The sequence below is a fragment of the Heterodontus francisci genome, chromosome 41, assembly GCF_036365525.1.
Source record: "Heterodontus francisci isolate sHetFra1 chromosome 41, sHetFra1.hap1, whole genome shotgun sequence".
Classification (NCBI taxonomy): Eukaryota; Metazoa; Chordata; class Chondrichthyes; order Heterodontiformes; family Heterodontidae; genus Heterodontus; species Heterodontus francisci.
In genome coordinates, this window is record NC_090411.1 from 12,597,251 (window position 1) to 12,885,608 (window position 288,358).

Sequence of the window (288,358 nt, forward strand, 5' to 3'; positions counted from 1 at the left end):
TCACCTCCCCTCTAGTCCTCTCCCCCTACCCCCTCCTTCCTTGCCCCTCCCCTCCCTCTTTTCCCGTCCTCCCTTTGTTCCCCCCGTCTCCCCATGTCCATCTCCACTCCCTCCCACTCCTCTCCATCCCTCTTCTCTCTCCACTCTCCTCTCTCTTCCTCCACTCCCTCACCTCGCCTCACCTCTCACTGTCACTCGGCTTCAACAGTAAAAGCGGGAAGCTGTCCGCTGTTCCATCCTCCCAGTGGCTGTTTCCATCACATGTCTGTGATTTGAAGGCAGGCGGCGGTTGGTTTTGGCGGGATCGGCAGTGGGCTTTTGTCGGCGATCTATTCACAGTAAACAGCATTCGCCAAGTTTTCCAGTCGAATCAGAAGATATTCATCTGGTGTGGCCCTACATGTACTGTCCATGATCACTTATAACCCCTCGGTGCATTTAGTTCCTCCTCACAGGGTCCATTTTATCCGCTTTACTAACAGCACAAACTGATCATTCTAGCTATTGACAAGACTGCGATGGAAGCTGGTAACTAACTGTGAAGCTACAATGGCCACTTGCTGCAATACCAGAGAATTTAACAGCTTTATTGCTGCAGGTGAGTGATGTTGCCCTTGGGCTTATCTCCAAACAGGCAGTTAGAGCACTGGATTGGGCGGTCCATGGAGGTCTGATCATATCAGCTGATGTCCCTAACAGTGTCTGAGACAACAGTTCTGCTGGTATGTGATAAAAGACTTTTTTATTACATGTGAGTCAAAATGAAAGGGTTACTTAAATAAAATAAAATACTCTGGATGATGGAAATCTGAAATAAAAACAGAAAGTGCTGGAAATTTCTCAGCAGGTCTGGCAGCAACTGTGGAGAGAAACAGAGAACAATCTGTACTTTATTTTTTTAAAATATTTAGAGATACAGCACTGAAACAGGCCCTTCAGCCCACCAGGTCTGTGCTGACCAACAACCACCCATTTATACTAATCCTACATTAATCCCATATTCTCTATCACATCCCCACCATCTACCCACACTAGGGGCAATTTATAATGGCCAATTTACCTATCAACCTGCAAGTCTTTGGCTGTGGGAGGAAACCGGAGCACCCGGCGGAAACCCACACGGTCATAGGGAGAACTTGCAAACTCCGCACAGGCAGTACCCAGAACTGAACCCGGGTCGCTGGAGGTGTGAGGCTGTGGTGCTAACCACTGCACCACTGTGCCGCCCTTAACAAACGTCTCTGTTACGATCAGGTGAGGAGGGGTTGAAGGGCTTCCCTCTTGTCCCTTCTTTTTTAATGGCAACATGGTTTTATTTCTTTTTCAAAATGAATGTGCTTGACAATTCAATGAGTGTTCAACTATTTATGTGCTATGATCATAAAAGAACCAATCGGAACAGTTTTTCCTGAGTTTAACAAAGAAAGAGGTTAGATTTATTGTACCTAAACTGATCTAAGTAAAATAATAAACTACGCTCCAGCTTTCACACACATGCACACAAATAAGTTACAGAGTGGGAAAGGATAGCTTGTTCGGATTAGAGTCCGGAGCAATAAAAAGGGGCATACAGTCTGTGGATTTTGGTGACTCAACTGGCTTTCAGTTGTATTTGCTGATCCTGAGACTTCTAGCTTGCAGATGTGGACAGCAGATTCATTGGTTCTCCAGGAAACAGCAATGCCGATCATTTCCTTCATGGGGTTTCCGTCTGATAGGCCTAGGTGGTTACGGTCAGAAGGCAGGGTTCAAAACTTACAAGGTAGACTGGAGAGAGAGAGAGAGGGACCCACTTGGGTCTTCTCCGGTCAATGTCTGGTTGCTTGTCTGGTCTGCATAAAGAGAAAAACTAGCTTAAACTCACAGTATGCCTCTCACATGACCATCACCCAATGTATATTTCCTCTTACAACTCTCAGTTTATGTCTAGGAATTCCCTTCAGGGTCCCATTGTTCAAGTGATTAGGTTTGAGTGGTTCATCTCCACCAGTATAATGTCCCAAGTGATTGCTTTAATGTCTTGTTAATGGTGACACAGCAGGTCCCTCAAAATTCCAAGGTCATTGTTGTGGAGGGGACGGGCCAGACAATTCGTTTCCACCTCGATGCATTGGAATGTAGGATATAGTGATGTAAATTGTGGTGGCCATTGTAGCTGCTAGCTGTTACCTTTTACCTGTTCATTTTTTCCTTCATTAAAAATTTAATTCAGGTTTCCAGCCGGTGGTTTAAAAAAAAATCATTAGGCATAGCACGCTTTCGTGACAGATTCAGTTTTATCCCCTTACACCCCCACCACAATGAATTTTGCGCTTGCATGACGTTGAGCCCTTCTTCTGTCGCCTTCACCTCCGGGCTCACTTCTTTGGCCTGGAGTCTGCCTCCCCGACCAGTCGATCCATTCACCCGCCTCCAGTATTCTCCCTCCATCTGGACCCCTCCCTCTGGCCTCTTACCCGCTCTTGATCTTTTCATTGAGAACTGTCGGTGTGACATCAGCTGTCTTAACTTCTCTGCTCCCTTCACTCATGTAACCTGTCTCCCTCTGAACTTGCTGCACTCCGTTCTCTCAGGTCTAACCCCGACATTATGATCAAATCTGCTGACAAGGATGGTGCTATTATTGTCTGGAGTACCGACCTCTACCTTGCAGAGGCTGAGTGCCAATTCTCAGATACTTCTTCCTACCTCTTCCTGGACCATGACACCACCACTGAACATCAAGCCATTGTCTCCAGGACTCTCACTGACCTCATCTGCTCTGGAGATCTTCCCTCTACAGCTTCCCACTTCATAGTCCTGCAAGCCCGGATAGCCCGCTTCTACTTCCTTCCCAAAATCCACAAACAGAACTGTGCTGGTAGACCTATCGTTTCAGCCTGTTCCTGCCCACTGAACTTATTTCTTCCTATCTTGACTCTATTGTTTTCTCCCCTGGTCCAGTCTCTTTCTACCTACATCCTTAACTCTTCTGATGCCCTATGTCATTTTGATAATTTCCAATTTCCTGGCCCTCACCGTCTCCTCTTCACTAAGGACATCCAATCTCTATACCTCCAACCCTCATCAGGGTGATAATGAGGGCTCTACGCTTCTTCCTTGAACAGAGCCCAACCATTCCTCATCCACCACTACCCTCCTCCACCTGGCAGAACTTGTTCCCATTTTGAACAACTTCTCCTTCAACTTCTCTCACTTCTTCCAAATAAAAGGTCCTAATTATGCTTGTCGCTTGTGGGGTATGATGAACATTCCTTCTTCCAGTCCTACTCCGGTGCCCTCCCCCAACTCTTTATTTGGTACATTGATGACTGTATCAGTACCATTTCCTGCTCTCAACCCGAACTCAAAAATTTCATCAACTTTGCTTCCAACTTCCACCCTTCTCTCACCTTCACATGGTCCATCTCTGACACTTTCCTTTCTCGACTTCTCTGTCTCCATGTCTGGGGATCGGCTGCCCACTAATATTCATTATAAGCCCACCGACTCCCACAGCTACCTTGGCTACACTTCCATTGTCCCAGTTTTTCTGTTTCCAATGTATCTGTTCTGATGATGCAACCTCCCACAATAGTGCTTCTGTTATGTCTTCCTTGTTCCTCAACCGAGGATTCCTCCCCCGCTGCCACTGTGGTTGACATGCCCTCGACCATGTCCAACCCATTTCCCGCCTTTCTGTCCTCATCCCTTCTCCTCCCACCCAGAACTGCAACAGGGTTCCCCTTGTCCTTACTTTCCACCCCAACAGCGTCCACATCCAAAAGATCATCCTTCACCATTTCTGCCACCTACAGCGTGATGCCACCACCAAACAAATCTTCCCCTCCCCTATCAGCATTCCAAAGGGACCATTCTCTCTGCGACACCCTGGTGCACTCCTCTATCACTCCTGACACCTCGTCCCCTTCCCACAGCACCTTCCCATGCAATTGCAGGAGGTGTAATATCTGCCCTTTTACCTCCTCTCTTCTCACCACCCAAGGCCCCGCATACTCCTTTCAATTTAGAATACAGTATTTGCAGCTCACAATGCAGTCGGCTCTACACTGGGGAGACCAAACACAGATTGGGTAACCGCTTTGCGGAACACCTCCGCTTAGTCCGCAAGCATGACCCCGAGCTTCTGGTTGCTTGCCATTTTAATTCACCACCTTGCTCTCAGGCCCACATTTCTGTCCTTGGCCTGCTGCAGTGTTCCAGTGAAGCTCAATGCAAGCTTGAGGAACAGCAGCTCCTTTCGATTAGGCAGTCTACAGCCTTCCAGACTCAACATTGTGGTCAACAATTTCAGAACATAGAATCATAGAACCATAGAAAGATTATGGCACAGAAGGAGGCCATTCAGCCCATCGTGCCCGTGCCAGCTGAAAAAACTAGCTGACCAATCTAATCCCACCTTCCAGCACTGGGTCCATAGCCTTGCAGGTTACAGCACTTCAGGTGCATGTGCATGACTGTCATTTTTAAAAATTATTTATTTTTAATTATTTATTTTTATTTTTAACCATGTGCCTATCTTAAACTTGGTTTTTCATGTTTTTGCTTTTGTACAGAACTGTTCATTAACCTGCGATTAACACTCTGGACTCATGCTTTGTCTTTTACTGCAACTATTAGGACTCCCTTTGCCTTTTGTTCCGTGACTACTCTGTCATTTAATCTCTCCTGCCCTATCACATACCTTCCCTTTTGTTCTTCTTTCCTCCCCCCTCCCCCATTTCACTTGCTGAAAGCCTATTACATTTCTAACCTTTACCAGTTCTGATGAAAGGTCACAGACCTGAAATGTTAAATCTGTTTCTCCACAGATGCTGCCAGGCCTGCTGAGTATTTCCAGCACTTCCTGTTTTTATTATTATTCTAAAAGAGTTGCTTTTCTGCTTGGGCACTGGGCACTGCCAGAATATGCCCAAAGCATGTGTTGGGAAATAGTGCACCTCCAGTATATCCATTTCTTGGTCTCCAAAAGAAGGAAACATATTATTTTACAAGGCTGGATAACTAAATACAAGATTACCTTGGATAAATAGGGGCCGTATGGATTCAGCCCTCCAGAATACTAATCCTCACAACCTCTAGCTGTTTTCTGAAAGTCCATTGTCTTTGCGTCAAAGGTTGAATGACAACCCTTTCCAGTTTTGATCACCTTTCTTGTGAAGAAATACTTCCTGACTTAAACTTGTCTTTCACAACACTGATTTTGTCTGAGATTACCTATCTCCTCTGAGAAGTTTTTTTTTCAAGAATAAAATGCTTCAGCTCAGAGTTGGCCAACTGGCATCTTGGGAGTATAGTTATTCAGTGGCTAATGTGTGATTCTGAATGCTTTGCTTAGCTGCCCTGCCAAAGCATTTAGTCCTGAAGTGTAGATCATAATAGTCACATTAAACTGAACCATAGAAAAATTACAGCACAGGAGGCCATTCAGCCTGTCATGTCTGTGCCGGCTGAAAACTAGCCACCCAATCTAATTCCACCTTCCAGCACCTGGTCCATAGCCTTGCAGGTTACAGCACTTCAGGTGTTGTCCAGGTACGTTTTAAATGAATTGAGGGTTTCTGCCTCCACCACCATTCCTGGCAGTGAATTCCAGACACCCACCACCCTCTGGGTGAAAAAGCTTTTCCTCATGTCCCCTCTACTCCTTCTACCAATCACCTTAAATCTGTGCCCCCTGCTAATTGACCTCTCTGCTAGAGGAAACAGGATCTTCCTGTCTACTCTATCTAGGCCCCTCATAATTTTGTACACCTCAATTAAGTCACTCCTCAGCCTCCTCTGTTCTAAGGAAAACAACCCTAGCCTATCCAATCTTTCCTCATAGCTGCAACTTTCAAGCCCTGGCAACATTCTTATAAATCTCCTCTGCACTCTCTCCAGAGCAACTATGTCCTTCCTGTAATGTGGCGACCAGAACTGTACACAATACTCCAACTGTGGCCGAACCAGCGTTTTATACAGTTCCAGCATTACATCCCTGCTTTTGTATTCTATACCTCGGCCAATAAAGGAAAGCATTCAAAGAACAAAGAACAGTACAGCACAGGAACAGGCCATTCGGCCCTCCAAGCCTGCGCCGATCTTGATGCCTGCCTAAACTAAAACCGTCTGCACTTCTGGGGTCCGTATCCCTCTATTCCCATCCTATTCATGTATTTGTCAAGATGCCTCTTAAACGCCTCTATGGTACCTGCTTCCACCACCTCCCCCGGCAACAAGTTCCATGCACTCACCACCCTCTGTGTAAAGAACTTGCCTCGCACATCCCCTCTAAACTTTGCCCTTCTCACCTTAAACCTATGTCCCCTAGTAACTGACTCTTCCACCCTGGGAAAAAGCTTCTGACTATCCATTCTGTCCATGCCGCTTATAACTTTGTAAACCTCTATCATGTCGCCCCTCCACCTCCGTCGTTCCAGTGAAAACAATCCGAGTTTATCCAACCTCTCCTCATAGATAATGCCCTCCAGACTAGGCAACATCCTGGTAAACCTCTTCTGTACCCTCTCCAAAGCCTTCACGTCCTTCTGGTAGTGTGGCGACCAGAATTGCACGCAATATTCCAAGTGTGGCCTAACTAAGGTTCTGTACAGCTGCAACATGACTTGCCTATTTTTATACTCTATGCCCCGACCGATGAAGGCAAGCATGCCGTATGCCTTCTTGACTACCTTATCCACCTGCGTTGCCACTTTCAGTGACCTGTGGACCTGAAATGTGCTTTATTAAATATGCTTTCTTCACCACTTTATCTACCTGTCCTACCACCTTTAGGGACCTCCAAGGTCTCTCACTTCTTCTACCCCCCTCTCAATATCCTCCCATTTATTGTGTATTCCCTCACTTTATTTGCCCTCCCCAAGTGCATTACTTCACACATCTCCAGATTGAATTCCATTTCCACTTTTCCGCCCACTCAACCAAACCATTGACATCATATCTACAGCCATCCTCTTCACTATCAACTACACGACCAATTTTTGTGTCATCAGCAAATTTCCCAATCATGCCTCCCACATTTAAGTTCAAATCATTAATATATACCACAAACAGCAAGGGATCCAACACTGAGCCCTGTGGAAAGTCACTGGAAATAGCTTTCCATTCGCAAAAACATCCATCGACTACCACCCTTTGCTTCCTGTCACTGAGCCAATTTTGGATCCAACCTGCCACATTCCCCTGTATACCATGGGCTTTCATTTTACTGACCAGTCTGCCATGTGGGACCTTGTCAAATGCTGCACTATCCACATCAATCCTCCTTGTTACTTCCTCAAAGAATTCACTGAAGTTAGGAAGGCATGACCTTCCCTTAACAAATCCACGCTGACTATCCCTGATCAGTCCGTGCCTTTGTAAGTGGCAGTTTAGCCTGTCCCTCAGAATTGATTCTAATAATTTACCCACCTACGAGGTCAGACTGACTGGCCTATAATTATTTGGCCTATCCCTCGCACCCTTTTTAAACAATGATTAGATTAGATTAGAGATACAGCACTGAAACAGGCCCTTCGGCCCACCGAGTCTGTGCCGAACATCAACCACCCATTTATACTAATCCTACACTAATCCCATATTCCTACCAAACATCCCCACCTGTCCCTATATTTCCCTACCACCGACCTATACTAGGATCAATTTATAATGGCCAATTTACCTACCAACCTGCAAGTCTTTGGCATGTGGGAGGAAACCGGAGCACCCGGAGGAAACCCACACAGATACAGGGAGAACTTGCAAACTCCACACAGGCAGTACCCGGAATTGAACCCGGGTTCCTGGAGCTGTGAGGCTGCGGTGCTAACCACTGCGCCACTGTGCCACCCAAATGATGTTATAAAATGGCAGAGCAGATGTGAGGGACCTTATGGCCTAATCCGGCTGCTATCTTTAATGTTTAATGTTCTCAATGAGTGCTCAGACCACCTAAATCAATGGTTACGCTCCCCCACTTCCCCATCACCTCCCCTCTTGTCCTCCTCCCCTACCCCCTCCTGCCTTCCCCTTCCCCTCCCTCTTTCTCCATCCTCCCCTTGTCCCCCCACGTCTCCCCATGTCCATCTCCTCTCCCTTTCTGTCTCCGCTCTTCTTTTCTCCCCACTCTCTCCCACTCCTCTCCCTCCCCCTCCTCCTCTTTCCCTTCACTTCTTCCTCCATCTCTCTTCCTTCCTCCCTCCCTCCTCTCTTTGCCTTTCTGCCATCCCCTGTCCCTCCTCTCTCCCACATCTCTCACTTCTCATCCCTTCCTTCTCTCCCTCCCGTCTCCACTCTCCCTCCCACCCCTCTTCTCCCTTCCTCCCCCATTCTCCCTCCCACCCCTCTTCTCCCTCCCTTCTTCCCCTGCACTCTTCTCTCCCCTTTACTCTCCCTAATGGCCTAATCCTGTTGCTATTTTTAATGTTCTCAGTGAGTGCTCGACCACCCAAATCAATGGTTATTCATGATTTTGTATAAACAACATTGCGGGTAACTTGGCTGTAAGTACTGTTGGCTGTTTGGTTAATGTGATGGATTTGGAATGTTTTTGGGCTCTCCCTGCGCGGGTTCGAATCCTGCTGACTACGCTCCTGGTTATTTCCAAATACAATTGGGTTTTACCTACACAAATTCAACTCGTAGTTGTGTGGAAGAAAATTCTCTAACCGCTACAGGGGTTTCTCATTTTCATTTAGCTGCAACGGTCACAAATAAAACAAAAATGAGTTAAGTGGGCGACTCTCTTTCTGTCAGTCTGTCTCACTTTAACATCGTCATTCTCGGTCTATGTGTCTTTGTGTTTTGCTCTTTGTGTCTCCGTGTCTCTCAGTCCCGGGAGGGGGGCGGCGGGGGGGTGAACACATTTTTACCATGTCAGCCTGTATGCCTATTATTTCTGTACTTTCATATTCAAATATAATGGAAAATAGCAGGATAAAAAGATACAAGAGGAGATGGCCTTTTTCTGTATTTTCTTCAGTGGAGACTATTTGGTGGCTCAGTGTCCATATGCTGCAAAGCGGATGATGATTGAAATTGTCACTGAGTAACACTGAAACAGACCGATAGCGAGTCGTTGTGATCGAGTGGTTAGGACAATGGGCACATCGAGAGAATTATCAAGTAAATAAAAATAGACCAAACTGAAATCCCTCGGACATTATTGCTTCTACTGCTGTCAGAGTTATCGCAATGAACAGGAAAATAAAAGTTCACTCTTGACTTTGACGGAACGGAAAGGTTATAATAACCATGACAGCAGGCTAAGATTCTTTTCTCGAGAAAAAGGCTGAGAGATGACCTGATAGAATTTGGGAAGCTTTGTCCCTGGTTCATCAAAGATTCCAGGTGAAATTTATTCACTCAGCTTGACTGCTGAATCAGCATCAAACACACAATGAGATATTTATGGATCTGGAATGAAAGATTCCACATTGAGATGTTATTCTAAAGAGCAAATTTTGGCATCTGCTGAAATAGCACTTCCATCGCCCTCTCCAGAACCCAGCAGTGATCACGCCCCAAACGCACCTCACCGGCTGTAAAACGCCCCGCGACATCCTGAGACGGTGAATGGTCCCGTCCAAATGCAAATCCCTCCTCCCCTCCATCTGCCAATCTTAATGAACAAAGAGTCTGTCTTAAGCAAGTAAAGCGGGGGTGGGGCAAGAGATAACAAAGGAGGTGTTGATAGGACAAGGTCACAGAGAATAACTGATCTTGTCCTATCAACACCTCTTTTGTTAACTCTTGCCCCACCCCCGCTTTACTTGCTTAAAGCCTTGTCCGTTTCTAATATCTGCCAGTTCTGATGAAAGGTTGACCTGAAACGTTAACTCTGCTTCTCTCTCCACAGATGCTGTCAGACGTGCTGAGTATTTCCAGCATTTCTTGTTTGTATTTTTATTAAAGAGTCTGTGTTTCTGTTCTGACCCAGTAATCTGTATTTTCAATTTTGAATTACTGTAGTATATTAACTATTTGCTTTTGGGTGTGGAGTTAAGAAATAGTGCAGTCCTCACATATTGCAGCACACCAAAAAAGCGAGCCTAAACTTTCAGCGTGTTGAGAAACAAAGCTTTTCTTAAGTGAAGCATTGGTTCAAGAAAGTAGCACAGACTGAGGAGCTGCTATGCTGGGACCCACATGTACAATCTTCAGCTTGAGAAATTTTATGCTTTTTTCAACTTCTCTGTTATGTTTTTGGGTCTCTTGCTCAAATATTTCTCTTGCGCTCAGTGGGTTAAAGACCGCTTCTGTAAGTGAGCTCCTGCTCCCTATAAACCATTGTATACTTTTATATGTCCAGTATCTTGAAACATAGCAAACGCAGGGGGTGAACAGAAAACTTTGTCATTGTATTTGTCTTAACCAACATGTCATGAGCCACATGGTCTCTTAGAATTCAGAAGGCCCTATCAAACTGTGGCTAGGCGATAAACTATGAAACAGATTTATTAAAAGTTATAGTTAATGGATGGAGGGATTATCCTATGAGGAAAGATTAAATAGACTGGGCATTTATTCTCTGGAGTTTAGAAGAATGAGCGATAATCTCATTCAAACATACAAAATTCTTACAGGGCTGAACAGGGTAGATGCAGGAAGGATGTTTCCTCTGGCTGGGGCATCTAGAACCAGGGGACACAGTCTCAGAATAAGGGGCAGGCCATTTAGGACTGAGATGAGGAGGAACTTCTTCACTGAGAGGGTGCTGAATCTTTGGAATTCTCTGCCCCAGAGGGCTGTGGAGGCTCAGTCATTGAGTATATTTAAGACTGAGTTCGATAGATTTCTACATATTAATAACATCAAGGGAAACTGGGATAGTGCAGGAAAATGGTGTTGAAGTAGATCAGTCATGATCTCATGAAATGGCGAAGTGGGCTCGAAGGGCTGAATGGCCTACTCCTGCACCTATTTCTTATGTTCTTATAGTTAAACTGGAGCGTAACAAGCATTGAAAATAATAGACGTAGAGACCCCTAATAAGTTTCCTTGAGGTGCTACATGAGAGAAAACTAAAGTAAGATAGAAATGAATAAACAATGAAATGAGAGACCTTGCTAGACAGGAACATAATCAACTTTTATTGTTAAATCATGTGTCTGAAAATACCCATATACTTAAATTTGTACACTATTTTCATCAAGTCATTCATAATTTCCCTTATACCGGAAACATCCTTCCTGTCCTCCCCTGTAATGCCTCTAGAGCCTGTTTCCCCCTTATGTCACAGATGTACACTCTGTTGGGCACACCAGGTGCAGCTGCAGACTTCTTGGGCCATAAACGTAACTGATTTGGCAACAATTCAATTCAATAATTTTGTTCAAAGTATACTGCTGCTTCTCACTATTTTGACATGGTGAATGCATTGTCATCTAATGCCCCAGGTCTTTTTCAGCACCTGCTCCATCACAAGTTCCAGCCCACCCATAGAGTACATATGCCTCTTATTTTTACTACCAGTATGCAGTGCTATGCATTTGTGTGTATTAAACTTCATTGCCCACTCATTAGCACAGATGCATATCCTGTTGAGCTGTCTTTGTAAGTTAATTTTTTGATTTTTTTATGCAATTGTTGCTGTTGTGTTTATTTAGTTTTAATGCCTCACAAAATGGAGGTTGAATATTCTTTAAAAGTCAGCACGTTTGTACATAGACAAGATGTCTGGTTTACTGTTGCAGTACCTCTTTGAAGAATACACTAATGTTTTGAATACAAAATTGTTGCATTTTGATATACCACAAGAAGACTTCCTGTTAACTATTCATGTTGCCCATCAATTGAAGTTGGCAAATTGTACCTTGTTACCCTGTTGGATTGTTTTGTACATAGTATATTTGTTATGTAAACCTATCGAGATGAGCTGCTGAGAATCACCTGAAGAAACCCACTTGCAGATAAATCTGGAATCTTAGTTCTGAATGTTTACAGAAATGTCAGCTACAAAGAACAGTACAGCACAGGAACAGGCCATTCGGCCCTCCAAGCCTGCGCCGATCTTGATGCCTGTCTAAACTAACACCTTCTGCACTTCCGGGGCCCATATCCCTCTATTCCCTTCCTATTCATATATTTGTCAAGATGTCTCTTAAACGCCGCTATCGTATCTGCTTCCACCACCTCCCCAGGCAGCAAGTTCCAGGCACTCACCACCCTCTGTGTAAAGAACTTGCCTCGCACATCCCCTCTAAACTTTGCCCCTCTCACCTTAAACCTATGTCCCCTAGTATCTGACTCTTCCACTCTGTCCACGCCACTCATAACTTTGTAAACCTCTATCATGTCGCCCCTCCACCTCCGTCGTTCCAGTGAAAACAATCTGAGTTTTTCCAACCTCTCCTCACAGCTAATGCCCTCCAGACCAGGCAACATCCTGGTAAACCTCCTCTGTACCCTCTCCAAAGCCTCCACGTCCTTCTGGTAGTCTGGTGACCAGAATTGCACGCAATATTCTAAGTGTGGCCTAACTAAGGTTCTGTACAGCTGCAACATGACTTGCCAATTTTTATACTCTATGCCCCGACCGATGAAGGCAAGCATGCCGTATGCCTTCTTGACTGCCTTATCCACCTGCGTTGCAGCTTTCAGTGACCTGTGGACCTGTACGCCCAGATCTCTCTGCCTGTCAATACTCCTAAGGGTTCTGCCATTTACTGTATACCTCCAACCTGCATTAGACCTTCCAAAATGCATTACCTCACATTTGTCCGGATTAAACTCCATCTGCCATTTCTCCGCCCAAGTCTCCAACCGTTCGATATCCTGCTGAATCCTCTGACAATCCTCATCATTATCCGCAACTCCACCAACCTTTGTGTCGTCTGCAAACTTACTAATCAGACCAGCTACATTTTCCTCCAAATCATTTATAAATACGACAAACAGCAAAGGCCCCAGCACTGATCCCTGTGGAACACCACTAGTCACATCCATCCATTCAAAAAAACACCCTTCCACTGATACCCGCTGTCTTCTATGACCGAGTCAGTTCTGTATCCATCTTGCCAGCTCACCTCTGTTCCCGTGTGACTTCACCTTTTGTACCAGTCTGCCATGCGGTACCTTGTCAAAGGCTTTACTGAAGTCCATATAGATAACATCCACTGCCCTTCCTTCATCAATCATCTTCGTCACTTCCTCAAAAAACTCAATCAAATTAGTAAGACACGACCTCCCCTTCACAAAACCATGCTGTCTCTCGCTAATAAGTTTGTTCGTTTCCAAATGGGAGTAAATCCTGTCCCGAATAATCCTCTCTAATAGTTTCCCTACCACTGACGTAAGGCTCACCAGCCTATAATTTCCTGGATTATCCTTGCCACCCTTCTTAAACAAAGGAACAACATTGGCTATTCTCCAGTCCTCTGGGACCTCACCTGTAGGCAATGAGGATGCAAAGATTTCTGTCAAGGCCCCAGCAATTTCTTCCCTTACCTCCCTCAGTATTCTAGGGTAGATCCCATCAGGCCCTGGGGACTTATCTACCTTAATGCTTTGCAAGACACCCAACACCTCCTCCTTTTTGATAATGAGATGACTGAGACTGTCTGCACTCCCTTCCCTAGGCTCATCATCCACCAAGTCCTTCTCTTTGGTGAATACTGATGCAAAGTACTCATTTAGAACCTCGCCCATTTCCTCTGGCTCCACACATAGATTCCCATCTCTGTCCTTGAGTGGGCCAACCCTTTCCCTGGTTACCCTCTTGCTCTTTATATACGTATAAAAAGCCTTGGGATTTTCCTTAATCTGTTTGCCAATGACTTTTCATGACCCCTTTTACCCCTCCTAACTCCTTGCTTAAGTTCCTTCCTACTGTCTTTATATTCCTCAAGGGATTCGTCTGTTCCTAGCCTTCCAGCCCTTACAAATGCTTCCTTTTTCTTTTTGACTAGGCTCACAATATCCCGCGTTATCCAAGCTTCCCGAAACTTGCCAAACTTGTCTTTCTTTCTCACAGGAACATGCTGGTCCTGGTTTCTAATCAGCTGACGTTTGAAAGACTCCCACGTGTCAGATGTTGATTTACCCTCAAACAGCCGCCCCCAATCTAAATTCTTCAGTTCCTGCCTAATACTGTTATAATTAGCCTTCCCCCAATTTAGCACATTCTCTATCGTCTGCAAACTTCTTAATCATACTATTATGATCAAGTGCGGAGGTGTCACAAGACTCCCCTCTTGTCCTCCCCCTTTGTTTGACCACTACAGGGTTTATCCCTTTTTAAAGAGTGGATGTGCTTATCACTTCAGTGAGTGTTTTACCTTTTACATGATTATAAAAGAACCAATTGGACAGATTTTCTTGAGCTTAAACAAGAAAGAGGTGAGTTTATCATTCTTAAAAATCTAAAACCAATGTAAATAAAATTATGCTACACTTGCACGCGCGTATACACACACACACACATTACAGAGTGATGAGGAATAGATTTGTGTTGGATTAGAGTCCAGAACAAGTAAAAATAATACGCAGACTGTCGTGGAGTGCTTTAGTTGACTTTGTGGTCCTGAAGTTCTGCATTGATAGTTGTTCTTGGAGGCAGTTGAGCAAGCGCTCCTACCCCAGGTCTTTGTCTTGGATCTAGCAACTAGGCTTCACACACCCCACCAGGCCTTCTGGAGAGAGAGAGCGAGAGAGAGAGAGACACAGAGAGAAAGAGAGCGAGAGCCCCTCTGGCTTCTGCACAGATTGAGTCTCTGGTTTAAGAAAGGAACACAGAATTGTCTGCCTTGTCCAAGGGAAACTCCCAGCTTTCACAGAAGTGGACAGACTGCCACATGACTGTCTCAGTGTATTCTCTGGTACTTTCTAATGAGATTCAAGGTCAGGAATTTCAATCTCAAGCCTCATGGTGTTAATGTTTACCCCTGGAGGGGTTCGCCCTTTCATTGTTAATGACCTAGGATGGCTTTGAATGTCTTGCTAATGAAAGTAATCTCAGGTAGTTCAATCAGTAGGGCGAGCCATTGTTTTGGGTACAGGCTAATCAGACATGTGTTTCCACTTTGAAGCCTTGGAATGCGAAAGGTGTTGAAGTGCAAATAGTCGTGGCCATTTGTAGCTATGGAAAAGTCTTTGTAAAAGTAGTCTGTAAAATTCCAGCTTTCCTTTTTTTTATGTTTAATGTAAGTTTCCAACCGATGAATTAAAAATCCTCATTTGGCATAGCATGTTTTATTGGCAATATCCCCAACTTTCAGGTCCCTTTGAAGTCAATGGGAATCAGGGGGAAAACTCTCTGCTGCTTGGAGTCATACCTAGCGCAAAGGAAGATGGTTCTGGTTGTTGGAGGTCAATCAGCTCAGCTCCAGGATATCACTGCAGGAGTTCCTCAGGGTAGTGTCCTAGGCCCAAACATCTCCAGCTGCTTCATCAATGACCTTCCCTCCATCATAAGATCAGAAGTGGGGATGTTCGCTAATGATTGCACAATGCTCAGTATCATTCGCGATTCCTCAGATACTGAAGTAGCCCGTGTGCAGATGCAGCAAGACCTGGACAATATTTAGGCTTCGGCTGAGAAGTGGCAAGTAACATTCGCACCACACAAGTGCCAGGCAATGACCATCTCCAACAAGAGAGAATCTTACCATCTCCCCTTGACATTCAATGGCATTACCATCGCTCAATCCCCCACTATCAACATCCTGGAAGTTACCATTGACCAGAAACTGAACTGGAGTAGCCATATAAATACCGTGGCTACAAGAGCAGGTCAGAGGCTGGGAATTCTGTGGCGCGTAACTCACCTCCTGACTCCCCAGTGCCTGTCCACCATCTACAAGGCACAAGTCAGGAGTGTGATGGAATACTCTCCACTTGCCTGGATGGGTGCAGCTCCAACAACATTCAAGAAGCTCCACACCATCCAGGACAAAGCAGCCCGCTTGATTGGCACCCCATCCACAAACATTCACTCCCTCCATCACCAACACACAGTGGCAGCAGTGTGTATCATCTACAAGATGCACTGCAGCAATGCATCAACACTCCTTCGACAGCGCTTTCCAAACCCGTGACCTCTACTACCTAGAAGGACAAGGACAGCAGATGCATGGGAACATCACCACCTGCAAGTTCCCCTCCAAGCCACACACCATCCTGATTTGGAACTATATTGCCATTCCTTCACTGTCACTGGATTAAAATCCTGGAACTCCCTTTCGAACAGCACTGTGGGTGTACCTACCCCACATGGACTGCAGTGGTTCAAGAAGGCAACTCACCACCACCTTCTCAAGGGCAATTAGGGGCGGGCAATAAATGCTGGCCTGGCCAGCGACGCCCACATCCCATGAATGAATTTTTTTTAAATCTAGTTGTATTTAAGGGGAAGTTGGACAAACACAAGAGGGGAAAATGAATAGAAGAATATTGTCATGCAGGCCCCCACCTGCCAAGAATGGGAGACATGAATTTCACCACATGAACATTGATTTTTAAACTATTACTGGAGTAAAGAAAGAACATTTTTTTAAGAAAAAGAACAGATCCTTGACTGGAAAGACAGTTGCATAGTAACAGACAGTACTTGGAAAGGACAAAGGGACCACTCCCTGCTCCAATTTAATCCACAATTGACTTTTGATTACCAGACGTTGAAGGTGGAGAGGCTAGCATTCCAGGTTAACTGCTAAGATGGCCAAATACACAACAGACGTGGTCAGACCAGTTTAGTCACATGACTAACAGGCTGTTGGAATTTTTTGAATTTGAACTTGCCACAGAGAACTTGAACTCAGAAAGCTCTTTGCTCCTGGACTGAGAACATCTCTCCTGTCTACTTCCATCTCTTTCTCATGGAACTGAAGACCCATTGAAGACACATGAACCCCAAGAGAGAAAAAACTTCTACAGTGAAAAAGGTTTAAGAATAATACTGGGCCCCAGCGAAAAGCAAGAATTACCTACAATAGGACGACAGTGAGCTCAAAGCAGAGCAGCAAGAAGCTCTTCTAATATTGCCTCAAACTTCTCCACTTTATTTTACTTCTGCTCTTTTCTGTCTTTATTTGCATGTGCGTATCGCGTATGCGTGGCTAGTGTGGGGCGCTGCACCTATCCGTAGGCATTAACCAAATTAGAGTTGAAGTTTTAATAAATTTCACTTTTCTTCTTTAAACCTTAGCCTGTTTGTGCTCATTTCTTTGCCTTATAATTGGAAAGCTGTGAACAAGGATTCACCAAGGGGGAGCTCAAAACACAGTGCGTTTAAAATTAAACCCTGTTACAATAAGACCAGGTGAAGGCTGAAAGAGACCCCCTTGACACCTTTCTCACCTGGTCATAACAATATGCTGTTAGGGAGAGGTGAAGAAGTGGGGGAGGAGGCTCGTGTGGAGCATAAACATCAGCATAGATCAGTTGGGCCGAATGGCCTATTTCTGTGCTGAAAATTATATATAATGCCCCCTTTGCTCCTAGCCGCATGCTTTGCCTCCTCCACTGTCGTCACCTCCCCAATTCTTCCAGTTCCCATTCCCTTTCCAAAACTGTAAACCCCTTCTCTTTACTGCCATGACTTCTCTCCAATCGCATCCTTAATCATAAACCCTCCCCCACAATCCCCTCATCCCCCACGACCCCCTCCTCCTCCCCCACACCTGCAACGTTCTCCCTCTCCCTCTCCTCCTCAGTCCCCTCCCTATACGGTTATGCTCCCGTGAAATGCAGCGACTGAAATATACAAGAACTCAAAATGGAGTTTAAAAATTGACTTTTCTTTTGAAAAGTGGACACTATGCTTCAGAAATGGCCTCCGAAGGTCAAACTGTATATTCAGACTGTCTTAATTCTAGCCAGGAGAAAAGGATACATTCCAAGCTCAGAGGTGTCAATTACACCAATCCTGAACCCATCAAGAGACATTTTTAAATTAAATGGGTCTTTCTGAAACAAAGAAGGTGTGAAATTGCCACATCCTGGGCCATTGTCGGTCATCACAGGGAGGAAGATCTATGCCTCCCAACAGAGGCAAGATGTGAGACCATTTGACCTTAAAAGTAGCTCACTGGAGAGGCAGGGAGAGAAAAGAATCAGGACAAAACATCACCAAAGCCTGTCCAGCTGGGAGCTGGGAGAAAATCCAGCAAGAAGGAGCCCTGCTGTGAGTTCTACACTTCAACTTGTGCAGCAGTGAACTGAAAGTGATCCGCTGTCTTCAGACAGAAATCTACAAACAACCCAGGCCTGGAACTTTAAAGAGAAACTGTCCTCTGAGAAGATTCAACATTTTACCTCACTTCAACCCATTTACCTCTTTTCCCCTCTATCATCTTGTGTGTGTGCGTGCAAGTGAATGCATGTGTGGGTGTGGTTGCAACCATTTCGGGAGTGAATATTTGCTCAATAGATAGTCGGGCAGGAGGTGAACAGTGGGAACCACCCACACCCGTCACCACATGGCTGTAACAATACCTAAAACCTTCTCCCACCCCACGACCCCCTCCCTCTATAGCTCCCTTCCCCTCTTATCGTCCCCTCTTCCATTTCCCGCACCAGTCCCTACTGTGCACTGTCCCTCTCAGCTCCAGTGTTCCATTCCTGTGAGCTTCCTTACCTCCAGTGCACAGATTCTAAATGCAAAGATATCCAGTGCTGTAGTGTCCTGAACCTGAGCTGTAAACATAACAAGAACAATGAATGAACACAAGGCCTGAAAACATCCAGAGATGCAAATTGGCTCACACCTGACAGCAGGTATTAAACACAAACTATTCTGAAAGAAGAAAGCCATTCGGCCCATCGTGTCCGCACCGGCTCTCTGAAAGAGCAATTCCCCCAGCTCCATTTCCCCACCATCCCCCCACAACCCTGCACACTCCTCCCCACCCCCCCCCCCCCACACAACTGTCCAATTCCCCCTTGAATGCCTCAATTGAACCTGCCTCCACCACGTTCCCAGGCAGCGCATTCCAGACCCCAACCACTCGCTGAGTGAAATCCCTCCTTATGTTGCCATTGCTTCCCCCGCCAACTAGTCTAAATCTGTGCCCTCTCGCTCTTCCTCCCTTCACAAGCGGGAACAGTTTCTTTCTATCTATTCTGTCCAGACCCCTTCATGATCCCGAATACCTCCATCAAATCACCCCCCAGCCCTCTCCAAGGAAAACAGTCCCAACTTCTCCAATCTATCTTCATGAATGACATAAGGGGATATGAGGATAGTGTGGGAGAAAGGCATTGAAGTGGAGGATCAGCTATGATCATATTGAATGGTGGGGCAGGCTCTATGGGATGAATGGCCTAATCCTGTTCCTATGTTCCTATAACTGAAGCTCCTCATCCTTGGAACCAGTAATAATCCAGATATTGGAGTAATAATCCACAGACCTGGAGTAATAAACCAAAGGTAACAGTAATAATCCAAATAAGAGCTAAATACTTTGATGCTGGAACTCTGAAATGAGAACAGAAAGTGTTGGAAATACTCAGCCAGTCTGGCAGTATCTGTGTAGAGAGAAACAGTTAACGTTTCAGGTCTGTAACCCTTCATCAGAACATGTTATGTTACTGGAGTAATAATCCAAAAGCAAGAGTAATAAACCAGAGACTGGAGTAATAAACCAGAGAAGGGGGAAATAATCCAAAATCAAGAGTAATAATTATGAAGCTCAAGTGCCGTAATCTTCAGGGCTATGGAACAAATGCTGGAAGGTGGGATTAGACTGGGTGGATCGTTTTCCAGCTAGCATAGACATGATGGACCAAGTGGCCTCGTTCTGCACTGTAAACGTTCTATGATAATTCACAGACCTGGAGTAATAATCCAGAGGCAAGAGTAATAAACTAGAGAGTGGAGTAATAATCCAGAGAGTGGAGTAATAATCCAGAGATTGGAGTAATAATCCAGAAAACGTGAGTTCAAATCTCACGAGAGCAGTTTGTGATTTTCTATTCAGTTCAAAATAAATCTGGTATGAAACCCCAGACTGAGTAAAGGTGACAGTTAAATTGTTGGATTGCCATAAAAACCCATCTGGTTCACAAATGTACTTTGAAGAAGGAAATCTGTCATCCTTACCCGGACTGAGATATGTGAGAGTCCAGACCTACAGCAATGTGCTTGACTAAACTTTTGTTTTGCTCAATTTATGGGATGTGGGTGTCACTGGTCAGGCGAGCACTCACTACCCATCCCCAATTGCCCCCGAGAAGGTGGTGGTGAGCCGCCCCCTTGAACCACTGCAGCCCACATGGGGCAGGTACACCCACAGTGCCGCTAGGGAGAAAGCTCCAGGACCCCGACCCAGCGACAGCGAAGGAACGGCGACACAGCTCCAAGCCAGGACGGTGTGTGACCAGGAGGGGAACCCGCAGGTGCTGGCATTCCCACGCAGCCGCTGCCCCCGTCCCTCTAGTCGGTAGAGGCCGTGGGCCCGGAAGGCGCCGTCCAAGGAGCCCCGGCACGCCGCCGCAGCGCATTCCGCAGACAGCACACACCGCCGCCACCATGCGTCGGCGGCGGAGGGAGTGAACGCCTGCAGATGGGGCGCCAACCTGGATGGCGTCAGCTGTATTCCACGCAAGTGGAGAGCACTCCATCACACTCCCAACCCGCGCCCTGTAGATGGTGGACAGGCCTGGGGGAGTCAGGAGGTGAGCCACCCGCCCCAGGATTTCCAGTCCCCGACCTTTTCTGGTACCCACACCATATATGTGGCTAGACCAGTTCTCTTTCTGGTCAATGATAACCCCCAGGATATTGACAGTGGGGGATCCAGTGACAGCAATGCCACTGAATGTCAAGGGGAGATGGACAGATTCTCTCCCGCCGGAGACGGTCATCGCCTGGCACCTGTGCGATCTATTCTAATCCCATTTTCCAGCACTTGGCCCGTAGCCTTGTATGCTATGGTATTTCAAGTGCTCATCGAAATACTTCTTAAATGTTGTGAGGGTTCCTACCTCTACCACCCCTTCAGGCAGTGTGTACCAGATTCCAACCACCCTCTGGGTGAAAAAAATGTTCCTCAAATCCCCTCTAAACCTCCTGCCCCTTACCTTAAATCTGTACCCCCCTGGTTATTGACTCCTCCTCTAAGGGAAAAAGTCTCTTCCTATCTATCCTATCAGTGCCCCTCATAATTTTGTACACCTCAATCAGGTCCCCCCCCTCAGCCTTCTCTGCTGCAAGGAAAACATATGTCCACTTATTGAACATTACAACAACTTGGGTGATATTGATCGGGAGGACAGGAACACACATACACACACACCCTGTTGTACCTTAGACTTTGATAAAAGAACAATAAATCAAAAAAAGACTTATGTTAATATTTAGAAGTACATCACACTTTTAATTGTATTGGAACTTTATTTTAATGCATGCAAATTATAATAAAACATTGGTAATTAGAGAGAGATGCATACAAAAATAAATTCCAGAATCCTATTGCGTTGTAGAAAATATTTGCATTTTTAATCCAGTAGTTATGTCATAATAGAACTGATAAGGTATAATACAACAAACAAACATTAAAACGTTCATCTGGTTTTTATGAGCAGTGAAGTAAAGGAGATTATCCTTTTTATCCAGAATAAACTTAAATTTAATACAAAGCTTTCAACTGAAATGCAGAAGAGCTTAAGTAATAATATTCTTGCATGGTTTTATCAGGAATCAAACCATTGTTGTATCACAGTCGTAGACTAATATATCAAACACTGCAATGGAATCACCAATATCAGAGATACTTGTGGACATCTGCAATGTTTAGCTCTCATTGAGTGGTTTACATTTAGGTTCTTTTGAAAACTAGTGCCTTGCACAGCATGAATACCTCTGCTATGAACAGATACATAGTTATTCTTGCTTGTTAACTGTTAGGAAAATTATTTTTATAGAGCACTAAGAAATTAAATACCCTTTTCTAAATTTAATGTCCATATATTATTTAATGTCCATATAGCTGATAGCCCCATCAATAACAATTCAATATTTTAATACAATAATATGTAGAAGTCTTGGCTGTCAACAGCTCAACTTCATTGTGCTGGTTTCTCTTTGAATCTTTGAGAATCTTTTGAAAACCTGTCAATTGCGACCAGTCCTTTACCTAATAAATCTTAAAAGGTGCTTGTGAATAGTGCAGTAGCATAGCAGTGCAAATATTACCTCATGATGCTGATAGCAGACTCATTGCTAATGCTGAAAACCATTAAAAATAAACTACTTATTACTTGGTAACTAAAACTGTTCTTACTTCACTTGCCTAAATTAACTTAACATGACACAAACATTGACTATAGAAAATAAGTATCCAAAGGGTGAAATGTACTATTAGACTTGATGGGGGAGGGGAATGAGGAATAAAACTAGAAAATCCCACTCTTTAATCCAGTTGAGGGAGAGTGCAGTTTTATAAGAATGAAAAATCAAAACAACTCGGCAGCATGATGTGTAGATGCGTGAATCCTTCCAAGCCTTCAATCTTTTTGTTTTCTTTGTATCTGATCCATTAGAGCCAGTTGCAGCTTTTCATTTATATCTGTTGTTGCATTTTATTTCTTAAGAAAAACAATTGCTGATTATTTTAATGCTCATCAAGGTGTTGGGCATTAATTTCTGATAAATGGAACACTGTCTCATTCCAGGCATAGAGTCAGCATCAGTAATTCCCAGACCAGGTATGTATAGGGAGTAAAATTTCCCTCTACAAAGTTCCAATGTGCATCCACCCAAAGTTCAAAAGCATTTGCTACTTCACTGCTTCTATTTCCCACATCAGCCATTTTGTAACCCCTCTTCATCAGATTGCCAATTAATGCAACCTTAAAAGGTTACGGAATTGATTTTCACATTAAGTGTTACATAATTCCGAAGAGACTTTCATTCCGTCCATCTCTGCTGATTAAAACCCGATAGTGTCCTAAACTGTTGCACAAACTTCCTGTATGTTAACCTATTTATGATTGGTTACAAAGGTAATTTGGCCAGAAGAAATCAATGAAAGGTTAATTTTGATGAGTTAGAAGAGGCTTGTGTATCATGGAGTTAGTAACTTAGAGAATTCCTTTTGAACAGCAATGGTGCAGGGAAAGGGGAGTAAAAGAGAACAAGTAAAGATGAAGCTTTATTTATAAAGCTTGTGAATTGTTTTGCTTTTTAGGTCATTAAAACAGAAAAGTAACTTGTCATTTGTCTTCCTATTCAACATTTAAAATTTGTTGCTGGCACTTCTTGGTCATGGGGAAAGGACTAACTGAGTTAGCAGAGCATTTGCCTCAAAGTGAACAAATATCTCTCAGACTATAATGGATAGCTATTGACATCCTGTTGAGCAGTGCCCTAACTCAATTGTTAACCTTTCTACAGAAACTGAAAAGTAAAATGGAGATATGTTATGGGGCAGAGACAGAAGCCCAGGTGAAAAGGTCAAATAGGGTACATTTTAATTCAGTTACCTTTATTAGTTTGAAAGTAAAGCAAAAACACTTTCTATATACTTCATTTGAAAATCATTGAATTCAGGTATCTTTGAATTATGTATGGCTGCAGTATGTTAGATTAATGCTGGACCTTGATTTAGGGTGGGTACTTTACTGCAAACAGCAGCAGTGCTTGCTTTTACCCTTTCTTTCCCACAGCACCTGTCCTATGCCAGGGGTAGGTTTGTGGCATTTACAGTTCCTACGAAAGTAAACAATTTTTCTCCTTCATAATAAATATCTTGCAGTGTGGTTAGCAATTATTTTTGTTCACACAAACAAATTATAAATGTGGGAAAATGGAATCTTATGTACAAGTATTCTTTTAGTATAAACTACTTGCTGGCAGGTGAAAATGAAAAGCAAAAAGCTGCAGATAGTAAATATCTAATAAAAGGCAGATGACCTTTGCTCTGCATAAAAAAATGAAATCTCACAAGGATGAAGTGAGAAAAAACAAAAATTGCAGCCCCTTCCTGGTGCACATTATTAGTCAAAAAGTAGCACTGGTTCAGGATAAGTAACTGCTGTTAATTGGTCAAAACTTTCATATGGCCATTTCTAATTTCAGTTAATACTGTATTTTGCATTGTAACTGGGTCGCAATAAGTTTTAAGCATGAAAGCCTTACAGCAGATGCATACAGTGATTGTTTGGGAGTTATGGCGGCCTTCAGTAGGAGTAATAAATGTTGCATGTGATAATGTTGTTGGGCATCCAGTTTCAATTTTAAACATCTTTTAAATACTCATTGGCTTATTCAACCCATGAATCACTGTCTGATTTGTGCAGACACAATCAATCATTGACAAAAGAAATTAAACTAGACGTAATTTACTTATTTTCTGCCCTATTACTCCAACAATTGATCCCATTCACTGACAGGATGGATATTGCGTATCAGCCGAATAGAGTAACATTCACTATCAGATTTAAGCTTGTCAAAACACCAATAAGTTTCACACCAGCATGATTTAAACCAACAGATTTGCAATTACTGAAATCTCAAGATCCTAAAGTTACTGGCCAATCACACCTTGTACTTGAAACTCATAGCAACTTGCATTTGTAGAGTACCTTTAACATAGTAAAACATCCCAAGGTGCTTCACTGGGAACATTATCAAAAAAAAGTGAGTTTTGATAGTCAGAACTGTGCAGCCAAAACATGATCCTTCCTGCTGAGCCGTGTGAGATGTTAATGCAGTGTCACAAACTCTAATCAATATTGAAACTGAAAGGTCATGCCAACAGTGCGTATGTTGGCTGTAATTGTACCAGCAGCTTGAACATGGCCACAAGTTTCCTTCAGCAGCCTGTTCCCAGTAATATAAAACTGTGCTGTTTCCTTTTCCTGGACTGTATTTTTAAAAGCAACCCAGCATGATAAAAATCGAAGTTAACAAAATGTTACATATAAAATGCCAAATAAGTATCAAGTAAGAATCTTTTATGTACCTGCAACTGAATATTGCACTTTATGATCAAATAGATGGAATGCTATAATCTGAACGAACGTATGCAAAGGTCTGGAGAGAGATATTTAAGAAAACTGTTTACCACAGTTTATTCCCTTGATCCCTGTTCTACACTTATTAATGGTACAAAAGTCCTCCATAATATCCAATAATCATAAAAACCACTGCTACTATATTGCATTCTCAATTGAAATACAGAGCTCTGACCATTATCGAGTACTGCCACACTACTCATAAAATCATATAGAATGGATGTTGGTTAACTTGAGCTGAAGGCATCAACATTTTTTCAAAAAATTATTTCTACATGTTAACACTTTGATATTGACCTTTGCTTAACCATAAAAAGAAAAGCTTGTACTTCAGCTAACTTTCTTTTTACAATAATCTCAACAATCTAGTAGATTTAACAGTTGAACATTTCTGGTCTATTGTGTATAATAAAGGGCTTTGCTGAGATTTAGCAGCAGAATGGATGTAAAATAAGCTGTGAATAAATATTATAAGTGAAATACTGTAGGCATAAATTTGTTTGACATTTGCTCTCATTCCGCTACAATGACTTTGCATGTCAAATTTCTGCCAAAGTTACAGCGGGTGGAACTCCAAGGAACTACACCCTATCTATAGTAATTCAGATCAAAGCAAAACCAACTCTGACAGCTGATTTTTTTTTTAAGCTTCCCCAAAGGGTCAACATCAATAAACTAGAACCACTACTATATAGCAGTTATAGCATTACACTGGTGTAGCACATTCGTACATTACACTTCAATCAACCAACTGGAAATTAACTGTGAGGGATAGCTCTGGATAGCCCTCTGGAATAGAACCAGGAACAATTATCTTATTCCACTTTCAAAATGATAACAAAACAACCTAAGAAAATCTTAGTCTTACTCTTAATTCAAAGTTGCTCAATTCAAACTATCTGAATTATTGTACGAGATATCCACATGTTACTTACATGTATTAATTTAAAATGCTGACTGAATAATTCAATTTTTAGCATAAGGAACAAATAGATTATGCAGTATAACTGTACTGCCTTAACATAATACCTATTGCTCATTTATAGCCAGTACAGTCACGGCATTCAATCTCAGATCATAGATCAGATAGATCTTTGTATATTCTTTTTAACATTCAGGTTTTGAGTTCTTTTCATCATACTCCCGGCCCTAGGTTGGGAATTTGAAGAATTGTAGTCCCAAAATCCTCAAATTACAAAAGGTACGCTTCATAGTCAATTTGTGGACACTGCACCAGACCGTGCAGCCAAAATGCAGAAAATACTGGTCAGATAAAACGTCTATAAACCCACCAAATTGTATAGCTTAAGAGGATCAAAATTATGCTCCCAAATTCAGATTGCAACAAAATCTAAGGTTTGTCATTTTTGGCCTATTTCATAACTGCTATACGTATTGATAAGTTTAACAGAGTTGAGGTGAGGAAAGTGGGCACATAACTGGCACCAAGAATCCTGAAGAAGATTACTGAACATCACATTGAGCAGAACAGCCTAGTAGATACAAAACTGAATTTGTAACCCTAAAAGGTCACCACCTCACCTTGGCAAATTGTGAAATGAAATTTAATAACTCTGGTAATTTGTTGCTGTCATCAGAAAATGATCATAAAAACTGCAGGACTGTCTAAGAATAAAGTTGGTTCACCAATGCAGTTAGGGGAGGAACCAGTCACCCCTAGCTGGTCTGGGTACATGCACTCCAGTCCATTGATTTGTAATGCAATCAAAGTAACTAGAGATGCGCAATATTTTCTGTCCACTTCCCAAGAATAAATATTAAAAACACAACTTTAAAATGCTAGACCTTGAATTTTAACAATTTACAATCGAAGTTTGCTCATGAACACTTGACTTTTGTTAAGTACACATTATTAGGAATTAGGATTCATACAAAAATTTTAGAGGGAGAGTTGTAATTCTTCCCAATGTCGCATCAAGGCAGGAGGGTTCCTTGTGCTGTGCTGTTGGGCTTGCACAATATTTTCACTTAAGGAGTTCTAATTGGTGGAATGATTTTTTTTGTCACAATTCAGCTCTCTGTCAATTAATCATTTTAGTTATAATAGTCCTGAGAAAATAGCTGTGCAGTTGGACACTTGACCAGAGCTGTAGTAACCTAAAGTGTGCTTAGACAGTACCAACAGTATATTCCTGGCAAACAATACCTGTACATGTCCATCCTGAGACTGGAACATATGTGGGGTTGGTGTCTGAATATCAGTCAGGTGCAGAAAAACTGTCTATATATGAACAGAAACAAATTTGCAACCTCTGTACTTGGTGCGAGTTAATGGTCTTTCACCAGAGCAAAAGCCTGGATGCTTTTATAAAAGGCGAGTCACCTTGTTCACCAGTGTGTTTTCATTTTATGGTTGCAGTTGACAGGAAATCAACTTTCAATTAAATGTCGTGGAATTATAATTTGAATATCTGGATCACTTGTAATAGCAGAACAAAAGAAGTTTAAAATGTCTCAATGTGTGCCAGGATCCTTAATGTGGTTGGGTGCTTGGACTTTGCCACTAAGAGGAACAGGTGGGCATATGAAGGGTGTCTTGTGAAAGGGAAGGTTTCCCAAACACTTGGCATCCAGCAGATTTCATCCTTCCATTCTTTGCCGATTTATTCACATTCCCGGTGATAAACTGGAAAAGATAGTCCTGAAATTGTGACAAAGTTTCTTTTCAATATTTTCCAGTTCCAAATACCTTTGTTATTCTTTCGAGAAAAATGTGTTTTTTTTTCTTATTTGCAACAAAAAACACAGCAGAACAAAGTTTGAATGGCAGTTAGAACAGTCTCCAGCACTGTAGTTTCTGATGTGGAAAATAAATATAGCCTGACCAGGTCCATGAAATGCTGCCCAAACATTTCCTGTACAGTGCAGGGTAGCGGTCTCCTAACGCTACTTCACTGGCTCTCCATGGACACGAAATCGATAGAGGCAGGTATACTCGGGATGACCCCAGTTGCTATTCACCCTCAGTTCAATGACTTGAAACGCTCCAAGTTCTTTATTCTGAAAGACAAAGACAAGCAAAGGACATTACAGCAGGTCATGAAGCCAGTGGTTCAGCATGAAGGTACCATTTGTAGAAGAGTTAGCTGGGAGCAGTTTACAAAGGGTGGCTGAAAGACTTGAGTTTACAAGTTACATTGTACTAGTATATCTCCCATGATTCTGTTCATGGAGTCAGAGGACATGCTGTTCGATAACAACTTGCATTCAGAAAGTGACTTTAACATAGAAGAAAATGGCCCAAAGTGCTTCAGAAGCATTTGGAACAAAATGAATGTTGAGCCACAGAAATGTTGGGAGTGGTCAAAGGTAATGCTGTTGTTCCATGTAGCATAAAATGAGGGTTGTGATTTAGAACTTTCATCAGTTGGCTGTGCATCCATGACATTTCCCTGATGGACTCAGCAGGAGGCCTGAACCTTTCTTACACAGACAACAGTCGGTGAGTTGCCCAGCATTCGAGTGCGAGCAGGCAGCTTGTTGAAATGGGGGGGGGGGGGGGGGGGGGAATCTGGAAGGTCCCAGGGCTAAGTGACTAATTTTATGAGTAGGTTGAGAGATTTTCTTCATAATTGAAAAACTTTCCTGTTGCAGGAGCTCCTTAAGAGGCTGTAAGTGAAAGTCACTGGAGGAAGTGATGTCATGTCAGACATGACCAGGGAGTTATTGGTGTAGCCCAACAGAGTGAGCCATGTGTTGATGTGCTTCTCAAGTAGCTGTCTATATAGCGGTTCTAGCTTAATTTATAATAAAAACCCACATATTCTTTGGATATTACTTAGAGTCCTGTGAATCTTACAATAGTTAACACACCAAAGGAACAAATAATATTACATGGTGGCAACATTTGGGATAAACTTTTCTGAAGACCACACCAAGAGAGACTAAGGAACAGCAGGTTGCTTATCAGGAGTGTAGTTAGCAGAAGACCTCACAACAGTGCAGTGAGCTAAGACTGCAGTCAGGACCCCAGGAGGTCTTGAAATTCTGACTACAATAGGCAATTTGCCAGGGGATTGGAGCTTTTAATTAATCTGGCAGTGAGTTAGAAAATTTGAAAAGTAGCAGCTTCAGCCATTACTGCTTTAGTTTTCCATTTTTTTGCTTCATGGGTGGGCCTAAGCCGAAAAGAGTTCAAAGAACTTGACAGCGCCACTGGAGGTCCAGCTCAAAGTAAAAGGCTGGTTGTGGCAGCCACCAGTACTGCAAACTGAAGCTCTCTGCAGAGGAAAAAAAATGCTCTCAGTTTGAACAATGAAAGATGACGTCTCGCAATTCAAAAAAATTACGAGCTGTATAGACAAAAAAGGCGTAATCTCTGACTCTTAAAGGGGCAGGACTGCAAAAAATGAATCTATCTAGAAGAGGGGATAAAAAACTGTTCCTTGTAAAACAGACGACCTCTAAAGCAGAGAGCCTGTGAAAGAAGAGTGCCTGGTAAAACAAAACCTGTGAAAACTCCTATATTATAGACAAGCAGGAGCATTAAAGAAAATGGCTTTCAGGTATCCAATAATGGACTGAAAGGCATTGGACATAGCGTCTGAATTTAAACTGTTTCGCCAGCGAATGGAACTGCGTTTCCTGGATCAAGAAGTAAGCGAACCAGAGAAACAAGCTGTAAAAAAAATTCAAGATCAGACTAGGCAATGAAGGCCTGCAAAGGATCTACACATCAGGATTGAGTTGAGGATCAGAAGGGTCCTAGCAAGCTATGGATATTCCTGAAGGAGCAACTCAAGGTAAAAAGTTAATTTGCGAGTACATAGGCTTGAGCTTATGACCTACTGGCAAAGGCAAGATGAGTCCATTGGCCAGTTTGTTGCAAGGTGTCGAGACAAAGCTCAAGACTGCAAATTCACAGATATTGAACTGTCAGACTGGGTTATAGAGCTAGTCATCGTGTCTACCCCAATAGAGGCCTTTCAAAAGGACCTACTAGAAAAGAAGAAAGGGCACACATTGATGTACTACTCCAATGATGAAAGGAAATTTGAAACCATCATGGCTGGGCGCCAGTTATGAGTGTTGAGGGTGGCTACGACAATTGGTATGGTAACCAAGGCTCAGAAGTCTGCTGAGCCTTGTGGCAAATGTGGCCTGATTCACCCAAGTCGCTGTTGTCTGGCGTACCAGGACCAGTGCAAAGCTTGTGGCATGCGTGGACATTGGACAAGGCAGTACAGAAGGCCGAGCTCAGATACTGCACACAGGAATGGTGGCAGATCATGTGCAGAGAGAACATCTGCAAGACAGAATGGTAAATGCAACAAAAGGTATGCCAACACACAACAAAAGCCCAAGCAAGTACATCAAGTCAGCAGAGCGACAGATTATCAGGACAACACAGGTGAAGAATGCACTCATGCGAACAGCGAGCAAGCATTTCACATAGTTAATTTGGATCAACATGTTAATGCCATTACACAATCTGAGGCATTTGCCTTGATCGGGATTATATGTCCGCAGAACAGTGGCAGGCACAAGCTCAGAGCAAAAAAAAAAATCAACAACGGAGCAAGTGCAAACATTCTATCCATCCATATATTTAAAGAATTGGGAATCTATGGTACAACCCACCACGGTTAGTCTGACTGCCTACAATAGTTCTCTAATGAAGTGAATTGGAATGATAACCTTGCAGCACAGCTATGGGAGTTCCAAATGGCTCCCACAAATGTTTTATATTGTAGACACTAGACCAGCTGTTGCAGGACTTCCAGTACGCCGAGGTCTATGAATTGTCACAATACATGAAGTCAGTAACACACCGCAGATGGTAGAACATATCGAGGTCGAGTGTATCGGGTCAGTCCATGTAAAGAATGACACAAAAGCTGAGAGTCTTCACACGAAGAGGCGAAATGACCAGGATCTCTCCTCGGACTTCAGTTCATTGCAGAAAGTACCCGAAGGCCAGAGGGATTGACGGTGATCGGTGATGCTGCCAGTCGTCATTTTTCTAAGCTTTCCAAACAAGGGAAAAAGACATTGTATGACAGGCAAGCAGGATCAGAATTGGCTCGATTGTGGGTAGGACAGAAGGTCAGAGTCCTCAATCATACGTCGGGAACTTGATATCCTGCAGAGGTTGCTAGGATATGCGACCAGCCCAGATCATACGGGGTCCACACACAATGGTGCGTCCTCAGACGGAATCGAAGTCAACTCAGAGAGCTGTACGATAACACTGCATGTGACAACCATGTGGCACTCGGACGGGTTCAAAGACAAAATCTGAAAATGAACATACAGAGGCTACAGTTAATCTGAACCACAACATTATGTACTGTACATGTTTTTATCTTTGGAGAAAAGGGGCAAGTTGTAGGAGAACCTCAAGAGGCTGCAAGTGTAGGTCACTGGAGGAAGTGATGTTGCATCACACATGACCGGGGAGTTGTGGGTGTAGCCAGACAGAGTGAGACACGTGTTGATGCGCTCCTGTAGTAGCTGTGTATATATCTGTTCTAGTTTAACTTATAATAAAAACCCACATATTCTCTGAATATTACTTACATACAAACATACATATTAGGAGCAGGAGCAGGCCACTCGACCCTTCGAGCCTGCTCCACCATTCAATAAGTTCATGGCTGAACTAATTACTCCACATTTTCACTACCCCTGATAACCTTCCACCCCCTTGCTTATCAAGAATCCGTCTACCTCTGCCTTAAAAATATTCAAAGACTCTGCTTCCACCGCCTTTTGAGGAAGAGAATTCCAAAGATTCATGACCCTCAGAGAAAAAAAATTCTCCTCGTCTGTCTTAAATGGGCAACCCCTTATTTTTAAACAGTGACCCCTCGTTCTAGATTCTCCCACAAGGGGAGACATGTGAATCTTACAACAATTCTCACACCAAAGTAACAATATTACATTTCCCTACATCTAATTGAATGAATTAGCATTGTTAAATTAACCCTGGGTATTTGTGTCAACGTGACATATACTTTCCACACACTACAAACATGTGCTAGATTCAACATTTTTAATATTAATTTATCCTTCACCTGAAGCCATGTGCAACTCTCTTGAAAATATCTCGGATATTCTGTTTGATCTCTTACCAAAGCTGTCTATCAGAACTTGAGGAGCCTCCTGTTTTCGCTCAAATGTGAACTCACCCAAGAAGAAAGCTGACCCTTCAGTCATCTTTCTCATTCAACTCTGATTTTTAATAAATTTTTGCCAAGAATCTCCTTCCATTGCTCCATCCCAGTCTAACATTGAATAACATTCCTGTTCTGCCTGCTGGATCTTCTACCCTCAACACCAAGGATGAACCTTTGATTTTGATGGTCATCATTCTCAAGAATGAGTGTTTCTAAATCTACCCTATCTCCTTGTTCATTTCTTCAGTTACACTTGCTCCCAATTTAAATCTGTGTTCATTCTATTTTGAAGGAAGCTAAGCCCTTGCACCACTCCACTACTAACCTAACCTAGAGTGCTCTCTAACAGGTCTGGAAGCTATCAAAAAAAGGTGTTAAATCTCAAATTATCGATCACTGTTGAAGTTACAACCTGATCCATTTCGCTGGTGATGTTTTTCCTATGTTCCCCTCAGCAACTCTGCTCTGAACAGTGAAATGAATTCACTCTCACCTGCTTGGACCTCTTCAAAGCCTTCAACAGGAGCAAAAATGCAAATAGTATTGGTATGCTCACATGAAAAGCATAGATTGAAAATAAAGAACTCAAACTGAAGAGTTATAAAAATGGACTTTTCTTTTAAAAAGTGGACAACGGGCTGGAAAAAAATGGCTGCCGAAGGGCAAGCCTGTATATTCAAATTGTCTTACTTGCTGGTAAGAACAAAAGGATATATTCAAAGCTAAGAAGTGTCAATTACACCCATCCTGAACCCATCAAGAGAATTTTTTAATTGATTAAGTTCTTCTGAAACAAAGGTGGTGTGAAGTCGCCACATCCTGGGCCATTGTTAGTCACCACAGGGAGGAAGATCTCTGTCTTCTAACAGAGGCAAGATGCAAGACAATTTTGACCTTAAAGTAGCTCTCTGGGGAGAGATAGAGAGAAAACCAGAACAACACATCATGTAATCCTGTCTAGCTGAGAGCTAGGAGAAAACCTATCGCGCCAAAGTAGGTGCCCTGCTGTGCATCCTACGCTTCAATTTGTGCAGCAGAGAACTGAAAGTGATCCCCTGTCTTCAGACTGAAATTTCAACCAACAAAGAAATCTACAAAACCCAGGCCTGCAACTTAAATAAGAAATTGACTTCTGAGAAGATTCAACAGATTACCATGAACCCCGAAAACCTACCTCACTTCAAACCTCTTACCTTTTTTCCTCTCGATCTGTCAGGAGTGAATATTGCTCAACAAATAGTTAATCTGTTTTAAACCTACAAGAAAACCTATCGCTGTTTGTTTATTTGACAAATAAAACACAAAGGAGTTAAAATCCTAGTAACAAAAATACTTGCTGTGGTCAGTTGAGAGTTGAACAGTGGGGGGACCACCCACACCCTTCACCACATGGCCAGAACAGGATCAAATCCAGTATGAACTTTCAATCACACCTCAATCCCACCAGCAGGACAGACCCAGCAGAGGTAGTGGTACAGTGGTATACAGTCGGGAGGGAGTTGCCCTGGGAGTCCTCAACATTGACTCCAGACCCATGAAGTCTCATGGCATCAGGTCAAACATTGGCAAGGAAGCCTCCTGAAGTTTGAGCCCTATTTGTGTTTAGGCAGGAAGATATGCAATTTAAATCAAGACTAGCATGTCCATATGGTCAAACGCCCCCACTCACCAACCCCCCCCCCCTTCACCTCAGCTGATGAATCAGTACTCCTCCATGTTGAACACCACTTGGAGGAAGAACTGAGGGTGGCAAGGGCACAGAATGTACTCTGGGTGGGCAATGTCCATTACCAAGCTCGGTAGCACCACTACTGACTGAGCAGGCTGAGTCCTAAAGGACATAGCTGCCAGACTGGGTCTGCAGCAGGTAGTGAGGGAACAAATAAGAGGGAAAAATATACTTGACCCCATTCTCACCAATCTGCCTGCCGCAAATGCATCAGTTGATGACAGTATTGGTAGGAGTGACCATTGCACAGTCCTTGTGGAGACAAAGGATACTCTCCATCGTGGTGTGTGGCACTACCACCGTGCTTAAGGGGATAGATTTCGAACAGATCTAGCAATGCAAAACTGGGCATCTATGAGGTGCTGTGGGCCATTATTAGCAGCAGAATTGTACTCAATCACAATCTGAAACCTCATGGCATGGCATATACTTTTTTTTTTTTTACATACTTTATCATTACCATCAAGCCGGGGGACCAACCCTGGTTCAATGAAATGTGCAGGAGGGCTGCCAGGAGCAGCACCAGGCATACCTCAAAATGGATGTGTCAACCTGGTGAAGCTACAACCCAGGACTACTTGCATGCCAAACAGCATAAGCAGCATGCGATAGGCAGAGCTAAGGATCCCATAACCAATGGATCAGATCTAAACTCTGCAGTCTGCTACATCCAGTCGTGAATGGTGGTGGACAATTAAACAACTAACTGGAGGTGGTGGCTCCACAAATATCCCCATCCTCATTGATGAGGGAGCCCAGCACATCAGTGCAAAAGATAAGGCTGAAGTGCTGAGCTGAGCATCTCAGCCTCCTCCTGAAGTCCCCAGCATCATAGATGCCAGTCTTCAGCCAATTCAATTCACTCTACGTGACATCAAGAAATGACTGAAGGCACTGGATACCACAAGGCTATGGGCTCTGACAACAGTCCGGCAATAGTACTGAAGACCTGTGCTCCAGAACTTGCCGCACCCCTAGCCAAGCTGTTCCAGTACATCTAAAACACTGGCATCTACCCGGCAAGGTGGAAAATTGCCCAGATATGTTCTTGTACACAAAATGTAGGACAAGTCCAACCCAGCAGTCTACTCTCAATCATCAGTAAGGTGATGGAAAGTGTCATCGACAGTGCTAGCAACAACCTGCTCAGTGACGCTCAGTTTGGGTTCCGCCAGGGCCACTCGGCTCCAGGCCTCATTACAGCCTTGGTTCAAACATGGACAAAAGAGGTGAGAGTGACTGCCCTTGACATCAAGGCAGCATTTGACTGAGTATGGCATCAAAGAGCCCTAGCAAAACTGAAGTCAATAGGAATGAGGAGGAAGACTCTCTGCTGGTTGGAGTGATACCTAGCACAAAGGAAGATGGTTGTGGTTGTTGAAGGTCAATCATCTCAGCTTCAGGATATCACTGCAGGAGTTCCTCAGGGTAGTGTCCCAGGCCCAACCATCTTCAGCTGCTTCATCAATGACCTTCCTTCAATCATAAGGTCAGAAGTGGGGATGTTCGCTGATGATTGTACAATGTTCAGCACCATTTGCAACTCATCAGATACTGAAGCAGTCTGTGTAGAAATGCAGCAAGACCTGAACAATAATTGGGGTGATAAGTGGCAAGTAACATTCGTGCCACACAAGTGCCAGGCAATAACCATCCCCAACAAGAAAGAATCTAACCATCTCCCCTTGACATTCAATGGCATTACGATTGCTGAATCCCCCACTATCAACATCCTGGAAGTTACCATTGACCAGAAACTGAACTGGAGTAGCCATATAAACACCGTGGCTACAAGAGCAGGTCAGAGGCTAGGAATCCTGCGGCGAGTAACTCTCCTCCTGACTCTCCAAAGCCTGTCCACCATCTACAAGGCACAAATCAGCAGTGTGATGGAATACTCTCCACTGGCCTGGATAGGTGCACCTCCAACAACACTCAAGAAGCTCAACAATATCCAGGAAAAAGCAGCCCACTTGATTGGCATCCCATGCACAAACAATCACTCCCTCCACCACCGACGCACAGTGGCAGCAGTGTGTACCATCTACAAGATGCACTGCCGCAACGCACCAAGGCTCCTTAGACAGCACCTTCCAAACCCGCAACCTCTACCACCTAGAAGGACAAGGGCAGCAGATGCACAGAACACCACCACCTGCAAGTTCCCCTCCAAGTCAAACACCATCCTAACTTGGTACTATATCGCCGTTCCTTCACTGTGACTGGAACTCCCTTACTAACGGCACTGTGGGTGTCCCTACCCCACATGGACTGCAGCGGTTCAAGAAGGCAGCTCACCACCACCTTCTCAAGGGCAATTAGGGATGAGCAATAAATGCTGGCCTAGCCAGCGATGCCCACATCCCATGAACGAATAAAAAAAAAATGAAGCAAACATCTGAATACCAACTAAGCGACATTTCTCACATGCTAGTATCAGTTATTACATTTAGAAGCCATATTTTAGGAGAAAGATGGTTAAATCTTTGAAGCAGAGGAAGGTTCAGGACTCTGGGGAGAGAGCAGGGTAACAGAGTTAGGACTAATACGATGGGCTGAATGGCCCTTTTCCGTTCTGTAAACTTCTGGGTTTCTATTACCTGGACCTGAAACATCTGTATGGAGTCTCCATCTTGATCATATGTGTAATGTCCTAATAGGAGCCCTTCTTCCCGAATCTCTTCATCTAGGCCCTGTGAAGAAGCAGAAATCAGCACAGAAATTAACCATCCTCTGCCAGTCTGTAAAAGCAGCCTCCCCATATAGTAAAAATCCTGCTCCATCCAGCTCCAGCCAAAAATGGTGTAATTGTTACATTGACCTGGGGGTGAAATTCCTCTCAGTAATAATTTTAAGAAAGTTGGCATGTGTACACAAAGCATTCCATTTGATACTCTACTTTTTCCTCTAAAAGTGGCATCAGGAAGAATTTCATCGCTTCATTATAGTGTATGAACCAAATGCATATGTTAACAAATTTATTGGAACATCTTGTGTCCTGCACGTGCAGTGTATAAGTTGCAATGATTTCATGAGAAAATGCTCTGGTTTATTTGTGGCTATATTTTAAGCCCTGGACAAAACCTGTAACTTATTCACTTTAGTGCAAATAGCCCAGTGTCACAATGTGTACCAAAAGTCAGTGGTGAATCGACAAACAGAAACAAAATAATCTATACGAGGTAACACAGATTACTAGTTGTAATTCATGAGGAAACGTACTGTCTGGAAGGTGGAAATGAAAGCAAATTAACTTTATATTAGTTGCAGTAATACTATTGTGTGGTATGTAATTTGATATTCGCCCTTTTTCTTTTAGTGGTGGATGTTACATGAAGTCGCTCATGATAAACAGGAGGGTAAAGTGGAGATAGGGAGTGAGTTCATTAAGGAAGGATTTTGATTTTTGTGGGGACAAAAGATCTGATCGGTTTTTCGAACATTAATAGTATTGTTCACTAAGTTAAAGCAATGCTGCCTCAGACGTCTTTGTCTTGCCTGTTCTGCTACTTTCCTCTTCTGATCTTTTCTGCTTCTGTCTGCCTTGTCTTGTTTCTCTATTTGTGTGTGTTGTTTTTAAATAATGCGTGTGGTGGGGTTTTATCTCCCTTATACTTTGGGCTTCTCTCTTCTGTTCGTTGGAGGTAGGAGTATAGTTGAGAGGGGGAAATATGCTGAGAGCGGTAGATAGGTTTTGGTGGATCGGGGGGGGAAAACAATTCATCAGACCTCCTTTAGGATAATGAGCAGAGCATTACACAGCCACAGAGTTATAGTGGAAAGTCCCAAGGAGCAGGTGGCACACTTCACCCTTGCACAATGTCTGTTTCTTCATCTGCACACTCCATCTCCTGCCTTCCCACTTGCACAGTTGCCCTTCACCCTCCTCCCCCGCTTGATATTGACACTTATCCATCGCAATGTCTCTTTGGTTCTACTGCATCTATTAATTGCCTCTTCATGTTCCCTTTACCTTCTTACCAGCGCTTGATGCTCTGTATTGTCCTCTTCTCTTACTCCCATTACAGCTGCTCTTGCCATCACCCCTCCCAGCACATTCCCTTATCTCCCTCACCTGAACATCCCATCTCTTCATCCCCACTTCTATCTCATTCCCCCACTCCTTTCCTCAGATCTTCCACTACTTGCTAAAATCCCTTCCATTTCACCAACTATTCTCCTCCTCTATCATACCCTTTTGCCTTTCCTACCCCAATGCTCTCTCCATCCTTTTTACCTCCTTATGCTCTATGATTTCCATCCCTTTCTCCCCTCAGTCTTTATGTTGTACTCCCTAGAGGGGTGGGAATTAACAAAATTAACAAACTCAATGCCTACTAGTAACATAACAAGGAATGGACTGCTTTTCTTTCAGAATGTATGTTCAAAGCACCATTCTGCACAGCAAAAGTATTAGCTGTCTTAGGAATTGACTGGAGTTTGTTAATTATTAACAAGCCATAATAGCATCTGCTAAAGCTATTAACAATTAAAAAAGTGAGCTCCTAAGACCTTAAATGGCATGACCCTGAATATTTAAACTAACTGTCAAGGGTCCATTGCCCAGTTGCTCAGTGCTCTCCAGTCAAACTGCATTATTCTGCTATAGTCAATCATGGCAACATTCAGGCTTAGGCTGATAAGTGGCAAGTAACATTCGTGCCACTCAAGTGCTAGGCAATGACCATATCCAACAAGAGAGAACCTAACCATCTCCCCTTGACATTCAACTGAATTACCATTGCTGAATCCCCCTCCGTCAACATCGTAGGGGTTACCATCGACCAGAAACTGAACTGGACCAGCCACATAAATACTGTGGCTAGAAGAGCAGGTCAGAGTCTGGGAATTCTGCAGTGTGTAATAATTCTGCAGCGTAGAATTCATCTCCAGACTCCCCAAAGCCAGTTGACCATCTGCAAGGCACAAGTCAGGAGTGTGACAGAACGCTCCCCACTTGCCTAGATGAGTGCAACTCCAACAGCACTCAAGAAGCTGAGCACCATCCAGGACAATGCAGCCTGTTTTATCGGCACCCCATCCACCCCCTAAAAATTCACTCCCTCCACCACCGGCACACAGTGGCAGCAGTATGTACCATCTACAAGATACACTGCAGCAAATACCCTTCAACAGCACCTTCCAAACCTGCGACCTCTACCACCTAGAAGGACAAGGGCAGCAGATGCGTGGGAACACCACCACCTGCAAGTCACACTCCATTCTGTCTTGGAACTCTGTCGCTGCTCCTTTACTGTCTTGAGGTCAAAGTCCTGGAACTCCCTCCACATAGACTGCAGCATTTCAAGAAGGTGGCTCACCATTACGCTAAGGGCAACTAGGGATGGGCAATAAATGCTTGCCTTGCCAGTGACACTTCCTTCTCAAGAACAATTAAAAAAAAGGTGCTTAAATATTTCCCTGGTTTCACTCACGTAAACCATGAAGTCTCGTGGTGCACTGCTGATTGATCCATGGAGAGCAACTGACTTTGGAATGTGCTCTAGAGTAAAGGAGGTGGGTCTGATCCGGGCAGCAAGCTGGATGACAACAAATCCTTGGGAGCCTTTAAAAGCCCAGCAGTTCCCTGGGTGAACATCAGGCTGTAGGAGAGAAAAGGGCAAAGAAAGTTAGTAAAACACTGCCATTTCCAACAGCTTTTCATTAAAGGCTTGTTTCATTTTGCTTTCTTTCTGTAAGACACTTTGATTTCCCCTAAATAATGGAGGGGGGCAGTCAGGGAGCTAGGCGAATTTGCTGTTAGCTCCATCAAAACTACTTATATTTATATCGAACCAATAACATAATAAAACAACAGGATATAGATCAACTGGGAAAGTAGGCAAGGGAGTGGCAAATGGAACTTAATGTAGACAAGTGTAAAGTGATGCATTTTTGGAAGTTAAACCAGGGCAGGACAGATGGCAGGGCAGGGCAATGGGGAGTGTTCCTGAGCAGAGAGACCTTGGGGTGCAAGTACATAGTTCCCTGAAAGTGGCAACACAGGTAGACAGGGTGGTGAAGAAGGCGTATGGCATGCTTGCCTTCATCGGCCGAGGCATTGAGTACAAGAGTTGGGACGACATGTTACAGTTGGACATAACTTTGGTTAGGCCGCATTTGGAGTACTGTGTGCAGTTCTGGTTGCCGCACTACAGGAAAGATGTGATTAAGCTAGAGAGGGTGCAGAAAAGATTCACAAGGATTTGCCTGGTTTGGAGGGCTTGAGTTATAAAAAGAGATTGTATAGGCTGGGTCTGTTTTCCCTGGAGCGAAGGAGGCTGAGAGGGGACATGATAGAGGTATATAAAATTATGAGAGGCATAGATAGGGTAGATAGCCAGAGTCTGTTTCCCAAGGTAGGAGTTACTAAAACTAGAGGGCATAGATTTAAGGTGAGAGGGAGGAGGTTTAAAGGGGATCAAAGGGGTAAAGTTTTCACACAAAGAATAGTGGGTATCTGGAATGAGCTGCCTGCGGAGGTGGTGGAGGCAGGAACAATAGCGACATTTAAGAGGCATCTGGACAGGTACTTGAATGAGCAAGGCATAGAGGGATATGGAATTAATGCAGGCAAGTGGAATTAGTATAGATAGGCATTATGGTTGGCATGAACATGGTGGGCCGAAGGGCCTGTTTCTATGCTGTACAACTCGATGTTGCTTCATAGGATCATTAATAACATCCTTACTAACATATGGGGGTTTGTGCCAAAGTTGGGAGAGCTGTCCCACAGACTAGTCAAGCAACAGCCTGACACAGTCATACTCACTGAATCATACCTTACAGATAATGTCCCAGACACTGCCATCACTATCCCTGGGTATGTCCTGTCCCACCGGCAGGACAGACCCACCAGAGGTGGTGGCACAGTGGTATACAGTAGGGAGGGAGTTGCCCTGGGAGTCCTCAACATAGACTCTGGACCCCATGAGGTCTCATGGCATCAGATCAAACGTGGACAAGGTAACCTCCTACTGATTACCACCTACCTCCCTCCTTCAGCTGATGACTCAGTACTCCTCCATGTTGAACACCACTTGGAGGAAGCACTGAGGGTGGCAAGGGCACAAAATGTACTCTGGGTGGGAGACTTCAATGTCCATCACCAAGAGTGGCTCGGTAGCACCACTACTGACCGAGCTGGCCGAGTCCTAAAGGACATAGCTGCTAGACTGGGACTGCGGCAGGTGGTGAGGGAACCAACACGAGGGAAAAACATACTTGACCTCGTCCTCACCAGTCTGCCTGCCGCAGATGCTTCTGTCCATGACTGTATTGGTAGGAGTGACCACCGCACAGTCCTTGTGGAGACGAAGTCCCGCCTTCACATTGAGGATACAGTCCATCGTGTTGTGTGGCACTACCACTGTGCTAAATGGGATAGATTTCGAACAGATTTGCAATGCAAAACTGGGCATCCATGAGGCGCTGTGGGCCATCAGCAGCAGCAGAATTGTACTCAACCACAATCTGGAACCTCATGGCCCGGCATATCCCCCACTCTACCATTACCATCAAGCCAGGAGACCAACTCTGGTTCAATGAAGAGTGCAGGAGGGCATGCTAGAAGCAGCACCAGGCATACCTCAAAATGAGGTGTCAAACTGGTGAAGCTACAACACAGGACTATCTGCGTGCCAAACTGCGTAAGCAGCATGCGATAGACAGAGCTAAGCGTTCCCATAACCAACGGATCAGATCTTGGCTCTGCAATCCTGCCACATCCAGCCATGAATGGTGGTGGACAATTAAACAACTAATGGAGGTGGCTCCACAAATATCCCCATCCTCAATGATGGGGGAGACCAGCACATCAGTGCGAAAGATAAGGCTGAAGCATCTGCAACAATCTTCAGCCAGAAGTGCCAAGTTGATGATGCATCTCGGCCTCCTCCTGAAGTCCTCAGCATCACAGATGCCAGACTTCAGCCAATTTGATTCACTCCGCGTGATATCATGAAACGACTGAAGGCTGGATACTGCAAAAGCTATGGGCCTTGACAATATTCCAGCAATAGTACTGAAGACCTGTGCTCCAGAACATGCTGCGCTCCTAGCCAAGCTGTTCCAGTACAGCTACAATACTGGCATCTACCCGACAATGTGGAAAATTGCCCAGGTATGTCCTGTCAACAAAAAGCAGGACAAGTCCAACCCAGCCAATTACCGCCCCATCAGCCTACTGTCAATCATCAGTAAAGTGATGGAAGGTGTCATCAACAGTGCCATCAAGCGGCACTTGCTTAGCAATAACCTGCTCAGTGACGCTCAGTTTGGGTTCTGTCAGGGCTACTCAGCTCCTGACCTCATTATAGCCTTGGTTTAAACATGGACAAAAGAGCTGAACTCAAGAGGTGAGGTGAGAGTGACTGCCCTTGACATCAAGGAAGCATTTGACAGAGTATGGCATCAAGGAGCCCTAGCAAAACTGAGGTCAATGAGAATCAGGGGGAAAACCCTCCACTGGCTGGAGTCATATCTAGTGCAAAGGAAGATGGTTGTGGTTGTTGGAGGTCAATCATCTGAGCTCCAGGACATCACTGCCAGAGTTCCTCAGGGTAGTGTCCTCGGCCCAACCATCTTCAGCTGCTTCATCAATGACCTTCCTTCAATCATTAGGTCAGAAGTGGGGATGTTCGCTGATGATTGCACAATGTTCAGCACCATTCGTGACTCCTCAGAAACTGAAGCTGGCCGTGTAGAAATGCAGCAAGACCTGGACAATATCCAGGCTTGGGCTGATAAATGGCAAGTAACATTTGCGCCACACAAGTGCCAGGCAATGACCATCTCCAACAAGAGAGAATCTAACCATCTCCCCTTGACATTCAATGGCATTACCATCGCTGAATCCCCCACTATCAACACCCTAGGGGCTATCATTGACCAGAATCTGAACTGGGGTAGCCATATAAATACCGTGGCTACAACAGCAGGTCAGAGGCTAGGAATCCCGAGGCGAGTAACTCACCTCCTGACTCCCCAAAGTCTGTCCACCATCTCCAAGGCACAAGTCAGGAGTGTGATGGAATACTCTCCACTTGCCTGGATGGGTGCAGCTCCAACAACACTCAAGAAACTCGACACCATCCAGGACAAAGCAGCCCGCTTGATTGGCACCCCATCTACAAACATTCACTCCCTCCACCACCGACACACAGTGGCAGCAGTGTGTACCATCTACAGGATGCACTGCAGCAATGCACCAAGGCTCCTTAGACAGCACCTTCCAAACCCGCGACTTCTACCAACTAGAAGGACAAGGACAGCAAATGCATGGGAACACTACCACCTGCAAGTTCCCCTCCAAGTCAAAACATCTTGACTTGGAACTATATCGCCGTTCCTTCACTGTCGCTGGGTCAAATCCTGGAACTCCCTTCCTAACAGCACTGTGGGTGTACCTACTGCAAATGAACTGCAGCGGTTCAAGAAGGCAGCTCACCACCACCTTCTGAAGGGCAATTAGGGATGGGCAATAAATGCTGGCCTGGCCAGCGATGCCCACATCCCATGAATGAATAAAAAAAAAAAATCATTATAAAACAAAATATGACACTGAGCTACATAAGGATATATTAGGGCAAATGATCAAAAGCTTGGTCAAAAAGGTAGATTTTAAGGAGTGCCTTAAAAGGAGGTAGAGGGGTTTAGGGAGAAAATTCCAGAATTTAGGGCCTTGGCAGCTGAAGGCATTGCTACCAATCGTGGAACGATTAAAATCAGGAATGCTCAAGAGGCCAGAATTAGAGGAGTGCAGATATCTCAGAGGGCTGTGCAGCTGGAAGAGAAGTAGGGAGGGGCAAGGCTGTGGAGGGAGTTGAAAATAAGGATCAGAATTTTAAAATTGAGGCGTTGCTTAACCGGAAGCAAATATAGGTTAGTGAGCACAGGGTGATGGGTGAACAAGACTCGGTGCAAGTTTGGATACAGGCAGTACAGCATTGGTAACCTCAAACTTAAGTCGGGCAGAAAAGTGAGAGGTCGGTCAGGAGTGCGTTGGAATAGTCAAGTCTGGAGATAAGAAATTCATGGGTGAGGGTTTCAGCAGCAGATAGGTTGAGGCAGTGGTGGAGTCAGGCAATGTTACAGTGGTGGATGTTCTGATGACGGGTCACTGACCTGAAACGTTAACTCTGCTTCTCTCTCCACAGATGCTGCCAGACCTGCTGAATATTTCCAGCATTTCTTGTTTTTATTACAGAGGTGGAATTAGGTCTTAGAAATGCCACATGCAAGTAATCGGTAGCAAAAATGGCACACCAAGGTTGGGAACAGTCTGGTTAGGTCTCATGAAAGTGCCAGGGAGAGGGCTGGAGTCGATGGCTAGGGAACGGGGTTTGTAATGGGGACTGAAGACAATGGCATCAGTCTTCACAATATTTAATTGGAGGAAATTTCTGCTCATCCAGTACAGGATAGTATGATAATTTAGCAAAGTGGAGGAGTTGAGAGAGGTGGTTGTGAGGTAGAGCTGTGTGTTGTCAGCATATATGTGGAAACAAATGTGTTTTTGGATTATTTTTTTGAGGGCAGCATGTAATTGAGAAATAGGTGGGGGCCAAGGATATATCCTTCGGGGACACCAGAGGTAATGATGCAGAAGCAGGAAGAGAAGCCACTGCAGGCAATTCTCTGACTAGCGTTAGATAAGAACGTAGCCAAGCGAGTGCAGTCCCACCCAGCTGAATGGCAGTGGAGAGGCATTGGAGGAGGAAAGGTGGTCAACCATGTCAAAGGCTACATGTTGAGAAGGAATAGTTTACTTTTGTCACAGTCACATGGGATGTCATTTGTGAATTTGCAAAGAGCCATTTCAGTACTGTAGCAGGGATGGAGCCTGAATGGACTGATTCAAACATGGAGTTCTGGGAAAAATGGGCACAGATTTGAGAGATGACAACATGTTCAAAGATTTGAGAGGAAAGAGAGGTTGCATATGGAGTGGTAGTTTGCAAGGACAGAAGGGTCAAGAGTTTTTTTTTTTGAGGAGAGGCCTGACGACGGCAGATTTGAAGGGAAGGGGAACAGTAACTGAAGAGATAGAGAACCGTTAACGTGAGCCAGGAGACAGTGGCATAGTGGTAACGTCACTGAACTTGTAATCCAGAGACCCAGGCTAATGCACTGGGGACATGGATTCATAGAAACACAGAAAATAGGAGGAGTAGGCCATTCGGCCCTTCGGGCCTGCTCCGCCATTCAAAAAAGATCATGGCTGATTGTCTAACTCAGTACCCTGTTCCCACTTTCTCCCCATATCCCTTGATCCCTTTAGCATTAAGAAATATATCTATCTCCTTCTTGAATATATTTAATGACTTGGCCTCCACTGCCTTCTACAGTAGAGAATTCCACAGGTTCACCACCCTCTGAGTGAAGAAATTTCTCCTTATCTCGGTTCTAAATGGCATACCCCATATCCTGAGACTGTGGCCTCTGATTCTGGACTCCCCAGCTATCAGGAACATCCTCCCTGTATCTAGCCTGTCTAGTCCCGCTAGAATTTTATAGGTTTCTATGAGATCCCTTCCCATTCTTCTAAACTCTAGTGAATATAGGCCTAGTCGACCCAATCTCTCCTCGTACATCAATCCTACCATCCCAGAAATCAGCCTAGTAAATCTTCTTTGCACTCCCTCCATGGCAAGAACATCCTTCCTCAGATAAGGAGACCAAAACTGAACACAATACTCTAGATGTAGTCTCACCAAGGCCTTGTATAACTGCGGTAAGGCATCCTTGCTCCTGTACTCAAATCCCACCAAGGCAGCTGGTGGAATTTAAATTCGATTAATTAAAAAAATCTGTAACTGAAAGCTAGTCTCGGTAATGATGTCATGAAATTATCATCGATTGTCGTAAAAACTTAACTGGTTCACTAATGCCCTTTAGGGAAGGAAATTTGCCATCCTTACTGGTCTGGCCTACATGTGACTCCAGACTCACAGTGTGGTTGACTCTAACTGCTCTCTGAACTGACCTTGCAAGCCATTCAGTTGTCAAAGGCAATTAGGGATGGACAACAAGCATTGGCCTTACTAGTGACACTCCTGTCCTATGAAAGAATAATATGAAAAAAAGGGAATTCGGGTTGTCAGCAATTTGGTGGGAACAGGGAATAGTATGATCCTGGAATATGAGCAGTTTTGGCAGTTGAAAGATTAAATCTAGATAGTGCTTATGTGGTTTAGCCAGCTCTGGCAGTAAATGGCTAAATAAGTTCTCCACCATACCTACTCAAGTCTGCCACAATGGGCTTAGGAAATTCAGTGCCAATTCACCACCACCTCCTCGTGCAAGGTAAAAGTGCCTCAGTTGTCACTGTCAGACCTGTTTGAGTGTGTCAGTCTGCTGGTCCTGGTTAATGAACAAATATTGGAAGCAGGAAGTCACTGACCCAGAAACACCCAATGCTCAGAGTATATGAATTTATTGACTAGGTAACCAGGAGGCATTGGCTGGACAGTGTGCTTCCTGGTTCTGTACCTTGCCGTGACTTAGACCAGATTAACTGCAATTGCCCTGAACTGTCCCTTTCTATCTGTACAAGTTTTCTGTGACCTAGTTCTCATGGGCCACCCCACAGTACAGGCTGCTCCATTATGTGATACTGAAACCTCTACAATGCCCCAACATTCCCAAGCAGCTACAGCCCAGGTTAAATGCTAATCTCTAAACAGTCCCATCATTGTGACCGAAACCAAGCTTAAAGGAGTATGCTTATTGCAGGGGTCAGCTAGTGACTGCACAGTCAGGAATATAGTCAGTGTGGGATCAGCTCAGGGAACTCTTGATCAGTAATGTTTCATCATTTGAAAGATGACTGCTCAAACAGTAACCTAATGAAAATGTGTATCATTTTGTGGCGCATAGTATTTCTCAGCCAAGTTAATGAGAGAACCAACCTTCAACACAGGCAGCTCACCTATTTCTCAGGCATACACAGCTAGATACAATCTAATTATATTTAAATACCTTGATGAAGACAAACAGCTTCAGGAGGATTGAGAGATTAATTAAAATATTTGCAGTGAGTTAATGCACTATCCTACCCTTGCATCTCAAACAACTAGGTTCAAATTGAACCTGTCTCTTTGTTGGCAGTAAGATTCCTAGGTGAAATGGGTTTGGGAAATCTTAACTCAAACACAAGATCTGCCAAATACTGGCACTCTCATTTGGGGTAATGGGGGTGGGGAATAGAAAACAAAGTCACCCCAGTAGCATTCTTGAGGTTAAGTCAGATTGACAAGGGAGTTTTATTTCACACCTAAAGTGGTACTCTACCTGACCAGGCATGAATGATGGGGCAGTGTGAAAACTAAATGATTGGCATTTGTACAGTGTCGTATCACACAGTACAAAACTCTTCTGAACAGTAGTGACAGCTATGCAGTCAATGCCTCATTTCATAAAATCAGAGTATAAGTGAGCCCAGAATTTAATCTGTGCTGAGCTGCAAATCTTGGCTCTGGCAGCAGTTGGGCACTATTCTTATGTACTTGGGCATTGAGGAGAAAAACAGAATCAGGCAGCATTTCTGCTCCTCGTCATTACCGGAGAGACAGAGAGAGAGCGAGAGCGAGTATGTGTGTGTGTCTGTGTGTGTGTGTGTCCAGGGACATTTACTCCAGTAAGACTCAGTGCTTTCAAGACAGAAGAAGCAGCATTGAAGAATATATACCTGAATGACAGCTCTCGGAGACTGAGAATAGTACCACAGTGGGATTCCAAATAGGCTAAGTAGAGCGGTCTTGGTCTCAAATGTCTCTGAGCAGCGGGTGCTGATTACACTGGCACCTAACAGAAGAAGAAAAAGCACAAATTACAGAAGTGCAAGGGTACAAAGTTCACTAATAATTCCTCAAGAAACAATTACTGTATTTAGACATTACAGCAAAACTCTGATTATAGGGACTACAGAAAGTATTCAATTACAGCTGGATGCAAAGAAAGAATTGTCATGCATGGAAGGAGCAGTCATGAAATAAACAAGAAATGAAAGAATTATGTATTTAAAAAGTCAACTGTTAAACAAGACCAAAACATGGACACTTGTACCACAGACAAAATGAAGTAGCAGTCACGTGATCCCCTCCTGGGCTGGAAATCAACAAATCTGTCTGCAATGATGGAATTCATTAACCTCATCTGAAAGAGCTCTGGGAAGAACCTCTTTGAAATTGAAAGGAGCATTATTGCATATTAATGACTTATCGACATGAATGAACTAACAAAGGATTCTGGAGACAGACTTACTCAAAGCCCAAACCAAGTTGAATAGGTGTGAAGTAGCACAGTTTTACCTGAATGGTCCCCATTCAGCCATCAATTGATAGCTATGGTTATCGCATCCTGGCCCATTGTGTGTTCACACCAGGGGAGAGGGCCATGCGTCTCCTAACAGAAACTCTAATGTGATGGATTTTTATTTTAAAAAGGTAGCCCTCTAGAGAGAGAGAGGGGAGATCAAGCAAACACTGGCTCCAAGGACATTATTACACCACAGCTACCAGGCAGAAACATTAGGTCACCTCATCCTACAGAAAATGTGCCTCACTGCAAATAGACTCTGCACAAAGGGAACAAATTTGCAGGGCGATGAGGAAAGGGTAGGGGAGTGACACTCATTTGATAGCGCTTTCTGACAGGTTGATTGGCCCTCTGTGCTATACGATTCTGTATTCCAACAGCGCTTGGTGCTTTCCCCTTGGTGATTATGTATGGAAAGCATACCCTAGTGTGCAGCTCCTTCTAGATGCTACCTTATTGAGTGATAAAGTGAGGTAGCTGGCTGCTGCATGCCACAGAGTACTTTCTGGGATGGATGTGGCTCTTTATTTTCTTCTGCAAAATCATACGATGGTCCCACAACTGCTGGGATCAAGTTTGATACTGTACATGTTGTCTGGGCAAGCTCTTTCTGGCTTATTTGAGTGGGGCATTTGGATGGGTTGGACCTTGAGAAATACATCCCTCATCTGTACCTATTCTTTCACCCGTCCTTGTGATCTATATGGGAGCACTCTCCAGGAGTCAGTGCTATTCATCCCACCTCCCCAGCCTGCTAAATCCAGACAGAACAGACTCGTGGATCAGCCCAAGGTCTAACTAATATATTCCAAGAGAACATAAGAACTAGGAGCAGGAGTAGGCAATTCAGCCCCTCGAGCCTGCTCCACCATGCAATAAGATCATGGCTGATTTCATCTCGGTCTCAATTCCACTTTCCTGCCCGTTCTCCATAACCCTTCAACCCATTACTAATTAAAAATCTGTCTATCTCCTCCTTAAATTTACTCAATGTCCCGGCATCCACCGCACTCTGGGGTAGTGAATTCCACAGACTCACCATCCTTTGAGAAGTAATTCTCCTCATCTCGGTTTTAAATCTGCTACCCCTTATCCTAAAACTATGACCTCTCATTCTAGATTGCCCCATCAGAGGAAACATCCTCTCTACGTCTACTTTGTCAATCCCCTTAATCATCTTATATACCTCAATTAGATGTCCTCTCATTCTTCTAAACTCTGGAGAATAAAGGCCGAAACTGCTCAATCTCTCTTCAAAAGACACACCCCTCATCTCTGGAATCAATCTAGTGAACGTCCTCTGAACTGCCTCCAATGCAACTACATCCCTTTTCAAGTAAGGGGACCAAAACTGTATGCAATACTCCAGGTGTGGTCTCACTAATGCCTTGTACAGTTGCAGCACTCCCCTACTTTTCTACTCTATTCCTTTAGCAATAAATGCCAAAATTCCATTTGCCTTCCTTATTACCTACTGCACCTGCATACTAGTTTTCTGCGATTCATGCACAAGGACACCCAGATCCCTCTGCACCGAAGCACTCTGAAGTTTCTCTCCATTTAGATAATAATTTGCCTTTCTATTCTTCTGACCAAAATGGATAACCTCACACTTATTCACGTTAAACTCCACCTGCCAAATTTTGGCCCATTCACCTAATCTATCCATATCCATTTGTAAATTTCTTATTTCTTTATTGCAACTTACTATCCCACCTATTTTAGTGTATTCTGCAAATTTGGCTATAGTACCTTCTATCCCTGCATCTAAGTCACTAATATAGATTGTAAATAGTTGGGGCCCGAGGACCGAACCCTATTGCACCCCACTAGTTGCATCTTGCCAACCAGAAAAGGACCCATTTATCCTGACTCTCTGTTTTCTGTTGGTTAGCCAATCATCTATCCAAGCTAATAAATTTCCCCTAACCCCATGTGATCCTACCTTGTGTATTAACCTTTTGTGTGGCACCTTATCAAATGCCTTCTGAAAGTCCAGATATACCACATCTACAGGATCCCCAGTATCCACTTTACTTGTTACATCTTCGAAGAACTCTAGCAAATTAGTCAAACACGATTTACCCTTCATAAAACCATGCTGACTCTGATGGATTGCGTTCTGACTTTCTAAATGTTCTGTTATTACTTCTTAATAATGGATTCTAACAATTTCCCAATGACAGATGTTAAACTAACTGATCTATAGTTTCCTGCTTTCTGCCTTCCTCCCTTTTTGAATAAGGGCATTACATTAGCTTTTTTTTAGTCCATTGGAACCTTTCCCGCATCCAGGAAATTTTGGAATATTATAACCAATGGATCCACTATCTCTGCTGCCACTTCCTTTAAGACCCTAGGATGTAGGCCATCAGGCTCTGGGGACTTGTCTGCCTTCAATCCCAATAGTTTTCTCAGTACTTTTTCCCTAGTGATGATGATTGTTGTAAGTTCCTCCTTTTCTATAACCTCTGCATTACCTGTTACTATTGGGAATGCACTAGTGTCCTCCACCATGAAAACTGAGGCAAAATACTGATTTAGTGTCTCTGACATTTGTGTTTCCCACTATTAACTCCCCAGTCACATCCTCCAAGGGACCAACATTCACTTCAGCTACTCTCTTCCCTTTTATATACTTATTAGAAGCTTTTGCTATCCGTTTTTATATTTTGCGCTAGTTTTCTTTCATAATTTCCCTTTGCTCTTTTTATTACTTTTTTAGTAACCCTTTGTTGATCTTTAAAAGTTTCCCAATCTTCCAGCCTGCCACTGGCATTTGCAATATGGTATGCCTTAGTTTTTGTCTTTATGTTATCCTTAACTTCCTTGCTTATGGATGTTTTCTCCCCCTCTTACAATCTTTCTTCCTCTCTGGAATTTATTTTAGTTGGGAGGAATTGAATATCTCCTTAAACATCTGCCACTGCTCATCAACCGTCCTACCTTTTAGTCTTCCTGCCCAGTCCACTAGGGCCAAATCTGTCCTCATGCCCATGTAATTACCTTTGTTTAATTCCAGAACGCTAGTGTGGGACTCCCAGAGCTGGCGGGCAGCCATAAAGACAGGGCTAAATTGTGGCGAGTCGAAGAGACTTAGTAGTTGGCAGGAAAAAAGACAGAGGCGCAAGGGGAGAGCCAACTGTGCAACAGCCCCGACAAACAAATTTCTCTGCAGCACCTGTGGAAGAGCCTGTCACTCCAGAATTGGCCTTTATAGCCACTCCAGGCGCTGCTTCACAAACCACTGACCACCTCCAGGCACGTATCCATTGTCTCTCGAGATAAGGAGGCCCAAAAGAAAAGAAAGAAAGTGTGGGACTCCAGTTTCTCACCTTCAAACTCAAATTTGAAATTCTAGCATGCTATGATCACTCTTCCCTAGAGGATCCGTAACTATGAGATCATTAATTAATCCCACCTCATTACATAATATCAAATCTAGAATAACCTGCACTCTGGTTGATTCCACAACATATTGCTCCAAAAAACAATCTCTAATACATTGAATGAACTCTCCCTCGAGGCTACCCGTGCCAATTTGATTAATCCAGTCTACATGCATATTAAAATCACCCATGGATTATTGCCGTACTTTTCTTACGAGCCCCCAGTATTTCCTGGTTTATACTGTGCCCTACTGCGGAACTACTGTTTGGGCACCTGTAGATTACTCCCACCAGGGACTTCTTTCCCTTGCTGTTTCTTATTTCTACCCAGGCTGATTCTACGTCTTGATCTCCAGTGCCTATATCATTTCTCACTACAGCACTGATCTCTTCCTTTACTAACAAAGCTACACTACCTCCTTTTCCTTCCTGCCTATCCTTCCGAAATACTGAGTATCCTTGGATATTCAATTCCCAAACCTGGTTTTGATGCAATCGTGTCTCAGTAATCGCCACTAAATCATACCCATTTGTTTCTATTTGCGCTGTTAACTCATTAATTTTATTCCGAATGCTTCGTGCATTCAGATACAAAGCCTTTAAGTTTGTTCTATTATCAAATTTCCCTACTCTTGTACGATTCCTTGGTTAATACAACGTTCACACGTTCTGTCCCTACCTTTTATTTTCTGGTAACAATCAGCCTCATCACTAACGTGCACTCCTACCTTCTCCTTTAACTTTGACTCCCTAATTTTCCATGCAACTGAACCCTCCCCCCCAATATTTAGTTTAAAGCCCTATCTACAGCCCTAGTTATGCAATTCACCAGGACTCTGGTCCCAGCATGATGCAGGTGGATCCCATCCCATTGGAACAGCTCCTTCCTTCCCCAGTACTGGTGCCAATGTCCCATGAATTCGAACCCATTTCTCCCACACCATCACCAGAACCTACAACTACACTTCTATTGAAGTGGTCTCTGCTGCAGAGGGACTGTAGTTCTATGAAATTGTCAACCACCACCACAGCTAACAGCTGCTGCACCCTTCTCTACCAGCTGAAACACCTTGCAAGGCACTTTGTGCATTCTCAAATGATGATGCACAGATAGCAACTTTCCTCTATACGCAAGCCCCGGATAGCAGCAATCCAAGAACTCTGCAGTTGAGGGCAGCCTTGGTCTAGCTCTCCAGCAAACTCCTGCTGCTCTACCATCATCTCATCTGCACTTCCACACTCATGCTGTTGGTTTCAACCCCATGTTCCCTCCTCCAAGTTTAAATATGAATCTTTTGGAGTGAATGGTACTATGTGCTGTGATGTGGTAAGTACAAGTGAAATACAAGAGGAACAAGCATCACAATACAAGTAACATATACCTGGTAACAAATATGACTTACCAATACATGATGTTCTATGATATTGTAATGCATACTAAGTTTGTGAGTACCTGAGCGAGAGATTAGAGGGAGGAAGGGAAAGCAGCAATGGGGTACAGTGTACCATTGAATGAGCTCGACCAATTCCTGCCCAATGAAGCACCAAGGGATGATTTTGCCCCAATAGTGAAAATGAGATTTGTGCGGGAATCTCAGTCAGTTGCTCATTTTTTTGATTTTATTAGGGGTGTCTCCTTGCTAAAAGTATTTACAGATTAAATGAAATGCCCTGATATCACTAAGCAAATGGACAACTTGCCTCCTTGAATATGAGTCAGTAAGCTTGAGCCAGGCAAGGGACTGGTGGAAACATTAAGCAGTGAGACACACGTCTGGAATGTTTCCTTGGAAAATTGAAGATTTGCCACCTATGAATAGAGAATATGGGCTGCTTTGCAATTGTGAGAGAAAGGTTCCCAAATGTTGATCCAGTGTCAAAATAGTGCTGGTTGAGGCAAAAGTGTGTGTTCAGCCATTCTATTGCATTGCACTTTGAGCAGGGTACACTTATCACATCTGCGCTGATTACCTTCAAACATGCAACATGACAGCAATCTGGTCTGTAACTTTATCCCAGATGTACAGCAGACATCTAAGGATGTATTCATCTGACTTGAAGGTAAAAGCTCCCCTTTCTGTACCTCCCTCAACATTATCTGCAGGGTTCTCTTGGTAAAGAGGGCAGGTCCTTCTTTCCAAATGGCAGTCACAGCCAACTCTTGCAAGGCAGTGAATTGCAATATTGGTAGCTACTAACTTGCACTGTTACACTGGTTGATGGCACTTCAAGGCACAGTGGCAGTTCCTTAAATCTGCTGCCAGCACATGGCTCAATCATTATTTAACTATGTGAACCTGGACAGCTCTCTTAGGATCTACATTATGCAGGTTTAATACAAGATGTATTTTTGCACTTCCAGATATGCTGCCACTACACCTGATTGGAAAATCAGCCCTTTATTCCCCTTTAAAAGATAGTCCAAGACAAAAGGCCTACATTCTGGTACACTAAACCAACCCACTTCCAATCTGTTACACTGAGAAGCTCAGTTTAACTTGCAGGCTCTGGGTATAGGCTGTGTCTGATATTTACCAGCGGACTCCAGCGCATAATCCACCATTCCAATCTGATCGGCACTGTACAGCTTCAGGGCTCGTTGCACGATACTCTCAACTTCCTATAAATACAAAGGGGAAATGCAGCATTACTGTAGGACAGTGAGGCGTTAGTGTAGCACACATGTTCAGAGCTAGGGAACAAAGTGTTAGCAGGAAACACTCCCTCTTTATGATTCTCTGTCCTCACCACCTTTTTTTTATTCTTTCATGGGCTAGCAAGGTGAGCATTTGTCGTCCATCCCTAATTCCCCTTGAATTGAGTGACTTGCTAGGCCATTTCAGAGGACAGTTAAGAGTCAACCACATTGCTTTGGGTCTGGAGTCAAATGTAAGGGTGGCAGATTCCCTTAGGCATTAGTGAACCAAATGGGCTTTTCTGACAATCGATGATAGTAATGGTGCCACGAAACTGGGATTAGCTTTCAATTCCAGATTTTTATGAATTAATTGGTGGGATTTGAACCAGTGTCCCCAGGGCATTAGCCCGGGCCTCTGGATTACTAGTCCAGTGACATTACCATTACACTGTCTCCTCTATAATCAACCTGTCTAATAAAAATGGACAGGAGCAGTGGGGATCTGCCAAATACGTCTCATTAGAGCAAGGCAGAATCAAAAGAATCAGGAAAAAATGCTTAAAATAAAACAGACCATGATGTAAATCTAAATGTTAAAATGAAGGAGATGGTGATGTATCTATCAAGGATCCATTTAGTATTGTGTTGAAATTATCTTGATTATTTCTTTGATGTTTTCCAGCAGGCAGCTTCTAGCACATAAACTTGTCCACTGCACAAGACAGGATAAACAAGTTCCATGCTGCTGCTAAATCTCTACCAAGATTTATAAATACTGTTTGCTTGCCTAGAAATGATCCTTTCTAATTTACCTCTACAATCCCTGCTCCTGCTAATGTGGCTCTGATAGTGGCCGAGTTCTGTTCTGCTGTTTGGCCATGATTCTGAGAAAGATCTGCAAGGATCTTCTTCTCCAGGTCGTGAAGGAGCGCCTCCAGGTCCTTAAGACGGACAAACTGTGATGTCAGTGCTTGCTCTGAAGATACAGCTGTGCTGTCCTGTGATAACCCAAAGAGCAGTCTGTGCACCAACTCAACCACTTCCGTCTCCACCTAAATTTAAAACAAAGCAAGTGTTGAAGGGTCCAATGTTTTTCCTTGCAAATAAAGAAAACTCTACAACACAGATTATGAAACCTGTACAAGTAAACACCTTTTAGCATTTTAAACCACATTCTTCTATCTTTTACGGTCCCTTTATGCTTCATGCAGCACACCTAGCCAGACACGAGAGAAACTGGGGGGTCAGCTGGGAGGACAGCTGAACCATTATCCCAACCCACACTTCACTTGGAGTATCAGTGGAGATCAGGAATATGGACATGTATGGAATCACCCAGTTTTATACAGTGAAGTTGTCAGCTGAGATGGGGCTACTGATTATCCCAAATCACCCCATTCTCTTTCAAACGCTTCCATTTCACTAATAATCATCAACTTTTCCAGTCCTTTTCATTACTGTAGCCAATCACCTGTAATGACTTCTCTTCCCGCTCCTGCACCATTACCTCTAATATCCCCCAAGGATCTTATCCTTGGCCCACTCCTATTGCTCATCTACAAGCTGCCCCTCAACATCATCTAAAAACACAGCATCACTTTCCACATATACTGATGACACTCAGCACTACCTCAACACCAACTTTCTCAGCCTCTCCATTATCTCTCAAGTGTCAAACTGCTCATCCAACATCCAGTACTCGATGAACAGAAATTTCTTCCAATTAAATATTGGGAAAACAGAAGCCATTGTCTTTGGTCCCCACCACAAACTCAGTTTCCTAGCCACCGACACAGTCCCGCTCCCTGGCAACTATCTGAAGTTGAACCAGACTGTTCACAATCTTGGTGTTCTATTTGACGCCAAGGTGAGCTTCCGACCACTTATATGCACCATCACTAAGACTCTGTGACATTGTCTGACTCCGCCCCTTCATCTGCTGCTAAACACTCAACCATGCCTTTGTTACCTTTAGACTTGACTATTCCAACACATTCTTGGCCAGCCTCTCATCTTCCACACTCCATAAACTTGAGGTCATCCAAAACTCAGCTGCCCCTGTCCTAACTTGCACCCAGTCATCCATCATTCCTGTACAATGCCTCGCTTTTAAAATTCTCATCCTTGTTTTCAAATCCCTTCATGGCCTTGCCCCTCTCTGTTTTTGTACCTTCCTGAGAGATATCTCCTCCAATTTTGTCCTCTTGTACATCCCCAATTTTAATCGCTTCTCCGTTAGCAGCCATGCCTTCAGCTGCTCAGGCCTTAAGCTCTGGAATCCCTTTCCCAAACCTCTCTCTCCTCCTTAAAACTTACTATTTCTTTGACTAAGCTTTCGGTCACTTGTCCCAATAGCTCATGTGGATTGGTGTCAAATTTTGTTTAATAAAGCTCCTGCAAAGCACTGGGATGTTTTACTACAATAAAGGTACTATGTAAATACGAGTTGTTATTGTTACTGACATTTTAGGGTTGCAGCCACAGTTCTGAGCTTTCTGCTATTTAGTTCAACTCTGTCTAGCACATACTGCTTCCCACTCTTATACTAACAGATTACTTTACCACACAAAAACACTCCAGGCAATTTGCTTCCGTCCTTTAACCGCTTTGATTAAGCTGCTGTCTCCAGTCTAGAATGGGCCACTTACACAGTTTTCATCTGTTTCAGTTTTAAAAAATCAGTAGCTATCTGGATTACCCTCACAACATTTAAGAAGTATTTAGATGAGCACTTGAAACGTCATAGCATACAAGACTACGGGCCAAGTGCTGGAAAATGGGATTAGAATAGTTAGGTGCTTGATGGCCGGCACAGACATGATGGGCCAAAGGGCCTCTTTCTGTACTGTATAACTCTATGACTCACATTGTCCTTCACACTTTCAATCCTGCTACTCAAGGTTTCCATGTTTGATGCCATATTCCTTTGTGCAGTACGCACGCCCATTAACTCAAGCTGGGTTTGGCTGAGCTGCTCTTCCAATTGGTTTAGTGCAGACAGGAGTGTTTGCTGCTCATCAGTCACACTACAGAGGACAAAGAGAAGAAACAGTCAAAGAACATGATGAATTTAAAAACCCTGTAGCATTCAGCTAGTTACCTCAGAATCTAACAAGGAAGCTGTAGTATTTTTAATCTTTTTCAATGGATTCTTAAAAGACATCTAAAGAAAAACTGCACTGCTCAGTGGATTGTCACCAGGTGGTGTGGCATGGAGCCATCTAGGACCAGAGGTTCGAGGTTCAATTCCAGTTCTCTGCTCAGCTAGCTGATCCCATCAGGGGGCAGTAGTGGGGGTACTGCCATTTTCCTCAGTGTGCTTGAGGTAGCAAATGGAAAAATAGCCAATGATTGCTACTGGGAAATGGACATCAGGCTCACACATTAAAGCTCTCAGGACTGTTGATGCCTGTGAAGCTGTAACTTGGCAAGGCTCAACACCCTCAGGAGGAGGAAGAGGGGGGGAAAGGAAACAAGTAGTATTCATGCGAGTTGATTCATTAATTCTGCAAGGCTGAAAGAAGGCAACGGTTGACTTGCCCAACGAAGGGTGGTACTCTGCTTCACATACAAACCACTAAACTCACATACGGAGCTGCACTCACAGTTGCTGTTCTACTGGCATTTCTTCAATTATAGAAGGGCTACCCAGCACAAGTGGCTGGAAATGTACAAGACCAGCTGGACAGTGCTAAGTTGTGCTGTTCTAATATAGGGTCAGCTGTAGGTAGCATTTTTAAATCATGGGTAGAGCAGGGGCAGGAATGGATGTTGCAGGTTCCGGGATTTAGATGTTTCAGAAAGAACAGAGAAGAGGGTAAAAGAGGGGGGGGTGTGGCATTGTTAATCAAGGAAAGTATTACAGCGGCAGAAAGGACGTTTGAGGACTCGTCTACTGAGGTAGTATGGGCCGAGGTTAGAAACAGGAGAGGAGAGGTCACCCTGTTGGGAGTTTTCTATAGACCTCCGAATAGTTCCAGAGATGTAGAGGAAAGGATAGCGAAGATGATTCTCGACAGGAGCGAGAGTAACAGGGTAGTGGTTATGGGGGACTTTAACTTTCCAAATATTGACTGGAAATACTATAGTTCGAGTACTTTAGATGGGTCTGTTTTTGTCCAGTGTGTGCAGGAGGGTTTTCTGACACAGTATGTGGACAGGCCAACCAGGGGCGATGCCACATTGGATTTGGTACTGGGTAATGAACCCGGCCAGGTGTTCGATTTAGATGTAGGTGAGCACTTTGGCGATAGTGATCACAATTCGGTTAGGTTTACCTTAGCGATGGGCAGGGACAGGTATATACCACAGGGCAAGAATTATAGCTGGGGGAAAGGAAATTATGACGCGATTAGGCAAGATTTAGGATGTGTAGGATGGGGAAGGAAACTGCAGGGGATGGGCACAAACGAAATGTGGAGCTTATTCAAGGAGCAGCTAATGCGTGTCCTTGATAAGTATGTACCTGTCAGGCAGGGAGGAAGTTGTCGAGCAAGGGAGCCGTGGTTTACTCAAGAAGTTGAAGCGCTTGTCAAGAGGAAGAGGGCGGCTTATGTTAGGATGAGACGTGAAGGCTCAGTTAGGGCGCTTGAGAGTTACAAGCTAGCCAGGAAGGATCTAAAGGGAGGGCTAAGAAGAGCAAGGAGAGGACACGAGAAGTCATTGGCGGATAGGATCAAAGAAAACCCTAAGGCTTTCTATAGGTATATCAGGAATAAACGAATGATAAGAGTTAGAACAGGGCCAATCAAGGATAGTAGTGGGAAGTTGTGTGCGGAATCAGAGGAGATAGGGGAAGCGTTAAATGAATATTTTTCGTCAGTATTTACAGTAGAGAAAGAAAATGTTGCCGAGGAGATTACTGAGATACAGCCTACTAGGCTAGATGGGATTGAGATTCACAAGGAGGAGGTGTTAGCAATTTTGGAAAGAGTGAAAATAGATAAGTCCCCTGGGCCAGATGGGATTTATCCTAGGATTCTCTGGGAAGCCAGGGAGGAGATTGCAGAGCCGTTGTTGTTGATCTTCAAGTCGTCATTGTCGACAGGAGTAGTGCCGGAGGACTGGAGGATAGCAAATGTTGTCCCCTTGTTCAAGAAGGGGAGTAGAGACAGCCCTGGTAATTATAGACCTGTGAGCCTTACTTCGGTTGTGGGTAAAATGTTGGAAAAGGTTATAAGAGACAGGATTTATAATCATCTTGAAAAGAATAAGTTCATTTGCGATAGTCAGCACGGTTTTGTGAAAGGTAGGTCGTGCCTCACAAACCTTATTGAGTTTTTCGAGAAGGTGACCAAACAGGTGGATGAGGGTAAAGCCGTGGATGTGGTGTATATGGATTTCAGTAAGGCGTTTGATAAGGTTCCCCACGGTAGGCTATTGCAGAAAATACGCAAGTATGGGGTTGAAGGTGATTTAGAGCTTTGGATCAGAAATTGGCTAGCTGAAAGAAGACAGAGGGTGGTGGTTGATGGCAAATGTTCATCCTGGAGTTTAGTTACTAGTGGTGTACCGCAAGGTTCTGTTTTGGGGCCACTGCTGTTTGTCATTTTTATAAACGACCTGGATGAGGGTGTAGAAGGGTGTGTTAGTAAATTTGCGGATGACACGAAGGTCGGTGGAGTTGTGGATAGTGTCGAAGGGTGTTGTAGGGTACAGAGGGACATAGATAGGCTGCAGAGCTGGGCTGAGAGATGGCAAATGGAGTTTAATGCGGAGAAGTGTGAGGTGATTCACTTTGGAAGGAGTAACAGCAATGCAGAGTACTGGGCTAATGGGAAGATTCTTGGTAGTGTAGATGAGCAGAGAGATCTTGGTATCCAGGTACATAAATCCCTGAAAGTTGCTACCCAGGTTAATAGGGCTGTTAAGAAGGCATATGGTGTGTTAGCCTTTATTAGTAGGGGGATCGAGTTTCAGAGCCACGGGGTCATGATGCAGCTGTACAAAACTCTGGTGAGGCCGCACCTGGAGTATTGCGTGCAGTTCTGGTCACCGCATTATAGGAAGGATGTCGAAGCTTTGGAAAGGGTGCAGAGGAGATTTACTAGGATGTTGCCTGGTATGGAAGGAAGGTCTTACGAGGAAAGGCTGAGGGACTTGGGGTTGTTTTCGTTAGAGAGAAGGAGGAGGAGAGGTGACTTAATAGAGACATACAAGATAATCAGAGGGTTAGATAGGGTGGATAGTGAGAGTCTTTTTCCTCGGATGAGGATGGCAAACACGAGGGGACATAGCTTTAAGTTGAGGGGTGAAAGATATAGGACAGATGTCAGAGGTAGTTTCTTTACTCAGAGAGTAGTAGGGGCGTGGAACGCCCTGCCTGCAACAGTAGTAGACTCGCCAACTTTAAGGGCATTTAAGTGGTCATTGGATAGACATATGGATGTAAATGGAATAGTGTAGGTCAGATGATCGGCGCAACATCGAGGGCCGAAGGGCCTGTACTGCGCTGTAATATTCTAATTCTAATTCTAAAAAAAAAAATCAGCTCCCAGCACTGCAGCAATAACCAACTCTAAATTAGTAATGGACATCACCGTGGCTATTTCTGATTGGAAACACTCCTGTTGGCCAATTTGATACACAATAGAGAAACTGTGGCACAGCCCCATCCCCCGTACCTCACAAAAGCAGACTTTGCTTCCTTTATTTCTCTGAACATCTCCTGGAAAGGGAAAGAAGCAGAAAATGGGATTCAATTTTATGTGCTTGTGCTTTGAGATTTGTATTGATTCCAGTTACAACTCGCCAGACTGCACAGATCCTGCTGGCTTGCCATCTGTACAGTTTTAGATCAGACAGCAGGCTGTCCAGAAACTTTACAATGTAAAACAAACACCATGAATCTGGTTTCCAAAATAGAAGATTTTTCCCCCATTTCATTCTATATTTTATGATGTGTACACACCTTAATTATTGTAGTTTTTAATGAATTTTCAGCAACACAAAACATGATCCACCCTTGCCTCACTTCTATCAGCTTTGGATTTGGCAAAAGGTGGCTAGCTCCAAGGCTAGCCTAAAGCCCAATGCTGTATGAAGGCCAAACACTTCATAAATTGTTATTCTTAGATTTTTGTTGCCCCTCAATTCTCTCTTCCTCATCTTGATTGTGCAGTGTTCTGAAGCCCCAACATAATACCTATCTATCCGAAAGCACAGTGTTATTTTTCACATGTATGCTTATGACACCTAGCTCTATCTTACCACCACCACCTCTCTCGGCTCCTCCACTGTTGCTAAATTATCAGACTGCTTATCCGATATCCTGTGCTGAATGTGCAGGAAACTCCACTCCAAACTCTGTTCCCTACCTACCGCCTCAATCCCTCTCCCAAGCAACAGTCTGAGATTAGGCCAGACTGTTTACAACCTTGGTATCACATTTGACCGAGATGACCTTCTGACCTTATATTTGCGCCATCTCTAAAACTGACCATTTCCGCCTCTGTAACATCGCCCGATTTCACCCGTCTTTGCTCACCTGCTTCTGAAATCGTCAATCATGCTTTGTTACCTCTAGACTTGACTATTCCAATGCACTCCTGGCTGGTCTCTCACATTCTACCCTCCATAAACTTGAGGTCATCCAAAACTCTGCTGCCTGCATCTTAACTCGCAACAAGTCCCGTTCACCTATCACCCATGTGTTCACTGACCTACATTGAATCCTGGTCAAGCAAATCCTCGAATTCAAAATTTTCATTCTCGTTTTCAAATCCCTCCATGGCCTTGCCCTTCCCTATCTCTAATCTCCACCAGCCCCACTACCCTCACAGATATCTGCGCTCCTCTAATTCTGGCCTCTTGAGCATCCCCAATTTTAATCGCTCCACCACTGGTGGTCGTGCCTTCAATTGCCTCAGCCCTAATCTCTGGAATACCCTCTCTACACCTCTCCGCATCTCTACTTTGTTTTCCTCCTTTAAAACACTTCTTAAAACCTGCCTCTTTGGCCCAGCTTTTGGACATGTGACCTAATATTTCCTTTTGTGGCTCGATGTCATATTTTTTATAATGCTCCTGTGAAGCGCCTTGGAACATTTTATTATATTGAAGGCTCTATATACCACTTTAGAAGTTGTCACCAAGAAACCATAGGAACAATGAGGATTGATTTATACCCGAAAGACCGCTACACTTACCACGTCATGTTTCACACTACTCTTACACTATCACGAAATATTATTTTCTGAAAGATGCAAATTCTAATTTGTATTTAAATAAATTAATACTGTCTGCTTCTAGCATCTCCCCAGGGTGTCTGTTTCATAGATTGACTATTGATTCACAAATACTGGCCCCAATATTAACATGGGGAAAGGTGAGGATGTAGGGAAGTGTGGCAGCATGGGAAAAGTCCAGCAAGGGTGAGGACATGGACTTGGCTGATCTTAATGACAGGGTCTCATTTAAATATAAAGTTGCAGATTCCACTCAACAGCCAGTCTGAATGACAGCGTTGCTGGTGTGCAGAACATGCGAACATATGAATTAGGAGCAGGCCACTCAGTCCCTCGAGCCTGCTACGCCATTCATCAAGATCATTGCTGATCTGATTGTAACCTGAACTCCACATTCCTGCCTACCCCCAATAACCTTTCATCCCCTTGCTTATCAAGAATCTGTCTACCTCTGCCTTAAAAATATTCAAAGACTCTGCTTCCACTGCCTTTTGAGGAAGAGAATTCCAAAGAAGCACAAACAGGAGATTTTGCCTGCTGTTGAAGCTGCCCCTTCTTCACTCCTGCCCCCACCCCCACCTCCACCTCCAGTCCCACACCATTCTGACCTCAGGTTGAAATTGCAGATTGGGTCCTGGTGACCATATTGGACCTGATCTGCATATTTAATACAGGACTCTGCTTCAAGAGGGCAGATTAATATGGGGACACATCGGGAAGGAAGCGGGAGCAGAGGGAAATGGCTCCCATTTTAACTGCCTCCTGGCAATTTCCATCAGGGCAGGGCAGTTAAAGTCAATCACTTTTGAATATAATCCCCTTCAAGTGCAGGCCACGTTCTCTGATTTTACTGCTATCTACTACCTTTAAAATCCTAAAAGCACATCACATTTCAACCATCACTGACTGACCACCCGATAAATTTCATAGTCACTGACCGACCCTTCCATAAAAATTTACAAAACTCACCTCTGTTTGGCCATTAACTTTTTGCAGCAACAGCTCCATTTGGGCATCATGCTGTTGCTGGATTGTGGCTATATCAGTCTAGGGGGGGAAAAACGATATAATATTACTTAGAATCTTCCTCCTTGTACAAATGAGGATCTTCCCAGAACATTTGTGAATGGAATTTACCAGGCACCTCATACAATGCAGTAACTAAAGATACAATTTACTTTCATGTTTTGGAAAGAACCCCACGCGCACACCACTAAATACTCACACTATCGGGTACAGACTGATAATGGGTTGAAACTCGCTAAATTTACACTTCAATTATGTTCTTAATGTCTGATGAGCAGAGATAGAATGCAGTGAGAAATACTTGCTGAGCCGCATTTGTGCTACATTGTGGCCCCGCTATCAAATATCTGTTGGCGAAGTGAAGAATTAAAACTCACCTGAATCCTCGAGATTGAATCGTTCGGCAGTTCATCTCGGACCACCTCGTGCTGTTGACTGACAAACTCTTGGAGCAGTTTGGTCACATCCCCCTGTGTCAGGGGAGGTATGACTGAGACAGTTTCCCTTTCTGCTGCCTCCTGGATTCGCCGACTTGCTTCAGTGTCGTGCTGGAGCTGAGTATGAAAGTCAGAAGCCAGCTGTGCCAATTGGTGCTCCATTCTCTGCACACGAGACTGCAAATCAAACTAATAAAAAAAAAATGTTTCTAGCTGGATGTCAGCCTGATCTATAAGGGCTCAATTACAGTTATATTTCGTCTATTTCAGTCTGTATGACTATCATGTTTTGTACTCTTATAAGTTTCATGTGCGATGCCAAGGACCAGATTATAGTGAAAAGCAGCCTGGTCCTGCACAGATTGACACGGAGCAGAGCCAAACAAAATTCAATATCAGTTGTAATCTAGTGCTGGATCACTATACCTCACATTGGCAGAGGAGTTGCATGGTTTCCCCTTACCACACTGACTAATATCTCCTTCCCCACCTGCAGTGAAAAACCCTTTTCCCCTACCACTACTGCCAATCCACTCCCCTTCCCCAACTGCCAAACCATTCATTCCCTGTCCCCACAGTGCCAGCCCCCTTCCCCCACACACCGCCAACCCCCTTCCCCCACACACCGCCAAACCCCTCCCGACTGCAAATCCTCATCCTACCTCACACTACAAATCCCCTCCCATGAACCGTCAGTCCCCTCCTACTTCACTACCAATTCCATCCCTTCTAAACTGTCAATCCCCAGCACCCCCCCACCTCCTTCATACCAACAGGATATTTAATGAAAATGTTTGTTGTGACAGAAGCCGTTTGGTTGAGATGCCATTTTCGAAACCCATTTCCAATTCAATCTACCATCTGTGCAAATCAACATTTCTTCATGTGTCAGTACACTTGTCTCTTTGGCAGGGGTTGTGGTTTCAAGCTTCCCTTCAGGGAAATATAGGCTGATCGTTGAGTGCGGTAATGAGGGAGTACTGCACTGGTCATCGCATCTTTTGCGCGAGACATTAAACTAAGGCCCTATGTGCTGTCCAGGTGTAGTTCACCCACAGTTCTGATCAACACATCTCAACGAGAAGCCTCAGAACAGATTAACTAGACATTTATCATGTGACCTTGCTGTGTGTAAATTGGTTGTTACACTTCAAAAGTAATTCAATGGCTGTATGTCAATTAGGAATATGTCCTTGCCACACAGATGCAGACAGCTAAAAAGGAACCTTCAATTTGCCCTGCCAACTTAAAAACAAGGAAAGGTTAAGTGCTGGCTCTGCTCAAAAATGCCCATCTGTCATCTGCTATGCTTTCTTAAGAAAATGTCCATATAATTTGTGAGGTCAGCATAATTTGTCAGACAATACTTGCAGAGGAGTACTGGGGCATAATGGGTATGGCAGTATCGTGATTCTATTAGTAGACTAGTAATCAGAGGCCGGGACGAATGAATTTCAAATCTAACCATGGGTGCTGAGGAATTTAAATTCAATTAATTAAATAAATCTGGGATTTAAAAAAGAACGAGCATCAATAATGGTGACCATGTATCTACCAAATTGTCACAAATTGTCAGGCAGTTCTTGCAGAGAAGTACATTGGGACATTGTGGGTATGGTAGCATATGTCCTGTTCCACTGGCAGGACAGACCTACCAGAGATGCCGGGAGTAGGGAGTGGTCCTGGGAGTCCTAAACGTTAATGCCATGAGACATTATAGAGTCAGAGTCATAGAGTTATACAGCACAGAAACAGGCCCTTCAGCCCATCGTGTCTGTGCCAGCCATCAAGCACCTATCTATACTAATCCCATTTTCCAGCACTTGGCCCGTATCCTTGTATGCTATGGCATTCCTCTAAATACTTCTTAAATGTGATAAGGGTTCCTGCCTCTAAAACCCCTTCAGGCAGTGTGTTCCAGAATCCAACCACTCTGGGTGAAAAAATGTTACCTCAAATCCCCTCTCAACCTCCTGCCCCTTACCTTAAATCGATGCCCCCTGGTTATTGACCCCTCCACTAAGGGAAAACATTTCTTCCTATCTATCCTATCAATGCCTCTCATAATTTTGTATGCCTCAATCAGGTCCCCCCTCAGCCTTCTCTGCTGCAATGAAAACAACCCCTAGTCTCTCTTCATAGCTGAATGCTCCAGCCCAAGCAACATCCTGGTGAATCTCCTCTGCACCCTCTCCAGAGCAATCACATCTTTCCTATAGTGTGGTGCCCAGAATTGTACACAGTACTCCAGCTGTGGCCTAACTAGCATTTTATACAGCTCCAGCATAATCTCCCTGCTCTTATATTCTATGCCTCAGCTAATAAAAGCAAGTATCCCATATGCCTTCCTAACCACCTTATCTACCTGTGCTGCTGCCTTCAGTGATCTATGGAGAAGTACACCAAGGTCCCTCTGACCTTCTGTATTTCCTAGGGTCCTACCATCCATTGTATATTCCCTTGCCTTGTTAGTCCTCCCAAAATGCATCACCTCGCTACTCAGGATTAAATTTCATTTGTCACTGCTCCGCCCATCTTACCAGCCCATCTATATCGTCCTGTAATCTAAGGCTTTCCTCCTCACTTTTTACGACACCAATTTTCGTGTCATCTGCGAACTTACAGATCATACCACCTATATTCACGTCTAAATCATTAATGTACACTACAAACAGCAAGGGTCCCCAGTCCCTGCTGTACAACACGGATCACAGGCTTCCACTTGCAAAAACAAGCCTCGACCATTACCCTCTGCCTCCTGCCACTAAGCCAATTTTGGATCCAATTTGACAAATTGCCCTGAATCCCATGGGCTCTTACCTTCTTAACCAATCTCCCATGCGGGACCTTTTCAAAAGCCTTACTGAAGTCCATGTAGACTACATCAACTGCTTTACCCTCATCTACACATCTAGTCACCTCCTCTAAAAATTCAATCAAGTTTGTTAGACACGATCTCCCCCTGACAAAGCCATGCTGACTATCCCTGAATAATCCCTGCCTCTCCAGTGGAGATTAATCCTGTCCCTCAGAACTTTATCCAATAGTTTGTCTACCAATGATGTTAGACTCACTGGCCTGTAATTAATTACCTAGTTTATCCCTGCTCCCCTTCTTGAATAATGGTACCACATTCGCTGTCCTCCAGTCCTCTGGTACCTCTCCTGTGGCCAGAGAGGATTTGAAAATTTGTGTCAGAGCCCCTGCCATCTCCTCCCTTGCCTCATAACAGCTGGGATACATCTCATCTGGGCCTGGGGATTTATCCACTTTTAAGCCTGCTAAAACAACTAATACTTCCTCCCTTTCAATACTAATTTGTTCAAATATATCACAATCCCCCTCCCTGATCTCTATACCTACATCGTCCTTCTCCATTGTGAACACAGATGAAAAGTAATCATTTAAAACATCACCGACATTCTCTGGCTCCACACACAGATTGCCACTTTGGTCCCTAATGGGCCCTATTCTTTCCCTGGTTATCCTCTTGCCCTTAATATACTTATAAAACACCTTGGGATTTTCCTTTATCTTGCCTGCCAGCATTTTTTTTATGTCCCCTCTTCGCTCTAATTACTTTTTTTAAGTATCACCCTACACTTTTTATCCTCCTCCAGGACCTCCGCTGTTTTCAGTGCTCTGAGTCTGCCATAAGCCTCCTTTTTTTCCTGATCCAATCCTCTATATCCCTTGACATCCAGGGTTCCCTGGACTTGTTGGTCCTACCCTTCATCTTTACGGGAACATGTTGGCTCTGAACTCTCACTATTTCCTTTTTGAATGACTCCCACTGGTTTGATGTAGACTTTCCTACAAGTAGCTGCTCCCAGTCCACTTTGGCCAGATCCTATTTTATCATATTGAAAATCGGCCTTCCCCCAATTCAGTACTTTTATTTCTGGTCCCTCTTTGTCCTTTTCCATAACTACCTTAAACATTACAGAGTTATGGTCACTATCCCCAAAATGATCCCCCACTGAACTTCTACCACTTGTCATAGAGAGAGAGAGAGAGAGAGTCACAGAGAGTGATACAGCGCTGAAACAGGCCCTTCGGCCCATCGAGTCTGTGCCGACCAACAACCACCCACTTATACTAATCCTACATTAAATCCCATATTCCCTACCACATCCCCACAATTCTCCTACCACCTACCTACACTAGGGACAATTTACCACGGCCAATTTACCTATCAAGTTGCAAGTCTTTGGCTGTGGGAGGAAACCGGAGCACCCGGCGGAAACCCATGCGGTCACAGGGAGAACTTGCAAACTCCGCACAGGCAGTACCCAGAACTGAACCCGGGTCGCTGGAGCTGTGAGGCTGCGGTGCTAACCACTGTGCCATTTGTCTGGCTTCATTCCCTAGGATTAGGTCCAGTACCGTCCCTTCCCTTATAGGGCATTAGGTCAAACATGAGTAAGGATACCCGCTGATTACAATCTACCACCCTCCTCAGCTGATGAATCAGTACTCCTCCATATTGAACATCACTGAAGGGCACAAAATGTTCTCTGGTGTGGGCCTTCAATGTCCAAAGCGTGACTCAGTAGCACCACCTCTGACTGGCTCGCTTCCAGACTGGGCCTATAAGAGGTGTTGAGAGAACCAATGCAAGGGAATAACCTCATCCTCACCAATCTACCATGACAGAGTGACCACTACACCGAGTCCCATCTTCAAACTGAGAACAGCTTCTATCGTGTTGTGTGGCATGGCCACCATGTTAAATGGGATAAATTCAGAACAGCTCTAGCAGCTCAAAATTGGGCATCCATGGGACACTGTAGGCCATCAGCAAAATTGGATTCCACCACAATCTGTAACCTAATGGCCTGGCTTATCCCTCACACTCCCATTACCATAAAACCAGTTGACTAACCCTGGTTCAACAAAGAAAATAGAGGAGCATGCCAGGAGCGACACAAGGCATACCTAAAAATGAGGTGCCAACTTGGTAAAGCTACAACACAGGACTACTGGCATGCTAAACAGTAAAGCAAGATGCTATAGACAGAACTAAGCAATCGCTCAACCAACGGATCTGATCAAAGCTCTGCCATCTTGCCACATCCAGTCATGAATGATGGTCAACAATTATACAACAAATGGGAGGAAAAGGCTCCATGAATACCTCTATCCTTAATGATGATGGAGCCCAGCATGAGTGCAAAAGACAAGGCTGAAGCATTCGCAACCACCTTCAGCTAGAAGTGCTGAATGAATAATCCATCTTGGCCTCCTCCTGAGGACCCCACCATCACAGATGTCAGTCTTCAGTCAATTCAATTAATTCCACATGATATCAAGAACCAGCTGAACACACTGGTTACAGTAAATGCGATGGGCCCTGATAATATTCCTGCTGTAATACCTGATAATAGTCCTGCTGTAATACCTGATAATAGTCCTGCTGTAATACCTGATAATAGTCCTGCTGTAGTACCAAAGACTTGTGCTCCAGAACGATACATGCCTCTAACTAAGCTGTTCTAATGCAACTACAACACTAGCATCTACCAGATAAAGTGGACAAAAGACCAGGTATGTTCTGTCCACAAAAGGCAGGACAAATTCAATCTGGTCAAATACTGGCCCATCATCCCACTCAACCAGCAAACTGTCATGCTAGACCCCTATCTGCCAAGAAGGAGGCACATTAATTTTGTCATTAACACTGATTTTAAACTTTTACTGGAGTGAAGAAAGGGCTTGTTAAACAGATCAGCCATGGCTGGTAAAGACATTTGCATATTAACAGATAGTGCTTGGACCATTCCCTGACACATTCAACCCACAATGGACCTTGATCACCAGGTATTGTGTGTAAGAGGAGCATTCTAGAAACTGCTAAGGTGATACAATCCAAGATGTGGCAAGACCAGTTCGTCACATGACTAACCTGCTTGGCAACCTGTTTTTTTTCTGAATTGGACAAACAGTTTGAACTGAGAGAGTCTGTTTGCTCCTGGACAGAGAAGATCTCTCCTGTCTGCTCCCATCTCTCTCTCTCACAAGCCTCTGAATCCACTGAAGATACATGAACTCCAAGAGAGAAAAGTCTCCTACACCAAACAAGGTTTAAGAAGAATACTGGGCTGCAACGCAAAGTAAGAACTACCTACAATCAAGGACTCTACAGTGAGCTCGAAGAACCGTAACAAAATATCTTCAAATATTGCCTCAAACTTTTCATTTGATTTTTTTCTTCTGCTCTTTTCTGTCTCTATTTGCATGTATCGCGTATGCATGCTAGCGTGGGCGCGTCGTGTATATGTAGGTGTCAACCGAATTAGAGTTTAAGAAATTTCAACTTTTCTTCTTTAAACCCAAGAAAACCTGTTTGTGCTGGTTTCTTTGCCTTATAATTGAAAAGCGGTGAACAAGGATTCACCAAGGGAGAGCTAAAAACACTGTTTAAAAATTAAACCCTGTTACGGTAAGACCAGGTAAAGGCTGAAAGGGAACCCTAGACCTCTTTCTCACCTGGTTGTATCAAAACTAATAGAAGGTGTCATTGACAGTGCTATAAAATGACACTTACTCACCAATAACCTGCTAACCAATGTTTAGTTTGTGTTCTACCAGGATCACTCAACTTCAGACCTCATTACAGCCTTCAAACATGAACAAAAGAGGTGAATTCCAAAGATTAGGTGAAAGTGACTGTCCTTGACATCAAGGCAGCATCTGACCTTGTGTGGCGTCAAGAAGCCCGAGCAAAATTAAAGTCAATGGGAATCAGGGAGAAAGCTCTTCACTGGCTGGAGTCACACCTAGCACAAAGGAAGATAGCTGTGGTTGTTGGAGGAGAATCATCTCAGCTGCAGGACAATTGTTGCAGGTATTCCTCAGGGCAGTGTCCTACACCAAACCAACTTCAGCTGTTTCATCTATGACCTTCCCTCCATCAGAAGGTCAGAAGTGGGGATGTTTGCTGATGATTGCACAGTGTTCAGTTCCATTCGCAAATCCTTAGATAATGAAGCTATCCATGCCCACATGCAGCAAGACTAGGACAACCACCAGGCTTTGGTTGAAAAGTGACAAGTAACATTTGTGCCGCACAAGTGCTAGGCAATGACCATCTCCAACAAGCGAAAGTTCAACCACCCCTCCTTGACATTCAATGACATTACCATTGTGGAATTCCCCATCATCAACATCCTGGTCATCATTGGCCAGAGACTTAACTGGACCAGCCACATAAATACAGTGGCTGCAAAAGCAGTTCAGAGGCTAGGTATTCTGTAGCCAGTGGCTCACCTCCTGATTCTTCAAAACCTTTTGACCACCTACAAGTCACAACTCAGGAGTGTGACGTAATACTCTGATTGCCTGGAATTATGGCTTGGACAACACTCAGCACTCGACACCATGCAAGACAAAACCGACTGCTTGATCAGCACCCCATCCACCACCTTAAACACTCACTCCCTCCACCACTGGTGTAATGTGGCTGCAATCTATGAATTGCACTACAGCAACACACCAAGGACTCTTCAGTAGCATCTCCCAAACACCAAACCTCCACCACCTAGAAGGACAAGGACAGTAGGTGCATGGGAACACTACCACCTCCAAGTTCTGCTCCAAGTCACACCACACCCTGACTTGGAAATATAGCAATTACTTCATCGTTACTGGGTCAAAATCCTAGAACGCTGTACTTAACAGCACTGAGGGTGCACCTTCGCCACAAAATTGTTGAAGAGGCGACTCACCACCACCTTCTCAAGGGCAATTAATGCTGACTGACCAGCAATGCCCACACCCAATGAATGAATAAAATATATTTTTAAAATTGTCCTTGTTCTTTTGATCTGGAGATAAACATAGTTGAGAAGATAGAGAAGTATTTCTCAGCATTTGTCAGGAGTGGAGGCCGACGAGGTTAACTTCTCCCAATCAGCCAAAAAGCTTGACCTTAAAGAAAGTGTTGGGAATGAGATGGAAGGGTTAGTTACATAATGTGGAATGTCATCAAGTATAGATTGGCATTATGTTCAGCTCCTCCAGCTGCTACACTGTGGATGTCCAAACTCACTCCGCTGTCAAGGGTTCTATGCTCAGTGCAAAGATGATGGGAACTGAAGTGCACCCTGTCTGGTCCCTTGTTAGAGGGGAGGTTGGGGCGGGGGGGGGGTGGGGGTGAAGAGATGCTGGGTAGCCAGGGCTGTTGGTGCACAGAGGTTGGAATACAGGACTCTAATTCACTAGTAAAGAGAAGGGTGACGGAGTCTGAGAGAGTTCCTTAAAATAATTAAATGTTTGATAAGGCAGATGTAGAGAAAACATTTCCACTTGTGGGGAGACCAAAACATAAAATAATCACTAATAAATCCAATACAGAATTTAGGAGAAACTTCTTTACCCAGATAGGAAATTATTAGAGAGGATTCTTCGGGACAGGATTTACTCCCATTTGAAAACAAACGAACTTATTAGCGAGAGGCAGCATGGTTTTGTGAAGGGGAGGTCGTGTCTCACTAACTTGATTGAGTTTTTTGAGGAAGTGACGAAGACGATTGATGAAGGAAGGCAGTGGATGTTATCTATATGGACTTCAGTAAAGCCTTTGACAAGGTCCATCATGGCAGACTGGTACAAAAGGTGAAGTCACATGGGATCAGAGGTGAGCTGGCAAGATGGATACAGAACTGGCTCGGTCATAGAAGACAGAGGGTAGCAGTGAAAAGGTGCTATTCTGAATGGAGGGATGTGCCTAGTGGTGTTCCGCAGGGATCAGTGTTGGGACCTTTGCCGTTTGTAGTATATATAAATGATTTGGAGGAAAATGTAGCTGGTCTGATTAGTAAGTTTGCGGACGACACAAAGGTAGGTGGAGTTGCAGATAGTGATGAGGATTGTCAGAGGATACAGCAGGATATAGATCGGTTGGAGACTTGGGCGGAGAAATGGCAGATGGAGTTTAATCCGGACAAATGTGAGGTAATGCATTTTGGAAGGTCTAATGTAGGTGGGAAGCATACAGTAAATGGCAGAACCCTTAGGAGTATTGACAGGCAGAGAGATCTGGGCGTACAGGTCCACAGGTCACTGAAAGTTGCAACGCAGGTGGATAAGGCAGTCAAGAAGGCATACGGCATGCTTGCCTTCATCGGTCAGGGCATAGAGTATAAAAATTGGCAAGTCATGCTGCAGCTGTACAGAACTTTAGTTAGGCCATACTTAGAATATTGCGTGCAATTCTGGTCGCCACACTACCAGAAGGACGTGGAGGCTTTGGAGAGGGTACAGAAGAGGTTTACCAGGATGTTGCCTGGTCTGGAGGGCATTAGCTATGAGGAGAGGTTGGATAAACTCGGATTGTTTTCACTGGAACGACAGAGGTGGAGGGGCGACATGATAGAGGTTTACAAAGTTATGAGCGGCATGGACAGAGTGGATAGTCAGAAGCTTTTTCCTAGGGTGGAAGAATCAGTTACTAGGGGACATAGGTTTAAGGTGAGAGGGGCAAAGTTTAGAGGGGATGTGCGAGGCATGTTCTTTACACAGAGGGTGGTGAGTGCCTGGAACTTGTTGCCGGGGGAGGTGGTGGAAGCAGGTACGATGGCGACGTTTAAGAGGCATCTTGACAAATACATGAATAGGATGGGAATAGAGGGATACGGACCCCGGAAGTGCAGAAGGTTTTAGTTTAGGCAGGCATCAAGATCGGCGCAGGCTTGGAGGGCCAAATGGCCTGTTCCTGTGCTGTACTGTTCTTTGTTCTAGTTAGAATGTGGAATTTGCTGCCACAAGGACTTCAGGCAAATAGCATAGATGCATTTAAGGGGAAGCTAGATAAGCACATCAGGAAGAAACAAAGGATATGCTGATTGGATTAGATGAAGAAGGATGAAAGGAGGCTCAAGAACACAAGAAATATGAGCAGGAGTAGACCATATGGCCCATCGAGCCTGCTCTGCCATTGAAAACGATCATGGCTGATTTTAGGCCTCAACTCCACCTTCCCATCCACTCGCCATATCCCTGGATTCCCTGAGAGACCAAAAATCTGTTTAACCCAGCCTTAAATGTATTCAACGATGGAGCATCCACAACCCTCTGGGATAGAGAATTCCAAAGATTCACAACCCGTGGAGTGAAGTAAATTCTCATCACAGTCCTAAATGATCAGCCCCTTATCCTGAGACCATGCCCCCGTGTTATAGATTCCTCGACCAGTGGAAACAACCTCTCAGTGTCTACCCTATCCAGCCCATTCAGAATCTTATATGTTTCAATGAGATTGCCTCTCATTCTTCTAAACTCCAGAGAATACAGACCCAATTTACTCAGCCTTTCATCATAGTGCAGCCCCCTCTTCCCAGGGACCAATTTAGTGAACCTTCGCTGTACCACCTCCAATGCAAGTATATCGTTCCTTAAATGTCGAGACCAAAACTGCACACAGTACTCCAGATGTGGTCTCACCAAAACCCTGTACAATTGTAGCAAGACTTCCTTATTTCTGCAGTCCAATCCCCTTGTAATGAAGGCCAACATGCCATTTGCCTTCCTAATTGCTTGCTGTACTTGCATGCTAACTTTCTGCTTTCCTTGTATAAGCACCCCCAAGTCTCTTTGAACATCAACACTTACAAGTTTCACAGCTTTTAAAAATGATTCTGTTTTATTCTCAATAACTTCACATTTCCCTACATTAAACTCCATCTGCCACCTTGTTGCCTACTCACTTAACAGCCAGAATTTTACTGCCCCCAACTAGCGGACTGGTTGAGGGGGTGGGGGGGGGGGGGTCGGGGGCCCTCCTGATTGAGCAACCTGTGCCCCACAACGCCCCCCCTCCCCCCCAACTTGCCTCGCCAGGGCCCGGTCAATTGTCCCCGGCGAAGCCCTAAAAACATACCTGAGTTCCGGGGCTGTTCTTCCTGTTGCCTCTGATGGCTGCATGTAGTCCCAGCAGTGGCCACCACTCCTGATGGCGCTGCTGTGACTTAGATCTGCTGGCCCACTGATTGGCCAGCAGATCCATTAGGCAGAATTTCCTGCCTCAAGCAGGAGGAAGTCCCATCCAAGACCAATTAAGGGCCTGGGGAGCGAAAAATCCCGGCCTGGCTCCCCAGGCCCGGTGGAGGCGGGCTTACCACCAACTTTTCGGCCGGTGGGCAGGGCCTTCCTACCAACGTAAAATTCCGGCCAACCTGTGTATATCTCTTTGCAGCCTCTCTGTCTTCCCAACGGCATACCTTTCCATCTACCTTTGCATCATCAGCAAACTTAGATACATTACTCTCTGTCTCTTCATCCAAGTCATTAATATAGATTGTAAATAGTTTGTAGCACTCCACTGATCACCGCCTGCCAACTTGAAAAGGCCCAGTTTTTGCCCACTCTTTGCTTCCTATCCATTAACCATTATCTATCCATTATCTATTCTAATCCCATTTTCCAGCACTTGGCCAGTAGCCAAGTAGTTGTTTCAAATGCTCATCTAAATACTTCTTAAATGTGGTGAGGGTTCCTGCCTCTACCACCCCTTCAGGCAGTGTGTTCCAGATTCCAACCAACCTCTGGGTGAAATTTTTTTTCCTCAAATCTCCTCTAAACCTCCTGCCCTTACCTTAAATCTATGCCCCCTGCTTACTGACGCCTCCGCTAAGGGAAGAAGTTTCTTCCAATCTACTCTATCTATGCCCCTCATAATTTTGTATACCTCTATCAGGTCCCCCCTCAGTCTTCTCTGCTCTAAGAAAAACAACCCTAGCCTATCCAGTCTCTCTTCATAGCTGAAATGCTCCAGCCCAGGCAACATCCTGGTGAATCTCCTCTGCACCCTCTCCAGTACAATCACATCCTTCCTCTCGTGTGGTGACCAGAACTGTACACAGTACTCCAGCTGTGGCCTAACTAGCGTTTTATACAGCTCCATCATAACCTCCCTGCTCTCATATTCTATGCCTCGGCTAATAAATGCAAGTATCAACCACCTTATCTGCCTGTGCTGCTGCCTTCAGTGATCTATGGACAAGTACACCAAGGTCCCTCTGTACTTCCTAGGGTCCTACCATCCATTGTTTTTTTTATTTTATTTTTATTTTAGAGATGCAGCACTGAAACAGGCCCTTCGGCCCACCGAGTCTGTGCCGACCATCAACCACCCATTTATACTAATCCCATATTCCTACCACATCCCCTATATCCCCCTACCACCTACCTATACTAGGGGCAATTTATAATGGCCAATTTACCTATCAACCTGCAAGTCTTTGGCTGTGGGAGGAAACCGGAGCACCCGGCAAAAATCCACGCGGTCACAGGGAGAACTTACAAACTCCGCACAGGCAGTACCCAGAATCGAACCCAGGTCCCTGGAGCTGTGAGGCTGCGGTGCTAACCACTGCACCGCCCATGTATATTCCCTTGCCTTGTTAGTCCTCCCAAAATGCATCACCTCACACTTCTCAGGATTAAATTCCATCTGCCACTGCTCTGCCCATCTTACCAGCCCATCTACATCGTCCTGTAATCTAAGGCTTTCCTCCTTACTATTTATGACACCACCAATTTTCGTGTACTGAGGATGTTGCTACTGCATTTGTACACAACATCGAACAGACATCTCGTGTTGCACTAAATGAAGTTTATTTGGTCATTGTGAACCAGCAACTGTATCCAGTCTAGTGGTCAGGACTTGAGTAGGACTATAAGTCTGGAGGAGGAACATGCTAGATGGGCAATGTGTAAGGGTCTTTGCCTTTTTTGTATATTTGTGTGGCTCAAGAGTGCCGGTAAAACTGCTCATCTCCTTATGATTGTACAAGATTTCCAATAAGTGTGGATCTTTGCTGGGTACATAAGAACATAAGAAATAGGAGCAGGAGTTGGCCATTCAGCCCTTCGAGCCCGCTCTGCCATTCAATGAGATCGTGGCTGATCTTCTACTTCAGCACCATTTTCCTGCACTATCTTTGTATCCCTTGATGGCTTCAATGAGAAGTTTGGGATGTTTTTGAGCTTTGTAATTTTGTTTAAGATATGAGAAAGCTTTTTCTGCTGATATCCTGTGTTGGTCTTCTCTTAGCCTTCTCTGCCATAAGGAGAGCAACCCCAGCTTCTCCATTCTATCTGCATAACAGTAATCCCTCATCCCTGAAGTCATTCTAGTAAATCTTTCTGCACCCTCTCCAAAGCCTTGATGTTCTTCCTAAAGGGTGGTGCCTAGAGTTGGACACTGTACTTCAGCTGAGGTCGAATAAATGTTTTATATAGGTTTGGTAGTCATTGGTTTCTAAGACTTTCCCTGACTGCAAGCTGTTGGGATCTGCCAGTGCCTGTACCGGTGTTGGGGGCAAGCCTACCCTATGTTTAAGGGATGCATAGACTCTGGATTGTAGCATTTGAACAAAAAGAGTAAACTGTTACACCAACACCAGATACAGGACCTGTATGGAAGAATGCACAGGTTGGGGTGGGTGGGATGAGACAGAGAGATACAGGAAGAGCAATGGCTTCAGCCAGATGAAATGGGAGGTGTCCAGTGAATTTGCATGCTGCTTACCTGCTGAGAGAGGTCCATCGCAGGAGCTGCCAGTTTCTCTGGCCAAGATGACCATTTTGCAGCATCTCTTTCTACTTTTGCTGGCATCTCAGCTCGAGGCCGTGCAAGTCTGAACGATATTAAGAGCCAAACACCTGCAGAGGGATGAAGATTCCACCTTATTGACCAAAGCAGATGAGATTACTGATCATTGCATTGAATATTCAGTACTAGACTGCATTGAAACAGCTCCTCACAGCTCTTCACCCTGTGCCCTGCAACTTGCCCTCTACGTAACCCAGTGCCCCACTTCCTACCTTTTATATATAACCCAGTGCCCCACCTCTACCCTCCATGTACCCCTGTACCCCATCCCTATCCTCCATGTACCCCAATACCCACCCATATCTCCATGTACCCCAGTGCCCCACCCTTACCCTCCATGTACCCCAGTGCCCACTGTCAATATATCCCACTGCCCTCTTCTACCTTCTACACTGCCCCACCTTCTACCCTCTACATACCCCAGTCTACAGCCCCTCGCCTCTGCATAGCCCAGTGACTCACTCCCTACCTTCTAAGTATCCCAGTCCCTACTCTCTATATACCCAGTGCCCACCTCCTACTCTCTACGTTCCCCAATGCCCCAACTCCCTACTACCCATAAAGAATTACACAGAACGTACAGCACAGAAACAGGCTATTCAGTCCAATGGGTTCATGCCAGTATTATGATCCATACAAGCCTTCCCACCCACTTTCACCTAACTCAATCGGCATATCTTTCCGCCCTCATGCATTCATCTAGCTTCCCCTTAAATCCATCTAAACTATTCATATCAACCACTCCATGTAGTAGCAAGTTCCATGCATTCACTGGACACCTCCCATTTCATCTGGCTGAAAGCCATTGCTCTGCCTGTCTCTGTGTCTGTCTCCTTCCTGCACCCCTACCCCCCCCCCCCCCCCCCCCCCGCCACCCCCAACAACCTGTGCTATTCCACTGAGTAAAGGAAGTTTCTCCTAAATTCCATATTGGATTCACTAGTGGCTATCCTATATTTAGGGCTCATGGTTTTGTCGCCCCCTCAAGTGGAAACATCTTCTCTACATTCAGTGTTAAAGTATTCTACATTCAAATCCTTTCCTAATCTTAAAGGCTACTATGAGGTCATCCCTCAGCCTTTTCTTTTTTTCCGAACAGAGCCTTACCCACTATATACCCCACTGCCCCAACCCCTAGCCTCTATATACCCCAATGCCCACCCATACTCGCTATACACTCCAGTACCCCATCCCTACCTGCTATATGCAAGGCTTATGTCAGCTTTTCATGAAATCTTCACAGAATTCAATTCTAATGGGATTTTCAGATATAATAAAATAGAAATATTCTGGTCATTGCTGCAGGTGACTCTAATTAGAGCAAGTCCTTACCCAATAAACCCAGCAGCACCAGCAGACCCAACAGCAGCCACCTCTTCATACTGGGGACACACCTGGAAAAGGAATGAAACAAACATGCTAATCAGTTCTTGCACAGAATCTCCTTCCACTTTTTACATACAGCACTCTGACCAAATCTCAAAGAAGACATAAATAATTATAGTGACAAAGGTGGCCACGCAAGGCCCTCCCATCTACTAAATCTTACAATCACACATTTCACTTTTCAGTTCCCATCTCCCGCCAGCATTGTCTCCAGATGCCTGTACTTTGTCCTAATGTGCCATTCGACCAGATACTCTTGGAAAGTCAATACAGTGGGTAACTGGGGTGTCAGAAAATTTCCCAGCAAACAAAACAAAGCCAACTGAGGGTTTTGAAGGGCAGATCATCTAAGCCATAATAAATTGGAGTATAGCAGTACTTATATCATCAACACGATGAGCTTGTGAAATCTGCAGTATCTTAAGAAATTTACAGCCACCTACAAAATAGTCAACATGGAAGCCCCAGCAGAGCAGTTACACTGGGAGCGCAAAACCAATCGGACTCCAGACTTTGTATTAGGTACAGGGCCATGTTTGCTGTGGGATTGGGTGGGTGCGGCAGAGAATATCTTGTATTGAGTATAATCTGTGCATGCGTGCGTGTGTGTGGGGGGGAGGCGAGAAAGATGGGAAGGGGGAAGGTGAGAGAGGAGGAAGGGGGAGGAGGGAAGAGAGCAGGTGGGGAGGGGGGGCAAAGAGTTAGAGTGTGAGAGACAGTGGGAGGGTGCGCGGGGGAGAGTGAATGAGTGGAAGCGCGTCCTGTGTTACGTACAGTGCGTATTGGCTATTCTGGAGGCAGGGGTGGATGATGTCCTATATTCGGTAGAGCGAACATAGGGTATTCCAGGCACAGATGCCCTGTATTCGGGAAAATGCCCATTTTGGTAACTGAATGTAGTCAGTGTAGCAAAGACCTCAGTTCCCAGAAGCACTCACCTGGACAGCGTGTAGACGTCAAGCAGGGAGGCTGCAGTTGTTAACTGGTACCAGGCTGTCCCAAGCCACCAATAAATCATGGACAGAGCTTCCCCTGAAACAGACAGAAACTAGTCAGACACAAAATACAGTGACCAGTGCACACTTCACTTCACCAGAATCCAGTGCCTAGGCTGTTCTACAATGGAACCAACTGAGATTGTTGGTTATGTCTAGTTAATTAACTAATTGTTACTCTCAACTTCCCATCCTAACTGGCCATTGCACAAATCTGGACAAAGGGAGAATTACAGATCCTATTCTCACCTCCCACATGCGCACACTTTCCTCCAGAGGCAATTGGATAGTGATCTCAAGAACAAACTTGGACTTACTGTTGCCCTCTTTCACCCAGAGTACTCAGGCCAATTTTAATAGTCCTACTGTTAGCCAAATTGGGATCAGGTAACACTGCAGAGACTGTGGATTAAACTTGTCACGTTCTGGTCTGTACAACTAGCTCATTAATAATGGAGAAAAACCTTTCACTAAATGATACCTTTGGGCACCAATAGAAGGACGTACAGATCTAAATATTACAACATCATGAGGCTGGAGCACATCAACATTGGTCAGGCTCCTTCACTGACACTAAGAATTACCATAATCAGTCCTATACAGTATTAATAACCATGTGTGGTTTACCACACAGAATATTAGGAACCATAGTTTCTGTAAATCACTGCTTTTGAATTCAAAGGAGGAGCAGAGTGCTGCACCATACTAGGACCCATTTCAGTGGATAGAATTTTGGGACATTCGATACTGCAATATGTTAAGCCGACAGAAAGGAATGATGCCTGCACCTGGAGACAGCACAGAGATCCAGTTCCAGAGCTTGGCAACAGGAGAGGCTGGTGCTGAATATGCAGAACCTGAAAAGTGGGGGAAAAAAAAGAACACATCACAAAAGCGAACTTTTCTCATGGAACCATTGAAGTTTACCAAACAGAATGAGGCCATTTGCCCCATTATATCTGTGCTATGCTTTGCTAGAGTAATCTAAAACCAATCCCACTCTCTCCGCAGAACATCTTCCTTTCCTTCACATTTTCCCTCATGAGATGCAATGGTATCTACCCCAACCACTTCCTGTGGTAAAGCATTCCTTGTTTCAATAACTCTGCATAAAGAAAATTCTCCTAGCCTCTTTCCTCACTGTCAGTAATAATTTCTCCATGCCACTAATTCCACAACCAAAGCAAAGTCTTTCCCTATTCGAACATACGAATTAGGAGCAGGGAGTAGGCCACTTGGTATTCATCCTTTCAAAACCCTTCATAAATGTTTTCTTTTAACATCTATTAATTCCCCACTTGGCCTTCTCTGAACCAGTGGAAGTAGTCCCAGCATCATAGATAATGAAGCAGTCCATGCCCACATGTAGCAAGGCCTGGAAAACATCCAGGCTTAGGCTGATAAGTGGCAAGTAACTTTCATGCTGCACAAGTGTCAGGCAATGACTATCTACAACAAGAGAGATGCTAACCACTACCCTTTGACATTCAATAGCATTACCATCACTGAGTTCCCCATTATCAATATCCTGGGAGTCACCGTTGACCAGAAACTCAATTGGACCAGCTATGTAAATGATGTTACTATTAAAGCAGGTTAAAGGCTGGTATTCTGTGGCAAATGGCTCACCTCTCGACTCCCCAAAGCCTCTCCACCACTTATAAGGGACAAGTCAGGAGTGTTATAAAGTATGCTCCACTTTCCTGGATTAGTGCAGCTCCAAAAATACTTTAAAGAAAAAACCACAACACTATCCAGAACAAAGCAGTCCACTTGATCGGCACCCATCCATTACCTTAAACACCACCGGTGCACTATGGCTGCAGTATATACAATCGACTAGATGCACAGCAGCAACTCTCCAAGGCTACAGGGATAGAGCAAAGAAATGGAACTGACTGAATTGCACTGGGTGCTGCTGGAGTGCACAGAGTGTGAAGAGGGAAGTTTGGTAAGTCAGGGAGTTCAGTAAGGAGGGGAATTATAAATTAATTTAAAAAAATAAATTTAATTTAATTAACACAATATGGATGGCAGGACAGATGATGTGTCGCAGCAGAAGTATGTGGGGGCTCCTGGATGCCACAGCAATCACGTCTATAGTAAGTGTCTGCGGCTTGAGAAGCTTCAGCTCAGAGTCATTGAGCTGGAGGTTGAGCTGCAGACATTGCGATGCATTAGGGAGGGGGAAAGGTACCTGGACACTTTGTTCCAGAATGCAGTCACACCCCTTAGGATAGGGTTGTCTATTTTGATCAGCGGTCAGGCACAGGAGGGTGTTACTGCGAGCCAGACGGGTAAGGGGATCGAGAAGGTGGGAGTAGAGGAGCCTCAGCCCTTGCAATTGAGCAACAAGTTTGAGGTTCTTGCAGCTTGTATGGACAAGAGCGAGGCTGTAGTGTGGATGAGCAGACTGAATTGCACTGGGTGCTGCTGGAGTGCATGAGCACCATGGTACAGGAAGCCGTTCAAGTAGGGGGAGCAAAAAGTAGTGGTAGGGGACAGTATAGCGAGAGGGATTGACACCGTTCTCTGCAGCAAAGAGCATAAGTCCAGAAGGCTAGGTTGCCTGCCCAGTGCTAGGGTTCGGGACATCTGCTCAGGACTGGAGAGGAACGTACAGTGGGAGGGGGAAGGATCCAGTCGTCGTGGTCCATGTAGGTACCAACGACATAGGCAGGACAAGGAAAAAAGTTCTGCATAGTCAGTATGAGGAGCTAGGTACAAAATTAAGAAGCAGAACCTCAAAGGATAATCTTTGGATTATTACCTGAGCTACTTGCAAATTGGCAAAGGACAACTAAGATTAGAGAAATGAAGACATGGCTCAAAGACTGGAAATGGATTCGGGTTCATGGAGCACTGGCACCAGTACTGGGGAAAGTGGGAGCTGTACTGTTGGGCCGGTCTACACCTGAGCCGTTCTGGGACCAGTGTTCGAGCAAGCCGCATAACTAGGGAAGTAGAGTGATGGAGGCAAGTTCAATTGAAGCATTCAAAAGGGAATTAGTTATATGAAAAGGAAAAATGTGCAGGGTAATGGGGAGAAGGCGTTGGGAATGGAACTGAGGGAATTGCTCTTTCAGAGAGCCAATGTGGATACTATGAGCTGAATGGCCCCCTTCTGCACTGTAACGATTCTGTGAGGGTTTTAAACTAAATAGTGGGAGCAAGGGATCAAATTTGGGAAGATGTGGTAAATCAAAAAGAGTAGAGACAAAGCAAGAGAGAAAGGCATTAATATGGGAAAAGATAAACAGACCGTGGCAGGGATAGTGAGTACAAATCTACAAGTAATTCAGCAGACAAGGCCAGAGGTGACAAAAAGTGTGAAAATAGATAAGTCCCCTGGGCCAGATGGGATTTATCCTAGGATTCTCTGGGAAGCTAGGGAGGAGATTGCAGAGCCTTTGTCCTTGATCTTTATGTCGTCATTGTCGACAGGAATAGTGCCGGAAGACTGGAGGATTGCAAATGTTGTCCCCTTGTTCAAGAAGGGGAGTAGAGACAGCCCTGGTAATTATAGACCTGTGAGCCTTACTTCGGTTGTGGGTAAAATGTTGGAAAAGGTTATAAGAGACAGGATTTATAATCATCTTGAAAAGAATAAGTACATTAGAGATAGTCAGCACGGTTTTGTGACTGGTAGGTCGTGCCTCACAAACCTTATTGAGTTTTTCGAGAAGGTGACCAAACAGGTGGATGAGGGTAAAGCAGTGGATGTGGTGTATATGGATTTCAGTAAGGCGTTTGATAAGGTTCCCCACGGTAGGCTATTGCAGAAAATACGCAAGTATGGGGTTGAAGGTGATTTAGAGCTTTGGATCAGAAATTGGCTAGCTGAAAGAAGACAGAGGGTGGTGGTTGATGGCAAATGTTCATCCTGGAGTTTAGTTACTAGTGGTGTACCGCAAGGATCTGTTTTGGGGCCACTGCTGTTTGTCATTTTTATAAATGACCTGGAAGAGGGTGTAGAAGGGTGGGTTAGTAAATTTGCAGATGACACCAAGGTCGGTGGAGTTGTGGATAGTGCCGAAGGATGTTGTCGGGTACAGAGAGACATAGATAGGCTGCAGAGCTGGGCTGAGAGATGGCAAATGGAGTTTAATGCGGAAAAGTGTGAGGTGATTCACTTTGGAAGGAGTAACAGGAATGCAGAGTACTGGGCTAATGGGAGGATTCTTGGTACTGTAGATGAACAGAGAGATCTTGGTGTCCAGGTGCATAAATCCCTGAAGGTTGCTAACCAGGTTAATAGGGCTGTTAAGAAGGCATATGGTGTGTTAGCTTTTATTAGTAGGGGGGTCGAGTTTCGGAGCCACAAGGTCATGCTGCAGCTGTACAAAACTCTGGTGAGACCGCACCTGGAGTATTGCGTGCAGTTCTGGTCACCGCATTATAGGAAGGATGTGGAAGCTATGGAAAGGGTGCAGAGGAGATTTACTAGGATGTTGCCTGGTATGGAGGGAAGGTCTTACGAGGAAAGGCTGAGGGACTTGAGGTTGTTTTCGTTGGAGAGAAGGAGGAGGAGAGGTGACTTAATAGAGACATATAAGATAATCAGAGGGTTAGATAGGGTGGATAGTGAGCGTCTTTTTCCTCGGATGGTGATGGCAAACACGAGGGGACATAGCTTCAAGTTGAGGGATGATAGATATAGGACAGATGTGAGAGGTAGTTTCTTTACTCAGAGAGTAGTAAGGGCGTGGAACGCCCTGCCTGCAGCAGTAGTAGATTCGCCAACTTTAAGGGCATTTAAGTGGACATTGGATAGACACATGGATGAAAATGGAATAGTGTAGGTCAGATGGTTTCACAGGTCGGCGCAACATCGAGGGCCGAAGGGCCTGGACTGCGCTGTAATGTTCTAAATTCTAAATAAAAAGGACAAAAGTAAAGTCTCTGTATCTGAATGCACATAGCATTCAAAACAAAACAGATGAACAGATAGTGCAAATAGAAATAAAAAAGTACGATCTGATAGCCATTACAGAGACATGGCTGCAGGATGACATAGATTGGAATAAAAGCAAAATACTGCGAATGCTGGAAATCTGAAATAAAAACAGGAAGTGCTGGAAATACTCAGCAGGTCTGGCAGCATCTGTGGAGAGAGAAGCAGAGTTAATGTTTCAGGTCTGTGACCTTTCATCAGAACTGGCAAAGGTTCGAAATGTAATAGGTTTTAAGCAAGTAAAGTGGGCATAGGGGGAAAGAGAACAAAAGGGGAAGATGTGTGATAGGACAGAGGGATGAAGGGATTAACTGACAAGGAGGACATGGGGTAAAGACAAAGAGTGTGTGCTAATGGTGTGGTGAAAGACAAAGCATTAGTGCAGAGAGAGTGTTAATGACAGAACAATGAACAGCCTAGCCAAAAAATACAAGCATGGAAAACACAGTTTGAGGCAGGCATATGGTTAAAAAAAATGATAAAACAAAATAAAATAAAATAAGAAAAAAGGAGCCAGTCAAGCTCTGAAATTATCAAACTCAATGTTCAGTCCAGAAGGCTGCAGAGTGCCTAATTGGAAAATGAGGTGCTGTTCCTCGAGCTTACGTTAATCTTCACTGGAACACTGCAGCAGGCCAAGGACAGACATGTGGGTATGAAAGCAAGGGGGGTAGTGGGGGTGCTGTTGAAATGGCAAGCTTGCAGTCATGCTGGTGGACTGTGCAGAGGTGTTCCGCAAAGTGGTCACTCAATCTGCATTTGGTCTCCCCAGCGTAGAGACCACATTGTGAGCGGCGAATACAGTCTACTAAATTGAAAGAAATACAAGTAAATCACTGCTTCACCTGTGGCTGACAGGGTCCTTAACCGTGTCTGACCCATTTCCCGCACTTCTGGCCTCATCACCAAACACATCCTCCCCTCCCCTGTCAGAATTCCAGAGGGATCGTTCCCACCGCGACACCCTGGTCCACTCCTCCATTAGCCCCTACACCTCCTCCCCTTCCCCCGGCACCTTCTCATGCAATTGCATGAGGAGGAGTAATACCTGCCCTTTTCCCTCCTCTCTCCTCACCATTCAGGGCCCCAAACACCCCTTTCAGGTGAAGCAGCGATTCAAGAGCAGGGCAGAGGCTGGGAATTCTGCAGTGAGTAACTCACCTCCTGATTCCCCAAAGTATGTCCACCTTCAACAAGGCACAAGTCAGGAGCGTGATGGAATACTCTCCAATTGCCTGGATGGGTGCAGCTCCAACAACACTCAAGAAGCTTGACATCATCCAGAAGAAAGCAGCCCACCTGATTGGCACCCCATCCACCACCTTCAACATTCACTCCCTTCACCACAGTGTGTACCATCGACAAGATTCACTGCAGCAATTCACTGAGGCTCCTTCAACAGCACCTTACAAACCCATGACCTCTATCACCTAGAAGGACAAGGGCAGCAGATGCATGGGAACACCACCCACCTGCAGGTTCTCCTCCAAGCCACACACCATCCGGACTTGGAACTATATTGCTGTTCCTTCACCGTCGCTGGGTCAAAATCCTGGAACTCCCTTCCTAACAGCACTGTTGGTGTACCTGCACCCCAAGGACTGCAGCGGTTCAAGAAGGCATCTCACCACCACCTTCTCAAAGGCAATTAATGCCAGCCTAGCCAGTGATGCCCACATCCCAGGAGCGAATAAAAAGAAAAACAGCCACGGTCGACAAAAGAGGTGAGAGATAACATAAAACTAATGGAAAGAGCATTTGGCAGTGCAAACAAATCTAGGGAACAGACAGGGATATCAAGAACAGCAAAGGAAGACAAAGAAAAGATAGTAAGAGTAGCAAAAACGGAATATGACCAGAAACATTTGGGGGATATCAAGACTAACAAGTAGTTATACAATTGTATTACAAGAAAAAGGGTAGTCAGGGTAACGTGGACCCTTTCTAAACAAACTCGAGTAATACTGCAAATGAAAATAATGAAATAGCAGACTTGTTAGAATCAGAATGGATACAGCACAGTGTCTGTGCCGGCTCTCTGAAAGAACAACTCAGCGAGACTCACTCCCCTACCTTTTCCCCACTTCCCTGTGCATTTTTTTCTCTTCAGATAATCATCCAATTCCCCTTTGAAAGCCACGATTGAATCTGCCTCCACCACGCTCCCAGGCTGCGCATTCAGGATCCTAACCACTCGCTGGCATTTCCTCATGCCGCTTCTGATACTTTTGTCAATCATTTTTAATCAGTCTCTTCTGTTCTCGACCCTTCCGCCAATGGAAAAGTTTCTTCCTATCTACACTGTCCAGATCCCTCAAGGATTTTAAACACCTCTATCAAATCTCCTCTCAACCTTCTCCTCCAAGGAGGACAGCTCCATCTTCGTCAATCTATCCATGTAAATGAAGTCTCACATCCCCGAAACCATTCTCAAATATTTTCTGCACCCTCTCCAATGCCTTCACATTCTTCCTAAAGTTTTTAAAAAGTTCACCATAACTTCCTTGTTTTTGTACTCTATGTTTCCATTTATAAAGCCCAGGATCCCGTATGCCTTATTAACAGCTTTCTCAACCTGCCCTGCTACAAACAATTGGTGCACATAGATTTCCAGGTCTCTCTGCTCCTGCACCACTTTTAGAATTGTATCTTTTATTTGCTTTCCTCGTTCTTCCTACCAAATCTATCACTTCATACTTCTCTGAGTTAAATATCATCTGCCAGGACTCTGCCCATTCCACCAGCCTTTCTGTCCTCTTGGTGCCTATCGCTAGCCTCTTCATAGTTCACAAGTTTTGTGTCCTCTGAAAATTTTGAAATTGTGCCCTGTACACCCAAGTCGAGGTTATTAATATAGATGTAGAAAAGCAGTGGTCCTAATGCTGACCCCCCCCAGGGGACCTCACTATATACCTTCCTCCAGTCAGAGAAATAGCAGCAATTTTCCCTTAACAAATCCATGCTGGCTTTCCTTAGTTAATCCATATTTGTCTCAAAAGACTGTTAATTTTGTCCCAGATTATCATTTCTATAAACTTTCCCCACCATTGAGGTTAAACTGACTGGCCTGTAGTTGCTGGGTTTATCCTTATGCCCTTTTTTGAAGGGTGTAATGTTTGCAATTCTCCAGTCTTCTGGCACCACCCCTGTATCTGAAGAGGATTGAAAGACTATGGCCAGTGCCTCCACAATTTCCTTACCTCCCTCAGTATCCTCAGATGCATCTGATCTGGTCCTGGTGACTTATCAACTTTAAGTACAGCCAGCCTTCTAATACCTCCTCTTCATCAATTTTAGCCCATCCAGTATCTCAACTACCTCCTCTTTCACTACGATTTTGACAGCATCTTCTTCCTTGGTAAAGACAGATGCAAAATACTCATTTTGTACCTCAGCCATGCCCTCTGCCTCCATTTGTAATCCCCTTTTTGGTCCCTAATTCTCCTTTTACCATCCTTTTGCTATTTATAAGCCTATAGAAGACTTTTGAATTTATTTTATATTAGTGCCAGTCTCCTCTCTATTTTCTTTTTGCTGTTTTTCATTCTTTTTTCACTTCCCTTCTGAACTTTCTATATTCAGCCTGATTCTCACTTGTATTATCAACCTGACAATGATTTGTTGAATTGTTACATTGTGTCAGTCTTCACAGTAGAGGAAGAGGATAATGTACTTGACATTCCAGGAAATTAATAATGAGTAAAGGACTGGAACTCACTAAAGTTAACGCAAGCAAGAAAATAGTATCAGAAAAAAATAATGGCACTAAGGAATGACAAATCCCCAGGACCTGATGGTTTCCACCCCAGGGTTTTAAAGAAAGTAGGTGAGGAAATTGCAGATGCTTTCACTAATATCTTCCAAAGCGCTCTCAATTCAGGAATTGACCCTTTATGTTGGAAACTTGCAAATGTAACTCCATTACCTACGAGGAAAGAGGAAAGCCAGGAGTTTATAGACCTGTTAGTCTAGCATCTGTTGTGGGGAAGTTATTAAAATCTGTAACTAAAGGCAAAGTGACTAACCATTTAGAGAAATTTGAGCTGATTAGAGAGAGCCAAAGGAATTTGTAAAAGACAAGTCAGATCTAACAAATCCAATTGTACTTTTTGAGAAAGTAACTAAAGTAGTAGACAGGGGAACGTCTATGGATGTAGTATATATGGACTGCCAGAAGTCATTCTATAAGGTTCCACATAACAGATGGTTAGCTAAAATTAAAGCTCATGGAATTGAAGTTACTCACACTTCCCACCTCAATTTTGTTTTCCCCTTTCCATCTCTCCTGAAAATGCAAGAACCAGGAATATTAAGTTCCCAGGCCTGTCCAAATCAAAGTCATGTTCAGGAAACAGAAGCAGGAGTAGGAGTAGGAGTAGGAGTAGGCCATTCAGCCCCTCGAGCCTGCTCCACCATTTAACTAGATCACGGCTGATCTTCTACCTCAACACCATTTTCCCATACTACATTTAAAATATACTATTTTTTAATATCTCGAGTCAGAGTCATTTACAGCACAGGAGGCTGCCACTGGGCCCATCAAGTCCATGCTGGCTGTCCACAGAGCAATCCAGTCAGTCCCTCTCTGCCACTCAATCCCAGTAGCCTGGCAAGTTTATTTCCTTCAAGTGCCCATCCAATTTCCTCTTTAAATCATTGATTGCCTCCGCTTCCATCACCCTCGTGGGAGTTCCAGGTCATTATCACCCGCTACGTAAAAAAGATCCTCCTCACATTCCATCTGCATCTCTTGCCAAAAACTATCAATCTGTGATCCCCTAGTCCTTGTAGCATCAGTTAACAGGAACAGTTTTTCCTTGTCTAACTTATCTAAACCTGTTATAATCTTGTACAATTCTATCAAATCTCCCATCAATCGCCTTTGCTCCAGGCAGAACAATCCCAGCTTTTCTAACTTAATCTCAACTAAAATCTCCCATCCCTGGAACCATTCTGGTAAATCCCCTCTGCACATCTCAAGGACCCTCACATCCTTCCTAAGATGACCAGAACTGGATACAATACTCCAGTTGGGGCCCAACCAGAGCTTTATAAAGGGTTCAGCATAATTTCCCTGCTTTTGTGCTCAATGCCTCCACTTATGAAGCCCAAGATCCCATGTGCTTTGCTAACTACTCTCTCAATATGTCCTGCCAAATTCAATGATCGATGCACATGCACCCCCAGCTGTTCCTGCACACTCTTTAAACTATGCCATTAAGTATATATTGCTTCTCCCTATCCCTTCTGTCAAAATGTATCACCTCACACTTGTCTGTATTAAATTCCATCTGCCACTTATCTGCCCATTTTGCTAGCCTATGCTCTGTTGCAGGCAATTCTCATCACCACACTGCTTGCCACTCCAAGTTTGGTTTCATCATCAAATTTTGAAATTTTGCTCTGTATTCCAAGATCAAAGTCATTTATTTATAACAAAAAAAAACAGCAGTTCTAGCACTGACCCTTGGGGAACACCACTGTCTACCATCCTCCAATCTGAAAAACAAGCATTTACCACAACCCACTGTTTTCTGTCCTTAAGCCAATTTCTTTTTAGCCAATTGGACACTGATCCTCCTATTCCATGTACCTCAATTGTTTTAACCAGTCTTTTATGGTGTATTTTATCAAACACTTACTTAAAATTCATATAGACACCTTCCACCTCATTCCCTTCATCAACCTTCTCTGTTACTTCATCAGAAAATTCACTTAGATTAGTCAACTCTTTTACAAATCTATGCTGGCTATCCTTAACTAACTCAAACTTCTCCAAGTGCCTGTTGATTTTTTTTCCCCCGATTATTGTTTCTAAAACCTTACCCACCACAGATGTTAAACTAACCGGTCTGTAGTTGCTAGGATTGTCCTTACACCCTTTCTTGAATGAGGATGTCACATATGCCACTCTCCAACCCTCTGCACCTCCCCCATATCCAGGGAAGATTGGAAGACTATGGCAAACCCTACCGCTATCTCCATCCCCATTTTCTTTAGCAACCTGGGATGCAAGCCATCCAGACCACCCTAAGCATATCCAACTTTTCCAGTACCTCCTCCCCCTCAGTTTTTACCCTATCCATCACCCCTACTCTCTCTGCTTCTACCAATATTTTGTCAGAGTACTCTTCCTTAGCAATCACCAGTACAAAGTACTCATTAAGTATTCTAGCCTTGCCCTGTGCCTCCAAGCATATATCACCCTCTTTGTCCTTAATTGGATCCCTTGCACTTCCAACTACGTGCTTTCTATTTACATGCTGGATGATTATTTTTGGGTTCCCTTTTATGTTAACTGCCATTCTATTCTCATATTCTCACTTTGCTGTCAGTCTTATTTCTATTCAACTCCACTCTCAACTTATTGTATTTGGCCTCACTTGAAGAATTCACCTGACATGCTTCAAATACCCTTTTTTTTGTTTCATCATAATCTCTATCTCCCGTGTCATCCAAGGAGCCCTGTTTTTGGTTCCCCTACCTTTCGCCCTTGTTGGCACATACCTAGCCTGTACCTGAAGCATCCCTTCCTTAAAGATAACTCATTGTTCCATTACAGTTTTTTCTGTCAGTTTTTGGTTCCATTTTATCCTGGCTAGATTCCTTCTCATCCATTGAAGTAAGCCCTAATTCAATCTAGACGTTCCTTGCTTTTTTGCATTACTTGTCTAAATCTTATGATACGATGATCTCTCTTACTGAAATGCTCCCCCACAGACACTTGGCCCACCTCATTTCCCAGCACCATATCCTGCAATGCCTGCTTTCTAGTTGGCCCGAGAACTTACTGATCAAAGAAGTTCTCCTGAACACATTTCAGAAATTCCTCCTGCCTCCTTTCCCTTTACTCTAACGTTATCCCAATTGATTTTTGGGTAATTGACATCCCCCAATGTCACCACTCTATAGTTCTTGCACATCTCTGCTTTCCATGCAGATTCGCTCCTCTATCTCTCCCTCTCTTTCACTATTTGGACATCTACAGACTACCCCCAGTAGCATAACCATACTCTTTTTGCTGCTCAATTCAAACCAAATGGATTCTGTCCTTGTCCCTTCAAGGGTACCCCATCTTTCCAACACTTGTCTTCCCTAATCAGTACTGCCACCCCACCTGCCTTTTTCCCTTCTCTATCTTTTCTGAACACTTTACATCCTTGCATATTAGCGTCCAGTCCCAGCAATTTTTAAGCCACATTTCCGTTATTGCCACTACATCATATTCCAATACTGCTATTTGTGCTTGCAACTCACCAATCTTACTTACCACACTTTGTGCATTTACATACATGCACTGTAATCCTGCCTTTGCATACCTCGCAGTCCTTCAGAGTCCACTCCTATCTAATATGGAATTGCTCCCTTCTCGACTAACACTTTCAGATTAGATACATTCCAAAAGAGAAAGAAAAATTCCAAGGGGAGGACCCACCATCTGTGGTTAACTAAAAAAGTTAAAGATAGTATAAACTTAAAGAAAAAGTCGATATTTGCGCAAAGACGGGTGGCAGGTCAGAAATAAAAACAAATGCTGGAAACACTCAGCAGGTCTGGCAGCATCTGTGGAGAGAGAAGCAGAGTTAACGTTTCAGGTCAGTGACCCTTCTTCAGAACCCCTGGCAGGTCAGAAGATTGGACAGAATATAAAAAACAGCAAAGAATGACTAAAAGATTAATAAAGAGTACGAGAGAAAGCTAGCTGGAAATATAAAACAAATAGTAAGGGTTTCTATAGATATTTTAAAAAGGCAAGAATTAACAGTGTACGTTGGGCTTATAGAAAGTAAGTCAGGGGAATTAATAATGGAAAATAAGGAGATAGCAGATGAATCGAACAGGTATTTTGCATCTGTCATCACCATAGGGAATACAAGTAATATCCCAGAAATAGCTGTAAATCAAAATGGAAGGGACGGAGGAACTCAAGAAAATTACAATCACTCGGGAAGCAGCACTGAGCAAATTGTTGGAGCTGTGGGCTGACAAGTCCCTGGGTCCTGATGGACTTCATCCTGGGGTCTTAAAAGAAGTGGCGAGTGAGATAGTTGATAAGTTGGTTTTAATTTTCCAAAATTCCCTAGATTCGGGAAAGAATCCATTAGATTGGAAAATAGCAAGTGTAACTCCTTTATTCAAAAAGGGAGACAGAAAGCAGGAAACTACAGGCCAGTTGACTTAACATCTGTCTTAGGGAAAATATTAGAAGCTATTATTAAAGACATTATAGCAGGGCACTTAGAAAAATTCAAGGTAATCAGGCAGAGTCAACATGGTTTTGTGAAAGGGATATCATGTTTAACCAATTTATTTGAGATCTTTGAAGAAGTAACATGTGCTGTGGATAAAGGGGAACCGGTGGATGTATTGTACTTAGATTTCCAGAAGGCATTTGATAAGGTGCCACATCAAAGGTTATTGTGGAAAATAAAAGCTTATGGTGTAGGGGATAACATATTAGCATAGATAGAAGATTGTTTCCTGTTAGCTAGCCAAATGACCATAAATGGGTCATTTTCTGGTTGGCAAGATGTAACGAGTGGTGTGCCACAGCGATCACAGCTGGGGCCTCAATTTTTTACAATCTATATAAATAATTTGGACGAAGGGAGTGAAGGTATGGTTGCTAAATTTGCTGATGGCACAAAGATAGGTAGGAAAGTAAGTTGCGAAGAGGACATAAGGAGGCTACAAAGGGATTATAGATAGGTTAAGTAAGTGGGCAAAGATCTGGCAAATGGAGTATAATGTGAGAAAATGTGAAATTGTCCATCTTGACAGGAAGAATAAAAAGAAAGCACTGTATCTAAATGGTGACAGACTGCAGAGCTCTGGGATGCAGGAGGATCTGGGTGTCCTAGTGCATAAATCGCACAAGGTTAGTGTGCAGGTACAGCAAGTAATTAGGAAAGCTAATAGAATGTTATTGTTTATTGCGAGGGGAATTGAATACAAAAGTAAGGAGGTTATGCTTCAGTTATACAGGGCATTGGTGAGACCACATCTGGAGTACAATGTACAGTATTGGTCTTATTTAAGGATGTAAATGCGTTGGAAGCAGTTCAGAGAAGGTTTGCTAGGCTAATATCTGGAATGGGTGGGTTGTCTTACGAGGAAAGGTTGGATAGGCTAGGCTTTTATCAGCTGGAGTTTAGAAGAGCAAGAGGCGACTAGATTGAAACATACAAGATCCTGAGGGGTCTTGACAGGGTGGATGTGGAAAGGATGTTTCTTCTTGTGGGATAAGATAGAACTAAGGTTCACTGTTGAAAAAGGGGTCACCCATTTAAGACAGAGATGAGGAGAAATTTTTTCTCTCCTAGGGTCGTGAGTCTTTGAAACACTCTTCCTCAAAACGTGGTGGAAGCAGAGACATTGAATATTATTAAGGCAGAGATATAGATTTTTGAGAAGCAAGGAGATGAAAGGTTATCAGGGTAGGTGGGAATGTAAAGTTGAGGTTACATTCAGATCAGCCATGATCTTGTTGAATGGCGGAGCAGGCTCAAGGGGCCAAGTGGCCTACTCCTGCTCCTAATTCATATTCAGAGAGCGGGAAACAGCGAGAGCGGAGCAGAGAGGAGTCCAGGTGCGCTGGAGTTTGAAAACAAAGTGAACAGTAACATCACAGGAAAGCTGCAAAGTGATTGGTTGGTGAGTAACTGCTGTTAGGGAGTATCAGTAAATAGCTGGGTTAGTACACCACTGTTAGGGTGGGTGTGTAAATAGCTGGGTTATAGTGTCTCAACAACTGGAAGACTAAAAAAAAAGAGTATAAATTAAGTATTAATAATGAGGAACAAGTGAGTAGCTGGCGAGTTTTTTTTTGAGTATGGTTTATTTTAGCTAGTGAACTGTATTGATTGTTAGTTGGATTTATCAGTACTAGTAAGGTTTTATTAATAATGCTAAGGTGTTGTAGTATTGGTAAGGTTTTTTTAAGCAGTAGCAAAGGGTCAATTAATAAATAAAGGAGTGGCAGGGTGCTTCAACCTAGACAGTGCACCTCCTATGTTATGTGGGAGCTCCAGGATGCTTCCCATATCCTGGAGAAGCATTTGCCATTTGTGCAGGAAGTGTTGCCAATTGCGGCAGCTTAAGCTCCGGGTTTTGGAACTTGAGCGGCAGCTGGCGACACTGCGGTGCATTCATGAGGATGAGAGCTATGTGGGTAGCACATTTATAGATGTGGTCACCCCAGAGCTTAAGAGTATGCAGGGAGAGAGTGAATAGGTGACCTCCAGGCAGTCAAAAAACAAAATCGGGCAGGTAGTGCAGGAGACCCCTGAGTGACTCTCACTCTCCAACAGGTATTCAGTTCTGAATACAGAGGACAGTGATGCTTCACCTGGGGAGTGCAGCCACTGCCACGAGTGGCTCCGCTGCACAGGGAGGCACAGGGAAGACAAAGAGCCATAGTGATAGGTGATTCAATAGTCAGGAGAACAGACAGCAGTTTCTGTAGCCACAGACGTGAATCCAGGATGGTGTGTTGCCTCCCTGGTGCCAGGGTTAAGGAGGTCACTGAGCGGCTGCAGAGCATCCTGAAGTGGGGAGGGTGAACAGCCAGCAGTCGTGGTCCACATCCGAACCAACGACAAAGGTAGAAAGAGGGATGTGGTCCTGCAGTCAGAATTTAGGGAGCTAGGTAAGAAATTAGCAAACAGGACCTCAAAAGTAGTAATCTCTGGATTACCCCCAGTGCTATGTGCAAGTGAATACAGAAATAGAAGGATAAGACAGCTGAATGCGTGGCTGGAAAGATGGTGCAGGAAGGAGAGCTTTAGATTCCTGGGACATTGGGACCGGCGCTGGGAGAGATGGGACCTGTACATGCCGGACGGGTTGCAACTGAACAGAGCCAGGACTAAGTTCTTTGAGGGACATTTTGCTAGTGCTGTTAGGGAAGGTTTGAACTAGTTTGGCAGAGGGATGGGGACCTGAGGGTAGATTCAGTTGGGACAAAATCAGAAATGAAAATAGAAGGCAGAAAAGTAATGGATGAGTCTGGAAGACAGAGGAAACAAAGGTTAGAAAATTCAAAAAAAAAAAGTTTGGCAGTGCTCAAGGGTATCTCGTTCAATGCAAGGAGTATAGCAAAGAAAGCAGATGAGCTGAGGGCACAGATAGACACGTGGCAACATATCATAGCTATTACAGAAACATGGCTTAAGGAGGGACAGGAATGGCAGCTCAACATTCCTTTTTACAGGGTTTTTAGATGCTATAGGGAGGGAGATAAGAAAGGAGGGGGAGTGGCAATTTGTGTCAAGGAAACTATTACAGCTGAGAGGGAGCGGGGGGGGGGGGGCGTGGTGGGAATGATATGTTGGAAGGTTCATCAAATGGGGCCATATGGATTGAGCTAAGAAACAAAAAAGAGGCAATCACACTGTTGGGAGTGTACTATAAACCTCCAAACAGTCAGAGGGAGATAGAAGAGCAGATATGTAGGCAAATCTCTGAGAGGTGCAAAAACAATAGGGCAGTAATAGTAGGGGATTTTAACTACCCCAATATTAACTGGGATAGTTTTAGTGTGAAAGGACTTGAGGGAGCAGAATTCTTGGTGCATTCAGGAGAACTTTTTTCCCCAGTATGTAGCAAGTGCAACAAGAGAGGGTGCAGTTTTAGATTTAGTTTTAAGAAATGAAGATGGGCAGATGGAAGGAATGGCAGTGAGAGAGCATTTTGGTGTAGTGATTAATAATTCTGTCAGTTTTTAACATAACTATGGAAAAGGACTGAGATAGAACAGGAGTTAGAGTTCTCAATTGGGGCAAGGCCAATTTTACTAAACTGAGGAATGATTTAGCGAAAGTAGACTGGAAACAGCTACTTGAAGGTAAATCAGTGACAGAGCAGTGGGAGGTATTCAAAGGGGAGATTCAAGGGATTTAGAGTAAACATGTTCCCACAAAGAATAACAGTGTTATGACCAGGTGAGAAAGGTGGCTAGGGGTCCCTCTCAGCCTTCACCTGGTCTTACCATAACAGGGTTTAATTTTAAACACACAGTGCTTTTAGCCTCCACTTGGTGAATCCTTGTTCACCACTTTCCAATTATTAGGCTAAGAAACCAGCACAAACAGGTTTTTCTTGGGTTGAAAAAAGAAAAGTTGCAATTTATTAAACTTGAACTTAAACTCTAATTTGGTTAATGCCTACAGATACACGACACGCCCACTCTAGCATGCATACACAATAGACACATGCAAATAGAGACAGAAAAGATAAGAAAAATAAAGTGAAAAAGTTTGAGGCAATATCTGAAGAGTTTTTGTTATGGTTCTTCGAGCTCACTGTAGAGTCCTTGATTGTAGGTAGATCTTGCTTTTCATTGGAGCCCAATGGTATTCTTCCCAAACCTTGTTCGCTGTAGGAGACTTTTCTCTCTCGGGGCTCATGTGTCTTCAGTGGATTCAGAGGCTTGTGAGAAAGAGATGGGATCAGACAGGAGAGATCTTCTCAGTCCAGGAGCAAACAGACCCTCTCAGTTCAAACTGTTTATACAATACACACAATACCTGGTGATCAAGGTCCATTGTAGGTTGAACGTGTCAGGGAATGATCCTTTGTCCTTCCAATCACTGTCTATTAATATGCAAATGTCTTCTCCAGCCACAGCTGATCTGTTTAACAAGTCCTTTCTTCACTCCAGTAACAGTTTAATATCAATTTTCATGACAAAATTAATGTGCCTCATTCTTGGCAGGTGGGGACCTAGCATGACAGACGGCCACATCTAGAGCCCCCTGGATGTCAAGGAGCATACAGGGTAAGATAAGGCAGAAAAAGAAAGCTTATGTCCGACACCGAGAACTCAATACTACAGAAAGCCGAGAGGAGTATAGAAAGTGGAGGGGTGAAATCAAAAAGGAAATTAGGAAAGAAAAGACCGGGCCTGAAAGAATATTGGTAAGCAAAATCAAGGCGAACCCAAAGATGTTTTATCAATACATTAAGAGTAAGAAAATATCTAAGGAGAGAGTAGGGCCCATAAAAGGCCAAAAAGGTAACCTATGCATAGGGGCGGAAGATGTCGCTATGGTTCGTAATGAATACTTTGCGTCTGTCTTCACAAAAGAGGGGGGTGACGTAGATATTGTAGTTGAGGAGTGTGAAGTATTAAATGTGATAAACATAGAGAGAGAGGAAGTATTAATGGGATTAGCATCCTTGAAAGTTGATAAATCACTAGCGCCAGATGAAATGTACCCTAGGCTATTAAAAGAAGCAAGAGAGGAAATAGCAGAAGGTCTGACCATCATTTTCCAATCCTCACTGGACACAGGCGTGGTGCCGAAGGATTGCAGAACTGCTAACGTTGTACGTCTGTTTAAAAAGGAAGTGAGGGGTAGACCGAATAATTACAGGCCAGTCAGTCTAACCTCAGTAGTGGGCAAATTATTGGAATCTATTCTGAGAGACAAGATAAACTGTCACTTAGAAAGGCACAGGTTAATCCAAGGATAGTCAGCATGGATATATTAAGGGAAGATCTTGTTTGACCAACTTGATCAAAGTTTTTGAAATTGTAACAAGGAAGATAGATGGGAGTAGTGCAGTTGATGTGGGCTACATGGATTTTAGCAAGGCTTTTGACAAGGTCCTACATGGCAGACTGGTTAAAAAAATAAAATCCCATTGGATCCAGGGAAATGCAGCAAGGTGGATACAAAATTGGCTCAGTGGCAACAAACAAAGGGTAATTGTTGACGGCAGTTTTAGCAACTGGAGGGCAGTTTCCAGTGGCATTCCGAAGGGCTCAGTACGGATTCCCCTGCTTTTTGTGGTATATATTAACAATTTGGACGTAAACGTAGGGGGCATGATCCAGAAGTTTGCAGACGACACAAAGATTGGCTGTGTGGTAGATAGCGAGGAGGATAGCTGTAGGCTGCAGAAAGATACTGATGGACTGGTCAGGTGGGCAGAAAAGTGGCAAATGGAATTCAACCTGGAGAAGTGCAAGGTGATGCATTTGGGGAGGTCAAACAAGGCAAAGGAATACATGATTAATGGGAAAATACTGAGAGGTGTAGAGGAAGTGAGGGACCTTGGAGTGAATGTCCACAGATCCCTGAAGGTCGCAGAACAGGTCGATAAGGTGGTTATGAAGGCATATGGAATCCTTTCCTTTATTAGCCAAGGTATAGAATATAAGAACAGAGAGGTTATGCTAGAACTGCATAACTCATTGGTGCGGCCACAATTTGAGTACTGTGTGCAGTTCTGGTCACCTCATTACAGAAAGGATGTAATTGCACTAGAGAGGGTACAGAGGAGATTTACAAGGATGTTGCTAGGACTTGAACATGCAGCTATGAGGAAAGATTGGATAGGCTGGGGTTGTTCTCCTTGGAATAGACAAGGTTGAGGGGAGATCTGATTGAAATGTACAAAATTTTGAGGGGTCTGGATATAGTAGAGGTGAAGGGTCTATTCACCTTAGCAGAGAGGTCAGTGACGAAGGGGCATAGATTTAAAGTGATTGGTAGGAAAATTAGAGGGGAGATGAGGAAAACCTTTTTCACCTAGAGGGTGGTGGGGGTCTGGAACTCACTGCCTGAAAGGGTAGTTGAGGCAGAAACCCTCAAATTATTCAAAAGGAGTCTGGATATGCACCTCAAGTGCCGTAATCTGCAGGGCTACGGACCAAACGCTGGAAGGTGGGATTAGAATAGATGGATCGTTTTTCGGCCGGCACAGACACCATGGGCCAAGTGGCCTCTTTCTGTGCCTTAAACTTTCAATGATTCTATAATTCTATGTTCCTATGTTTGCATTACGCACCTTATTCCTCTTTCCTACTTCTATATGCTGGTGCCCATCCCCTTGCCAATTTAGTTTAAACCCTCTTCATCCACACTAGTGAACCTCCCTGTGAGGACATTGGTCCCAGTCCTGTTGAAGTGTAAGTCATCCATTTGGAATAGGTGCCTCCTGTCCCAGAACGGATCCCAATGCCCCAAGAACCTGAAACCCTCCCTCCTGCCCCATGGTTAAAGCCAAACATTGGTCCTCCTTATCTTCCTATTTCTATTCTCGCTAGCACGTAAAATATTTCAAACATCTACTGTGATAGCAACTGTATCATATCCTTCCAGTCATTAATGCTTCTTACTCTCCAACTTTTTTTTTAAAATTGTATATTTACATAATCACTCAATCTTGATTTTTTTTTTAAGCATAGGAACATAGGACATAGGAAGATAGAAAGAGGAGTAGGCCATTCAGTCCATCGAGCCTGCTCCACCATTCAATATGATCATGGCTGATCATCCACTTCAATGCCTTTTTCGCCTCACACTATCCCCCTATCCTTTTATGTCACTTGTATTTAGAAATCTGTCAATTTCTGCTTTAAACATACTCAATGACTAACCTTCCACAGCCCTCTGAGATAGAGAATTCCAAAGATTCACAACTATCTGAGTAAAGAAATTTCTCATCTCTGTCCTAAGTGGCTTCCCTCTTATTTTGAAATAGTGTCCCCTGGTTCCAGATTCCCCAACCAGGGGAAACATTTTACCTGCATCTACCTTAACTAGCCCTTTAAGTATTTTGTAGGTTTCAATCACCTCTCATTCTTCGAAACTCTAGAGAATACAAGCCCAGTTTCCCTAATCTCTCTTCATAGGACAGTCCCACCAACCCAGGGACAAGTCTGATGAACCTTTGTTGCACTCCCTCTATGGCAATAATATCCTTCATAAGGTAAAGGAACCAAAACGGCACACAGTACTCCAGGTGCAGTCTAACCAAGGTTCTATGCAATTGAAGCAAGACTCCTGTACTCAAATCCTCTTGCGATAAAGGCTAACATACCATTTGCCTTCCTAATTGCTTGCTGCACCTGCGTGTTAGTTTTCAGTGACTTATTGACAAGGACACCCGGGTCCCTTTGTACATCTATACTTTCTAATCTTTTACCATTTAAGAAATACTCTGCACATCTAATCCTCCTACCAAAGTGGATAACCTCACATTTTCCTACATTATATTCCACCTCCGATGTTCTTGCCCACTCACTAAGTTGGTCCAAATCTCCTTGAAGCCGCTTTGCATCTTCCTCACAACACACATTCCCACCTGGTTTGGTGTCATCCGCGAACTTGGAAATATTACATTTGGGAAGCACATTGACCCTTATTCTCTTTCTTAATTTACTCATTTCACTTTCTGATATTACTTGCACCTTTTACAGCAATGCTTTTAGCTCTCATCACAGAGCTTCTTTTTCCTTTTCTCCTCTGGTAAGGACACTGACAAAACCATTTCTCACTGCTTCCTTACATCTCTCTCTACCTCATTCCAACTACACTTCCCTTTGCATCAATCCCTGGAAAAAAAAACTCTTTACCCCCACCCCCGCAACACCAAATCACTTACTTGTAAATCCACTTAAAACCATGCCTTTGGCCCTCCATTCGCCTCAATATTTCTACAGCCAATTAGCTTAACCACTCCCGACCTCCACCTTTGTTGCCTTTGCCATTAGCAAAATATTTACTCTCCCCTCTATCTTTGTTTCCTCAAATCCAAGGGGTGCAGATTGGGTATAACTGGTTTAATCATCCATTACTGGATCTGGCTGGACCACACCAAGTGTTGTCGGGCATCACTCTCTCCTATCAAAACCACCCACTACTCCAGTATCAATCATCTCCTTAAATCTCTATCCATGCCTCTTTTTCACCTCCAACAAGTGCAAGGACCTCAAGAACTTTGTTACTAATATCGGAACCATCCATCCAACTGCCTCTGCTGCTTCCAGACACTCCTCCACTCCGCCCTTGCTCATCAAGCCAAACCTCCTCCCGGACTCCCCCCATATCTTATCCCTCAACCCACTTCTCTTTCTAATTTCTTACCATCTTCCTCATGACCTCCCTGAACTCAACTCCTCTTTAAGACTCACCTTTTTCTCCTTTGACCCCAATCCCATTAAACTGTTGACAACCCTTTCTTCCCTCCCTGACCCCAGTGCTAGCTGACTTTATAAAGGGTTCCCTTCCTCACCTACCTCCCTTTGAAAGCCATCATCATCCCAGTCTTCAAAAATTCCACCCTCTGATTCTCTGTCCTTGTAAAATACGAGCTATTGCCAATCACCTTTTCCTCACCTTCCTAATCTGCTCATATCCTTCCTGCAACTCGCTGTTGGATATTTCCAGGTGTTCATCTCTGCTGTTATTCATGTGATCATTACCAGAGACCCTCCAGAAACTGCTTCTCATCCTAGCTCTGCACTATAAGCTCTGGAGCCCCCAAGAATCCATCCTTGTCCTGCCCCCTCATGTTCCTCATCTACATTCTGCCCCTTAGCAGCATTATCTGCAGACACAGTCAGCTGCTGTTTGTACACTGACAACACCTCTTTACCTCCACCTCTTGACCGCTAAGCTGCCTGTGTCTGACATTCAGTCGTGTATGAGCTACAATTTCCTCCAGTTAAACATTGGGAAAACCAGAGAGTGTTTGGCCTTCATCACAAACTCTACACCCAATGTGGTTGACTCTGAAATGGCTTAGCAAGCCACTCAGTCAAGGGTAATTAGGATGGGCAGTAAACGCTGCCCACATTCCACAAACGAATAAAAAAACCCTTGCCACCGATTCCATTCCCTCTCCAGAAGCCATGGCTTCAGACTGCTCACAGCTTCAGTATCCTATTCAACCCCGAGCTGCATTTCTGACCAGATATCTTCTCCAGCACCAACAGTGCCTATTTCCACTTCTGTAGCATTGCCCGTCTGCATGCCTATTTCAGCCCATCTGCTACCGTTACTTTATCCAGATCTCCGTCACCTGTAGACTATGATTACAATGTTCTCTTGGCAGGCCTGCCAGGCTCCAACCTCCACAAACTTAGGATACAGACAGCAGAGCTTTGGATGAGCCTATCTTAAAGTCCTACTCACCCATCACCCCCTACATCAGCTCCCAGTCCGACACTGCCTCAAATTTAAAATTTGGATCGTCATGCTTAAATCCCATCATAGCCTCATCTCTCTCCATCTCTGTAATCTCTTCCAGCCCTACAACCCTTCCCACACCACCAAACTCTGTCCTCTTCATATCCTGTCTCTGACATTGGGCTCAAACTCCATTCCAGACAGTCAGGACCAGTGGAGCCCGGAGCTCCGGACAGTCAAATCCAGTGGAGATCCGGCTCTGAATTCTTGCTGGAGATACTTGCACCAAGCAGGCGTGGGTTGCCCTCAACCTCCTTCATCTTATAGGCTGACAGAACCCATAAAACTCTCTTGCCATATAGGACCAACTACCCCATCAGCTGGTATAACAGTAGTTATGGCCATGTCATGGCCTGTCAGACTGTTAATCAACCTGCAGTTCATTCTCTCCAAGGGAAGAGAGAGTGAAAAGAAAAATCTATTGCCTAACCCCTTAAACTCCCTCTGCAAGACTATGATATATTTGAGTTGTCCTTAAGTTCAGCGTCATAGAAACATAGAAAATAGGAGTAGGCCATTTGACCCTTGGAGCCTGCACCGCCATTCAATACGATCATGGCTGATCATTCAAACTCAATGCCCTGTTCCTGCTTTCTCCCCATATCCCTTGATTCCTTTAGCCCTAAGAACTATATCTAACTCTTTCTTGAATATATTTAATGATCTGGCCTCAACTGCTTTCTGTGGTAGAGAATTCCACAGGTTCACCACTCTCTGGGTGAAGAAATCCCTCCTCATCACAGTCCTAAATGGATTAACCCTGATCCTTAGACTGTGACCCCTGGTCCTGGACTCCCCCGCCATCAGGAACATCCTTCCTGCATCTAGTCTGTCCAGACCTGTTAGAATTTTGTAGGTTTCTATGAGATCCCCTCTCATTCTTCTAAACTCGAGCGAATACAAGCCAAATCGACCCAATCTCTCCTCATAAGTCATTCCTGCCATCCCAGGAATCAGTCTGGTGAACCTTTGCTACACTCCCTCCATAGCAAGAACAACTTCCTCAGATACTCCAGATGTGGTCTCACCAAGGCCTTGTATAATTGCAGCAATCCATCCTTGCTCCTGTACTCAAATCTTCTTGCTATGAAGGCCAACATACCATTTGCCTTCTTAACTGCTTGCTGCACCTGCATGCTTATTTTCAGCGACTGGTGCACAAGGACACCCAGGTCTCGCTGCACCTCCCCCTTTCCCAATCTATCGCCATTCTACCTTTCTGTTTTTGCCACCAAAGTGGATAACCTCACATTTATCCACATTATACTGCACCTGCCATGTATTTGGCCACACTCTCAACCTGTCCAAATCACACTGGAGCTTCTCTGCATCCTCCTCACAGCTCACGCTCCCACCCAGCTTTGTGTCATCTGCAGACTTGGGTATATTACATTTAATTCCCTCATCTATATCATTAATATATATTGTGAATAGCTGGGGTCCTAGCACCAATCCCTGCGGTATCCCACTAGTCACTGCCTGCCACTCGGAAAAAGACCCGTTTATTTCTACTCTTTGTTTCCTGTCTGCCAATCAGTTCTCTATCCATGTCAGTACCTTACCCCCAATTCCATGTGCTTTAATTTTGCACGCTAATCTCTTATGTGGGACCTTATCGAAAGCCTTCTGAAAGTCCAAATACACCACATCCACTGGTTCTCCCTTATCTATTCTACTAGTTACATCTTTAAAAAATTCCAGTAGATTTGTCAAGCATGAATTCCCTTTCGTAAATCCATGTTGGCTTTGTCCAATCATGTCATTGTTTTCCAAGTGCTCTGCTATTACATCTTTTATAATGGACTCTAGCATTTTCCCCACTACTGATGTCAGGCTAACTGGTCTATAATTCCCTGTTATCTCTCTACCTCCTTTTTTTAAATAGTGGAGTTACATTAGCTACTCTCCAATCTATTGGAACTGTTCCAGAGTCTATAGAATTTTGAAAAATGACCAGCAATGCATCTATTTCTAGGGCCACTTCCTTAAGTACTCTGGGATGTAGATTAGCAGGCCCTGGGGATTTATCAGCCTTCACTCCCATCAATTTCCCTAACACCATTTCCCTACTAATACTGATTTTACACAGTTCCTCCTTCTCACTCGACCCTACGTTCCCCAACATTTCTGAGAGGTAATTTGTGTCCTCCTTTGTGAAGACAGAACCAAAGTATGTATTTAATTGGTCTGCTATTTCTTTGTTCCCCATTATAAATTCCCCTGTTTCTGACTGTAAGTGACCCACATTTGTCTTCACTAATCTTTTTCTTTTCCCATATCTATATATAGAAGCTTTTATAGTCAGTTTTTATGTTCTCTGCAGGCTTACTCTCATACTCTATTTTCCCCTTCTTAATCAATCTCTTTGTCCTCCTTTGCTGAATTCTAAACTGCTCCCAATCCTCAGGTTTTCTGCTTGTTCTGGCCATTTTATATTTCTCCTCCTTGGATCTAATACTATCCCTAATTTATTTTGTAAGCCACGGTTGAGCCACCCTTCCTGTTTTATTTTTGCGCCAGACAGGAATGAACAATTTTAAATGCTAGCCATTGTCTATCCACTGTCAACCCTTTCAGTAACATTCCCCAATCTATCATAGTCAACTCGCGCCTCATACCTTCACAGTTTCCTTTATTTAGATTCAGGACCCTAGTCTCAGAATCAACTCTCTCACTCTCCATCTTAATGAAGAATTCTATCATGTTATGGTTGCTCTTTCCCAAGGGACCCTGCACAACAAGATTGTTAACTAATCCTTTCTCATTACACAATACCCACTCTAGGTTGGCCTGTTCTCTAGTTGATTCCTTAACGTACTGGTCCAAAAACCATCACATACGCACTCCAGGAATCCCTCCTCTACAGTATTATTGCTAATTTGATTTGCCCAATCTATATGTAGATTAACATCACCCATAATTAGTTGCATCTTTATTGCATGCGTCTCTAATTTCTTGTTTAATGCCATCCTCTATAACACCACTGCTGTTTGGGGGTCTCTATACACCCCCCCCCCCCCACCAAAGGTTTTTGCCCCTTGGTGTTTCTTAGCTCCACCCATACAGATTCCACATCAGAATTCTCCGAGCCAATATCCTTCCTCACTATTGTATTGATTTCCTCTTTTACTAACAACGCTACTCCTCCTCCTTTCCTTTTTTACCGTCCTTCCTAAATATTGAATACCCCTAGATGTTCAGTTCCCATCCTTGGTCACCCTGCAGCCATATCTCTGTAATCACAACTATATTGTATCCATTTACATCTATTTCCGTGGTTAATTCACCTATCTTATTGCGAATGCTTTATCAAATACCTTCTGGAAGTCCATATAAATAATATCCCTAAATATCATGTTGTCCATTATTTAGTCACCTCTTCAAAAATACAATAACATTTGTCAGGCATGACCTACCCCTTACAAATCTATGCTGGCTGTCTTTGGTCAGCTGAAAATTTTCAAAATGTTCAGTTACCTTATACTTAATTTATAGACTCACACAAGATGAGAGGTTTTGATACAGTAGATTAAAGAAACTATTCCCTCTGGTGAAGGGATCATGACCTTTCCGCCAATGGCGACAACCTCTCGCTATCTACTCTGTCTAGATCCCTTGTGATTTTGATCACTTCTTTCAAATTTCCTCCCAACCTTCTCTTCTCTGAGAACAACCCCAGCTTCTCCAATCTATCCATGTAACTGGTTCCAGGGATGAGAGACTTCATTCTAGCAATCTTTTCTGCACCCTCTCTAATATCTTCACATCCTTCCTAAGGTGTGGTGCCTAGAATTGGACAATACTTCAGTTAAGGCCAAACGAGTTAGGTGTAAATATTATTTAAATTACAGAAAGCAGTGGGATTATCTTTCTGTGAGCTCACAGCCAGCAGTGCTGTGTTTAGTAACAGGGTCACTAAGATTAGCTGTCTGAAATAACACAACTGCTCCTTACAATCTATAATCCAGCATCAAAGACATGATTATTCATATCCTCCACCCTTCTGCTGAGTACATTCACAGCACCTCCTCCCTACTCACACATTCACAGCCCCTCACATTCCCACTCTATATCAACATCGAGTTCATTCACAGCACCTCCCCGCCATCCCCACCCTGTATCAGTCCATTCACAGCCCCCAACCCCACCCTGTATCAGCACAGAGTCCATTCACAGCTCCCCAACAACCGCAGGTTGTATCCATTCATAGCCACCCCCACCAACCCCGACCTATATCAGCATTGAGTCCATTCACTGCTACCCCACCAAGATGGTTCGACTTCTAAAGTTCAGCACTGGAATGTAGTGGTTGCTTTTTTGCAGGGTGGGGGGTCATGGGAGAGATGTTGAACACTCCATTTACCCAGCTGCTCATCTTCGGAGGAGTATCCCGATGTGGAAGATGTGTAGATATCAGAGGAAATTGGTGCTGCTGCTGACAGAATACTGCTCTTGTAGCTATTTGCTCTCCTTACCGTTCCGGACAGCCTCCCATAATTGTCCTCGAGACCATGTGGGCCACCACCTGTTAGTCATATTACAGATTAAAAATCATTCTATTAAACAGTAAATGGGAAATCATTACAACAGAGATCATAATCTCTCCCCCATTCCGGTCATTACAGCAGAGTCATTCATCAGAAGTCAGACCCTAATCCACTTGTTTTCCCATCCAGCAGGTTAGGTTCAAATTGACCCCAATATTTAAAATAGTACTACCAGCTGATTTCTACACATTCACAGCCTGGGCATTACCTTTCAGTGACACCACACTGCCTTCCACCCACCTCTTTTCCCACACACCACTGGGGAATGCTCTGTAAAATCATACGTCATGGTCCATCATGGGGCAAGTGTGGTCTTAAACACAAGTGATCATGGAAGAATGTTAAGAACTTCAAAGTCAGATTTAGAAGCCAAAGGCGAAAGGCCAAATATGAGCCTCCTTACAGCACATAAGGTTAAAGGGAAATTTAATAGAATGCATAAAAATGAAGGCTGGGGAAAAATTAGTAGGGCTGTGGACAAAGATCAGGGAAGTGGGATTAATCCAAGAATCAGCACAGGAATGATGAGCTGAATGATACAGCATATCAGGAGGTAATTCTATGGTTCTCAGAGTCAAATTTTATAGAATTTATAGTTCAAGAATTGTAGCTGAGCACTGATCCCAGTGTTAAAGCTGCCATACAGTTTCCCATGATGCAGGAGTGATTATACAAAACAGACAGCAGCAAATTACTCCTTCCCTACCCTCAGTTACTAGTGCCTGGAACAAGGAGTTCTGAAGAACCAATATCCGCCTCAGGATACCTACCGATGGGCTCAGGCTCAGGCTCTGGTTCAGGCTCCTGCCAGTAGGAATCATTGCTCATCTGTTGACCCAGCGAGGAGGTCAGCATGGAGGCACTGCTGATGTGACTGGTGAGGCTGCATTGGCTATTCACGGAGCTGTTGGATGTTGAGCGTTTCATGCTGGGCACAGGCGTACTGCGTGGCGTGGGCCCTGAGCGTTTAGCCAACGGTTTTTTCTTGAATATCCTAAACGATAAATAAAGTTTCATTAAGTCAGGGTGGAGACAGCATCTGGACTTTTGGGAAATAAGACTTACATTTATAGAATGCCTAGAAATTTCTCTTGGAAATGTACACACAATTCTGAAGTGCACTGTGTTTGATATGAAGGTAAATATAGCAGCCATTTTCTGTGCACAGCAAGATCCCACAAACAACTTAAAAAAAAGAATGCCCTGTAATTCTGCCTTTGGTGGAGAAATGCCGGCTTAGAAACCCAGAGTGCTTCCTGCTTCAAATACTGCACTCAAATGGCCTCTTAAATTAATCAATCCAGGAATAAGGACTAAGCCCTTCAATGAGGGCACCACCAGGATTGACTGTTGTGCTACCAAGCTTGGGTTTTAATGTTTGAAGGGTGTAGGAGGAAGGTAGACTGAGGAAGGTAATAAGTTCCAGTTTTGAGTTCCTGGGACAGAGTGAGATGGAGTTGGTGTAGGTCTTGACTTCAATACTGGGGGATATGTGGAGGAGGAGCATTTACTGGGGTCCCTGCAACTGGATATGATATCTCCAACAGACACCACCCCCACATCGCAGCAGCAGCATGCACTATTTACACAATGCATCATAGAACTCGCCAAGGTTACTTTTAACAACACCTCCTTCCCCTGTGACCACTATCAACAACAGTTTGAAGAAGTGAGAAAAAAAGGCACGAAGTGTGACATCACAGGAAAGCTGTAAGTTGGTTGGTTAGTATTGCAGCTTAGTTTTCCTCTCTCCAAAGTTAGGAATTTAATCTGAATTACCTTCCAGTGATAAAAAGCAGATATCTAAGATAGCTTGAAAGTTACTCGACTGATACCTGGAATGAGCGGGTTGTCTTATGAGGAAAGGTTGGACAGACTGGGCTTATTTTCACTGGAGTTTAGAAGAGTGAGGGGATTGAAGTATATAAGATCCTGAATGGTCTTGACAAGGTGGATGTGGAAAGGATGTTTCCTCTTGCAGGGGAGTCCAGATCTAGGGGGCACTGTTTTAAAATTAGGGGTGCCCTTTAAGGACAGAGACGAGGAGAAATTTTTTTCTGTAAGGATTGTGCGACTTTGGAACTCTCTGCCTCAGAAGGTGGTAGAGGTGGGGTCACTACTATTTTTAAGGTGGAGGTAGATAGATTTTTGTTATGCAAGGCAATCAAAGGTTATCAGGGGTAGATGGGAGTGTGGAATTCGAGACCCAACAGATCAGCCTTGATCTTACTGAATGACGGACAGGTACGAGGGGCCGAATGGCGCACATCTGCTCCTAATTCGTATGTTCGTTGATAGATTAAAGACTATAAATAGACAACTGAGCAACCCAACTATACCCGAGGAACATGGACAGCAAATTAAACAGTAAGTACATTCATAAAGAGTATTTTGATTATATTTAAGCGAGTTAGTCGAATAAACAGAGGTATGGCAGGACATCTCAGTCCTGTGGAATGTGCATCCTGTGCCAGATGGGAACTCCAGAACACTTCCCATGTCCCAGATAACCATAGAGGGAGGAAGTGTTGTTAACTTTCTTTTTATTCATTCATGGGATGTGGACGTCGCTGGCCAGGCCAGCATTTACTGCCCACCCCTAACTGCCCTTGAGAAGGTGGTAGTGAGCTGCCTTCTTGAACCGCTACAGTCCATGTGGGGTAGGTACACCCACAATGCTGTTAGGAAGGGAATTCCAGGATTTTGACCCAATGACAGTAAAGGAACGGCAAGACAGTTCCAAGTCAGGATGGTGTGTGACTTGGAGGGGAACTTGCAGGTGGTGGTGTTCCCATGCATTTGCTGCCCTTGTCCTTCCAGTTGGTAGAGGTCGCGAGTTTGGAAGGTGCTGTCTAAGGAGCCTTGGTGCATTGCTGCAGTGCATCTTGTAGATGGTACACACTGCTGCCACTGTGCATCGGTGGTGGAGGGAGTGAATGTTTGTAGATGGGGTGCCAATCAAGGGGGCTGCTTTGTCCTGGATGGTGTTGAGCTTCTTGTGTATTGTTGGAGCTGCACCCATCCAGGCAAGTGGAGAGTATTCCATCACACTGCTGACTTGTGCCTTGTAGATGGTAGACAGGCTTTGGGGAGTCAGGAGGTGAGTCACTCGCCACAGGATTCCTAGCTTCCGACCTGCTCCTGTAGCCACGGTATTTATATGCCTCCTCCAGTTCAGTTTCTGGTCAATGGTAGCCCCTAGGATGGGAATAGTGGGTAATTCAGCGATGGTAATGCCAATGAATGTCGAGGGGAGATGGTTAGATTCTCTCTTGTTGGAGATGGTCATTGCCTGACACTTAAGTGGCAGGTAACATTCGTGCCACACATCAGCCCAAGCCTGGATATTGTCCAGGTCTTGCTGCATTTCTACACGGACTGCTTCAGCATCTGAGCAGTCACCAATGGTCACAATGCTGAACATTATGCAATCATCAGCAAACATCCCCACTTATGATTGAAGAAAGGTCATTGATGAAGCAGCTGAAGATGGTTGGGCCTAGGACACTACCCTGAAAAACTCCTGCAGTGATGTCCTGGAGCTCAGATGATTGACCTCCAACAACCACAACCATCTTCCTTTGCGCTAGGTATGACTCCAACCAGCGGAGGGTTTTCCCCAATTTCCATTGACCTGAGTTTTTCTAGGGCTCCTTAATGCCATACTCGGTCAAATGCTGCCTTGATGTCAAGGGTAATCACTCTCACCTCACCTCGGGTTCACCTCTTTTGTCCATGTTTGAACCAAGGCTGTAATGAGGTCAGGAGCTGAGTGGCCCTGGCGGAACCCAAACTGAGCGTCACTGAGCAGGTTATTGCTAAGCAAGTGCTGCTTGATGGCACTGTTGATGACACCTTCCACCACTTTACTGATGATTGAGAGTAGGCTGATGGGCGGTAATTGGCCGGGTTGGGCTTGTCCAGCTTTTTGTGTACAGGACATACCTAGGCAATTTTCCACATTGCAGGATAGATGCCAGTGTTGTAGCTGTACTGCAACAGTTTGACTAGGGGCGCAGCAAGTTTTGGAGCACCGGTAGGCCCATTGCCTTTGCAGTATCCAGTGCCTGCAGTCGTTTCTTGATATCATACGGAGTGAATCGAATTGGCTGAAGTCTGGCATCTGTGATGCTGGGGACTTCAGCAGGAGGCCGAGATGAATCATCAACTCGGCACTTCTGGCTGAAGATTGTTGCAAATGCTTCAGCCTCATCTTTCGCACTGATGTGCTGGGCTCCCCCCATCATTGAGGATGGGGATATTTGTGGAGCCATCTCCTCCAGTTAGTTGTTTAATTGTCCACCACCATTCAAGACTGGATGTGGCAGGACTGCAGAGCTTAGATCTGATCCTTTGGTTATGGGATCGCTTAGCTCTGTCTATCGCATAGTCCTGTGTTGTAGCTTCACCAGGTTGACACCTCTTTTTGAGGTATGCCTGGTGCTGCTCCTGGCATGCCCTCCTGCACTCTTCATTGAGCCAGGGTTGGTCTCCTGGCTTGATGGTAATGGTAGAGTGGGGGATATGCCAGGCCATCAGGTTACAGATTAGATTAGAGATACAGCACTGAAACAGGCCCTTCGGCCCACCGAGTCTGTGCCGAACATCAACCACCCATTTATACTAATCCTACACTAATCCCATATTCCTACCAAACATCCCTACCTGTCCCTATATTTCCCTACCACCTACCTATACTAGTGACAATTTATAATGGCCAATTTACCTATCAACCTGCAAGTCTTTTGGCTTGTGGGAGGAAACCGGAGCACCCGGAGAAAACCCACGCAGACACAGGGAGAACTTGCAAACTCCACACAGGCAGTAGCCGGAATTGAACCCGGGTCCCTGGAGCTGTGAGGCTGCGGTGCTAACCACTGTGCCACTGTGCCGCCCATCTGTGGTTGGAATGTGGTTGAGTACAATTCTGCTGCTGCTGATGACCCACAGCGCCTCATGGATGCCCAGTTTTGCATTGCTAGATCTGTTCTAAATCTACCCCATTTAGCACGGTGGTAGTGCCACACAACACGAAGGAGGGTATCCTCAATGTGAAGGTGGGACTTTGTCTCCACGACTGTGCAGTGGTCACTCCTACCAATACTGCGTTGGACAGATGCATCTGCAGCAGGCAGACTGGTGAGGACGAAGTAAAGTATGTTTTCCCCTCTTGTTGGTTCCCTCACCACCTGCCGCATACCCAGTCTAGCAGCTATGCCCTTTAGGAACCGGCCAGCTCGGTCAGTAGTGGTGTTACCGAGCCACTCTTGGTGATGGACATTGCAGTCCCCCACCCAGAGTACATTCTGTGCCCTTGCCACCCTCAGTGCTTCCTCCAAGTGCTGTTCAACATGGAGGAGGAGTACTGACTCATCAGCTGAGGGAGGGCAGTACGTGGTAATCAGCTGAAGAAGCTTGAGCTCTGGGTTTTGGAACTCGGGCAACAGCAGACGTTATGGTGGCCCATTCACAAAGAGGAGTGTTTCATGGTCACCTCCACAGCTTTAAGAGAGTGCAGACAGACAGGGACTTGGGTTCCTGCCAGACAGACAAAAAAAGAGCAGGCAGATAGTTCAGGAGACCCTTGAGAGCATCTGTATTCAGAAGGTTCCTCTGGGCAGTGTATCCAGAGCCAAGACAATAGCACCATGGATGGCTCAGCTGTATGGAAAGCGAGGAGAAAGGTGAAGGGAGCAATAGTTATAGGGGATTCCATAGTTAGGAGAGCAGATAGGCCTTTCTGTGGTAGCAGATATACTTCCAGAATGGTATGTTACCCCGGCACCAGGGAGGCTAAGGATATCAACATGCGGCTGTAAAACATTCGGGAGGAGGGGGGGATTTACAGCCAGAGGTCATGGTTCACATCGGTACCAACAACATAAGTAGAAAAAGAGTTCAGGTTCTGCAGGCAGATTTTTAAGGAGTTGGGAAAGAGATTAGGAAGCAGGCCTCAAAGGTAATAATTTCAGGATTATTCACGGTGCCACATGCAAGTGAGTACAGAAACAGGAGGATAGAGCAGATGAATGTGTGGCTGGAGAGATGGTGCAGGAGGGAGGGCTTTAGATTGTTGGGGTATTGGGACCAGTTCTGGGGACCACACAGTAAGGGCTGCACCTCAACAGGGCCGGGACCAATATCCACGTGGGCAGGTTTGCTAGTGCTGTTGGGGAGGGTTTAAACTAGCTTTGTGGGGGATGGGAAGTTAAGATTCAGAAGGGAGAAAAACAGCTGGAAATGGAAGGTGGAAAACTAGCGAGAGAGTTTGGAAGACAGAGCAAGAAAAGTTGGAAAATAGACAAAAAAAAAGAGTCCAGTTGTGCTTAATGATATAAACCTAAATGCAATGAGTGTAGTGAATAAGGCAGATGAGCTGAGGGCACTGATTAACACATGGAAGTATGATTTTTTAGTTATTACTGAAACATGGTTCAGAGAGGGGCAGGAACGGCAGCTTAACGTTCCTGGTTACAGGGTTTACAAACAAAATAGAAATGGGATTTTTTTTTAAAAAGAGGGGCGGCAATATTGTTTTAAAAATATTACAGCGGTGAGAAGGAAAGATATATATGTTAGAGGGATCATCAAATGAGGCTATATGTGTTGAACTAAGGAATAAAACAAGGGGCAATCACACTGCTGAGAGTGTACTATAGACCATCGAACAGTCCAAGAGAAATAGAAGAGAAAATTTGCAGGCAAATTTCTGACAAATGCAAATACGTTAAGGGAGTAATAGTGGGGGAATTTCAACTACCCGAATATTAACCGGGATACAATTAGTGTAAAAAGGCACAGAGAGCACAGAATTCCTATACTAGATTCAGGAGAACTTTTTTATCCAGTATGCGGCAAGCCCAACATGAGGGAGGCAACTCTGGATTTAGTTTTACAAAATGAAACAATGCAGATGGAAGGAGTATCAGTAGGAGAGCATTTGTATGGTGATGATCATAATTCAATTAGATTAAGCATAATTATGGAAAAGGACAAATATAAAATGGGAATGAAGGTTCTAAATTGTTGGAAGGCCAATTTTATTAGGCTGAGAAGCAATTTAGCAAAAGTGGACTAGAAACAGCTACTTGAAGATAAATCAGTGTCAGAGCAATTCAAGAAGGAGATTCAAGGGGTTCAGGGTAAACATGTTCTGTCAAAGAAAAAAAGGGTGAGACAGCAAAATCTAGTGACAAGGTGCATAGAGGGTGTAAGACAAGGCAAAAAAAGGAAAGCTTATGTCAGGCACCAAAATACTGCCGAAAGCCTGGAAGAGTACATAAATCGCAGGGGTGAAATTAAAAGGGAAATTAGGAAAGCAAAGAGAGGGAATGAAAAACTACTGGCAAGTAAAAATCTAGGAAAATTCAAAGATGTCTTATAAGTACATAAAGAACAAGAGGATAACTAGGGAAAGAGTAGGGCCTATTCGGGACCAAAAAGGTAACCTGTGTGTGAAGGGTGAGGATATGGTTCTTAACGAATACTTTGCGGTTGACTTCACAAAGGAAAGGACCAATGATGATGTCATAGTTAAGGAGGAAGAGGGTGAAATATTAGATGGGATAAACATTGTAAGAGAGGAAATATTAAAGTAGATAAATCACCAGGCCCGGATGAAATATAAACCAGGTTGTTAGGAGAACGGAGGGAGAAAATTGTGGAGACTCTGAACATCATATTTCAATCCTTTCTGGCTACAGAAGTGGTGTCAGAGGACCGTTGCTTTAAAAGGAGGACAGGACAAGCAAGTAATTATAGGTCAGTTAGCTTCCCTTCGGTTGTGGGAAAATTATTGGAATCAATTCTAAGGGATAGTATAAACCTTCATTTAGAAAGGCATAGATTAATCAAGGAAAGTCAGCATGGATTTGTTAAAGGAAGGTCATGTCTGACTAACCTGATTGAATTTTTTGAAGTGGTGACAATTAGGGTTGATGTGCTCTACATGGATTTTAGGAAGGCTTTTGATAAGGTCCCACATGGCAGGCTAGTCAACAAAGTAAAACCCCTCTGGATCCAACAGAGAATGGCAAATTGGATCGAAAATTGGCCCACTGGCAGGAAGCAAAGAGTAATGGTTGACTGGTATCTTTGTGACTGGATACCTATTACTAGTGGAGTTCTGGAGGGCACAGTTATCAGTCCCTTGCTTTTTGTAGTTTATATTAATGATTTAGACTTAAATGAAGGGGGTATGATAAAGAAGTTTGCTCTGTGTAGCTCTGTGGGTGTACCTTCCCCACATAGACTGCAGCGGTTCAAGAAGGCAGCTCACCACCACCTTCTCAAGGGCAATTAGGGATGGGTAATAAATGCTGGCCTGGCCAGCGACGCCCACATCCCATGAATGAATAAAATAAAAGATGATACAAAAAATGGCTATATGGTTGACAGTGAGGAGGAAAGGAAGATATAGTCTGGTCAATTGGACAGAAAAGTAGAAAATAGAATTCAATTTGGAGAAGCGTATGATAATGCATTTTGGGAGATGCAACAAGACGAGGGAATATACAATAAATGAGAGGATATAGTGTAGTGTGGAGGAGCAGACGGACACTGGAGTGTATGTCCACAGATCCTTAAAGGTAGCAGGACAAGGTGGCATATGGCATGCTTTCCTTTATTAGCCGAGACATAAAACAGAAGAGCAGGGAGATTATACTAGGACTGTATACAACACTAGTTAGAACACAGCTGGAGTACTGGTCACCACATTACAGGAAAAATGAATTGCACTGGAGAGGGTGCAGAGGAGATTTATGATGACATTGCCAAGACTGGAAAATTTTAAACTATGAGGGAAGATTGGATAGGCTAGGTTTGTTTTCCTTGGAACAGAGAAGGCTGAGGGGGTGACTTAATTGAGGTCTATAAAGTTACAAAGGGCCTAGACAGTGTAAATAAAGGTGACCTATTTACTTTAGCAGAGGGGTCAAAAAACCAGGGGTCATAGATTTAAATTGGTAGAAGGATTAAAGGGGAGATGAGGGAAACATTTTTCACCCAGAGAGCTGTAGGGACCTGCAACATACAGTCTGAAAGGACGGCAAATGCAGAAACTCTCACCACATTTAATAAGTACTTGGATGTCTACCTGAAGAGCCATAACCTGCAGGGCTATGGACCAAGTGCAGGAAGGTAGGATTAGGCTGTGTAGCTCTTTGTCGACCAGTACAGACACAAGTGGCTATTCGGCCACTTTCTGTGTCATTAATTTTCTATTATTCGCTATGGCTCTAAAGTCAAGAGCAGCAATATCATGGGAACACCACCTCCTCCAAGTCAAACACCATTCTGACATGGACATGTAATCACCATTTCTTCACTGTTGCTGGGTCAGAAACCTGGAACTCCCTCCCTAACAGCATTTTGAAAGCATGGATTGCAATAGTCAAGGAGACTACCACTTTCTCAGGACAAATAGGAATGGGGAATAAATACAGCCACATCCTGAGGGAAACAAAAAAAAACGAACTTGAAGCTCAATTCCACATATCCCGTTTGGTAAGGCTTCCTCAATCTAACCTGTCACTCATTGCCAGTGACATGAGCCTTGTCTGCTCCCTAATTTTATTCAGTGTCTTGCACAGGGAGCTGTGCAGCCACTTCATTATCATGGTCACAGAGACGCCAGAGATTCAAAGTGTGCCGACAGCACCATGGGTGCGTGTTCCATCTGTGGGTTCTGGAATAAGAGCTGCCCCTACCTCCTCAATAAGCTGAAAACCGCCTGCTGCTCGCAGTAACAGCTGCTGTACATATCAACTCCAGGGGCTGTGTGATCTCAGCTGCTATACCCTCGCTGAGGAACATGGGATTCATTAGTTCATTATTAAATCTCTTCAGTACAAGCTAATTATAAAGCAGTGATCAGAGATGACAAGACAAGAGATTGTTGAAGTTTTCATTTTAGTTTCACTCTATCTTTATCAGAGACAGGGGAAAGGGAGGAGTTGAGCAACAATGATTGGGCAGCAGATACAGTTGCTGGAAACACTTGTTTCCTCTGGAGTTATTAAGCGTGCACAGCTTTAAGAGACTGTGGGACCCACCTGACCGGACTCTCCTTGTAAGACACAACACTCCCGGTAACAGACCCACCGCTGCTGCTTGAGGCATCATCATCATCTTGATAATAACCACTTGTTGCAAGACGTGTACTACGCCGCGACATCCTCAATGGGTTCTGATACTCTCACACCAAGGAACAATAAATCGAACTAAAATCAAAAGAGAAACAGAATCTATTAACACCCACATGTCCAGCTAGAGAGACAATAAACATGAGATGTATCGGGACTGGTTAATATCCCATGTCTAGGTCTGTCACTGTAAATACAAAGTGAGCTGCATTATTGGTGATTACAGGTCACTGTACAACACGGGTTCAGGTCTGTCACTATACAATACTGGGGTACAGGAGTGACAGTTGCATATGTGACCAGACGCCTACCGCTGTACTGCACATGGCACTCCGAGTTTCAGCCATGTCTCAGCAGCATTTTGACAAACACATAGGCGCTGTTGAAAATGGAATGATTCACATTAAATCCCAATTACAGAGCAGCTCATCATTCAGCATTTAACTCTCCCGGCCTCGGAGTGACTGTCGCCAGTGTTTCCTTTCACTCCTCCAACCATGTTGTGCAGGTTGAGCAATACAGACAGAAAAGAAGAAAACCAGAATGTCAGAACTACAGGAACTATCATTGCATCATAGAAAGCACTGTCTGCACCACTAGCAGCTGCTGGAAACACTCTGTGTACACACTGGGCATGAGGGTAATGAGCAGTGATCAATGCTACACACTACAAAGAACACAATACATGGAATGAGTAAAGTCCATCTGAAATGTGAAGCTGTTCCTTCCAGGGAATCTGTCAGTCTATGCTGTCAGTGGCGTCACCCCACTTCATTCATATCTGTTGAATGATTTACTTGAAGTATTACAGAACCTTACCTGATCAAGTCCAAGATATATTCTTGTTGCTCTTCTCTAAACTCTCTCCAATATGCAAATTCCCTCTCAAGTATAGAATACCTGAAACTTCATGCAAGCTGGAAAATTGTTCCTGGTCAGCATTAGATCACTAGAGTGCAGAGAGACTCTGCTCAATGGGCCCTATGGTTCCTACTACTGATCAGCTCCCTTCCTTCAAATGACATTGTTCATGTCCCAGCATCTCAGGACCACCAAATTCCACACACACAGTCCCGGTCCCTCTCTCTCAGTACTGACCCTAACCTTCAATCCCAGTCCACTTCTCTGTATACTAACCAGTAATCCATCCAGTTCTTTTTTTAATAATAATATAAACCTACGCAAATGACCTAAAGTGAACATTTTGAGCTATGTGCCTGCTCCATACACCCTGTTGGGAATAAATTCCTTTAACTGTATAATTCCGTATTCTGCTTTAATACTTGAATTGACACTGTCCTTTCCCCTGAATATTTTAAAGTCTGAATCAATCCTCTCAATCTGATTTTCTCAAACTGAAACAGCACATTTCTGAGTGTCATAATTTAAAGCCCCTGTAGAAGGTGTTAATATTCTTGTGATATTCTTTTGATAGCTGGATTTCCAGAACTAAAAAACAGGCTAGATCTTCCACTTTTTGAAAATTCTGGAACTCCAAAACCATAATCCATTCATTTTAATGAAATAGAAAATCTCCCAATGTTCCCAAGTGTGGCCTTGCCAGAGATCCCTGTTAGACCATTATAAGCTCTATCTCAAACATTCTGTTACATTGCAGGGTGTTAGCCTGCCCACTGTCATCAGTTACACTGAGTCTGAGGTTGGACCAAGCTGGTGACAGCGGCAGATAAGATCTCAGAGAGCACAGATGACAGGCTATGTGACAACTTACAAAACTACATACAAGCTTTGCTATTCACACTGAGAATTCACACCAAGAAAAAGACTACTCATTTTAGAGAATGCCACTCCACCAAAACGCTTCCTATTCACTCCCAATGCCTCCCTGAATCACTAACAGCTCTGCACAGAGTCAAACACATTGCTTTTGGGCCATTATGAAGAACACATCGCTTATAGTATGAATGGCCGGCACCTACAAACAACAAGACATCAGTCATGAAAGTGGGTCAATTGGTGTATCTGCACGCACATATCACCAGTGGGTCAGCAGGTTCCGTGCACAGTGTCAAACATCCAGTGGATCAGTAAGTTATGTGCACCATTACACACATCCAGTGGGCCGGTAGCTTGTGTGCATACTGTCACGCACCCAGCGGACCAGTAGGGTCACGGGCAGTGTTACACATACAGTGGCAGAGAACAGCAAATGCAATGTCATATTAGTGAGTTTTTCCCAGACACTTCCTGGAGTCTCTGTTATAGACAGATGTGACAGAACCTGAGAGTCACTCAGACAGCCACTCAGGGAGGAATGCAAAATAAAGAGCAAGGAAGGTGCAGCAAGAACCATGCTGAATGGCAGCTGCAGCTCTCCTCAATGTTAGACTACACGCAGTATGTGATAAATCAGAACCCCAAACACATAGCGTCACTATCACCCTGGTTGGCAGCTTTCGAAGTAGAAAAGTTACCCTGTCTGGATGCGATGCATCCTAGGTTAACGAGAGATGTAAGGGTGGAAAATTCAGAGGCTCTTGCCACAATTTTCCTCCTTCAATAGGTACCAGAAAACTGGAGGAATGCAAATGTAACACCCCGTTTAAAAAAAAACAGGAAATGGGATAATTCATCTACATGCCAGCATCTACAGGCACATCAGTGGTGAGGAAATTTTTAAAGACAATAATTCGGGGCAAAATTAATTGTCATTTGGAGAAGTATGGACTAATAAATCAAAGTCAGCACGAATCTGTTAAATGCAAATCGTGTTTGACTATCTTGATTAAGTTCTTGATGAAGTAACAGAGATAACAGGTTAATGCAGACGTATTGTATATATTGACAACATTCAGGCTTGGGTTGATAAGAGGCAAATAACATTCGCGCCACACAAGTGCCAGGCAATGACCATCTCCAATAAGAGAAAATCTAACCATCTCCCCTCGACATTCAATGGCATCACCATCGCCAGATCCCCCAATAACAACATCCAGGGGGTTACCATTGACCAGCAACTAAACTGGAGCAGCCATATAAATATTGTGGCTACAAGAGCAGGTCAAAAGCAGGGAATTCTGTGACAAGTAACCCACCTCCTGACTCCCCAAAGGCTGTCCACCGTCTACAAGGCACAGGTCAGGAGCATGATGGAATGCTCTTCACTTGCCTGGATGAGTGCAGCCCCAACACCACTCAGGAAGCTCAACACCATCCAGAACAAAACATATGGTCGACACCATATCCACCACCTTAAACATTCACTCCCTCCACCACCGATGCGCAGTAGAGCAGTGTGTACCATCTACAAGATGCACTGCAGCAACTCGCCACGCTTCCTTCGACAGCACCTTCCAAATCCACGACCTCTTCCCCCTAGAATGACAAAATCAGCAGACACGTGGGAACACCATCACCTGCCAGTTCCCCTCCAAATCGCACACCATCCTGACTTGGAAATATATCACCATTCTTTCACTGTCACTGGATCAAAATCCTGGAACTCCCTCCCTAACTGCACTGTGGGTGTACCCGCACCAGATGGACTGTTGCAATTCAAGAAGGCAACTCACCACTGCCTTCTCAAGAGTAATTAGGGATGGGCCACAAATCCTGGCCTTGCCAGCAATGCCCACATCCCATGAAAGAATAAAAAAAGATTTTCAAAAAGGCTTTTAACTAAGTACCACATAATAGATTTGTTAGCAAAATTGAAGCCCATGGGATTAAAGGGACAATGGCAGCATGGATACAAAATTGTCGAAGGAACAGAAAGCAGAGTATTAGTGAGAGGTTGTTTTTCAGACTGGAGGAAAGTATACAGTGGTGTATATTAATGAACACGATTTAGGTATATACAGGGTATAATTTCAAAGTGTGCAGAGATTCAAAATGCAGTAAACAATGAGGAGGTTAATGACAAACCTCAGGAAAACAGACAGACTGGTGAAACTGGCAGTCACATGGCTGATGAAATTTAATGTGTACAGTGATTAATTTTGGGAGGCAGAATGAGGAGGCAATATAAATTGTTTGGTACAATTTGAAAAAGGAGTGCACATACACAAATTTTTGAAGAAGGTGACAGGTCAAGTTGAGAAGGCTGTTGAAAAATAAAAGGATACGATGAAATCCTTGGCTTTGTTCGTACAGTAATAGAGTGCAAAGGCAAAGAAGTTATGCTAAACCTTATAAAACAGTGGTTAGGCCTCTGCTGGAATATTGTGTCCAAGGAAAGAAGCCAAGTTCTTAGAGAAGGTGCAGAAGAGATCTACTAGAATAGTACTAGCGATGAGAGAATTCAGTTATGTGAAGAGACTGGAAAAGGTTGGTTTGTTCTGCTCAGAGCAGAGAAGGTTAAGCAGAGATTTGATAGAGGTGTTCAAAATCATGAGCAGTTTTAATGGAGTAAATAAGGATAAATTGTTGCCAATTGCAGAAGGGTCGGTAACCAGAGGACATGGATTTATGGTGATCAGCAAATGGACCAGAGAACACATGAGGAATTTTTTTTTAAAAACACAGCAAGTTATAGTGATCTGGAATGCACTGTCTGAAAGGGAAGTAGCAGATTCAATAGTAGCATTCAACATTCAAAACAGAATTGGATAAATACTTGAAGGGAATATAAAAAAAAACAGGGCTATTGGGAAAGAGCTGGGGAGTGGGACTAATTGGATATCTCCATCAAACAGCTGACACAGGCACAATGGGCTTGAATGGCTTTCTTGTGTTGTATATTTCTATACATAGCTAGTCAGAGCCAATACCTCACTGATCACCATGGAATACACAGGGACAGAGGGCACTTCCAACAGTCTTAACTGCCGAATCTAGCAGGAAGATCAAGAAGCATCCTGGATAGAAAAAGTACATATGTACATTCTAAGTAGAATAACCCTGCCCTGCCTCAGCTAGTTAATTCCCAGAAGGCCTGTGTCTCACTAAAGGTGCCAACTGGTTACAGCGTCTGTGGAACATGACAGAGACAAGACCAAATTACATGCAGCCGATATTCAGTACATACCCACACACACAGACTGACGATAAAGATACAGTACACCCCCAGATATATGTGCAAGATCAAAGTTGCCTGTGCCAACTCTTTGAAAACAATTAATTTTATCCCTGATTAGTGTCTCTAAAAATTTGCCCACCACTGCTGTTAGACTGACTGGCCTGTAGTTGCGGGGTTTATCCTTCTCCTTTTTTGAACAGGGATGTAACATTTTCAATCCTCCAGTCTTCTGGCATCACCCCAGTATCTAAGAAAGATTTGAATGTTCTGGCCACAAGTCACGACTGTGGCAATGTACAAGGTGATAGTTAGAGACTGTCTGCAGTTTCAGGCACCCTATTATAGAAAGCACTTTAGTGCAAGAGAGAGAATTCAGCATAAATTCAACAGGATGAATCCAGGGATGCAAAACTATAGTTTGAGGAGATGAGATACTCGGACCAGTTTCATGGGAGCAGAGAAGCCAATGGCAAGAGAGAGCAGGGCAGTGAGATTAGTTTGGGATTGATAAGCTGTGGGAGAAAGTGGACGGGTATTAGGCTTGGATTGCTTCAGCAAAAAGCCAGCCAAATATGATTCAGACAAGGAAAGGGTAGGGCCCATCGGAGATGTACAGGGGAACTTATGCATGGATGCAGAGTTTTTTGTTTCAGTCTTCATAAAGGAAAGGGTTGATGCAGACATTGTAGTTAAAGAGGAAGAGTGTAAAATATTAGATACGATAAGCATAAGAGGAAGTTCTTGAGGGTCTGATATCCCTGAAAGTGGATAAGTTGCGTCCCAGGTTGTTAAAGGAAGCCAGGGAGGAAATAGCAGATGCGCTGAGGATCGTCTTCAAATCCTCACTGGATACAAGCGAGGTACCAGATGATTGGAGGTCTGCAAACGCTGTACCATTGTTTAAAAAGGGTGCGAGGGATAGGCCAGGTAATTCTCGGCCAGTCAGTCTGACCTCAGTGGTGGATAAATTGTTAGAATCTATTCTGAGGGATAGGATAAATTGCTACTTAGAAAGGCACGGATTAATCAGCGAGAGTCAGCGTGGATTTGTTAGGGGAAGGTCATGTCTTACTAACTTAATTGAGTTTTTTGAGGAAGTAACAAGGAGGATTGATGAGGGTCATGCAGTGGATATGGTTTACATGGATTTTAGTAAGGCATTTGACGTGGCAGACTGGTCAGTAAAATGAAAGCCATGGGACACAGGGGAAGGTGGCATGTTGGATCCAGAATTGACTCAGGGACAGGAAACAAAGGGTAGTAGTCGACGGATGTTTTTGCGAATGGAAAGCTGTTTCCAGTGGTGTTCCACAGGGCTCAGTGTTGGGTCCCTTGTTGTTCGTGGTATATATTAATGATTAGGACTTAAATGTGGGAGGCATGATTCGGAAATTTGATGACACAAAATTGGCCGTGTAGTTAATAGTGAGGAGGAAAGCCGTGGACTCCAGAATGATATCAATGGTTTGGTTGAATGGGTGGAAAAGTAGCAAATGGAATTCAATCCAGAGAAGAGTGAGATATTGCATTTGGGGAGGGCAAATAAAGCAAGGGAATACACAATAAACGGGAGGATATTGAGAGGGGTAGAAGAAGTGAGAGACCTTGGAGTGCATGTGCACAGGTCCCTGAAGGTTGCAGGACAGGTGGATAGAGTGGTCAAGAAGGCGTTTGGATTGCTTTCCTTTATTGGCCGAGGTACAGTGTACAAAAGCAAGGATGTGATGCTGGAACTGTATAAAGCGCTGGTTAGGCCACAGCTGGAGTACTGCATGCAATTCTGGTTACCACGTTACAGAAAGGTCATAATTGCTCTGGAGAGAGTGCAGAGGAGATTTACAAGAATGTTGCCAGGGCTTGAGGGTTGCAGCTATGAGGAAAGATTGGATAGGCTAGGGTTGTTTTCCCTGGAACTGAGGAGGCTGAGGGGTAACTTGATTGAGGTGTACAAAATTATGAGGGCCTAGATAGATTGGACAGGAAGGACCTGTTTCCCCTAGCAAGGAGGTCAGTTACCAGGGGACACGGATTTAAGGTGATTAGTAGAAGGATTAGAGGGGACATGAGGGGAAATTTTTTAATGTAGAGGGTGCTGGGTGTCTGGAATTCGCTGCCAGGAATGGTGGTGGAGGCAGAGACCCTCAATTCTTTTAAAAGGTACCTGGACATGTACCTGAAGTGCTGTAACCTGCAGTGCTATGGATCAGGTTCTGGAAGGTGGGATTAGTTTGGGTGGCTAGTTTATTCGGACAGCGTGGACACGCTGGGCTGAATGGCCTCCTTCTGTGCTGTACTTTTTCTATGGTTCTATCAACTAAATGACCTCCTTCTGTGCTGGAAATTCCTATTAATGATTCATAATCAAAGCCAGTGGAGTGCTGGGAGAAGTCCCAGCAATTATATAACAGCTGGTCAATTTCTCATCTCACATCTACCACCAAACTGCCAGGAAGGGAACAGAAAATCCTCATTAATCCTTTCAATACAGCTTGCCTTTTAATATTGGGGCAGCACAGTGGTTAGCACCACAGCCTCACAACTCTAGCGACCCGGGTTCAGTTCTGGGTACTGCCTGTGTGGAGTTTGCAAGTTCTCCCTGTGACTGCGTGGGTTTCTGCCGGGTGCTCCGGTTTCCTCCCACAGCCAAAGCCTTGCAGGTTGATAGGTAAATTGGCCATTGTAAATTGCCCCTAGTGTAGGTAGGTGGTAGGGAATATGGGATTACTGCAGGGTTAGTATAAATGGGTGGATGTTCGTCGGCACAGACTCGGTGGGCTGAAGGGCCTGTTTCAGTGCCGTACCTCTAAATAAAAAAAATATTAATATACCTGAGTGTAGCAGTTCCTACAATCATTCCTTCTCACACTTCAGTAAACACTGAGGGAAAGTGCCCAGTAAGTACACGTCCCATTGCTTCATTCTGTACCACAAGATCTGACAGGATTCTCAGAATGCCTGTATATTAATGATACCTAATGTAGGTTTAGCACAGTGCCTGCACCCAACAAGAGTTAGTGAACCAGTAACTCCCACCCAAGGGGACTCAGCACCCTGAATAGAGCAGTCACCTGTTCAGGGGCTCACCCCATTCCTCATCCTCAGGAGCAGTTTCTAGTTAAAACTCAGCACAATGCACAGACTTGTCCTTTCTTAGGTACAAGAATCGATTAAGACAAGGCCTGTGCTTCAGCTGTCTGTTTCTCTACCAATCAAATTAACTGATCTACACAAAAACAGGATGAGCAAACAGGAAACAGCTTCAGGTGCATGTGCACAGACTATTTGTGTCAGGATTTTTCTGTCCTGTTTTAAGTTATGAAAATGACTTGTGGCTAGGCTCTATACTGGACGAATTATCATCCCGTGGATGCTTTTATCCACATGGTCTGACACCGACAGCCCAGGGGTTAGCATGGCAGCGAGAAGATACATAAATTGACAGCGAGCTGACATCTCATCAAATGCACAGTCTGATAACCACACACCTACCTCAGGGCCAAATATACTTTAAACAAGGCAAGGCTAACGAAGGGCCCAGGCTGAAAGGCTCCTCATCGTTTCCTAATCTGTAAAATCTTCTATTTTAAATCAAAGAGCCAAGCGGAGTGGTTCAGAAATTCAATAAGGCGCAATAACGGATCCCAATCACATCCCAGTGATACCGGAGTCTCCGCCCAACCCAGCCCTAAAGCAGTAAGATTGCAACACACCCTCAGCCGCGCCCCCTCCTCACAACCTCAAATCAGTGGTTGGCCCACCCGCATAACGTCATATCATTCCGCAGTATTTATTGGACAACCTGTTTTCAATCAAAAGCAAGTACTCTTATTGGCTGTTATATTCAAAAGCTTCACTTCCTTGTGTCAGTTACAGTAGCAGTTCAGAACGCCCGAATGATTTAAAGGAACAGGCACTTTTACCCTGTCACAACGTTGTTTTCAGGTCCTTCCCCCTAAAGACACCGATTCTCACTTCCACAGAAAGGGTGGATCCTTACACGTGGGTATTCTTCGCATTCAAGTCGAGATAGTGAGAGTCAACAAGTTATTGAACTGCAGAGGGCATCACAGGCCCTCCTGATCCTGTCCTTACTTGACATCCACAATGTTCATAATACACGAGTCGGGATGGTGACTGGATAGTGATGAGGAGTGGGATCCAAGCTGATTTTTTTCCACCACTTACTGTCACAAATGCTGCCCCGGGGGGATTTCTAACAGCACAGATAGGGAACCAAAACTGTAATGTTCTTGGTCTGTGTGACTTGGTCATCCACTGGATAAACTTGCTAATCCATCAGGCAGCTGCTTTCAATAATAATTTGAAAAGTGATGGCACTGCTGCGAATGGGCTGAGTATTTTAAAGCAATGTATGGTTAGGCACTGAACAGAGAGCGATACCATGAGACAGAAAGCAACACCGTGAGACAGAACACAATACTGAGACAGAGCGTGACACTCTCTTCAGAGAGTACACTGAGACAGAGTGACAACATGAGACAGAGCACGACACTGTGAGAGAAAACATGATACCGTGAGACAGGGCACAACACTGTTCAGAGAACAACACCGTAAGACACCATGAGACAGAACATGACACTATGAGACAGAGAGCAACACCACAAGACACAGAGCAACACCACGGGGGAAATTTTATGCTTTCCCCTCCGGCGGGATTGGAGGCGGGGAGAGCATGTAATCAGGTAGGATGGTGGCAGATGGAAACCCCACCACCTTCCCGCCTCCGCCGAAATTAAATCCAGGGCAGGACGGCCTGTGAATGGCCTGTAAAAGGCCTTCCTGCCCCATCACGAATTGAAGCCATTAAGTCAGCAATAATGCCCAATTAAGGCCTCATCCCGCCGCTGTTGCAATTAGCTGAGCGGCGGGCAGCCCTGTCGCCACATGGGAAGCACAGCAAAGAAAACCATGCCGGTTGCTTGCCAGTTGTTGCCGGGGGGGGGGGGTGGGGAGTGGGGTGGGGAGTGGGGGGTCCTTCATTTAAAGGCACAATGCCTAAACGAGGGACCTGGCATCAGGCAGGGGTGGCCTGCTTACAGTCACCCCCCCCCCGCCCTTGCTGCCAACCCCCTTACACCCCCCTCCGCAGAGACCCCCACCCCACAAGTACCCTCCCATCCTGACCTACCTGAAGCTTGGTCCTTGGGTGGGTGCTCCACCAGCAACAGCCACCACCTCCATGTGGCACTGCTCAGTTAAAGAGCTGCAGGCTCCAGCCTCTGATTGGTCAGCAGTGCAGTGGTTAGCACCGCAGCCTCACCGCTCCAGCGACCCGGGTTCAGTTCTGGGTTCAGTACTGCCTGTGCGGAGTTTGCAAGTTCTCCCTGTGACTGCGTGGGTTTTCGCCGGGTGCTCCGGTTTCCTCCCACAGCCAAAGACTTGCAGGTCGAAAGGTAAATTGGTCCTTATGAATTGCCCCTAGTATAGGTAGGGGAATTGAGGGAAGGTGAGGATGTGAGAGGGTAATGGGATTAATGTAGGATTAGTATAAATGGGTGGTGATGGTCAGCACAGACTCAGTGGGCTAAAGGGCCTGTTTCAGTGCTATATCTCTAAATAAATAAAAATAGCAGCTCTCAGAGGGCAGAATTCCATCACTGGGGTCCTTGATCCATGGAAGGCCCACCATTGTCCAGCTAAGTGCCTAATTGGCACTTGATTCGATGGGCCTCCCATACTGGTGACGCAGGGTTCTCGGTGGTGCTTTTGTTGGAGGTCAAGACCCCCATTGCCTGGGTAAAATCCCAGCCCATGAGACAGAGCACAACACCGTGAAATACAGAGAGTGACACTGTGAGACAGAATCGTAGAATTCGTCCAATTTTCCTCCGGAGGCTCTTTGAAAAAGCTATCCAATGAATTCCACTCCCCTGCTCTTTCCTAATAGACCTGCAAAATTTTCCCTCCAAATATTTATCCAATTTCTTTATGAAACAATGACAACTTATACAGCGCCTTTAATGTAACAAAACGTCTCAAGGCCCTTCACAGGATCATTATAAAACAAAATATGACACTGAGTCACTCAAGGAGACATTAGATTAGACGGCCAAGAGCTTGGTCAAAGAGGTAGGTTTTAAGGTGCCTTAAAGGAGGAAAGCGAGGTAGAGAGGTGGCGAGGTGTAGGGAGAGCATTCCAGAGCTTAGGGCCTTGGCAACTGAAGGCACGGCCACCAATGGTGGAGTGATTAAAATCAGGGATGCTCAAGAGGCCAGAATTAGAGGAGCGCAGATGTCTTGGAGGGTTGTTGGGCAGGGGAGATTATAGAGAAAGGGAGGGGAAAGGCCTTGGAGGGATTTGAAAACAAGGATGAGAATTTTGAAATCAAGACGTTGCTTGACCGGGAGCCAATGCAGGTCAGCGAGCACAAGGGTGATTGGTGAACGGGTCTTGGCGAGAGTTAAGACACAGGCAGCAGAATTTTGGATGACCTCAAGTTTACAGAGGGTAGAATGTGAGAGACCATCCAGGCCTGCATTGGAATACTCAAGACTAGAAGACAACAAAGGCATGAATGGGGGTTTCAGTAGCAAATGAGCTGAAACAGGGTCAAAGTCAGGTGATGTTACGGAGGTGGAAATAGACTGGCACTGTGCGAACCTTAGAGGGTAGTATAGAGTTGCACATGGTGAGTCAGTGCACATGGGTAGGCTGCAGCCAGGCCAGAGGGTAAAGGATAGTTCATGTGTGAGCTCACCAGAGGATGAGGTCACAGACGAGTTCTGCTATGGGGAACTCAAATGAGAACTGCAATGGGGAATGCTGATGATAAGCACACCGAGATGCTTGGTGCATTGGCAAGCCTGCCTGACAGCCTCTTGTCACTGGCTAGGAACATGGGAGAGTCTGGTGCCAACATGGCACAGGGCATTGCACAGAGCCTGCAGCCCATCCTTTACACTGTGGAAGTGGTAACCAAATCCAGGTGGTGCAGCGTTTGGTAGACACTGTCTCAATTTCCAATGCAGCACAGGTGAAAGCCACCCAACATCTCAGTGCCATAGTGGATACTCATATGAACATCATGTAATCCATGCTTGCCGCCAAGCAGGTTCAGACTGCTGCCATCATTACTGTGGATCTCAACACTCAAAGGGGCACGCAGACTCTTGTGGCTGTCTAAGCAGTATTGTAGGGCTCCCCTTAAGCAGTCCAGGCAGTGAAACCATTGTTTAAGAATGCTGATGATCAGTTTTGCAGTGTTTCTGGTAGCAGCATTGTATGCCTGTTGTCCTTGTGTAGTCAGGTAGTGGAGAGGAGGTATCCTTTGTCTCTGAGCAGCCACCTTCTGGTGGCCCAAAGATGGCAGGATCAGCAGACTGCTTGAGAATAAAACCATTATGGCTGATAGCAGGATAGCGGGTATTCACCAACATGATGGTTTGTGCGTGGTCGCACATTAATCGTACGGAACCCTTTGCAGTTCCTGTACCTCTCCCCATTGATGTGTGGGGCCTTCAGAACCACTTGCACGCAGTCAACGGCCCCTTGTCGAGAGGGCTTTAAACTAAACAAGCGGGGAGAGGGATCATGCTTGGGTAGGTGTAGCAAATCAAGGGGTAGAATTAAGGCAGGAGAGCAGAATAGTAACATGGGAAACGAAGGTCAGAGAATGGCAGGAACGGACAGAGAGAAAAAAACCTAAGAACACACCAACAGTCAAGACTAGATGTTACAAAGACAACAAAAAGATGAAACTAAAGGCTCTGTATCTGAATGCACATAGCATTCATAACAAAGTAGATGACCTGATAGCGCACATTGAAGTAAATAAATACGATCTGATAGCCATTACAGAGACATGGCAGCAGGATAACAAGGATTGGGTCCTCAATATTGAGGGGTATATAACATTCAAGAAGAATAGGAGGATAGGTAAAGGTGGAGGGGTAGCGCTGTTAATCAAGGATGGCATTGGTGCAATAGTTAGAGATGACCTTGATTCAGGAGATCAGGATGTAGAATCGATTTGGGTGGAGATGAGGAATAGTAGGAGAAAGATGTCACTCGTGGGTGTGGTCTACAGGCCCCTAACAGTAACCACAATGTAGGACGAAGTATCCAAGAAGAAATATTGGGTGCTTGTGATAAAGGAACAACAATAATCATGGGTGATTTTAATCAACACATAAAATGAAACAATCAGATTGGCAATAGTGGCCTGGAAGAGGGGTTCATAGAATGCTTTCGAGATAGTTTCTTTGAACAGCACGTTCTGGAACCAACCAGAGAGCAGGTTATATTAGATATAAAAACAAGAAATGCTGGAAATACTCAGCAGTTCCGGTAGCATCTGTGGAGAGAGAAGCAGGGTTAACGTTTCAGGTCAGTGACCCTTCTTCAGAACTGGCAAATATTAGAACTGTGAAAGGTTATAAGCAAGTAAAGCACGGGTGGGGCAAGAGATAACAAAGGAGAAGGTGTAGATCGTTCAAGGTCACAGAATAGCTGACCAGAAGGTCATGGAGCAAAGGCAAACAATATGTTAATGGTGTGTTGAAAGATAAAGCATTAGTACAGATAGGGTGTTAACGGACTGAAAATTGAACAGCCGCAAGTACAAACATGAAAAAAACAATGGGTAAGCAAACTGAACAAACTAAGATGAAATAAAATAAAATAAACACAAAAAAACCCATAAATAAATAAATAAATAAGGGTTCCCCTTGTCCTCACTTTCCACCCCATCAGCCTCCATATCCAAAGGATCATCCTCCGCCATTTCCGCCACCTCCAGCTGGTCCTCTAGAGAGTGAGAATGGGGAGTTAACAGTAGATAATAAGGAAATGGCGAATGAAATGAACAAATATTTTGCTTCTGTCTTCACTATCGAGGATACTAAAAACATTCCAGTAATAGCTACAAATCAGGAGGTGGAAGGAAGAGAGGAACTTGGTGAAATTACAATCACCAGGGAAGCGGTACTGACCAAACTAATGGAGCTGCAGACTGACAAGTCCCCAGGTCCTGATGGGCTTTATCCTAGGGTTTTAAAAGAGGTGGCTAATGAGGTAGATGTGTTGGTGTTAATTTTTCAAAATTCGCTAGATTCTGGAAAGGTTCCATCAGACTGGAAAGTAGCAAATATGACTCCTCTATTCAAGAAGCAAGGGAAGCAGGAAACAGGTAACTATAGGCCAGTTAGCTTGACGTCTGTCATGGGAAAGGTGTTAGAATCGATCATTAAGGAGGATATAGCTGTACATTTAGAAAAACGCAAGGTAATCGGGAATAGTCAGCATGGCTTTGTGAAAGGGAGATCATGTTTAACCAATTTATTGGAGGTCTTTGAAGGAGTAATATGTGCTGTGGATAAAGGGGAGCCCGTTGGTGTACTGTACTTGGATTTCCAGAAGGCATTTGACAAGTTGCCACATAAAAGGTTATTGTGTAAAGTAGGAGCTCATGGTGTAGGGGAGTAACATATTAGCATGGATAGAAGATTGACTGGCTGGCAGAAAACAGAGAGTATGCATAAATGGGTCCTTTTCTGAGTGACAGGATGTGACGAGTGGAATCCCGCAGGAGTCTGTGCTGGGGCCTCAACTTTTTACAATTTATATCAATGACTTAGATGAAGGGAGCAATGGCATGGTAGCTAAATTTGCAGATGACACAAAGATAGGTAGGAAAGTATGTAGTGAAGAGGACATCAGGAAGTTGCAGACCGATATAGATAGGTTGCGTGAGTGGGCAAAAATCTGGCAGATGGAGCATAATGTGGGAAAATGTGAAGTTGTTCACTTTGGCAGGAAGAATAAAGAAGCAGAGTATTACTTAAACGGGGAATGACTGAATAATTCCGATGTGCAGAGCGATCTAGGTGTCCTAGTGAAGGAGTCACAAAACGTTAGTATACAGATACAGCAAGTAATAAAGAAGGCTAATGGAATGCTATCCTTTATTACGAGAGGAATTGAAAATAAAAGTAAGGATGTTCTGCTTCAGTTTACAGGGCATTGGTGAGACCACATATTGAATACTGATTGCAGTTTTGGTCTCCTTATTTAAGGAAGGATGTGAATGTGTTGAAGGCGGTTCAGAGGACGTTTATTAGATTGATACCTGGAATGAGCGGGTTGTCTTATGAGGAAAGGTTGGACAGACTGGGCTTGTTTGCACTGGAGGCTAGAAGAGTTAGGGGAGACTTGATTGAAGTATGTAAGATCCTGAATGGTCTTGACAGGGTGAATGTGGAGGGGATGTTTCCTCTTGTGGGTGAGTCCAGAACTAGGAGGCACTGTTTTAAAATTAGGGATTGCCCTTTTAGGACAGAGACGAAGAGAATTTTTTTTCTCTGAGGGTTGTGCGACTTTGGAATTCTTTGCCTCAGATGGTGGAAGCGGGGTCATTGAACATTTTTAAGGCAGAGGTAGATAGATTCTTGTTAGGCAAGGGAATCAAAGATTAATCGGGGGTAGATAGGAGTGTGGAATTCGAGACAGAAGCAGAACAGCCATGGTCTTATTAAATGGCGGAGCAGGCTCGACAGGCTGAATGGCCTACTTCTGCTCCTAATTCATATGGTCGTATGCACCACTGGGAATCCTGCTATCCTGGCAAAGCCACATGCCTGCTCATCCTGCTTCTCTCTCCTTAGAGAGAAAACAATGAGCTTGCTTCTCCTCATATACAGGGCCACCGTCACTTTCCTGATGCAGAGATGGATGGCCTGCTTCTGCCTGAAAGGATCTGGTCAGGTAGAAGTTTAGGGTGATGGTGATCTTGACAGCCACTGGCAATATCGTCCTTGTCCTGGTTTGAGGCTGCAGGTCCTGGTGAAGGAGGTGGCACAGTTTTGTGACGACCTCCTTGGTGAATCTCAAGTGCCTCAGACATTGCTCCTGGCTGAGGTGGAGGCAAATGATGTGCTCTCTGAAAACCTGTGGTGGGTTGGGCCTTCTGTGGAGAGCCCTCCTCCTCCTCCCTCTGCGCAGAGCTTCCCCTCTTTGCAGCCTCTACTCCACTTGTCTGTCATGTTGCCTACCCAAAGCCCCTGCATCTACAGCCCCCATACTTGTTGCAGCTTTTGTGTGAACAGGTCACCAAATCCTCTGCCGACCCTGTATGGATGCAGCAACACTCCCTGCCAAATCCAGCAACTCAACACAACGCCTCCAAAAACACCCCGTGGCAATGTACCCTCATTTTTTGTAGCGCACAGGCAATTTGTTTAAGTGCACAAGTACTTAAAATTTTTTTGCATGGCCGTGCACATGTGGTAACTTAAAGTGGTTGACTTGTGTGTGACCTGTGCAGGAACTTTTGGTTTCTGCATGGCCACACAACATAGAGGGGGCATTATTCCATGGTACTTCCACAAACTTTGCATTAACAGAAGTAAGTCAAAAGCACCTCACCTGCGATTTGGATGCCCGGCCCTTTAAATAACACTAGTGTGGCCCTTTAAATAGCACTAATGTGGGGGGAGGGGAGGTGTTGTCATGCAGCTGAACATGACTGATTAGTTCAGGCCTTCATTGGCTCTGCACTGTCCAATTTTCAAAACGTGCATCAAATCAGCTGGAACTGCTGTTTGGCATCACGATCTGCAAACGTCAAAAGTTTTCATCACACAAACAGCATGTCAGCATTAGCACCCTTCCCAGCCTGGGTCACCGCATGGGCCTCACTGGAGGTGGCCGGGAGCATGACATGTACCATTTTCTAACTTCAGGGCTTCAGTAGCACTTACACTGGCGGCACTACAGAGCCCAATTTCATGGCCTATGCTACTATTAATAAAATAAAAGTAAAATACTGCGGGTGCTGAAAATCCGAAATAAAAACAGAAAGTGCTGTAAATACTCAGCAGGTCTGGCAGCATCTGTGGAGAGAGAACTAGAGTTAACACTTCAGGTCAGTGACCTTTCATCAGAACGTATCAAGTTAGTCAAACAACATTTGCCCTTAACAAATCCATGCTGGCTTTCTGTTATTTGTCCATGCTTGTCCAAATAGCTGGTAACTGCCTCCCGAATTATTGTTTCTAAAAGCTTCCACACCACCAACATTTGGTCACTAATCGGCCCCACTGTTCCTCTGACAAACCTTTTACTTATAGAAACATAGAAAATAGGAGCAGGAGTAGGCCATTCGGCCCTTCAAGCCTGCTCCGCCATTCATTATGATCATGGCTGATCATCCAACTCAGTAACCTGTTCCCACTTTCCCCCCATATCCTTCGATCCCTTTTGCTCCAAGAGCTATATCTAACTCCTTCTTGAAAACATACAATGTTTTGGCTTCAACTGCTTTCTGTGGTAGCGAATTCCACAGGCTCACCATTCTCTGGGTGAAGAAATTTCTCCTCATCTCAGTCCTGAAAGGTTTACCCCATATCCTGAGACTATGACCCCTGGTTCTGGACTCCCCCACCATCAGGAACATCCTTCCTGCATCTACCCTGTCAAGTCCTGTTAGAATTTTAGAGGTTTCTATGAGATTCCCCTCACTCTTCTGAACTCCAGCAAATATAATCCTAACTGATTCAATTTCTCAGAGTTGATGAGCTGGAGTCTGAGCTTTGGACACTGCGACACATCAGGGAGGGGGAGAGTTACCTGGACACTGTGTTTCAGGAGGCAGTCACACCCCTTAGATTAACTACCTTGAATTCAGCCAGTGGTCAGGGACAGGAGAGTGTGACTATGAGTGAGGCAGGTAGAGGGATCCAGGAGGTAGTACTGCAGGAGCCTCAGCCATTGTCCTTGTCCAAAAGGTTCGAGATTCTTGCTCCCTGTATGGACGAGAGCAGGGACTGTAGGGAGGATGAGCAAACTGACCACAGCACCGGGTACAGGGAGCCATTCAAGTGGGGGGAGAAAAGAGAAATGTAGTCGTAATCGGGGATAGTACAGTTAGGGACATAGACACTGTTCTCTGTGGCCAGGATCGAGAGTCCCGAAGGTTCTGTTGCCTACCTGGTGCCAGGGTTCAGGATATTTCATCTGGGCTACAGAGGAACTTGGAGTGGGAGGGGAAAGATCCAGTTGTCGTGGTCCACGTAGGTACCAATGATATAGGTAGAACGAGGTTAGAGGTTCTGCTGAGGGAATATGAGCAGCTAGGGGCTAAATTAAAAAGCAGAACCAAAAAGGTAATAATCTCCGGATTACTACCTAAGCCACGAGCAAAGTGACAAAGGGTCAATAAGATTAAAGAGGTAAATGCGTGGCTCAAAGATTGGTGTGGGAGAAATGGGTTCGAATTTGTGGGACATTGGCACCAGTACGGGGAAAGGAGGGAGCTGTTCCGATGGGAGGGGCTCCACCTGAATCATACTGGGACCAGAGTCCTGGCGAATCGCATAACTAGGGCTGTAGATAGGGCTTTAAACTAAATAGTGGGGGGGAGGGTTCAGTTACATGGAAAAATAGGAAGTTAAAGGAGAAGGTAGGAGTGCAGGTTAGTGGTGAGGCTGATTGTTACCAAACTGCAAGAAGTATACGGGTTTAACCAGAGAGAGAAATAATAAACAGATGTATAAAGCATCAGTGCTGAGGGACAGGTTAGGGGTATAGCCCAAATAAGAGTTCTATATACAAATGCACGGAGTGTAAAGAATAAACTAGATGAACTGCAGGTGCAAATTCAAATGGAAGATTATGATGTGGTGGCCATTGCGGAGACATGGCTGCAGGATGGTCAGGACTGGGAACTAAATATACCTGGTTATAAAGTTTACAGGAGGGACAGGGAAAATGGCAGAGGGGGTGGAGTAGCCTTACTGATTAGAAATAATATCAACTCATTGGTGAGGGAGGATATAATGAGGGGAAAGCATCCAGTGGAGACCTTATGGGTGGAATTGAGGAACAGAAAAGGATCTAAAACTGTAATAGGTGTTGTGTATAGACCCCCTGATAGCAGTTCTGAGTTGTTAGATTGTATAAATGCACAAATTAGGCAAGTGTGTAACAAAGGCAGAGTAGTATTAATGGGGGATTTTAACTTACACATAGATTGGGAGAGGCAGACTGGCATCTGTCAGAAAGGTAGTGAATATCTGGAATGTGTCCGGGATAGTTTCCTATAGCAATATGTCCTAGATGTAACAAGGGGACAGGCAATATTAGATTTAGTTATGAGTAATGAGCCAAATTTAATTAATAGCCTAACTGTGCGTGAACATTTATCAAATAGTGATCACAACATGATTGAATTCAAGGTAGCCTTTGAAAGTGAAAAGCACGAATCAGCTACTAGAACTTTAGACTTGGGTAAGGCTGACTTTACTGGGATGAGACAGAGACTGTCCACGGTAAACTGGGTAGATCTGTTAATGGGTCAAACGACTGAAGAACAGTGGAGAATATTTAAAGAAACAGTTAACGAAATACAGAGCGAGTATATACCTGAGAGGAAAAAGCTCCACTTCACAGAAAAAACAGCCATGGACAACTAAAGAGATTAGGGATAGCATAAAACTAAAAGAAAGGGCTTACAAAAATGCAAAACGCAGCACAGATCCGGCCGAATGGGATCGATACAAAGACCAGCAAAGGGTCACAAAGCAGCTTATAAGAGCTGCCAAAAGAGATTATGAAAGGAAACTTGCAAGGGACATCAAAATCAATAAGAAATGTTATAATTACATAAAGGGAAAGCGGGTGGTCAAGAGCAATGTAGGCCCATTAAAAGCTGAAAATGGAGATATTGTCATTGATAATGGGGAAATGGCAGACATGTTGAATAATTACATTGTCTCAGTATTTACAGTTGAAAAGGAGGATAACTTGCCAGAAGTCCTGAAAAAAATAATAGCTGATAGGGGACAGGGACTTATTACAATTAACATAAGTAAAACATCAATAACAAGGAAATTAATGGAACTAAAGAGTGAGAAATCCCCAGGACCTGATGGTTTCCATCTGAGGGTGTTAAAGGAAGTAGGGGAGCACATTGTAGATGCCCTAACTATAGTCTTTCAGAGTTCCCTATATTCAGGAGTGGTCCCTCTGGACTGGAAAGTTGCACATTTCACTCCACTTTTTAAGAAGGGTGAAAGGGGGAACCAAGGAAATTACAGACCAGTTAGCCTAACATCTGTGGTGCGCAAGTTGCTGGAGTCTATAATCAAGGATAGGGTGACTGAACACCTAGAAAAATTTCAGTTAATGAGGGACAGCCAGCATGGATTCATGACGGGAAGGTCATGCCTGACAAATCTCATTGAATTTTTTGAAGAGGTGACTAAGGTAGTGGACAGGGGAATGTCTATGGATGTTATTTATGTGGACTTCCAGAAGGCATTTGATAAAGTCCCACATAAGAGACTGTTAACTAAGCCCATGGAGTTGAGGGCAAATTATTGACATGGTTATGAAGTTGGTTGAGTGGTAGGCGACAGAGAGTGGGGATAATGGGTAAGTACTCCGATTGGCAGGATGTGACTAGTGGTGTCCGCAGGGATCTGTGTTGGGGCCTCAATTATTCACATTATTCATTAATGACTTGGATGATGGCATAGTAAGTCATATATCCAAATTTGTTAGGCAACATTGTAGACAGTCTGGATGATAGCATAAAATTGCAAAGAGATATTGACAGATGAGGTGAATGGCAAAACTGTGGCAGATGGATTTCAATGTGGGCAAGTGTGAGATTATCCATTTTGGACCAAAAAAGGATAGAGCAGGGTACCTTCTAAATGGGAAGAGGTTAATTATAGTGGATGTTCAAAGATACTTGGGGGTTCAGGTGCATAGATCTTTAAAATGCCACAAGCAAGTGCAGAAAATAATCAAAAAGGCTAATGGAATGCTAGCCTATATATCTAGAGGATTGGAGTATAAAGACACAGAGGTTATGCTGCAGCTGTACAAAACCCTGGTTAGACCCCACTTGGAGTACTGTGAGCAGTTCTGGGCACCACACCTTAGGAAGGATATATTAGCCTTAGAGGTAGTGCAACGTAGGTTTACAAGAATGATACCTGGACTACAGGGGTTAAGTTACGAGGAGAGTTTACACAAATTAGACCTGTTTTTGCTAGAATTTCGAAGGTTAAGGGGTGATGTGATTGAAGTCTTCAAGATATTAACAGGAAAAGACAGGCTAGATAAAGATAAACTATTTCCACTGGTTGGAGATTCTAAAACTAGGGGGCATAGTCTAAAAATAGGACCAGACCATTCAGGAGAGATGTTAGGAAGCACTTCTTCACGCAAAGGGTGGTATGGGTTTGGAACTCTCTCCCACAAACAGCAGTTGAAGCTAGAACAGTTATTGATTTTAAATCTGCGATAGATAGATTTTTGTTAAGCAAAGATATTAAGGAATATGGGCCAAAGGCAGGTATATGGAGTTAGGCCGCGGATCAGCCATGATCTCATTGAATGGCGGACAGACTCGAGGGGTTGAATGGCCTACTCCTGTTCCTATCTTCCTATCTCCTATGTTCTCCTCATACGTCAGTCCCGCAATCCCAGGAATCAGTCTGGTAAACCTTTGCTGCACTCCCTCAATAGCAAGAACATCCTTCCTCAGATAAGGAGACCAAAACTGCACACGATATTCCAGGTGTGGCCTCACCAAGGCCCTGTATAATTGTAGCAAGCCATCCCTGCTCCTGTACTCGAATCCTTTCACTATGAAGGCCAACATACCATTTGCCTTTTTTACTGCTTGTTGCACCTGCATGCTTACCTTAAGCAACTGGTGTAAGAGAATACCCAGGTCTCATTGCATATTCCCCTCTCTCAGTTTATAGCCATTCAGATAATAATTTGCCTTCCTGTTTTTGCTACCAAAGTGGATAACCCCACATTTATCCACATTATACTGCAACTGCCATGCATTAGCCCACTCACTCAACTTGTCCAAATCACCCTGAAGCCTCTCTGCATCCTCCTCACAACTCACCCTCCCACCCAATTTTGTGTCATCTGCAAATTTGGAGATATTACATTTAGTTCCCTCATCTAAATCATTAATATATATTGTGAATAGCTGGGGTCCTAGCACCGATCCCTGCAGTACCCCACTAGTCACTGCCTGCCATTCAGAAAAAGACCCGTTTATTCCTACTCTTTGTTTCCTGTCTACCAACCAATTTTCTATCCATCGCAATACACTACCCCCAAACACATGTGCTTTAATTTTACATGCTAATCTCTTATGTGGGACTTTGTCGAAAGCCTTCTGAAAGTCCAAATAAACCACATTCACTGGCTCCCCCTCATTAACTCTACTAGTTACATCCTCAAAGAATTCTAGTAGATTTGTCAAGCATGATTTCCCTTTTGTAAATCCATGCTGACTCTGTCCGATTCTACCACTGTTCTCCAAGTGCACTGCTATAAAATCTTTGATAATGGACTCTAGAATTTTCCCCACAACCGACTGGTCTATAATTCCCTGTTTTCTCTCTACCTCCCTTTTTAAATAGTGGGGTTACATTAGCTACCCTCCAATCTGTAGGAACTGTTCCAGAGTCTATAGAATCTTGGAAGACGACCACCAACGCATCCACTATTTTGAGGGCCACTTCCTTAAGTCCTCTGGGATGTAGATTATCAGGCCCTGCGGATTTATTGGCCTTCAATCCCATCAATTTCCCCAACACGATTTCTCTACTAATACTGATTTCCTTCAGTTCCTCTCTGTTATTAAGCCCTGTGTTCCCCAACATTTCTGGTATGATATTTGTGTCCTCCTTTGTGAAGACAGAACCAAAGTATGCATTTAGTTGGTCAGCCATTTCTTTGTTCTCCATAATAAATTCCCCTGTTTCTGACTGTAAGGGACCTACATTTGTCTTCACCAATCTTTTTCTCTTCACATACCTATAGAAACCTTTACAGTCATTTTTATGTTCCCCACAAGCTTGCTCTCGTACTCTATTTTCCCCTTCTTAATCAATCTCTTGGTCCTCCTTTGCTGAATTCTAAACAGCTCCCAATCCTCAGGTCTGTTGTTTTTTCTGGCCAATTTGTGTGCCTCTTCCTTGGATCTAATGCTATCTCTAATTTCCCTTGTAAGCCATGGTTTGGCTACCTTTCCTGTTTTACTTTTGCGCCAGACAGGAATAAACAATTGTTGCAGTTCATCTATGTGCTCTTTGAATGTTTGCCGTTGCCTATCCACCGTCATCCCTTTAAGTAACGTTTCCCAATCCATCATAGCCAACTCGCACCTCATAGCTTCGTAGTTTCCTTTATTAAGATTCAAGACCCTAGTCTCAGAATCAACTATGTCACTCTCCATCTTGATGAATCATATTATGGTCTCTCATCCCCAAGGGGTCTCGCACAACTAGATTGTCAATTATTCCTCTCTGATTACACAATACCCAGTCTAGGATGGTCTGTTCTCTAGTTGGTTCCTCAGCATATTGGTCCAGAAAACCATCCCGTTATGCCTGTAGAAGACCTTTGGATACTCTTTTATGTTAGCTGCCAATGTATACTATCTCTTAGTCCCTGTTCTTTCCTTTTTAATTTCTCCTCTGTACTTTGTCTATTCTACCTGATTCCCCCTTCTACCATCAAGCTGACGTCTAACATACAGCCCCTTTTTCTGCTTCATCCTACTCTCTAACTCTTTCAACTCTTTCAACATTCAGGGAGCTCTGCCTTTGGCTGTCCTCCCTAACCCTCTCATGGGAATGTACCTAGACTGTACCCTAACCATCTCCTCTTTAAAAGCCAGTCATTGTTCCATTACATTTCTGCCTGCCAGTATTTGACTGCAATTTATCTGGGCCAGGTTCCTCCTCAATTCGCTGAAATTATCTCTCCCCCAGTTAAATATTATATTCTGGATTACTCTTTGTTCTTTTCCATAACTAATCTAAACCTTACACTACCAGGATCACAATTCCCGAGATGCTCCCTGGCTGTGACACTCTCCACTTGACCCACTTCATTCCCCAGGTCTAGATCCAGCAATGACTCCTTCCTCATTGGGCAGGGAGCATACTGCTCAAGAACATTCTCCTGAACACACTTTAGAAATTCCTTCCCTTCTCTGCCTTTAACACAATCTGTCAAGTTATGGGAAAAGATTTGTAAAACTGGTCAGGAATGTTTACTATTTGGAAATTAATCAGCAAAGATTATAGCAAAGAGTCTGAGATATTGTGTAGTTGTTCAGTTTCTGGTACCTGGTCTCGTGAGTCCCTCGATATTCTGTATTTAGCTCATTCCCAGAAATCTATAATTCCATCTGTAGTTTAACCAACATATCCTTTCGTATCTGTAGCAACAGTGGAAATACAAATTGCACAGCCACAGCTGACATCACAATGACAAAGTGACAACTCAAAGCAACTCAATCAACTTCCTTGTGCTGCAAAAATACACATTAAAATAAAAAAACCACTGACTATAGTATAAGTGCTGAAAGTAGAATATGTTATGGCTGGCATGGATGTGTCATTTAACCTGAGTTACTCAGCCAGCCTCAAGGAACAGCTATTATTTATCCTTCAGATTGGGCCCTTTGCACAGGTTGACCACCTAAGCCCAATAGATGTCCAAAGATCTTGATCTTCTCACTGATCTGTTCTTTACCTCACAACCCAAGGGTACAATAGGAATTTTGCAGAGGGAATCGGTGAGTTAGGATCTAACTAAAGAGTAAGTCCCGAGGAATATCAATCTCAGGATTAGTATATGTAACCTAACAGTATAAAAAGGGTAGTCCAAGGTAGGGTGGCCGTATTGATCAAATAAACTGTTACACCATGCAGAGGAATGATGTATTTGAGGATTCAGAGACAGAATCCATTTGCTTAGAATTAAGAAACAATAGAGGAGCAATTATACTGCTGGGTGTCTACTATAGGTCATCAAATAGCGGGAAGGAGATAGGGGAAGAGCACATTTTCAGGTCAATTAAAGGACGATGCGAGAACAATAGATAGTGATGATGGGGGACTTCAATTTCAATTGGGGGATAAAAGTGTAAAGGGAAAAGTAGGGGATGAATTCCTGAAATGTGTACAGCCCAATGAGGAAGGAAACAGTGCTGGATCTAGTTCTGGGGAATGAAGTGGGGCAAGTGGGCATGTTTCAGCGGGGGAGCATTTTGGAAATATGATCACAATATCATGAGGTTTAGAGTAGAACAAAGAATAATTAAATATATTGGAGGAGGACTAATTTCAATGAGTTGAACAGGGATCTGGCCCAGGTTAATTGGAATCAAAGATTGGCAGTTAAAACAGTAAATGAGCTGTGAACATGCGAATTCGGAGCAGGAGCAGGCCACTCGGTCCTTCAAGCCTGCTCCACCATTCAATAAGTTAATGGCTGAACTGATGACTCCACATTTCCACCTACCCCAATAACCTTCCACCCCCTTGCTTATCAAAAATCTATCTATCTCTGCCTTAAAAATATTCAAAGACTCTGCTTCCACCGCCTTTTGAGGAAGAGAATTCCGAAGACTCACGACCCTCTGAGAGAAAAAATTTATCCTCATCTCTGTCTTAAATGGGCGACCCCTTATTTTTAAACAGTGACCCCTAGTTCTATATTTTCCCACAAGGGGAAACATCCTTTCCACATCCACCCTGTCAAGACCCCTCAGGATCTTAGATGTTTCAATCAAGTCGCCTCTTATTCTTCTAAATTCCAGCGGATACAAGCCTAGCCTGTCCAATCTTTCCTCGTAAGACAGCCCAGCCCGCCCATTCCAGGTATTAGTCTAGTAAACCTTCTCTGTACTGCTTCCAACGCATTTACATCCTTCCTTAAATAAGGAGACCAGTACTGTACACAATACTCCAGGTGTGGGCTCACCAATGCCCTGTATAGCTGAAGCATAACCTCCCTACTTTTGTATTCAATTCCCCTCGCAATAAATGTACTCCCTCTATGGCAATAATATCCTTCCTAAGCTAAGGGGACCAAAACTGGACACAGTACTCCAGGTGCAGTCTAACCAAGGTTCTATACAATTGAAGCAAGACTTCACTACTCCTGTTCTCAAATCCTCTTGCGATAAAGGCTAACATACCATTAGCCTTCTTAATTGCTTGCTGCACCTGCTTGTTAGCTTTCAGTGACTTACTGACAAGGACACCTAGGTCTCTTTGTACATCTACACTTTCTAATCTCTTACCATTGAAGAAATACCCTGCACATCTATTTCTCCTACCAAGATAACTTCACATTTTCCCACATTATGTTCCATCTGCCACATTCTTGCCCACTCACTAAATCTTTCCAAATCTCCTTGAATGTTCCTCACAACACACATTCCCACCTAGTTTTGTGTCATCCGCGAACTTGGAAATACTACATTCGGTCTCCACATCCAAATCATTGATATATATTGTGAACAGCTGGGGCCCAAGCACTGATTCCTGTAGTACCCCTCTGGTCACAGCTTGCCAATACGAGAATGACCTGTTTATTCTTACTCTCTGCTTTCTGCCTGGTAACCAATCCTTAATCCATGCCAGTATATTACTTCCTATCCCATGTGCTTTGATTTTGCTAACCAATCTCCTGTGAGGAACTTTATCAAAAACCTTCTGAAAATCCAAGTATACCACGTCCACCAACTCCCCTTTATCAATTCTGTTAGAAACATCCTCCAAAGGCTCCAACAGGTTTGTGAAACATGATTTCCCATTCATAAATCCATGTTGACTATACCCAATCAGATCATTATTATCCAAGTGTCCATTTATTACAACCTGAAGAATAGATTCTAACATTTTCCCAATTACTGATGTAAGGCTAACAGGTCTGTAGTGCCCTGTTTTCTCTCTCCCTCCCTTCTTAAATAGTAGGGTGACATTTGCGACCTTCCAATCTGCAGGAACCGCTCCAGAATCTATAGAATTTTGGAAGATGATAACCAGTGCACCCACTATCTCCATAGCTACCTCTTTCAACACTCTGGGATGTAGAATATCATGTTCTGGGAACTTATCAACCTTCAGCCCTATTAATTTCTCCAATACAACCTTCTTACTAATACTAATTTCCTTCAATTCCTCATTCCCCCTAATCCCTTGGATCTCTAATTCTGGGAGATTTCTTGTATCTTCCTCAGTGAAGACAGACATAAAGTAATCATATAGCTTCTCTGCCATTTCTCTATATTCCCCATTATAAATTCTCCTGACTCTGCCTGTAATGGACCCACATTTGTCTTAACCAAACGTTTCCTTTTTATGTACCTGTAGAAGCTTTTACAGTCAATTTTTATATTTTTTGCTAGCTTACATTTATTCATATTCTATTCTCCCCTTCTTTATCAGTTTCTTTGTTCTCCTTTGCAGTATTCTAAAATCTTCCCAGTCCTCAGGTTTACTACTATTCCCGGCAACTTTCTAGGCCTTTTCTTTTAATCTTATACAATCCTTAACTTCCTTTGTTATCCACGGTTGACTGCCTTTACTTTTGGGGGTTTTGCCTCTTGAAGAAATGTATAGTTGCTGTAAACTATGTAATATTTCTTTAAAGCCTATGTACTGCCATACCTTTTAATGTATTTTCCCAATCCACCTCAGCCAATTTGCCCCTCATACCTTCATAGTTTCCTTTGTTCAAATTTAACACCCTGGCTTCAGATTGAACTACCTCACTTTCAAACATATTGTAAAATTCCATCATATTATGGTCACTCATCCCTAAAGGTTCTTTTACTACAAGATTATTAAATAGCCCTTTCTCATTAAATAATACTAGATCTAAAATAGCCTGTTCTCTGGTCGGTTCCTCAACATACTGCTCTAGAAAACCATCCCTAACACATTCCAGAATCTCGTCCTCCACAGCATTAGTGCTCATTATGTTTACCCAGTCTATATGCAGATTGAAGTTACCCATGATTACTGTATCACCCATGCTACATGCTTCTCTAATCCCCTGATTAATGCCATGCCCGACACTACCATTAGTGTTGCTGGCCTATAAACAACTCCCTCCAATGTTTGCCACCTCTTGCTGTTTCTTAGCTCCACCCAAACAGAATCCACATTTTGTTCTTCTGATCTGAGATCTTCCTTTCTAATGTACTGATCCCATCCCTTATTATCAGCGCAACACCACCTTCTTTTCCTTTTTGCCTGTCCTCCTAAATGTCAAATATCCATGAATATTCAGTTCCCAGTCTTGGTCACTCTGTAGCCACATTTCCGTTATGGCAATTAGATCATACCCATTTGCCTGTTTTTGGGCCTTTAAATCATCTACCTAGTTGCGAATGCATCTATCTTCACTAAGTGCAGCCACATAACAGTAAAGGAGGAGGTGCTAGAGAAATTGGATAGGAAAAAATAGATAAAGAGGACAAACTTGAAATGTTGGTGTTGCCCAAAGTAGAAAAGTTCTGCCGTCTGAATACGAGGCACTCTAGGTTGCTGAGGGAAGTAAGGGTGGAAATAGTAGATCTTCCTTGGATATGGGGGTACTGCCAGAGGACTGGTGGATTGAGAATATTACATTAATGCTCAAAAAAGTAGAGAGGGATAAATACAGCATCTATAGGCCAGTCAGCCTTAAATGGGGAGACCAATACTGTACACAATACTCCAGATGTGGTCTCACTAATGCCCTGTATAGCTGAAGCATAACCTCCCTACTTTTGTATTAATTTCCCCTCGCAATAAATGATAACATTCTATTAGCTTTCCTAATTACTTGCTGTACCTGCATACTAACCTTTTGCGATTAATGCACTTGGGCCCCCAGATCCCCCTACATCTCAGAGCTCTGCAATCTCTCACCATTTAGATAAAATGCTTCTTTTTTATTCTTCCTGCCAATTTCACATTTTCCCACATTATACTTCATTTGCCAGATCTTTGCCCACTAAATGAATCTACCTGTATCCCTTTGTAGCTTCCTATGTCCTCTTCACAACTTACTTTCCTACCTATCTTTGTGTCATCAGCAAATTTAGCAACCATACCTTTGGTCCCTTCATCCAAGTCATTTATATTGATTGTAAAAAGTTGAGGCCCCAGCACTGATCCCTGTGGTACACGACTCGTTACATCTTGCCAACCAGAAAATGACCCATTTATCCCTACTCTCTGTTTCCTGTTAGCTAGCCAATCTTCTATCTATGCTATTATGTTAGCCCCTACACCATGAGCTTTTATTTGCCACAATAACCTTTGATGTGACACCTTATCAAATGCCTTCTGGAAATCTAAGTACACTGCATCAACTGGTTCCCCTTTATCCACAGCACATGTTACCTCTTCAAAGAACTTCAATAAATTGGTTAAACATGATTTCCCTTTCACCAAACCATGTTGACTCTGCCTGATTATCTAGATTTTTTTCTAAATGCCCAGCTATAATGTCTTTAATAATAGCTTCTAACATTTTCACCAAGGCAGATGTTAAGCTAACTGGCCTACACTTTCCTGCTTTCTGTCTTTTTGAATAAAGGAGTTACGTTGGCTATTTTCCAATCGAATGGAATCTTCCCCGAATCTAGGGAAGTTTGGAAAATTAAAACCAGCGCATCAACTATCTCACTAGCCACTTCTTTTAAGACCGTAGGATGAAGTCCATCAGAACCCGGAGACTTGTCGGCCCGCAAATCCAACAATTTGCTCAGTACCACTTCCCTATTGATTGTAATTTTCTTGAGTTCCTCCCTCCCTTCCATTTCCTGATTTACAGCTATTTCTGGGATGTTACTTGTATCCTCTATGGTGAAGAAAGATGCAAAATACCTATTCAATTCATCTTCCACCTCCTTATTTCCCCTGACTCACTTTGTATAGGACCAACACTCACTTTGTTAACTCTTTTCTTTTTTAAATATCTGTAGAAACTTGCACTATCAGTTTTTATATTTCTGGCTAGCTTTCTCTTGCACTCTAATGTTTACCTCCTTATTAATCTTTGTTATTCTTTGCTGTTTTTTATATTGTCCAATCTTCTGACCTGCCACCCATCTTTGCGCAATTATATGCTTTTTCTTTAAGTTTGATGCCATCTTTAAATTTTTTAGATAACCACAAATGGTGAGTCCTCCCCTCGGAATTTTTCTTTCTTGTTGGAATGTATCTATTCTGTGTATTCTGAAATAGTCCCTCAAATATCTGCCATTGCATCTTTTTTTTTTCCTTCTTGGCATGTGGGCATTGCTGGCTAGGCCAGCATTTATTGCCCATTCCTAATTGCCCTTGAGAAGATGGTGGTGAGCTGCCTTCTTGAACTGCTGCAGTCCATGTAGGGTAGGTACACCTATAGTGCTGTTAGGAAGGGAGTTCCAGGGTTTTGACCCAGTGACAGTGAAGGAACGGCGATATAGTACCAAATCAGGATGGTCTGTGGCTTGGAGGGGAACTTGCAGGTGGTGGTGTTCCCATGCATTTGCTGCCCTTGTCCTTCTAGATGGTAGAGGTCATGTGTTTGGAAGGGGATGTTTAGGAGCCTTGGTACCTCCCTATTGACCTATCCCTTAACCTACTTTGCCAATTCACTTTGGCTAGCTCTGCTTTCATGCCCTCACAATTGCTCTTAAGTTTAAAATACTAGTCTTAGACCCACTCTTCTCTCCATCAATCTGAATGTAAAATTCACACATTATGATCGCTGCTTCCTAGGGGCGTCTTCACTATGAGGTCATTAATTACTCCTATCTCAATTGAATCTGAGGTGGATAGATTCTTGTTCTGCATGGGCTTTAAGGGATATGAAAAAAAGGCTCATGGATATGGAGTTAGGTCGCAGGTCAGCCACGATCTCATTGAATGGCAGAACAGGCTTGAGGGGCTAAATCCCCATGTTCCTAATTCCTAAGAACCAGGAGGCCACCCGTGAGCGGGCGAAGAGTGAAAGCTGAGTGCAGGGAAAAAGGGAGCTCATCCTCCCCATCTCACCCTGAGCCCCAATTCCCCAGGCTCCATCTCTCGCCCACAAACCCCCCATTTGTGATCTCCCAAGCCCTTATTCCCCAGTCTTCATCTCTGTCCCCCATTGAGCCCCCATTCCCCATCCCCAAGCCATCATTTGCCAACCTCTAGGTGGAATTTTATGCTGGTGGCGGGGGTCTTGACGTCAGGGGAAACCAATGCCAACATCCCCGCGTTGCCTCCTGTATGGAAGGTCTGTCAAATTTAGTGCCAATTAAGCACTTAACTTGACAGCAACAGGCCTTCCATAGGATTTAGGACCCCATCACTGAAAATCCCGGCCTTGCAGAGTTGCCGGCCAAACAGCAACCAGACACCGAAGAGCCATGCTGGAACCAGGCTTATGGTAGGTCAAGGCGGAGGAGGTCTCGTGGATCGGTGTTGTGGGTGATGGGGGTGAGGGGGATTGGCAGTATGGGCAGGGTGGTTGCCCTCAGTGGGCCCCCTCCTTCCCAATGCTGGATACCTCCTGTGAGGGACCCCTCCCTACTGCACCCCCACCCAGCAGCCAGGAAGCAGCCTGCATGTTTTTTCATGCCATGCTTCCCTTGTGGTGACAAGACCGCCCGCCGCAAGGGTAATTGTGGCTATGGCAGGAAGAGAACCTTAATTAAGGATTAATTACCCTGTTAAGAGCCTCAATTGGCAGCAGGGTGCGAAGGCCATTCACAGGCCTTCCCGCCCCAGACTAAATTTCGGCAAAGGCAGGAGGGTGGTGGGGTCGGTACCCACACCCCCCCCACCCCTACTACCATCCCACCTGATTTTATGCTCTGTCTGCCTCTAAGCCTGCCAGGGGGAGAGCATAAAATTCAACTCTCCATCTCTCCCCCAGAGTGCCCCATTTTCCATCTCCAAGCTGTCATACTCCAATCTCCAACTCCCTCTCCCACGGAGCCCCCATTCCCCAATCTCCCTTTCCTCCCAACTCTTGATCCACCCTATTTACTGACCCTGCCCCCATTTCCTGCACACCCCCCACCCCCATCATGCCTCCTCTGTGGGTGACAACATTGAATAGCAGCCCTAATGAAAGGCGGGAAATGATTCTGTTTAACATTAACCTGCTTCTGATTGCTGATAACAGCCTAACAGTTAGTAATTATTGACAGTACCTCACAACAGTCTGTGTTGTTCATGCGGACACATTGCAGTAGAAAGATTGAATTGTTAATCTGGACTTGCCAAGGCTACCACCTGAAATAGGAACACCTTACTCCAGGAATCCCCTGGTCATTCTAGGAGGGTTGAGAATACTAATGAATCCCTATCTCCTGAGAGTGAATGGCCTATTAATCTGACAGGTCATCAGCCAGGCACACGTAAAGTGTTTCCAACAGTAGTTACTACGAACTACCTCAATCAAGTTAATCTAATACTGGGACTTTGGTCCAGAACATGACCTCACTATGCCATCACTAAGGCAGAACTCCTGTTGTTATGGTGACATAATTTACTGACCACTAAGCAAAACAATGGCACCAGCAGCCATTCAGTCCACCTCCTCCACCTACCTGACACACTGGGAGGCATCTTGCCACCTTAGGTTTTGAATGGGCAGCGGTCATTTCCAGGTCGGAAACCCGAACGGGCAAGTAGTGGGACTTCCAGTTCGATTTTTTGGAAGGGATCCAATTAGGAACTGGCCTCTGGGGTCACTGCCCAATTAGGCAAGATGACATTATGAAGGAAGCCAATCAGCCCATCTGGCTCTCTGCAGAGCAATCCAGTCAGTCCTGAAGCCTGGCTCGGGTATAAAATTAAAACCTGACCCGGGCCCGACCCGACAACAGCCAACCTGAGCCCGACCCAGGCCCGACACCTTTAATTTTTTTAAATGCCTGACCCGACCCAAGCCCGACAAATGTAGTCGGATTTGGTCGGGTAGCCAGGCTTTAATGCAGAGTGCGGAGTCCGGACTGCACATTTCCCGCCTTGACATCCTGAATGTTCATTTGAAGATTACTTCCCGGAGCAAAGTAGCACCGTCCACGTCCAGCCCGATCTGACCCGAGCCCCAATGCCGGACCCAGAAGAGAGACACATGTCGTCGGGTCTGGTTGGATTCAGGTCAGGGTGGCACAGTGGCGCAGTGGTTAGCAACGCAGCCTCACAGCTCCAGGGACCCGGGTTCGATTCCGGGTACTGCCTGTGTGGAGTTTGCAAGTTCTCCCTGTGTCTGCGTGGGTTTTCTCCGGGTGCTCCGGTTTCCTCCCACAAGCCAAAAGACTTGCAGGTTGATAGGTAAATTGGCCATTATAAGTTGTCACTAGTATAGGTGGGCGGTAGGGAAATATAGGGACAGGTGGGGATGTTTGGTAGGAATATGGGATTAGTGTAGGATTAGTATAAATGGGTGGTTGATGTTCGGCACAGACTCGGTGGGCCGAAGGGCCTGTTTCAGTGCTGTATCTCTAATCTAATCTAAAATCTAATCAGGTCGGGTAGCCATGCTTTAGTCAGTCCCATTCCCCCACTCTTTCCCCATAGCCCTGAAAGTTTATTTCCCTCCAGTGCCCATCCAATTTCCTTTTGAAATCACTGATCGTCTCCACTTGCACCACACTCATAGGCAGCGAGTTTCATATTATGGTCGCTCATCCCCAAGGGGTCTCACACCACTAGATTGTCAATTATTCCTCTCTTATTACACAATACCTAGTCTAGGATGGCCTGTTCTCTAGTTGGTTCCTCAACGTATTGGTCCAGAAAATCATCCCATATATACTCCAAGAATTCTTCCTCCATGGTATTGTGACTAATTTGATTTGCCCAATCTACATGCAGATTAAAGTCACCCATAATTACAGATGTTCCTTTATCGCATGCGTCTCTAATTTCCTGTTTAATGTCATTCCCAACATCACCAATACCATTTGGGGGTCTATATACAACTCCCACTAACTTTTTTTGCCCCTTAGTGTTTCTCAGCTCTACCCATACAGATTCCACATTGTCAGAGCTAATATCTTTCCTCACTATTGCGTTAATTTCCTCTTTAACCACCAATGCAACTCCACTGCCTTTTGCTTTTTGTCTGTCCTTCCTAAATACTGAATATCCTTGGATGTTCATTTCCCATCCCTGGTCACCTTACAGCCATGTCTCCGTAAGCCCGACTATATCATACCTGTTTACATCTATTTGCACGATTAATTCATCCACTTTATTGCGAATGCTCCACGCGTTAAGGCACAAAGCCTTAAGGCTTGTCTTTTTAACATTACTTGTCCCCTTCCCATTATTTCTCACTGTGGCCCTGTTTGATTCTGGCCCTTGATTTCTCTGCCTATCACTTTTCTTATTCCCCTTACTGTCTTTTGTTCTCGTCTTTGATCCCCTCCTCTGACTCCTTGCAAAGGTTCCCATCGCCCTGCCATTTTAGCTTAAACCCTCCCCAACCACTCTAGCAAATACTCCCCCTAGGACATCAGTCCCGGTCCTGCCCAGGTGTAACCCGTCCAGTTTGTACCGGTCCCACCTCCCCTAGAACTGGTCCCAATGTCCCAGGAATCTAAAACCCTCCCCCTCACATCATCTCTTCAGCCATGTACTCATCCGATATATCCTGCTATTTCTACTTTGACTAGCACGTGACACTGGTAGTAATCCTGAGATCACTACCTGTATCTCTTGCCCAAAACCTTAAATTTGTGTCCCGTAGTCCGTGTACCATCAGCTAATAGGAACAGCATTTCTTTGTCTACCATATCTATCCAAACCTGTCATGATCCTTTGCACCTCTATCAGATCTTCGCTTGCTCCCTTTGCTCCAAGGAGAACAACCCCAGATTCTCCAATTTAACCTTGTCGCTAAATTGCCTCATCCCTGGAAGCATTCTAGTAAATCTCCTTGGTACCCTCTCAAGGACCTTTATATCCTTCCTGAAGTGTGGTGACCAGAACTGGACACAATATTCTCATTATGGCTGAACCAGAGCCTCATAACTGTTCAGCATAAGTCCCTGCTTTTGTAATCAATATCTCTATTTATGAAGCCCAAGATCCTATATGCTTTGCTAACTATTCTCTCAAAAGATCTATGCACATGAACCCCCAAAGTCCTTTTGTCCCTGCAAACTCTTTAGAACTGTGCCATTAAGTCTATATTGCCTCTCCCTATCCCTTCTGACAAAATGCATCACCTCACACTTTCCTGTATTAAATTCTATCTGCGACTTGTCTGCCCCTTCTACTCATTGATCTATGTCCCTGTTGCAGTCACTTGGTATCATCCTCACTGTTTGCCACACCTCCAAGTTTGGTATCATCGGCAAATTTTGAAATTTTATTCTGTATTCCAATATCCAAGTCATTTATATATATCAAAAAACAGTGGTCCTAGCACTGACCCTTGGAGAACACCACTGTCTATCCCCCAGTCTGAAAAGTAACCATTTACCATGACTTGCTGTTTTCTGTCCTTAAGTCAATATTTTATCCAAACTGACACTAATTTATTACATGAGCCACCAGCTTTTTATGTGGTACTTTGTCAAATGCTTTCTTAAAACCCATATGGACAACATTCACTTCATACCCCTCATCAACCTTCTCTGTTACTTCATCAAAAATTCAATTAAAATTAGTCAAACACGATCTGCCTTTTACAGATCCATGTTGGTTTTCCTTAACTAATTCAAACCTCTCCAAGTGCCTGTTAATTATTTCCTTGATTATTGTTTCTAAAACCTTACACATCACTGATTTTAAACTGACAAGCCTCTAGTTACTAGAAACATCCTTGCATCCTTTCTTCAATAAGGATGTCACATTTGCTACTTTCCAATCCTCTGGCAGCATAGCAGCCTTTCCTGTACATCCTTCCTATCAATTTTCACCCCATCCATTACCTCTGCCACCTTAGCTTCTCTTCCTTAGAAAACACTGATACTCATTAGGTTTGCTAGCCATGCCCTGAGCCTCTCAGCATGTATCACCCTGTTTGTCCCTAATAGGCCCCACCTTGCTCTTACTACCCACTTACTATTTACATTCCTGTATAAGACTTTTGGGTTTCCTTTTATGTTAACTGCCATTCTATTCTCATACTCTCTCTTTTCCAGTCTTATTTTCCTCTTCCTCTCTCACTTATTGTATTTGGTCTGCCCTCTAGGCTTAATTGGCTGCATCCGTGTCAAAATTTACATACTGTGGTACCCTCTGATATAAGACATCTGTCACCTGAATAATACATTTGTGGGCTGCGGATTGTGAAATCCTGCAGATAACTGTGGCTGAGCCTTGGAATGAGCTGAACGCCTAAAATTTCAAAGCCACGGTATTCTTCACTGCCGCAATCAATGGGTGACTTGCTGCTCCTAATGGCCTTAGGTTTTCCTCAATCTGGGCAGACAGCTCAGCAACTACCTGATTAGACAGCTAATACCTTTGCAGGCACTGCTGCTCTGAAAGGTCGAGGAAGCTGACCCTTGGCCTATAGATCCCATGCAGAGAGCAGCGCCATTCCCTCTGCTGTCCCAGATGCCTGCCTGTCCAGCATTGCATGCTGCAGCTGCTGGTCCTGTGGCGCTTGCTGCCCCTGCAGCTGTGGATGCTGGGCTGCAGAGCGCTGCAGCTCCTCCTTAATGGGCCATGCTACTTTGGAGTATATGGAATCCATGTCCCTGTGTTATGGGCCCAGGCCTAAAAGTCAAAACAGCTGTCTGCATCTAAAACTGAACAAGTTTTTCTAACTGCCAACGATCCAAAATATTTGCTTCAAGGAGTATCTCCCATCAGTGCTAGCCTTACACAGTAGCTATGATTGCTGATTTTCCCCAGATGATATACTGATAATATGATGTCAGATTGAGCACTCAATGACTTCCCGCTGTGCATTCATCTTCTTTAACTTGCTGCATTAGCGACACAGAGTGTGAACTGTGTGACATTGGGAAGGAGCTATTGCATGCGCAAAATGGCTCTTTACTGGCTTTGAAATTGCCTTAATTGGCTGTGCGCTTCATTCACGGGAGTTCCCAACTTCACTAGCAACCCACCCCTGGCAAATCCGGAGTGAGTCAGAAAGATGTTGGGTTACCAACACGAAAGCTTTTCACATGAATTTCCCTGCACACCTGCCCCCGCCCCCCAATCTCGCCTCCAACTGCTTGGTTAAATTTCACCCACTGTGTCTGCGTTACACGTGAAAAGGGTCATCTTAAGATGGGCTTGGAAAATTGACATGGTGGGGACCTACGTCAGGCCTGATCTCCCTTGGAAATGCGCCACAACCAAATATGCAAATAGGTGTCTGAACAGTTTTTTTGGAGCTAGGAGTACTCCACAAAAATACCAAGACAGCTTGGCTCAGCCCCTCTGCTTCACCACCCTGTCCTTCGGATCGACCTACAAACCAGACCCACTTGCTCAGAGGCAAACCAGTGAGCTGTAATGATTGGCACCTGCAGCTCACCTGTTTAATTAAGTCAGACCCAAAGTCCATTCGTTCAGACCTTAGACTATCTATAGGCCTGCTTTCAAACAATTCCACAGTAAATCAGGGGTGGGGGTGTTGGGAGGGAGGTGGAGGTGTAAAATGTGTAGGGCATAAATCGGGCAGAGGGCATCGTCTCATGTATATATATAGGGCTGTCATATATGAGGCTGGTGAATATAAGGTTGTCATGTACAGGGCTATCACGCACTGCATAGGGCTGTTAGGTATATGATGGCTTGAGTGCAGACAGAGTGAACCTCTAAATGGAGTCAAGACTTTAACACGAGAATTTGGTGAGGGGGGGATTTCAGTGCAGAGGGAGAAGAAAGTTTTCAGTATTTGAAACCGAGGTACAACAATAAAACAGAAAGATAGGGAGAACGGAGCATTCTAAGTAAAGAGAACTTGAAGTAAATAATAAAATGGGTGCGCAGGTGAGACCCATTGCCTGCAATTCCTGAGCCATGTAGGAACCATGTGCATAGATCTTTGAAGGTGGCAGGACATATTGAGAGAGTACTTAGCAAAACATATGGGATCTTGGGCTTCATAAGTTGAGGTATTGAGCACAAAAGCAGGGAAGTTATTCTGAACCTTAATAAAGCTCTGGTTAGGTCACAACTAGCGCATTGCATCCAGTTCTAGTCGCCACACTTTAGGAAGGATGTGAGGGCACTTGAGAGGGTGCAAAGAAGATTTACCAGAATGGTCTCAGGGATCAGGGAATTTAGCTACAAAGTTAGGTTGGAGAAGCTGGGGTTGTTCTCCATGGAGCAAAAGAGATTGAGGGGAGATCCGATAGAGGTGTACCAGATTATGACAGGTTTAGATAAGATAAACAAAGAAAAGGAGTTCCCACCAGCTGATGGTACAAGAACTAGGGGACACAGATTTAAGGTTTTGGGCAAGAAATACAGGGAGGGGGAGTGCGGAAGAACTTCTGCCTACGAGGATGGTGGAAGTGGCGACCATCAATGATTTCAAAAGGAAATTGGATAGGCACATGAGCAAAATAAACTTCCAGGACTACGGACATAGAGTAAGGGAATGGGACTGACTCGATTGCTCTACAGAGAGTCGAATAGCCTCCTTCTTTGCCTCAATGACCCAAAACTCCAGGATGCTTCATTTGTCCTGGATAACCACATGCAGAAGTGCCTCCACTTGTTCGAATTTGAGCTCAAGGTTTCTGAGCTTGAGAAGCACCTGGAGTCACTGCAGGGCATACGGGAATTTCCTGGACCGCACAATCCAGGAGGTGGTCACCCTGCAGCTACAGAAAGTTCAGGAAGATATTATATCAGTGGCCATCTGTCAGGGTAGGAAGAAGCAGGCAGTACAGAAATTCTCTGGGAGTGGTACTTTCAAACTGGTTTTCAGTGCTGAATACCTGTGAGAGTGACAACAACTCGGGAGAGTGCAGTCTAGAGCACATTCACTATGGGGCAAATGACAGTACAGCAAAGTGTAGAAATGTGGTGGTCATAGGGGATTCGATAGTTAGGGGGATAATAGCCATTTCTGCAATCATCAACATGAGTCTCACATGATGCATTGTCTCCCTGGTGCCAGGGTTAAGGACATCACTGAATGAGTGCAAAACATTTTGCAGGAGGAAGGAGACCAGCCATAAATTGTGGTCCACATTGCAACCAATGATATAGGAAAATGGTTGAGATCCTACAGAGTTTCAGGAGCTATGGATTACTTCTAGTGCCACGGACTAGTGAATATGGGAGCAGTAGGATAAGATGTGTTAATGCGTGACTGGCAAACTGGTGCAGGAGGGAGGCCTTCAGATTCCTGCAGCATTGGGACCAAGTCCAGGGCAGAAGGGACCTGGACAAGATGGACCAATTTGCACCTCAAGAGGGTTAGGACCAATGTCCTCGCAGGGAGATTAACTAGTGCTGTGGGGGAGGATTTAAACTAATTTTATAGGGGAGGGGCACCAGGATGAAGCATCAGAGAGGGAAAAACAAGGTGCACAATGGACTGGGGGAGACATATAACATTAGAATGAATAGTAGTCTAGACATAAGAGGGAGCAATGCAAAGCAGACCAATATGGGCTTGGAGAGCATATGCATAAATGCCCAGTTTGTGAACTGCAGGTACATGAGATTATTATCTAGTGATAAATAAAGGCCAGGAATGGGAACTTAATATTCCTGGCCACAAGGTATTCAGGAGGAACGAGGAAGGAAAAAACATTGGAAGGTGCGGTGGTGGGGTGGGGTTATCAGTATTAATTGGATATTGATACATCACTAGAAAGGTGATGAGTGATTGAGGGTTCAAAGACAGAATCTATTTAATTAGAGTAGATGAGAAGAGGAGCTGTTGTACTTCTGGCTGCATACTATAGGCCATCAAATAGTGGATAGGAGGTAGAGGAACAAATTTGCATATAAAGATGCAAGAACTACAGAGTAGTGATCATGGGGAATTTAATTGTCCTACCTCAGACTAGGGGATAAAACAGAGTAAAGGGAAAGGAAGGGGAGGAATTCCTGAAATGCATTTAGAAGAACTGTCACGATCAATGTGTTTCCAGTTCAATGAGGAAGGAAGCAGTGCTGAATCTAGTTCCAGTGAATGAAGTCGGGTAAGTGGAGCATGTTCCATTGGGGGAGCATTTAGGAAACAGTGATCACAATATTATTAGGTTTAGAAATAGTTATGTCAAAGGATAAAGAATACTTAAAGATAAAAGTACTCAATTGCAGAAGGGCTAATTTTACAGAGATGAAAAGGGATCTGGCCCAGGTGGATTGGAATCAAAGGTTAGCAGGTAAACAAAGTAAATGAGCAATGGGAGACCTTCAAAGGTATAAAGCTGCCATATATGGAACTGCTATATATAGGACTACCATATGTAAGGCTGCCAGATATATGCTCGCACGGAGATTTACTAGAGCTGTAGGGGAGGTTTTAAACAAATTTGACACAGGCAGGGGCACCAAGATGAATCATTAGAAAGGAGATACAGAAAGGTGCAGAGAGGATGGGGAGAGACAAACAACATTAGAATAAAGAGTTGTTCAAAAATAAGATGTAGAATAAAAGGGTTTAGAGAGCATGTGTATTAATACCTGGAGCATGATTTAAAAAAAAGTTAGTGAACAGCAGGCTGTAAGAAATGTGGATTCTGTCATTTTTACTGGCCTTTTAATTTTTTCTTCTGTATTATGAATTTTATGTACTTTCATATATATATGGATGTGTTTTGTTAAGCTTTTGGTAAATGAAGAGTTTACTTTAGCTGTGTATCTTAGTGGAAAAAATTGCTACCTATACAGTTTGAGTCAACCAGAATTACTTTGTGCTTACTTTGGTAATCACAAGAAAAAGAACAGATATCAAAAACTATGTAACAAGCTGTGATCAGAATGTAATGGAAAAACAAGACGAAGAGTTAAAGGGAAAGAAAAGAACAGATATTTAAAACTACATAACAAGTTATGATCAAAATGTAACAGAAAAACAGGATAAGTCTTGCCGGAAATGTGTGATCTAATGGATCTCAAGGTTATAATGCATTGTTTCTACACATTGTTTTGTGCATGTGATAATAATTAATGTACAAATGGAAGTATTGACAAATGAAATGGCAGGACCAATCGAAACAGTGATATGTATGAACCAACCAATCGGTGCAAAGGAGGAGCCACCAGCTTCAAAGAATAAAAGGACAGACCTGGAGAGGTTTGGCGCACAGATTTGAAGAAGACAAAGGGAAGAGGAGTCACGAGCCGTCTGTGTCACTAGAGCCGGTGGAGAGTAAAAGCCATCTGGACTAGGATATTGACTGCCTTAGATTTGTTAAGTATTACTTTTAGCCTTAATAAATCATCCTGATACCATTACATCAGGTGTCTCCTTGTCCGAATTCTTATTGTCTGGTCCAAGAACAAATTATAAGTAAGGTTCTAAATCTTACAAGGCACAAGTAGCTACATGAGATTATGATATAGTGGCAGTAATGGAGACCTTGCCCAAGCAACGGGAGGAATGGGCACTTAGTATTCTTGGCTATAATATATTCAGGAAAGATAGGGAAGGAAAAAAATGAATTGGGTTGGCAATATTGATTAAAATTACTGCTACAGCACTAGAAAGGGATGATGTAACTACAACAATTTATATTTCTATAGCAACCTTAATGTAATAAAATATCCCAAGGCGCTTCACAGGACCATTATAAAACAGAATACGACACCGAGACACATAAGGAGATATTAGATCAGATGTCACTTTGAATTGAGAAAAGGTGGAAAATTATGCTGACTTTATACATAATACTGGCAAGGCTACCATAGAGTCTTATGTCTCAGTGAAGAAAACATGGCATAAATAGAGATAGAGTAGATAGGGAAAAACTGTTCCCAATGGTGGAGGGATTGAGAACCAGAGGACACTGATTGTACGTGATTGGCAAAAAAAAGCAACGGTAACACGAGCAAAAACCCTTTTACACAGAAAGTGGTTAGGATCTGGAATGCACTGCCTAAGAGTGTGATGGAGGCAGATTCAATTGAGGCTTTGAAAGGGAATTAGATAATTAACTGCAAAGAAAAAATTTTTGCGAGGGCTACGGAGAAAAGGGAGGGGAGTGAGTTGCTCTTGCAAAGAGCCAACACGGGCACGATGGGCCAAATGGCCTCGTTCTGTGCTGTAACCATTCCATGATTCTATGTCCAAAAGCTTGGTTAAAGAGGTAGGTTTTAACAGCATCTTACAGGAGGAAAGCAAAGTAGACAGGCAGAGAAATGTAGGAAAGGAATTCCCAAGCTTAGGGCCTAGGCAACTGAAAGCACGGGCACCAATTGTGGAGCAATTAAAATCAGGGAGGCTCCAGAGTCCAGATTCGGTGAGTGCAGATATCTTGGAGGGTTGTGGGCTGGAGGAGATGACAGTGATAGGGAAGGAGAGGCCTTGGAGAGATTTGTAAACAAGGATGAGAAATTTTAAAATAAGACTTTGCTTGACTGGGAGCCAACACAGATCAGCGAGCACAGAGATGATAGGTGAACAGGGTTGGTGCAAGTTAGGACATGACAGGAGAGTTTTGGATGACCTCAAGTTTTTGCTAGATCTGTTTGAAATCTATCCCATTTAGCACAGTGGTAATGCCACACAACACAATGGAGGGTATTCACAATGTGAAGATGGGACTTCATCCCCCCAAGGACTATGCGGTGGTCATGCCTACCAATACTGTCCATGGACAGATGCATCTGTGACAGGGAGACTGGTGAGGACAAGATCAAGTAGTTTTTTTCCTCTTGTTGGTTTCCTCAGCACCTGCTGCAGATGCAGCCCAGCAGCTACGTCCTTTTGGACCCGGCAAACCTGGTCAGTAGTGGTGCTCCCAAGCCACTCTTGGTGATGAATATTGAAGCCCCCACCCAGAGTACATTCAGTGCCCTTTGCCACCCTCAGTGCTTCTTCCAAGTGGTGTTCAACATGGAGGAGTACCGATTCATCAGCTGAGGGTGGTAGGTGGTAATCAGCAGGAGGTTTCCATGCCCATGTTTGACCTGATGCCATAAGACTTCATGGGGTCCAGAGTCAATGTTGAGGATTCCCAGGTCAACTCCTTCCTGACTGTATACCACTATGCCGCCAACTCTGGTGATGGTGATGTTTGGGACATTGCCTGTATGAGTATGACTATGTCAGGCTGTTGCTTGACTAGTATGAGGGACAGTTCTCCAAATTTCCCCAGATTTTAGTAAGGAGGACTTTTCAGGGTTTACAGGGCTGGTTGTGCCATTGTTGTTTCCGGTGCCTAGGTCGATGTCGGGTGGTCCATCCGGTTTCATTCCTTTTAGACTTTTCTCTCATAGTACAATTGAACGGCTTGCTAGGCCATTTCAGAGGGCATTTTTAAGAGTCAACCACATTGTCGTAGGTGTGGAGTCACATGTCGGCCAGACCAGGTAAAGACGGCAGATTTCCTTTCCTAAAGGGCATTAGTGAACCAGAAGCGTTTTTAAAGACAATCGACAATGGTTTCATGGTCACCATTATTGAGACTCGCTTTTTTTCTCAAATTCCAGATTTATGAATTGAATTCAAATTCCACCAGCGGCAATGGTGGCATTTGAACCCAGTGTCCCCAGAGCATTAGCCTGGGCCTCTGGATTGCTAATGCAGTGACATTACCACTACACCACCAGCTCCCCTAACTGGCATCAGGTCTTGTCTGAGTACATTACCAGCTTCATTGTCCAATCAGGCTCCTTAGATGCTCAGTTTCTTCTTTGGACGCATATCTTTCTGTGATGACCTGGTATGATTTATGGGGATCCGATTAACACTTTCTAGATATGATTGATTAGAATAGGTCAGGAATAACTTTGAATCAATAATGTCTAACCCTATATATTTAAAAGCTCCCGAAGCCTGACTTCCAATCTTAAACTTCCCTTTTAATTTATCTATAACAAATTTTTCAAATTCTGCAGAACCTCCCAATAGAAAATCATTGACATGCATCATAAAGATGCCTGTGAGTTACTCTTTGTGATACCAGTAGAACATTGCTGGATCTGCTTTCAGCTGAATACAGCCTACTTTCAGCAAGACTGACCTAACCGAGAAATACCATACTCTCGATGCATCGTTCAATCCACAAACACATTTGCTTAATTTCCACAGCTTCCCTTCTACATCATTCAATTCCTTAGATGGTTTCAAAAACACTTATCTGAAATTTTTACTCTGCAAAAATGTGGCTTTTATATCTATCGACTTACATTCCCACAAGTATGTGGCTAAAAAGGCAAAGAAAATTTTCAAGATCACTTTTCCTGCCATAGGGGAGTCCACTCACACACTTTGATCTCCAAGTCTCTCTTTGAAATCCTGAGATACTAGTCTCACTTTCGCCTTATATGTCCCATCTGGGAGTGCTTTTCCATACATATCCATTTGTGTGATAAGGCTGGCTGTCCCCTACCTTGCACTTCAGAATAGACACTAACTTCTTTTCAATTATTCCGTCACCTCCAGCGTGATGCCACCACCAAAGATATCTTCCACCTTCCCTCCCAGCATTCCGATGGGATCATTCCCTCCGTGACACCCTGGTCCACTCCTCCATCACCCTCAACACCTCGTCCCCTTCCCATGGCACCTTCCCATGCAATCGCAGGAGGTGTAATACCTCTGCCCTTTTACATCCTCTCTCTTCGCCATCCAAGGCCCCAAACACTCCTTCCAGGTGAAGTGGCACAGTGGTTAGCACCGCAGCCTCACAGCTCCAGCGACCCTTGTTCGATTCTGGGTACTGCCTGTGCGGAGTTTGCAAGTTCTCCCTGTGACTGCGTGGGTTTTCGCCGGGTGCTCCGGTTTCCTCCAACAGCCAAAGACTTACAGGTTGATAGGTAAATTGGCCATTGTAAATTGCCCCTAGTATAGGTAGGTGGGTGGGGATGTGGTAGGAATATGAGATTAGTATAAATGGGTGGTTGATGGTCGGCACAGATTCGGTGGGCCAAAGGGCTTGTTTCAGTGCTGTATCTCTAAATAAATAAAAAATAAAATAAATAAATTTACTTGTACTTCTTTCAATTTAGTATACTGAATTCGCTGCTCACAATATGGACTTCTCCACATTGGGGAGACCAAACGCAGATTGGATGACCACTTTGCGGAACACCTCTGTTCAGACTGCAAGCATGACCCCGAGCTTCCGATTCTTGCCATTTTCATTCACCACCCTGCTCCTATGCCAACATATCTGTCCTCGACCTGCTGCAGTGTTCCAGTAAACCTCAATGCAAGCTCGAGGAACAGCACCTCATCTTCCGATTAGGCACTCTACAGCCTTCTGGACTCAACATTGAGTTCAATAATTTCAGAGCATGACTGCCTTTTTTAATTTTCTTTTATTCTGTTTTTTAACCATGGGCCTGTTTTTCAGGTTTTTTTTCTTTTAGACAGAGCTATTTGTTATTCTGCCATTAACACTCTCTCTGGACTAATGCTTTGTCTTTTAACATTGGCTATCCCTTGCAGGCGAGGGTGATTGTCCTTCGTAAGTCCAAAGATGGCTGATGAGACCGATTCGGGATCAACAGACTTTATGGCATGTAGGGCATTTGTTGTCATCTAGGATGTCTGGTCGTGTATTATTAGTTCAGGTCATGGCTTGTTCTTTCAGTCACTCTCGCTTTTCCTCTTCATTTTGTTGTTGTTGGGTCTCAAAATGTTGGGATCCTTCCCACAGACTCTGCCTCCATCTGGTTCAGTCCAGGACGATGGTCTCCCAGGAGTTGATGTCAATGTTGCATTTCTTCATGTTGGTTTTCAGCACATCCTTGAAGTGGTTCTTTTGTCCTCCTCTGATGCATTTACCCCGACTGAGAGTCTGGTATCTGACATCCGAACTATATGACCAACTGAACAAAGCTGAGGACGGATAATCATAGCCTCGATGTTTGTGGTGCCTGCTTGTGAGAGGACACTGAAATTGGTGCGCCTGTCCTCCCACTTGATATGTAGGATCTTCCGCAGGCAGCTTTATTGAAATGACTGCAGTGTTTTGAGGTGCCTCCTTTACGTTGTCCATGTTTCAGCCCCGTACTGTAAGGTAATGATCACAACCAGATGGTAGACCATAAGCTTGGTTTCAACTTTGATGTTGCAATCTTCAAACACTCGCTTCCTCAGGTGGCCAAAGGCTGCACCAGCAGATTTCAGTCAGTGCTGAATTTCTTTGTCAATGTCAGCCTTCTATAAAAGATAAGTTCCAAGATACTAGAAGTGTTCCACATTTTTCAGGCACTCATCATGAATCCTAATCAATGGGGCTGGGGCATGTGCATTTGGAGCTTGCTGGTGGAGGACTTTGGTCTTCTGAATGTTGAAAAAAGTCCCATCTTTTCATATGTCTCAGTAAATACGTCGATGATTCTCTGAAGATCCATTTCCGATATAGCACTTACTGCAGCGTTATCAGTGTATTAGAGCTCAATGACTGACGTCGGGGTGGCCTTTGCTTTTGATTGGAGTCGCCTGAGATTAAATAGTTTACCATCCATTCGATAAATAAGCTGCACTCCAGCAGGGAGCTCATCTTGTCAGACGGAGCACGGCAGCTAGGAAGATCAAAAAAAGAGTTGGGGCGATGACACAACCTTGTTTAATTCCTGTCTCAACCTCAAAGGGTCTGTGATAGATCCGTTGCTAAGGATCATCGCTCACATATCATCATGAAATAGCCGATAGATGGTGATGAATTTTAGAGGACATGCATACTTCAACAGAATCTTCCAGAGTGCCTCATGATTTACAGAGTCGAAGGCCTTTGTCAAATGAAAAAATGCTATGTAGAGAGGTTGATGTTGTTCACGACATTATTCTTATAGTTGGCGAGCTGTGAAAATCATGTCTGTAGTGCCTCTTGTTGGCCTAAACCCACATTGAGATTCAGGGAGCATCTCTTCAGCAAGTGTAATGAGTTGGTTCAGGGAGTTCTTGTAATGATCTTTCCTGCAAGGGAGAGAAGGGAGATGCCTCTGTAATTTCCACAGTTGGATTTATCCCCTTTCTTGAAGATTGTCACAATCATAGCATCCTTGAGATCATTTGGGACTTCCTCTTCATTCCAGATCTGTAGGATGAGGGCGTGGAGCTGTAATACTAATTCTTCTCTTCCATGGTTAAATATTTCAGCAGGGAATTCCACCACCTCCTACTGCTTTGTTGTTCTTCATTTGTGTGTTGGTTTTCGCCACCTCCATAGGTGGAGTTCCGAGTTCGTCTCTAACTGGGTGTTGTAGGATGGAGTTGAAAACACTCTCATCAACAATGGATTCTTGATTGAAAAGGTCTTCAAAATGCTCCCTGCAATGGCATTGACAGCTTCCCTATCCTTGATCAGATCTCCCCCTTAGGCCTCAAAGGTGCTGGTCCTTGAGTACTTGGCCCATAAATGGTCATTGTGGCAGTGAAGAAGCCACAGATATTATTCATGTCAGCGAGATGCTGAATTTCCTTTGCCTTGTCTGCCCACCACCTGTTCATCATGTTGCGGGTTCTCCTTTGTACTTCTGTTTTTGCTTGTTGGTAAGCCAGTTGCTTTTGCTTTGAGTTTGGGTCATTCTGCCAGGCACAGGAAGTCTTGCACTTGCAATCAATCAGTTTGTTGATATCCTGATTATTTTCATCAAACCAGTCCTGATGTTTCCTGACAGAAAATCCAAGTGTATCTTTGCAGGCATTGATGATATTGGATTTAAAGACATCCCAAGTGCTGTGGACACTCTTCTTCTGTTCTTGATTTAAGTTTGAAAGTTTTTCCCTAAGGCATTGTTGGAATCGGTCTCTTTTGATTGGATCCTTCAGAACTTCAACATTGATCTTTTGTGGAAATCTCTCTGTTGCATCCATATTTTGGGAGAAAGTTTGATCGACATGATTGAATGGATAAGTCGGTGATTGGTCCACCAGTCATCAGCTCCTGTCACTGCTCTGGTGGTGCGAACATTTTTGCAATTCCAGCCATGAATGATGACATAATCAATCAGGTACCGTATTTGGACTGTGGTTGTTGCCATGAAGTTTTGTATTTGTTCTTCTGGTGGAACAGGATATTGGTGACGATAAGCCCATGTTCTGCACATTTGTTAAGGAGAAGAATGCCGTTGCAGTTGACATTTCCAATTCCTTCCCTGCCAATGGTTCCATTCCAGAGATTGGAATCTCTTTCAAGTCTGGCATTGAAGTCTCCGAGAAGAATAAGCCTGTCCTCCTTCGGAACCCCACAAAGAGCTTCGTCATGTTTGGCATAGAAATCTTCCTTGGATTCATCGTTGCCGTCTAAAGCAGGGGCATATGCACAGATTACGGTGGTGTATTAGCTCCTTGCCAGTTTGAGATGAAGAGTCATGAGGCACTCATTGCTTCCAAGAGGGAAGTCATGAAGCTGGTTGATGACAAATCTAACTCTGTGAATTTTGCGTTCTTCTTATGATTTTCCCTTCCAGAAGAAAGTATAGCTGCCTCGGTGTTCCTTGAGCTGTCCCTCTCCAGCTCACCGGGTCTCACACAGAGCAGTGATGTCAATGTCAGAGTTCTTGGGTGACAAACGCAGTGTGATGTCCCAGGCGTTCACAGGTGTGTCCATTAGGGTCCTGATGTTCCAGGTCCCAAACTTTATTACTTATTTCCTTTGTATGTTTCTACAGCAGGAGGTGATCCCTCTGGATGTGGCTAACCAGTCGGGAGAGATGAGGCAGACTATGTTTAGGGCACCTTTTCTAGCCCCCTCCCCAATAAGGGGTGAGCAGAGTGGATCCTAAAGAGGGCTGCCCAGTCGCAGTTACAGCTGCCGAAAGGCACCACTGCCTCATCCAAGTGCTAGACGACGATCTTGTAACTGTGGCCTCCGTGCCAGCTACTGACTAGAAGCTTCCAGACAACAGAATCCTGCTCCTGTCACCATTTGCTTGTCACCAAAGGGCTTGGAGGATGTGCTCTGAAAGGAAGATGCCTGTGCGAGACATCTCTTAACATGGAGAAACCACTGCATACCAGCTTCCACATGTATCTTGACAGAACGACACCTTGATCCAATGGCAAGGAAACAAAGGTGACTGGGGAGTTTTGTCCTGCTGCAGTCTTCGTCCGCCAGAATTGCCATTGAGATATTTCAGATGGCGTATCTTCTTCCACCTGTTCTACCGTTGAGGACTTGTTTTCCAGAACCCTGTCTGCTGAGTATTTCTAGGGTTCCTAACAGGCCTTCATGATAACCGAAGCGGCCCAGGACATAAGAATCCCATCGTACTTCACCCTGTTTTGATCGACCTTTTCTTACTCTTGCCCAGGTTCCATGTCGATGACGAGGGGGTGGACCTTGGAAGCCTGTCTTTTAATACAACTATTAGCACTCCCTTTGCCTTTGGTCTGTAACATCTTTGTCATTTAATCTCTCCTGCCTTCTGCCCTATCACACACCTTCCCTTTTGTTCTTCTACACCCCTCCCCCTTTTCACTTGCTCAAAGCCTGTTTCATTTATAATCTTTGTTAGTTCTGATGAAAGTCATAGACCTGAAACGTTAACTCTGTTTCTCTTTCCACAGATGCTGCCAGACCTGCTGAGTATTTCCAGCTTTTTCTGTTTTAATTTCAGATTTCAAGCATCCGCAGTATTTTACTTTTCCTTCCAACTCTTTTTGTTTGCCTCTCAATTTTTCTTCCAATTTATTTGCAGCCAGCATAACTTCCCAATCATAAGGGCTTCTATTTCTAGTAGTGCTCCTAGATTGTTCTGTAGTCCTTGTTCTAGTCAGGCTACGGCCTCGACTTGCCCTCTGATCTCCGTCTGGACTACTGCTACAGGATCTCTCCCTCCTACAAACAGAGGTTCTGTCATCAGTATGTGATCATTTTCTAGTGCCGTAGTGACTTCTAGATCCACTATGGGGACTCGCACTGCATTTTCTTGCTTTCCACCATTTCACCTCATTTTGCCAGTCCATAGATCTTGGATGTCTAGCCAATGTTTGAATATGCCAGAAGCTTTCCCTGTTCTCCCTCCAATGGTCACATCCCTCCATTCAGTGGATCCCCCCAGTATGTATGTTACCATAGTACCAACTTTAGACAGTTGTCCTTTGGGTAAAATAGCCCTATCCTGAGCACTGGTATCACTTTGTCTATCATCATCCACCCCTTATCTATCGGATTTTGTTCCTCATAACTGTCAAACATATGAGTATATGAGGTATAGGGTGCCTCATCACCTTCTACAAATTCTTCAGATTCTGCAAGTTTATAATCAATCCCTATTAACCTAGATGAATGGACCCTAATAGTTTGACTACCATGTTTCAGAATCACAGTCTTCCCATCACACCCTATCACTTTACCCGGGCCTTTCCACTCTTTCTGACCCTCTCTTTTATAGTATACTAAATCCCCAGGCTTAATGTTTATCTCTGACGGTGTTATGCAATGCCATAAGGCTCACCGAATTTTCTCTGAGACTTCTGCCTTGATGAATGCCCTTTTCCCTGCATGTAGGGCATTCAAGTGCTCAGAGGAGATGAAACTAATTATAGTCTCTTCTAAAACTGGGGGATGATCACACAGAACGGAAGGTATTCAGCGATTCCTCCCAAAGACCAACTGACACGGACTATTGCCAGTGACCATTTGGAGCAAATTCTTCACATGGACTGCCCACGCCAGGGCAGATGCTTGCAGTTTGGTTGGTCACTTAAGATCTCATGGAGCATCTCAATCACTGCGTGATTCCTTTCACAAAGTCCATTACCAAAAGGACTTTCAGCTACGGTCTTCATCGCTACAATGTACATATTTTCGCACATGTCTCTAAACTTGTCATTGGAAAATTATACCCCCCACCCCACTCCCCCAGCTGATTGTCAGTCAGGAATTTTGCCAGTGCTCCCAGTCCAGTCCCTATCCATTTTTCCATGACTTTATCTACAATCACTCTTTTGTCTTTACCATGTGTCACTATAGAAAGACTGAATTTTGTTGCCATGTCTATGAAATGCAAAATGAAAATGTTTCTGTCCTTGCACACACCTTTATATCTATTGCTACTACTTCATCAAAGTCTTGTCCTAATGGGAGACTTACAAATGGCCCCGATAGCATCCTCTGATACTTTTTGCATATATCACATTTATCACTAATCTTTTCAATAAGCTTTGTGTACTCATCATCAACGACCCCTGCATCTTTTAATATGATTTTTAATCAATGATAAGAGGGATGTGCAAATTGTCGATGTAACTTTAAAACAATTTGCTTTTTGTCCCTCAAACTCCTATCACCTGATGTCATTAACACCTCTTTGACATTATTATTAGCAATGCTAGTTTCTGTTAAAGGGAAGCAATAATGTCCTGATTGGAAAGTCAGCAGACTTGCAATTTACCCAAAGAAAATTGCTTTATCATGTTCCTTGTCCAATTTCATTTGTGCCTTTTTCATGGAAGACTTGCTCAGCAGCAAGGGCATCTCACTCGATACCACATCTGTAGCAAAATAGCTGGCTTACTCCAGCTATTTTGCATGGAATTAGCACCCTTTTCAGTGACTTTAATGTGATGTCATCTCTGCACCTGAAGCAAGTAGGACTTTCATACCCCCTGACCTTACTTCAATCCTTACCACTAAGTAAATCTAAATAACATTTTAACCAATCCATTCCACATATCATGGATGTGCAACCACTGTCCAACACAGTGCAATTAAATGAATCCGTGACTAGTGGACTAAAGCTTCTTGTGACCAGTACAATTCCTTCAGATTGATCAATATCATCATCTTCCACTTCCAAACCTTCCGTGTCGTGCGTCGTTTAAAAAACTCTGTTATTCCCTTTTGGACAGTTTACCACATAATGATATTCTGAATCACATCTGAAATTCTAGGATTCATTCGTCTGTTATTGTTGCTCCAATCTTGTTGTCTGCCATATCTGCCAAAAATGTCTCCATCCTCATTTCTTTTTTCTGCTCTATTGATGGCTGTGCCCCATGTCTGAACAATATTGAAATGCCACGACCATAGTGTCCTCCATCCTCTGTGACACCGCTGAATGTCCCATTTGTGCCGTGCTGGAAATGACTGCTTCTCAGGAATTTTTTTAAAGCAGCAGTCATCTGATCCAAAAGATCTTTCTGAGAATTTAACTCCAGTTAAGTCCAGCAGCCTATCCATATGTGACACTTCTGCACAATCCAACAGTTGAAAGCGAGCACTGAACAAGGAATTTCCAAATAGAATTTCTGCAGTCTGTTATATAGTGTGTTAAATTCCATAATATATTCCTCTATGGAATGATCTTCCGTCTTTCTAAATTTATCAAAGTCTGGCCATGCCTGGTAGGTAATAGATCATCTTTCTTATATATTTTATCCATAAAGCTTAATAGAAGCTCCAAACCTTTCTCAGTGCCAACTGATGGACCTTTAGCTCACAGAATACTTTGCAACTGATCTTGCTTTTGTTAGGAAGCTACAGTGCCATGAATTGGGGGATAGCTTTTTCCAGGAGCGGATACAGAAGAAGGTAGGGGTGGGGCTTGAAAGGGGGATGTGAGTAGGAAGTGATACAAGGTAGTGACAGAGCTGTTCATTATTGTGCCATTAACACTCCCTCTGGACAAATACTTTGTCTTTTACTACTGCTATTACCTTTGCCTTTGTTCCATGACATCTTTTTCATTTAATCTCTCCTGCCCTCTGCCCTATCACAGACCTTCCCTTTTGTTCTTCTTCTCCCCTTCCACCCTTTCACTTGCTCAAATCTTATTACGTTTCTAAGCTTTGCCAGTTCTGATGAAAGGTCACCGACCTGAAACATTAACTCTGTTTCTTTCTCCATAAATGCTGCCAGAATGCTGTGTATTTCCAGCACTATCTGTTTTTATTTCAGATTTTATTTCAGATTATTCACAAGGATTGGGCGGCACAGTGGTTAGCACCGCAGCCTCACAGAACTCCAGCAACCCAGGTTTGATTCTGGGTACTGCCTGTGTGGAGTTTGCAAGTTCTCCCTGTGACCGCATGGGTTTTCGCCGGGTGCTCCGGTTTCCTCCCACAGCCAAAGACTTGCAGGTTGATAGGTAAATTGGCCATTATAAATTGCCCCTAGTATAGGTAGGTGGTAGGGGAATTGAGGGAAGGTGGGGATGTGGTAGGAATATGGGATTAATGTAGGATTAGTATAAATGGGTGGTTGATGGTCGGCACAGACTCGGTGGGCCGAAGGGCCTGTTTCAGTGCTGTATCTCTAAATAAAAATAAATTTAAAAAAGGATGTTGCCTGGTTTGGAGGGCTTGAGTTATAAAGAGAGATTGGATAGGCTGGGTCTGTTTTCCCTGGAGTGAAGGAGGCTGAGAGGGGACATGATAGAGGTAAATAAAATTATGAGAGGCATAGATAAGGGTAGATAGCCAGAGTCTGTTTCCCATGGTAGGGATGACTAAAACTAGAGGGCATAGATTTAAGGTGCGAGGGAAGAGGTTTAAAGGGGTTCAAAGGGGTGAATTTTTCACACAAAGAATAGTGGGTATCTGGAATGAGCTGCCTGAGGAGGTGGTGGAGGCAGGAACAGTAGCGATATTTAAGAGGCATCTGGACAGGTACTTGAATGAGCAAGGCATAGAGGGATATGGAATTAATGCAGGCAGGTGGGATTAGTATAGATAGGCATTATGGTTGGCATGGACGCGGTGGGCCAAAGGGCCTGTTTCTATGCTGTACGATTCTATGACTCTATTTCTAGCATCCGCAGTATTTTGCTTTAATTCAGTGATCAGAGTTGGCTTTGTCTGTGATTAGTATGATGGGACTAGCAAGACCATGTGAGATGGCAAGATCAAGGAGTGGCTGTGAAAATGGGTTGGGAAGTTTACATGGAGGTCGAGATTTAGAAAGGATAAGAGGGCAGTGAGGGAAGAAAGCATGATGAGTTGAGGTGGAGGTTGAAATCACCAAGGATGAGAAATCATTCGGTGCAGAGGCTGAGAGAGGAAAGCAGTGAAGATATCTTGGTGAGAAAATTTTTATCATACTTGGGAGGGCAGTAAAGAATGATGGTTTTGAATTATTCTTGAGGGTTCAGAGTCAGAACCTATTTGGTTAGCATTAAGGAACAACAGATGAGCTATTATGCTGATGGGTATATACAATAGGCCACCAAATAGTGGGAAGCAGATACAGGAGCAAATTTCCAGGCAAATTGAAGGACGATGCAAGAACTACAGAGTTCTGTTAAAGGACTTCAATTGTCCTAATATAGGCTGGGAAAGTAACATTGTAAATGGCAACGAGGGAGAGGAATTTTTGAAATGCGTACAGGAGAACTTTCTTATCAGTGTGCTTCCAGCCCAAAGAGGAAGGAAGCAGTACTGGATCTAGTTCTGAGGAATGAAGAGGGGCAAGTGGAGCATGTTTCAGTAAGGCAGCATTTGGAAACTAGTTATCACAATATCAATGGTGAGAATATTTATGGAAAAAAAATAAGGAATAATAAAACATGAAACTATTCAACTGGAAGAGGGTTACACTCAGTGAGTTGGAAAGTGATCTGGCCTAGGCAGATTGGAATCAAAAGACTGGCAGGTAAAATAGTAAATATGCAATGGGATGCCTTCAAAGAGAAGACAATTCAGGTGTAAAGCTGCCATATATAGTCTGCCATATCTAAGGCTCTTGAGTTAGGAGTTTCCATAGTTAAGGGGACAGATAGTCATCTCTGTAACTGTCACCCTGCGTCCCGCCTGGTGTGTTGCCTTCCTGGTGCCAGCGTAAAGGGCATCATGGAGAAGGTGCAGAATATTCTGCAAGGGTTGGGGAGGGAGTGAGCCAGAAGTTGGAACTGATGGCAGAGAGAGCAGGCATTGTGGTCGTACAATCAGATTTCCAGGGGTTTGAAGGTAGTAATCTCCAGATTACTCCCAGTATCACGTGCTAGCGAGAGTAGACATAAGAATATAGGGAGAATCAATGCATGGCTTGAAACATGGTACAAAAGGCTGAGCTTCAAATTCTTGGGGCAGTGGGACCAGTTCTGGGGCATGAGGCACCTATTCAAAAAGGATGGGTTGCACCTCAACAGGATTGGGACAAATGTCATCGTGGGGAGGTTCACTAGTGTGGTTGGGCAGCATTTAAACTAAATTGTCAGGGGCTTGGGCACTGGCATATAGAAGTAGAAAAGAAGAATAAGGTGCATAAATGAGTGAGAGTATTGGATACTACTAGAGAAGGAAGTAGTACCATATTAGATAGGAGCAGACTAACAAGGAACTAACAAAGACAGGTTTAGAATGCACGTATGTAAACACACAAAGTATGGTGAATAAGGTTGGTGAGCTACAGGTCAAACAGCCATGTGGGAATATGATGTAGTGGCAATAACAGAAATGTGGCTTAAAATTGGTGAGGACTGGGCACTTAATATTCAAGGATACAAAGTGCTCAGAAAAGATAGGGAAGGAGAAAAGGGAGGTGGGGTGGCAGTACTGGTTCAGGAAGACAATGTAGTATTGGAAAGAGGGAATGTCCTTGAGGGGCAAGGAAAAAATCCATTTGGTTAAAGTTAAGAAGCAAAAAAGGTATGAGAGGGAGCGAGAGAGAGAGAGGAGCAAATCTGCAGGGAAATCACAGAGAAGTTCAAGAACTATAGAGTGATGAATGCATGGACTTTAATTACCCAAATAACAATTGGGATATTGTTACAGTAAAGGGAAAGGTGGGGGGAGGAATTTATGAAATGTGCTCAGGAGAACTTCCTTGACCAGTATGTTCTTGGTCCAACTAGAAAGAAGGCATTGCTAGATCTGCTGCTGGGGAATGAGTTGAGCCAAGTGGACCAAGTTTCTGTGGGGGAACACTTGGGTAAGAGTGATCATTGTATCATAAGGTTTAGATCAGTAATGGAGAAGAGAAAGGAACAATAAAGTAGAACTTCTAAATTGGAAGAGGGATAACTTCAATGGATGAGAAGGGATCTGGCCAGAATAAACTGCAACCAAAGATTGACAGGAAAAATTGTAACAGAACAATGGGTAATCTTTAAGGAGGAGATATTTCAGGTAGAGGCTAGGTACATTCCAACAAGGGCGATAGGTAGGAGAACCAAAGCCAGGGTTCCTTGGATGACGAGGGAGATAAAGAATATGTTGAAACAAAAAGATAAGGTGTGTGATGCATGCGAGAACAGGCTAAATATAATAAATTGAGAGGGTAAATGAAGAGGAAAACAAGACTGGCAAAAAGAGGATATGAGAATAGAATGGCAGTTCCCCATAAAAGGGAACACAAAATCATCTACTGTCATGTAAATAGTAAGTGAGTAGTAAGGGGCAGGGACAAAGAGGGTGATATATGTTTAGAGGCACAGGGCAAGGCTAGAATACTTAATGAGTACTTTGTAGCGGTGTTTACTAAGGAAGAGGATGCTCAAAATATCAGTAGAAGTGGAGGTGGTAGAGCTAATGGATGGCATGAAAATTGATGGGAAGGATGTACTGGAAAGGCTGCCTATGCCAAGGGTGGATAAGTCGCCTGGTCTGGATGGCTTGCAACCCAGGTTTCTAAAGGAAGTGGGGGTGGAGATAGCGGATAGCCATCACCTTCCAATTATCCCTCGATACAGGGGAGGAACCAGAGGATTGGACAGTGGCAAATGTACCACCTTTATTGGGAAGACTGAGCCCATCATTTTCACCCTTCCACTCCAAACTCCATTCCCTAGCTGCTGACTCCATCCCTCTCCCTGGCAACAGTCTGAGATTATGACAGTCCGTTCACAAGGTTGGTGTCACATTTCACCCAGAGTTGACCTTCCGAACTCATATTCGCGCCATCAATAAGACCACCTTTCTCCACCTCCGTAACATCATCTGACATCCCCCCGTCTCAGCTCATCTGCTGCTGAAACCCTCATTCATGCCTTCGCTACCTCTAGACTTAACTATTCCAATGCACTGCTAGCTGCTCTCCCACATACTCTGTAAACTTTAGGTCATCCAAAACTCTGCTGCCCCTGTCTTAACTCGCACCAAGTCCCATTTGCCTTTCACCCCTGTGTTTGCTGACCTACATTGGCTCCTGGTCAAGCAATATCTTGATTTTAAAATTCTCATCCTTGTTTTCAATTTCCTCCACCATTGAAGGCTGCACTTTCAGTTGCCTAGACTCTAAGCTATGGAATGTCCTCCCTACAACTCTCTGTCTCTCTACCTCACTTTCCTCCTTTAAGACACTCCTTAAAACCTACTTCATTGACCAAGCTTTTGGTCATCTCAACTAATATCTCATTATGTGGCTTGGTATCATATTTTATTTTTAATACTCCTGTGAAGCATCTTGGGACATTTTATGACGTTAAAGGTGCTATGTAAAAATAAGTTGTTGTTGTTGACATTCCTAGTGTTACGAAATTTTTTAATATTTAATTTTTTTGAGGATTCGTGTTAAAACTGAAAAGATTCCATGGATGTGTTTTTTTTAAACCAAGTTCACTGAAAGGACACTTGAGAAGTTGTTTGAAAACAACCTGTGCTGGAATAATGTGCTTTAAATTCAATAAACAACAGAAACCTTGGTGATCTGGGAAGATGTTAACAGAGAAGCCACATGTCAAGGTTTATGGAGGTCAGGAGGTTGACTTTCTGTTTGGGCTGTGAACTATTTTGAAGACAGTTGGACATCGACTTGCCAAGGAAAAGACACCCAGCTCACCTCTTTCTCTACCTCTTTTTGAAGAAACCCTGCAAAGATCCAGTGTGGGAGAGCTAAAATCCCTGGTGCTGCATCTCTCCTGAGAAGCTGGAAAAACCTGCCAGATTAATTTTCAATGCTGCCTGAAAAGAACTGCTTTAGAAAAGATCCCAGTGAATTGTCTCCGTATATACTGACACCAGACCAAAAGGGACAACTGACTTCCTTCCACATCTTCCCTTTTTTCCTTCACGAATTAGCAAGTATTTGGCCAAAGTATTCATTTTTTGTCTTTTTTGTAACATACCTCTGCAGAGAGAATTTCTGTAATTTATTTCAGAGCGTGTGTGTGGGAAATTGAAAAAGGGAACTTTCATATTTCAATCTGTGTGTTAATGCTTTGCTTCATTACTGGCTAAGTCTTGTTTGATAATAAACTGATAATTTTGCTGTTTATTAAAGAAATCTGGTTGGTGTATTTTATTCTGGGATAAAGAGTAGAGTATATGATTGACTGAATCGGTAACCGGGTAAACATTTTTAAAATATATGTTGTGACCTGTGGAGAAGTGGGAATAGAAAAGATAGTGCACTCCTCCCGCTTTGGTCGTAACACTAGTAACTACAGGCTGGTCAGTGGTGAGTAAGGTTTTCAAAACAATCATCAGAGGAAAAAATCAACAGGAGGGGGTTGAGTTAATTAAGGATAGCCAGCACGGATTTATAAAAGGCAGATCACGCTTGACTGATCTAATTGAATTTTTTGATGAAATGACAGAGAAGGTTGATGAAGGGAATACGGTGGATGTTGTCTGTATGGATTTTAAGAAAGCATTTGACAAAGTACCACATAAAATACTGGTTAACAAAATTGAGGCACATGGATCAGGAGGGTCAGTGTCAGCTTGATAAAAAAAATTGGCTTAAGGACAGAAAAAGCAAGTCGAGGTAAATGATTATTTTTCAGACTGGAGGGTGGTGACAGTGGTGTTCCCCAAGGGTCAGTGCTAGGACCACTGTCTTTTTTGCTATATAAATATAAATAATTGGATATTGGAATACAGATGATACCAATTGACTGCAGCAGGACATAGATTGTGTAGCAGAATGGGCAGACAAGTGGCAGATGGAATTTAATACAGAGAAGTGTGAGGTGATGCATTTTGGAAGATGGGATAGGGAGAGGCAATATAGACTTAATGGCACAGTTCTAAAGAGTCTGCAGGGACCTGGGGGGGTTCATGTGCACAGATCTTTGAAGGCGACAGGACATATTGAGAGAATAGTTAGCAAACATATGGGATCTTGGGCTTCATAAATAGATGTATTGAATACAAAAGAAGGGAAGTTATGTTGAATAAAAGCAAAATACTGCAGATGCTGAAAATCTGAAATAAAAACAAGAAATGCTGGAAATATTCAGCAGGTCTGGCAGCATCTGTGGAGAGAGAAGCAGAGTTAATGTTTCAGGTCAGTGACCCTTCTTCAGAACTGTTGTTATGTTGAACCTTTAATAAAGCTCTGGTCAGGCCACAACTAGAATATTGTAAAAGCAAAATACTGCAGATGCTGGAAATCTGAAATAAAAACAAGAAATGCTGGAACCACTCAGCAGGTCTGGCAGCATCTGTGAAAAGAGAAGCAGAGTTAACGTTTCGGGTCAGTGTCCAGTTCTGGTCACCACACTGTAGTAAAGATGTGGGGGACCTTGAGAGGGTGCAGAGGAAATCTTCCAGAATGTTGCCAGGGATGAGGGCATTTAGCTACTTAGGTTAGATTGCAGAAACTGGAGCTGAGGTGTACGGGATTATGGCAGAGAAAAACTGTTCCCATTAGCTGATGATACAAGGTCTAGGGGTCACAGATTTAAGGTTTTGGGCAAGAGATGCAGGGAGTGAGGAAGAACTTTTTTTACGCAGTGAGTGGTGGAACTCGCTACCTACATGGGTAGTGGAAGCAGAGAAGATCACTGACTTCAAAAGGGAATTGGATGGGCACTTGAGGGAAATAAACGTTCAGGGTTATGAGGATAGAGTAGTGGAATTGGGACTGACTGGATTACTCTACAGAGTGCAGGCATGAACTCAATGGACCGAATGTCCTCCTTCGGTGCCATAATAATGACTCCATAGCCAGAATTTTACTCCCCCCCACAAAGAGCGGGATTGAGGCAGGGAGGGGCGGGGGGGGGGTGCATAAAATGGAGTGGGAGGCTTGGGGGGCCCTTCCCAACCAGCTCCCTCCTCCGCTGCCATTTTACGCAGGGCGGTGGCCATGGGAAATGGCCCGCCCGCAAAAGGGCAATCAAGGCCCTTAAATGGCCAATTGATGGCCACTAAAGGGCCTTCGCCCGCTGCCACGGGGATTTTACCCTTGGCCAGTCGGATGGCCCCGGCCTGAGAAAAGCTGCCTGACAAAAGCAGGCGGCTCTCTGACAGCCTGGGGGGGCCCTCCTGGTCAAGCACCCTGTGCCCGATGGAGGGCTACCCCCGATGCCCCAACCACCCCCAACGTCCAGCACGCCCCTCGCCCCCCAATCGACCACCCTTGCCTCGCCGGAGCCCGACCAACCACCTCCAGGGAGGCCATTAAAACTTGCCTTTTCCCGGGGCCATCCTTCCTCTTCTTTGTGAAGCTGGGTTGTAGTCCCAGCAGTGGCCACCGCTCCCGGAAGTGCCGCCTCAGATCTATTGAAAGCCTGGGGACTGTAAAATCCAGACTGGATCCCCTGGCCAGATGGAGGCCAGACGAATATTCGGTTGGTGAACGGCTCCCGTCGGATGAGGATAAAATTCAGCCCCATGACTCCATAAGAAAACTCCATATATATATATTTATAAAGTTGCTATCTATGGAACTGCCATGTATGTTACTGATGTGTCAGATGAGCTTTCTCGAGTACTTTAGTTAATCGAATAACCTGCTGAAATTGCAAAGCAAAGGGAATTAAATAAAGTAGTTGAGAATAGCCAGCCAAAATGGGTTCTAAAAGCAGATGGAGGCCATTCAACCCCTCAAGCCTGTTACACAGGATCTGGGGGAGACCGTTCAATCCCTTCAAACCAGTTACAAAATAAAAGGAGGTGGACATTTAGCCCTTTGATTGAGCCTGTAACAGAGGAACAGGAGGTGGACATTCAGCCCCCTGATTGAGCCTGTAACAGAGGAACAGGAGGTGGACATTCAGCCCCTTGATTGAGCCTGTAACAGAGGAACAGGAGGTGGACATTCAGCCCCCTGATTGAGCCTGTAACAGAGGAACAGGAGGTGGACATTCAGCCCCCTGATTGAGCCTGTAACAGAGGAACAGGAGGTGGACATTCAGCCCCTTGATTGAGCCTGTAACAGAGGAACAGGAGGTGGACATTCAGCCCCCTGATTGAGCCTGTAACAGAGGAACAGGAGGTGGACATTCAGCCCCTTGATTGAGCCTGTAACAGAGAAACAGGAGGTGGACATTCAGCCCCCTGATTGAGCCTGTAACAGAGGAACAGGAGGTGGACATTCAGCCCCTTGATTGAGCCTGTAACAGAGGAACAGGAGGTGGACATTCAGCCCCCTGATTGAGCCTGTAACAAAGGAACAGGAGGTGGACATTCAGCCCCTTGATTGAGCCTGTAACAGAGGAACAGGAGGTGGACATTCAGCCCCTTGATTGAGCCTGTAACAGAGGAACAGGAGGTGGACATTCAGCCCCCTGATTGAGCCTGTAACAGAGGAACAGGAGGTGGACATTCAGTCCCTTGATTGAGCCTGTAACAGAGGAACAGGAGGTGGACATTCAGCCCCTTGATTGAGCCTGTAACAGAGGAACAGGAGGTGGACATTCAGCCCCTTGATTGAGCCTGTAACAGAGGAACAGGAGGTGGACATTCAGCCCCTTGATTGAGCCTGTAACAGAGGAACAGGAGGTGGACATTCAGCCCCCTGATTGAGCCTGTAACAGAGGAACAGGAGGTGGACATTCAGCCCCCTGATTGAGCCTGTAACAGAGGAACAGGAGGTGGACATTCAGCCCCCTGATAGAGCCTGTAACAGAGGAACAGGAGGTGGACATTCAGCCCCCTGATTGAGCCTGTAACAGAGGAACAGGAGGTGGACATTCAGCCCCTTGATTGAGCCTGTAACAGAGGAACAGGAGGTGGACATTCAGCCCCTTGATTGAGCCTGTAACAGAGGAACAGGAGGTGGACATTTAGCCCTTTGATTGAGCCTGTAACAGAGGAACAGGAGGTGGACATTCAGCCCCTTGATTGAGCCTGTAACAGAGGAACAGGAGGTGGACATTCAGCCCCTTGATTGAGCCTGTAACAGAGGAACAGGAGGTGGACATTTAGCCCTTTGATTGAGCCTGTAACAGAGGAACAGGAGGTGGACATTCAGCCCCTTGATTGAGCCTGTAACAGAGGAACAGGAGGTGGACATTTAGCCCCTTGATTGAGCCTGTAACAGAGGAACAGGAGGTGGACATTCAGCCCCTTGATTGAGCCTGTAACAGAGGAACAGGAGGTGGACATTCAGTCCTTTGATTGAACCTGTAACAGAGGAACAGGAGGTGGACATTCAGCCCCCTGATTGAGCCTGTAACAGAGGAACAGGAGGTGGACATTTAGCCCCTTGATTGAGCCTGTAACAGAGGAACAGGAGGTGGACATTCAGCCCCCTGATTGAGCCTGTAACAGAGGAACAGGAGGTGGACATTTAGCCCCTTGATTGAGCCTGTAACAGAGGAACAGGAGGTGGACATTTAGCCCTTTGATTGAGCCTGTAACAGAGGAACAGGAGGTGGACATTTAGCCCCTTGATTGAGCCTGTAACAGAGGAACAGGAGGTGGACATTCAGCCCCCTGATTGAGCCTGTAACAGAGGAACAGGAGGTGGACATTTAGCCCTTTGATTGAGCCTGTAACAGAGGAACAGGAGGTGGACATTTAGCCCTTTGATTGAGCCTGTAACAGAGGAACAGGAGGTGGACATTTAGCCCTTTGATTGAGCCTGTAACAGAGGAACAGGAGGTGGACATTTAGCCCTTTGATTGAGCCTGTAACAGAGGAACAGGAGGTGGACATTTAGCCCTTTGATTGTGCCTGTAACAGAGGAACAGGAGGTGGACATTCAGCCCCTTGATTGAGCCTGTAACAGAGGAACAGGAGGTGGACATTCAGCCCCTTGATTGAGCCTGTAACAGAGGAACAGGAGGTGGACATTCAGCCCCTTGATTGAGCCTGTAACAGAGGAACAGGAGGTGGACATTCAGCCCCTTGATTGAGCCTGTAACAGAGGAACAGGAGGTGGACATTTAGCCCTTTGATTGAGCCTGTAACAGAGGAACAGGAGGTGGACATTCAGCCCCTTGATTGAGCCTGTAACAGAGGAACAGGAGGTGGACATTCAGCCCCTTGATTGAGCCTGTAACAGAGGAACAGGAGGTGGACATTTAGCCCTTTGATTGAGCCTGTAACAGAGGAACAGGAGGTGGACATTCAGCCCCTTGATTGAGCCTGTAACAGAGGAACAGGAGGTGGACATTTAGCCCCTTGATTGAGCCTGTAACAGAGGAACAGGAGGTGGACATTCAGCCCCTTGATTGAGCCTGTAACAGAGGAACAGGAGGTGGACATTCAGTCCTTTGATTGAGCCTGTAACAGAGGAACAGGAGGTGGACATTCAGCCCCCTGATTGAGCCTGTAACAGAGGAACAGGAGGTGGACATTTAGCCCCTTGATTGAGCCTGTAACAGAGGAACAGGAGGTGGACATTCAGCCCCCTGATTGAGCCTGTAACAGAGGAACAGGAGGTGGACATTTAGCCCCTTGATTGAGCCTGTAACAGAGGAACAGGAGGTGGACATTTAGCCCTTTGATTGAGCCTGTAACAGAGGAACAGGAGGTGGACATTTAGCCCCTTGATTGAGCCTGTAACAGAGGAACAGGAGGTGGACATTCAGCCCCCTGATTGAGCCTGTAACAGAGGAACAGGAGGTGGACATTTAGCCCTTTGATTGAGCCTGTAACAGAGGAACAGGAGGTGGACATTTAGCCCTTTGATTGAGCCTGTAACAGAGGAACAGGAGGTGGACATTTAGCCCTTTGATTGAGCCTGTAACAGAGGAACAGGAGGTGGACATTTAGCCCTTTGATTGAGCCTGTAACAGAGGAACAGGAGGTGGACATTTAGCCCTTTGATTGAGCCTGTAACAGAGGAACAGGAGGTGGACATTCAGCCCCCTGATTGAGCCTGTAACAGAGGAACAGGAGGTGGACATTCAGCCCCCTGATTGAGCCTGTAACAGAGGAACAGGAGGTGGACATTTAGCCCCTTGATTGAGCCTGTAACAGAGGAACAGGAGGTGGACATTTAGCCCTTTGATTGAGCCTGTAACAGAGGAACAGGAGGTGGACATTTAGCCCCTTGATTGAGCCTGTAACAGAGGAACAGGAGGTGGACATTCAGCCCCCTGATTGAGCCTGTAACAGAGGAACAGGAGGTGGACATTTAGCCCTTTGATTGAGCCTGTAACAGAGGAACAGGAGGTGGACATTTAGCCCTTTGATTGAGCCTGTAACAGAGGAACAGGAGGTGGACATTTAGCCCTTTGATTGAGCCTGTAACAGAGGAACAGGAGGTGGACATTTAGCCCCTTGATTGAGCCTGTAACAGAGGAACAGGAGGTGGACATTTAGCCCTTTGATTGAGCCTGTAACAGAGGAACAGGAGGTGGACATTTAGCCCCTTGATTGAGCCTGTAACAGAGGAACAGGAGGTGGACATTTAGCCCTTTGATTGAGCCTGTAACAGAGGAACAGGAGGTGGACATTTAGCCCCTTGATTGAGCCTGTAACAGAGGAACAGGAGGTGGACATTTAGCCCTTTGATTGAGCCTGTAACAGAGGAACAGGAGGTGGACATTTAGCCCCTTGATTGAGCCTGTAACAGAGGAACAGGAGGTGGACATTTAGCCCTTTGATTGAGCCTGTAACAGAGGAACAGGAGGTGGACATTTAGCCCCTTGATTGAGCCTGTAACAGAGGAACAGGAGGTGGACATTTAGCCCCTTGATTGAGCCTGTAACAGAGGAACAGGAGGTGGACATTTAGCCCTTTGATTGAGCCTGTAACAGAGGAACAGGAGGTGGACATTTAGCGCTTTGATTGAGCCTGTAACAGAGGAACAGGAGGTGGACATTTAGCCCCTTGATTGAGCCTGTAACAGAGGAACAGGAGGTGGACATTTAGCCCCTTGATTGAGCCTGTAACAGAGGAACAGGAGGTGGACATTTAGCCCCTTGATTGAGCCTGTAACAGAGGAACAGGAGGTGGACATTCAGCCCCCTGATTGAGCCTGTAACAGAGGAACAGGAGGTGGACATTCAGCCCCTTGATTGAGCCTGTAACAGAGGAACAGGAGGTGGACATTCAGTCCCTTGATTGAGCCTGTAACAGAGGAACAGGAGGTGGACATTCAGTCCCTTGATTGAGCCTGTAACAGAGGAACAGGAGGTGGACATTCAGTCCTTTGATTGAGCCTGTAACAGAGGAACAGGAGGTGGACATTCAGCCCCTTGATTGAGCCTGTAACAGAGGAACAGGAGGTGGACATTCAGTCCCTTGATTGAGCCTGTAACAGAGGAACAGGAGGTGGACATTCAGCCCCTTGATTGAGCCTGTAACAGAGGAACAGGAGGTGGACATTCAGCCCCTTGATTGAGCCTGTAACAGAGGAACAGGAGGTGGACATTCAGTCCCTTGATTGAGCCTGTAACAGAGGAACAGGAGGTGGACATTCAGTCCCTTGGTTGAGCCTGTAACAGAGGAACAGGAGGTGGACATTCAGTCCCTTGATTGAGCCTGTAACAGAGGAACAGGAGGTGGACATTCAGTCCCTTGATTGAGCCTGTAACAGAGGAACAGGAGGTGGACATTCAGTCCCTTGATTGAGCCTGTAACAGAGGAACAGGAGGTGGACATTCAGTCCCTTGATTGAGCCTGTAACAGAGGAACAGGAGGTGGACATTCAGCCCCTCGAGCCTGTTATGCAGGAACAGGAGGATGCCATTCAATCTAAGCTGTAGGCTAGTCAACTGACATCAGTCATAGGGAAAATGCTAGAATCTAGAATCTCTATAAATGCCAGTATTTCTTTCTTTCTTATATTAGGGACGTGATAACAGGACACCTAGAAAATCTTCATATGATTAGGCAGAGTAAACAGTTTTATGAAAGGGCAATCATGTTTGACCAATCTATTAAGAGTTTTAGTGAGGGTGTTAGTAGGAGAGTAGATAAAAGGGAACCAATGTATGTAGTATGTTTGGATTTTCAGCAGTCATTCAATAAGGTGTCACACAAGAGGTTATTTCACAAGTTTGGGGCTCAAGGGATTGGGGGTAATATATTAGCATGGATTGAGGATTGGTTAATGGACAGAAAACAGAAAGTAGGAATAAACGGGGAATATTCAGGTTGGCAGGTTATAACTAGTGAAGCTCCACAAGAATCAGTGCTTGGACCACAACGATTTATAATCTGTATCAATGGCTTAAATGAGGGGATCGAGTGTAATGTATCCAAATTTGTTGACAATACAAAGCTAGGTGGAAAAGTAAGCTGTGAGGATGATGTAAAGAAGTTGTAAAGGGATATAGACAGGTTAAATGAGTGGACAAAAATGTGGCAGATGGAATATATGTGAGAAATATGAAATTACCCACTTTGGTAGGAAGAATGGAAAAGCAGATTTATTTTAAAGCTGGGAGACTAGCAAATGTTGGTATTCGGAGGGATTTAGGGGTTCTTAGGGGTTCTTCTTAAGAAGTTTAACAAGCGTGTACAGCAAGCAATTACAAATGCAAATTGTATGTTAGCCTTTATTGCAAGGGGATTGAAGTATAGTAATAAAGAAATCTTGCTGCAACTATATAGGACAATTACATAGAGACCACACCTGGTGTAAGTTTTGGTCTCCTTACCTAAGGACGGATATATTTGCCTTAGTGGGTGTGCAACAAATTTTAACTAGATTGATTCATGGGATTAGAGGCGATCTGATTGAAAAGTATAAATTCCTCGAGGATTTTACAGGCTAGATGCTGAGAGGCTGTTTCCTCTGGCTGGGGAATCTAGAACTAGGGGGCATTGTCTCAGGATAAGGGGTTGATCATTTAGGCCTGAGATGAGGAGACATGTCTTTATCAGAGGGTTGTGAATCTTTGTAATTCTCTACCCAAGAGGGCTCCATATGGTCAGCCGTTGAGTGTATATATGGCAGTTCGGTATACAGGCTCAAGGGGCTGAATGGCCTCCTCCTGTTCCTATGCAACAGTCTTCCAGGCTGACTGGTTTCCACCTGTTCCTGCACAAGAGGCTCAAAGTGCTGAGGAAGGATGGAAGAATATAAGAAATAGGAGCAGGAGAAGGCCATCCAGCCCATCCAGCCCGCTCCGCCATTCAACAAGATGATGGCTGAACTTCTACATCGACTCCACTTCCCAGCTTATCCCCAATATCCCTTGATTCCCTTAGTACCTAAAAAATCTATCTCACTCTTGAACATACTCAATGACTGACCATACTGACCATAGGATCAACAGGTCAAACTCATTCTCCCTTCGAAGGGAGGGTGCGTGCACTGCATGGTTTTTGTATAGGCTGGAGGCAAGCAGCACACTCAAGTTTATCTTCTTGCACCTTTCAGATGGCGTAAAGTATCAACTGTTGTGTGATGACGTGTGCCATGTGCTATCTGTGCGATACAGCATCCTGTACCTACGTGTGCTCTTTTCTTATTATGAACAGGAATGTAGGAACAGCATAACCAATCTACCCAGCACCGAGTGTGACACTGAGCGTGGCACTGATCATGGGAATTAGTGTGGCACTGAGTGTAACACTGAGCATAGCACTGAGCATGTACCGAGCGTGGCAATGAACATGGCACTGACTGTGGAACTAAGAATGGCAGTGAGCGTGACGCTGAGTGTAACACGAACGTGGTACTGATCGTGGCACTGAGTGTGATAATGCAGCATGGGGTATGGTAACAGCATTCATCCTATCTCCACTTAAAGCAGGTAACTCTCCACACAGCTACCCAGTTACAGTGAGCCACCTCACACAGGTGTGCTGAGACAGAGATAAAGCTACACTGATTTTGTCTGCATTCTAAACTGTTTATTCCAGTCACAGGTGGTCAGGTAGGTCTGCTGTTGGGGCTGAAGGAGGTGGGGGAGCAATGAAGAAGTCCGGAGCAAGCACAAGCAGAAGCGGGAGGAGGAGGGCACAGTGTAGGAGGCCAAACCCACAGCAGGTTTACAGGAAGCACTTCTCCAACGTTGACTTCACTGAGCAGCAATGTCTGAGGTGCCTTTACTTCACCAAGGAGGCTGTCACTAAGCGACACCACCCACTGCAGCCGCATCTCCAGCCACGCACCAGCACACAGACAGTACTCTCAGTGGCTGTCAAGGTCACCATGCCCCTTAATCTTCAGGCCCCAGGGGTAGTTCCTGGCTCAGCATGTGACATCAGTGACATCTCCCAGTTTGCAGTCCACTGCTGTCTCAGAGAGGTCACTGAGACTCTCTACACATGGAGGAACAGCTACAACTTGCTCCCCATGGACAGAGGATGAGGGAGTTGTAGGCCTCACACCCATGGAAGGGTACAAGAGGCCACAGACTGCATTCACATTGCATTGTGTGCTCCTCATCACTGTAGTATAAGGGTTTGAAAGGATTATGTCTGGGACAGTGTGAGTAATGCCTCCCACTATGATGATGTAAGACAGCACATGTGAGAGTGACTTGAAGAAGAAGTAGCATGGCATCAGACAGACTTACGTAAAACTGTATATAGTTAAAATGTAGTTGATGTTAAAATTACTGATGACTCAGTAATCTCTCCTAGCTAGACTAACCAAACATACAACAATCACCAGCCTGGCAATACAAAGAGATTCTACCCGCTCAACATGCAATTGGTTTGCGACCACAGGCAACACACCGTACAGACCTGTGTCTACTATCCTGGCTGTAGTCACGATTTTCCCTTCCTATGCCAGTCCTCTGTGCTGCCTTTATTCCAACCAAACGATCAGGTCACAGGCTGGCTACTGGGTGGCAGAGGCTACCCCTCAGACTTGGCTCATGACTCCAGTCAGGAACCCGGAAGCAGAGCTGTCCTACAAGACAGCCAACAATCAGTGAGCTCAAGCAACACGTCCGTCAGAGGGACCATTCAGGAGAAGCTGCACAATTCTGAGTGGCTCTCCTGATTGATGAATTGGCGGTTGCTTGCTGCATGCTCCATAACATGGCCAGCATGAGGGACGAGCCTTTAACACCTTTGGAGCAGGAGGATATGGAGGAAGACAAGGAGCATGAAGAAGGAGAGGCCAGGAACAGAATCGAAAACAGTGCTGGGAGCTGTCAGAGCTCTTATGATGCCTCTAGAGTTGAATAGAGCCCTTTCCTATCCTGAGTGGTGTGAAACAGGGCTGTGTTCTCGCACCCACACTTTTTGGGATTTTCTTCTCCCTGCTGCTTTCACATGCGTTCAAATCCTCTGAAGAAGGAATTTTCCTCCACACAAGATCAGGGGGCAGGTTGTTCAACCTTGCCCGTCTAAGAGCGAAGTCCAAAGTACGGAAAGTCCTCATCAGAGAACTCCTCTTTGCTGACGATGCTGCTTTAACATCTCACACTGAAGAATGCCTGCAGAGTCTCATCGACAGGTTTGCGTCTGCCTGCAATGAATTTGGCCTAACCATCAGCCTCAAGAAAACGAACATCATGGGGCAGGATGTCAGAAATGCTCCATCCATCAATATTGGCGACCACGCTCTGGAAGTGGTTCAAGAGTTCACCTACCTAGGCTCAACTATCACCAGTAACCTGTCTCTAGATGCAGAAATCAACAAGCGCATGGGTAAGGCTTCCACTGCTATGTCCAGACTGGCCAAGAGAGTGTGGGAAAATGGCGCACTGACACGGAACACAAAAGTCCGAGTGTATCAGGCCTGTGTCCTCAGTACCTTGCTCTACGGCAGCGAGGCCTGGACAACGTATGCCAGCCAAGAGTGACGTCTCAATTCATTCCATCTTCGCTGCCTTCGGAGAATACTTGGCATCAGGTGGCAGGACTATATCTCCAACACAGAAGTCCTTGAAGCGGCCAACACCCCCAGCTTATACACACTACTGAGTCAGCGGCGCTTGAGATGGCTTGGCCATGTGAGCCGCATGGAAGATGGCAGGATCCCCAAAGACACATTGTACAGCGAGCTCGCCACTGGTATCAGACCCACCGGCCGTCCATGTCTCCGTTATAAAGACGTCTGCAAACGCGACATGAAATCGTGTGACATTGATCACAAGTCGTGGGAGTCAGTTGCCAGCATTCGCCAGAGCTGGCGGGCAGCCATAAAGACAGGGCTAAATTGTGGCGAGTCGAAGAGACTTAGTAGTTGGCAGGAAAAAAGACAGAGGCGCAAGGGGAGAGCCAACTGTGCAACAGCCCCAACAAACAAATTTCTCTGCAGCACCTGTGGAAGAGCCTGTCACTCCAGAATTGGCCTTTATAGCCACTCCAGGCGCTGCTTCACAAACCACTGACCACCTCCAGGCGCGTATCCATTGTCTCTCGAGATAAGGAGGCCCAAAAGAAAAAGAAGAAAAAAAAGAAAGAGTTGAATAACCCAGGAGTAGTCACTGTCTATGCTTATACCTGAAAATTGGGCATCTGGGTGAAGTTGTACTTCAACAAAAGTCATCACCTGCAGCAGGAGAATGGAAGATGTTCCAAAAGACAAAGCAAGGGGTCTTGCTGGCACAATGTGGAGTGATTCCTAATCTCACCACTAGGGGTCACAACAGATTGCCAAATCTCATACAAAACTCAAAACAGGATTAATACAAGTTCCACAGCAGTGAGTTAGCAAATCAGCCCAGAACCTAAAGCATGAAATGCTGGAATCACTCAGCAGGTCTGGCAGCATCTGTGGAAAGAGAAGCAGAGTTAACGTTTCGGGTCAGTGACCCTTCTTCGGAACTGACAATATTAGAAAAGTCACAGATTATAAACAAGTGAGGTGGGGGTGGGGCAAGAGATCAAACACCAGGAGGGAAATAGAAAGCAATGAAGGTGAACAAGGTAAAAGAGACAAACGAAAATCCCGTCGGAGAGCCTGCCTGTATCAGTCCAGATCACTCATACTGCCCTGGACTGGGTTCCCATCATTACCCTCATGAATTGAGAACTATAGTATAAAGAAAGAAAAGAATGAAACAGCTTGCATTTCATAGTGTCTTTCATGACCTCAGGAGTCTCAAAGTATTTTACAGTCAATTAAGTAATTTATCAAGTTTAGCCACTGTTGTAACTCAGAAAATGCAGCAGCCAATTTGTACACAAGGTCCCACAAATAGCAATGTGATAAATCATCTGATAATCAGTTTTGAGTGATGTTGATTCAGGGATAGGTATTAGCCCCAGGACACTGGGGCTACTCTTACAATAGCGCAGCATATTATACTCCAAAAGCCAGCTGGTGAAGGACAGAACTGGAGCCAATATTTGCACATTATTACAAGCATTTATTTACAGAGTTACACATTGTAAGCATACACCTCCTAACCCAACAAGCACAATTTCAATCTGTGCCTATTTATAGGGGCACAAGTGAATCGCCAGTTAATGCCCACCAATTAAACACAATTAACATACAATTAACAGATTCCCTTTCCTTTAAATAAAAATTGGAGTTTATATGTACAACCAATGTTTAAACAAATTAAATCAAAAGCCTCCATATTCTGTCCAAAGCAATACATTGTGTGACTCCCCACAACCCCTAACAATTTCTTTGTATGTGCATTTTTTGTTAAACAATCAGACATTTGATGACTTGCAGCCACCCATTTAATTTTAGAGATTTCCATTATCTCTAACATTTGTTTCAAGCTGGCAAGATTAACCTTTTCACACTCGCACATTTTGTAGTGTACACATTATCTCACAATGAATGATTATCTACATAATATTCAATGGGTATACTATTTTCAGTACGCTCATTGTGCAGAATCTCACTTAAAATATTTGACAAAGACAATCCCATATCAACTGCCTGTACAAGAGCCAGCATTTCAGCAGACAAAGTACTTTTAACAAGCCTTTTTATTTTCTTAGTTTCCCAAACTAAAGGACAACATTTCCCATTCTCACCCATAAGAAATATTATGAAACCAGCTGCACTAGAATACTCATCAGGAAGATTAGCATGTGAAGCATTATTAAAAATGGGTAGTTACATGTTCTTTGGGAACTTAAGTACCGTTTCTCTAGATTTAATTTTTTTTAAACGTTTTACTTGCCCTTGAAACATAGTAGTACTTAACTCCAACGCATCAAAACAAATCTGGTCTCGTCTAAATGCCCAACCAGTTCAACTCACCAATCTAGTTTTGTAATTGCTGTGTCTCTTCTTTAGATATAACATAATTTTTCTGTGAGAACCTAGTATGATTTACCAGGATAGGAGTAACCTGCTGTAAATAGGATAGTTGATTTAATGTTATTCAAGACCTACTCTACTTAATATCTAAACCAATATATTTAAAAGCCCCATAGCAAAACATATTTTGTTAGTGAGATACCACACCCTAGAAGCATCGTTTAAGCCACAAAAGCATTTGTTTAGTTTCCATAGTTTTCCTTCTGCATCTGCTGCCTCTTGGCCAGTTTCAGAAACAATTCTCTCTGAAAAGTATCGCCTTGCAGAAATGTGGCTTTTATGTTGATTGATCTACACTCCCACGAATAGTTGGCCAAAAGAACTAAAAAGATTTTCAAGATTACTTTGTCAGCTGTGGAGAGTTCACTCTAACATCTGCATCAACCAGTTGCTTTTCAAAACCCCTAGCAACTAACCTCGCTTTAGTCTTATAAGTCCCATCTGCAAGGACATTTGGAGTACATATCCACCTATGTGGCAAAGCTGGTTGCCCCTTATCTCGAACCTCAGAATACAAACTATATCCAACTATCTAATTCCCTTTGTTTTGCCTCTGTTATTAATTTATCCTCAAGTTTATTGGCTGCCACCAAAACTTCATGATCATGAGGACTTCTGCTTCTAGTTCTGTTTTGAAACTGTTCTGTAGCCTTTATTTCATTGTGTAATCTCTTCAAGCTACGGCCTGTACCAGCACTTTTATGTCTGACAGGACTGATACTGCGGGATCTCCCTCTTCCACTATTGGAGGTCCTTTCTTCGGTACATGATCTTTTTTCTGACACAAGAGTCACTTCTGCGCCCACTATTAAAACTTGCCCTGTGTTTTCTTACTCTCCACTATTTCACCCCATTCTGCCAGTCCATCAACCTCATTTCTTGGCCATCATCTTGAATTAAATTCTATCTCAGATGGCTTTATACAATGCTTTAGCGCTCTACAAATTTTCTCAGACTTCAGCCTTGGTGAAAACCCATCTCCCTGCATGTAAAGCAGTCAAATGTGCAGCAAAAAATGGAACTAATTGTTGTACCTTCTCAAGCAGGAGGGCTATTGCACAGTACTGAAGGAAATTTGTGATTTTGCCCATAATTGATAAGGACCATATCCTCCAACCATCTAGAGGGAATTCTTTGCGTGAATCATCCTTGTCAGGGTGGATGTTAACTTGCAGTCTGGTTGATCAGCTAAAATGTTATGCAGCATTTCATCACTCACATAGTTCATTACTGAAAGGACTTTCAGCTGTGATATTCATGACCATGATGTTTATGTTTACATGCACGTCCCTGAACTTGTCATTGGCAAATTCGCCTCCATTATCAGTCAGAAACGTCACTGGTGCCCTAAGTCCAGTCCCTATCCAATTCTCCATGATTTTGTCTATAATAAGCCTTTTGCCCTTACGAAGTATTATTGTAGAAAATCTAAGTCTGGTTGCTAGGTCTACAAAATGTAGAATGAAAATATTTTTTATTTTTGTCCCATACCTTTAGATCCATGGCAACTACCTTGTTAAAGTCACATGCCAATGGAAGGCTTACAATAGGACGTGGCCTTCGATACTTTTTACCAGTGTCACACTTGTCACTAGTCTCTTCTATTAGCCTCGTGTACTCTTCATCAACCACAGCAGAATTTTTAACCTTTGATAGGTAGGGTGAGCAAATTGTCTATGTAACTTGAAGCAAATTTGCTTTTTTTTCCCTCTCTGATTCTGATCACCCGTTGCCATTGATACATTGTTTAACACTCTAACAAGTAACATCGAGTGGAATTTTACCAGCCCCTGGGTGGTGGGAACAGAGGCGGGGGGTGGGGGGGAGCGGCCAGTAAAATGCCAGGGTGCACATTGAGATGGCTACCCATCACGGTCCTGCTGGTGGGCGTTTCCGGGAATGGTAGTGGTTTGGCTACCTGCTGAATGGTGGTGGGCAGTCAATTTGAATGATTAATGGCCCAATTAAGGGCGATTTTCCCAGATTGCTGGCATTTTGCCAGTGGCGGAGTGGCTTCCTGCTGTATAGAGGCAGACTCCCAGTGAATTCTTGGGGGACCATCGGAACTGAAGGCTCTATGCCGCAGGGAGAGGACTGCTGGCAGCAAATTACACCCCTACAACCCCAATGCTGACACTGAAGGGATTTCCCCTCTGTGCTCTGGGCCCTGCCTGCTTGGCCCATGTAAAACTTGATTTAATTCTCACCCTTCTGAGGGTGCCTCAAAAGCTTTCATGCTCATTCTGCCTGTGTTTAATCTTTCCATTGTATTGACCCCTACATCCAGTGTCTGGCTAATTTTGAAATCTGACAATCATTGAGTCCGCTATTCTTTGTGACACTGTGGAATGTCCTATTTGTTCCATGAAGGCTGAAAGAAATGATTGTTTCCCTAGGAATTTATTCAAGGCAGCAAACATCTGATCCAACATGTTCTTCCTCTCCGAGAACCAAACACCAGTTAGAACCAGGAACCTATCCATATGAGACACCTTAGCACAATCCAGCAATTTAAACTGGGGGAGATGGTGCCGAAATGATAATGTCACTGAACTAGTAATCCAGAGGCCCAGACTAATGCCCTGGGGACATGGGTTCAAGTCCCACCATGTCAGCTGGTGGAATTTAAATTCAACTAATTCATAAAATTTGGAATTGAAAGCTACTCTTAGTAATGGTACCATAAAACTATAATTGGTGGTCGTAAAAACCCATCTAGTTCACTAATGTCCTTTAGGGAAGGAAATCGTCTGGCATACATGTGAATCCAGACCCACGGCAATATGGTTCACTCTTAACTGCCCTCTTAAATGGCCTAGCAAGCCACTCAGTTGTCAAGGGCAATTAGGGATGGGCAACAAATGATGACCATACCAGTGACACCAACATCCCACGAAAGAATAAAAAAAACACAAGCACTCATCCAGGGATCCCTAAATTGAATTTCATCAATCTTTTATTCAATCTGTTAAAGTCCATAATATATTCCTCCATTGAATGACCATCTATTTTCCAGAATCTGTCAAAGTCTGACTATGCCTCATCTTTCTTGTAAATTTCATTCATAAACTCTAATGAGGTCCAAACCTTCATCAGTGTCCAACTGACATCCAGAACACAAAATACATTTCTTCTGATTTTACTTCTTGTAGGAAGCGACAATGCCAAGACCTTGTTTCCTCTTTGGTTGGAATATAACCCATGTCCACATATCCACCTCATTCTTCAGACTCCAAGAGCAATCACTGCATAATCATACCCTGACAATTAACATTTGTTTTCTGCCATTTTCCAAAATGGCTACTACGATTGTAGTTTCCTATCTGAAATACAGTGGCGCAGTGGTTAGCACCGCAGCCTCACAGCTCCAGCGACCCGGGTTCAATTCTGGGTACTGCCTGTGTGGAGTTTGCAAGTTCTCCCTGTGTTTGCGTGGGTTTCCTCCGGGTGCTCCGGTTTCCTCCCACAGCCAAAGACTTGCAGGTTGATAGGTAAATTGGCCATTATAAATTGCCCCTAGTATAGGTAGGTGGTAGGGAATATAGGGACAGGTGGGGATTGTGGTAGGAATATGGGATTAGTGTAGGATTAGTATAAATGGGTGGTTGATGGTCGGCACAGACTCGGTGGGCCGAAGGGCCTGTTTCGGTGCTGTATCTCTAAAACTAAAACTAAAAACAACCTTCACCTTTAGGCAGCCATCTTCAGCTATCATCCGATAATCCAGAAAGCCAGATGGTGAAGGATAGAATTGGAGTTAATTTTTACACACATTTATAAGCATTGATTTGCAGAGTTACACATTACAAGAAGCACCTCCTAACCTCCAACAGCCACAGTTTCAGTCTGTCTCTATTATATAATCTCTAGTTAATGCCCAATATCGGCATACAATTAATATACAATTAACACAGTGTTCCCTCAACACTGCCCCTCAGACAGTGCAGTGCACCCTCATTTCTGCCCCTCCCACAGTGCTGCAGTCCCTCAGTACTCAATTTTTACATACACCTGAGAGGGTAGACACCAGTAGGTAGACTTGATTTAATGTCTCATCCAAAAGGTGGCACCTTCGACATTGCAGAACACCTTCAGTACTGTCCCTCTGATAGTCAGTAACACCCCTCCAACAGTGCAACATTCCCTTAATACTGCCCTTCTGACAGCACAACGTTCCCTCTGTACTGGCCCTCCAACAGTGCAGCATTCCCTCAGTACTGACCCTTCAACAGCACAGTGCTCCCTCAGTACTGTCTGTCCGACCATGCAGCATCCCTCAAAACTACTCCTGTAACAGTGCAGCATTCCTTCAATACTGCCCATCCGACAGTGTAAGATTCCCTTAGTTTTGCGCTGGATTCAGCCCTAAACTCTCTGGAGTGGGGCTTGAAATTACCTATGCGGAAGCAGCTGCAACAGCACTTTAGAAGATCTACATCATCCTGGGGAGAGCTGTGTACTTGGCACTGGACTGACTATCTACTCACCACCACTGCCAATGAACGGTGACTGATGTGTGTATGATCTATGGATGCACCGAAGCAACTCCCAAGCTTCCTTTAACCACTTCTCGCAGCCCTACCACCTCAACCACCAAGAAAGACAAGAAGATCATCTCCAAGTTCCCCTGCAAATTTACACCATGCTGACTTGGACACTAGGCCTTCATTGTCACTGGGTCAAGAACTTCCTCTGTAATTCCATTGCTGGAGCAGTTTTACCACACGGACTGCAGCGATTCAAGGAGGAGGGCCACCATCACCATGTAGTACCACATAATTGACTTGTTAGCAAAATTGAAGTGATGGCATTAAGGGGACAATGGCATAAAATTGACTAAGAATCAGAAAAAGAGAGTAGTGAATGTTTATTTTTCAGACTGGAGGGCAGAGTGCAGTGGTGTTCCCCATATTATGATCAATGCACTTTTTGATATATATTAATGACCTGGACTAGGGTATGCAGGGCATAATTTCAAAGTTTGCAAATGACACAAAACTCAGTAATGTAGTAATCAGTGAGAAGGACAGTATCAGAGCTAAGCGATCCCACAATCAACAGTCAGATCAAAGCTCTGCAGACCGACCACATCCAGTCACGATGATGGTGGACAATTGAACAACTAACCGGAGGAGGAGGCTCCACAACATTACAATACAGCCTTGGTTCAAACATGGACAAAATAGCTGAACTCAAGAGGTGAGGTAAGAGTGGCTGCCCTTGACATCAAGGCAGCATTTGACCAAGTATGGCATCAATGAACCCTAGCAAAACTGAAGTCAATGGGAATCAGGGGGAAAACTCTCTGCTGGTTGGAACCATACCTAGCACAAAGGTTGTTGTTGTTGGAGGTCAATCATCTCAGCTCCAGGACATCACTGCAGGAGTTCCTTAGGGTAGTGTCCGAGGCCCAACCATCTTCAGCTGCTTCATCAATGACCTTCCTTCAATCATAAGGTCAGAAGTGGGGATGTTCACTGATGATTGCACAATGTTCAGCACCATTCACGACTCCTCAGAAACTGAAGCAGTCAGTGTAGAAATGCAGCAAGACCTGGGCACTACCCAGATTTGGGCTGATATGTGGCAAGTAACATTCATGCCACACATGTGCATGAATGAATCAAGAGAGAATCTAACCATTTCCCATTGACATTCAATGGCATTACGATCGCTGAATCCCTCACTATCAACTTCCTGAAGGTTACCATTGACCAGAAACTGAACTAGAGTAGCCATATAAATGCCGTGGCTACAACAGGAGGTCAGAGGCCTCACCTCCTGGCTCCCCGAAGGCTGTTCACCGTCTACAAGGCACAAGTCAGGAGTGTGATGGAATACTCTCCACTAGCCTGGATGGGTGCAGCTCCAACAACACTCAAGAAGCTTGACACCATCCAGGACAAAGCAAGCCCGCTTGATTGGCACCCTGTCCACAAACATTCACATCCTCCACCACCGACGCACAGTGGCAGCAGTGTGCACCATCTACAAGATGCACTGCAGTAACTTACCAAAGCTCCTTTGACAGCACCTTCCAAATCCACAACCTCTACCATCCAGAAGGACAAGGACAAAAGACGCATGGGAACACCACCACCTGCAAGTTCTCCTCCAAGTCACACGCCATCCTGACTTGGAACTATATCGCCGTTCCTTCACTGTCGCTGGGTCAAAATTCTGGAACTTCCTCCCTACGGGATACGGGGAGAAAGCAGGAACAGGGTTCTGAGTTTGAATGATCAGCCATGATCGTATTGAATGGCGGTGCAGGCTCGAAGGGACAAATGGCCTACTCCTGCTCCTATTTTTCTATGTTTCTATGTTTCTAACAGCACTATGGGTGCTGTTGGGACCTTTGCTGTTTGTAGTATATATAAATGACTTGGAGGAAAATGTAGCTGGTCTGATTAGTAAGTTTGCGGACGACACAAAGGTTGGTGGAGTTACGGATAATGATGAGGATTGTCAGAGGATACAGCAGGATATAGATCGGTTGGAGACTTGGGCGGAGAAATGGCAGATGGAGTTTAATCCGGACAAATGTGAGGTAATGCATTTTGGAAGGTATAATGCAGGTGGGAGGTATACAGTAAATGGCAGAACCCTTAGGAGTATTGACAGGCAGGGAGATCTGGGCATACAGGTCCACAGGTCACTGAAAGTGGCAACGCAGGTGGATAAGGTAGTCAAGAAGGAATTCGGCATGCTTGCCTTCATCGGTCGGGGCATAGAGTATAAAAATTGGCAAGTCATGTTGCAGCTGTACAGAACCTTAGTTAGGCCACACTTAGAATATTGCGTGCAATTCTGGTCGCCACACTACCAGAAGGACATGGAGGCTTTGGAGAGGGTACAGAGGAGGTTTACCAGGATGTTGCCTGGTCTGGAGGGCATTAGCTATGAGGAGAGGTTGGATAGACTCGGATTGTTTTCACTGGAACGACGGAGGTGGAGGGACGACATGATAGAGGTTTACAAAGTTATAAGCGGCATGGACAGAGTGGATAGTCAGAAGCTTTTTCCCAGGGTGGAAGAGTCAGTTACTAGGGGACATAGGTTTAAGGTGAGAGGGGCAAAGTTTAGAGGGGATGTGCGAGGCAAGTTTCTTTACACAGAGGGTGGTGAGTGCCTGGAACTTGCTGCTGGGGGAGGTGGTGGAAGCAGATACGATAGCGACATTTAAGAGACATCTTGACAAATACATGAATAGGATGGGAATAGAGGGATATGGGCCCCGGAAGTGCAGAAGGTGTTAGTTTAGGCAGGCATCAAGATTGGTGCAGGCTTGGAGGGCCGAATGGCCTGTTCCTGTGGTGTACTGTTCTTTGTTCTTTGTACCTACGTGTACCACAAGGACTGTAGCAGTTCACCACCTTCTCAAGAGAAATTAGGTCTGTGCAATAAATGCTGGCCTTGCCAGCAACACTCATGTGCTGAGAATAAATTTTAAAAAGACTTCAGTTGAATATAAACAAACTGGTGAAATGGGCAGACATGTGGCAGATAAAATTTAATGCAAAGTGTGAAATGATTCATTTTGGTAGGAAGAATGAGGAGAGGCAATACAAACTAAAAGGTACAATTTTAAAGTGGCCTAGAGGTGTTCGTACACAAGAAGACTGTTAAAATGTAGCAGTAAAGAAGGAGGTAGTAGTGGTGTAAGAGCAAAATACCACGGATGCTGGAACTCTGAAATGAGAACAGAAAGTGCCGGAAATGCTCAGCAGGTCTGGCAGACTAAATGTAGATGAGGAGGTACTTAAAAAGCTGGCTGTCCTTAATGTACAAAAATAACCCAGTCCAGAGGGAAGTAAGGGTGGACATTGCGGATAGCCTGGCCACAATCTTCCAATCCTCCTTAGATATGAGAGTGGTGCCAGAGCATTGGAGGGCTGCAAATGTTATGCCCCTATTCAAAAAAGGGGAGAGGGAAAAATTCGGCAACTGCAGGCCAGTCAGCCTGATGTTGGTGGTGGCAAAGCATTTAGAGAGAATAATTCAGGACAAAATTAATTGCTATTTGGAAAAATCTGGGCTAACAATTAAAAGTCAGCACAGATTTGTTCAAGGCAAATTGTATTTGACTAACTTGGTTGAGTTCTTTGAAGTAATGGAGAGGGGCAATGAGGGCTGTGCGGCTGATGGTGTGTATATGGATTTTCAAAGGTGTTTGACAAAGCATCACATAATAGACTCGTTAGCAAAATTAAAGCCCATGGATTAAGGGAACAGTGGCACCGTGGATACAAAATTGGCTCAGGGACAGAAAGCAGAGAGTAGTGGTGAACGGTTGTTTTTCAGGCTGCAGGGAAGTATACAGTGGTGGTCCCCAGGGGTTAGTATTAACAGCACTGCTCTTTTTGATATAGCTTAATGACCTGGACTTAGATATACAGGGCATAATCTCAAAATTTGTGAATGATACGTGGCACGTGGCAGATGAAATTTAATGCAAACAAATGTGAGATGATACATTTTGATAGGAGGAATGAGGAGAGAGAATATGAAATAAATAGTACAATTTTAAAGGGGTTGCACGTACATAGAGACGTGGAGCTATATGTACACAAATCTTTGAAGGTGGTAGGCCAGGTGTTTAAAAAAGCTTATGGGATCCTTGGCTTCACTAATAAAGAAATAGAATATTAAAGCAAGAAAGTTATGCTAACCCTTTAGAAAACATTGGTTAGGCCTTAGCTAGAGTACTGTGTTCAATTCTGGACACCACACTTTAGGAAGGATTTCAAAGCTTTGGAGAGGCAGTGAAAGAAACGTACCAGGGATGAGGGATTTCAGTAATGTGGTGAGACTGGAGAGGCTGGGATTGTTCTCCTTAGAGAAAAAAAAAGCCAAGGGGACATTTAATAGAGGCGTTCAAAATCAAGAATAGTTTTAATAGAGTAAATAAGGAGAAAGCATTTCTAGTGACAGAAGGGTTGTTTATGGTAATTAGCAAAAGAATCACAGCCAACATCAGGAAAAAACCTATGCAGCGAGTTGCTGTGATCTGAAATGTGCTGCCTGAAAGGTTGGAAGAAGATTCAATAGTAACTTTCAAAACAGAATTGGATAGCACAGTGGCGCAGTGGTTAGCACCGCAGCCTCACAGCTCCAGCGACCCGGGTTCAATTCTGGGTACTGCCTGTGTGGAGTTTGCAAGTTCTCCCTGTGTCTGCGTGGGTTTCCTCCGGGTGCTCCGGTTTCCTCCCACATGCCAAAGACTTGCAGGTTGATAGGTAAATTGGCCTTTATAAATTGCCCCTAGTATAGGTCGGTGGTAGGGAAATATAGGGACAGGTGGGAATGTGGTAGGAATATGGGATTAGTGTAGGATTAGTATAAAAGGGTGGTTGATGGTCGGCACAGACTCGGTGGGCCGAAGGGCCTGTTTCGGTGCTGTATCTCTAAAAAAAAAATATTTAAAAAGGGAAAATTTGTAGCTCTATGTTGAAATAGCTGGGAGTGTGACTAATCGGATAGGTCTTTTAAAGAGCCGGCACAGGTACATAAGCTAAATGTACTTCTTCTGTATTATATTATTCTATGATTCTATGTTCTACACAACATCAGCTGCATTACCCATATTAACCTTCTCTTTCATTAAAGAACTTACTCAAGTTAGTCAAACATAATTAGCCTTTCACAAATCCACGCTAGCTCTCATGTATTAGCCTGGCATGAACTCGATGGGCCGAATGGCCTCCTTCTCTGCCGTAGATGACTCTATGACTCTATTGGGCTGAAAAGCCTTCTTTTCCGCTGTTTCTTTCTATGGTTCTATGTGGCAACGAGAGATGGGCAGTAAATATATCCTTCCCAACTTCTCCCCCATCCTGAGAATAACAAAAGAGCCTGCAGAGTAGAGAGCCAGTACTCAACAGACACGTTACAAACCAAGCTACTCCTATCTCACCTCAACGATAAGTGATATACCTGATGATGTACTTGGGCCCTAGCTTCACCACAGGAATGACATTGTCCACATCAGTAAAGGTAACCACTGCGCAATAGGGTTACCAAAATCAGCCGACCAGAAGCACAGAAATCTATAACACAAGTCACTGATGCACTGTTGATTACAGTTGGCCATGGTATCACCTCCCAAGTGAACTGTCATCCACAGTGTGAAAGATTCCCCAAAGTACAAGAGGCACTGATTGCCCCACATGACCGGATCTGTACCCACACAGTCATACCCATGCCCCCAGGGTCATATCTGTGCTTATATGGTCATATTCATTCTCCCAAGGCTAGATATTTGTCCAAAGTGCATATCCATGCACCAAGGACCATATCTGTGGCCCCAGGTCTTTATCTACACCTCTCCGGGACATATCTGTTCCCGCTGGGCCATATCTGTGTCCCGAGATCCATAGCCACACATCACAGGGCCAAATCCATGCCCACATCACAAAGTAAACAACTTCCTCAATATAAAAGGGTTTCTCACCAAATGCGTGGCTGGTTTCTGCCCATAAGCACCAAGTATTACATACAGCTGCCACAATTCTTACAATTTGAACCAGTAACCATGCCATTGCTCTTTGCAACTGAGAAACAGAGGTCTGGAGATCAGGATTCTCATCTACAGCAAAGGTGATGACCCTGGCTCATTTCCCTAACATACCACAGGGTGAACTCCACCAGGGGAGGAAGTGAGGGAGATGCAGTAAGCGAAATGCCGTGAGGGGAATGCAGTGAGGGTGATGCAGTGATGAAGCTGTGGTGAGGGAAATTTCTGTTCATCATGGACAGGATGTTGCACAAGCAGCATGACAAATCAGAGACAGTGGAGAGGTCAAGAGATGTGATGGTGAGGAAGAGTAAGGTTTCAAACGCCTACATACATGTGGAACCTAATGTTTTTCAAAAGATGTCGCCAAGGGGCAGCATGTAGATGAGAAATAGGAGGGGGCCAAGGATAGATTCTTGTGAGACACCAGAGATTATGGTGAAATAGCTTTCCTGATACTCACTGTCCCAACTTACAAAAGATTGGCTCATTGAGTGAGACACTTGGCATTTTGGACCACAAATTCCAGCAAAGAGTCAGAGACTTCCAGAACAGAGAGAGAAAATTGGCAGCCACACCTTGGTTAGATCTATAAACACAGAAAGTGCTGGCAATACTCAGCAGGTCTGGCAGCATCTGTGGAGAGAGACAGAGTTAATTAGAACATTACAGCGCAGTACAGGCCCTTCGGCCCTCGATGTTGCGCCGACCTGTGAAACCATCTGACCTACACTATTCCATTTTCATCCATATGTCTATCCAATGACCACTTAAATGCCCTTAAAGTTGGCGAGTCCACTACTGTTGCAGGCAGGGCATTCCACGCCCCTACTACTCTCTGAGTAAAGAAACTACCTCTAACATCTGTCCTATATCCATCACCCCTCAACTTAAAGCTATGTCCCCTCGTGTTTGCCATCACCATCCGAGGAAAAAGACTCTCACTATCCACCCTATCTAACCCTCTGATTATCTTATATGTCTCTATTAAGTCACCTCTCCTCCTCCTTCTCTCCAACGAAAACAACCTCAAATCCCTCGGCCTTTCCTCGTAAGACCTTCCCTCCATACCAGGCAACATCCTAGTAAATCTCCTCTGCACCCTTTCCAAAGCTTCCACATCCTTCCTATAATGCGGTGACCAGAACTGCACACAATACTCCAGGTGCGGCCTCACCAGAGTTTTGTACAGCTGCAGCATGACCTCGTGGCTCCGAAACTCGATCCCCCTACTAATAAAAGCTAACACACCATATGCCTTCTTAACAGCCCTATTAACCTGGGTAGCAACTTTCAGGGATTTATGTACCTGGACACCAAGATCTCTCTGTTCATCTACACTACCAAGAATCTTCCCATTAGCCCAGTACTCTGCATTCCTGTTACTCCTGTGGCCTGATGAAAGGCCACAGACCCGAAACATTAACTCTGTTTCTCTCTCCACAGATGCTGCCAGTATCCACAGTATTTTGCTTTTATATTGGTTAGAGTATACTTGATACAGAAATGTTTAGCTCAACAGAAATGAAAGCACTACCAACCTAACAGTGAGAAAAGATCTTAAAGATAGGGGCAGAGAGAACTATTAAACATCAGGGAAAAACAGCAAACTTCCTTCAGGTCCCTGCATAATTTGTATATCAGAGCCAATATTGGCAGCAACTTAGAACACCACAGAAGTTGCCAGTGATTGCTGGAGAGAAGAGTCCTGAAGCACAAAAGCACTCCTTTAAATTAATGTAACAGTAGTCAACAGGGGTCAAGACTCTATGACATTAGTCAGTGTGTCTGGACATGCAGTTTCCTCCCTGAAAATGGACCCTCTCCCCTCATTATCGATCAGGAGGCTGGAAAGGATGAGAAGCTCATCACAGTGTCACACTGTGCTCTGCACAGGCCCCCAGCTCACTCGCTAGCAGAGAGATGTACTGGTGCTGAAAATCAATGGATTCTCCAGTACTGACCACAGCCCTATCAATCTTCTCAGTGGATGAGAACATTATTTCTAAACTTACAATGAGCTGCATCAAAACTTAACCTGTTATTTCTTTACCTGGGTTGGGCTTGGTGTCAATGCAAACACTTCCTAGAAGGTCCCACCAGTTGAAGAGGTAATTGTTACTTTTGCCAACTTGCCCCAGGAGGCATATAAGTTATTAATATAGCTGTGAATGCAGAGGAGCAGGTCTGATGTCTCAGACCCCCACCCAACCTTGTCCTCCTTTCTCCTCTACTCTAAGACTTGCATCAGGAGTCTTCAACACCACTAAATTCCTAGTCACTCTGACTAGATGGAACTGGCAAGCTCCCAGTTCAGCCCAGTGCCCTCAGGTAGGCCTCAGGTTGGGACATTGAGTCTCAGGAAAGCTGGTTCTGGACCAGATTTTTCTTTTAACTGATAATACCTGGGTCCCAGTCATTTACTGTACGGTCCAGAAAATGTGTTCTTTTAATTTGTTCATGGGATGTGGGTGTCGCTGGTTAGGCCAGCATTTATTGCCCATCCCTAATTGCCCGTAAGAAGGTGGTGATGAGCTGCCTTCTTGAACCGCTGCAGTCCTTGGGGTGTAGGTACACCAACCGTGCTGTTAGGAAGAGAGTTCTGGGATTTTGACCCAGCGATAATGAAGGAGTGGCCATATAGTTCCAAGTCAGGATAGTGTGTGGCTTGGAGGGGAACTTGCAGGTGGTGGTGTTCCCATGCATCTGCTGCCCTTGTCCTTCTAGGTGGTAGAGGTCGTGGAAGGTGCTGTCGAAGGAGCCTTGGTGAGTTGTTGCACTGCATCTTGCAGATGGTACACACTGCTACCACTGTGCGGCGGTGGTGGAGGGAGTGAATGTTGAAGGTGATGGATGGCTGCCAATCAAGCGGGCTGCTTTGTCCTGGATGGTGTTGAGCTTCTTGAATGTTGTTGGAGCTGCACCCATCCAGGCTAGTGAAGAGAATTCTATCACACTCCTGACTTGTGCCTTGTAGATGGTGGACAGGCTTTGAGGAGTCAGGAGGTGAGTTACTTGCCGAATAATTCCCAGCCTCTGACCTGTATTTATGTGGCTGGTCCAGTTCAGTTTCTGTTCAATGGTAACCCCCAGGATGTTGATAGTGGGGGATTCAGTGATGGTAACGCCATTGAACATCAAGGGGAGATGGTTAATTCTCTCTTATTTGAGATGGTCATTGCCTGGTACTTGTGTGGCACGAATGTTACAATCAGTAAAATAAATCAATTAATAAAACAAATCAAATATTGGGATGTATTAAAAGGTCAATATTGAGCTGCAATAGTGAATCCTGTTACTTTGTAAATAATTGGTGTGACACCTTTAGAGTTTTGAGTACAATTTGGTCACCACAGTACAGAAAGGAGATTGCAGCTATTGAAAGGGTACAGAAGAGAGCAACCAGAATGATGGAGGGGACAGAATTATGAGCTGTGATTATGTAAATTGGGCATGTTCTCATTGGAAAAGAGAAAGTTAAGAGGTGATAAGATTGCTGTTTTTAGAATTCTAAAGGGGCTAGATAATGTTGACCATGAGAAGTTTATTTATGAGAAGGGTATCCTGAACAGTAGAATGCTGAAGAGGGTAAATTCAAAACTAATCTGTAGAACCAATGGTCTGGACTTTTACATACCTGATCCACCGAGAGCTGGGAGTGGGGGAGTGGGGGCAGGGGAGCGTGGTTTGGGGTACTTGGTCAAGGCAGGTATGATGGATCCAGCAGGTACTCACCTCACGGATCCGGCAGCCCTCATCTGCGTGTAGCTGTCAGGTTTCCTGAGACTCGGGCAACCTAATTACTGTGAAAGTTGAAAAGCTGAATAACAATGAGGCTCAGAACCTCATTATCATATTTAAAGTACCTTCTTGAAATGGGCTTGTCGCCCGCCCAGCTTCCCGCTCAGTTAATTTTGGAAGTGGGCAGGCTAGGGTCAGGATTCAGATTTTTAAGACTTTAACACTTCCACCTGACCCAAACCTGCCCATTTAAAACAAGAATTCCCCCTGATATTTCAGTGAGTCGTCAATCTATGGAACACGTTCTCTAGGGAGACAATGGAAACTGTTGGTACTGCTGCATTAAAATGTAAATAGATTTCTTTCCTAAAATAACATTTTGGGATACAGTGTATGATTAATTTGAGACATGGCAAGTTGTGAGTGTAGTGTGCTTGGGAGGAACAAATGACTTTGGACCGATGGTTCCCAAAGCTCTACACCACTGCAGTTTTCCTCACCTCATATCTGGTTCTGTTATAGACGAATCGATAAAGATTGATTTTTGTGATGTTATGAAAGTATTTCTGTTTTTGTTAAAAATATTTTTGAGGAATTCATAGTCTGAAGAAATGTTGGACCAGTTTTTTTTTTCAAGAGGATCATCAAGAGGACACTGAAAGAACTAGTTTGGCAACAACATTTACTGGTTGTCACATGACTCAAGTTAAAAATAGATCAGAAACCCTGGTAACTGGGGAAGATGTGGGCAGAGAAGTGACAGTCGCACGCCCCTTGACAGGATAAGCCTGATAAAGAAGTGTCACAGAGGAAGAGACCAGATTCTTGCTGAATGTTTAAAGAGTCAAGCCTGCAGAAGGAGAAGAGAATTCCCAAGGAAGGAGAGAATACCACAACCTAGCTCAGTTTTCCAGCACTTCTCTAAAAGACCCTGAGAAATCCACTTTGTCAACTCATATTGTCTCCTGTCTTTGAAGAAAAGCCTGCTAAATTAATTCTCAATGCTGCCTGAAAAGAACTGTTCTAAAAGATCCCAGTGATCCATTTACGTGTACTCGGAGGCCAGACTGTATGCCAGTTTTGGAACACAACATATCTCATCTGCTGTTATCTTTAAAAATGAGCAAGTATTCAGCCCAAGTGTGTGTTTTCCCCTGTAACAGAACTCTGAACAAAAATCCCTTTTATTTTTCTGGTTAACTGGTGTATGTGTGTGTGTGTGTATGTTTGTGAGTGTGAGGGACTAAGGTAAAAAGGGAACTTTAAAATTTCAATCTGTGTGTTTATGCTTTACCATATTACTGGTTAAGACTTGTTTTATAATAAACTGACAATTTTGTTGTTCATTGAAGAAACCTGGTTAGTGTGTTTTATTCTGGGAAAAATAGAGTATATGATTGACCATATCGGTAAATGGGAAAATTTAAACATATGTTGTGACCTGTGGAGAAGTGGAACTAGAATAAACAGTCCACTCCTCCAGCTTCAGTCACAACAGTGATTAGTTAACAATTTAACTATCGTTGTATCATGTAACTATCAGGATGGTCAAAGGCAAACTCGGTGGCCGTGGTCTATTTTTATTTAGCAATTCCTATGTCTCTGAATATCTAACACTGTGCTGTGAAATTACAGAGTGCAGGGAGATACAATACATACATTTCCAGGGAAGGACTTTGAAGCAGAGAGTATAAATGGGTCAAGAGACAATTAGATGTGTTTTTGGTGGGAGAAGGGGGTGAGAGACATCATGGGATTGAGAAATGCAGGGAGATGTGGAATTGAGGGATGTGGTGAGAAACTGGGATAGAGAATACACTGAGAAAGGGGATTGAGGGAAGTGTGAGAAGGTGGGGTTGAGGAACGTGGTGAGAAGGTGGGATTGAGGGACATGGTGAAGGCGTCGGACATAGCAACATAGTAGCAGAAGTAGGCCATTCAGCCCATTGAGCCTGCTCCACTATTCAATTATATTATGGCTGATCATATACCTCAATGCCACTTTCCCGTGCCATCCCCATATTCCCTGATGTCATTAGTATCCAGTTATCCATCGATTTCTGTTTTGAACATGCTCAATGATTGAGCTTCCACAGCCCTCTGGGGTAGATAATTCCAAAGATTCACCATATTCTGAGTGAAGAAATTCATCCTCATCTCAGTCTTAAATGACCTACCTCTTAGTCTGAGATACTAACCCTGAGAAGGTGGGATTGAGGGACGTGGTGAGACGGTGGGATTATTCGGGCTTGCACCAGACACTAGCTTCATGTACAGTGTTGAAGACTGCTCCCTTAAACAAGCCCTCACTCCCTATGATCTGAAGCATGTACTAATAGATAAGGTAAGACTACAAGAACATAGTGATTATGCTACTGGACTACTAATCCAGAGGTCTGAACTAATGATTTTGCAACATGAGTTCAAATCCCACCATAGCAGTTGCAGAATTTAACTTCAGTTAATTAAATATATCTAGAATAAAAAGTTAGTATCTGTAATGGTGACCATGAAACCAGAGTATCGTGAAATGCACCTGGTTCATTAATGCCCTTTAGGGAAGAAAATCTGCTGTCTTTACCCAGTCTGGCCCATTTGTGATCCCAGACCCACAGCAATGTAGTGGACTCTTAACTGCTCTGAAGTGGCCAAGCAAGCCACTCTGTTGTATAGAGATGGGCAATAAATGCTGACCTTGTCCTTGATTCCAACATCCCGTGAATGAATAATTTAAAAAATGCAGTGTTTGGAGCGAACAGTAAACCCCGTACACAGTGATAATACTGTGTCCTGCCTTGTACCCTCTTGGCCTCTAATTGATGGGTCAATAACATTGGCAGATCTTATAGGCTACAAATTATTAATCAGGTTTATTAACAAATAAAGTTAGCAAAATCAAGAGCTAACACTGCTCATTTCATTAGATTAAAAAATCTTTGTTTAAACTCATAGTATTAAAACACTAAAAATATCTCAAACTAGCAGAGATTCGCAAAACATCTGCGATCAAATTAGTATCTTTATTGTAACAGTACTTTTTTTAAAAATACATAATTTCTAGTTATTCTTTCACCAAAGACTTTAACCAAATCAAAACTTCTCACTTATGTGTAAAAATGGCCTAGGAATATAAATGCAAATTTTGTCAAGAGTCTGGTCTTGTGACTTGTTTAGTCATAGAATATGAAAGTCTAATTGGGAACTGCCTTCTCCTGAGTTCAAAAGGCAGGTTTACATCTGATCAGCTCAATATTATTCAATGAATAAACCTGTTATAACTTCAGTATCTATCATCAAAGAAAAAGGCTTCCTAACTATTAATCTTGTTAGGATTCAAGTTTCATAGTAACATTATAACTGCTCTTTCCTTGAGTTTATGTGGTGGCATGTCTAGTGAAGTTACTGTGTAGAATTTCTGAAGGGTATAGACTGTAAACATAATCATTGTTCATAGAATCAATACTGATGTATTCGTTTAATTCACCTGACAGCTTTTCTAAAACTTTTCCATTCAAATCTAGTGAATCTTTAGCACAAAGAATAATTTTCAAATAATAAGTTGTAACAAATAATTATCCCCACAATTTTGCCACACTTAACCAATTCCATCATCTCTTCCACCCTTTCCATGCCCTCCCTCCAATGCTATCCCCTCTCTACCATGTCATTCCATCCTTCCAATGCCATACCTCTCATGCCATCCCCATCCCATTCCTTCCATCCTTCCCAGGCCATCCACATCCCTCTCTTGCCTGCCCCATCCCTTCCATCAATCCTATCTCATCCCTCACGGAAACAATCTCTCTAGCCAGGATAACTTTGTTGTTGGCCTCTTCTTACCTCCTGCTGTTTTTTTCTTCACCAACATCACCCATCCCACCGCCACCACCACCAACTATTGGCAGCTGCACATGCGTCAAGTGCTGCAGTCCTCCACACACCCCAGTGCCTCCACATGCACCAGGCACCAAAATAAAACACCAACCGACGCGCCCCCTTAAACTGACTAATCAAAAGAGTCCAGACAGGCAATAAATTATTTATCATTATAGATTCCTGTTGCTCTCTGTATATTGGACCAATGTTTATAAAACTTATCCATGAACTTGGACTGTCGTTCTGCCCGCCACCGCCCCCCCCCCCCCACCATGACAGCCTGACAGAACTCACTAAAACATGTCTTACCAAGGTGCTTCTTTGGCATATTGTGCAGGTAGATGTATTGGAATGGTTGTGGTTTTAAAGCTGGTAACACAATGGCCTGAATTTTACTGCAGGTGTCGGGACCCTGATGTCATGGCGAAAAGTGGATCTCGAGCCTGCACTTGCTGGCAGCAGGACCGTCTTGGCAATGTTTACCACAGGTGGCCTCCTAATTGACTGCCTGTAGGCCCGCAGTCCAATTAAGGATGGCGGGCAGACTCCTGATGCTACCAGCGCAATTATAGGGCTGGCAGCTCTGAAGCAACAGCAGCGCCACTGGACAGGTGGATACTGCTGAGGCAAGCAAGAAACATTGAGCCTCAGGGCCAAGTGTTGGAGAGGAACCCCTCCGGGAAGTGCGTTGGAGCCACAGGGGCTGCTGTCTCTGCCTGTGGCCCCATCTTTGAGCCTTGGAACCTCTGACAACGGCTCTTAATGGGCCTTTAATTATGTTAATCAGCTGCCCATCTGCCTAGAGCAGGCAGCTGATCTACATCGCAGACCACCACTTGGAAAATACCCCAGCAGCAGGGCTGCTAGGGACCATCCTAATGCGGGCCCCCTCACCTTCCAGCCCACCATCCATCCCGGCCCAACCATCTTCATCAATGACCTTCCCTCCATCATAAGGTCAGAAGTGGGGATGTTCGCTGATGATTGCACAATGTTCAGCACCATTCGCAACTCCTCAGATAGTGAAGCAGTCTGTGTAGAAATGCAGCAAGACCTGGACAATATCCAGGCTTGGGCTGATAACTGGCAAGTAACATTCGCGGCACCCAAGTGCCAGGCAATGACCCTCTCTAACAAGAGAGAATCTAACCATCTCCCCTTGATGTTCAATGGCATTACCATCGCTGAATCCCCGACTATCAGCATCCTGGGAGTTACCATTGACCAGAAACTTAACCGGACCAGCCACTTAAATAATGTGGCTACAAGAGCAGATCAGAAGCTGGGAGTTCTGCAGCAAGTAACTGACCTCCTGTCTCCCCAATACCTGCCCACCATCCACAAGGCACAAGTCGGGGTGTGATGGAATACTCTCCACTTGCCTGGATGGGTGCAGCTCCAACAACACTCAAGAAACTCGACACTATCTAGGACAAGGCAGCCCGCTTGATTGGCACCCCATCCACCACCTTCAACATTAACTCCCTCCACCACCAATGCACCAATATAAGATGCATTGCAGCAACTCACCAAGGCTCCTTCGACAGCAACTCCCAAACCCTCGACCTCTACCACCTAGAAGGACAAGGGCAACATTTACATGGGAACACCACCACCTGCAAGTTCCCCTCCAAAGCACACACCATCCTGACTTGGAACTATATCGCCGTTCTTTCATTGTCGCTGGGTCAAAATTCTGGGACTCCCTTCCTAACAACATCATTGGTGTACCTACACCCCAAAGACTGCAGCAGTTCAAGAAGGTAGCTCATCACCACCTTCTCAAGGGCAATTAGGGATGGGCAATAAATGCTGGTCTAGCCAGCGCCACCCACATCCCCCGAATGAATTTTTTAAAAAACCAGGGGCCGGTAAAATTCTGGTCACTGTGTCTGCAAAATTCCAATCACAGATAATAATTTGAATCCATAGCAGGCAATTCTTTTGCTGATACATTAACAATTAAAATATTAGCACATTAAGATCTCTGTTTCATTACAGATTCTGGAACTCAAGACGATACAATGACTTTGTAAGGAGTGACGTTTGCAATTGAAGGGGCTCCATTTGAAACTATGATTCAACGAAACATATAGTTTGTGTCCTGGATATGAGGGATTGGGCTGAACACCGATTGTTATTCATGACAATTCTTCAGTTCCTTGTCTGGTTAGCTTTGCTGTCTGGTCATGTTTTCCAGCTGCTTTAGTGCTATGTCTGAACTGTATAGAGCATGTTTCACCGTGATATTGTGCAGCTATTATAGTTCTTCTATGCTGTGACCAAGACTCTTCCTCTGACGCATTTTCCACTAACTCTGGGATTCCTACAACTCTGTCCGCTCTCCCACTTCTTTCTTTTTTCACATCAGCCAACTCTTCCATTCATCACTCAAACATTTCACTCCATATTCATTGATTTCCCTCTGATCGCATGCCATCAGTGCTAACCACCTCCAGTCTTCCAGTGCTATAGCTCAATTACTTGCTCTCCCATAGGTCAAGGGATGATAGAAATCTTGTTTCTTTAATTCTTCAAAGACAATTTTGTCATGTCCAGCCAATAGCTTCCACCTCATACCACTGACAACTGTATCGTTGAACTCCATCTATTGACATACTTGGCCTCATTGTCCCTTCTCATCTGAAATGGGACTTCCACAACTCCTCATTGGCTAAAACGATCATTTGAAGCAGTTTCCTGTTTCATATCAAATGCATTTTCCTGTACATTTCATAGCTCCCTTTAAACCCAAACCCCACTGAGACTTGAATTCTGCTCCTGTACCTGTGCAGGACCCTCTAACCTTTCTTTCACACCCATGTAAAGCAGGAACATAGGAGCAGGAGTAGGCCATTTAGCCCATCGGGCCTGCTCTGCCATTCAATTAAATCAAGGTTGATCACCTACCTCAACTCCATTTTCCCATGCTATCTCCAGATCCCTTGATATTATTATCCAGTGCCTAACCCCTCTCACATTCCTCTATTTAAGAAGGTCCCTCTAATCTCTCTCATATTCCTATATCTGAGAGGTCCGTCCAACCTTTCTTTCACACTCCTGTCTTGGGGTGATGGGAGAGGGGAGGGGTTTGCATGTAAGTGTCCTTCTAACACCTCTCACACTCCTTTAATAAAAGCAAAATACTGCAGATGCTGAAAATCTGAAACAAAAACAAGAAATGCTGGAATCACTCAGCAGGTCTGGCAGCATCTGTGGAAAGAGAAGCAGAGTTAACGTTTCGGGTCAGTGACCCTTCTTCGGAACTGACAAATAGTCAGTTTATAGTCAGTATAATTATTTGTCAGTTCCGAAGAAGGGTCACTGACCCGAAACGTTAACTCTGCTTCTCTTTCCACAGATGCTGCCAGACCTGCTGAGTGATTCCAGCATTTCTTGTTTTTGTCTCACACTCCTATATCTGGGAAGGATCCTTGAACCCATCTTTCACATTCCTGTATTTGGGGAGTTCCCTCTAACCCCTCTCACATTCCTGTATTTGTGGAAGTCCCTCTAACTGCCCTCTCACACTCCTATATCTCAGCTTCTTTTTGTTTTAAGTTTGAAGAAAGAGAAGAACTGTATTAAAGAGGGAACCCTGGTGCTAGAATGTGGAGCTCAATGATGTCCTGAAAATGAAAGTAAAGTAATCAATGTTTCTCATGTAACATTACAAGAAGAAGCTTGTAATAACTGTCACTGCCTGCAATACATTTACAAATAAACCGAGACTGAGCCAACATTGACCACCCCCTCCCCCCCCGCCCAAGACTGAACCAACAGTGACCCCAAGATTGGTCCAACAATGACCCCCTGAGACTGACCCACCAATGCCACAGGCTGGCCTAACAATGACCCGTTGCCCCCCCACCCCCCACAAAGTTAACCCAACACTGATTCCCCTGAAACTGACTCAACAATGACCCCAAGTGTGACCCAACAATATCACAGGCTGAACTAACAATCATCCCCCTAGACTGACCCACCAATGCCACAGGCTGACCTAACAATGACCCCCCAAGACTCCCCAACAATCTCCCTGACTGACCCAACAGTCATACAAGCTGACCTTCAAACAGCTGCTCATTGCCCGAATATTGATTTTCCATGAATGCCAACATAAAAGAGCTCCCAAAATCTGCTGATTAACTTCAAAGCAACTATCATAGCCCTAAAAATGCTCCAACTATGATCAAGGCACATGCTTTACATTGGCTGAATCAGTTAGGATTGTAGGATTTGCAAGACAGAAAAGACTGAGGGCATTCTAGTTTGCCTCTACTATCCTGGGAGTCGCATGATACAATGTCAAGAGAGTTGTTGACTAATCATAGTAATCATTCCTGGTCAATTTGTCAGCAACAAACCCAGATATGAGGTGAGGAAACTTGCAGTGATGGAGAACTTGAGAATCATATGTTCAAAGGCACCTGTTCCTCCCAAGCTGGTGCAATTACCATATCAGTGTAACATGCTGAGAAGAACATGAAATTACAATTTTATTTTCTGTGATTCCAGGATTTTTCCCAATATTTGTGCTGTAACATTTTGTAAAAGCAAAATTTAAAGGCCTTGTCTACAACATGTTTAAACTGCCTGGAGAGTACAGTGGAATACAAGCTGGTATTTAAAATAAGATGGAGGCACACCCAAATTTACTTCACTTCAATAAGGAAAAATTAAATGTTGTTTCTTCCTAGTATTACACCTAGTCCCATTCACCGGATATGGGCTTCACTGGCAAGGACAGCATTTGTTGCCCGTCTCTAATTGCCCTTGAGAAGGTGGTGGCAAGCCACCTTCTTTAACCCCTACAGTCTGTGTGGCGAAGGTGCTCCCACAGTGCTGATTGGAAGTTCCAGGATTCTGACTCAGCAATGCTGAAGGAACAGCGATATATTTCCAAGTCAGGATGGTATGTACCTTGGACAGGAACTTGGAGATGGTGGTGTTCCCATGTGCCTACTGTCCTTGTCCTCTAGGTGGTAGTGGTCGAGGGTTTAGGAGGGGCTGCCAAAGAAGCTTTGCTGAGTTGCTGCAATGCATTTTGTAAATGGTAAATACTGCTGCCACTGTGCCGGTGGTAGAGGGAATGAATGTTCAAGGTGCTGGATGGGTGCGAGCCAAGCAGGCTGCTTTGTCCTGAATGCTGTCAAAATTCTTCAGTGTTGTTGGAGCTGCATCAACCAGCCAAATGGAGAGTATTCCAACAACCTTCTGACTTATTCCTTATAGATGGTGGAAATACTTTGGGGAATCAAGAGGTGAGATACTCGCCGCAGAATACCCAGCCTCTGACCTGCTCTTGTAGCCACAGTATTTGTGTGGCTGGTCCAGTTAAATTTCTGGTTTAAGGTAACCACCAAACAAAGTCAGCATAGTTTTATGACAGGGAAATCGTGTTTGACAAATTTATTAGAGATTTTTGAGGATGTAACTAGTAGGGTAGATAAAAGGGAACCTGCAAGTTCACTTCCAAGCCACACACCATCCTGACTTGGAACTATAACCACTGTTGGTGTACCTACACCCCAAGGACTGCAATGGTTCAAGAAGGCAGCTCACCACCACCTTCTCAAGGGCAATTAAGGATGGGCAATAAATGCTGGCCTAGTGATCAACGCCCACATCCCATGAACGAATAAAAAGGAAGTAGATCTAGCATACTTTCCAGAAAACATTGGATTTGATAAGGTGCCACATCAAAGGTTATTGCGGAAAATAAAAGCTCTTGGTGTAGGGGGTAACATTTTGGCATGGATAGAAGATTGGCTAGCTAAACAGGAAACAGAGAGTAGGCATAAATGGGTCATTTTCTGGTTGGCAAGGTGTAATGAGTGGTGTGCCACCAGGATCAGTGCTGGGGCCTCAACTTTTTACAATTTAAATAAAGGACTTGGATGAAGGGACTGAAGGTATGATTGCTAAATTTGCTGATGACACAAAGACAGGTAGGAAAGCAAGTTGTGAAGAGGACATAAGGAGGCCACAAAGGGATATAGATAGGTTAATTGAGTGGGGAAAAGATCTGGCAAATGGAGTATAATGGGGGAAAACGGGAAATTGTCGATTTTGGCAGGAAGAATTAAAAAGAAGCATATTAGCTAAATGGTGAGAGATTGCAGAGCTCGGAGATTCAGAGGGATCTGGGTGTCTTAGTGCATGAATCGCAAAAGGTTAGTATGCAGGTACAGCAAGTAATTAGGAAAGCTAATAGAATGTTATCGTTTATTGCGAGGGGAATTGAATAGAAAAGTAGGGAGGTTATGCTTCAGTTATACAGGGCATTGGTGGAGTACTGTGTACAGTATTGATCTCCTTATTTAAGGAACGATGTAAATGCTATGGAAGTAGTTCAGAGAAATTTTACTGGACTAATAGCTGGAATGAGTGGTTTGTCGTATGAGGCTAGGTTTCTTTCTGCTGGAGTTTAGAAGATAAGAGGCGACTTTATGAAAACATATAAGATTCTGAGGGGTCTTGACATGGTGGATGTGGAAAGGATGTTTCCTCTTGTGGGAGAATCTAGAACTAGGGGTCACTATTTAAAAATAAGGGGTGGCCCATTTAAGACAGAGATGAGGAGAAATTTTTTCTCTCATAGGGTCGTCTTTGGAACACTCTTCCTCAAAAGGCGGTGGAAGAAGAGTCTTTGAATATTTTTAAGGCAGAGATAGATAGATTCTTGATAAGCAAGGGGTGAAATGTTACTGGGGGTAGGCATGAATGTGGAGTTGGGGCTACAATTAGATCAGCCATGATCCTATTGAATGGTGGAGCAGGCTTGAGGGGCCGAGTGGCCTACTCCTGCTCCTAATTCGCTTGTACTTGGATTTCCAAAAGGCATTCGATAAGGTGCCACATAAAAGATTGATATACAAGATGCCACTGAACTAGTAATCCAGAGGACCAGGATAATACCCTGGGGACACCGGTTCAAATCCCTCAACAGCAGCTGGTGGCATTTAAAATCAATTAATTAATTAAAAAATTAGAAACTATCAAAGGTCGTAAAAACCCATCTGGTTCACTAATGTCCTTTAGGGGAGGAAATCTGCCATCCTTACCTGGTCTGGCCTACATGTGACTCCAGACCTACAACAATGTGGTTGAGTCTTAACTGCCCTCTGAAATGCCTCTCAAACCATCCAGCTGTCAAGGCCAATTAGGGATGGGCAACGAATGCTGGCTTTGCCAGTGACACCCACATCCCATGAGAGAATTAAAAAAAAAATAAAGGCTTGTAGAGATGAGGGTAATATATTAGCATGGATAGAGGATTGGTAATGGACTGGAAGCAAAGAGTAGGGATATATGGGGCTTTTTCAAGTGGTCAGGCTGTAACTGGTGGAGTGCTGCAAGGATCAGTGCTGGGACCTCAGCTATTTACAATCTATATGATTTAGACAAAAAGACAGAGATTAATGTATCTAAGTTTGCTGACAATACAAACCTAGGTGGGAATGCAAGCTGTAAGGAGGACACAAAGAGGCAACAAAAAGATATAGACAGGTTAAATGAGTGGGCAACAAGGTGGCAGATGAATGGGGAAGTGCGAAATTATTTACTTTTGTAGTAAGAATAGAAAAGCAGAATATGTTAACAAAGGCGTGAAACTTGTAAATTTTGAATATCAGAGGGACTTGGATATGCTTGTACAAGGAACACAGAAAGTTAACATGCAGGTACAGCAAGCAATTAGGACGGCAAATGGCATGTTGGCCTTTATTGCAAGGGGATTGGAGTACAAGAATAGAAAGCTTTTGCTACTGTTGTACAGAGCTTTGGTGAGACCACACCTGGAGTACTGTGTGCAGTTTTGGTCTCCTTATTTAAGGAAGGATATATTCGCATTGGAGGCAGCACTGTGAAAGTTCACTAGATTGGTCCCTGGGATGAGATAGATGCCCTATGATGAGAGGCTGAGTAAAGTAGGTCTATATTCAATGGAGCGTAGAAGAATGAGAGGAGATCTCATTGAAACATACAAAATTCGTGAAGAGGCCTGACAGGGTAGACACTGAGGGGTTGTTTCCCCTGGCTGGTGAATCTAGAACACAGAGGCACAGTCCCAGGATCTCTCTTGACATTTCTCTGCAGGCGAAGATTTTAGGAAGGTTGTACCCATTGGTTGCAGACCAGCTGGTGGCTAGTCAGACTTATCCGTGACCGGCAGATTCTCCCACAACAGGTGCAAGTGAAGGTATAGACACGGCTGTGGGAAATTGGATCTTTCCTTCTCCTCCTTTTCTCTTTCATGCTGGTTCTTCGCTCAGTCTCAAAGGAGTCTGTAGGACTCCCGATGTAGCATCTCCAGGCATTGCGATCTATAGCTAGCGCTTCCCACTGGCGATGGTCGATGTGGCACACAGAGAGGGACTTCTTCAGGGAGTCCTTGAAACGTTTGCGAAGGGTCCCCCTGTTCCTTTTACCAATGGTCAGCTCTCCATACAACACGATCTTGGACAGGTAACTGTCATCCATCTGGGCAATGTGACTAGTTGGGTTTGAAGGAGGATGACCTCAATGCTGGCGATGTTGGCCGTTTCCAGGACATCAATGTTTGTGATGCAGTCCTGTCAGCAGATTCTGAGGATGCTGCAGAGGCAGCATTGATGAAAGCGCTCTAGAAGGCGTTCATAACGGCGGCATAGGATCCATGACTCAACTTCATACAGAAGGGTAGTGAGGACTATGGCTTTGTACACTTTGAGTTTGGTCTGTGCTCTGAGGCTGTGGTTGCTCCATATCCATTTGTAGAGTCTGACGAATGTACTGTTTGCTTTTGAAAGCCTGTTGTCCACTTCCTTGTCTATGGTGGCATCAAATGCACTCCCCAAATAGGTAAATTGCTTGACGGCATTTAGCTCAGTTCCCTCAATGTTTGGTGGTCTATATTTTTCTTGGGGTGCAGGCTGGTGCAAGACTTCAGTTTTCTTTAAACTGATTTTTAGTCCGAAGAGTTGTGCTGCCTCGGAAAAATGTGTCGTTATACGTTGCAGGTCTGAACTTGGGCCAGGAGAGGTCAGTCATTGACGAAAAGAAGTTCACGGATGGGTTTTTCTTGTGTCTTTATGTGAGCCACAGGTTGAAAAGGCCTCCATTAGTCCGGAAACGTATGTAAACTCCCTCCTTAAGGTCTTCTGTTGCCTGCTGCAGCATCATGCTGAAAAAGATGGTGATTAAGGTCGAGGCCAGCACACATCCCTACTTCACGCCATTGGAGATTCGGAAGGGTCTTGAGAGGTCGCTGTTTTGCTTAACTTGTCCATACTGATTTTCATGAAACTGCTTCACCATGGCCAGGAACCTGGATGGACATCCAAGTTTTTCAAAGGATTTTCTGCTCACAGTGTTGAATGCCTTGGTGAGGTCTATGAAAGTGATGTACAGGCCTTTGTTTTGCTCATGACATTTTTCTTGTAATTGTCTGAGTGCAAATACCATGTCTGTGGTGCCTCTGTTTGCTCTGAAATCACACTGGCTCTCTGGGAGGTTTTATTCTGTAATGATAGGCACAAGCCTGTTCAGAAGCATTCTAGCCAGGATCTTCCCAGCAATAGCAAGCAAGGTGATCCCACGGTAGTTGGAGCTGTCTGATTCTTCTCCTTTGTTTTTATACAAGATGATGATGATAATGGCATCATGACGATCCTGTGGAATCCTGCCCTGTTCCCAGCAGGCCGTGAAAAACTCATGGAGCTTGGTGTATAGGACAGGGCCACCATGATTCAAGGCTTCGGGTGGAATTCTATTGACTCCAGTGGCTTTGTTGCTCTTCATCTGGTTGATGGCGGTCACAGTTTCCTCCAGAGTTGGGCTGTCATCCAGTTCTTCTTTGACAAGCTGTTGTTGGATTCGATTGATGGCAGTATCATGCACTGTGAACTTGGCACTGAACAGTGTTTCAAAGCACTCCGACCAGCAATCCAGGACTGCCTCTTTGTCAGTGTGTAGGGTCTTGCCATCGACGCTCCTCAAGGGATTTTGGGTTTGATGAGCTGGTCCATAGACAGATTTTAGTGCTTCATATAAACTCCTTATGTCACCAGTATCAGCATACAGTTGAGTTTTTTCCACAAGTGCGATCCACCAGTTATTTTGGATGTTCCTCAGTTTACATTGAAGAGTGCTGCATACTTGACGATAGGCTGACTCTTTCTCTTGGCTGGCCGGCTGAACCAGATGAACTGACCTTTTTATTGTTAGCAGATCTTGAATTTTCTTGTCATTTTCATCAAATCAGTCCCTATTCTTCTTGGTGCTGGGTCCAATGACTTCATTGGAAGTATCCAGTACTGTAGCTTTGATGTGCAGCGGAATCAGCAATGAGATCAGAGTGTTCCAGTCTAATCTATAAGGTTGCTCGATATTTGTCTTAGCAAGCAGGTTGCTGACTCGAAATTTATTTGATGGGTTATCTCTAGGTCTGTTCTTGGGCTTAGGCTTGAAATGGAGTTCAGCTTTGAGCGAACGAGCCGGTGATCTGTACGACATCAGCACTGGGCATGACTCTAGTAGGCAGGACGTTCTTTAGGTGACACTGGTGCACCGAGATGTAATCTATCAGGTGCCAGTGTTTGGAGTGGGGATGCATCCATGTGGTCATGAAGTGATCTTTTTGTTAAAAGGTGTTGGTTATGGACAGCTATTTTTCTGCACAGAGTTCCAAGAGTAAATGTCCATTTTCATTACAGTTTCCAACTCCATGGTTTCCGAGCACTCCATTCCATGCCAGGCTGTCATGGCCCAGTCTGGTGTTGAAATTGCCAAGGATGACAATTTTGTCCTTGGGAGGAGCATTCTGGATGAGTTCACGGAGATTTGTGTAGAACTTATCTTTGTCAGCTGGGTTAGCCTTCAGGATTGAAGCATAAACACCGATGAGGGTTGCATGCTGCTGGTCTTGGAGGGGCAGGCGCAGGGACATGATGCATTCAGAATAGCCTATTGGCAGGCTTAAGAGTTCAGTGGCAATAATCTTCTTCACTGTGAAGCCGACACCGAAGAGGCATTGTTCACCTTGAGGACTACCTGACCGATAGAGGACCTCACTCAGGGTCACTATATCAAGTCTGGCTAGCTCATGGGCCACCAGGGTCAGGACCCAATAATTTAAAACTGAGATGAGGAGAAATTTCTTCACTCAAAGGGTTGTGAATCTCTGGAATTCTCTACCCCAGAGGGTTGTGGACGTTCCATTGTTAAATATATTTAAGGCTGAGATAGAGAGATTTTTGATCTCTCAGGGGATATGGGGAGCAGGCAGGAAAGTAGAGTTGAAGCCGAAGATCAGCCATGATTGTACTGAATGAAGGAGCAGCCTCAACAGGCCTTGTGGTCTACTCCTGCTCCTAGTGTCAGCTATGGCTCAGTTTCTTGCGTCTGAGTCACAAGGTTCCAGGCTGAAGTCCCACATCAAGGCTTGAATACAAAAATCAATGCTGACACCCCAGTGCCGTACTGAGGTAGCGCTGCACAGTTGGAGGTGCTGTCTTTCGAATGAGATGTTAAACCAAGGCCCCATCTGCTTACTTATGTCAGTTGATGGCTCTGCTGATGATATCTTCCATCACTTTGCTGATGTTTGAGAGTAGATTGATGGGGCTGTAATTGACCGGTTCAGATTTTTCCTGTTTTTTGTCAACAGAATATACTTGGGCAATTTTCCACTTTATTAAGTAGATATAGATATTACACCTAGTCCCATATGTACAGTCCCCAATATTACACATAGTCACACATTACAGACCCTAATATTGCACATAGTCCCGCGTCTACAGACCCTAGTATTACATCTAGTCCTAGGTCTGTGGGGTGGGTGCAAGTTCCACCCATTCCTGGGAAGCTGGAAATCCCAAAAGTGAAAGATATACAGTGTTACTGGATCTATGCCAATAATTGGTATGTTACAACCATCTGCTGTGATGCATGTGCAGCACAATCCTGCCAATTGTTGGGTTCTTTGTCATATCGCTCTCTCCATCTCTCTTCCTATCCCAATTCCATCTCTCTATCTCTGTCTATCTCTAGCTCTGTTGCTCTTTGTCTCACTCTCAGTCTCTGTTTCTCTCTCCTGTTCTCCATCTCTCTGTGTATCTATCTCTCTCCTTCTCCGTCTCTCCTTTTCTCTCTCCTCTCTCTCCTTCCTTCTCACAATCTCTTGGTTTCTTTCACTGGTTCTCTCTCTTTCCCTGTATTTCTCTCCCTGTCTCTGTCTTTCTCCCTCTTGCTCTCCACCTATAATTATCTCTCTGTCTTCTTCCGCGCACTCTCTCCCTGTCTTTAACTTTCTTGTCAGTCAATCTCCATATCTCTCTCTCTCTCATTCCCTCTATCTATTTCTCCCCTATCAGTTTCTGCCTCTTTTATTCACTTGGTCTCTTTTGCTGTCTCTCGCTCTCCTTCCTCCCCTCTCTGGCTCTGTCCCTATCTCCCCCTCTCTCTCTGGTCACTCTCTTTCTCCCCTTTCTGTCTGCTCCCTCTCTCTCTGTTGCTCTCTCTTTTTATGTCTCTCTCTCTCTCTCTCATTCCCTCTATCTATTTCCCTGTGTCTCTGTCTGATTCACGGTCTGTTTCTCTATCTCTCTCTCTCTCTCTCTTTTGCTCTCTCTGTCTGTCATCACATCATACAACTCTGTTTAATTTTGGTCCATTTTCCTGGTAATCGTTAATAGTCATTGTTCCTGTAATTTATTGTGAAAGGGTATTCTAGTGCTATGCTATAAAAGTTGTGACTATATCAAACTCACTGACCTATAAATAGCCACTTGACTACTCCCAAAACTATTTTTAAACAGAGGAAAGAGGCAAAGTGCTGACATGGTGGGACTGTGGGACAGGGGCCGACAGCCCATTCTCCAAATCTGGGAAACGGCTCTTATTGTAGCCAGGATTGCCCTTCCTCTATGTGCAGGTCATAGTTGTGTGGCAGAGTCCACACAGGGCTAGAATGGGGTATTGTTTGCATTCTGAGACGTGACTCAACATTCCATCACACACCAATAATTTGGGAACATCACTAGCAGGTAAAGGCATGACTAATGGTGACTCACCCTCTGGCACCACATCAACACATCAGGGTGATTTAAGTTAACCCTTCAATTACCTCCAGCCACCATTCCTCACTAAGCAATATGCTTGTGCCAGCATCAACCCAACTATCATGAGATAGTTCTATTCTGTCTCTGATATACAACAACAACTTGTATTTATGTAGCATCTTTAACATAGTTAAATGGCTCAAGGTGCTTCACAGGAGCATCATCAAACAAAATTTGACACCAAACCACGTAAGCAGCTATCAGAAGAGGTGGCCCAAAACTTGATAAAGAAGAAGATTTTAAGGAGCATCTTAAAGGATGAGAGAGAGGGGAGAAGAGCTTTAGGAAGAAATAGCACTGCTTACAGCTTAGGCAGCTGAATGTATGACCACCAATGATGGAGCAATTAAAATTGGAGATGCTTAAGAGGTCAGAACTGGAGGAGCGCAGAGATCTCAGAGGGTTGTAGGGCTGGAGGAGATTACAGAGATAGGGAAAGGCAATGCCATGAGGGATTTGAAAATAAATATGAGAATTTTAAAATCAGAGCATTGCTGGACTGGGAGAAAATGTAGCTCAGTGAGCACAGGGTATTAGGAATTTGGTGTAAGTTAGGAAATGGGTAGCAGAGTTTTGGACTAGTTCAAGTTTTTGGAAGGTCCAAGATGGAAGACCAGCCAGAAGCGCATTGGAATGGTCAATTCTTGAGGCAGCAGAGGCTTAAATGAGGGTTTCTGCAACAGGTGAGCTAGGCAGAGATGGACAATGTTACAGAAATGGAAGTAGGCGGTCTTGGTGATGGAGGAGACCTGTTGTCAGAAGCTTATCTCAGGATCAAGTTGGACGTCAAGTTGTAAAGGGTCTGATTCAGCCTCAGACAGTGGCCAGGGAGAGGGGTAGGGTCATTGGCAAGGAAACAGAGTCTGTAGCAGAGATTGAAGACAAAGACTTCAGGTCTTCCCAATATTTGGTTGGTGGAAATTTCAGCTCATCCAGGACAGGATGGTGGACAAGCAACATGAAAAATCAGAGGCAATGGAGGTAGTGAGAGAGATAGTAGTGAGGTAGAGTGTGCAGGTAGAATCTGACATTGTGTTATCGGATGATGTCACTGAGGGGGAGTATATACATGAGAACTAGGAGGGGCCAAGGTCAGATCCTTGGGGCACTTCAGAGGTAATGGTATGGGAATGGGAAGAGAAGCCATTGCAGGTGATTCTCTGGCTGCAACAGGATAGGTAAAAATGGATAATAAAAGAGAGGCATGAGTGAAGGATGGTTGGTCAACCTTGTCAAAGGGTGAAGACATGTTGAGAAGGATGAAGAGGGATATTTTACCACAGTCACAGTCACATAGGATGTCATCTATGACTTTGATAAGTGTTGTTTCAGGGCTGTGGCAGGGATAGAAATATAATTGGAGAGGTTCAAACATGGAGTCGTGGGAAAGATGGACACAGATTTGGGAGGCATATTAAAGGACTTTGAAGATGAAATGGAGTTCAGAGAAGGGGCGGTTCTTTGCAAGGAAAGCAAGGCCAAGGGTAACTCCTTTCAGGAGAGGGGTGATTTAGAAGAGGAGGGGACAGGATCTGAGGTAAGGGAGCCAATAACAATATCAGCTACATAGGTAGGGAAGGGAAGTTGGGTGGGAATAGGGTTGAGGTAACAGAAGATGGATCTCATGAACAAGACACATGCGAACATAAAAATTAGGAGCAGGAGCAGGCCATTCGGCCCCTCGAGCCTGCTCTGCCATTTGATAAGATCATGGCTGATCTGAATGTCGCTTCAACTCCACTTTCCTGTCTGCCACCCCCACCGCCACCCCCTCCCCCCCCATAACACCTGACTCTCTTGCCTAGCAAGAATCTAACTCGGCCTTGAATATATTCAATGACCTAGCCTCCACTGCTCTTTGAGGAAATGGATTCCACAGACTGACAGCCCTCTGAGATAAAAAAAATTTCTCCTCTCTCCATCTTAAATGGGAGACCCCTTATTTTTAAACTGTGTCTCCTAGTTCTAGTCCCTTCCATAAGGGGAAACATCCTTCCAGCATCCACCTTGTCAAGTCCCCACAGGATCTTATATGTTTCAATAAGATCAGCTCTCATTCTTCTAAGCTCCAATGGGTATAGGCCCAACTTGTTCAACCTTTCCTCTTCTTCCCATGAATCAGTTGAGTGAACCTTCTCTGAACTGCTTCTAATGTAAGGAGACCAAAACTGTACACAGTACTCCAGATGTGGTCTCAATAAGGCCCTGTACATCTGTAACAAAACTTCCCTATTTTTAGATTCTATTCCCCTTGCAATAAATGACAATATTCCATTTGCCTTCCTAATCACATGCTGTACCTGCATATTAATTTTTTGTGATCCATATACCAAGACACCCAGATCCCTCTGTACGCAGAGTTCTACAGTCTCGCTCCGTTTAAATAATATTATGTTTTCCATTCTTCCTGCCAAAGTGGACAAGTTCACATTTTCCCACATTATACTCCATCTGCCAAATTTTTGCCCACTTACTTAACCTAGCGATATCCCTTTGTAGACTCTTTATGTCCTCTTGACAACTTACCTTCCTACCTATCTTTGTGTCATCTGCAAATTTAGTAACCATACATTCGGTCCCTTCATCCAAATCATTAATGTAGATGAGCTTGGAGAGGGCATGAGAGGAGACAGGAGAGAAACTAAAGAAAGATGCGAGTTCAGGGCTAGGGCAGGGGGAAACTTTAGGGGAAGTTTGGCCCAGTGGACTAAGGGAAGGGAGGGAAGTCCAGAGGCAGCTGATCAAATCATCTCAATCTCTGTGACAAAGAAGTCCATGAGCTCCTTGAGCTTGTTGGAGGTCAGGATGGAGGAGGCAGGGGAGAGGGGTTTAAGAAAATAGTTTACAGTGGAGAAGAGAAGTAGGGGTTATCTTCCTATTCCAGGATGATCCAGGAATAGTGAGCAGTTTTAGGAGAGAAGAGCAGGACCCAATAGTACATAAGAAAATACGAAATAGGAGCAGAAGTGGACCATGCAGCCCCTTGAGCTTGCTCCACCATTCAGTAAGATCATGGCTGATCTCTGATCTCAATTTCACCTTCCTGCCCAATCCCAATATCCTGTGATTTCCCTAGAATTCAAAAATCTATCTTAGTGTTGAATGTAATCAATGAGCCCAGTCCTCTGGGGTCGGGAATTCCAAAGATTCACAACACTCTAATTGAATAAATTCCTCCTCAGCTCAGTCTTTAATGATTGAACCCTCATCCTGAGACTATGACCCCTTGTTTTAGACTCTCCAGGTGGAATTTAATGGGTCCCCCAGAGACGGGCTAGAAAGCAGGGTGGGGTGGGGAAATAGAACTGGGATGGAAGGCAGAGGGCTTTCCTGTCACACCATGATAAAGTCGGGGGCAGGAAAGGCCAAAGACTGCCTTCCTGCCCAGAGGCTAATTAAGGCACTTAAGTGGCCAATCAGTGACTTCTTCTTGCCGCCACTGGAATTAAACCAGTAGCGGGGCCCTTTGTCAAGCGGAGAGGTCACCCAGTAAAAGAAGGCAGCCTCCCTGTGGGCTTGGGGGTGGGGAAGGGGGTGGGGGCTGCTTCCTCCATGGGCAATCTGTGGCCCATGGAGGGCCCCTGGTGGTAAAAGCCGCCCATATGGTAACACCCTCCCTGCCTTTATCGCCCACCCTTCCCCACCGCACCCCCCTCACCCCCCCACCAATTGCTGGGGCCTGCTCGACTGACCCATTGATCCCACCTCACTCACCTTTGGCCCGGGGCTCCAGTGATGAGCCTGGTCTCTGGCCTCCTGTAGTACTGGCAGTGGCCACCGTGCCCGGCGGTGTTATCAATACTGCTGAGCTGTTGGCCTTCGAATTCTCTGGAAGCTCTTGGAAGTGAGAGCCCCATCCTTAAAGGGACGGGGTTCCCGGCATCGAGCACTTAAGTGCCCAAGCGCTGTTGAATTGCGCCAGGGTGCTCCGAAAGGCAGAGGTGTGGTTCCCCTCGCCTTTTTGGCTCGGCACTGGGAGCCCTGCCGGCCCGATTCAATTCAGCCCTCCAGCTGGGGAAACAACCTCTTAGCATCTACCCTGTCAAGCTCCCTCAGAATCTTTAATCTTTCAACGAGATCATCTCTCATTCTTCTAAATTCTAGAGAGTACTGGCACATTCTACTGAACCGCTCATCATAGGACAACCTTCTCATTCCAGTAATCAATTTACTGAACCTTTGCTGCACTGCTTCTAAGGCAAATACATCCTTCCTTAGATAAGGAGACCAAAATTGTGCACAGTACTCCTGGTGCTGCACAATTGTATCAAAACGTCCTTACACTTGTACTCCAATCCCCTTGAAATAAAAGCTAACATTCCATTTGCCTTCCTAATTTCTTGCTGTACCTGCATGCTAACTTTCTGTATTTCTTGTATGAGCAATACTCAAATCTCTCTGAACATTTAAAAGTTTCTCACAATTTAAATATATTCTGATTTTCTATTCTTCCTACCAATGTGCATTATACTCCATCTGCCACCTTACTGCCCACTCACTTCATCTGTTTCTATCCTTTTGCAGCCCCTTGGTGTTTTATCCTCACAGCTTACTGTTCCACCTAGCTTTGTTTCATCAGTAAACCTGGATATATTATTCTCAGTACTTTCATCTAAGCCATTAATATAGATTGTAAATAGCTGAGGCCCCAGCACCGATCCTTGTAGTGCCCACTAGTTACAGCCTGCCAACTTGAAAATGCCCCTTTTATCCTTACTCTTTGCTTTTTGCCTGTTAACCTGTTAACTCTATCCATGTTAATATATTACTCCAACTTCATGAGCCCTTATCTTGTGTAACCTTTTATGTGTGTCCTTGCTGAAAGCTTTTTTGAAATCCAAATATACTTCATCCAACTGGTTCCTCTTTATCTATCCTGCTAGTTACATCTTCTAATAAATTTGTCAAAAAACCATGTTGACTCTGCCTAATTATATTATAATTTTCTGAGTGCCTTGTTAACACCTCCCTAATAATGCTTTATGTGATCCAGTCAGATCTGATGAAAAATGGTTAAACAGATAATCCAACATAAACCTTCAAGTCTGTGCCCCTTGGACCTTAGGGAGCAGAGGGCCAATCCAGAGGGATTGATCATGCTGCGAGACAGTAATGGTTTTAATGGGGTCAGGACATCAAAGGTAGAGGTGAGGTGTGATTGAGCAGATTGGTAGCTGCAGATATGCTGTGGTAAATGGAGGGCCAATGGCTAGACAGTTGGGAATTTGAAAGTGCCACTGTAAGAAACTTAGAGTATAGTTTTTTCCAGTGACAAGCATAGAAAGAACTGGGGTTGGGAGGAGAAAGGGGGATGTAAGTGAAGAGGGATGTAAGGAAGCGATCAGACATGGCCTTACCTGGGATTGACATGATGGGAGTAGAGTGGCCATGAGAGATGGCGAGTTTGAGGAGGTGGATATGATAATGGTAGGTGAGTTTAAGTAGAGGTAGAGTTTAAGGGAGGACAGGAGGGTGTTAATTGTGTATCAGATAGATGTTAATTGTGTTCAGGTGATGGTATTAATTGGTGACTCACCAGTGCTGATATACAAATATACATAGGAGCAGGCTGAAAGAGGGGTTGTCTGTGGAGAAAGCCATTATGCGATGTGTGCCTCTGTAAATAAAGGTTGTAAAGGAATAAAGACCATGTTCTGGTATGTTATCCTTCGCCACCTGGCTACCTGAATTTTAACAGAGAGCAGTGAATGCAAAGGAGAGAGAGCAATAAAAACAGAAAGTGCTGGAAAACACAGCAGATCTGGCAGCATCTGTGGAGACAGAAACAGAGATAACGGGCTGGAGTTTACCATAGGCGGACGGGACTTTGCCACCGACGTAAAGGTCAGTGGTGAACCCACTCCCGCCTAGCCTGGGGATCCGACCCGCATTTTAAGTGTCCCTGGCCTTTAATTGTCCCGAGGCAGGATATCCACCCGCTTGAGGGAGGAGGTCCCGCCTCAGTGAGCTGGCAGCCAATCAGCAGACTGGCAGCTCTTAATCCCAGCAGTGCCACTGGGAGCGGTGGCTACTGCTGGGACTGCAGCCCAGCCGATGCCATGGAGCCAGGACCTCAGGTAAGTTGGGCTTGCCTCGCCGGGGAGTGGGGGGGGGGGGTTAGTGGGTCATAGCGGCGAGACAAGGGTAGTTGTTTGGGGGGGGGGCGCATCTTGGGTCCTGGGGTGGGTTGAGAGGCGGTGGGGGGGGCCTCAAATGGGAACATATCTGCCCTGGCACATCGCCGGCACACGGCAGCTATTGCTGGGTGGACTTTCACATCCCCAGCATGCCTGCTTTCCATGGGTAAAACACCCACGGAGGCAGGCGAATGTCCTTACGTGGCCAATAAGTGGCCACATAAGGGCCTCGATTGGCCTGGGGTGGGCGGACAGGCCATTCCCCCCGCACCCCCTGCCCAATGCTCCCTGCTGACTGCCATAAAGTTGGCTGGAGGCGGAAGTGGGGCAGGAAGGCCTCCCGCTCAATTTTACACCCCATCTGCCCCCATGCCACCATCCAGCCTGCTGGGGCGGCATACAATTCAGCCCAACATACGAACATACGTATTAGGAGTAGGAGTAGGCCACTTAACACCTCATTCAATAAGTGCATGGCTGAACTGATTACTCCACATTTCCACCTACCTCTGATAACCTTCCACCCCCTTGCTTATCAAGAATCTATCTACCTCTGCCTTAAAAATATTCAAAGACTCTGCTTCCACTGCCTTTTGAGGAAGAGAAGTCCAAAGACTCACGACCCTCATCAGAACAGACAGAGAGCAATGTTGAGTTGAGATGGAGGTTGAAATCAAGGATGCGAAGTCATTTGGTGCAGAGGCTGAGGAAGGAAAACTGTGAAGCTATCTCAGTGAAAAACTTTGTGTAGTACTTGGGTGGGCAATAGAGGAGAATTTTAAATGAGGGGAAAGAGGGGTGGAAAAAGTTGAGATGCTCAAAGGAGGAAAAGAGAGTAGAGGACTATGGGGACAGACTGAGGTGTGATTTGGTGATAAGGACAACACCACCATTGCGGTGGTCTGAATAGGAAAGATGGTGGAAGGTATAACCAGGCAGGGAGACTTCATTAAAGGAGGGTGTGTCAACATCCATCCACCAGGTTTCGGTCAAGGACATGACATCAATGTAATCATCCATAATAAGTCCATGGTTGGTGAGAGCTTTGTTCATGAGTGGGTGGACATTCTAGAGGGAGATATGGAGAGGGGCAGTGATAACTGATCCACTGGCAGAGTCCACAGAGTCAGCTAAAAAGCTAGTCTCAGAAACGGTGGCCATAAAACTACTGGATTGTCATAAAAAAACCATCTGGTTCACTAATGTCCTGTAGAAAAGTCCTGTCTTTACCTGGTCTGGCTCCAGAACCACAGCAATGTAGTTGACTCTTCACTGCCTCTGAAACGGCCTAACAAGCCATTCAGTTGTATCAAAACCTCTACGAATAAGCCAAATAAGAATAAAACAGGACAGACCACCAGGCATCGACCTAAGCATCGGATATGACAAAGGTACACCCAGCCCAGTCAACCCTGAAAGGTTCTCCTCACTAACATCAGGGCACTTGTGCCAAAATTGGGAGAGTTGTCCCACAGACCGGTTAATAAACAGCCTGACATAGTCATACTCAGAATCATACCTTACAGCCAATGTCCCAGACTCGTCCATCACCATCCCTGGATATGTCCTGTTCCACCAGCAGGACAGACCCACCAAAGGTGGCGACACTGCGGACAGTCAGGAGGCAATGGCACTGGGAGTCTTCAACATTGACTCCAGACCTCATAAGATATCATGGTATCAGGTCAAACATGGGCAAGGAAACTTCCTGCTAATTACCACTTATCGCCCTGCCTCAACTGATGGATTAGTACCCGTAGAATCAGAGAATGGTTACAGCACAGAAGGGGGCTATTCGGCCTGTTGTATCTGTGCCAGCTCTCTACAAGAGCAACTCACGTGCCTTTTCCCTATGGCCCTGCAGTTTTTTTCGCTTTAGATAAACATCCAATTGCCTTTTGAAACATCAATTAAATCTGCCTTCACCACATTGACAAATAAAACACCAAGGGGTTAAACCCTAATAGCTAAACACACTTGCTGCGGTCATTTGGGAGTTGAACAGTGAACAGAGTTGAATAACCCACATCTCACATGTGGCTGCAACAACAGTTCATCATAACTTCCTTGCTTTTGTACTCTATGCCCCTATTTATAAAGCCCAGAATCCCATATGCTTTATTAACTGCTTTCTCAACCTGACCTGCCACCTCCAATTTGTGCACATATACCCCTAGGTCCCTCTGCTCTTGCACCCGCTTTAGAATTTTACCTTTTATTTTATATTGCCTGTCCTCATTCTTCCTACTAAAATGAATCACTTCACACTTCTCTGCATTAAATTTCATCTGCCACTTGTCCACCCATTCCACCAGCCTGTCTATGTCCTCTTGATGTCTATCACTATCCTCCTCACAGTTCACAATACTTCCAAGTATTGTGTCATCTGCAAATTTTGAAATAGTGCCCTCTCCACCCAAGTCTAGATCATTAATATATATCAAGAAAAGCAATTGTCCTAACACTGAGCTCTGGAGAACTCCACTATATACCTTCTTCCAATCCGAAAAACAATCAATCATTCAACACTACCTTGTTTCCTGTCACTTGGCCAACTTTGCATACATGCTGTTACTGTCCCTTTTAGTCCATGGGCTTTATCTGCTGACTAGCCTGTTTTGTGGCACTTTATCAAATGCCTTTTGGAAGTCCATGTACACCACATCAACTGCATTACCCTCATCAACGCTCTGCTACCTCATCAAAAAACTCAAGCAAGTCAGTTAAATGTGATTTTCCCTTAACAAGTCCATGCTAACTTTACTTAATTAATCCACACTTGTCCAAGTAACTGTTAATTTTATCCCAAATTATCCTATCTAACAGTTTTCCCATCACTGCAGTTAAACTAACTAGCCTGTAGTTGCTGGGCTTATCATAGAATCATAGAATGGTTACAACACAGAAGGAAGCCATTCAGCCCATCGTGTCTGTGCCGGCTGTCTGTGACAGCAACACAGCTTGTCCCACTCCCAGGCCATTTGCCTGCTTACATTATTTTTTGAACAAAGGTGTAACATTGCAATTCTCCAGTCCTCTGCCACTAAGGAGGATTGGAAGATTATGGGCAGTACCTCTGCAATTTCCACTCTTTCTTCCCTCAAGATCGTTGGATGCATCTCATCCGGTCCTTGTGACTTATCAACTTTAAGTACAACCAGCTTATCTAATATCACCTCTTTATCAATTTTTAACCCATCCAGTGTCTCAAATACCTCCTCTTTCACTATGACGTGGGCAGCAACTTTACCTTGGTCAAGTACTCATTTAGATTAGAGATACAGCACTGAAACAGGCCCTTCGGCCCACTGAGTCTGTGCCGAACATCAACCACCCATTTATACTAATCCTACACTAATCCCATATTCCTACCAAACATCCCCACCTGTCCCTATATTTCCCTACCACCTACCTATACTAGTGACAATTTATAATGGCCAATTTACCTATCAACCTGCAAGTCTTTTGGCTTGTGGGAGGAAACCGGAGCACCCGGAGAAAACCCACGCAAACACAGGGAGAACTTGCAAACTCCACACAGGAGTACCCGGAATCGAACCCGGGTCCCTGGAGCTGTGAGGCTGCGGTGCTAACCACTGCGCCACTGTGCCTCAGCCCCCTGCCTCCATGTATAAATCCCCTTTTGGGTCCCTAATTGGCCCTAAAGGTCCACACCATCACAGATGGCAGCCAATTCGATTCACTCTGTGTGCTATCAAAAAACGGTGAGTGCACTGGACACATCAAAGGCTATGGGCCATGACAACATCCCGGTTGAATACTCATGCTCCAGAACCAGCCGCACCCCGAGCCAAGCTGTTCCAATACAGGTGCAACACTGACATCTACCCAACAATGTGGAAAATTGCCCAGGTATGTCCTGTTCATAAAAAGCAGCACAAATCCAATCTTGCCAATTATCGCCCCATCAGTCTACTTTCAATTATCAGCAAAATGATGGAAGGTGTTGTCAACAGTGCTGTCAACTGGCAGTTTCTCAGAAACAACCTGCTCACCGGTGCTCAGTTTGTGCCCTACCATGCATGACAAGTCAGCTCCAGACTTCATTACAGCCTTGGTATAAACATGGATAAAAGAGCTGAATTCCAGAGGTGAGATGAGACTGAGTACCCTTGAATCAAGGCAGCATTTGACTGAGTGTGGCATAAAGGAGCTGTAGTAAAATTGAAGTCAATGGGAATCAGAGGAAAAAAACTCTCTACTAGTTGGAGTTCTACCCAGCACAAAGAAGATGGCTGGGGGCCAATCATTTCAGTCCCAGGACATTGCTGCAGGAGGTCCTCTAGGCTGTGTCCTAGGCCCAACCATCTTCAGCTGCTTCATCAATGATCTTCCCTCCATCATAAGGTCAGAAGTGGCGATGTTCGCTGGTTATTTCACAATGTTCAGTCCCATTTGTGGCTCCTCAGATAATGAAGCAGTCTGTGCCTGCATGCAGAAAGACCTGGACAATAATTCTTTGTCTTTCACCACACCATTAACATACCATTTGCTTTTGCTCCATGATCTTCTGGTCAGTTATTCTCTGTGACCTTGTCCTATCAACACTTCTCTTTTGTTATCTCTTGCCCCACCCCCACTTTACTTGCTTAAAACCTATTACATTTCTGGCTCTGCCAGTTCTGATGAAGGGTCACTGACCTGAGACGTTAACTCTGCTTCTCTCTCCACAGATGCTGCCAGACCTGCTGGGTATTTCCAGCATTTCTAGTTTTTATTTCAGATTTCCAGCATCTGCAGCATTTTGCTTTTATTTTAATGTTCAGGTTTGGGCTGATAAGTGGCAAAGTATCTTTTGTACCACAAGAGTGCCTGGCAATGATCATCTCCAATAAGAGAAAATCTAACTATCAGCCCTTGACATTCAATGGCATTACCATCACTGAATCCCCTACTATCAATATCCTGGGGGTTACCATTGACCAGAAACGTAACTGGACCAGCCATACAAATACTGTTGCTACAAGAGCAGATCAGAGGCTGGGAATCCTGTGGCAAGTAACTCACCTCCTGACTGCCCAAGCCTGTCCACCATCTACGAGGCACGAATCAGGAGTGTGATGGAATATTCTCCACTTGCCTGGATGAGTGCAACTCCAACAACACTCAAGAACCTTGACCCCATCCAGGACAAAGTAGCCCACTTGATAGACATACCATCCTCCATCTTAAACATTCATTTGCTCCTTCAGTAACAGAAGTGTGTACTATCTACAAGATGCACTGCAGCAACTCGCCAAGGCTCCATTGACAGCACCTTCCAAACCCGTGACTGCTACCACCAACAGCAGCAGGAAATAGCACCAGGTGCAAGTTCACCTCCAAGTTACGAACACCTTGGAAATATATTACTGTTCCTTCATCATCGCTGGACCAAAGTCCTGAAACTCCCTCCCTAAAGCATTGTGGGTGTACCTACACCACAAGGACTTCAAAGGTTCAAGAAGGTGGCTCACCACCACCCTCTCAAGGGCATTTAGGGAAGGGCAATAAATACTGGCCTTGCTAGCAATGCCCACATCCCATGATCGAATAAAAAAACATTGAGAGGTGTGAAGAATGAGATGGATCTGCTCTCTCCCCCATTCTGGAGCCTGACTTGACTAACGTGCATATTTGGACTTCTATCTCACATTTCAAACTCTATTTACCTTCTTTGAAACCCAGTGGCTGTATGTTTGATATTGCAGCCAACCTTTTAATTATTTATTCTTGGAATGTGGGCAAGGATTATTGCCCATCTCATGTTGGTGATGAGTCATGTTCTGCAGCATTTGTTTACAACTGAGTGGCTTCTCATGATTAATTTTTATTTGTTTATAGGATGCGGGCATTGGTGCAAGGCTAGCTTTTATTGCCATCCCGATATGCCCTTGAGATGGTGGTGGTAAGCTGCCTTCTTGAACTGCTGCAGTCCATGTGGTGTAGGTACACACAGAGTGCTATTAGGTAGGGAGTTCCAAGTTTTTGACCCAGCAATGATGAAGGAGCAGTGATATATTTCCAAGTAAGAATGGTATATGACTTGGAGGGAAACTTGCAAGTGTGTCTGCTGGCTTGTTCTTCTAGATGTTAGAGCTCTGGTTTGGAAGGTGTTGTCAAAGAAGCCTTGGTGAGTTGCTGCAATACATCTTGTAGATGGTGCACACTGCAGCCACTGTGCGCCAGCAATGGAGGAAATGAATGTTAAAGGTGGCAGCAGATGGGTTGCCAATCAAATAGGCTGCTTTGTCCTGGCTGGTGTCAAGCTTCTTGAGTGTTGTCGGAGCTGCAATCATTCAGGCAAGTGGAGAGTATACCATCATACTCCTTACTTGTGCCTTGTAGATGGTGGAAATGCTTTGGAGAGACAGGAGGTGAGATACTTGTTGCAGAATTCCAGAATACCTGCTCTTGTAGCCACAGTGTTTATGTGGCTGATCCAGTTAAGTTTCTGGTCAATGGTGACCCACAGGATGTTGATGGTGGGGAATTCAGTGATGGTAATGCTGGGAATATTAAGGGAAGATGAGTAGACTCTTGTTGTGGACAATTGTTGCCTGCCACTTGTGTGGCAAGACTGTTACATGCTAGGGGCATACATGCAGTGTGGACTGGCTTTACATGTTGGCCAGATTGCATGGCCATTTTCTGGTGTCAGCAACATATTACCAGATTTATCCAATTTAATCTCACAATTTGCCACTGTGAGATTTGAACTCTGTGATTGCCAGTCCAGTACCATAACCACAAACTACCACATCCTGGCAGGTCCGGCCTCTGAGCTCATAATCCAGGCTGACATTACAGTGTGGTACTGAGGGAGCGCTGCATGGTCTCCAGGTGCTGTCTTTCAAATGTAACGTTAAACTAGGGTCCTGTCTGATCGCTCAGGTGGATGTGAGAGTTTGCATGGCACTATTTTGAAGAAGAGTTTGTCCTGGTCCATGTTTATCCGTCAACCATATTCACTAAGACAGATGACCTGGACATGTATCTCTTGCTGTTCTGGGACGCTCGCTGTGTGCAAATTCGTTACCGCTGTACCGGCATTACAATCGTGACCAGACTACAAAAGTACTTTCCAGTTGTAAAATGCTTTGGGACATACTGAGAATAGGGCAGAGGCTCGAGAGATACAAACCCGTTCATGTATTTTTTGCTGTTTTCTGAATCAGTAGCGAGAGTGCTGACAATAATAGTCTTTTTTTTTCTCATCAGTCGCTGACAGACGTGCTATTTCTTACCTTTTTTTAGCTGTTCTGATGTCACAACGTGTGCTGGAGATTCCTAGACACGTTTCTGTGCAGCATGTTATAGGTGGAGTGCCCTGTCTGCGTCTCACACCTCTCTCTCTCTCTCTCTCTGTGATTGACACCATCACAGCCATCTGTAAATCAGCGACACATAGAAAACAAAGCAATTAAATTATCTAAACAAATTGTTCCGCTCAGTTTTAAGCTGCTAATGATTTGAAGCTTACCAGTGAGGGGCATTGAGCCAAGGCAGCAGACGTTGGGTTTTCATGCTGCGACTCGCAGCTTGGGCTCAGCCTCTCATAGTGACACATCTCAGGAAGCTCGCAAGAAGGATCAGAACCTGCCGTGTACCAACTCAACCGAAACCGTGCCCACAAATACTGCTCGTTATTAAATCGCCGGCACAATTCCATCCTCGACTTGGGTGCGATCCAAATCACGCCCAAAGATCACAAAAACTTCTCGAGGCTTTAATCCTCAACAGGTTCCATCTTACATAGACAAATTCTGACTAAATCCACCAACACAGAACAACATGAGACTATTTCAGACCCGGCTGCACAGCTCCTCACTGTAGCAGAGAGACACTGGGTATTCCCTCCTCACTGTAGCAGAGACACTGGGTATTCCCTCCTCACTGTAGCAGAGAGACACTGGGTATTCCCTCCTCACTGTAGCAGAGACACTGGGTATTCCCTCCTCACTGTAGCAGAGAGACACTGGGTATTCCCTCCTCACTGTAGCAGAGAGACACTGGGTATTACCTGTCACTGTGATAGAGAGACACTGGGTATTCCCTCCTCACTGTAGCAGAGAGACACTGGGTATTCCCTCCTCACTGTAGCAGAGAGACACTGGGTATTCCCTCCTCACTGTAACAGAGAGACACTGGGTATTACCTGTCACTGTAGCAGAGAGACACTGGGTATTCCCTCCTCACTGCAACAGAGAGACACTGGGTATTACCTGTCACTGTGATAGAGAGACACTGGGTATTCCCTCCTCACTGTAACAGAGAGACACTAGGTATTCCCTCCTCACTGTAACAGAGAGACACTGGGCATTCCCTCCCACTGTAACAGAGAGACACTGGGTATTCCCTCCTCACTGTAACAGAGATACACTAGGTATTCCCTCCTCACTGTAACAGACAGACACTGGGCATTCCCTCCCACTGTAACAGAGAGACACTAGGTATTCCCTCCTCACTGTAACAGAGACACACTGGGCATTCCCTCCTCACTGTAACAGAGAGACACTGGGTATTCCCTCCTCATTGTAACAGAGAGACACTGGGCATTCCCTCCTCATTGTAACAGAGAGACACTGGGCATTCCATCCCACTGTAACAGAGAGACACTGGGTATTCCCTCCTCATTGTAACAGAGACACACTGGGCATTCCCTCCTCACTGTAACAGAGAGACACTGGGTATTCCCTCCTCATTGTAACAGAGAGACACTGGGCATTCCCTCCTCATTGTAACAGAGAGACACTGGGCATTCCATCCCACTGTAACAGAGAGACACTGGGTATTCCCTCCTCATTGTAACAGAGAGACACTGGGCATTCCATCCCACTGTAACAGAGAGACACTGGGTATTCCCTCCTCATTGTAACAGAGAGACACTGGGCATTCCATCCCACTGTAACAGAGAGACACTGGGTATTCCCTCCTCATTGTAACAGAGACACACTGGGCATTCCCTCCTCACTGTAACAGAGAGACACTGGGCATTCCATCCCACTGTAACAGAGAGACACTGGGTATTCCCTCCTCATTGTAACAGAGAGACACTGGGCATTCCATCCCACTGTAACAGAGAGACACTGGGTATTCCCTCCTCATTGTAACAGAGAGAAACTGGATATTCTCTCCTCACTGTAACAGAGACACTGGGGATTCCCTCCCCAGTATAACAGAGAAGCCCCTTTACTTCTCTCTTTGGTTTGTCTGGAAGCTGCTTGGAGAGATCAGGGGATAAATGAGATCAAAGAGATTAGTGGCAAGATCAATGAGATCAAAGAGATTAGAGGCAGGTCAACGAGCTAGGGAAGAGGTTGGCAAGGTAGGGGAGATGTTGAGGAGGTGAAGGGAGCTCCGGGAGGTTCCTCTTCCTCAACCCATTCCTTCCCCACCCCCACTTTCCTATTGGCTCACCCTCCAGTCACTATTAGCATCTATCTGACAGGGTTTAGAGCTGTACTGTATTTGGATGCAGAAACTATCATAATTATGTGAGTTCATTATACATTTCAAGTGAGTTAAAATGTTACGATGGATAAAAGGCAGAGGTTAGAGGTCAGACTGGCATGTGAAAGGTCAGTGAGAGTAGGTGTTGCATGAGGAGCAGTCTGTGTGGGCAGCAGACTGACACGCAGCAATGGAACTTTTCCTTCCTGATTGAGTGTGTGCACTCACTGAGAGCGATAGCACACCCTATCTGACCTTTAGTCTGAACAAATCATAACCTCATGTCTGTCTATGTTCCTTTCACTGTTGTAGACTTTCAGCTGCACACGCTGTCAATCTGTATCTGTTTAAATCTCTCTCTCCGTCCCTTTCTCATCACTCTTTCCAGTCTGTATCTGATCATCCCTCTATTCTTCACTCTGCATTCTACTACCATTCACTGAACTGGGCTCTGTATTTGACTTTAAATCTGTGACTGCAAGTTGTTCCAATTTCACGCTGTTGGGGGTCTTAGGATCTCCTGCTGCTTGGTGCAAGTACAGAGCAGCATTCTCTCAGCACAGAGTGAGGGGCCAGTACAGAGCAGCATTCTCTCAGCACAGAGTGAGGGGCCAGTACAGAGCAGCATTCTCTCAGCACAGAGTGAGGGGCCAGTACAGAGCAGCATTCTCCCAGCACAGAGTGAGGGGCCAGTACAGAGCAGCATTCTCTCAGCACAGAGTGAGGGGCCAGTACAGAGCAGCATTCTCTCAGCACAGAGTGAGGGGCCGGTACAGAGCAGCATTCTCTCAGCATAGACTGAGAGTGAAACCGGTACAGAGTAGTATTCTCTCAGCATAGAGTGAGGGGCCAGTACAGAGCAGCATTCTCTCAGCACAGAGTGAGGGGCCAGTACAGAGCAGCATTCTCTCAGCACAGAGTGAGGGGCCAGTACAGAGCAGCATTCTCTCAGCACAGAGTGAGGGGCCAGTACAGAGCAGTATTCTCCCAGCACAGAGTGAGGGGCCGGTACAGAGCAGCATTCTCTCAGCACAGAGTGAGGGGCCAGTACAGAGCAGCATTCTCTCAGCACAGAGTGAGGGGCCAGTACAGAGCAGCATTCTCCCAGCACAGAGTGAGGGGCCAGTACAGAGCAGCATTCTCCCAGCACAGAGGGAGGGGCCAGTACAGAGCAGCATTCTCCCAGCACAGAGTGAGGGGCCAGTACAGAGCAGCATTCTCTCAGCACAGAGTGAGGGGCCAGTACAGAGCAGCATTCTCTCAGCACTGAGTGAGGGGCCAGTACAGAGCAGCATTCTCTCAGCACAGAGTGAGGGGCCAGTACAGAGCAGCATTCTCTCAGCACAGAGTGAGGGGCCAGTACAGAGCAGCATTCTCTCAGCACAGAGTGAGGGGCCAGTACAGAGCAGCATTCTCTCAGCACAGAGTGAGGGGCCAGTACAGAGCAGCATTCTCTCAGCACAGAGTGAGGGGGCAGGTAGAGAGCAGCATTCTCTCAGCACAGAGTGAGGGGCAGGTACAGAGCAGTATTCTCTCAGCACAGAGTGAGGGGCCAGTACAGAGCAGCATTCTCTCAGCACAGAGTGAGGGGCCAGTACAGAGCAGCATTCTCTCAGCACAGAGTGAGGGGCCAGTACAGAGCAGCATTCTCTCAGCACAGTGAGGGGCAGGTACAGAACAGCATTCTCTCAGCACAGAGTGAGGGGCCAGTACAGAGCAGCATTCTCTCAGCACAGAGTGAGGGGCCAGTACAGAGCAGCATTCTCTCAGCACAGAGTGAGGGGCCAGTACAGAGCAGCATTCTCCCAGCACAGAGTGAGGGGCCAGTACAGAGCAGCATTCTCTCAGCACAGAGTGAGGGGCCAGTACAGAGCAGCATTCTCTCAGCACAGTGAGGGGCCAGTACAGAGCAGCATTCTCTCAGCACAGAGTGAGGGGCCAGTACAGAGCAGCATTCTCTCAACACAGAGTGAGGGGGCAGGTAGAGAGCAGCATTCTCCCAGCACAGATAGTGAGTGAAACCGGTACAGAGCAGCATTCTCCCAGCAGACAGTGAGCAGGGCAGGTAGGGAGTAGCATTGTCCCCACATAGGCACTGAATGGGGCAGATACAAAGCAGCATTTTCCCAACACAGACAGTGACTGAAAGCAGTACAGAGCAGCATTCTCCAAGCACAGACAGTGAGTGGGGCCACAGCCATGAGTCAAGGCTGAACACACTGAGGAATGTGCTGTCTGCACTAAACAACACTCACCTGCTCTGCATCAGGAAAGCACACAGACAAGGTGACCTCATGAAGCGTCTAATCTCACTGACGAAGGCAGGAATTTTAAAAAAAGTACTGCAGGCTGATGATGAGACCACCTTCAATGAAAAGAGGCAAAATAGTTCAAAAACGAACTGCTTAATGATATCCTACATTGGAGTAATTGCAGGTTGATAGGCTTACTGTGGCTGTTTGAAGCAATTTAACACTGCCATTTGTGAATTTCCTATGCGACTAAATGTTGAGCTGATTATCTGTAGCCAGAGTTAACCATCAGATGAACAAGCGGATCATCAGCTGAGAGAGTCAGCCACTTTGTTGTAACAATAACAACTTGTATTTAATGTAGTAAAACATGCCAAGGTGCTTCACCAGAGCATTATTTAAGAAAAGTTGACACTGAGTTACATAAGGAGATATTAGGACAGGTGACTGAAATCTTGGCCAAAGAGGAGCATTTTACAAGGAAGAGGGAGGCGGGAGAGGTTTAGGGGAATTTCAAAATTTAGGGCCTAGGCAGCTGAAGGCGTGGCTGTTAATTGTGCAGCGATTAAAATTGGGCATGTACAAGAGGATAGACTTCGAAGAGCTCAGAACATACGAACATATGAATTAGGAGCAGGAGTAGGCCACTCGGCCCCTCGAGCCTTCCATTCACTAAGTTCATGGCTGAACTGATTACTCCACATTTCCACCTACCCCGATAACCTTTCACCCCCTTGCTTATCAAGATTCTATCTCCCTCTGCCTCAAAAATATTCAAAGACACTGCTTCCACTGCCTTTTGAGGATGAGAATTCCAAAGACTCACGATCTTCTGAGAGAAAAAATTTCTCCTCATCTCATCTTAAATGGCCGACCCCTTATTTTTAAACAGTGACCCCTAGTTCCAGATTCTCCCACAAGGGGAAACATCCTTTCCACATCCACCCCGTCAAGACCCCTCAGGACTTTATATGTTTCAATCAAGTTACCTCTTACTCTTCTAAATTCCAGCGAATACAAGCCTAGCCTGTCTAATCTTTCCTTATAAGACAGCCGCCCATTACAGGTATTAGTCTAGTAAACCTTCTCTGTATTGCCTCCAAAGCAATTACATCCTTCCTTAAATAAGGAGACCAGTACTGTACACAGTACTCCAGATGTGGTCTCAACAATGCCCTGTGTAGCTGAAGCATAACCTCCCTACTTTTGTATTCAATTTCCCTCGCAATAAACAATAACATTATATTAGCTTTCTTAATTATGTGCGGTACCTGCATACTAACCTTTTGCAATTCATGCACTGGGACACCCAGATCCCTCTGCATCTCAGAGCTCTGCAATCTCTCACCATTTAGATAATATGCTACACAAACTAGTTCTGATGAAGGGTCATTAACCTGAAACGTTAACTCTGCTTCTCTCTCCACAGATGCTGCCAGACCTGCTGAGTATTTCCAGCATTTCTTGTTTGTGTTTCATATTTCCAGCACCCGCAGTAATTTGCTTTTATTTTAGTAGATAATATGCTTCTTTTTTATTCTTCCTGCCAAAGTGGACAATTTCCCACTTTCCCACATTCTACTCCGTTTGCCGGGTCTTTGGCCACTCACTTAACCTATCTATATCCCTTTGTAGCCCCCTTACGTCTTCTTCACAAGTTATTTTCCTACCTATCTTTGTGTCATCAGCAAAATAGAAACCATACCTTCGGTCCCTACGTCTAAGTCATTTATAAAAATTGTAAAAAGTTGAGGCTGCAGCACAGATCCCTGTGGCACACCACTCGTTACATCTTGCCAACCAGAAAATGACCCATTTATGCCTACTCTCTGTTTCCTGTTAGCTAGCCAATCTTCTGTCCATGCCAATATGTTACCCCCTACACCATGAGATTTTATTTTCTGCAATAACCTTTGATGTGGCACCTTATCAAATGTCTTCTGGAAATCTAAGTGTAATATATCCACCAGTTCCCCTTTATCCAGAGCACTCCCTCAAATAACTCTAATAAATTGCTTAAACATGATTTCCCTTTCACAAAACCATGTTCAGTCTGCTTTTTCTAAATGCCCTGCTATAACATCTTTAATAATAGCTTGTAACATTTTCCTTAAGACAGCTGTTAAACTAACTGGCCTGTAGTTTCCTGCTTTCTGTCTCCCTCTCTTTTTGAATAAAGGAGTTACATTCGCTATTTTCCAATCTAACAAAGCCTTCCCTGAATCTAGGGAATTTTTGAAATTAAAACTAATGCATCAACTATCTCACTAGCCACTTCTTTTAACACCCTAGGATGAAGTCCATCAGGACCCGGGTCTTGTCAGCCCGCAGCTCCAAGAATTTGTTCAGTACCACTTCCCTGGTGATTGTAATCTTGAAGAGTTGTAGGGCTGCAGGATATTTAAGAGAAAGGGAGGAGCAAGGCCAGGGTGGGATTTGAAAACAAGAATGAGAATTTTAAATTGGCGCGTTGCTGTAACAAGACCAAGCGTAGATCAATGAGCACAGGGGAGAAGATATGGACTTGGTATGAGTTAGAAAATGGGCAACAGAGTTTTGGATGATTTCAAACTTATGAGTTACTAACTGAAATCAGAAAGTTGTCACAATATTACTATGGAACTCTCAGACAGAGTGGGTCAATCTGCCACTAACTGAATACTGAGAGAGAGAGAGAGAGTTGGTCACTCTGTTACTAACTGAACTCTGAAAGAGTCGGTCAGTCTGTTGCTAATTGAACTCTGAGATTCAGTCATCCTGTTAATGACTGAACTCTGAATGAGTTAGTCACAATCTTACTAACTGAACTTGGTGAGAGAGTCGACCACTCTCTTACTAATTGAGCTCCAAGAGACTCGGTCACTCTGTTACTGAATTAACTCTGAGTGAGAGTCAGTCAGTCTGTTAATGACTGAACTCTGAGTGGTTCGGTCATTCTGTTTCTTACTGAACTTTGAGAGAGTTAGTCTCTCTGTTACGAACTGAGCTCCCAGAGAATTGGTCACTCGGTCACTAACTGAACTCTGAGATCACTCGGTTATTACTTAATGAGTACTTTGTATCGGTATTTACTAACATGCTGACAAAATATCGGATGAAGCCGAGATGGTAAAGGTGGGGTGAAAATCATTGAACAGGAGGTCCTGGAAAGACTCGCTGTGCTTAAAGCGGATAAGTCGCCTTGTCTGATGGTTTGTGCCCTTAGTTGTTAAGTGAAGTGAGATAGTGGAGCAGCTTGCCATAATCTTCCAATCTTCCCCAGATACAGGGGAGGGGTCAGAGCATTGGGGAGTGGCAAATGTGACACCCTTATTCAAGAAAGGGTGTAAAGACATTCCTAGTAACTACAGGCTGGCCAGTTTAACATCCGTGGTGGGTAAGGTTTTAGAAACAATAATCAGGGAAAAATTAACGGGCACTTGGGGAGATTTGATTTAATTAATGAGAGCCAGCATGGATTTATAAAAGGCAGATTGTGTTTGACTAATCCAATTGAATTTTTTGATGAAGTAGCAGAGAAGGTTGATGAAGGAAATATAGTGGATATTGTCTACGTGGATTATAAGAAAGTGTTTGACAAAGTCCCATATAAAATTCAGGTTAACAAAACTGAGGCTCATGGAATAGGAGGGTTAGTGTCAGCTTGGCTTAAAATTAGCTTAAGGACAGAAAAGTTGTGATAAATGGTTGCTTTTCAGACTGGAGGATGGTAGACAGTGATGTTCCCCAAGTGACAATGACAGGACCACTGCTTTTTTGATATATATAAAAATAACTTGGATATTGGAATACAGAGTAAAATTTCAAAATTTGCCAATCATACCAAATTTGGAGGTGTGACAAATAATGAGGGTAATATCAATCAACTGCACTGCCAACCTCAACACTGTGTGCACACCTAACCTCAGGTCTCTCTGTTCCTACACCCACTTTATAATTGTGCCCTTTATTTTATATTGCCTCTCCTCATTCTTCCTACCAAGATGTATAATTTCACACTTCTCTGCATTAAATTTCATTTGCCACACTTTTGCCCATTCCACCAGCTAGTCTAGTTTTGTGTCCTCTGCAAATTTTGAAATTGTGCCCTGTACACCCAAGTCCAGGTCATAAATATATATCAAGAAAAGCTGTGGTCCTAGTACCAATACATTCCTCCAGTCTGAAAAACAACCATTCACCACTCCTCTCTATTTCCTATCTCTCAGCCAACTTCCATACTACCACTTTCCCTTTTATTCCATGGGCTTCAAATTTGCTGGCAAGCCTATAATATGGCACTTTGTCAAACACCTTTGGAAGCCCATATGCATCAGTCTACCCGTAATCACCAATAAAGTACGAACATACGGATTAGGCGTAGGCCACTCGGCCTTTGTGCCTGCTCTGTCATTCAATAAGTTCATGGCTGAACTGATTACTCCACATTTCCACCTATCCCCTTGCTTATCAAGAATCTATCTACCTCTGCCTTAAAAATATTCAAAAACTCTTCTTCCACTGCCTTTTGAAAAAGAGAATTCCAAAGACTCACAACACTCCGAGAGAAGAAATTTCTCCTCATCTTATTTTTAAACAGTGACCCCTTGTTCTAGATTCTTCCACAAGGGGAAACATCCTTTCCACATGCACCCTGTCAAGACCCCTTAGGATCTTATATGGTCCAATCAAGTTGCCTCTTACTCTTCTAAATTCCAGCAGATACAAGCCTAGCCTGTCTAATCTTTCTTTGTAAGACAGCCCACCCATTACAGGTATCAGTCTAATAAACCTTCTCTGTACTGCCTCCAAAGCAATTACATCCTTCCTTAAATAAGGAGACCCGTACTGTACACAGTGCTCCAGATGTGGTCTCAACAATGCCCTGTGTAGCTGAAGCATAACCTCCCTACTTTTGCATTCAATTCCCCTCAAACAATAAGATTCTATTAGCTTTCTTAATTATGTGCTGTACCTGTATACTAAGCTTTTGCAATTCATGCGTCGGGACACCCAGATCTGTCTGCATCTCAGAGCTCTGCAATCTCTCACCATTTAGATAATATGCTTCTTTTTTATTCTTCCTGCCAAAGTAAACAATTTCCCATTTTCCCACATTCTACTCCATTTGCCAGGTCTTTGCCCACTCACTTAACCTATCTATATCCCTTTGTAGCCCCCTTATGACCTATTCACAAGTTACTTTCCTACCTATCTTTGTGTCATTAGCAAATTTAGCAACCATACCTTTGATAAAGTGATGCAAGGTGTTGTCGATAGTGCTATCGAGCGATGCTTATTCACAAATAACCTGCTCACCGATGCTCAGTTTGCAGTCCACCAGGGTGACTTGGCTCCAGACCTTATCCAGCCTTGGTCCAGACAGCTGAATTCCAGAGGTGATGTGAGAGTGATTGGCATCAAGGAACCCCAGCAAAATTGAAATCAATAGGAATCAGGGGAATTCCCTCCACTGGTTGGAATCATACCTAGAACAAAGGAAGATGGTTGTAGTTGTTGGATGCCAATCATCTCAGGACTTTGCTGCAGGAGTTCCTCAGGGTAGTGTCCGAGGCCCAACTATCTTCAGCAGCTCCATCATGAGATCAGAGTGGGGGTATTGCACAGTGTTCAATTCAATTCTTCAGATAATGAAGCAGTCCGTGCTCACGTGGCACAAAGACCTGGACAACATTCAGGCTTAGGTTGATAAATGAAAGTAAGATTTGCTCCAAACAAGTCTTCAACATGAAAGAGTTTAACCATCTTCCTTTTACTTTCAACAGGAGTACCATCGCTGAATCCCCACCATCAACATCATGGGGGTTACCATTGACCAGAAACTTAACTGGACTAGCCACCTAAAAACCTTGGCTACAAGAGCAGGTCAAAAGTTGGGTATTCTGCTGTGAGTGACTCAAGAAACTCAACATCATCCAGGACAAAGAGCCCGCTTGATTGGCACCCTATCCACCACCTTAAACATTCACTCCCTCCACCACCGGCACATAGTGACAGCAGTTTGTACCATCTGCAAGATGCACTGCAGCAATTTGCTAAGGCTCTGTCGAGAGCACTTTCTAAACCCACGACCTCTACAGTTTAGAAGAACAAGGGCAGCAGACGCATGGGGACATCATCACCTGCAAGTTTCCCTCCAACTAACTTGGAACTATAACACCGTTCTTTCACTATGGCTGAGTCAAAAAACCTGGAAGTCCCTAACAGCACTGTGGGTGTACCTTCACCACATGGATGCAGCAGTTCAAGAAGACGGCTCACCATCACCTTCTCAAGGGCAATTAGGAATGGGCAATAAATGCTGGTCTTGCCAATGCCACCCACATCACATGAATGAATAAAAATAAATTGGTGCTGCTGGGCAGGAGTTATGGGACTCTCATAACCACGTTGAGAAACTAAGCAGTGATGAAATGGGCTATAGTGTATCAGCAGCTTGTTTATCACCCTGCCTTAATTTCTTTTTCACTAAAGCAAGCAACTTCCTATTTGGAAGCCCCTTATGTTAGCAAAAGGAGATGGGGCAAAGGCTCATGGAAACTTAAAAATAAACACAATGGTTGGGTTTTATGAGTCCCATGGCATTCCCAACAGTGGGACCGGATGTTGGTGGAACTTCTGCTTCCATCACTTTTCCCGTTTCGCATGCAAATGAATGGTGCAGTGACGGGTGCGGGAGACACGTGCGATCGTGTGGCGGGGACAGACTTTCAATGCTGGAACCCATTGTTACTCGGTCAAGCACCATGAGCATCACGACTATAAATCATTCTGCGTTCAAAGCCTCAAGGAGCAGCAGCCTTCATGGTATTTAAATGTCTTCAGATTTACCCCAATTAAATTGTTTTACTTAGTTTTAACTGCTTTTTCCCTTGTTAATTTTTCAAACCCAATACCAAATCCCCATAATTTTTTTTTCTGACTAAAGCAAGAACTAAAAAAAGTCAGCCAGCAGGCAGCGTCCCACCCACGGTTCAATGATGCCTCCCTGCAGGTTCTCCTTCAAGCCATCAGGGAAAGGTGAGAGGTCCTCTTCCCCACAGATGGAGTCAGAAGACCCTCCCACCTGACCAAGGCAGCCTGGATAGAGGTAGTGGAGAAGGGTCTCGAACCGTGGGGTTAAGTGATGAACCAGGGTTCAGTGTCTGAAATGTATTGTTGCCTTGCTCAGATCGGCGAGGGTAAGTGGTCTTGCCGAAGCTGTTCCATTGTTTTTCTCCCTGGCTACATGTATTTAAGATGGAGGGCAGATAAGGCATACAGTCATAAGCAATCTTGGTGCCTTACACTAAATGATTGAGCACAAATGTGACGATTGGCATTTTTAATGTGCTTGGATGTGTCGTGCGAAAGCCAGTCCGGAATGAGTGATGTTGATACGTGTATACAATGGGTATGATGCATCTTTTGACATGTCATTAAATCTGAAATATTGAAATCCAAATCAGAACTGATGAAAGATCACAGAATTGAAATGTTAACTCTGCTTCTCTCTCCACAGATGTCGCCAGACCTGCTGAGTATTTCCAGCACTTTCTGTTTTTATGTCATTAAATCTGCACTGTTTGCTGCAGGATAAATGCACACAACCAGCAGGAGTGGGCAAAGACCGGTGGAGGTATCCCAGACATCAGAGTCCTAACACCGGCTGAGAAGGAGGTAGCAGAAGTAACGAGAGAGGAGGGAGGCAGAGCAGTCACAGATGGCAAGGCAGAATTCTCAAGGTGTAAGGATGAAATCTCATCTTCAATCTTGCAACCATATGTGCACACCAAAGGAAAGTGTGTGAACTCATATGCTTAATTTGCCTCTGATTGTTTTTCCACTGCAGGTGCCCGCAGTCAAGTGACGGAACACTGCAAAGCCCAATGAATCTTCCTCTGGGGAGGAAGATGCCAATGCCCCATAGGGTGCACCATCACCTGCCTCTTCTTCCACCTCCACCAGCACGAATATATCCACATAGTTTGCAGGCGTTTAAGATTAGAATCTGGGTCACAATCTGATGTGCACGACTCAGACACACCTCAGCAGCTGAGGGAGCATGTGCCAGCTGGGTCCCCTAACAATTGGAGGAGTGCTGGGGACCAGGCCCCTGCTCAACCCCAGGCTCATGTTGATCCTCTGTTGCTACGAGAAGTCTGTTGGATGTGCCGCAAAGCCATGTGGAAAATATGTTGGAGATGCCTGAGGTCATGCGTGGTTTTGGACATGCCATGGAGGAATCCTTGCAGGCCATGACTTCTGCTATGTCACAGGCATTTGAGCATATGGCTTCCTCAATCGAGAGTTTGGAGAGCTCTGTGGCAAGTCTGGTTGAGCACTCGAGCCATATGTGATCTGACCTGCACTCCATTGCTGTAGCCATGGGCTCCATGCAGCAGAGTCTAAGCGAGAGTGGGATGAGGAACCTGTACCTTCCTATGGGTACTCCTTCCTGCCAGGAAGACAAGCAGATGCCATCATGCACCCAGATGGAGGATGAGCGCATGCCTGCTGCCCCAGGGCCTTCTTCTCAGGACACCCCCAGAGTAAGCGCCATTTCATCCTCCCCCCGCCGACATTGAGCCCCTTACCTTCAGCAGGTGAGCACATGGGGGATACTCAAGCACCAGTAGGATGGAGCCATCAAGGCTCTGTTCCTCCAGAGGACATCTGTCATGGTCATCCACAGCAATGGGGCAGCGCACTGAGCCGATTGCATCCACCTCAGCTGCTAATGTTGGTAGAAAATGTAAAAAGAATTTTGATCACGAAGAAGGGTTTGGAAATATTGTGCACATATTCAGGACGTTTCAATACATATTTGTTTGCTTTAATATTTGATGCACTCTCGTAAATCATTTGCTTTTTTTCTGTTGAAATGGAAATTGGTTATTGGAGGCCTGTGGCAGGATTGCATTGATGTTTGCAATGCCTTTCTGAAAGTGTCCATTGTCCTTTTATCATTGACATTTGAGCCATCAGTCTTCAATGATGGCTATTTGTTGTTTGAAGATTTTGCATTTTTTCCTTCCCAACATGCCTTATATTTGTAGTTCTGTGGTCACCCCCTTACATTCCTTGTATAGGCGTGTTTGCAGTTCTGTTGTAACCCAGAAAAGATTTGATCTGCCGGTCACATCAAAGTGCTGCAATGTTGTTGCATTCTATGTTGTTGCACCCACCGCGGTCGTAACAGATATAAAAGATTGCAGAGCTCTGAGATGCAGAGGGATTTGGGTGTCCTCGTGCATGAATCGCATAAGGTTAGTATGCAGGTACAGCACATAATTAGGAAAGCTCATAGAATGTCATCGTTTATCGCGAGGGGAATTGAATACAAAAGTACGGAGCTAATGCTTCAGTTACACAGGGCATTATGAGAGACCACATCTGGAATATCTGTACAGTATTGATCTCCTTATTTAAGAAAGGATGTAAATGCATTGGAAGCAGTTCAGGGAAGATTTATTAGACTACTATCTTCAATGGGCGGGTTGTCTTCTGAGGAAAAGCTAGGTTTGCATCCGCTGGAGTTTAGAAGAGTAAGAGGCGACTTGATTGAAACATATAAGATCCCAAGGGGTCTTGACAGGGTGGATGTGGAAAGGATGTGGGAGAATCTAGAACTAGGAGTCACTAAAAATAAGGGGTCATGGGATCATAGGAAATAGGAGCAGGAATGGGCCATTTGTCCCATTCCCCATTTAAGACAGCGATGAGGAAATTTTTTTTCTCACAGAGGGTCGTGAGTCTTTGGAACTCTCTCTTTCTCAAAAGATGGTGGAAGCAGAGTCTTTGAATATTCTTAAGGCAGAGGTAGATTCTTGATAAGCAAAGGGGTGAAAGGTTATCAGGGGTAGGCAGGAATGTGGAGTAATCAGTCCAGCTATGAACTTATTGAATGGCGGAGCAGGCTCGAGGGGCTGAGTGGCCTACTCCTGCTCCTAATTTGTATGTCTGTATGTGTGTGGGGTAATGCTCTGATGCAAGAAAATATTTCCATGGAAACGCAGGTCGCTTTCAATTAAGTTGATATCATACAAACCATTAGGCCCATCTCAACTGCAGGTTCACGTGCTGTCGTCAGAAGAGCCCTTCTTTTCTATTACAGCAATGAATAAGACCTCAGGTGTATGTGAACATTTTTGGAGAATGTTTATTTTCTCCTCCCAACTTTCCTTTATGAAATGCCTCAATGTTGGTTGAAACCTGCAAATAAGAGTTTCTCCCTGATGTCCCTTGCATGTCCCCCATGGCCCTTATATTCATTGCAGCATCACTTGCATTGTTGTCCTCCTACTCATCCTCTTCACAGTCATCCTCATCTGGGGAGGACTGGTGTTCCCCCATGTTCCTCCGCATGCAAAATATGACCACGCCTAATTGCCAGGTTGTGCGGGCAATTATTCGTGACACCCTCTGTGGCCCTCCAGACCAGTCAAGGCAGTGGAAGCATATTTTCAACCAACCAGTGGTGTGTTCGATGATAGCTGTAGTTGATATGTGAGCTGTATTGTATTGCTCTTCAGCTGTGCTTTGGGGATGCTGCACTGGTGTCATCAACCATGTCCAAAAGGGGTAACCCTCGTCACCCAGGATCCTGCTGTTTACTTCGACTGGTTCGTCAAAAATTCTTGGAAGCTGTGAGTTCCTCAGAATGTATGAGTCATACATGATTCTTCTCATGTGGTCACAAACTAGTTGTACATTCAAAGGGTGGAAGCCTTTGCAATTCACAAATGTAGCAGGCTGGTCTCAGAGAGCTCTAATGTTCACATGAGTGCAGTGAGATCACCCCAGCACTCTAGAGATCCTAGTGATGGCGCCAAAGGCCGTGACCTTGCTGCCTGGCTGCCCTTGTCTACAGGTAAGTAGATGAAATCATTGGCACGACGAAATAGGGCATTGGTTACCTATGGGTCCCAGACTGTGATATGCCACTAATGTCGCCCGTTGTTGATCCCGCGAAGGCACTGCTAGCAAAAAGAATTGAGAGCGGCAGTCATCTTGAAGGCAACTGGCACATGATTCCCACCAAACCCAAGCAGTTGCAGGTCATGCCACAGGATCCTACAAATTTCTGTGACCATTTCACGTGACATCTTTAGGCGTCTCTGGCATTGCCTGTCTGACATTTGAAGGTAATTTGTCTTTGTTCTGAGGATGAGATGATGTGCCAGTGTCCATCGTTGATAATGCTGTTCCTGGATGTTATCATTCCGAGCATCCTCACCTTCTTGTTCTGTCTGCTACTGCCATTCAGGCATCATCCGTTGAAGGAAAAGAGCCCTTCTTAGTCACTCCCTCTGCTCTTCTTCCCATGGTAGGAGACAAATTGGGTGTAAGAGACCCATGCCATTGCAGCTTTGTAAATAATGAAATGAGCAGAGCGTTCCAATTCAGCCTTCTGTTGCCAGTCAGCTGAACCATCGAGGCAATGATCAGATCACTTTTATGTGCCTTAAAATTGCACCCAGCAGGAAATCCCACCCACCATCATTGGTCTCCTCCCACTCGACTTGCAATCCTTGAGTGGCCATGTGGTTTGCATTATTGTTTGAGAAAATGGTGCGTGTACAAGGTAAGGCAAGTTTCCTCACCTTCCAACTTCCTCCTGCCACCTTCCAGCCTGCACCCATCATCCTTGGCCCACCCAATATAACTTTACACCTTCCCTCTGCTACCATTGGACCTCCCCCATTACTTTAGACCAGGTCATAATCAATTATTCATGCCATCCCTCCACGCTGTTCCTACTCTTGTTACCATCCAAATGCCAACTCTGATCCTTGATCCTCCTCAAATCTGCCATAACGTTATTGCTGAGTCCCGTTACCCTCCCTATGATGCCGTAGAATACTCAACCCTAAATCTCAACCTTCCCCCTACAGAATCCATTTGCCCCCATTGACTGCACCGTTCTCTCTGCCAGCCAGTAGCCTGGATTCACCCACAGGTCCCTCCCTTTAGGACCCTCATGACCATCTGTTGACTGTAATTCTCAAAACAACCTACCACCCCCACAGCTGCTCACAGCCAGCTTCAGCAGCAATAACAACCACATCCTGGATGCTTCCTTCCTCCCTCCCTGCTTCTTCACGCACCCGATAGCCCCACCCTTTGTCCTGCCTGAGTACCCTCCCCTGCTTCTCCATGCCTTCCCATGAGAAGAATCACCCTTGCTGGTGTCGCGCTTGGTGCCAAACATCCATTCCAATGTTGACGTTCCTTGTGCCAATGAATTCAAGACATGAAACCACTGACAACTGCACAAAGCCAACTGTGTACGCCATGTTTAAATGAACATGAACTGGGTCACATGGGAATACCGCTCACCGTTAACTTAATCTGGCAGGTAGAAATTAATTTGAACTAGACTCATGCCTGCACCTCAGGCTCCCTTTCCCATCAGCTTGGCTCAGTTCTTTATCATGCCGGAAAGTCATGGGTTCACGGCACACTCCAGGACTTGAGCATATTATCTAGGTTGACATTCCAATGCAATACTGAGGGAGTGCTGCATTTCCTTTTGGATCAGAAGTCAGGCTGAAGCTCCGTATGCCCTCTCAGGTGGATTTAAGAGTTCCCATGACGGCATTTGAAGAAGTTTAAGGAGTATTCCTGGGGTTCTGGGGCCAACATTCATCCCTCAACCAACATCACCAAAAAAACATATTAGTTGACCGTTATTCTTATTTGCTGCCAATGAGATCTTGCTAATTACCCACCGAACAGAAGTGACTGCATCTGAAAAGTAATACATTGTTTGCAAAGTGCCTTGAGATATATTGACGATGTGATCATGGAAGGTATAAATGCAAGTCCTTCCTTCTTTTATCTGCCACATCTTAATCTCATTAAGGCCCATTAGGACCAAAATGGCAATCTGTGTGTGGAACCGGAGGACGTAGGTGAAGTTTTAAATGATTACTTTTCATCTGTGTTCACTATGGAGAAGGACGATGTAGGGGAAGAAATCAAGGAGGGGGATTGTAATATACTCAAACAAATTAGCATTGAAAGGGAGGAGGTAATCGCGGTTTTAGCAGGCTTAAAAGTGGATAGGTCCCCAGGCCCAGATGAGATGTATCCCAGGCTGTTAAGTGAGGCAAGGGAGGAGATAGCAGGGGCTCTGACACAAATTTTCAGATCCTCCCTGGCCACAGGAGAGGTACCAGAGGACTGGAGGACAGCAAATGTGATACCATTATTCAAGAAAGGTAGCAGGGATAAACCAGGGAATTACAGGCCAGTGAGTCCAACATTAGTGGTAGGGAAAATATTGGAAAAAATTCTGAGGGACAGGATTAATTTCCACTTGGAGTGGCAGGGATTAATCCGCGATAGTCAGCATGGCTTTGTCAGGGGGAGATCATGTCTAACCAATTTGATTGAATATTTTGAGGAGGTAACTAGATGTGTAGATGAGGGTAAAGCAGTTGATGTAGTCTACATGGACCTCAGTAAGGCTTTTGATAAGGTCCCCCAGTGGGAGATTGGTCAAGAAGGTAAGAGCCCATGGGATCCAGTGCAATTTGGCAAATTGGATCCAAAATTGGTTTAGTGGCAGGAGGTAGAGGGTGATGGTTGAGGGTTGTTTTTGCGATTGGAAGCCTGTGACCATTGGTGTACCGCAGGGATTGGTGCTGGGACCCTTGTTGTTTGTAGTGTACATTAATGGTTTAGATGAGAATATAGGAAGTATGATCAGTAAGTTCACAGATGACACGAAAATTGGTGGTGTCGTAAATAGTGAGGAAAGCCTTAGATTACAGGACGATATAGATGGGCTGGTAAGATGGGCAGAGCAGTGGCAAATGGAATTTAATCCTGAGAAGTGTGAGGTGATGCATTTTGGGAGGACTAGCAAGGCAAGCGAATATACAATGGATGGTAGGAACATAGGAAGTACAGAGGGTCAGAGGGACCTTGGTGTATCTGTCCATAGATCACTGAAGACAGCAGCACAGGTAGATAAGGTGGTTAGGAAGGCATATGGGATACTTGCCTTTATTAGCTGAGGCATAGAATACAAGAGCAGGGAGGTTATGATGGAGCTGTATAAAATGCTCGCTAGGCCACAGCTGGAGTACTGTGCACAGTTCTGGGCAGCACACTTTAGGAAGGATGTGATTGCACTGGAGAGGATGCAGAGGAGATTCAACAGGATGTTGCCTGGGCTGGAGCATTTCAGCTATGAAGAGAGACTGGATAGGCTAGGGTTGTTTTTCCTTAGAGCAGAGAAGGCTGAGGGGGGACCTGATGGAGGTATACAAAATTATGAGGGGCATAGATATGGTAGATAGGAAGAAACCTTTTCCCTTAGGGGAGGTGTCAATAACCAGGGGGCATAGACTTAAGGTAAGGGGCAGGAGGTTTAGAGTAGATTTGAGGAAAAAAAAATTTCACCCAGAGGGTGGTTGGAATCTGGAACACACTGCCTGAAGGGGTGGTAGAGACAGGAACCCTCACAACATTTAAGAAGTATTTAGATGAGCACTTGAAATGCCATAGCATACAAGGCTATGGGCCAAGTGCTGGAAAATGGGATTAGAATAGATAGGCTTGATGGCCGGCACGGACACGATGGGCCGAAGGGCCTGTTTCTGTGCTGTATAACTCTATGACTCTATGACTCATGTTTCTTAACTTTGCAAAGGCTGCTGGTTAACTTTATTGACTTTTAAATCCCGTTCTAAATATTTCTGCATTTTTCTTCCTCCCCTCTCCATTTTGACACTCCCCTTTAATCTTACAGTTCCTTTAAATTTATTTTAGTATTGGTAAAATTAAAACTTCACTATTTTTCTTTCCTACCACTTATGTCATCTTTGAGTTAAATGAGCTCACCCCAGAGACTTGAGTATGATTCGCTCTTGTCTTTTCAAGTGGGATTTGCACATTTCTAAGCCTTTTTTGGAACCGACAGAACTGAAAGTGAAGACTGGGCGCACAATCTTCCCGGGCAGTGTGGTTTTTTTGAGGTAGTGTTTGCCTTGTCTGTAGCACTTGTGCTAACAGCAGGGAGCCCCTTGTCCCAATACACTCGGGCTAACAGCAGGGAGCCCCTTGACCTGAATGATCCTGTGTTTGGAGGTAGACATGTCTTACATGGTTCTGATTCTTCAGTTTATGTTGAACAGTTTGAAGTCACCCGTTATTATTAGAACAGTACCTGAACATATGCTGTACCTTTCTAATCTTGTACACAGTTATTGTTCTCCTTTTCCTGCCCAGTAGACTGAGTAGTCTTTTCTATTCTTAAACCCTGCAATCTGCCTGTTAACATAAGCCAGGGGGTTTTACGTGAAATAAAGGAAGATGTCCAGTCAGCTTCCTTACTTCCAAATATAGAACTTCAAGCTTCAGGAGAAATATATTCCGCCAAAAAACAAGAACAAACTAGCCAATAATGACAAACCACAGATAAATAATTAAAGGCAAAATTGAAACTAGGGAAAAGGGAACACACTTAATACATCCGCAACGAAGGAGGGGATCACAAAGGGAAAAAGAGGTTGGAAAAGGAGTTTAAAAAAACTTCATTTATTGCCCGATCACTGGTACAAAACAAAAAGAACTACAAAATTAAATTATCTAGGAATATAAAAAGAAATAGTACAGTATCCTACAGGCACATAAATAACAAAAGGGAAATCAGGATAGGGATAAAGCCACTAAGGAATACACAGGATAAACTCACAGACAATGACAGAGAACTGGCAGAAATTTTGAATAATTGCTTTGCCTCGGTACGTACGAAGGAGACTTGCATGGTGAACATGACATTGGAAGAAGAGATCAAAAAAGATGTAAAGATAGTTAAGATTTTTTTAAAAATTCTTTCACGGGATGTGGGCGTCGCTGGCAAGGCCAGCATTTGTTGCCCATCCCTAATTGCCCTTGACAACTGAATGGCTTGCTAGGCCATTACAGAGGATAGGTAAGAGTCAACCACATTGCTGTAGGTCTGGAGTCACATATAGGCCAGACCAGCAGATTTCCTTCTCTAAGGAGCATTAGTGAACCAGATGGGTTTTTATAACAATCGATGATAGTTTCACGGCACCATTATAAAGACGAGCTTTCAATTCCAGATTTTTATTAATTAATTGAGTTTAAATTCCACCAGCTGCCATGTAATAAAGGCACTTTACAGGAGCATTATAAAACAAAGGATGACACCAAACGACAAAAGGAGACATTAGGTCAGATAACCAAAAGCTTGGTCAAAGCGGTAGGTTTTAAGGAGTGTCTTAAAGGAGGAAAGTGAGGTGGAGAGGCGGAGAGGTATTAGGGCCCAGGCAACTGAAGGCATGGCCGCCAATGATGGAGCAATTAAAATCAGGGAAGCACAAGACAACAGAATTAGAGAAGTGCAGATAACTTGGAGGGTTGTGGGGCTGGAGGAGATTACAGAGATAGATAAGAGTCATAGAGAGATACAACACCAAAACAACCCAACAAGTAGTCTGTGCTGACCATCAACCACCCATTTATACTAATCCTACATTAATCCTATTTTCCCTCTCATATCCTCACCTTCCTTCAATTCTCCTACTACCTACTTACACTAGGGGCAATTTTTTTTTAACAATGGCCAATTTACCTACCAACCCACAAGCTTTGGCATGTGGGAGGAAACCAGAGCACCCAGAGGAAACCCACACAGTCACAGGGAGAACTTGCAAACTCCACACAGACAGTATCCAGAACTGAAACTGGGTCACGAGAGCAGTGAGGCTGCGGTGCTAACCACTGCACCACTGTGCCGCCCTTAAGGGGGGGATGAGGCCAAGGATGGATTTGAAACCAAGGATGAGACTTTTAAAATCAAGACGTTCCTTCACTGGGAACCAGTGTGGGTCAGCCAGCACAAGGTTGATAGGGGAATGGGTCTTGGTGTGAGTGAAGACACAGGCAGCAGAGTTTTGGATGACCTTAAGTTTATGGAGGGTAGAATGTGGGAGACCTGCCAAGAGTGTATTGGAATAGTCAATTGAAAAGTCACATCAGAGTGACGTCACTATCAACAGAGAGAGCAGGGAACCAGAGAGCCGCTGGGGTGAGTATACAGGTAAGCTTTTAATTTAATTTAATTTAATTTAAATGAAACATAGCATCAAACATCACAGGCAAGCAGGTAGGTGATTGGTTTGGGAAGAAGCTACCTGTTTGGTGAGTATCTGGGAAGTGCCTAAAGTAAGTAAAGTGGGTAGTAACCAAAGTAAAGAGAAAGATAAGGTCCACAGTTTTTTTAAATATTTAGTAAGTAGTGTTTTTTTTAGGGAATCAAGATCCCTAGTATAAATAATCTCTAATTTTTGAGTAATTTAAGGGAGTAAATTAAGGGTAAGTCATGGTAGGGCAGCTCGGCAACATGGAGAGCTCCTCCTGTGCAATGTGGAAAGTCAGGGACAATTCCAGGGCGAGCACGTATGCAGGAAGTGTCTTGAAATCCATATTTCAGATCTGGAGCAGCAGCTGGGGACACTGTGGAGCATCTACGAGGCTGAGATCATCATGGATAGCACTTACAGGGAGGTGGTCACACCACAGGTAAAGACTGCTCAGGCAGAAATGGAATGGGTGACCGCCAGGCAGAGTAGAAGAACTAGGCACGTAGTGCAGGAGTCCCTTGGGTCCATCTCCTTCTCTAACAGATTTTCCGCTTTGGATATTGTTGGGGAGATAGCTTCTCAGGGGAATGTAGCAAGAGCCAAATCTGTGGCACCATGGGTTGTTCAGCTGCACAGGAAGGGAGGAAAAGGAGTGGGGGAGCTATAGTGATAGGGGAATTCTACCATAAGGGCTACAGATAGGCATTTCTGTGGCCACAAACATGACTCCAGGATGGTAAGTTGCCTCCCTGGTGCTTGGGTCAAGGATGTCGTGGAGCAGCTGCAGGACATTCTGAAGGTGAACTGTCAGAGGTCGTGGTTCACATTGGTACCAATGACATAGGTAGAAAGAGGAATGAGGTCTTGCAACAAGAATTTAGGGATCTAGGTAGCAGATTTAAAAAGCAGGACCTCAAAGGTTGTAATCTCTGGATTACTCCCGTGCTAGTGAGTATAGGAATAGGAGGATAGAACAGATAAATGCGTGGCTGAAGAGATGGTGCAGGAGGGAGGGCTTTAGTTTCCTGGATCACTGGGTCGGTTTCTGGCAAAGGTGGGACCTGTACAAGTTGGACGGGCTGCACCTTAACTGGAACGGGACCAACACCCTTGCAGGGAGGTTTGCCAGTGCTGTTGGGGGGGTGGTTTAAACTAATTTGGCAGGGGGATGGGATACAGAGTGGAAGTACAGTAGGGGGTGATGCACAGCCAAATATAGAAGAGAAACTAAGTCCGTCTGGAAGCCAAAGAAAATATAGACCTATTAAGTCACAAGCGAATAATGCAAGGCTGGATTTCATCTATTTTAACGCAAGGAGTCTTACAAGTAAGGAGGATGAATTGAGGGCATTGATTAACACATGGGAATATGATATTATTGCTATCACAGAGTCATGATTGAGGGACGGGCAGGACTAGCAGCTCAATATTCCTGGGTAGAGAATCTTCAGGTGAGATGAGGGTGGGGGGAGGGGGGTTGGTGTAAAAGAGGAGGTGGCATTGCACTATGGATCAAGGAGTCAATTACTGCAGTAAGGAGGGATCATATCTTAGAAGGTTCCTCAAATGTGGCCAAATGGGTGGAACGTAAAAACAAAAACGGGGCAGTCACTTTGCTGGGAATGTACTACAAACAGTCAGGGAGAGATAGAGGAGCAGCTATGTAGGTAAATGTGCGGGGGTCCCTCGGGGAGGAGCGACCATAACATGAGGAATTCTTCATTAAGATGGAGAGTGAAGTAGTTCAATCCGAAACTAGGGTCCTGAATCTAAATAAAGGAAACTACGAAAGTATGAGGCACGAGTTGGCTATGAGAGATTGGGAACTTTACTAAAAGAGTTGACGGTGGATAGGCAATGAATAATATTTAAAGAACGTGTGCATGAATTACAACAATTATTCATTCCTGTCTGGCGCAAAAAATAAAACCAGAAAAGTGGCTCAGCCATGGCTTACAAAAGAAATTAGGGATAGTATCAGATCCAAAGAGGAGGCATATAAAATTGCCAGAAAAAGCAGCAAGTCTGAGGATTGGGAGCAGTTTAGAATTCAGCAAAGGAGGACAAAGAGGTTGATTAAGCGGGGGAAAATAGAGTATGAGAGTAAACTTGCAGGGAACATAAAAACTGACTGTAAAAGCTTCTATAAATATGTGAAGAGAAAAAGATTAGTGAAGACTAATGTAGGTCTCTTACAGTCAGAAACAGGGGAAATTGTAATGGGGAACAAAGAAATGGCTGAACAATTAAACACATACTTTGGTTCTGTCTTCACAACGGAGGACACAGATAAACTTCCAGAAATGTTAGGGAACCAAGGCTTTAATGAGAGGGAGGAAATGATGGAAATCAGTATTAGTAAAAAAATAGTGTTAGGGAAATTAATGGGGTTAAAGGCTGACAAATCCCCAGGCCCTGATAATCTACATCCCAGAGTACTAAAGGAAGTGGCCCTGGAAATAGTGGATGCATTGGTGGTCATCTTCCAAACTTCTATAGACTCTGGAGCAGTTCCTACAGATTGGAGGGTGGCAAATGTAACCCCACTATTTAAAAAAGGAGGGAGAGAAAAAACAGGGAATTACAGACCAGTTAGCCTTATATCAGTAGTGGGGAAAATGCTAGAGTCTATTATAAAGGATGTGATAGCAGAACACTTGAAAAGCATAAACGGGATTGGACAAAGTCAGCATGGGTTTATGAAAGGGAAATCATGCTTAACAAATGTACTGGAGTTTTTGAGGATGTAACTAGTAGAATAGATGAGGGAGAACCAGTGGATGTGGTGTATTTGGATTTTCAGAAGGCTTTTGATAAGGTCCCACATAAGAGGTTAGTGTGCAAGATTAAAGCACATGGGATTGGGGGTAATATACTGGGATTGAGAATTGTTTGACAGGCAGGAAACAGAGAGTAGGAATAAGCGGGTCTTTTTCCGGGTGGCATGCAGTGACTAGTGGGGTACTGCAGGGATCAGTGCTTGGGCCCCAGTTATTTACAATACATATTAATGATTGGATGAGGGAACTAAATGTAACATTTCCACGTTTGCAGACGACACAAAGCTGGGGGGTAATGTGAGCTGTGAGGAGGATGCAAAGAGGCTCCAATGTGATTTGGACAAGTTGGGTGAGTGGGTAAATGCATGGCACATGCAGTTTAACATGGATAAATGTGAAGTTATCCACTTTGGTTGTAAAAACAGAAAGGCAGATTATTATCTGAGAGGAGATAGATTGGGAAAGGGGGAGGTGCAACGAGATCTGGGCGTCCTTGTACACCAGTCGCTGAAAACAAGCATTCAGGTGCAGCAAGCAGTTAGGAAGGCAAATAGTATGTTGGCCTTCATAGCAAGAGGATTTAAGTACAGGAGCAAGGTTGTCATACTGCAGTTATACAGGGCCTTGGTGAGACTGCACCTGGAGTATTGTGTGCAGTTTTGATCTCCTTATCTGAGGAAGGATGTTCTTGCCATGGAGGGAGTACAAAGAAGATTTACTAGGCTGATTCCTTGGATGGCAGGATTATGTATGAGGAGAGATTGGGTCGACTAAGCCGATATTCACTAGAGTTCAGAAGAATGAGAGGGGATCTTATAGAAACCTATAAAATTCTAACAGGACTAGACAGGCTAGATGCAGGGAGGATGGTCCCGATGGCTGGGGAGTCCAGAACCAGGGGTTACAGTCTAGGATATGGGGTATGCCATTTAGAACCGAGATGAGGAGAAATTTCTTCACTCAGAGGGTGGTGAACCTGTGGAATTCTCTACTGCAGAAGGCAGTGGAGGCCAAGTCATTAAATATATTCAAGAAGGAGATAAATATATTTCTTAATGCCAAAGGGATCAAGGGATATGGGGAGAAATTGGGAACAGGGTACTGAATTAGACGATCAGCCATGATCTTCTTTGAATAGCAGAATAGGCCTGAAGGGCCGAAGGGTCTTTTCCTGCTCCTATTTTCTATGTTTTCTATGTCGATGTTAAATCTCAGAGAGGTGTAAATATAATAGGGTAATAATAGTAGGGGATTTCAACTTCCTCAATATTGACTTTAATCGTCATAGTGCAAAAGGCTTAAAGGGGCCAACATGTTCCCGTAAAGGTGAAGGGTAGGACTAACAAGTCCAGGGAACCCTGGAGGTCAAGGGTTATAGATGATTGGATCAGGAAAAAAATGGAGGCTTATGGCAGATTCAGAGGGCTGAAAACAGCAGAGGCCTGAGAGGAGTATAGAAAGTGTAGGGGGGGTTCTTAAAAAAGTAATTAAGAGAGCGAAGAGAGGGCATGAAAAAACATTGGCGGGCAAGATAAAGGAAAATCCCAAGGCGTTTTATAAGTATATTAAGGGAAAGAGGATAACCAGGGAAAGAGTAGGACCCATTAAGGACCAAAGTGGTAATCTGTGTGTGGAGCTGGAGGATGTAGGTGAAGTTTTAACATGGTTACTTTTCATCTGTGTTCACTATGGAGAAGGACAATGTAGGGATAGAGATCTGGGATGGGGATTGTGATATACTTGAACAAGTTAGCATTGAAAGGGAGGAAGTATTGGTGGTTTTAGCAGGCTTAAAAGTGGATAGGTCCCCAGGACCAGATGAGATGTATCCCAGGCTGTTATGTGAGTAAAGGGAGGAGATAGCAGGGGCTCTGACACAAATTTTCAAATCCTCTCTGACCACAGGAGAGGTGCCAGAGGACTGGAGGACAGCAAATATGGTACCATTATTCAAGAAAGGTAGCAGGGATAAACCAGGTAATTACAGGCCAGTGAGTCTAACATCAGTGATAGGGAAAATATTGGAAAACATTCTGAGAGACAGGATTAATCAAGGATAGTCAGCATGGCTTTGTCAGGGGGAGATCATGTCTAACAAATTTGATTGAATTTTTCGAGGAGGTGACTAGGTGTGTAGATGAGGGTAAAGCAGTTGATGTCTACATGGACTTCAGTAAGGCTTTTAATAAGGTCCCCCAATGGCAGATTGGTCAAGAAGGTAAGAGCCCTTGAGATCCAGTGCAATTTGGCAAATTGGATCCAAAATTGGTTTGGTGGCAGGAGGCAGAGGGTGATGGTTGAGGGTTGTTTTTGCGATTGGAAGCCTGTGATCCGTGGTGTACCGCAGGGATCGGTGCTGGGACCCTTGCTGTTTGTAGTGTACATTAGTGATTTAGACGTGAATATAGGAAGTATGATCAGTAAGTTCACAGATGACACGAAAATTGGTGGTGTCGTAAATAGTGAGGAGGTAAGCCTTAGATTACAGGACGATATAGATGGGCTGGTAAGATGGGCCGAGCAGTGGCAAATGAAGTTTAATCCTGAGAAGTGTGAGGTGATGCATTTTGGGAGGACTAACAAGGCAAGCGTAGGACCCTGGTAAGTACAGAAGGTCAGAGGGACCTTAGTTTATTTGTCCATAGATCACTGAAGGCAGCAGCACAGGTAGATAAAGTGGTTAGGAAGGCATTTGGGATACTTGCCTTTATTAACCAGGGCATATTATATAAGAGCAGGGAGGTTATGATGGAGCTGTATAAAACGCTCGTTAGGCCACAGCTGGAGTACTGTGTACAGTTCTGGGCACCACACTATAGGAAGGATGTGATTGCACTGGAGAGGGTGCAGAGGAGATTCACCAGGATGTTGCCTGGGCTGGAGCATTTCAGCTATGAAGAGAGACTGAAAAGTCTAGGGTTGTTTTCCTTAGAGCAGAGAAGGATGAGGGGGGACCTGATGGAGATATACAAAATTATGAGGGGCATAGATATGGTAGATAGGAAGAAACTTTTTCCCTTAGGGGAGATGTTAATAACCAGGGAGCATAGATTTAAGGTCAGGGGCAGGAGGTTTAGAGAGGATTTGAGGAAAAAATTTTCACCCAGAGGTTGGTTGGAATCTGGAATGCACTGCCTGAAGGGGTGGTCGAGGCAGGAACCCTCACAACATTTAAAAAGTATTTAGATGAGCACTTGAAACACCATAGCATACAAGGTGACAGGCCAAATGCTGGAAAATGGGATTAGAAAAGATAGGTGCTTGATGGCCGGCATGGATATGATGGGCCGAAGAGCCTGTTTCAGTGCTGTATAACTCTATGACTCTAATTCTAGAGGTAACAAAGACATGATTGAGGGTTTCAGCAGCAGATGAGCTGACAGGGGCGAAGTCAGGTGATGTTATGGAGGTGGAAGTAGACTGGATATTGAAGAGGATTCAAAGGAGATTTACTAAAATGGAACCAGGGATGAAGGACTTCAGTTGTGTGGAGAGACTAGAGTAAGTGGGATTGTTCTCCTTACAGTTGAGATTTAATAGGATGTTCAAAATTATGAGGGGTTTTAATATAGTAGATAGGGAGAAACTGTTTCTACTGGCAGGAGGGTCAGTAACCAGGGGACATGGATTTAAAATAATTGGCCAGAAAACCAGGCGGGGAGATGAGGACAAATGTATTTACTGAACGAGTTGCTGTGATTTGGAATGTACTACCTGAAAGGATGATGAAAGCATATCCAATAATAACTTTCAAAAGGGAATTAGATAAATATTTGAAGGGGAGAATATAACAAGGCTATGGGGAAAGAGCAGGGGAATGGGACAAATTGGAAACCTTTTTCAGAGAGAAATAGCATGGATTTCAAAACAAAAGGTCATGCTTGACCAACCTGGTTGAATTCTTTGAACAAGAAACAGAAAGAATGGAAGGGTAATGCAATAGGTGTAATATAGTTAGATTATCAAAAGGCCTTCAATAAGGTACTGCTTATGACTAAAGTCAGAACATGTGACAACAGGGGACAAGTAGCTGAATGGATAGCAAGTGGCTACAAAACAGGAAACAGAGAGTAGTGGTTAAATGTAGTTACTCAGACTGGCAGAAGATGGGAAGTGGTGTTCCACAGAAATCAGTGGTTGGACCACTGTTGCTCACTATTTACATGAACAATTTGTATTCAGGAATCGGAAGTACAATTTCAAAATTTGCGGATGACACAAAATTGTGTAATATAGTTCATAATGAGGAAAACTGCAACATAATCCACTAAAATGTTAATAAACATCCAGAATGGGCATGTAAGTAGCAAATTCATTTAAATATTGATAATTGTGAGGTGGTGTATTTTGGTAGGAGGAATAAGGAGGTCACATACACCTTGGTAAATTAGAGTATGAGTATAGCAAAGGAGTAAAGGGATCTAGGGGTATAGATTGACAAATCATTAAAAGTAGCAAATTAAAAATGCAGATTAACAAGGCCAAAAAAATGCAAACCAAGCATTGGGGTTCATTTCTAGAGGAAACTAATTTCGCATACAACATACCAATATCCCATACAGCATACTGATATCCCGTACATCATACCAATATCCCGTACATCACACCAATATCCCGTACATCACACCAATATCCCATACATCACACCAATATCCCGTACATCACACCAATATCCCATACATCACACCAATATCCCGTACATCACACCAATATCCCATACATCATACCAATATGCCATACATCATACCAATATCCCGTACATCACACCAATATCCCATACATCACACCAATATCCCATACATCATACCAATATCCCGTACATCACACCAATATCCCATACATCACACCAATATCCCATACATCACACCAATATCCCATACATCACACCAATATCCCATACATCATACCAATATCCCATACATCATACCAATATCCCATACATCACACCAATATCCCATACATCACACCAATATCCCATACATCACATCAATATCCCATACATCACACCAATATCCCATACATCACACCAATATCCCATTCTTCACACCAATATCCCATACAGCATACTGATATCCCGTACATCACACCAATATCCCGTACATCACACCAATATCCCATACATCATACCAATATCCCATACATCACACCAATATCCCATACAGCATACTGATATCCCGTACATCACACCAATATCCCATATCATCACACCAATATCCCGTACATCACACCAATATCCCATACATCACACCAATATCCCGTACATCACACCAATATCCCATACATCATACCAATATCCCGTACATCACACCAATATCCCATACATCACACCAATATCCCGTACATCACACCAATATCCCATACAGCATACCGATATCCCGTACATCACACCAATATCCCATACATCACACCAATATCCCATACATCACACCAATATCCCGTACATCACACCAATATTCCATACATCACACCAATATCCTGTACATCACACCAATATCCCATACATCACACCAATATCCCATACATCACACCAATATCCCGTACATCACACCAATATCCCATACATCACACCAATATCCCGTACATCACACCAATATCCCGTACATCATACCAATATCCCATACATCACACCAATATCCCATACATCATACCAATATCCCGTACATCACACCAATATCCCGTACATCACACCAATATCCCGTACATCACACCAATATCCCATACATCACACCAATATCCCGTACATCACACCAATATCCAGTACATCACACCAATATCCCATACATCACACCAATATCCCGTACATCATACCAATATCCCGTACATCACACCAATATCCCATACATCACACCAATATCCCGTACATCACACCAATATCCCATACATCACACCAATATCCCGTACATCACACCAATATCCCATACATCACACCAATATCCCATACATCACACCAATATCCCGTACATCACACCAATATCCCGTACATCATACCAATATCCCATACATCACACCAATATCCCATACATCATACCAATATCCCGTACATCACACCAATATCCCATACATCACACCAATATCCCATACAGCATACCGATATCCCATACATCACACCAATATCCCATACATCACACCAATATCCCATACATCACACCAATATCCCGTACATCATACCAATATCCCGTACATCACACCAATATCCCATACATCACACCAATATCCCGTACATCACACCAATATCCCATACATCACACCAATATCCCATACATCACACCAATATCCCGTACATCACACCAATATCCCGTACATCACACCAATATCCCGTACATCACACCAATATCCCATACATCACACCAATATCCCATACATCACACCAATATCCCGTACATCACACCAATATCCCGTACATCATACCAATATCCCATACATCACACCAATATCCCATACATCATACCAATATCCCGTACATCACACGAATATCCCATACATCACACCAATATCCCATACAGCATACTGATATCCCGTACATCACACCAATATCCCATACATCACACCAATATCCCGTACATCATACCAATATCCCGTACATCACACCAATATCCCATACATCACACCAATATCCCGTACATCACACCAATATCCCATACATCATACCAATATCCCTTACATCACACCAATATCCCATACATCACACCAATATCCCGTACATCACACCAATATCCCATACAGCATACCGATATCCCGTACATCACACCAATATCCCATACATCACACCAATATCCCATACATCACACCAATATCCCATACATCACACCAATATCCCGTACATCATACCAATATCCCGTACATCACACCAATATCCCATACATCACACCAATATCCCGTACATCACACCAATATCCCATACATCACACCAATATCCCATACATCACACCAATATCCCGTACATCACACCAATATCCCATACATCACACCAATATCCCATACATCACACCAATATCCCATACATCACACCAATATCCCGTACATCACACCAATATCCCATACATCACACCAATATCCCGTACATCACACCAATATCCCGTACATCATACCAATATCCCATACATCACACCAATATCCCATACATCATACCAATATCCCGTACATCACACCAATATCCCATACATCACACCAATATCCCGTACATCACACCAATATCCCATACATCACACCAATATCCCATACAGCATACTGATATCCCGTACATCACACCAATATCCTGTACATCACACCAATATCCCGTATTTCACACCAATATCCCGTACATCATACCAATATCCCATACATCACACCAATATCCCATACAGCATACTGATATCCCGTACATCACACCAATATCCCATACATCACACCAATATCCCGTACATCATACCAATATCCCGTACATCACACCAATATCCCATACATCACACCAATATCCCGTACATCACACCAATATCCCATACATCATACCAATATCCCTTACATCACACCAATATCCCATACATCACACCAATATCCCGTACATCACACCAATATCCCATACAGCATACCGATATCCCGTACATCACACCAATATCCCATACATCACACCAATATTCCATACATCACACCAATATCCCATACATCACACCAATATCCCGTACATCATACCAATATCCCGTACATCACACCAATATCCCATACATCACACCAATATCCCGTACATCACACCAATATCCCATACATCACACCAATATCCCATACATCACACCAATATCCCGTACATCACACCAATATCCCATACATCACACCAATATCCCATACATCACACCAATATCCCATACATCACACCAATATCCCGGACATCACACCAATATCCCATACATCACACCAATATCCCGTACATCACACCAATATCCCGTACATCATACCAATATCCCATACATCACACCAATATCCCATACATCATACCAATATCCCGTACATCACACCAATATCCCATACATCACACCAATATCCCGTACATCACACCAATTTCCCATACATCACACCAATATCCCATACAGCATACTGATATCCCGTACATCACACCAATATCCTGTACATCACACCAATATCCCGTATTTCACACCAATATCCCGTACATCATACCAATATCCCATACATCACACCAATATCCTGTACATCATACCAATATCCCGTACATCACACCAATATCCCGTACATCACACCAATATCCCGTACATCACACCAATATCCCGTACATCACACCAATATCCCGTACATCACACCAATATCCCGTACATCACACCAATATCCCATACATCACACCAATATCCCGTACATCACACCAATATCCCGTACATCACACCAATATCCCGTACATCACACCAATATCCCATACATCACACCAATATCCCATACAGCATACTGATATCCCGTACATCACACCAATATCCTGTACATCACACCAATATCCCGTACATCACACCAATATCCCGTACATCATACCAATATCCCATACATCACACCAATATCCCATACAGCATACTGATATCCCGTACATCACACCAATATCCTGTACATCACACCAATATCCCGTACATCACACCAATATCCCATACATCACACCAATATCCCATACAGCATACTGATATCCCGTACATCACACCAATATCCCGTACATCACACCAATATCCCATACATCATACCAATATCCCATACATCATACCAATATCCCGTACATCACACCAATATCCCATACATCACACCAATATCCCATACATCACACCAATATCCCGTACATCATACCAATATCCCATACATCACACCAATATCCCATACAGCATACTGATATCCCATACATCACACCAATATCCCATACATCATACCAATATCCCATACATCATACCAATATCCCGTACATCACACCAATATCCCATACATCATACCAATATCCCATACATCATACCACTATCCCGTACATCACACCAATATCCCGTACATCACACCAATATCCCATACAGCATACTGATATCCCATACAGCATACCGATATCCCGTACATCACACCAATATCCCATACATCACACCAATATCCCGTACATCACACCAATATCCCATACAGCATACTGATATCCCATACAGCATACCGATATCCCGTACATCACACCAATATCCCGTACATCACACCAATATCCCATACATCACACCAATATCCCGTACATCACACCAATATCCCATACAGCATACTGATATCCCATACAGCATACCGATATCCCGTACATCACACCAATATCCCGTACATAACACCAATATCCCATACAGCATACTGATATCCCATACAGCATACCGATATCCCGTACATCACACCAATATCCCGTACATCACACCAATATCCCATACATCACACCAATATCCCGTACATCATACCAATATCCCGTACATCACACCAATATCCCATACATCACACCAATATCCCGTACATCACACCAATATCCCATACATCATACCAATATCCCGTACATCACACCAATATCCCATACATCACACCAATATCCCGTACATCACACCAATATCCCATACAGCATACCGATATCCCGTACATCACACCAATATCCCATACATCACACCAATATCCCATACATCACACCAATATCCCATACATCACACCAATATCCCGTACATCATACCAATATCCCGTACATCACACCAATATCCCATACATCACACCAATATCCCGTACATCACACCAATATCCCATACATCACACCAATATCCCGTACATCACACCAATATCCCATACATCACACCAATATCCCATACATCACACCAATATCCCGTACATCACACCAATATCCCATACATCACACCAATATCCCATACAGCATACCGATATCCCGTACATCACACCAATATCCCATACATCACACCAATATCCCATACATCACACCAATATCCCGTACATCATACCAATATCCCGTACATCACACCAATATCCCGTACATCACACCAATATCCCGTACATCACACCAATATCCCAAACATCACACCAATATCCCGCACATCACACCAATATCCCATACATCACACCAATATCCCATACATCACACCAATATCCCGTACATCATACCAATATCCCATACATCACACCAATATCCCGTACATCACACCAATATCCCGTACATCATACCAATATCCCATACATCACACCAATATCCCATACATCATACCAATATCCCGTACATCACACCAATATCCCGTACATCAGACCAATATCCCGTACATCACACCAATATCCCGTACATCACACCAATATCCCATACATCACACCAATATCCCATACAGCATACTGATATCCCGGACATCACACCAATATCCCATACATCACACCAATATCCCGTACATCATACCAATATCCCGTACATCACACCAATATCCCATACATCACACCAATATCCCGTACATCACACCAATATCCCATACATCATACCAATATCCCGTACATCACACCAATATCCCATACATCACACCAATATTCCGTACATCACACCAATATCCCATACAGCATCCCGATATCACGTACATCACACCAATATCCCATACATCACACCAATATCCCATACATCACACCAATATCCCATACATCACACCAATATCCCGTACATCATACCAATATCCCGTACATCACACCAATATCCCATACATCACACCAATATCCCGTACATCATACCAATATCCCATACATCACACCAATATCCCATACATCATACCAATATCCCATACATCACACCAATATCCCATACAGCATACTGATATCCCGTACATCACACCAATATCCTGTACATCACACCAATATCCCGTACATCACACCAATATCCCATACATCACACCAATATCCCATACAGCATACTGATATCCCGTACATCACACCAATATCCCGTACATCACACCAATATCCCATACATCATACCAATATCCCATACATCATACCAATATCCCGTACATCACACCAATATCCCATACATCACACCAATATCCCATACATCACACCAATATCCCGTACATCATACCAATATCCCATACATCACACCAATATCCCATACAGCATACTGATATCCCATACATCACACCAATATCCCATACATCATACCAATATCCCATACATCATACCAATATCCCGTACATCACACCAATATCCCATACATCATACCAATATCCCATACATCATACCACTATCCCGTACATCACACCAATATCCCGTACATCACACCAATATCCCATACAGCATACTGATATCCCATACAGCATACCGATATCCCGTACATCACACCAATATCCCATACATCACACCAATATCCCGTACATCACACCAATATCCCATACAGCATACTGATATCCCATACAGCATACCGATATCCCGTACATCACACCAATATCCCGTACATCACACCAATATCCCATACATCACACCAATATCCCGTACATCACACCAATATCCCATACAGCATACTGATATCCCATACAGCATACCGATATCCCGTACATCACACCAATATCCCGTACATAACACCAATATCCCATACAGCATACTGATATCCCATACAGCATACCGATATCCCGTACATCACACCAATATCCCGTACATCACACCAATATCCCATACATCACACCAATATCCCGTACATCATACCAATATCCCGTACATCACACCAATATCCCATACATCACACCAATATCCCGTACATCACACCAATATCCCATACATCATACCAATATCCCGTACATCACACCAATATCCCATACATCACACCAATATCCCGTACATCACACCAATATCCCATACAGCATACCGATATCCCGTACATCACACCAATATCCCATACATCACACCAATATCCCATACATCACACCAATATCCCATACATCACACCAATATCCCGTACATCATACCAATATCCCGTACATCACACCAATATCCCATACATCACACCAATATCCCGTACATCACACCAATATCCCATACATCACACCAATATCCCGTACATCACACCAATATCCCATACATCACACCAATATCCCATACATCACACCAATATCCCGTACATCACACCAATATCCCATACATCACACCAATATCCCATACAGCATACCGATATCCCGTACATCACACCAATATCCCATACATCACACCAATATCCCATACATCACACCAATATCCCGTACATCATACCAATATCCCGTACATCACACCAATATCCCGTACATCACACCAATATCCCGTACATCACACCAATATCCCAAACATCACACCAATATCCCGCACATCACACCAATATCCCATACATCACACCAATATCCCATACATCACACCAATATCCCGTACATCATACCAATATCCCATACATCACACCAATATCCCGTACATCACACCAATATCCCGTACATCATACCAATATCCCATACATCACACCAATATCCCATACATCATACCAATATCCCGTACATCACACCAATATCCCGTACATCAGACCAATATCCCGTACATCACACCAATATCCCGTACATCACACCAATATCCCATACATCACACCAATATCCCATACAGCATACTGATATCCCGGACATCACACCAATATCCCATACATCACACCAATATCCCGTACATCATACCAATATCCCGTACATCACACCAATATCCCATACATCACACCAATATCCCGTACATCACACCAATATCCCATACATCATACCAATATCCCGTACATCACACCAATATCCCATACATCACACCAATATTCCGTACATCACACCAATATCCCATACAGCATCCCGATATCACGTACATCACACCAATATCCCATACATCACACCAATATCCCATACATCACACCAATATCCCATACATCACACCAATATCCCGTACATCATACCAATATCCCGTACATCACACCAATATCCCATACATCACACCAATATCCCGTACATCACACCAATATCCCATACATCATACCAATATCCCGTACATCACACCAATATCCCATACATCACACCAATATCCCGTACATCACACCAATATCCCATACAGCATACCGATATCCCGTACATCACACCAATATCCCATACATCACACCAATATCCCATACATCACACCAATATCCCATACATCACACCAATATCCCGTACATCATACCAATATCCCGTACATCACACCAATATCCCATACATCACACCAATATCCCGTACATCACACCAATATCCCATACATCACACCAATATCCCGTACATCACACCAATATCCCATACATCACACCAATATCCCATACATCACACCAATATCCCGTACATCACACCAATATCCCATACATCACACCAATATCCCATACAGCATACCGATATCCCGTACATCACACCAATATCCCATACATCACACCAATATCCCATACATCACACCAATATCCCGTACATCATACCAATATCCCGTACATCACACCAATATCCCGTACATCACACCAATATCCCGTACATCACACCAATATCCCAAACATCACACCAATATCCCGTACATCACACCAATATCCCATACATCACACCAATATCCCATACATCACACCAATATCCCGTACATCATACCAATATCCCATACATCACACCAATATCCCGTACATCACACCAATATCCCGTACATCATACCAATATCCCATACATCACACCAATATCCCATACATCATACCAATATCCCGTACATCACACCAATATCCCGTACATCAGACCAATATCCCGTACATCACACCAATATCCCGTACATCACACCAATATCCCATACATCACACCAATATCCCATACAGCATACTGATATCCCGGACATCACACCAATATCCCATACATCACACCAATATCCCGTACATCATACCAATATCCCGTACATCACACCAATATCCCATACATCACACCAATATCCCGTACATCACACCAATATCCCATACATCATACCAATATCCCGTACATCACACCAATATCCCATACATCACACCAATATTCCGTACATCACACCAATATCCCATACAGCATCCCGATATCACGTACATCACACCAATATCCCATACATCACACCAATATCCCATACATCACACCAATATCCCATACATCACACCAATATCCCGTACATCATACCAATATCCCGTACATCACACCAATATCCCATACATCACACCAATATCCCGTACATCACACCAATATCCCATACATCACACCAATATACCGTACATCACACCAATATCCCATACATCACACCAATATCCCATACATCACACCAATATCCCGTACATCACACCAATATCCCATACATCACACCAATATCCCATACATCATACCAATATCCCGTACATCACACCAATATCCCGTACATCATACCAATATCCCATACATCACACCAATATCCCATACATCACACCAATATCCCGTACATCACACCAATATCCCATACATCACATCAATATCCCATACATCACACCAATATCCCGTACATCACACCAATATCCCATACATCACACCAATATCCCGTACATCACACCAATATCCCATACATCACACCAATATCCCGTACATCACACCAATATCCCGTACATCATACCAATATCCCATACATCACACCAATATCCCATACATCATACCAATATCCCGTACATCACACCAATATCCCGTACATCACACCAATATCCCGTACATCACACCAATATCCCATACAGCATACTGATATCCCGTACATCACACCAATATCCTGTACATCACACCAATATCCCATACATCACACCAATATCCCGTACATCATACCAATATCCCATACATCACACCAATATCCCATACATCACACCAATATCCCGTACATCACACCAATATCCCATACATCACACCAATATCCCATACATCACACCAATATCCCATACATCACACCAATATCCTGTACATCATACCAATATCCCATACATCACACCAATATCCCATACATCACACCAATATCCTGTACATCATACCAATATCCCATACATCACACCAATATCCCATACATCACACCAATATCCCGTACATCACACCAATATCCTGTACATCATACCAATATACCATACATCACACCAATATCCCATACATCACACCAATATCCCATACATCACACCAATATCCTGTACATCATACCAATATCCCATTCATCACACCAATATCCCATACATCACACCAATATCCCGTACATCACACCAATATCCCGTACATCACACCAATATCCTGTACATCATACCAATATCCCATACATCACACCAATATCCCATACAGCATACTGATATCCCGTACATCACACCAATATCCCATACATCACACCAATATCCCGTACATCATACCAATATCCCGTACATCACACCAATATCCCATACATCACACCAATATCCCGTACATCACACCAATATCCCATACATCATACCAATATCCCGTACATCACACCAATATCCCATACATCACACCAATATTCCGTACATCACACCAATATCCCATACAGCATCCCGATATCACGTACATCACACCAATATCCCATACATCACACCAATATCCCATACATCACACCAATATCCCATACATCACACCAATATCCCGTACATCATACCAATATCCCGTACATCACACCAATATCCCATACATCACACCAATATCCCGTACATCACACCAATATCCCATACATCACACCAATATACCGTACATCACACCAATATCCCATACATCACACCAATATCCCATACATCACACCAATATCCCGTACATCACACCAATATCCCATACATCACACCAATATCCCATACATCATACCAATATCCCGTACATCACACCAATATCCCGTACATCATACCAATATCCCATACATCACACCAATATCCCATACATCACACCAATATCCCGTACATCACACCAATATCCCATACATCACACCAATATCCCATACATCACACCAATATCCCGTACATCACACCAATATCCCATACATCACACCAATATCCCGTACATCACACCAATATCCCATACATCACACCAATATCCCGTACATCACACCAATATCCCGTACATCATACCAATATCCCATACATCACACCAATATCCCATACATCATACCAATATCCCGTACATCACACCAATATCCCGTACATCACACCAATATCCCGTACATCACACCAATATCCCATACAGCATACTGATATCCCGTACATCACACCAATATCCTGTACATCACACCAATATCCCATACATCACACCAATATCCCGTACATCATACCAATATCCCATACATCACACCAATACCCCATACATCACACCAATATCCCGTACATCACACCAATATCCCATACATCACACCAGTATCCCATACATCACACCAATATCCCATACATCACACCAATATCCTGTACATCATACCAATATCCCATACATCACACCAATATCCCATACATCACACCAATATCCTGTACATCATACCAATATCCCATACATCACACCAATATCCCATACATCACACCAATATCCCGTACATCACACCAATATCCTGTACATCATACCAATATACCATACATCACACCAATATCCCATACATCACACCAATATCCCATACATCACACCAATATCCTGTACATCATACCAATATCCCATTCATCACACCAATATCCCATACATCACACCAATATCCCGTACATCACACCAATATCCCGTACATCACACCAATATCCCGTACATCATACCAATATCCCATACATCACACCAATATCCCATACAGCATACTGATATCCCGTACATCACACCAATATCCCATACATCACACCAATATCCCGTACATCATACCAATATCCCGTACATCACACCAATATCCCATACATCACACCAATATCCCGTACATCACACCAATATCCCATACATCATACCAATATCCCGTACATCACACCAATATCCCATACATCACACCAATATTCCGTACATCACACCAATATCCCATACAGCATCCCGATATCACGTACATCACACCAATATCCCATACATCACACCAATATCCCATACATCACACCAATATCCCATACATCACACCAATATCCCGTACATCATACCAATATCCCGTACATCACACCAATATCCCATACATCACACCAATATCCCGTACATCACACCAATATCCCATACATCACACCAATATACCGTACATCACACCAATATCCCATACATCACACCAATATCCCATACATCACACCAATATCCCGTACATCACACCAATATCCCATACATCACACCAATATCCCATACATCATACCAATATCCCGTACATCACACCAATATCCCGTACATCATACCAATATCCCATACATCACACCAATATCCCATACATCACACCAATATCCCGTACATCACACCAATATCCCATACATCACACCAATATCCCATACATCACACCAATATCCCGTACATCACACCAATATCCCATACATCACACCAATATCCCGTACATCACACCAATATCCCATACATCACACCAATATCCCGTACATCACACCAATATCCCGTACATCATACCAATATCCCATACATCACACCAATATCCCATACATCATACCAATATCCCGTACATCACACCAATATCCCGTACATCACACCAATATCCCGTACATCACACCAATATCCCATACAGCATACTGATATCCCGTACATCACACCAATATCCTGTACATCACACCAATATCCCATACATCACACCAATATCCCGTACATCATACCAATATCCCATACATCACGCCAATATCCCATACATCACACCAATATCCCGTACATCACACCAATATCCCATACATCACACCAATATCCCATACATCACACCAATATCCTGTACATCATACCAATATCCCATACATCACACCAATATCCCATACATCACACCAATATCCTGTACATCATACCAATATCCCATACATCACACCAATATCCCATACATCACACCAATATCCCGTACATCACACCAATATCCTGTACATCATACCAATATACCATACATCACACCAATATCCCATACATCACACCAATATCCCATACATCACACCAATATCCTGTACATCATACCAATATCCATTCATCACACCAATATCCCATACATCACACCAATATCCCGTACATCACACCAATATCCCGTACATCGCACCAATATCCTGTACATCATACCAATATCCCATACATCACACCAATATCCCATACATCACACCAATATCCCATACATCACACCAATTTCCTGTACATCATACCAATATCCCATACATCACACCAATATCCCATAATTCACACCAATATCCCGTACATCACACCAATATCCCGTACATCACACCAATATCCCATACATCACACCAATATCCCATACATCATACCAATATCCCGTACATCACACCAATATCCCATACATCACACCAATATCCCGTACATCACACCAATATCCCATACATCACACCAATATTCCGTACATCACACCAATATCCCATACAGCATCCCGATATCACGTACATCACACCAATATCCCATACATCACACCAATATCCCATACATCACACCAATATCCCATACATCACACCAATATCCCGTACATCATACCAATATCCCGTACATCACACCAATATCCCATACATCACACCAATATCCCGTACATCACACCAATATCCCATACATCACACCAATATACCGTACATCACACCAATATCCCATACATCACACCAATATCCCATACATCACACCAATATCCCGTACATCACACCAATATCCCATACATCACACCAATATCCCATACATCATACCAATATCCCGTACATCACACCAATATCCCGTACATCATACCAATATCCCATACATCACACCAATATCCCATACATCACACCAATATCCCGTACATCACACCAATATCCCATACATCACATCAATATCCCATACATCACACCAATATCCCGTACATCACACCAATATCCCATACATCACACCAATATCCCGTACATCACACCAATATCCCATACATCACACCAATATCCCGTACATCACACCAATATCCCGTACATCATACCAATATCCCATACATCACACCAATATCCCATACATCATACCAATATCCCGTACATCACACCAATATCCCGTACATCACACCAATATCCCATACAGCATACTGATATCCCGTACATCACACCAATATCCTGTACATCACACCAATATCCCATACATCACACCAATATCCCGTACATCATACCAATATCCCATACATCACACCAATATCCCATACATCACACCAATATCCCGTACATCACACCAATATCCCATACATCACACCAATATCCCATACATCACACCAATATCCCATACATCACACCAATATCCTGTACATCATACCAATATCCCATACATCACACCAATATCCCATACATCACACCAATATCCTGTACATCATACCAATATCCCATACATCACACCAATATCCCATACATCACACCAATATCCCGTACATCACACCAATATCCTGTACATCATACCAATATACCATACATCACACCAATATCCCATACATCACACCAATATCCCATACATCACACCAATATCCTGTACATCATACCAATATCCCATTCATCACACCAATATCCCATACATCACACCAATATCCCGTACATCACACCAATATCCCGTACATCACACCAATATCCTGTACATCATACCAATATCCCATACATCACACCAATATCCCATACAGCATACTGATATCCCGTACATCACACCAATATCCCATACATCACACCAATATCCCGTACATCATACCAATATCCCGTACATCACACCAATATCCCATACATCACACCAATATCCCGTACATCACACCAATATCCCATACATCATACCAATATCCCGTACATCACACCAATATCCCATACATCACACCAATATTCCGTACATCACACCAATATCCCATACAGCATCCCGATATCACGTACATCACACCAATATCCCATACATCACACCAATATCCCATACATCACACCAATATCCCATACATCACACCAATATCCCGTACATCATACCAATATCCCGTACATCACACCAATATCCCATACATCACACCAATATCCCGTACATCACACCAATATCCCATACATCACACCAATATACCGTACATCACACCAATATCCCATACATCACACCAATATCCCATACATCACACCAATATCCCGTACATCACACCAATATCCCATACATCACACCAATATCCCATACATCATACCAATATCCCGTACATCACACCAATATCCCGTACATCATACCAATATCCCATACATCACACCAATATCCCATACATCACACCAATATCCCGTACATCACACCAATATCCCATACATCACACCAATATCCCATACATCACACCAATATCCCGTACATCACACCAATATCCCATACATCACACCAATATCCCGTACATCACACCAATATCCCATACATCACACCAATATCCCGTACATCACACCAATATCCCGTACATCATACCAATATCCCATACATCACACCAATATCCCATACATCATACCAATATCCCGTACATCACACCAATATCCCGTACATCACACCAATATCCCGTACATCACACCAATATCCCATACAGCATACTGATATCCCGTACATCACACCAATATCCTGTACATCACACCAATATCCCATACATCACACCAATATCCCGTACATCATACCAATATCCCATACATCACACCAATACCCCATACATCACACCAATATCCCGTACATCACACCAATATCCCATACATCACACCAGTATCCCATACATCACACCAATATCCCATACATCACACCAATATCCTGTACATCATACCAATATCCCATACATCACACCAATATCCCATACATCACACCAATATCCTGTACATCATACCAATATCCCATACATCACACCAATATCCCATACATCACACCAATATCCCGTACATCACACCAATATCCTGTACATCATACCAATATACCATACATCACACCAATATCCCATACATCACACCAATATCCCATACATCACACCAATATCCTGTACATCATACCAATATCCCATTCATCACACCAATATCCCATACATCACACCAATATCCCGTACATCACACCAATATCCCGTACATCACACCAATATCCCGTACATCATACCAATATCCCATACATCACACCAATATCCCATACAGCATACTGATATCCCGTACATCACACCAATATCCCATACATCACACCAATATCCCGTACATCATACCAATATCCCGTACATCACACCAATATCCCATACATCACACCAATATCCCGTACATCACACCAATATCCCATACATCATACCAATATCCCGTACATCACACCAATATCCCATACATCACACCAATATTCCGTACATCACACCAATATCCCATACAGCATCCCGATATCACGTACATCACACCAATATCCCATACATCACACCAATATCCCATACATCACACCAATATCCCATACATCACACCAATATCCCGTACATCATACCAATATCCCGTACATCACACCAATATCCCATACATCACACCAATATCCCGTACATCACACCAATATCCCATACATCACACCAATATACCGTACATCACACCAATATCCCATACATCACACCAATATCCCATACATCACACCAATATCCCGTACATCACACCAATATCCCATACATCACACCAATATCCCATACATCATACCAATATCCCGTACATCACACCAATATCCCGTACATCATACCAATATCCCATACATCACACCAATATCCCATACATCACACCAATATCCCGTACATCACACCAATATCCCATACATCACACCAATATCCCATACATCACACCAATATCCCGTACATCACACCAATATCCCATACATCACACCAATATCCCGTACATCACACCAATATCCCATACATCACACCAATATCCCGTACATCACACCAATATCCCGTACATCATACCAATATCCCATACATCACACCAATATCCCATACATCATACCAATATCCCGTACATCACACCAATATCCCGTACATCACACCAATATCCCGTACATCACACCAATATCCCATACAGCATACTGATATCCCGTACATCACACCAATATCCTGTACATCACACCAATATCCCATACATCACACCAATATCCCGTACATCATACCAATATCCCATACATCACGCCAATATCCCATACATCACACCAATATCCCGTACATCACACCAATATCCCATACATCACACCAATATCCCATACATCACACCAATATTCTGTACATCATACCAATATCCCATACATCACACCAATATCCCATACATCACACCAATATCCTGTACATCATACCAATATCCCATACATCACACCAATATCCCATACATCACACCAATATCCCGTACATCACACCAATATCCTGTACATCATACCAATATACCATACATCACACCAATATCCCATACATCACACCAATATCCCATACATCACACCAATATCCTGTACATCATACCAATATCCCATTCATCACACCAATATCCCATACATCACACCAATATCCCGTACATCACACCAATATCCCGTACATCGCACCAATATCCTGTACATCATACCAATATCCCATACATCACACCAATATCCCATACATCACACCAATATCCCATACATCACACCAATTTCCTGTACATCATACCAATATCCCATACATCACACCAATATCCCATAATTCACACCAATATCCCGTACATCACACCAATATCCCATACATCACACCAATATCCCATACAGCATACTGATATCCCGTACATCACACCAATATCCTGTACATCACACCAATATCCCGTACATCACACCAATATCCCATACATCACACCAATATCCTGTACATCACACCAATATCCCATACATCACACCAATATCCCATACATCACACCAATATCCCGTACATCATACCAATATCCCATACATCACACCAATATCCCATACAGCATACTGATATCCCGTACATCACACCAATATCCCATACATCATACCAATATCCCATACATCATACCAATATCCCGTACATCACACGAATATGCCATACATCATACCAATATCCCATACATCATACCAATATCCCATACATCATACCAATATCCCGTACATCACACCAATATCCCGTACATCACACCAATATCCCATACAGCATACTGATATCCCATACAGCATACCGATATCCCGTACATCACACCAATATCCCATACATCACACCAATATCCCGTACATCACACCAATATCCCATACAGCATACTGATATCCCATACAGCATACGATATCCCGTACATCACACCAATATCCCGTACATCACACCAATATCCCATACAGCATACTGATATCCCATACAGCATACCGATATCCCGTACATCACACCAATATCCCATACATCACACCAATATCCCATACAGCATACAGATATCCCGTACATCACACCAATATCCCGTACATCACACCAATATCCCATACATCACACCAATATCCCGTACATCACACCAATATCCCGTACATCACACCAATATCCCATACAGCATACTGATATCCCATACAGCATACCGATATCCCGTACATCACACCAATATCCCGTACATCACACCAATATCCCATACAGCATACTGATATCCCATACAGCATACCGATATCCCGTACATCACACCAATATCCCGTACATCACACCAATATCCCATACAGCATACTGATATCCCATACATCACACCAATATCCCGTACATCACACCAATATCCCATACATCACACCAATATCCCGTACATCACACCAATATCCCATACATCACACCAATATCCCATACATCACACCAATATCCCGTACATCACACCAATATCCCATACATCACACCAATATCCCATACATCATACCAATATCCCGTACATCACACCAATATCCCGTACATCACACCAATATCCCATACATCACACCAATATCCCATACATCACACCAATCCCGTACATCACCAATATCCCGTACATCACACCAATATCCCATACATCACACCAATATCCCATACATCACACCAATATCCCGTACATCACACCAATATCCCATACATCACACCAATATCCCGTACATCACACCAATATCCCATACATCACACCAATATCCCATACATCACACCAATATCCCGTACATCATACCAATATCCCATACATCACACCAATATCCCATACATCACACCAATATCCCGTACATCACACCAATATCCCGTACATCACACCAATATCCCGTACATCACACCAATATCCCATACAGCATACTGATATCCCGTACATCACACCAATATCCCGTACATCACACCAATATCCCATACATCACACCAATATCCCGTACATCATACCAATATCCCATACATCACACCAATATCCCATACATCACACCAATATTCCCGTACATCACACCAATATCCCATACATCACACCAATATCCCATACATCACACCAATATCCCATACATCACACCAATATCCTGTACATCATACCAATATCCCATACATCACACCAATATCCCATACATCACACCAATATCCTGTACATCATACCAATATCCCATACATCACACCAATATCCCATACATCACACCAATATCCCGTACATCACACCAATATCCTGTACATCATACCAATATACCATACATCACACCAATATCCCATACATCACACCAATATCCCATACATCACACCAATATCCTGTACATCATACCAATATCCCAGTACATCACACCAATATCCCATACATCACACCAATATCCCGTACAGCACACCAATATCCCGTACATCACACCAATATCCGTACATCACACCAATATCCCATACATCACACCAATATCCATACAGCATACGATATCCGTACATCACACCAATATCCCATACATCACACCAATATCCCATACATCACACCAATATCCCGTACATCACACCAATATCCCATACATCACACCAATATCCCGTACATCACACCAATATCCCATACATCACACCAATATCCCGTACATCACACCAATATCCCATACATCACACCAATATCCCGTACATCACACCAATATCCCATACAGCATCCCGATATCACGTACATCACACCAATATCCCATACATCACACCAATATCCATACATCACACCAATATCCCATACATCACACCAATATCCCGTACATCATACCAATATCCCGTACATCACACCAATATCCCATACATCACACCAATATCCCATACATCACACCAATATCCCGATACATCACACCAATATCCCGTACATCACACCAATATCCCATACATCACACCAATATCCCAGTACATCACACCAATATCCCGTACATCACACCAATATCCCATACATCACACCAATATCCCATACATCACACCAATATCCCGTACATCACACCAATATCCCGTACATCATACCAATATCCCATACATCACACCAATATCCCATACATCACACCAATATCCCGTACATCACACCAATATCCCATACATCACACCAATATCCCATACATCACACCAATATCCCGTACATCACACCAATATCCCATACATCACACCAATATCCCTTACATCACACCAATATCCCATACATCACACCAATATCCCGTACATCACACCAATATCCCGTACATCATACCAATATCCCATACATCACACCAATATCCCATACATCATACCAATATCCCGTACATCACACCAATATCCCGTACATCACACCAATATCCCTTACATCACACCAATATCCCATACAGCATACAGATATCCCGTACATCACACCAATATCCTGTACATCACACCAATATCCCATACATCACACCAATATCCCGTACATCACACCAATATCCCATACATCACACCAATATCCCATACATCACACCAATATCCCGTACATCACACCAATATCCCATACATCACACCAATATCCCATACATCACACCAATATCCCATACATCACACCAATATCCTGTACATCATACCAATATCCCATACATCACACCAATATCCCATACATCACACAATATCCTGTACATCATACCAATATCCCATACATCACACCAATATCCCATACATCACACCAATATCCCGTACATCACACCAATATCCGTACATCATACCAATATCCCATACATCACACCAATATCCCATACATCACACCAATATCCCATACATCACACCAATATCCGTACATCACACCAATATCCCATACATCACACCAATATCCCAGTACATCACACCAATATCCCGTACATCACACCAATATCCCGTACATCACACCAATATCCCATACATCATACCAATATCCCGTACATCACACCAATATCCCATACAGCATACCGATATCCCGTACATCACACCAATATCCCATACATCACACCAATATCCCGTACATCATACCAATATCCCGTACATCACACCAATATCCCATACATCACACCAATATCCCGTACATCACACCAATATCCCATACATCACACCAATATCCCGTACATCACACCAATATCCCATACATCACACCAATATTCCCGTACATCACACCAATATCCCATACAGCATCCCGATATCCCGTACATCACACCAATATCCCATACATCACACCAATATCCCATACATCACACCAATATCCCGTACATCACACCAATATCCCGTACATCATACCAATATCCCGTACATCACACCAATATCCCATACATCACACCAATATCCCGTACATCACACCAATATCCCATACATCACACCAATATCCCGTACATCACACCAATATCCCATACATCACACCAATATCCCATACATCACACCAATATCCCGTACATCACACCAATATCCCATACATCACACCAATATCCCATACATCATACCAATATCCCGTACATCACACCAATATCCCGTACATCATACCAATATCCCATACATCACACCAATATCCCATACATCACACCAATATCCCGTACATCACACCAATATCCCTTACATCACACCAATATCCCATACATCACACCAATATCCCGTACATCACACCAATATCCCATACATCACACCAATATCCCGTACATCACACCAATATCCCATACATCACACCAATATCCCGTACATCACACCAATATCCCGTACATCATACCAATATCCCATACATCACACCAATATCCCATACATCATACCAATATCCCGTACATCACACCAATATCCCATACATCACACCAATATCCCGTACATCACACCAATATCCCATACAGCATACTGATATCCCGTACATCACACCAATATCCTGTACATCACACCAATATCCCATACATCACACCAATATCCCGTACATCATACCAATATCCCATACATCACGCCAATATCCCATACATCACACCAATATCCCGTACATCACACCAATATCCCTTACATCACACCAATATCCCATACATCACACCAATATCCTGTACATCATACCAATATCCCATACATCACACCAATATCCCATACATCACACCAATATCCTGTACATCATACCAATATCCCATACATCACACCAATATCCCATACATCACACCAATATCCCGTACATCACACCAATATCAATATACCATACATCACACCAATATCCCATACATCACACCAATATCCCATACATCACACCAATATCCTGTACATCATACCAATATCCCATTCATCACACCAATATCCCATACATCACACCAATATCCCGTACATCACACCAATATCCCGTACATCGCACCAATATCCTGTACATCATACCAATATCCCATACATCACACCAATATCCCATACATCACACCAATATCCCATACATCACACCAATTTCCTGTACATCATACCAATATCCCATACATCACACCAATATCCCATAATTCACACCAATATCCCGTACATCACACCAATATCCCGTACATCACACCAATATCCCATACATCACACCAATATCCCATACAGCATACTGATATCCCGTACATCACACCAATATCCTGTACATCACACCAATATCCCGTACATCACACCAATATCCCATACATCACACCAATATCCTGTACATCACACCAATATCCCATACATCACACCAATATCCCATACATCACACCAATATCCCGTACATCATACCAATATCCCATACATCACACCAATATCCCATACAGCATACTGATATCCCGTACATCACACCAATATCCCATACATCATACCAATATCCCATACATCATACCAATATCCCGTACATCACACGAATATGCCATACATCATACCAATATCCCATACATCATACCAATATCCCATACATCATACCAATATCCCGTACATCACACCAATATCCCGTACATCACACCAATATCCCATACAGCATACTGATATCCCATACAGCATACCGATATCCCGTACATCACACCAATATCCCATACATCACAGCAATATCCCGTACATCACACCAATATCCCATACAGCATACTGATATCCCATACAGCATACCGATATCCCGTACATCACACCAATATCCCGTACATCACACCAATATCCCATACAGCATACTGATATCCCATACAGCATACCGATATCCCGTACATCACACCAATATCCCATACATCACACCAATATCCCATACAGCATACAGATATCCCGTACATCACACCAATATCCCGTACATCACACCAATATCCCATACATCACACCAATATCCCGTACATCACACCAATATCCCGTACATCACACCAATATCCCATACAGCATACTGATATCCCATACAGCATACCGATATCCCGTACATCACACCAATATCCCGTACATCACACCAATATCCCATACAGCATACTGATATCCCATACAGCATACCGATATCCCGTACATCACACCAATATCCCGTACATCACACCAATATCCCATACAGCATACTGATATCCCGTACATCACACCAATATCCCGTACATCACACCAATATCCCATACAGCATACTGATATCCCGTACATCACACCAATATCCCGTACATCACACCAATATCCCGTACATCATACCAATATCCCATACAGCATACTGATATCCCATACAGCATACCAATATCCCGTACATCATACCAATATCCTGTACATCATACCAATATCCCATACAGCATACTGATTTCCCACACAGCATACCAATATCCCGTACATCATACCAATATCCTGTACATCATACCAATATCCCGTACATCACACCAATATCCCGTACATCACACCAATATCCCATACAGCATACCGATATCCCGTACATCACACCAATATCCCATACATCACACCAATATCCCGTACATCACACCAATATCCCATACATCACACCAATATCCCGTACATCACACCAATATCCCATACAGCATACCGATATCCCATACATCACACCAATATCCCATACATCACACCAATATCCCATACATCACACCAATATCCCGTACATCATACCAATATCCCGTACATCACACCAATATCCCATACATCACACCAATATCCCGTACATCATACCAATATCCCGTACATCACACCAATATCCCATACATCACACCAATATCCCATACATCACACCAATATCCCGTACATCACACCAATATCCTATACATCACACCAATATCCCATACATCACACCAATATCCCGTACATCACACCAATATCCCATACATCACACCAATATCCCATACAGCATACCGATATCCCGTACATCACACCAATATCCCATACATCACACCAATATCCCATACATCACACCAATATCCCGTACATCATACCAATATCCCGTACATCACACCAATATCCCATACATCACACCAATATCCCATGCATCACACCAATATCCCATACATCACACCAATATCCCGTACATCATACCAA

The 288,358-nt window shown here is 44.1% G+C and overlaps 1 protein-coding gene across 2 annotated transcripts; it reads right to left on the minus strand.

Annotated features, from left to right (window-relative positions):
* Nucleotides 1-21,325: 21,325 nt before the first annotated feature.
* LOC137353254 (SUN domain-containing protein 2-like) lies at nt 21,326-126,091 on the minus strand. 2 transcript variants are annotated; one of them, XM_068019329.1, is made up of 18 exons: nt 125,890-126,091; nt 117,333-117,500; nt 108,048-108,271; nt 107,094-107,255; nt 80,584-80,652; nt 79,739-79,832; nt 78,747-78,808; nt 77,331-77,464; nt 63,740-63,988; nt 63,306-63,383; nt 60,774-60,817; nt 57,017-57,176; nt 54,963-55,202; nt 54,048-54,132; nt 47,495-47,610; nt 39,240-39,407; nt 36,405-36,497; nt 21,326-27,957 (listed from the first exon to the last, which is right to left on the minus strand). In XM_068019329.1, exons 2-18 carry the CDS (start codon nt 117,452-117,454, stop codon nt 27,844-27,846), a joined length of 2,214 nt encoding a protein of 737 aa, XP_067875430.1. In that variant the 5' UTR covers nt 117,455-117,500; nt 125,890-126,091; the 3' UTR covers nt 21,326-27,843. The 2 variants fall into 2 exon arrangements, with proteins under 2 accessions (XP_067875430.1, XP_067875431.1); XM_068019330.1 differs by having other exon boundaries at nt 125,886-126,091.
* Between the last annotated feature and the right edge of the window lie 162,267 nt (nt 126,092-288,358).

Excerpts from the sequence above, each read along its gene's own strand:
- LOC137353254 (XM_068019329.1), bottom strand. The coding sequence starts at position 117,454 with ATGTCGCGGCGTAGTACACGTCTTGCAACAAGTGGTTATTATCAAGAT. Across the intron at positions 60,818-63,305 it reads AAGTTAATGGCCAAACAGAG|GAGATGTTCAGAGAAATAAA; the intron begins GTGAGTTTTGTA and ends TTCCCTTTCCAG. Across the intron at positions 57,177-60,773 it reads GCAAAGTCTGCTTTTGTGAG|TGTGACTGATGAGCAGCAAA; the intron begins GTACGGGGGATG and ends TGTCCTCTGTAG.